We start from the raw sequence: 284,746 nt of genomic DNA, 5'->3' as shown, positions 1-284,746 counted from the left end.
TTGGAGGAACTTTCTAGCTGTTTTCTGAAGTGGCTGCACCATCTTAGATGCCCCCAGTGATGTCCAATTTCTGACTCCTTTCCCGACACTTGTCTTTTTGACGATGGCCATCCTAGTGCATGTGAAGTGGGGTCTTGCTATGGCTTTCACCTTTCCTTCCTGATTAATGGTGTTGAGCATCTTTTCATGTGCTTAGTGGGCCGTTTGTGTATGTTCTTTGGAGAAGTGACTTTCGTGCTTTCTGCCTCCTTCTCCCTCTCTGGCCAAGGGAGACTCAGAGGCTCTGCACCCCTGGGAGCTGCTGGAGGAGAAGGGACAGACGGCAGGTGCAGCAGCCCAGCTGCGGTGCCCTGAGGGCTGTCGAGGCATTCTGCTCAAGCCAAACGGGGGTGGGGGTGGGGTGCTGGCAATGTTTGCCAACAGGGGAGGGAGCTTCGAGTTCCGCCTACATTCCCCCTTAGAGGGTCAATCTCTTGGCTCTGAAAGCCCTGTGGTTTACCTGATGGGATTGACCTGACAGTGGACTGTAGCTGCAGGTCCTGTAACCCTTTCTGCATTCCCCCTATTATTGAGTTGGAACTTCTTGGGTTTCCTTGGAGGATGTCAGAGCCGCATGATTCCCGGGCTCGGGATTGGACAGACCCAGACTGGGTCCTGGCCCTGCCTCCTACTAGCTGTGGACTCTGGGTGAGGCCTTCTCAGGGCATGGGTGTCTCCTCAGTAAGAGTGGGGACAATCCTTGCCTAACAGGAGGAGTGGACACTTTGTGAAACGTAAGATCCTGCACCCATGAAAAGGAGAAGATTTTGTCCTTGATGCTCTGGTAGCCTGGAGGGAAGATGAAAGTGCTCTGTGCATGAAGGGCTGGGGTGCACAGGGGGACAGAAAGGGAGCATGGGGCCAGGCTGGAGGCTGTACTCAAGATTGAGCTGTTCCAGGGGTGCCTGGGTGACTCAGTTGGTTAAGCATCTTCCTTTGACTCAGGTCATGATCCCAGGGCCCTGGGATTGAATCCCGCATCTGGCTCCTCGCTCTGCAGGGAATCTGCTTCTCCCTTGGTCCCTCTGCCCTGCTCATGCTCTCTCTCTTGCAAAGAAAAATAAATAAAATCTTTTTTAAAAGATTGAGCTGTTCTGGGGTGGGCAGGAGCCAGCTGTATGACTGGGAATACACCAACCCTCTTGGGCACCTGTCTGCTCTTTGGCAAGATCACAGTCGCAATCCTATCCCCGAGAGCTGGGTGGGCCAGCGTTCAGTACACTCCCTTGCACTCTGCCTGCCATCTGGGGACAGCCCTCGGGACTTCACTGCCTCTAGGCTTTGAGGCATGTGGTCTCCTGGCATTGAAGCTCTATAATGATTCCGTAGGCTGGATCCAGAAACTTCCTCCCAGGCACTGATACAGGCAATCCCACCCCCGCACCTAGGCAGCTGGGTCAGAGGCCCCTGTCCCATCAAGGTCTCACCAGGGGCCTGTAACCACATCCTAGCTCTAGCCCCCGAGAACCCTTGAAGTTTCTCATCGGTTTGGGGATTTAATTTAATTAATTAATTAATTAATTTATTTTTAAAGATTTTATTTGTTTGACAGAGAGAGATCACAAGTAGACAGAGAGGCAGACAGAGAAAGGAGGAAGCAGGCTCCCCGCTGAACAGAGAGCCTGACGTGGGACTTGATCCCAGACCCTGAGATCACGACCTGAGCCGAAGGCAGAGGCTTAACCCACTGAGCCACCCAGGCGCCCAGTTTGGGGATTTTAGAGCCAGAAGCTGCTTAAAGGCTCCTCGGTTTCTGGCCCCCACTTTGCAGATGAAGAAACTGAGGCTCATAGAGGATGTGATTTTCTCAAGTCTCATAGGAGGTTTGCAGCCCAGGAACATAATTGTTTCCACTGCCCTGCAAAGCAGCCTTCCAAGGGGTCTCTATGCACTATGATTTGCACACCCCCGACGGACTCTTTCAACTTCTTAAGGTACTATTTGGGGTGAATATCCCCCAGGCCCCAAATCCCAGGGGCCAGCCTAGTCCTTCCGCTCCTGGCTGATCTGGACGCCTAGCCCACCACTGCCCCTTGGCCCAGCTCCATCCTCCGTACCACGCAGCCTGGCCTGGGCTGCATCTGGCCGGGCCCGCCTTGGCTCCCTGCCCATCCTCTGCTCTTAGAGCATGGGCTGGGCAGGCAGGGACCCGGCCAAGTCTCCAGCATGTCCGCCAGCACCTCCTCTGCCTGGGATTCCTGCGAGGCCTCCCTGACTGCTGCCAACCCTCTTCATAAATGGGCAGGTGCAGCCAGCTCCCTGCCTGTGCCCAAAGGGAGAGTGCAGGGCATGCTGGTGGGGGGGAGTGGGAGAGCCCCAGCTATTAGCTCTGGGGGGGCCTCCGTGAGCTCCAGAGTGACTCCCCCTTCCCCACCCCAAGCTCAATTCTTGGACTCTGCTGGCTTCCGGTCCTCTCTCCACCTCCTCCAGCTGCTTCTCCAGGACCTACTCTATGGGGGTAGGCATCCCCCTAAAACCGGTCTTTGGCCCCCAGGCTCCTTATTTGGCACCCTCGCCTGGGGCCAGCTTATCCTTTCTAAGGCATCACTGGCCCTGGCCTTGCATTGACTCAGTCTGGGCGGTCGTGGAGCCGGAGCCACATCTCCAGGGGCCCCTCATGTTCAAGTCTCATCTGAGCTTCTTGTCAGCTCATCTTCCCATTTCCGGAGCCTGTAGCCAGGCGGCACCCCAGCCCCTCACGCTGTCCCGTGCACTGTGTGGCCAACAGCCTCTGCAACCCTCTCCCCTCCCCCCCAGCCTGTCTTGCTATTTCACGAAAGCACACAAATCCTAAGTGTACGATCCCTGGAGGGTCAGAGTGACACCCCCATGCAGCCAGCACCCGATGAAGAAACAGTAACCAGAGCCCAAAACCCCCTCCAAGCACCGCCACAATCCTGACTTCTAACACCATGGATTATTCTGCCTGTCTCTGAGCATCCCATAGTGGAATCTTATAGGACTGGGATGGATGTTGTGAGGAGATGCCCTGGTTCCCCTCCTGGAATGAAGAATTCATTCCGCAGCTGCTAGGAGAGCAGCTGAAACTTGGTCCTCAGTTCTTGGCCTTTTTGGGCTAAAAAAAAAAAAAAAAAGTAGCCTTGTCCAAGGTCGTGTCTTCTGCGGCCAACCTGCCTCCAATGACTAATCAGCATGGGCTGTGAAGACCCGGCCTCTCGCCCCAACTCAGGACAACCCTGCAGGGCCATCCCAGCCCCGTGGGTACCAAGGCTGGAAAGGAATGGCATCGTAGGACAACTCGTCCTTTGCAGCTAAGTTGTCCTAGGACTAAGTTCTTGAAAATACTATGGGGTATAAATATCACCTGCCATTCTGGGGGACTCCCTCTAATGGGCAGTGTGTGTCCGGTTTCCATCTTCCTTATTCCTTCCAGCTGGAATACATGTGTGATGCTGGTGCTTGAGCAGCCATCTTGGGCTGTAAGGCAGAACCCATGTGCTGTGGGTAGAGGAACCTCAAGCTGACGGGAACCTGCCTGGCTCATGGACTCTGCGGCGTGGCCACACCAGCCCTGCACTGCCCACCTTGGGTTTCTTTGCAAGCGAGAAAGTAACCTCTAACCCATTTAAGCCACATTTACTTTGTTGTCACTGTTTACTGTGGAAATGAACCCCAACAGATTAATTTCCTTTATGATTAATGAATCTTCCAATGGTCTCAACCAGCCATGGAATGAGTGAGACACCAAGAGTAAAACTGTGCATGGCACCTAATAAAACAGATACAAAAAAAACGATTTTGCAAAGAGCCTTAGGATACTGTGAAGTGTGCATTCATTCAGTTACAATGTAGAATTAAACCCGGAGTCTCCCCCGGTTTACATCACCACAAAATATTTCGGGAGGTCTAATTTTGCTGGTCATGGAACTAAGAAGGCCCTGTCACCGGACTTCTGCTGGGCTATGGGGCATTGGGAGGGGCCTGGATCTAGAGTTCGACACGTTCAAGTCTCCTCTGAGCTTCTCTGGTTGGCTCATCCTCCCGCGGGGGCTGGAACTGCAGCTCCGCCTGGCTGTGTGCCCTGAGGCAGGTCCTGTAACCTCTCCGAGTCTCCATTCCCTCATATACAAATTGCAGCTGGTGTCCTCCTCCCAGGGGTGAGGTGAACGAAACTGGGTGCAGGAAGGTGTCTGCCGTGGGGCTTGGCGCAGAGCGGGTGGGCAGGAAGTACCAGTTCCCACAGAGACACTTTCCCGACAGCCATACCTCCCCCTCTTCTTTTGCAAAGGGAACGCTGATTTTGTTCGGCCCTCAGGTGGCCTTGTGTCAGAAGGGAAGTAGGGCACCCTTCCCAGGCCTTGGGGGTAAATGTCAGTGGGTCTAAGCCAGTCCTTGGTCCCATCCATTTCTGCAAAAAAGGTGACAAAGCACAGCCCCGGCCAGGGCACAGAGGCCAGGAGGCAGGGAAGAGGGATCTTTATGCTCCCCGGCTCTGTCCTGAGCCTTTGGACTCCGTTTGCTAGTAACTGGGCTAGGAATGGGCATACACTGCTTATGTGGTCAATGAGAATTAGGGGAAATCAGCTGGAGGAGAGGGGTTCTGATAAAGTTTTCACAGACACAAGAGAGGAACATTCTCTTCTCTGCCTTTTTGCATTAGCGCTTAAGGGTGTGAGGCTTGGAGCAGTGGCAACAATCTTGAAGCCATGAGGGGACAAGCTCGAGACCAAAAATCAACTCACGAGATCCTCAAAGATACTAAGCTATTGATGGGCTGACTTAGCTAGCCCTCGAAGCACTGTGCCACCAGCCTGCTGGTTGTGTGTGACAAACACTGCAGAGTTTCTCTTTGTCCCTCCCCCTCTCAATCTGTTTAGGAGTAGGACACGCTGAGTTTTAGCGGGGTGTGTGCTCCCGGGCTTCAGACTAGCCTTGGCAGCTGGGTGTGGCCAAGTGATTAAGTCCCGGCCAATGGGATGCGAGCAGGAGTGATGTATGCAAATTTTGGGATTAGAGCCGTTGGCCTTGGGCGTTGTCTTCCCTCCTTCCAGCTGGCGGGAAAATGGCAGCAGCTGGACCCTTTTATGCCCCAGATTGGGGTGGGGGGTGGGGTGGAGTGGGGGTGGGGGTGGGGCTGGGTGGCCCCAGGGCCTCGGAGTACTCACCTGGGGACTGTGACCTGAGGCAGGAACCATCTTCTGCCTTCTGTAGGCTACTGTCTTTTGGAATCTTTTCATTGTAACAGCTTCCTGGGTTTCTTAACCAATACATCACATGGGGTGATAAATGCCTTGTGGTTTCAATCGCCGAGTTGTTTCTAGCAGCCGGTGGCCCCCTTTCTGGTCTTGTTTCTCTCCTTGGAACTTGGTAGGGCGCGGGGGGAGGGGGGGGCTGGGTTCTGATCTGTGTTGGTGGTGGCACAAGGCTATGACCCCACCCCCCAATACAAGTGATGACTTTGGTTTCTTCCTACTATGGCCCCGGCCGAGGAAAGTGTGTGCTCCCAGACCACAGCCTGGATCACCCTTGAGTCCACGGCAGGTTGTCAGTTCCCGAAACCTGTGTCCAGTCTCAAGCCTGCACCGTACAGCAGAATTCCCAGCATGCCTTGCACTGGGCTGGCCCCTGTTGGGACTGTAAGGGCCTATTTAGCCAGAGGGATCCCATCTTGGGTTCAACAGTGATTTTGTTGTTTATGCAGTAAAACTGACACTGACCTTGCCCCCCCTCAGGGACTTACTTAAAAGCAAGCCCGGGAAACCAGTTCCAGGTAACAAAGCCCAAATACAAGGGTGGGTCAGGCCAGGTGGAGGTATCCAACCAGTGGGAGCACATACTGTCTCCCCAGCCACCAAGGAGTGTGGGTCCCGCGTTTTGGGCGCCAATTCTGACCAAGGTGATAGGCTGGTTCAAGTATCTACTAGGGTAAATTGTAATTCAATTGGCCACCTGTGTATGACCTAGCATGACTGTGCAGCTTTCTCTGTTACAATTTCATTGGCTACCTATACATGGCCAGGCCCAACCTTTGCCCTTAAAAACTAGTCTGTAAGGCAGGGAGGGGTCACGCTCTCTGTAAGAGGCACGGCCGGAACGGTCTGTTTGATTCTTGGTGCTTGGCGTAAAATAAAGCTTTGCTTGACCTTCGCTTTGTATCAGTCTCGCTCCTTTAATCACGGACCCATTATTGGGGAACCTTTTAGGACTAGAAGAGATTTCAGAGTAAGTGAACCATGAAGCCAGACTTTCAGGAACACTTTTTACTCACTCATCCTCCGTCTCTGTTAGGCCCTCAGATGGAGGGCATTCCAATTTAGTATTTAAACAAGAAGCTGAAAATTGCTACAGAGGCAAGGGAAGCATTCCCTCACCCAGCGCGGCTGGGCAGGCTACCGGCCTCCTTGCCTGTGCTTGGTCAGCTGGGAAGATTCATTCAATTACTGACAACACATCTGCCTCAGGCCCTGGGGGACCCCTTGCTGATCCCCCATGAAGGAATGGGTCCTCATCTTCTTCCCCAACTCCCAGGCAAGAGCATCTGCAAACGCACCCACCACCGGCCAGAAACAAACCGCAGGGTTCCTAGGATCTGATTACTGTCCCTAGGGCAGGCTTCCATGGGAGCCGGCCCCTCCTTTCTCTTTTCCGAGAACTGGAGAACTCAGTTGCCCAGCAAATGTTCCTGTTCCTACCACGAAGGGGGACAGCCCGAGGCTGCCAGAGAGCATCTAACAAAGCAAGCTTGGGATGGGGCAGCACCAAGTCCAGGGTCTCCAGGGAATTGGGGAGAGGCAGAGGAGCCAGGAAGGGGTGTGTGCATGGGTGTGTGTGTGGGAGGGGTACCTGGTCTGTGGATATTGCACAGGGCGTACAGGAAAAGCCCTATTAAAAAAAAAAAAAAAAAAAAAAGGCAGCCTCTCTAGCTCCTGAAGCCTGCCTCCTTCCTGCCTATAGCCTGGGGCTCAGGACGGCTCAGGGGCTGGCCCATGCAATCGCCACAATCCCGCAAGGAGGCTGGTCCCATCCATTTCTGCAGAAGAGGGAACAAGGCACACAGCCCTGGCCACGGCCCAGGGGCCAGGAGGCAGGAAAGGGGATCCTCACGCTCCCTGCTCTGCCCCGTGCATTAAGACGATGCCTCTCAGCCCCAAACCCTCCACCAGGATGGGCATAGGCTGGGGTCCGCCGGGCTGGGTGGTGAGGGTGGCACCTTGTGGCCTCACAGCAGGGTGATGAACCAGCCTTTCCCCCTTCCCTCTGCCTGCCCACGCCCATCCCCTCGGTCTCTTGTCTCCGGGACGGGGCTGTTATTTCTGGCCGGCGAGATCCTGACTGGTTTCTGTCTGCGGCAGTAAGGGCTGGGGGTGGGGCAGGCTCAGCGAGGTCCAGTCCCCCCACCCAGCCGTCAGGCTGATGGAAGGACGGTCCTTCGTGGAACGCGGGAGAGGCAAAGATCACGTCTGGGCCCTCGGCCTTCCCCCGCCTGCCCGCTTCCTTGGAGAAAGGATGCCAGAACATCTGAGAGTTCTCCCATTCTGGGCCCTGCCTGGCATGACGGGAGGCGAGTCTGGGGCCAAGGCTCCCTCCTGGGCCCCATTTCCAGAACGAGGTCCTCCTCTAGGTCTGTAAACATTTGGCCAAGCTGTGTTCCTTCAGAACTGGCTTCAGCTCCTCCCGACTGGCCAGGGCCCCTGGGTTAGGGGATGTCAGGGATGGCCAAGGGCCCGGTGATCTTACTGAGGCTCCCGGAGAAAGGGGATCCGGAGCTGGTCCCTCAGCTCTGCACGGACCGCTCCGAACTCCTTGAGCACCCCCGCCGGGAGCCTCAGACCAAACCCAGGAACAGCCCTGAGAGGGCTCTGGCATGGCTCTGCCCTTCAAGATCTTTGGGGGGAACAGGCCAGAACCCCACTGTCAAGGAGGTGCTTGGGGGCTGTGGGGCTGGAACGAGGGCAGTCCGAGAGGGCTCCCTGGAGGAGACATCAGCCGTATGGGAAGGAACAAGAGGAGTTTGTTGGTGAAGATGGTTGGGAACCGCATAGGCACAGAGGATCAACATGGCCACTGGGGGACGGAGAAGAGTCAAGAATGTGCAGTTTAGGGCACCCGGGTGGCTCAGTCCATCCAGCGTCTGTCTGCCTTCCGCTCGGACCATGATCTCGGGGTCCTGGGATCAAGTCTTGTTTTGGGCTGTCTGCTCTGCGCAAGTCTGCTTCTACTCTGCCCCTACCCCAACTGTTTGTCTCAAATAAGTAAAAATATTAAAAAAAAAAAAAAAGACTATGCAGTTTAGCGTGCATGGAGGACAGTAGGTAAGGCTGGAGAGGGGGGCAGGACCCGAGCGGGCCTGGAACGTGGCCCGAGCTAGGCTCTGTTCTGTGGGCAACAGACACCCGCAGAGGCACCAAGGGTGAGCAGGTGACGCTGTTGGCCTCATCTCTGTGTGCGGGCGCCCAGTAGGCACTCACGTGCCATGGCCGAGTGACTGAATACACAAGGCTCACGCCTAAGAGGGTGTCTGTCTGTCTGTCTTGCTTATGTATATATAGTTAGGGTGCCTGCGGGGCTCTGTCGTTAACTGTCCGCCTTCTGCTCAGGTCATGATCTATGATCCATGATCTTGATCCAGGGTCCTAGGATCAAGCCCTGTGTTGGGCTCCCTGCTCAGCATGGAGCATGGGGTCTCCCTCTGCCTCTGCCCCTCCCCCTGCTTGTGTGTGCATGCTCTCTAATTAGTAAAATCTTTTAAAAAAAAAATAGGGGAATGATGCTCTGATTGGAGATATAACGGACATATAATCCATTGTTGTCATTAAAATATCACCTGTTCTTGAATACCGCTAGAGCCAGGGAGTTCACTTCCTAACCAGGCTGCCCAAGACAGTCTATAGGCAGCATCCAGAGGTCTCTGAACATCTCCCTCTTGGCTGCCAAAGAGCAACCTGCCAAGCCCCAGGGTTCCTGGCAGCACCCCTGGTCCCGCACGGAAGTGCTTCTCCAGCCTGGCTGGAGCACCCAGCTCTCAGATGGGGCTTCCCCGGTGCAGACCAGCCGGGGCCAGGGCTGCACCTGGCAGAGAGCATTCTCCTCTGGCCCAGGCCTGGCGCTGCCAGCAGGGAGCCTCTGCTCTCTCCCAGGATCTGAGCCAGGCATCTAAATGAGGCAGGGGGGGACCCCACAGTCCCTAACACCTTCCCCCTCTAGGCCTGGGACAGCATGCACATACTGGGGTAATGGGCTCCTGGGGTGTCTTGTTTGCCCCCTCCCCCATCCAGGGTCCCAGAACTCTGCTCTCCAGGCAGGGCTGAGTGACCTCAGGCACATCATGACCACCTCTGGCCCAAGCTGCTTCCCATCTGCAGAATGGGGCTACTGTGGGTCTGTGCAGTGGATTCCTTTTATCAACCACCACGCACTCGGTGTCCGGGAGCCGCTTATATTATGTTTATTATCCTGTGTTTATTGGAGGCAGGATGGGGGTTGGTTTTCTTAAAACCCGCCCCCATGCCCTGGAGTAGCCAGCAGGTGCACATCACCCTTGCAAGATCTCTGGAAAGAGAATGGGGTGAACAGGCAGGGCTCCCCAGGCCAGCTCAGCCGCTCAGCCACTCAGCGCCTCTGACAAAGAAACCGAAGGCAGGATAGAGCAATGCCCCTGCCAGCCCCAACCCCCAACCGGAGCTCATGAAGCCGGGTATGCACTCCTGCTGCCTCCCCCATCCCCTCTCCTTCCTACCCCTGTTCTGGGGTTTTTCCATTCATGCTCTCATTGTGGGCACCTTGGCCCCCACTGGGCTGGCTGCCCTGAGATGCCCAGAAGCTGCTTTAGTGCACACAGCTCTGGTGTGCTGTCCAGAAGATGCAGACGTGCACGACAGCTGATTCGGGGCTGGGGCCCTCCCCACCCCCGACTCGTTGCCTGCACCCTGAGAAAGCACACAGGCTGGGTGGGGTGTCCCACCGGCCTTGCCCGGGAGGGAGCGTACCTGGGGGTCTGAAGTGGGTCCAACAAGCAAGCACACCTCTGGGGCGGACAGCTGCCCACCCTCCCCTGGGCCCGCCCCGAATCCTAGGCTGTGGCCACTCAGGCCTCCCTGTCCCGGGCCCTCCCATCTCGCCCCGCTGCCCAGAAAGGTGGCCGGGAGTCCTCTTCCATCAGGACCCCCCGTGGTGTGGGGAGGGTGCCCCCAGCAGGCCCGTCACGAGTACATCTTCATGGCCTCATGCGTCGTGGGGCAGTAGCGGGCTTGCAGCTGGGCCAGCAGCGCCCGGGACGTGGCCTCCAAGCGCGTGCCCTGGCTCTTCTTGTTCCACACGTGGACGGCGTACGTGACCTTGAGCAGCCGCTGCAGCTCCTCGGGGCTGACCTCCTGGAAGTACCTCCTCCAGTCCTGCCAGGGGATGGGGTAAAAGGCCTCGCTGGGCAGGGCGGTGACGCCGCGGCAGGCGTGGCTGTCGTCCAGGCTACGGATGGAGCACCACCTCTTGAACACCCGCGTGAGCAGCTGCGGGCCCTGGTGGCCCCAGATCCAGCCGTTGTAGTGGGCCACGAAGTCGCGCATGCACAGCGCCATGAACTCGTGGTGGCGATCGAAGGCCAGGAAGGCACCGTTGAGGACGTAGCGGGACTGAGTGCCCAGCGTGTTGGTCAGATTCTGCAGGTTCCTGAGGACGATGAAGTCCGTGTCCAGGTAGATGCCGCCGAACTTCCACATGAGCGCGATGCGGGAGGCGTCGGAGAGCACGGGCAGCGCGTACGGCTCCCAGCGGTGCCGCCGGGCCACGTACCAGGCCGCCAGGGGCGTGTCCCGGAACAGCTCCTCCAGGTCCAGCGGCAGCAGGTGCACGTTGGGGAAGCAGCCCAGGAGCGAGAGGCCCAGGTGCCGGGGCAGGGAGGCGTTCCCGCCGGGCAGCCCCTTCATCAGGACCACCACCCGGGACTCGGGGTGGGCCCTGGCGGCCGACTCCACCGAGCACATGAACAGGAAGTTGGGGTTGGTCCGGTCTGAGGTCTCCAGGAAGAAGATGTTGCCCGGGGGCGGGGTGCTGGACAGCAGCGTAGGGGGCACCAGTTGGGGGCAGGGGACCTCGGCAGGCAAGTGAGAGAACTCTCTCTGGCCTCTGGGCTCTCCCACGATGTGCCAGTAGATCATGACGGAGACGAAAAACGTGAACTTGAAGCTGATGATGAACAGGGTGCAGAGCCGCTGTCTCGGGGCGCCCCGAAGCAGCCGCAGCCGGCACTTAGGGGGCCCGGGCATGTTCTCCCCGGATGACGCCGAGCGCCCGCGGCAGGAACCGGCCGGTCTGTAAGAGACGAGCGTCACATTCGGGCAGACCGCTGGCATCCCCGGCCCCAAGAACACTTCCCACGAGCACCAGTGATGGCCAGTGTTAGCTTCCAAAAGCCCACGGACCTGCTGGCTCCGAGGGCCACCTCCTTCCTCCTTCACCTGCAAAGCGGAATGGCAGGCCAGGGGCCGCAGGCTGGGAAGAGTCCCTTTTGCTCTCTGTGACACACCTGGGAGCTTCCCGGGAACTGAGCCAGTGCTACCTGCTACACACGGCCATCACGCCCCAGGCCAGGGTCTGGCACAGACGAGGGTTGTCAGAAGCGATGCCTCTGCCACAAGGCACTCGGGCCTCTCTGTTTGGTGAGGCCTGGGCCCCTTGGGCCACTGGCAGCCCGTGATTTGATGCCCAGCACATGGACCCCTCCGCCCCATTCAATTCCACAAGCCAGGCCTGGAGCTGCTCCAGGAGGGCACACTGCCAAGTAGCCTTCGGGCTTTTCAGCAGGAAAGCCTGGGGCCTGGGCAGGCCTGGGCACTGGCACCCAAAGCCTGGAGGGCTGGTGGGCTCCAGGCACCCAGGGATGCATGCTGGGTCCTAAAGTCCTTGTCTCGGACACAATGGAGTCTCTTAAGTGTCTGGCTTTCCCAGCCTCTACCCTGGGCCGTGCTTCCTAGAGACACAGGTCTGGAGGGAGAGAGGCAGGGAGATTGTGCTGCAAGCCGGTAACCCCGCCTAGGACTGCTGCCCTTTGACCCTCACCCTTCTCCTGGTGATGTCCACCTGGCCAGCAGACAAGAACAACCTGGGGGCCTTACAAGCGGCTGGGGGCAATGAAACAGGCCTGGGTTCTGTCCCCAAGGGCAGGGCTATGGGAACACCGGGGAGGCACAGGACCTTACATCTGCCCGAACCAGCTAAGACGTGGGGCAATTCACTGAGCTCACGCTTCCCACCTGCAGGCAAGAACACCGGAACCCACTAAAGGGCTGACCGTCACCACACGTGCCAGGTGGCCTGCTCAGGAAGTCACACACATGAAACGTTCTAAACCTTCCCAGCTGCTCTATGCAGTGGGGATCACTGTCCCCACCACCACGAGGCACGGAGAAGTCTGGTGATTCACAAGCGGTCCCGGGGCAGGCAAGTGATAGGGCGGGGGCTTGAAGCCAGGCCACGGTCCAGCCTGGGAGAGAAGTGGCACAGGGGGCGTGGGAACGCACCTGGCACTTCAGCGACTGAGTACACATTTACCCAGGCTGTTACCGCTATTCACGGAACCCCGGCCACCGTTTACCCAGCGCCTTCTAAATTCCTGGGGCCCGTGTGCACCTCCTCTGGCTCTCCGTAGCCCCAAGGGTGGTTGGACTGTTTCTCCTTTAGAGGCCAGGAAGCGTGGACACACAGAGGGATGGAGGGACTGGGCAGGCAGCCTGGGGGTTAACGGGGGCTGGAGTCAGCCCCTCCCCAGGACAGAAGGGTCTCCTAGCCCGAGGGCAGTGCCAGGAGGCTGGGACTTGAGCCTCTGGCCTGCCCCCCTGGTGGAAGGCTGGGACCCGTGGTGACGTCTCTGGCTGGTAACTGACCAGCCTGGGTGGCCCATGGCAGCGAGGTAGGGATCCGGGCAGCTAGGCAGCTCTCCGGGGGACACGCCCTGGCTCAGCAGCCACACTCCTCTGCCCACAGGAACACGGCCCCTCCACAAATGCTCCGCACCCACAAATCCATCTGCAAAAGATGGCGAGACACAGAGTGAGGAGGGCGGCGGGCTCACGGAGGCCTCACGCCCCAGCCACACGGGCTCACTGGCTCACTGATCTCTCTCGGCCCCACAGGATGCTTGGGAGAAATTAAGAGAGAGGTGCAGCTCTGCCCCCGGGGAGCTCTCAGCGGGCAGGGAGGCCATCTGGACACAGACACGGACAAGGCTGGTGACCGCTGACAGCGGAGCCAGGGAAAGGTGGCTTCCTGGAAAGGGACACTGCTGGAAGAGCCTTAGCCTGGTGGGCCTCCAGAAGCGCCACAGGGCCCTGTGCGCCTTCCCCCCCTCCAGAGCCCGGCTCGGAGCCTGACACACAGTAGGCACACACAGACGACTCGCCCTCTCGCTGATCGGCTCACTCATGGATTCACTCCCCCGGTGGCCAGAGGGACACTCCGAGGACACTAGCCAGGCCATGTCACTTGTCTGCGGAGACCCTCAGTGATGTGGGAAGCCCGGGTCCACCAGGTCCCGCATGGCCCCCATCCCGGCCTCACACCTGCGTCTCTCGGGGTCGTCGGCTCCCCCCCAGCCACACTGGGCTGCTCACTCTTTCTCAGACCCATGCCCCTCACACTGCCATCTCAGGGCCTGTGTGTACGCTGTCCCCTCTGTTTGGAACCCTCTTCCCACAGCTGTTCACCTGGCTCGGTCCCTTCCCTCCCTCTTGTTCTCACTCAGAAATCATCTTCCTGGGGCGCCTGGGTGGCTTGGCCGGTGAAGCGTCTGCCTTCGGCTCAGGTCATGATCCCGGGGTCCTGGGATCGAGCCCCGCATGGGACTCTCCGCTAGCAGAGTCCGCTTCTCTCTCTTACTCCTGCTCCCTCCTCCCCCTCGTGCTCTCTCTCTCACTCTCACTCTCACTCTCAATAAATAAAATCTTAAAAAAAAAAAAAAATCATCTTTTTCCTGTGGGGCCTCTCAGGCCCCCAAACTCCACCTCCCTTGTCCCTTCACGGCCTCCTCTGGAGTTTACAGTCGCCGGTACTTCCTCTGCCATACGGGACGTTTCGTTCTCATTTGTGTGGGTTACTGATGCGGAACGTCACCCCACGGGGACGGGTCTTTTTTGGTTTTCCTCAGCATCTCGAGTAGAGGGCCCCAGGGATGCAGTCCGCAGCCACCGAGCAAAGACTCAGTGTGGGGGTGAGTCAGTCAAGGAAGGAGCCCAGCAACGAGGGCAGGAATCCATGAACAATCAGTGAATGAATGAATGAGCGAATTAATGAATGGGCTGGTCAGCGAGTCAGCAAATCGGCAAGTGACAAAAGCAGTCAAGAGCGTGTGAGCAAGGAAAGGGGGCTGGAGAGCCGGGGAGCGGCCTGGGATCCCCGGCTGGGTCATGGGCAGCAGCGCCACTAGAAATCAAGAACCTCACGTTCCCCTGCAAGGAGAGGCTATTTTGGTCCTGAGTATTTTTAACCCCATGTGACCCACACTGAGGAGTGGGCAGAGAGCTGTACAGATCGAGGCCCCGGCCTCCCAGGGGCCCCACAGCACTGGGGTGATCTGGCTCTTCTGGGGTGGGGTGGGGTGGGGTCTGGGCCTGTTGGGGAGGCCCGATGTGCCCCCTGAGCCCGCGCCCGCCCCCATGGAGAGTGCCAGTCCCAAGCAGTGTCGTTATTTGGTCCCGGAGCCCAAGACCCAGGAATAGAAACTGTGCACAGGGCCAAGTTGGCCACAGCCCAATCCCCGTGTGACCTCAGGTCCAAAGCATGCTCCTGGCCCCCCGGGATGGGCCTCACAGCTGCAGCCCAAGTCCTGGCCCTTGTCAGCAGAGCCTGGCACGTGGCCACTGCCTCCTCCTGCCTCCCTGCCCCAGGGAGCCGTTTCCAGTTAGCTTGCTGAGCCACCACCCTGCTCTGAGCTCCTCTGCGGCTTCCCATCATCAGGACCCCCGTGATCCAGCTCAGGCAGGAAGTGAGGGTGAGAAGCACCCAGCCGGCGGGTCAAAGGCCCAAAGGCCCGACCGCTCCCTGCTCACTGGGCTCTCAGCACCAGCTTCGTGGGCCCCCCCAGTCAGGGGCACCGGCATTAGGGACCAGGTCCAAGTGCCTAGAAATGGCTTCTCTGTCTGGTCATTGTCCCTCCTTCATGGCCCACAGTAGGGGCCACCCCACCTCTGACCTTTCCTTGGCTCCCGTGTCCATCCAGCTCAGCCTGGTGCTGGTGGACCCTGACCGGAGCAGAGTCACGGTGACGGTCAGACATGGTCCACGCCGAACCGCGCGGGCTGTTGGGATGGGTGCTGACTGGCTCCCAGAGGTCCAGAGAGGGACAGGAATTCTGCCAGGGTCACACAGCCATGGAGGGTGGAGCTGGTGCCCTCAGGGAGCCCTTCCTGCCCCCCACCCCAGCAAGGACTGCCTCACCCCAGGTCTCCCTGGAGATGCTTCAGGAGGCAGACAGCCCAGCAGAAGTCACAAACCACAAAACCAAGGAAACAGAAGAGGGACCCAACTCTGATCCGCTCGCTGTACTGGTTTCCTGTAGCTGCTGAGACCAATGACCACAACAGGTGCCAACTTTTTTCACAGCTCCAGAGAGCAGAAGTCTGAAACCAAGGTGTTGACCAGACCCGACTCCCTCTCGAGCTCTAGGGGAGAACTGTTCCTTGCTCCTTCCAGTTTCTGGTGCCCCCTTCCAGCACCCCCGCCCAGGCTTGGGGCTGCTTCCTCCAGCCTCTGCCCCTGCGCTCACACGGCCTTTTCCCATGTATGTTCTTCTCCTCCTCTGTTGCAAGGACACTCGTCATTGGACTACGGCCCGTACTTGGCTAAGCCAGGATCGTTTCCTCATCTCAAGATCCTTAACACCTGCAAAGACCCTTTTTTCCAAAGGAGGTCACAGTCACATGCACAGGGGGTAGGACGTGACATATCTCCTCTCAGGCCACTATTTATCCCAAAACAGCACTTTATATGTCCCCTCTGTCCTGGAGTCTCAGAACCACCCTCTGGTCACACACTGCCTGGGACATCACTGGAATGGCAGCTCCTCTGGACCCCAGGTGGGCCTTGCTGCATGGCCAGAGAAAAGGGGCAGATGTTACCTGCATTGGTGATTCCCAGTGCAGACGGCGTGGCTGTCTGCTGGCTTTGCCTGCCCAGCATCCATTCTGACAACAGTATCCTGATTTCTTTTGAGGAACTGCCTCCACCTCACAGACCTCACTCTCTAGCTCTTGGGGTGGGCACACGATTCAAGTCTGCCTAATGACTGTGCCATGTTCTCCAGGCCACAGTGAGCAGCTCGGGGAGGGCACGTTAACCCAATCCAGGCCAAGCAGAGTCACGTGCCTTCTAATGGAGGTGCTAAGATGGAGCCATGAGCCAGGAGGGCGAGCCTGCCTGCCTGACAGAGAATGACGCTGGCCCCAAGGCCAGCAGAGACAAGAACTGGAGAGAAAGAGATGCGTGATGATGTCATCATTACACCTGGATGCTGCTATGCCTGAAGTTGGTACATCCTGGACTTCCTGTTACGCCAACCAACCAACACACACACACACAGGGGAAAAAGAAAGAAAGAGATGAAGGAAAAGTCTACCAAGCTGAAAGTAGGGATACTTTTGGAGACAGGACAGGATCAGGAACTCAGACCCTCCTTGGTGGGAAGATCAAAACTTAGATCTAGAAAATCCTGCTTGAAGAGTTCACAGTCCTGGCCCTGTACCCCTCTCCCATCTTTCGAGTCATAAGTAAATATTTCTACTTAAGAAGTAGGAGTTAGGGGCGCCTGGGTGGCTCAGTGGGTTAAGCCTCTGCCTTCAGCTCAGGTCATGATCCCAGGGTTCTGGGATCGAGCCCCACATAGGGAGTCTCTGCTCAGCAGGGGGTCTGCTTCCTCCTCTCTCTCTCTGTCTACCTCTCCACTTGTGATCTCTGTCTGTCAAATAAATAAATAAAATCTTAAAAAAAAAAAAAAAGAAGTCGGAGTTACAGTTACTAGAAGGTGATTTTTATAAAACAGCAGTTTTTCAGAGCAGAACTTATACAATGTTTCTTCTCTGAAGCCCTTAAGATGTTCTAAAGCCAGAATCGGGTCCACAGTGGCTTGCTCTTTGGGCAAGGTTACCAACAAAATGAGGGAGGTAGAGACTTGTTTTTCCAAACAGGGCAGATTCTTGGTTCTGAATTTTTCTTCCTCTGCTGATGTCATACAGAGCACAGGAAACAGAAAATAAACCACATGCTTCAGCTTTAGGGACACTAAGGGCACGAAAAACCCATAAACCCCAACTCACATGTAAATGAGGCCCCAAGCTCCTGAGTCCACCAGATATAGCAGTGAGCCGGGGAGGAACAGGGTGCAGAGGGGACCCGAAGTGGAAGCCTACAGAAATTAGCACTTCTTAGAGGAAGATGAGTAAGTCAGAAGAGTGAGCTGTATTCCGAGTGAACCAGGAGAGTTCAAGTTTGGAGGCAGGTGGCCCACTCAAGCCAATTGTGTTCTGTGAGGCCAAAGCACAGTGGATCCAGAAAAGGGTCATATGTTATTTTATTTTTTATTATTTTTAAAAGATTTATTTATTTGAGAGAGAGAACACAGCAGGAGGGGCAGGGAGAGAGAGAGAGAATCCCAAGCCGACTCCATGCTAAGTCCAGAGCCTAATAGAAGGCTCGATCTCGGGACCCCTGAGATTATGACCTCAATTGAAACCAGAGTCAGACACTTAACCAAATGCATCATCCAGGCACCCCAAGGAAGGTCATATATATATTTTTTTAAAGATTTTATTTATTTATTTGACAGAGAGAAATCACAAGTAGATGGAGAGGCAGGCAGAGAGAGAGAGGGAAGCAGGCTCCCTGCTGAGCAGAGAGCCCGATGCGGGACTTGATCCCAGGACCCCTAAGATCATGACCTGAGCCGAAGGCAGCGGCTTAACCCACTGAGCCACCCAGGCGCCCCAGAAGGTCATATTTTATTTTTTTTATTTTTATTTTTATTTTTTTTTTGGTCATATTTTAAAGGAATAATCAATTTCCGTAAAAATGGGAGAAACTTCGAGAACTAGCCTGGTTTCTCTCCTAATTTCCACCAAAACCTACTAAATGCTGATCCAGGAAGATTCAACCAATTTGATTATTTTTTTAAAAAATGGTTAAAGGAATAAAAAAAAAAAAGAAAAAAACAGTGTCCATACAAAGTTACTCCAAGAATGAAAAGGGAAAGGAATACTAATGTTCTCTTACGTACAAAGAAAAATCACCATAAAAATATTCCCACAAAATGAAAAAAACTCTAATACAAAATTATGGCATGAATTAAAAAAGAACAAACAGGGGTACCTGGGTGACTCAGTTGTTAAGCATCTGCCTTAGGCTCAGGTCATGATCCCAGGGTCCTGGGATCGAGCCCTACATGGGACTCCCTGCTCAGAGGCAAGCCTGCTTCTCCCTCTCCCACTCCTTCTGCTTGTGTTCCCTCTCTCACTGTGTCTCTCTGTCAAGTAAGTAAAACCTTAAAAAGAAAGAAACGAAACACACACACACACATACACACACACAACTTTAAAAAGTAATTCCAGGGATGCCTGGGTGGCTCAGTCAGTTAAGTATCTGCCTTCAGCTTAGGTCATGATCCCAGGGTCCTGGGATTGAGCCCCACATCAGGCTCCCTGCTCAGCGGGTAGCCTGCTTCTCCCTCTGGCCCTCTCCCATCTCATTCTTTCACTCTCTCTCAAATAGATAGATAAAAATTATTAAAAAGGGGTGCCTGTGGCTCAGTGGGTTAAGCTTCTGCCTTCGGCTCAGGTCATGATCTCAGGGTCCTGGGATCGAACCCCGTCGGGCTCTCTGCTCAGCAGGGAGCCTGTTTCCCTTCCTCTCTCTCTCTCTGCCTGATTCTCTGCCTACTTGTGATCTCTGTCAAATAAATAAAAACAAAAATCTTAAAAAAAAAGATTTTATTTTATTTATTTGACAGAGAGAGATCACAAGTAGGCAGAGAATCAGGCAAAGAGAGAGAGGAAGGGAAGTAGGCTCCCTGTTGAGCAAAGAGCCCGATACGGGGTTCAATCCCAGGACCCTGGGATCATGACCTGAGCCGAAGGCAGAGGCTTTAACCCACTGAGCCACCCAGGCATCCCTAAAAAAAAATATATATATATATAAATAGGGCGCCTGGGTGGCTCAGTGGGTTGAGCCTCTGCCTTCGGCTCAGGTCATGATCTCAGGGTCCTGGGATCAAGTCCCGCCTCGGGCTCTCAGCTCTGCAGGGAGCCTGCTTCCTCCTCTCTCTCTCTGCCTGCCTCTCTGCCTACTTGTGATCTCTGTCTGTCAAATAAATAAATAAAATTATACACACACACACACACACACACACACATATACATACATACATATATATATGTATGTATGTATATATACCTGTAGTCCCAGCTATGCAGACCAAAAAGCAGAAATACAAGAGCTGGAGAAGAAATGGTCAAAGTGACAGCAAGAAATGAGATAGTATGTGATGTGAGAACTAACAGACCTCAGAAACAAATTAGAAGGAAAATACAAGACTATTTCAGAAACGAAGACTCGATGGTAAGAAATAACCAGGAGAACAGATTCCAGACAAAGTACAGGAAGAGCTATAAAGATTAAAATGAAAAAGTCACAAAATTCAGCAGAAATAATCAAAGAACCAAAACAAGATGAAACAGACTGCAGAGGAGATCCAACACACATACAACTGACCTCCTGAAGAAGAAATAAACAGACAGATAGAATAAATTGCTGCAATTATAATTCAGGAAAACCTTCCAGAAATAGGGGAAGGCCTAATTTCACAGACCCAACTGAAAGGGCACACCATGTGCTAGAGAACAGTGACCCAGAACAATAAGTCCCAAGACACAGGAGAGTAAAATCACTGGGCTTTAAAGGTACAAAGGTAAATCTCTGGGGAGCTACATACAGAGCTCAAGGCACGGACAAAGGACAGAGAATCTGGCTGGCATCTGATTTCTCTGTAGCAGCATTTAAAAATAGAAGACCGTGGAACAACACCTACAGGGTCATCAGAGAAAGGAATCTTGAGCCAAGATTAACCTAGAGCCACAGTGTTCTTTAAATAGAAAGATTACAGGACGCCCGGGTGGCTCAATCAGCTAAGTGTCTGCCTTCAGCTCAGGTCTCGATCCCAGGGTTCTGGGATCGAGCCCTACATCGGGTTTGGGAAGTCTGCTTCTCCCTCTTAATCTGTCCCTCTGTCCCTCTCATTCTCTCTCTCTCTCTCTCTCTCTCTCTCAAATGAATACATACAATCTTTTCTAAAAAATAACTCCATGTAAAGATTACGCCAAGAATTTCGAAGTACAAGGACTTAGGCAAGATTGCTCCTCTGAGGGAGACCAAAGAATCAACTCCAGCCAACCAAGCTGGTGCTTTAGAGAACGGCAGTAAGAGGACTGCATGTATTTAACTGCGGCATCCTCTCTCCCCCGAGAAAGGGGAAGAATAAAGAGGTCAGATGGAAAGAAAATGGTACCTGCCCAGACAATACGGAAATGATCTAACTACCCCAAACTTGGCAGGCAAGCGGGAAAGGGGGTTGAAAGTGCAATGCGCTCTGCAGTTACCTCATCTTTAATCTCGAGCAGTAAGAGCTAAAAAATCCAACAGCAAAAGTTTAAGCACATTTCAAGTACAAAGGCGGCAACAAGAGGATAACATTGCCGATTTTACCGCATCTAGTAAGACGCACTGTTATGTGCCCACTTAAAAAAACTAAAATGCTGCCCATTAAACAGTGTCAGTCTGCTTTCTTATCCTGCAGAATTTTTATCTTGAAAAAATGGTTTCGTCAGATTTTACAATCACCAAGGGGCGCCTGGCTGGCTCAGTTGGAAGAGCACGTGGCTCTCGATCTTGGGGTTTTCCCACACAGGATCACCTCCTGTACCCATCACGTGTGGGTCATGTGGCATTTCTCGAAAGTGCTTCACTGTTGTCTCCAGAACGTCCTCCCTAGCTGCTGACACTTCTTCAGGTTTTCGTGGCAATGACAACATGAGTGTTCATGAGTGTCACCTGACCAAGAACGATCGGAAAGAAGATACGCCTTCATCACTCAGTACAGTGTCAGCCGAAATGGGACCGTGACAAGCGCAAGGGAAACAAAAAAGAGGAAACAAGTTTATTGTTCCTAGAAGAGAAACAATACTGTCTACAGAAAGAAGAAACTAAGTAGTATATAAAGGTGTGAATATAAAGGTAGCCACTATAACAAAAACACAAGATTTCCCAGATAACAGGGGGACTTTCTTTTTTTTAAACACAGTGAAAGAGTAAAGAATAGAGCCCTTCTACATGGATGAAGACATATCTGCATATGTATACACAATATGACATTGAAATGAGAAACCTGCGGTGTCAATATATGTAAGCAGGCTTAACTCACTTGTCTTTATGAAAAGAAAGATTTTTGATGGAGATCCCAAGCAAAAAATCCAACTCTATCCTGTATCTGAGAGATTGAAATATACATCAAAGGGATTCTGAACAGTTGAAAGTAAAAGAGCAAAGGTAGAAAGACAAATAAGAACAAAAACAAAGCTAAGGCCATGATCTCAAAACAAGACTGAGAATTCAAGCCAACCATCACTAAATGAGCCCAAGAAGGGCCATATAGAATGTAAAGGTATAATTTACAATGTACCAAGTAACACTGCAGTGATTTCCAGGAATTAGAAAGTACAAAATATTAGGTTAAATAGATTGAAACACACTAATAAGAGATTTTAATTCCCTTCTCTTAGCCCAAGAAATAAGTAGATCAAATATAAGTAAGAATTCAGAAGATGTAGATAAAATAATGAGTAAGTTTCTATACTGCATCAAATTCTATCCTAGACTTTTTTAAGAGCAATAAAGCATTCATAAAAATCAAAAACAAAATTGATAAACCTTTAGCTAGATTCGTCAAGAAAGAAAGAGAAAGGACTCAAATAAATAAAATCAGAAATGGAGGAGAAATAATTGATTGACACTCCCAAAATACGAAGGATTATATGAGAATGCTATGAAAAATTATACACCAACAAATCGGACAACCTAGAAAAAGTGGACACATTCCTAGAAACATATAACCTTCCAAAACTGAATCAGGAAAAACAGAAAAATTGCAAAGACTGATTACTAGTAATGAAACTGAATTAGTAAGCAAAAAGCCCCCCAAAACAAAAGTTCAGGACCAGATAGCTTCACAGGCAAACTCTACCAAATATTTAAAGAAGAGTAAATACCTATATTTCTTTTTTTTTTAAGATTTAAAAAAATTTATTTACTTGAAAGAGAGAGTGTGAGCACAGAGGGAGAGAGAGAAGCAGACCCCTGCTGAGCAGGGAGCCCCATGCAGGGCTCCATCCCAGGACTCCAGGATCATGACCAGAGAGGAAGGTAGATGCCTAACTGACTGAGCCACCTAGCCAACCCAATACCTATTCTTCTAAAACTAAAGAAGGAAAGCTTCCAAATTCATTTTATGAGGCCAGCATTACCCTGATACCAAAACCAGATAAAGACACCATAACATGTGTGTGATGAACACAGATGCAGTAATTCTCAGCAAAATACTAGCAAACTAAATCCATCAACATATTTTTAAAAATCAATATGGGGGGTGGGGTGAGGAAAAAAATAATTCACCACCATCAAGTGGGATTTATTCCCCAGATGCAAGGATGGCTCAATATTCACAAATCAATCAACATCATATATTAACAAGAGAAAGGATAAAAACCGTATGATCATCTCAATAGATAGAGAAAAAGCATTTGAGGGGCGCCTGGGTGGCTCAGTGGGTTAAGCCTCTGCCTTCGGCTCGGGTCATGATCTCAGGGTCCTGGGATCGGGCCCCACATCAGGCTCTCTGCTCAGCAGGAGGTCTGCTTCCTCCTCTCTCTCTGCCTGCCTCTCTGCCTACTTGTGATCTCTGTCTGTCAAATAAATAAAATCTTTAAAAATAAATAAATAAATAAATAAATAAAAAGCATTTGACAAAGTACAACGTCTATTCGTGATAAAAACTGTCAACAAAATAGATTTAGAGGGAATATACCTCAACATAATAAAATCCATTATGAAAAACCCATAGCTGTCATCACACTCAGTAGGGAAGAACTGACAGCTTTTCTTCTACAATCAGGAACAAGATAAGGACGTCCACTCTCAATTTTCATTCAACACAGCATGGGAAGTCCTAGCCACAGCAATCAGACAAGGAAAAGGCATCAGCATAGGTAAGAAATGAAGCAAAACTCTATTTGCAGATGAAATGATACTATATATAGAAAACCCTAAAGACTCCACCAAAAAACGACTCTACCTGATAAATCAATTCAGTAAAGTCACAGAATATACAGAAATTAATATACAGAAATCTGTTGTGTTTCTACACACTAATAATGTAGTAGCAGAAAGAGAAATTAAAATGATCTCGTTAACAGCTACACCAAAAGGAATAAAACACCTAGCAGTAAACTTAACCCAGGAGGTGAAAGACTGGTACTCTGAAGACTGTAAAATATTGATTAAAAAAATGAAAGATGATACACACAAATGCAAGGATAGTCCATGTTCATGGATTGGAAAAACCAATGCTGTTAAAATGTCCATACTACTCAAAGCAACTTACAGATTTAATGCAATTCTTATCAAAATACCAATAACGTTTTTCACAGAAGTTAAACAAGATATTACTAAAATGTGTATGGAACCACCACGACCCTGAACACTCAAAGCAATCTTGAGAGAGAACAACAAAGATGGCGGGATCACAATCCCAGATTTCAAGAAATACAACAAAGCTGTTGCCATCAAAATAGTATGGAAACCGGTGCAAAAACAGGCACATAAATCAGTGGAACAGAACAGTCCAGAAACAAACCCATGCTTTCATGGTCAATTAATCTCCAACAAAGGAGGCAAGAATATGCAATGGGGAGGGCGCCTGGGTGGCTCAGTGGGTTAAGCTGCTGCCTTCGGCTCAGGTCATGATCTCAGGGTCCTAGGATCGAGTCCCGCATCAGGCTCTCTGCTCAGCAGGGAGTCTGCTTCCTCCTCTCTCTCTCTCTGCCTGCCTCTCTGCCTACTTGTGATCTCTCTCTGTCAAATAAATAAATAAAATCTTTAAAAAAAAAAAAAAAAGAATATGCAATGGGGAAAAGTCTGTCTCTTCACGAAATCATGTTGGGAAACCTGACAGCTACAAGCAAAAGAATGAAACTGGACCACTTTCTTACGCCATCCACAAAAATAAACTCCAAGGGATTAAAGACCGAGCTGTGAGACATGGAACCATAAAATTTCTAGAAAAGAGCACAGACAGTCCTTTCTTTGACCTCAGCTGTAGAAACGTATTTCTCGATAGGTCTTCTCTCACAAAGGAAACAAAAGCAAAAATACCTATGTGATTCTGGAATTTGACAGGTTGATTCTGAAGTTCATGTGCCAAAATAAACAAGCAAAGACGTCTAGGAAAACTCTGACAAGGAGGGGAAAAATGAGGAAGGATTGCAGGTTCTTTAGATATTAAAACATGCTGTGAAGTTTCCATACTTGAAACAAGGCAGTCTTTAGAAAACACAAAAACCAGGGGCGCCTGGGTGGCTCAGTGGGTTAAAGCCTCTGCCTTCCGCTCAGGTCATGATCCCGGGGTCCTGGGATCGAGCCCCGCATCGGGCTCTCTGCTCCGCGGGGAGCCTGCTTCCTCCCCCCTCTCTCTCTCTGCCTGCCTCTCTGCCTACTTGTGATCTATCAAATAAACAAAATCTTAAAAAAAAAAAACACACACACAAAAACCAGAAAACAAAAACAATGCACTCTTAGCATTTGAACAAACAGGGCAAAGAAACAAAAGCTATCACAGCCATGGTCAGGTCCCCGGATATCCAACCACTGCAGGATTTCCAGTTAGTAAAGTAGGTTTTAGTAAAGTAAACTAGGTCTTCTAAGGTGTTGGGAAACGGGAGTAGAGGCTGTATTCACATCTCAGAACTCGCCCCAGGATCAAGTCCAAATGTAAAATAACAGACCCTATAAACATTTAGAACCCAAACAACATGGGCAAATTCCTTTATAACCTCAGAGTTGGGAAAGTTTTGTTAATTACGTACGAAATCCATCCAGAAGCCGTAAAAGAAAAGATGAATACATCTGACTCCTTGAAAAACCCCAATTGCTTCATGGTGGGATTTTGCCTCCGAAATCCCATCAGTGGAGTCAAAATGGAAGTGACAACTTGGGGTAAGTTTTGTGCCCCTCGGATCCCAAAAGTCCGATCCTTCCGAACCTCTAAAGAGCTCCCAGGAATCAAGGAGAAGACAACCAGGGACACCAAAGAAAAGGGGCCAAAGTCCGTACATACACACGTAAAACATGCCCCTGAATATGTAAGCAAGAGTGAGGCTCTTTCTTAAGTAAGAGAAAGGCAAATCAAAACACTTCGTACAGCATCTCTCACCTGTCAGATGGGCAAAATCCAAAACTTGGACAACACATTCTTCTGGCCAGGCTGTGAGGGGACAGGCGCCTCGCCCAAGGCTTGTAGGCTTGCCAGATGGTATGAACTCCAGTGGCCGAGGACAAGTAAACAACACCTCTCAAAATTACACAAATGCTTAACCTCTCTCCTTGTCTTGTAACAGTGTAAATTTATCTGTAGATAAGCGCATTCAGAGGTCAGGGATTTTCAATCGCCAATGGCTGAAAACAACCCAAGGTCTTTTTTGAAGGGACTGATTAAAGACACAAAGATACACTGATTGGATGTAAATGTGGGCTTCCAGAGCGCAGGGAGGAAGGCTGTTTTTACTCATTGTTGCATTCCCTGTGGCCAGTACAAGCCCTCAGACAGAGCAGGGGCCCAAAGTATAATTTCTGAACAAATAGTCAATGATCCCTAAACTGCCCACAAAGCCAAGATCAGCCCAGGTAACTAACCTCAGTGAATGCCATCTGCAGACGATGCGGATGCCTGTTAGAAAGTGTAACTGACATGTCCTGCCTCACCATCTGAGGGTACAAAATAAGGTCACATACTTTTTTTTTTTTTTTTTTTTTAAGATTTTATTTATTTGGCAGACAGAGATGACAAGTAGGCAGAGAGGCAGGCAGAGAGAGAAGGAAGTAGGTTCCTGCTGAGCAGACAGAACCAGATTCAGGCTTGATCCCAGGACCCTGGGATCATGACCTGAGCCAAAGGCAGAGGCTTTGACCCACTGAGCCACCCAGGCGCCCCAAGGTCACATACTTTTGATTGTCATATTTAAATACCTGAGTCTTTCCTGGTCCCAAGAGAGGAAAGGTGACTTTTCCAAAGGGGCAGAGCTAGTAACCCAGGAGATAGGATTTGAACCCAGGATTATCAGGCATAGACCTCTCCTCTTTCCCGGAGGCCATCCCTCCCTCCAGGGTCACTCCAGCTCTGCCTGGGGTTGGCTTCTCAGGAGCAGGGTGAAGTCATTCCCCACCCCCACCCCACACGCTGCCCCCACCCCCAGCTCTGTGCTCAGTCCAGGCAACATAACCCACCATGAATCCTGACTCCTGCACATTTGCAGTCTTGGCACGTGCACACACACACGCTTACTGGGACGTCTGCAGGGCCAGGATGGTGGGAATGGATGAGCTTTCTGTGCTGGTCATCTTCTATGCCCAGCGGTCACAGAGGCACAAGAAGCAGGGGAAAACTCTTCATCAGATAAGATCCCGCCTGGCAAATGAAATGCCCACGGAAAAGGCATTTGTAAATTCCAGCCTGAGTTAAGAGTCCTGAGCTCACTGTATTTGGAAGAAAGCTCCCGGGTTGCTTCACTTTTTCCTTTTTTTTTTTTTTTTTAACTGTATGAAAGATTACAAATAATTGGCAGCAAAAGAGAGCGTCAACCCTGCCCCGCACAGTCTGCGCACACAGACCGCACCGACCGTACTGGGTCTGCTTCGTCTTAACCACCTTCGCTAATGGTGTATTGCCTGAGCAAGGGACTGCTTTCTATCTTGGACACACTTGCTCTGTGATCGTGGAGTCTGACCTCTCTCTTCCCAATTCGGAGCCTCAACTTCTTCATCTGTAAAATAAAGAGCTGGGAAAGATAATCTCCAAGGACCCTTCTAGAAAGACCTTCCAAAGCTGGTGTCTCTGCTACCAGTTCTGTTCATTCCAGCAGAACTGGCCCTCACTGACCTCTCCAGGCAGTGTATTTCAGGGTCACCTGCCCCTTGGTGCCAGGCCAAGAGCACAGGCAGATAATGGGACCAAAAGGATGACAATTCACAGATAAGAGAGTTCGGGCTCAACCTGATTACAAAAGTCTTTTTTTTTTAAAGATTTTATTTATTTATCAGAGAGAGAGAGAGCTAGCACAGGCAGAGAGAATGGCAGGCAGAGGCAGAGGTTCTCGAGAAGCAGGCTCCCTGCCGAGCAAGGAGCCCGATGTGGGACTCGATCCCAAGACTCTGGGATCATGACCTGAGCTGAAGGCAGCTGCTTAACCAACTGAGCCACCCAGGCGTCCCTGATTACAAAAGTCTTCTTGGAAAGAAACCCATCAAGCCCCTGGCATCACACACAGTCCCCTGATCCTTCATTCGACAAATGCCTCAACACCTATTATGGGCCATGCCCCACTCCACCATCTGGAAACAGACAGCAGGGAACAAAGCCAATTGTCTTTTGCTTCCTGGAGCTGAAATTCCAGTGGGAGAAAATTAACAAGTAAAGAAATACATCAGGTGGATGACATGTGCTGTGTGGAAAAATGCAGCAGGGAGCGTGGACTGGGAGGCACAGACGGGTGAAGACGGCCTCTCCGAAAAGCTGAAAAGCTGACATTGTGCCAAGAGCTGAAGGAGGTGAGGGGTTGAGCCTTAGGGCTATCTGGGGGAAGTGTGTCTCAGGAGGGAAATTGGTGAGTGCAAAGGCCCTGGGGCATGTGTGCCTAAGGTGTTGGAATAGCAGAGTAAGTAAAATGGGAGGGAGAAGGCACCAGGAGAGCAAGTCAGAGAGATAATGAGACCAGGTCATAGGGGGCCTTGAGGGCCACTGGAAGAACCTGTCTCTCCGATTGGGAGGGCTGCCGTTGGGAGCTTCTGAGGAGGAAAGGGCTATCGTGTGCCATTGTCTTACAGTTCTTCGGGATCTGGCTGCTTTTTGAGACTAAACCACAGGGGATGTGTGTCAACAAGAAAGCAGTTACGAGGTTCTTGCAACAGTCCAGAGGAAGAGGAGTGGAGGAGAAATTCTTCCCCTGGGAAGCAGGGGGAGAGACCCTCTCGGAACACTCTCCTGACACGTCTCTCCTTCCCACGTCGGCCCCATGACCACAGCCCAGCTCAGGACTCTGTCCTCTGCTTCGAGACCCACCACCCCAGCCTCTTCCCTGGCTTCCTGCCTCTGCTCCAAGCAGGTCTCCAGGCCTCGTGGGCACGTCCCCTGCAGCCCCTGCACCGCCCCCCCCCCCCGCCCCCGCACCCCAGGCCCACCACCCCCGGACCAGCCAGGCTGACCTCTGCCAGATTGCTCAAGCCATCAGCCTCTGGGAATTCCAGATTTCTGCAATATGTTCTTTCCTTTCCCTCAAGACGTCCCTCCATCCTCCCCGCCCCGCAGCCTCTCAACCATCAGACGTGGGAAGAGCTGCCGCTTGCCAAAGGCACCACATGTCAGGCATCCTGCCAAGCACTGATCACTCTCCTACATCATCATGCCGACCAGTATGGTCCCCGTTCACGTGCTGGAAGATGAAGGTACAGAGAGGAGAAGCAACCCTCCCACCGCGGAAGGGCCAGTAAGCCCGGGAGGCAGGATCTGCACCTACGGATGTCTGCTCTGAGTCCTCTAATGCTGCTTCCTCCCTGAATCTCTCCTGACCTAGGTGAGTGGAGCACACCACCTCTGGGAAGCTGCCTGGATTTCAGCACACCTCCCACTGTGGGCCGTGGCCTGGGTCCCCACTGCACGTACTGGCACTCGTGGCTACCTTCCGAACAAATGGGCATGTGAGCAGCCCTGAACCCCTAATCCCAGGCCTAGTCCACAGCCCAGACCAGGGGTGGACCCTCAGGGCCCTGGGTGAGTCCCACTGGGAATGGCCAGGGTGCATTTGGCCGTGGAGGATACTGGGAGCTGAGAAACGTGGGCACTGAGCCGCACATCGTCCACTCTCCTGAGGCTGTAAACGACAGTAACGGAGGGACGGCACCATCAATGTGCGAGGACCGAGGTGTGAAGGAAAACCATGCCGATACTCCAGGTGCCCTTGAACATGACGCTAAAAACGTGAAAGGGAAACCAACTCCATGGGTTTCCACCAGGCTCTGGGAATCCCACGTTTCTGTAGCACATGCTTCCCACGTCCCAAGACATCCCCCCATCCGGTCTCAGCAGCCTCCTAACCAGAACAGGAGCGAGGAGCTGCCATTGGTTACCGGGTCCACCGAAACCCCGTTCCCAGCTGCATGGGGGGCAGGGGATGGCAGTCGTGGCTTCATGCCCTCACGTCCTGTCCCCAACTGGACTGTACGTCCAGTCAGTACCCCGCAGTGACCCCTGCTTTACCCCACCCTGAAGACGGTGTAAGGCCACTTAAGACCCAAGGCAAAAGCACGAGACGAAGATTCTTCTCCATCTCTCCATGCTTCCATGTGCCGGGGGACCTGGCCCTTGGCACGCTCGCAGACACGGAGCGGAGTTGACCCACAGCCATGTGCACACGGAGGGAGCACGTATCCGACGTACTACTGTTCTACACCTTGCTTTATTTTTCATTTAAAAACATGCAGGGCCCCTCTGTTGTGAAACTAGATAGAGGCACAACTGTACACATTTCCTAAAACTCATCAGGCTGTGTGCTTGCGGCGAAGCACAGATGAAGCCTGCTTGGAAGTGTATGCTTCGCCCCCATGTCGTGTCCACAAACACAGCTCTGTACCCCAATCTTGCAGGGGTACAGAGTATCTCCCATGGCAGATCCGCCCTTCACTTTGCCTATTTCCTGTCCTGACTCCCGGAAACGTGGTTTCCATCTCTCTGCTTTTATGGGCAACACGGGGGTGAATCTCTGCACTCAGTCTTTGAGCACATCCTTAATTACTTCTCTAGGACTCGTTCCTAGAAATGAGCCTCCTGGGTCACAGGAAACATCATTTAAAGCTGTGTATACAGATCACTATCTTGTCTCCAGAAAGGTTTTGAAAACTCTACGATCTCTGGGCGCCTGGGTGGCTCAGTGGGTTAAGCATGTGACTTTGGCTCAGGTCAAGGTCTCAGGGTCCTGGGATCGAGCCCCGACTTGTCCCTTTCCCTCTGCTCCTCCCCCTACCTCATGAGCGCGCGCGCGTGCACACACACACACACACACACACACACTTTCTCTAATAAGTAAGCTTAAGAAAAAAAATTAAAAGTCCATATTCTCTCCAGTGTCAGGACTCACTCACCTTCCCGTGGGGAGTGGGGAGCTGCTTGAGCTGACATTTCTGAAAGGCTCCGCATCAGGCTTGGAGCTCCGTGGTTAATAGTAACAGTATACATTTCCTGAGGGCTTACTGTGCACAAACACTGGTCAAAGCGGTTTTCCTGGAGTAACTCAATTTAATGCTCCCGACAGCCCTGTGAGGCAGGTGCTCATGTTACCAACTAGGGTTAAGAGTTGGGGCAACCAAGGCACAGCTGGGATTCCAACGCCCCTTGCCAGTGGAAGGAGTCTGCCTGTGGCCCAGCCAAGTTCACCTGGGACTGCTCTGGTGCTGGAAGCTCAAACTCACCACCATAAAGGAAAAGTGCTTAACCCCGAGCCTCAGTTTCCTCCTCTGTAAAATGGGTCAAACAGCACAAGCTGGCAGAGCGTTGTTTTTTGTTGTTGTTGTTGTTGAGATTTTATTCATTTATTTTGAGAGAGGGCACAAGGGGGAAAGGCAGGCAGAGGGAGAGGGAGAAGCAGACTAGACGGAGGGATCACGACCTGAGATGAGGGAAGGCAGACACTCAACGGAAGTGCGCCACCCCAGCGCCCCTGCAGAGGGGATTAAATAACAAAGTGTCTGGCACCTGGTAAGGGCTCAATCCCGGGCTGGCTGACCCCCCCCACCCCCAGGAGGCTGCTTTGGAGACCCTGTAGGAAGGTACAAATGAAGACCTCAGACCACCGGATAGTGGGCGGGGGCAGGGACCTTTCTCTGTGTCTTCATCCGGGATGAGGGATTCTGCTCTTTCAAATCAAGTCTGTTGGGGGATGTGAAGACCACTTCTCCTGCTTCACTCTCAGGTTCCCCGTTGGCCAAGTCAGACTTTGCACAGGTCTGACTTCCAGAATGTGCAGTGTGTTCCCGCCCGAGAGTGTGGGCACAGGGCACGGTGGGTGGGCACCAGGCAGAAGGGAAGGGCTCTTCCCGTCCTGTGGCCAACTTGGCTTCCACTGGAAGCTTCTGGAGCCACTGAGGTCTGTCCAGAGGGAAAACAAACAGAGGCAGACGGGAGAGGAAGGGACTTTCACTCACTAAGATGGGCGCAGTTTCCTGAGATCTACTAGAAACGGACGCACCAAGAGGGGAGCGATTCTCAGGGGCACGCGGTTAATGCCTGGAGAGCCAACTCTGGATGCATCCCGGCTACTCTGCAGCTGACTCAACCCGAACAAGGCACTTTCCCTCCCTGGTGAGTCTGTCCATTGGGGGTGGGGGGTGGGGAGGTGGTAACACCTGCTACCTCCCAGGGAAGCAGGGAGGACCCCAGGGGATGAGGCTGGCAAACAGCACTGGGAGCTGGGGCCTGAGGACCAGAGCCTTTTCTCTCCACTGAACTCTTCCACCTCCCTACATGACGATCAAAGCCGGTTCATAAGGTGTCAGCCTGGCCATTTTCCCTTTTGCTCAGAAGTTCCCTCGACCAATGCCGGACACCCCCAGCTCCTGCATCTTCTGGGACCTCAATCCAGGAGACGGGCCTCGCCGCCGGGACTCAGCCACGCCGACGTCTGGCTTCTTCCCATCAGCTCATAAATGCAGCCAAGTCTCCTTGATCGAAAAGCACCCACACAGATGAAGGAAAGTAGAAATAAAAAAGGTGCTCTTCCAGAACACACACCAGCAGCAGCAGCAGCAAAAAAAAAAAAAAAAAAAGCCGAATGATAATCTGGGAAGTCTTTGCCACCAAGAGACCAGACAAAGGGCAATTACCTCGCTGATGAGCTCAAACAAATGAATCAGAAACTCAGATATTGTCATTTCACAAGGTACGTATATGTCAGATCACCCTGTCCACCTTCAGCATACCTGGTGCTGCTTGTCAGTTACAGCTCCATGAATAGGGGTGGGGGTGGCAGAGGGGTGGCAGGGACCACGCAAAGATCCTAGACGCTCATACTCTTTGACTCGGTAATTTCATTTCTAGTAAATAACAAGAAATGCACGCTCACAGCCTGAGGAAGCGTGAAATGGTATAGGCCCTCTGGAGAGCCAGCTGACTCCAGGTAGGGCCCTTCTAGAGGTTCAAATGCAGTGACGACTAGGGGATGCTCTTTCCAGGAAAAATCGGGCAATGGACACGTACGCAAGTTCAATGTAGCATTATCCCAAAGCGCCTAAATTTCAAACGCGATCCATTAACTAACACAATGTGACCCAAGTAAACAGTGAAAAAAGGTTTGAGAGAGGCGAGGAATTTGAAAAAATTTCTACAGACAAGATATATTCAAATATGTTTAAAAAGTATTTTTATAAAAGTTCAGCAAATGTGGTGAATTTTCACAACAGGATTCTCCAGGGGTGCAAATAGGGTATCTTCCCCTTACTTCCTACAGGTAATTCATTCAAGTTCCATTGCGGGAGCACTAACTATGCACTGGGGTTTCAGGTACTACGGTTCCTTTCATCCAGAAGTTTCCAGCTTGGAGAGGAGTGGAACAATGGAAACACAGGGCATTTAGCAGGACTTGTGAGCTCACCTAGGAGGTCCAACGGGTGGAAGTGCATTCCGGAGAGAAAGCGGCGCGAGTGCAGAGCTCGGTGACTCTATGGCTGGTGGAGCCCTACACCCAGCTGCCTGGAGGGGCGGCAGTGGGTGGGGAGGGTGGTGGCGGGGGAGGAAAGAGCTGTTCCACATTTCAAGTTCCTTTCCTCCTGTGCCAGTCCTGTCCCAAATGTCCCTGGCAGCCCCCTCCTTACTCGGCCTCCTATCCCAGTTGGGACCTTTAACCTAGACAGCTAGAAGGGCTTCCATCGGTATAAGGAAAGGAGACATATTTCAGAATTTCTATTTGGGAGTCTGTCCTCTAATACCGTGCTGTCCTAGCAGACAGCTGCCCCAGGCACTAGGAACAAGTTTGGGAGGAAGAGGAACAGGATTCCATCTTGCCTCTCCCTTTCTTTTGTATTTGGGCCGCCTGGGGAGTCCCGCCTAGGGGATCTCTGAGCAGGAACACCCAGCGAAGACCGAGGTATGGAGGGTACAGTCCTGGCCAGCCTGGGTCCTGCTTCTGCCAACCCCCGCCAGCGAGGAGCAGGCAATCACTCAGCATCTCCGGGGCACGGGAGGCGGAAAGGGTGTCCTCCTGAGGGAAGGGTGGATGCAGGGGTGGGGGTGGTGGTGGTTTTTAACCCTCTCAGAGCCAGAGGCTCAGCTGAGTCTGCCCAGGAGGTGGGAACTTCTATTGCAGGGTGTCAGATGAGGAAACTGAGGCAAGCTCCCCCGCCCCCCAGCAGCGAAGGGCAGTGGACGCGGAGACTCCTGCGGGAGCCTCTCCCAAGCCGTCCCCACTCCCACTCCGCGGTTCCCATCTGGACCCGAGGGAGGGAGCGAAGCGAGCTGGACGGAGGGGTGGTCGGGATCCCAGAGAGGGGGTGCTCCGACCCGGGCCCTTCCCTCCACCTGCAGGGCCCTGCCCCCGCCCCGGCACTTCCGAAGCCTCGGCAACCCCTCCTGGCCCGGGGCCGACGCCTCCCGCCCCCCTCCAGCCGGCCGCACCCCCTCCGGGGCCAGGCCTCCCGAGACGATTCCGCGCCCCGGAGCGAGCCGCGCGCCTCCCCACCCGGCTTGGCCCCGGGCCTCCCGCCCCCGCGGCCCCTCTCCGCCGGCGCGGGGCGCGGGACCCGGGCCCGGGCGGGGCTGCTCCTCCCCTCGCGGGCCGGACTCCGGGTCCCGCCGCCGCGCTCAACTTCGGGGCGCAGTTGGCCGGGGACCGCCGCGCCCAGTCGGCGCGCACGCAGATGTCCCTCCGGAACAGGTGGCCCGGGCGGCGGCCGAGCCCTCCCCGCCGCCTCCGCAGCCCACCCTCGCCCCGCCTTCTCGCGGCGCCCCTTCCCACCCGCGCCCCGGGCGTCCCCAGGGCCGCACCCTGGAGCCCCCGCCCGCCGCCCCCTCCGCGCGGTCCCCGGTACCTCCGGCTCCCGCGGCGGCGGCGGCGGCGGACGAGTTGGCCCCGCGGGCCGGCGGGCAGCGCGGCGGCGGGAGGCAGTGCCCGGAGTCCCGCGGCGAGAGCGCCGCCCCTCCGGCCCGGGCGTGGTCAGCGCCGCCCCGCCCGCCCGCCCCGCTGGGTCCCCGCGGCTCTCCGCGCGGCGCCAGGACCACCGTCCACAGGTACGGAGCTCTGCCCGGGCCTCCCTGTCGCCGACTGTGCGGGCTTAGAGTCGGGTTTCCCCATTTAACAGATGAGAAGACTGAGGCTCGGCCGCTTAAGTCACTTGAAGGTCATGCGGCTGAGGAGGGGCAGTTGTCAGTGTTGGGACCCGGGCCTGATGTCACCGCCTAGAATATATTCATGAACGTCCCCATCCCACGCCCCAACTGTGTCTGGTGCTAAACGCTTGGCCCGCATGGCTGTGTTTTACTGAATTTCACTGATGTGCTTGAACCGCCACGACTTCCGAGGGTACTTGCGGCTGCTGCTGCTGCGTCCTGGCCCCGCCCACTCTCCTCCGGGTCCCCTGGGGGCTGGCTGTGCGGTCCTCCCTCCTCCGGGCTCCCCCACCCCCTCAGCCAATCCCCTGGCGCCCAGGCCACCTTGGAGGACATGGAAACTCTCCATCCCAGCCCTGGACCAGTCTGGCACTTAGTAGGCACCTGTGCATGAAGGCTTCCAGAAGATCCGCGTGGGCTCCCAGCACCCATCCGCAGCTTCCTGGCCTGGTACTTCGGCGCAGCCTTCCCTCCCAGGACCCCCGGGACCCCAGCACCCCGCCCCTCGTCCACAAGCTGCCACCCTTCATGCGCACACTGACTCAGCACCTCTGCCCTCTCACTCCTGCCCCTCATTCTGTCACCCCTCACACTGGTGCTCCCGCATCTTCAAACCAAAAGAAGAAACCCAGAACCCCTTAGGGCCCTCCAACCTGCTCCCTTCTCTACTGCCTCACGTTTGTCCTTTGTAGCAAAAGTTCTCCAAGAGTTGCCTCTCTTGGCTGTCTCCTGCTTCTCCCCTTTGTCCCTGAAACCCCTCCCCCAGTAGCCCATGAAATCTGTCATTTTGGGTCCCCAGCCCTGCCCACGTTCCTGGGTGCACGTGGAGCCTGGTCCTTGTCTCGCGGCAGCACTTGGCCCTGCTGCCCCCTTCCTGTCCTCTGAAGCACCTTCCTCTTTTGGCTTCTCAGACGTCACCTGTGACCGCTTCTCCTCTGTGGCTGCCCCCATCCTCCTTTGCTGACCCTCTTCGCTGACCCCCTTCTCTCCCCAGCCTCTAGAAGTTTCCACGGGCTCTGCTCAGCTCTTGATCTTCTGCTCCTTTCCCCACTCTTTATCTTGATGCTGCCACCCAGACCCGCGGCTTTGGAGGCATCTCTCTGCCGATGACGCCCTAATGTGGCCTGCAGCCCAGACCTCTCCGTGAAGGCACGTTTCCAATCCGTGCTCCCTTCCAGGGCTCCGGCCCACAGGCTGATCTCTCCCCACGCTGTCCTGGATCTCCCTCTCCTGCCGCTTGGGCCCCAAACCGTGCCTCCTCTCTGCCCACCACCCACCTTCCCCACACCCACTCCAGCGACAATCCTATCAGATCCACCTTGAAAATCTGTCCAGAATCTGACACTTCTCACCCCTCCCCCTGTCCAACCACTAGCCTCTCCCCAGGGACCTCATCTGGCCTGTGCTCCTGCCTCCTGGACTCCCCTGTCCAAACAGTGGCCAGAGGGAGGTGGGAAGAGGTCAGACCCCATCCCTCCACATCCCTCCCCTGCCCAAGCCCTTCCAGGGGCTCCTCACTGTTCTCGGAAGAAAAACCCCTGCCTCGCTCTGGCCTCTTCCCTTTCTCGGATGCGGACGCCGCCCAGCCTCTCTGGCCTCCTTGCTGGTGCTCACCCCCTCCTTGCTCTCCCTGGAACAGACTGTCTACCTGGAACAGTCTTGCCCAGATACCCTCGCGGCTGTCTCCCTCGCCTCCTTCAGGTCCGAGCTTCCTTGTCAGCTTCTGAGTGAGGATGCACTGACCTCCCTGTCTCAGATCGGACATGCATATCCTGTGCTCCCCCGAACACCTATCACCACGCGACATGCTCTGTTTCACTTACACGTTTATTTTAATGCCAGTCCTCTGGGGTTGTGAGTTCTCCAGAACAGGGGTTCCTGCTGACTTGTTCACTGCTATGTCTCCCTCCTGGAACAGTGTTTGGAACAGAGTGACTGGATGCTCAGTGCACATGTGTAGAATGAATGAATCTGTAGGATTTCACTACTGCTAATATTCACAATGCTTTTTCTTTGTATTGGCCTTTTCATTTCAATAAATGTATTTTAAAAAGGAAACTTTGTATTACTGCCCTAGATAGGACACCACTATTATTAGCCTAGAATAGAAGACAACAGGAAAAATGACAGTGTTCTTCGGGGGCACCTGGGTGGCTCAGTTGGTTAAGGGTCTGCCTTCAGCTCAGGTCCTGATCTCAGGATCCTGGGATTGAGCCCCACGTCGGGCTCCCTGCTCAGCATGGAGTCTGCTTCTCCCTCTCCCCTTACGCTTCCATCTCATGTTCTCTCTCTCATAAGTAAATAAAATTTTAAAACAATGTTCTACTGCTCTGGGGACCCCTTTGCCCTCCTACTCTCTCCTCATTAACGTGTGAGATTCACAAGGTGTAGCAAGGTATCAAAGACAGGCCAGCACCTAGAACAGATTGGCCCCTGGACCTAAGCAGAAGAATTGAAAGAGAATTGAATGGAAATAGCTTTCTTGGGGGAGCCCTCTCCTGGGCTGTGGCCCAGCCCCACAACCTCTATCCCTTCTAGACATCCCTCCTAGTGGCTGGTTTAACTCACAAACCTCTGAGGTCGTGCTGTCACCATCCCCATTTTACAGAGGAGAAAACTGAGGCTGAGTTGAAACTCGCCCAGTTCACAGAGCGTGTCAGGGTGGATAGAGATTGGAATTGGAGTTGGCCTGACCCCAAGCCTTTGGCAGATTCTGAGGTCAAACCCCCCTTATCTGCTTGGGCCTGGGTGTTAGGGGAAACGGACGGGGAGGGCACGGAGAAAGTGGGTGGGGATGGAGAGCCCACGTGTCAGCCCTGCTCTGGCCTCAGTTGACCCATGTGTAAAGTGCTGCCAGGGATGCATCACCCGGCCGTCTTGAGTCTTTTGTAGAAGTCGGGAGAAAGTTGTGTTCTTTTTCTTCCACACAGGCTCTGGGTGTGTTTTTCTTCTGGATGTGGAGTAGGGAGTGTGTAGACTGGGGCTCCCACACGAGGGGAAGGCCCATCTCAGAACAGAGCCCACCTCCTGGGGAGGCTGAGCCGTGAGACACAGGCAGGGCAACGGGGCATCACTAGAGCCTGTGCGTCCCCATGACCTGGCCTGCGTGGCCCACGGTCGTCCCCGTTTTACACTTTGGTTTAACCAGATCCGCTAGATTCTTTCTCCCTTATACACAAAGGAATCAAATTGATTCAGCCTTTCACTGATACTTTCTGCCCCGCCCATAAGCAAGCTGGACCGTCGCCCATCTTAATAAAAAGGACAAGAAATCAAAAAACAAAACAACACCCTCCTTTACCTTGTGACCTCTGACTCTCTCCTACCTTCAGTCCTGTTTCTCAAGACTCATCCCAGCTCTGCTGTGACCCTTCCCCTCCAGGTCCCCTGTGCCCGTTCTCATCTGCTTCCTGTCCCCCTCTGGGGTTGGGGGCTCCTGCCAGCGTGACAGTGACCTGCCTGTCAATCCTGTTGATATTGGATTAACAACAACAATACTGTTACCCTTGGTTAACACAACCACAGACGACAGGAATTTACTGAAATCGTAGGACCTTACAAACACAGAAGAATGTCCTAAGCCGCGGGAGTTTCTGACCACTGTCCCCATGTCTCGGGGACACCCCAGTGCCCAGACTTTGGTCTCTAAGACCTTCTCCCCTAAAGGAAACCAGGATTCTTTGGAACATAAAGAGAAAATGAGAATGGACCAGAACACCCTGTTGTGGCCAGGAAGTGAAGCCACCCTCAGAAGTTTGGGGAGCAGAGGAGAGACAACAGAACGATCAGTCTCCCCCAACACGAACCAAGCTGTAATAATACGAGCATCAAAAACGATCCGTTGAAATACTCACGTTTAACTTGAATAAGTCCACTCTGTGAATGGTCATGGCTATAATGATACTCAGAGGGAAAAGGTCACTATAAAGCATTCCCAGAGAGTTGTGATGTAAGCGAGATGACTGTCCTATGACTTGTTTGAATTTTTGTTGAGCTTAAACTGGGATGCATTGGTCTGTGTATCTTGATTTTTTTTTTTTATTTTACTGTTGTTAACAAATTACAGAGATGTGTTTGCTTTATCTGTGTAATCAGAAAAGAATAAACTTAGAGCTCTGGGCTGGAGGCCTAGAATACACCAAAGAAAGGAGCGCAGACTTGGGGGCCCTGGAGACCCCACGGAAACTCTGGGGTGGGCGAGACTACCTCAGGGGCAGAGTGTGGGGTGGGAGTCACTGTCCGTTGTCCGGGAGAACAGAGCTTCACGGAGGATGTCCACAACGGCTCGTTAGCCAAGTCTCAACCCAGGAGAGGAGACTAAGCCCTGTGTCCCAGCCCCTGAAAACCCAAGTCAAACATGCAGACCCAGTGACCTCAGCTTGCCCCGGGAGATCATTGCGAACATGAAACGGTATCCAAATTTCATCACCAAAGCTCCAGGGAGAAAGCAAACCAGTACAGCAGAATCCCCAACAAGAAACAAAAGCACAACGGAAAGGATGCCCGTGGCCTTGACCTTTCAGAAGGGGTTTTGAGTATGAATGCTATGGCAGAGCTGCTCTTGGACCTCGCCATGAGAAATCGGTAATTGCGGTTTAAATTGTTGACAGAGATTTACTTAATCAAGTTTGTAATCAAGGTTGGGATACTCCAGATGAACTGGATTCCTAAGTTTCGTCTATGACATAGAAGGACTCTAGGGAAGGATGTCCACAGAGCTGCAGCTGTCCCCTCTGGGGACCCAGGTCTCCTGACGGTAAGAGCTCCCTCCGCAAATTCACTGTTGGGGGGTTACGGGCTGGGCTGCATCTGGCCGTTGACCACAAGCTCTCTGTGCTCCGAGCCTCCTGCCCTCTGACTGGCCGGCCTCCGGGGGACTCCTCGTTCTCTACCCATCCCTTCCACTCTGGAGTCCCTGGCCCTTTTCCAGGCCCCCTTCAGGCGTCTCCCGCACATGGGGGCTGGCCTCCTTCCTACCCTGGCCTCCGTCCGAAGCTGAGCACCCCATCGCCCCTGCGTGAGGCAACCAACCGCTGAGTCCGGGCGATCTCCAACAGGCCTGCTCCGTTCACCCCCTAAGGCGGCCCTCGACCCATCACCAGCCCCACACGCAGGCTTTTCTAAGCGTCCCCAACGTTTGAGGTCCTGGAAATGCAAGATGGACGCAGGCCTGGGACCGAAGCCAGCACTCTGTAAGCGTCACCGCGCATGCGACCCCCGGGGACCGACCGGTTACAGGGCAGACGCTAAGAGGCTCCCAGGAGCTGCTGCCACCAGTGGTCCCAGACCCACTCGTCGAGTAGCAAGATTCCAGATCACACAGGGCTTTTGAGCGTTGCCACACAGGGTTAGCAGAGAGCTGTGGAGGGCCCCAAAGAAGGGTCCTTGGATGAAGTTCAAATTAAGTCTTTCTTCCAGGCAAATGCAATGGACTTTGGTTTCTTTCATCAAAGCCGCCTCCCCAGCATGGGGCTTTTCCCCCCATCCTTGACTATATCAGGAAATTTCCCAGGATGCTTGAGGAGCCTCTTGTCTCCTGAGCTTGATAACTAAGATACCCAAGGCTGTCAACCGATCTCTGGGGGTGAAAACAAACAGCCCTGCCTCCAGCCCCCTCCTCTGTCGCTACAGCCAGCCCCAGACTCCTAAAGTATTTTTTCCAGCCAGGTCCGTGCCCACTGCCAGCCGCCCCTGACTGCTCCAAATCCTTGACTGGGATTTGGTCCAGTTTTTCTTTTTGAACTTGCCAAAGCTCCCAGGGCTGAGGATGCGGTCCAGCCCCTTCAGACTGTCCTCCAAAGCCCACCTTTCTGGATCTGTCCTCTGCCTTCCTAACCTGAATCCACAGGTTCCTCTTTGTTGGAGGAACACATCTTTCCAGCTTCTCTCTTTGCTCCTGCTGGTCCTCAGCCGTACGACAGGCTTCTGCTCTCCTCGACTGACCTCCTAGCTTAACAGGATCTTACAGTTTTGGCATCTTTGGCAGTTCTTCTTCTTTTTTTTTTTTTTTTTTAAGATTATTTATTGTGCATGTGGGGGAAGGGCAGAGGGGAGGGAGAGGGAGTGAGAATCTCAAGCTGACTCGGAGCTGAATGTGGAGCCCACCACAAGGCTCAGCTCCAGTGCCCCGAGATCAGATCCAGCGCCCCAAGATCACCACAGATCAGAAACCAAGAGTCTGACGCTTAACTGATTGAGCCGCCCAGAAGTCCCCTTCATCTGTTTGATTTCTATGCAAGTGTAGGGAGAACATAGGGCTTTGACCATATCACAGGTGATAAACCAGAGGCTTCATGAGGCTGGGTCACTTAGCTCAGGCCACACAGCCAGGAAGATGTCAGGTGGGGGTACAGCTACTCGGTCCTTCTGTTGGGCGGCCAGAGCTTTGTTTTCTAGCATTTCCTTGTGATCAGGACTTCGATGGAGGTGAACACAGGTATGATGTGGGCCCGGAGAGACTCACCCACCGGTTACGTGCTAGGACCAGCTCCCGTCAGCTGGAGAGAGCCAGTGGGGGGCATCTCTTCCCAGCTCACGTTCACAGGTAGCACCCTGGTAGTGTGCAACTAGCCACGGCAGGACTATTCACACCACGAACACTATAAATCAGGGCTTCCTTCCTGGCGGGCAAGTGGTTCCTTTGCTGATGCTCTCTCAAGTCTGGGAGACAGGGAAAGCCTTCGGGAGGAGATGACGTCTGAGCTGAGCCTGCCGGGATCGGGGGGAGGCGCACAGAGGGGCAGGTGCTGCCCTTCACCTGGAAGATTCTACCTGCCTGTTGAAGTCTAACTACACGGGCAGGCAGAAGCACATGGTGTGTTCTGGATAGGAAGCAGGCGGGTTCGGAAGAGGAGGAAGGGGAGGATGGCTAGGGACAGGGAGGGGCTTCTAGTCGGCGAACAGAGCAGGTACCAGGGTCCTCTACCCAGTGCTGTGACCCAGGAGAAATGGTTTAGAGTTTATCCTGCACACCCCTGGTGGCCTGTTTGCATGCTGGGGTGGGACAGGAGTGCATGTTTTAGGGGAAGAGGTCCCATGTAGCAGTGGGAAGGCATAGAGGGTGCTGGCAAGAGCCAACGAGGAAACCACTTAGAGAACCCAGAGAAAGGATGCTGGGAGCACTCTACAGCAGGTGCCTGGCGTGGCCGTGGGCAAACGAGCCAAGGGCTGTGGGGCAAGGAGAGGCGGGTATCCGGAAGGAAGGTTTCTGGCTTGGGTCCCCGGATGCTTGTCGTTTGAGCTAGGGAACCTGGGTGTGGCTGGTTTGGGGGAGAATCATGGTGAATTCCAGTCGGGCGTGGGGCACCTGTGCCATCCGGGTGGGAGGTCAAAGGCAGATGAGCATTGGAGCTCCAGCTCCACGGACAGATCTGTGGCTGGAGTGCAGTGATGGGTATCGGGATGGAGCCCTGAGCAGCTCCAGGGTTCAAAGGCACGTCAAGAGGGTCACCCAGTACTTACCATCAGAGTGATAGGGTTTGTCTCTTTTCCCCCTCTTAAAAACCATGAGAATATTCAATTTCCAGGGCAGCATGTGAAGCGCTCAGAGGTCATGGCTGCCATCCTCACAGCAACAACAGCAAAAAGCTGAACGAAGCGAAAATCAACAACTCTTCTCAGATCCATTAGAGAACTGGGGTCACAGGGCAAACCACTGGCCCAGAGACTGGAGAGAGAGGCAGATACCGACCGAGAGTCCCTGCTGCTAAGGAGTGAAAGCCTGTGAGCCGTACTTGATCGTTGCTGGGGCTCCGGCTACACGAACTCGAGAGACGAAAGCTCAAGGAAACCCCCAAACTTTCATGCCGAGCTTTGGTCAGGGAAAGGGGAAAACCAACTATTTTTAAATATATTACACATGGGGCGTCTGGGTGGCTCAGTGGGTTAAGCCTCTGCCTTCAGCTCAGGTCATGGTCTCAGGGTCCTGGGATTGAGCCCCACATCGGGCTCTCTGCTCAGTGGGGAGCCTGCTTCCCTCTCTCTCTGCCTGCCTCTCTGCCTACTTGTGATCTCTCTCTGTCAGATAAATAAATAAAATCTTTAAAAACAAAAACAAAAACAAAAAACAAATACATCACACACGTTCTGTTCTTCTTTCTTTTCTCCATAATGCAGGGATAGCACACATTCTCCTCTACCTGCTTAGGGCTTCCAGCTGGGAATGACACAAGACAGACGGGGGACATGGGTGGCTCCTCAGGGGGTCCAGCGTCCAACTCCATCTCAGCTCAGGTCTTGATCTCAGGGTGGTGAGCTCAAGCCCCACTCTGGGCTCCACGCTGGGCATGGAGCCTACTTGAAATAAAAAACAGAGGCGCCTGGGTGGTATCATCAGTTAAGGGCTGGACTCTTGGGTTTGGCTCCGGTTGTGATCTCAGGGCCCCGAGTCATGCTCTGTGCTCAGCTCAAAATCTGCTTAAGACTCTCTCTCCCTCACCCTCCGCCCCTCCCCCCTCTAAAAGAAACCCATAAATCTTTTAAAAAATCAGGAACAAAAACAAAAAGAGAAAACGGCAGAAGAGCATACAATTTTTTTTTTAAGATTTCATCCACTTATTTATTGGACAGACATAGATGACAAGTAGGCAGAGAGGCAGGCAGAGAGAGAGAGGAGGAAACAGGCTCCCCACTGAACAGAGAGCCCAATGCAGGGCTCGATCCCAGGACCCTGAGATCATGACCTGAGCCGAAGGCAGAGGCTTAACCCACTGAGCCACCCAGGTGCCCTGAGCATACAGATTTTATTTATGAGTACTTGGGTGTTCTCACAAAACAAATGCGAGACCCAAGATCCAAGGTTGAAGACAAAGTAGCAATTGTGGAAAAGTCACTAAAATATGTGGGGAGACTGAAGGAAGGTAAGAGTTATTCTAACGAGGTCTGGTGGGACCCATTTCTCTTGGTCTTAACTTTCTGTTTCTTCCTCCTGGTACAGAGAAGTCACCTTGGACATGCGCCTTTTATTTCCTACTTTCAGAAGGAAAGAGGGAAGGTCAGAGTGTACCCTGTTGGCATCTGCTTTTTGAGTACTTTTAACTCAGCGTATTCAGTATGCCAACGCAGCATATTTGGGAGGAGGGAAAGGGGGTGATTTGAAGTCCTTTAGTAGCAAAGCCAACTTTTCAAGATGGGACTGTACTAGAACTTTATCCCACCAGAGAAAGGGAAATGAGCTAACTCCACATCTTCTGGCCTTCCTGTCCTACATAAGGGAAGGGGGAAAAAATGGCTGAGAAACTCCTCTGAAGGTCACAACGCAGGGATGGTGGCCTTCCAAAAACAACAACAAAACCCAGGAAGATTTGATTATAATATTGTGGAATATTTCTCCTCCATAACCTTCCCAAACAGAAAGCACCAGGCCCGAATGGTTTCACTGGTGAATTCTACCCAACATTTGAAAAAGAAATGACATCAATGATCTATAAACCCTTCTAGAGAACAGAAGCAAAGGAAATGCTTCCTAACATTCTATGATCCCAGCATTACCCTAATACCAAAACCTGACAAAGGCCTTACAAGAAAGGGAAACAATGGACCAATATCTCTCATGAATGTAGATGCAAAAATCCTCAACAGAATATTGGCGAATTGAATACAACTTTTTTTTTTTAAGATTTTATTTATTTATTTGACAGAGCGAGAGATCACAAGTAGGCAGAGAGGTGGGGTGGGGGGGAGCAGTTTCCCTGCTGAGCAGAGAGTCTGATGCAGGGCTCCATTCCAGGACCCTGGGACCATGATCTGAGCAGAAGGCAGAGGCTTAACCCACTGAGCCACCCAGGTACCCCTTGAATGCAACTTTATGCATGAAAAGAATTATATACCAGGACCAAGTGGAATTTATTCCAGGTATGCAAGGCTGGTTCAACATTCAAGACTCAGTTAATCCAATTGATTCATCAAAGGCTAAAGGAGAAAAATCATATAACCATATTACTAGTTGCAGAGACAGCAAGTTAGAAAAAACCCTACATCCACTCAGCAAAGTGGCATTGTGGGAACTTCCTCAACTTGATTAGGAACATCTACTGTCTGAGCTCAATTTGCTGTAAATGGAAACCACCCTACAACAGAAAATCTGTTAATTTGAAAAGTCCCACAAAATACAAGGGTCACCTGGCTGGTTCAGTCAGTAGAGCGTGTGATTCTTGATCTCAGGGTTGTGGGTTCAGGCCCCGTGTTGGGTATAGATATCACTAGAAAAAGTGCTTTTAATCTTAAAAAAAAAAAAAAAAAAGCCCTATAAAAAACAAAACCAGGGGTGCCTGGGTGGCTCAGTCAGTTGAACGTCTGACTTGATTTTGGCTCAGGTCAGGATCTCCTGGGTCATGGGATCGAGCGCCACACCGGGCTCCAATGCCGGGCAGAGAATTTCGGTTGAGGATTCTCTCCCTATGCCCTTCCTTCCACATGTGATTTCTCCCTCTCTCCCCAGTCAATCAATCAATCAATCAATCAATCTTTAAAAAAAAAAAAAAAAAGACCGAAAATTTATCAGGGTAGGAAATACTTGCATATGGTCCAAACTTCCAAGCGCGTGGCGGGAAGGGAGGCTTCTCATGGCCTCCTACCTCTCATTCCCTCACTCACCTCACCTCCCTCTGCCCCGAGGGAGCTGCTGTGAGCAGATTTCTCTCTGCTTTTCTCGAAACATTCTTTGCATTTACAAGCATATCTGTCCTTCAAACCCACGCACGTACACCGTAGTGGTTTGGCTGCGTGGTTTCGAGTCTTGCTTGTTCTCTTAGCAACATACCTCGGAGGGTTTTCACGGTAAAACAACCGGCGAAGTCTCTCTCCGCCAGGTTCCCCGAGAGATCTACGGAAAATGATTTGGAGGCCCCTTTTCTGGATTGTCCCAGTGATGAGCCACAGCTGATACTTTCCTAGATGCCTGGGAGAAAAGCTAATTCATGATTTTAGCTCTGCCCTGGAGCTGGGCAACGGGGCTGCCTTGTATGTTGCCGTGTAGTGTCTCCTGGCTTCACTATTATACGGTTATTTAAGTGGTCCCCTGTTGCTGCCCACTCTTTTAATCCTTTTTTTTTTTTTAAAGATTTATTTATTTATCTATTTATTTGACACAGAGAGATCACAACTAGGCAGAGAGGCAGGCAGAGAGAGAGGGGGGCAGGCTCTCCAATGAACAGAGCCCGATGTGGGGCTCGATCCCAGGACCCAGAGATCATGACCCAAGCAGAAGGCAGAGGCTTGACCCACTGAGCCACCCAGGCGCCCCCAACCCCTTTTTTCCCCCCATAGGAAAGGAGTGGCTATTGCAATCAGTAGTGAAATTTAAATATCCACATTCTTAGGCGTGTTCCATTAACTCTCTGGGCGGTGATTAACTTTCCATTCTTTCTCTCTTGTTTGTTAAATAGGTCCCTGTCCTTTTAAAATAGAGAGAGTACCGTTTTACCCCTATCCCAAAGGTTCTGACATGGGCTTTTATTAGTCTTTTCTAAATGTTCCACAGTTTGGGGCCCCTGGGAGGCTCAGTGGTTAAGCATCTGCCTTCAGCTCAGGTCATGATCTCAGGGTCTTGGGATCGAGCCCTGCATCAGGCTCTCTGCTCCGTGGGGAGCCTACTTCCCCCCTCTCTCTCTCTGCCTGCCTCTCTGCCTACTTGTGCTCTCTCTCTCTCTCTCTCTCTCTGTCAAATAAATATATAAAATCTTTAAATTCCACAGTTTGGGTTTTTTAATTGAAATTCAGTTAATAACATATAGTGCATTATTAGTTTCAGAGGTAGAGTTCAGTGATTCCTTAGTTTTCGATACTACTGGGTGATGGACAGGGACGAGGCACCCACCCCCCGCCCCTTCAGTAACCCTCAGTTTCCTATGATTCAGAGTCTCTTGGGGTTTGTCTCCCTCTCTTTGTCTTTTTACTTTTCCCCTGCCTTCCCCATGATCTTCTCTTTCGTTTCTTAAATTCCACACATGAATGAGATCACATGGTAATTGTCTTTCTCTGATGGACTAAAGTTTGGATTTTGATTTCTTTTCTCCCAAGTATTGTTTAAGAGGCTTCAGAGTTTTCTGGATGTAGGACCTTTGCCAGGAGGTTGGGCTGTTTTTTTTTACAGTACAGGCTGAATTGTGTCCCCTGCTCCTCAAGGTCATGTGCTGAGGTCTCAGCCCCCAGTAGCTCGGAATGTGACGGTGTTTGGAGACAGGGCCTTTATCGAGGTAAGATAAGACGACGTCATCTGGGTGGGCCCTAATCCAACGGGACTGGCGTACTTACAGAAAGAGATTAAGACAGACAGGGAGGGATGATCAGATGGTGACTGGGGGAGAGAGGCCAGGAGAGAGGCCTCGGAAGAAACCAGCCTAGCCAACACCTTGACCTTGGACTTTTGACCTCCAGGATTAGGAGAAAACAAATTTTGTTGTTTAAGCACCCCTAGTCTGTGGTGCTTTGTAGACTAACACACCGTATGATTGTGTCTTTCCGCAGGATGCTCAGAGAACTATTATCTGTGGCCACATCTTCTTGAGGACATTTGTCAAGTCTTCCCTCATCAGCGGCAGTACTTAACAGTAGGTTTTTGTGAATGACCCACTGGTGCCTGCAAGAAAGTTGTGTTCGGTTTTCAGAGTACAGAATTCAATCATCTCAATTTTTTAAGTTTACTCGTTTATTTAAGTAATCTCTACGCCCAGTGTGGGGCTTGAACTCAACACCTCGAGACCCAGAGTCGCGTAGTCCTGCGACGGATCCAGCCAGGGGCCCGTCAATAATCTCTATTAAAAGAGCCTCCTTGATTAATGTCATTTCTGCCTTCCACTTTGTCTTCATTATTTTTGTTTATTATTTTCCTACTCCATGTCTGGGGGAGGAATTAGTCTGAAGGCCAAGAGACAAGCATCTGACCTCAAAACTTCCGGGGCATGGGGTTACGCGGTGAACAAGATCACTGCCACAGAAAAACCCTCATTCAGAGAGGAAGGAAATGAGAACGGCCCAGGCTCCCTGACCAGCTCCTGCTGGGCAGGTGCAACCAGTGTCCTTGCTCTGGCAAAGGGCCGAGCTCCTCTGTTCCCCACTGTGGTGGCCGGTGTGGAGGCGCGGCTTCCCCTCCCCCACCCAGCCCACCTCTGCTCTGTCCGTCAGAGGCTTCTGCGTGCCTTCTCCACCTACTGTCCTGGATGGCTCCAGAAATCCACGACTCTCGGGGGGAAACAGGGAGGGCATGGGGCTCTGTTCTCTGCCCTTCCCTTCTCTCTGGGGTCCTGGCTCTCGAGGCTCTCAATTTTTTTTTTTTTAAAGATTTATTTATTTATTTGACAGACAGAGATCACAAGGAGGCAGAGAGGCAGGCAGAGAGAGAGGAGGAAGCAGGCTCCCTGCTGAGCAGAGAGCCCGATGCGGGGCTCGATCCCAGGACCCTGGGATCATGACCCCAGCCGAAGGCAGAGGCTTAACCCACTGAGCCCCCCAGGTGCCCCATGAGGCTCTCAATTTTGCTGTTGAGGTTCACAAGATGGTCGAAAGCTCTTCTGCGTTCTCTGCGGCCCTCTGCCCAAGCCGTTTACCCAGCTTCCCGCCCCCTCCCGAGTGAGAAGCAGACCAGAGGGAGCATCTGATCTAGAAGGTGGCTCCCCTTCTCCAAGATCGGGTCCTCTCCACTGCGGTTCCTTTTGTAGCTTCGAACGCCCGCAGACCGCTTTCACGTCGGGCTTTGGGCCGGCTGCGCATCATACCTGGTGTCCCAGATCCCAGAGTTGGGCGGCATCGTCCGTCTGTGGCCAACTTGTCCTTCAGAGCTAGAAGCAGAGATGTCCATTTCCCCCCTTTTCAAGCACCCCCATTTTCTGAGCCGAGTTCTGCGGGATTCTGCAGCCCCTGGGCGTGGCCCGCATCAGCTTGGCGTTCCCCTTTTTGGGGGTCTGTTAGAGGAATTAGTCTCATTCTCTGCCCTCTGGCTTCCCAAGTGTTCCCACCCTCGCTCTCCTGGGGGCTCTGTCCCTGAGGAGTCCTGCCTTTAAAGACACCCTCTTTGCGTCACTTTGGTTGAACTTTGGAAGAAAGTGGAAGTGGTTTTTTTCTTTTTAAGATTTTTATTTATTTATTTTTGAGAAAGAGAGAGACAGAAGTGAGCAGGGGGCGGGGTGTGGAGGGGCAGAGGGAGGAGCAGACTCTGGCCCTGAGCAGGGAGCCCGAGGCAGGACTCCATCCCAGAGAACCGAAGGCAGGTGCTCCATGGACTGAGCCATCAAGGCGCCCTGGACGTGGTTCTTTCCTCTATGATCTATCTCCCCGCCAGCTTCTGTGGGAGCCATTACCACCCTGGCTTACAGATGAAGACACTGAACCCCAGGGAGGTCACCTGACCCGCCCAAGTTCAGCACACCCGACGTGGGATGTGGCTGCACGTCTGTCTGCCCTGCCCCCTCTGTCGCCGTCTGCGCTGTGAGTCCCCGGTTCAGCAGCCCAGCAGCACACAGAGCCGCCTTCCTGGCCGCAGGGCTTCGAGAAGACGGAACAGAAGCCGCAGGCCCGGGAAGGCCGTTTGCAGCTGGGCAGGGCCTGTCTGCGCGCTGGTTCCTGCACAGAGCTAGGTCTGATGGTTAAGGCTTGAGCTAAGGCCAGGCTTCTTGGTCACAGTCACCTGAGTTGAGGGCGGATTCTGCCCCGGGCTAGCCATGGGACCCCGTCGAGCGTCGGAGGCCGATGCCGGTGACGGTGCGCACGTTGTCGGAGCTACTGCCCGAGCTCACGGGTTCAGAACCCCCGCGCATACGTTGGGCCCATCTGCTCCTCCCCCTCGGACGGTCCTCTGGCCTCGAGGATTGTGGCTTTCGAATGAGGGGCGCACACCAGAGCCCTCCCGCCGGCTTGTTAACGCACAGATGGTGGCGCCCCACCCCCTGGAGTTTCAGACTCCGGAGAGGCCTGGGGCGGGGCCTGGGGACTTGCATTCCCGCCGATGGGGGGGGGGGCTGCCGCCGCGGCGAGTCCGGGAGCCCCACCCTGGGAAACGAAATCCCACAGGGTCCCGCAGGTGTCTGGGCTGGGAGATGACTGCTCTAGACCGGCCCGCCCAGCATCGGCAGGTCTTAGAGGAAACGGGGTTTACCTTCCAGCTCTGCCTCCCAACACGGGACGGCAGCAGGTCAGCCTTCAAGTCCTTCTTGGGGCCCAGCAGCTCAGCTTTCTGCCCCGCTTCACCGCTCCCTGCCCCACCCCCGCCCTGGTGACTCAACAGAGGCTCGGTCTCTTTCTCCCTTCTCAGCCCTAAGCAAGGGCTCCTAGAGGGAGGGTCTGGGTTCGATTGGAGCCCAGCAGTGTTGAATGAATGACTGAATGAATGAAGTGAGGTTTCCCCCCAAAAGTCAACTTGGTTTTTTTTTTAAAGATTTTATTTATTTATTTGACAGAGAGAGATCACAAGTAGAGAGAGGCAGGCAGAGAGAGAGAGGAGGATGCAGGCTCCCCACTGAGCAGAGAGCCCGATTGGGGGCTCGATCCCAGGACCCTGGGATCATGACCTGAGCCAAAGGCAGAGGCTTTAACCCACTGAGCCACCCAGGTGCCCCCAAAAGTCAACTTAAAGTGCCTTTCTTGAAGTAAGCGGTTTGGTTTCAAGCCCCTTCCTCGGGTCTAAGAAAAAGAACCATAAACACACTCCCCACTTGAAAGGTCGGCTCAGGGAAGCAGATGAGTTGGAGGTTGTGGTCCCCGTCCTACAGATGAAGACACTGGCAGCCTGGATCGAGCTGTCGCCAGAGATGACCCGTGTCCGTGATGCTGGGCTCCATCAGCTCCAGGGGGCACCCACCATCTCTGCTCTAGAGCTGAGTCCTGAAGCATGAAAAGCTTTTGTCCTTAGCCAGTCAGTGTGGCGAGGGAGTGCCTGGCAGCGGGGACAGCCCAGACAAGGGCACAGGGGCAGGAGGAGCTGCTCCCGGAAGGACAGTGAGTTCAGTTTTGGGGTGTCGCCTCTGAGCTGTGACTCCTCTGAGGGACGTCCACGGGGCACCTGTGAAGATGGGGGGTCCGCAGAGCCGGCTGGGCTGGTGACGGAGACTCGATGGCTGTGATTGTGCCGGGAGCGGTGATAGTGACCAGAAGAAATGAAAGGCCCAGAAAGAGCCCCAGAGCCCAGCAACAGTCCAGGAGGGGCCCAGAGCAGGGGGGAGAATGCCCTCAAGTGACGGGAGTGGGGCTGGGGCAAAGGTCTTGGGGGAGGGAGGAGGTCCCAGCATCAGACCCTGCCGGTCTGAGACAGCAAGTGTCTCCCCCTCTGGTGCAAGTTCAAATGCAAAAGGGAGGAAGGGAGGGGTCAGGAGCCAGAGCGCAAGGAGGAAGGCTTTTGTTTTCATTTTTCTTTATTTAGCGATTCAAGATCTTATACCTTATACTGTGCTCGTCATGAGAAACATGTGCTTTATCCCCATTATCTGCTTCTGCCAACGCCCCCCCCCCCCCCCACCCTCTGGTGACCAGCAGTGTGTCCTTTAGAGCTTAGAGTCTGTTTCTGGGTTCGCCTCTCTCTTTTTTCTCTCTCTCTCTCTTTTTCCTTTGCTCATTTATTTTATTTCTTAAATTCCACAAACGAATGAAATCATATGGTATTTGTCTTTCTCTGACTGGCTTATTTCATTCAAAGTAATACTTTCTAGGTCCATCCATGTTGGTATGAACGGCAAGCTCTCATTCCTTTTTATGGCTGAGTAATATTCCGTTTCAGATCTGCACCACATCTTTGTTATCTATTTGTCTATTGATGGATACTTGAGCTGCCTCTATATCTCGGCTATTGGAAATAATGTTGCAGTAAACCTAGGGTGTGTGTCTGCCTTGGAATGAGTAGTTTTGTATTCTCTGAGTAAATACCCAGTAATGCAATTGCTGGGCCATAGGGCAGTTCCATTTATAATTTTTTGAGGCACCTCCGTACTGTTTTCCACAGTGGCCACCCCAGTGTACCTTCCCACCCGCAGTGCGCAAGGGTTCCTTTTACTTCACATTCTTGCCGACACCTCTTATTTCCTTGTTTTTGATTTTAGTGATTATGACAGGTGTGAGGTCATATCTCATTGTAGTTTTGATTTGCATGTCCCCGATGATGAGTGATGTGGGGCATCTTTTCATGTGTCTGTTGGATATCTGGATGTCTCTGGAGATATGTCTGTTCACGTCTCCTGCCCATTTTTTAATTGGATTGCTTGTTTTCGGATGTTGAGTTGTATCTGTTCTTTATATACTATGCATACTAACCCTCTACCAGCTAGGTCATCTGCAAATATCTTCTCCCCTTCAGTAGGTTGCCTTTTAGTTTTGTTGATTGGTTCCTTCATTGTGCAGGAGTTTTTATTCTGATGTAGTCCCAGCAAGGCTTTTCCCCGCCCCCCATTGTTTTGTTTGAGGATTGGGAGGCCTTGAGTCAGCAACCCATCTCATTCCCTTAGACACAAAGGGGATTCATGGGCTGGGTGGCATCTGCAGAGGATTCCAAGCGGTAGGGGAGAGAGAACTTGCTGCTCCCCTCAGGTTCCGTGGCTGGCCTGAGATTTACCGGACATGAGACAGATTAGCAGGAGAGAAGCACACAGGTTTCTACAATGTTTCTAGGCATACACAGGAGTCTTCAGAAGAAAAAAAGGATCTAAGAAGTCCTTAGGCGCCAAGGCTTATATACTTTCCGAGACAAAGAATGACACCTTGTAGGGATGTGACAAGACCGAGGGGCTTGGCTGGGCCATAGGCTGTGGGACACCGACCAGGAAGTGTCCACAAGAAGCTCAAGGCTTGTCTTAGCAGGTTTGTTTGTACACCTCCGATTTGGCATCCACCCCCTGGGCTCTGGTGATACGAATTTTCTCTTCTTGGTGGAGGGAGGCACCTTTCTCCAGGGAAATGTGATGACAGGCTTTTAGGTAGAAAGGGGGAGGGCGGAGAGCTGCTTCTTAAGTGCCTTTGAAAGAGCGAGCCCATCAGCTGCTGCCATTTTGATCTAGAACTTTCTCATTGATGAAGTTCTTCTTTCCAGAGTCTCTCCTAACTCAGGCAGAAGTCCGACGGGCAAAGCAGCCAGTGACAGAACAGCAACTACCACCTCAAGCCACCATCCCTTGAGCCGGCAAGTCCCCCGGTGACTGACCCCATGACAATGACTGGCCTGACCTGTACTGCCCATCTGCACGTTCCCACGGATCTTTGTCCCACCTTTTCCCTCCGTAAACCCAGACGTCTTTCCAGCTCTCTGGGGACAGTGTTTGAGATGTCAGGGCGCTGTCTTCCCGGCATCAGCCTCGCTGACATAAACTCCTTTCCTGTGTCACCACCGTTCTTCTCCGGGCCTCAGGATCTTGTCGGCAGTGAGTGGCCACGCCTGGTCTATCTGGGTCCCCAGACTCAGGCGCTCTTGCTCCCCGGCCTGCCCGGCTATACCTTTAGCTCAAAAGAATCGATATGGCAAAGGGACATACTGGGGGGCGGTGTGTTCTGAACTCATTCAAAACCAGATCTTGGGGAAGGCAGGAGCACCCCACGCGTGCAGCCTCCCAGGCAGGAAAAAGGAGACCTCCTGTGGCTTGTCTCCCATGGGGTGCCATCCTGTTTCCTGAGATCCCACTTCTGTGTCATCAGAAAGACACCTCCCAGGACTTCTGGGTTCCGCCTCTGACCTCTTACACCCCTGGCAAACACTAACGCCGTGTCTGCAGCGACACCGGGTCTGACTGGCCTTCAGCTGCAGTGCGGGCAGAGGTTCCCGCAGGCCCAGGGTGATTCGGGGGGCCCTGAGGCTGGTTCCCCGTTTGCACCTCGGGGCCAGCACACCCATGATTTGGAGCCCCTCCCGCCTGGGGGCTGCTTGGAGCCCCCTCTCCCCCTGGGAGGGCCCTGCAGGCCCGGAGATTGAACAACTGTGAGGGTCTGGGCCAGGGGGACCCTCAGACTGGGTGGGCGCCAGATGCTCTCTGTCTGGGCCTGCCTCCTGATTACTCAGAGGACACTTTATTCTTCTGGGGGTTTCACCCCTGCCCTGCTGGCCCTACTCTGCTCACCTCCCCTGCCAGTGTCCCCGGGGGAACAGAGAGGGCCTCCGGGGCCCCCCTGGGATACTCCCTGGAGCCAGGTTCAGGCTCAGCCCTGGGGACGCCCTGGCAGGGGACCTGCTTGGCCTCTCCCTTTTGGGACCTCTGATCTTTCCGTTGTTTGGCCTTTGTTTGCCCGCAGTTTCCCAGGAAATTTTCTTTGGGGGATTCCAGCTGGTCTCAGCTGAGCCTAGAGGACAGCACTTGTGTCCGTGGGCCTCCCTCTGGCCTGGCAGGCTGGGGCCCAGGAGCATCCCCGGAGGCTGGGTGGGGCCCTGGCCCAGTCTGGAGAGTGTAGGGAAGCCAGGAGGGTACAGGGACTGGAGAGGGTGACAAGAGAGTGAGTGAGAGAGAGAGATGGGGGTGGGAAGAAATGCCGGTAAAGAGACACAGAGGCCCAGAGATGGGGCGGAGAGCGAGAGATGCAAGCGGAAAGGGTCCGATGGTAGGCACTGAGGGAGGGAGCCCCAGAGACTGACTCAGGCCCCCAGGTATGACTGAGGCTTTTTGCTGTTTGGGCCAGACACTGAAGACCCGGGTGCCGCCTCTGGTCCCCAGAGCCCAGAGGGAAAGGGGGTGACAGCCAAGCTTGGGCCTCAGGCCTCCTGGGATGGACACAGGTGGGAGCCAGGCTCCCGGGGCACCGCCACCTGATGGGAGCAGGAGCCCCTCCTACTGGATGGAGCCAGGCCTCCCGCCACGTGGCCTGTGACCCCACCCCCACCCCACAACTCCCAGGCATCGACCACAGGCTCCGGGGCTCCCTGGTGTGACCGGACGCCCAGCACTGCTGAGGGGGGCGCTGGGGCCAGACCAGCTGTCATTCTGTCCGTAGCCTCCCAGGGTGCGGACGGGGCGAGCCCGGCTCACTCACTCATCCAGCAAACCCACGCTGAGCGCCTCTGAGCAGGCTCTGTGCGGCCTGGGGCTCACGGTTTAGGGAGGGCACCGGCGAGCCAGCGGACGGGGCAGGGTGGTGTGTCCAGGGGCCACAGAAGACCAGAGGAGGTGTCTGTCCCAGCAAGGCATGCGGGGGAAAGCTTCTGGTGAGAAAGCAGAGGAAAAGTGGCTGGAAAACGTGTTCTAGCGGGTGCCTGGGTGGCTCCTTCGGTGAAGCATCCGACGACTCTTGATTTCGGCTCCGGTCATGATCTCAAGGGTCGTGGGATTGAGTCCCGCATCGGGCTCCACACGGAGCCTGGAGTCCGCTTGTCCCTCTCCTCAGCTCCTCCCTTGCAAGTTTGCGGGCTCGCTCTCTCTCCCTCAAATAAACAAATAAAGTCTTCCAAAAAAAAAAAAAAAAGGTGTTCCAGGCAGGAAGAACAGGCTGAGCAAAAGCCCAGAGGTGGGAAGGGGTAGATGGCTGATGATGAGCGGGGGGCGGCAAGGCCAGGTTTCCTGAGTCAGAGGACAAAGCTCCTGGAGAGGGAGGGGGCCTGAGAGGGCTGCCCCCAGACTTTCTAAGTTTAGGGGTTTTTACGAGCTCTCTTGCGGAACTATCCTAAGGACCCAGGCTGTGCTGAGTCGTGCCAATAGGGCTCTGGTCACGTATCTGTGTGCGTGTTCGGTTAACATCTGTGCGCTGATGGGCTTTTGTGGCTGGTTTCAGGGGGCTTGGGTCCTAACTGCCCCTTGCCAGCGATATTGACAAGTGCTTTGTGGTTAATTGTCTTATTCTAGGGTATTTTGCAGAAGTTCCTTCTGCAAGGGCTGCAAAGCAGAAGGTCAGTGCATGTCCCCTCTAAGCTACAGCACAGGATGTCAGTGCTGCTTGATCCTGGCTGTCCCTACCCCATCTGCTGTTGCTGGGGACCCCGGCTCTGACTACCTCACTGTCCAGCTAACTCCTGACAGTCTCAGGTTAGCAATGACCCAGGAGCCCAGCTCCTGGCAGAAGCAAGTGCAAAGCCTCTTAGAGGGAAGGCATCCCTGGTTTGGGCTGTCTGCATTTCCAGATTAAGCTCTACAACATATGAGTTTACAAAACACACACACACACGCATGCACATGGAAATAAGCCATTAGGAATGAGTCAGCTGAAGTAAAACATGCTGGAAATACAGACGTAACTCCCTGTCCCCACCGAGGACTACAAACAGTGGACATCAGATACAGAGCATGGAACAACCAAGTACCAAATATTTAGAAACATAACATGAAATTAACTAGTGATCAGGGGACAAGACACCATCAGCCATGGTCAGGGTGCTTGAAAATTAAACCAAATGGAACCCGCAGGTATTAAAAATACAATTAAGAAAAATTAAATTCTCAGCGGACAAGGGCTTTGTTGACCCCTGGGACAGGATGAATGACAGGCCACGAGACAGGGATGAAAACACACTTCTTGTCGGGCAGCTCAGAGAGGCAAGATCGAACCTGTGAAGGAGACTAAGGGACATCGCATAGAATAAGAAGGTACCGTGGGGCCTGAGTTCCAGAAGGCAGGCTTGGAGGACAGGTGACAAATGAGATTATGGCTGAAAATTTTCCAGAAATGGTGCAAGTCATGTATCAACAAATAGAAGATTCACAACATATACCGAGCAGGGTAACTAAAAATATCCTCAACTTAGATGTGTTTTCACAAAGCTGTGACGATGGAACCCCTGCTCTGGGCTCCTGCGGCCTGTGCACCCCCACGCGGCTCCCCCGGGCACAGCCAGCGCCCCTGGCTTCCGAGCCTGGCAGCGTGCAAGCACAGGGACTTGCGGGGGTTGTTCTGGGGCCACCCCAGCCCCGTCCTCTCCTGAGAGCTGCCTACGCACCCTTCCCAGCCTCATGTGCCCAGTGGCTCTTACCATGCCCCGCACGGGGTCAGGGGGGCCCTGCATCCCTGCCCAGTCCCTGGCCTGGCTGGGCCCACTCTGTCCTCAACCTCAGGAGGCTTCTTGGGTCCGAGTCCTGCCACTGACGCTGTGTGGTCCTTGCCAAGCCCATTGCCCTCTCTGGACCTGAGCTTTGCTCTCCTGAAGATGAAATTTGGCTCCTTGGCCTGCTTGCTGGAAAGGCTGTGGGGAGAACAACTGGGGTGCAGCGGGGGTGCCGCCCCCCCCAGAGCGAGGATCAGATTCTTTGGTGGGGGAAGGAGGGAGGAGTGGGGAGCGCTGACCCTGACCTTGACCCTTCCCAGGGAGCTGAAAGTGACTCCTTCCAGCCCCAAGGTCTCAGGTCTGCTGGGGCCGGGCGCAGTGAAAGGAACGTTCGCCGGAAGGAGTCACTAGCCAGGCCCCCGGGGTAACCAGTGCTGCATCCTGAGTCCAGGAGGGAAGGAAGAGCCTTCTTCCCGGTTTTCCGACGAGGAGGCAGAGGCTCTGCGCGGCCCGTGCGGGACGCTCCCAGCTTGGGCTAGGAATTGGGAACCGGGCAAAGCACGCATTGTTCCTCAGCTTCCTCAGTGGGTCCCTCCTAGGGCTGCTCTCACGATCGAATGGGAGCTTCTGGCTAAGCTCAGGCCCCGTGTCATAGATGGCGCGTGTCCACAGAGTCGTGGACTCGGGGTCCCCCAGGTGGAGGCGGGTGTGAGGCCGAGAGCAGTGCGTGTCCGGGGTAACCCCGTTCCTGCCCGTGCACCATCCAGCCCATGCTCGCTTTGGAATGACAGTGTCCCCAGCATGTCCCCTCACACTGGGTGGTCTCTCTAGGTGCCTGGGTGCCTCTGCCAAGGGCTGGGCCCAGACCCAGCCAGGCCTCTTGTGGGCGGGCGGGGGAAAGCCCGCAGCGGCCCAGAGACCAATGACCTCAGCCTGGCACCCAGAGAGCCCATCCATCATCACTATGAACTGTAACCTCATGAGTTCCGCTCTCCCATCGGCCAGAGCGCTGGCTCCTGCCGACTGTTCATGGCCCTTGGCCACGGAGCGTCCATGGGGGGCTGGCTGGGCTCCAAGGCCTTCTGAGTGTCTGTTCATCAAACAGACAAGTCTCCAGGAGGACAAACCGGGAGCACACAGGGAGGGAGCCTGACACCCAGCTCTCTTTGCTTCTTCTACAGCCTTGACAGTGGGACTGGACAACGGTCTGTGATGCAGATGGTGGACAGAGACCCAGGCGCAGCCGGCGAGGGGCCAGATGCCAGGGCCCCAGGGCTCGGTGAGAAAGCTGAGCGCCGGGCTCTTCTTAACCCTAGGTTTGTGCAGCTGGGCCCAGACCCAGCGGGAAGGAGCGAGACCAAGCCCACGATGGCCAACATTTTGTTTTAGGAAATTCCTCCCATGAAGTAGAGGCCCCCCACCCCAAAACAGAGGGCAAGGCCAGGGTGAGTGGAGAGTGGGGTGCCGGCCGGCCACACGCACCAGCTGCCCAGTGCTGCTCTCTGGGGACCCCACCAGTCTCCAGGGGAAGCCTCAGCAGGGCGGGTGTCTCCTACCCAAGTGCAGAATGAAGCCATCCCTGGGGTGTATCTGGCTTTCTCGCCGACTGCCGCAGTCCAAGTGGCTTTGACTTTCTATTTGAAACAAAACAGAACAATCAGGAGATAGGAATGTCCCCTAATCAACTTAAAAAATTGTTCCTCAGAAAAGCAGGCCAGAGGACAGCACAGCCAAGGGTGCATCGATCATTCCGGAACCAAGAGAGGACTTTAAGCTGTCCCCTGAGTCACAGACATATGTGGGAGGGTGTGGCAGGCGTCCCCCAGAACTCCCTCAGGCCGCGTGGAGAGGCCGCCTCCCTGGTCTCCTTGGGTGGGGGGGGGGGGGGAGAGAAGAGGGGTAGAAATGCCAGGGCCCTGCGGTCCCTCTAAGCCGGAGGAAGAAGACAGGGCAGGGGACTGGAGGCCGCTGCCGACTCCCCACCACCCACCCCGCGGTCTTCCCCGCCGTGGGCGCACCCCAGCGTGGGCCCCCTCAGCTCTTCCTCCTCCAGGAGACTATGGGTGCTCAGAGCCTCCCCCTCCTCATCGGAAAACCAGGAAGAAGGCTCATCCCTCCCCCTCCCCCTGGGCCCAGGATGTGCACTGGTTGGGGGGGGGCGTGTGTAGGGGGGCCCCATGGAGCCGGACAGGGCCACCACCAGCCACAGGGGCCTGTGTTTCTGCAGCCCACAGCCTCCCTCCATCAGCCCTCCCAGGACCTGTCCGGCTGTCCGGGCCGCGGCAGTCCTAACCAGATTATCTCGGCATCCGCTCCAGGGCCAGTTCCCTCGAGGCTCCGCCCCCTCCAAATGGATTAAGTAGCAATTATGTCTCTATGACCTATGGCGGGGTTTTCCTGGCTCGAGGCGGGGTTTTTCCCAGTAAGAGGAAGAAATCAAAGAGGCAGGCCCTGTCATTTCCAAGTGCCTTTGCTGTGCTGGGGAATCGTGTCCAGGAAGACTCGTCCCACAAGTCGTGTCCACGCCTCCTCCAGGAAACCCCAGGAATGTCTCCGCTTCAACCCCCGGGAGCATGTGTGCCCTGCTCCTCTGGCTCTGCCTCCCACCGTGGGCTCTGAGCTCCCACTCTCTTATCCAGGGCCTGCCAGGACCAGTTCCCTGGGGTCACCAGCCCCCTTCTGGAGGCACAGTGCTCTGAGAACTGGAACCTCACCCCAGAGGCCAGGCTCGTCACCACCATTCTCCTTCACGACCGCCTTGGAGCTGCTGGGCACGAGCCATGTGCCCTGGGCACGTCCCCCGGCTTCTGAGCCTCAGTCTTCTCCCCTGCAGAATGGGGCAGCCGTGGGCAGCAGGCAGGGTGAGCTGTTACCAGGAAGGCAAGTGTATGGCCCCGGCCGGTGCCAGCCCCACGGCGCAGGCTCAGAGCGAAGGGGACAGGTCTCCGTGGTGCCAGCCGCCCAGCCCCTGCTTGTCACTGTGCTCCTTCAGTTTTAAGTAAATTTTTAGGAAGACTCGCAGTTGTTGCGATAAGAGTAAGAAAAGGTAAGAGTTCAAAAACTAACAATAGTGACAGAAACACCTGCCTTTAATAAATGGTGTTGACTCAGCGAGGGTGGGGGAGGTGTCGGGCGGTAGCCCTAGGGACAGAAGTGAATTTGGATACCATGCCCCACACCGTATGTAAAAACGACTTCCAAGTGGCCTGAGGATCAAACAATGAGAACGGTAAAACAATCAACCTTCTGGAAGAAAACGCAAGTGAGTATCTTCATTACTTGGGTTGTACAGCGACATCTTTTTTTTTTTTTTTTTTTTTTTTAAAGATTTTATTTATTTATTTGACAGAGAGAGATCACAAGCAGGCAGAGAGGCAGGCAGAGAGAGAGGAGGAAGCAGGCTCCCTGCTGAGCAGAGAGCCCGATGCGGGACTCGATCCCAGGACCCTGAGATCATGACCTGAGCCGAAGGCAGAGGCATTAACCTACTGAGCCACCCAGGCGCCCCTTGTACAGCGACATCTTAAAAGGACACAGAAATCCTCCACGTAAAGGAAATGATCGATTAATTGGGCTAGGTTAAATTTAAGAATTTCTGTTCCAGAAGAGAGAGAAGAAGGTCTCCCACAGAGGGAGAAAAGGTGTGTGCCGCAGAATCGCATGGCGAAGGTCTCTGCCTCTCGAATCTGTGGGGGCGTCCTACAAAGCAAGGGGAAACAGGAGAAGAAGGGAACCGATGACCGCATAGAAGGGGCTCCGGACGTGGCCGGCAAGCAAACGGCGCAGAGAAGAGCAAATGAGTTAGTCAGCAAGGAGGTGAGAAGTAAAGGCACAAGGGCAGGTCATAGCGCTGCCTACCCCCCAGCAGGGTTCTAGGGAAGAGACAGCTAAGTGTGCACTGACTGCTTTGGAAGACCTTTTAGCAACATCCACCAAAGACACCCGCCGGATGACCTAGAGCATCTCACTCCCGGGTCCGTACACTAGGAATCTCACCGATGTCCCCCCACCCCTGCCCTGGGATTTTGGATCTGACCGTTCATCGCAGCTCCATGCATAATAACCCCAGATCAGAAACACCCGTAAGGCTATCAGCAAGAGAATGGGCCCACACTGTGGTGTCTTCACACCTTGGAACCGAGGACAACACTGAGAAGGAGTGACCCAGCACCAGCAAGGACGGAGCTCAGGGACGACATAGTGAGTGAGGAAAGCCAGATGCACAGAAGGTGCCAAGCAGATGATGTTGATGGGGATTCGAGAAGACCCCATGGGGAGCGTGACTTGGCAGGGAGCTCAGGGGGGCTTTCTGGTGCTGCTCATAGAGGGCATCGTTTGTGAAAATTCATCCCATGGGTATGTCTGTATTTGTGGAATTCTGCAGTTCAAAAACTTCCTTGAAAAAAGTCACTGCTGTCGGGGCGCCTGGGTGGCTCAGTGGGTTAAGCCACTGCCTTCGGCTCGGGTCATGATCTCAGGGTCCTGGGATCGAGTCCCACGTCGGGCTCTCTGCTCGGCGGGGAGCCTGCTTCCTCCTCTCTCTCTGCCTGCCTGCCTCTCTGCCTACTTGTGATCTCTCTCTGTCAAATAAATAAATAAAATCTTTAAAAAAAAAAAAAGAAAAAAAAAAAAAAAGAAAAAAGTCACTGCAATAATTTGGAAAACAGCTTCAGTTCCTGTCCCTGGGGCACGGCTGATGAGGACAAAAGTCTTTTCCTGAGTGCATTTGTACCCACTTTAGGCTGCCTGATAAGCCTTACTCAGATCATGGTTCCTGATTCTTCATTTCTACTAAATTGGAAAATCCCATAGGCTCTTGGGGTTGACTCTTAGCCTGTGATGATCAGTTTCCTATCAGTTTCATGGCAGTCCTTGGCAGGACCATAGTCCCCGTCATTCAACGAAACGGGGATCCCCGTGCCAGGGAGAAGGTATTTTGTAGATGTGATTAACATCAGCCATCCCCTGACTTGATGAGGTGGGGGTTCTTGATCCCATCAACTGTAAGGGCTTCAGAGCTGAGGGAAGCTTCCGGGAGGACGAAGAAACCAGCTGCGGACAGCAGTGTCAGCTCCTGATCACGAAGGAGGTTCCTGCTCGCCCCTCCTGGGGGCTTGCCCTATGCGTTCCAGACCACGACTCACACACGGCCCTCTGGGAGTTCAGGTCACATCTGGGCTCCGAGGCTGGGGATGGCTCCCCAGGAGATAGCCTGCAGTGTGTCTCCAAGGCCACAGTGTGTGGCCACTATACCTGCCGCAAATCCCCCTACTGACCTGGGGGTGTGTCAGGCCAGCAGAGTCCTGAGCCTTTCCAATGGCATTTGAGTTTGGAGAGGGTTTCTTTAAGCTCTGCAGCAGCATTTATTTTTACTTTTATTTTAAATTTTATTTATTTATTAGAGAGAGAGAGAGAGAGTGAGCGCAAGCAGGGGTGGGAGGGTCAGAGGGAGAGGGAGAAGCCGACCCCCGCTGAGCAGGGAGCCTGATGTGGGGCTCGATCCCAGGACCCTGGGATCAGACCTGAGCTGAAAGCAGAGGGAGGCTTAACCAACTGAGCCCCCGGACATCCCTCTGCCACAACATTCAGATACAGCTAATAATTTGTGTCATTGAGTAATCCTCGGCCCCTTAGACAAAAGGAAGAGTATCAGTTTCCCAGTGGAGCCAGATGGCCAGGGTGCTTCCATGGTCTAGGCTTCACGGCTGAGGGACTGTGGGCAAGTCAGCCCACTTCATCCGGGAATCCAGACAAAAGTGCCTGCCTCCAACACTCATTCACGTTCACACGAGTGTGGAAGTAAGAGGTGCCTCAAACCGTGCGTTGCACGCGGGAATGGCGTCTTTGCTAAATGCTAGCTGAAATTACTATTATTTTGGTTTTGCTGGAGCAGATTGGGAAAGAACCAAACTGTCTGCGACTGAGCTATTTCCAGTCTCTCTTCTCTCTTCTAGAAGTTCCCACAGCTTGTCTTTACATGAAAATTGTGATATCTACACAGTCAGGCAAAACAAGACTACTTCTAAAAAATGTCATGCTTGCAAGTCATTTAAAATTGGGGAAATGGCTTTCACTGGAATTAACAGTGTCAGGAAGGGAAAAAAAAAAGGATCACATCCGGTGTTTCCAGAGTTCCCGCGCAAGGCTTACACCTGATTGTGGAAATCCAGTCCTGAAATAGGGGGGCATTTCAGCATGCTAGAAAGACACATCGTCACTCGATTCAATTTTTTTAAAAGATTTTATTTATTTATTTGACAGACAGAGATCACAAGTAGGCAGAGAGGCAGACAGAAAGAGAGAGGGGGGAAGCAGGCTCACTGCTGAGCAGAGAGCCTGATGCGGGGCTCAATCCCAGAACCCTGGGATCATGACCTGAGCTGAAGGCAGAGGCTTTAACCCACTGAGCTACCCAGGTGCCCCTGGATTCAATGTGTTTTGATTCTTATCTTTCCCCATCTCCCTCCCCACCAAAGCAAGGCGAGGAGGGCTCTGTTGCGTCATGGAAAAATGGGAAGACCTTTGTGCATGACCTCTCATTCCAATTGTATTTGGTGCTCCCTCAAGACCGAGGTCAGTATGACTTTTCCTCTGTTGAAACAAAGGGGGTGGTTCATACACGCAGCACACACGCACACACACCATCGTTTCTCCCGAGCCTGGGTTCTCGGTGACACTCAGAAGCCATCAAGCACTTTTCGCTCATCTGCAAACTGTCAGAGGCCAAGAACTGAGACTCCAGTGGTTTCGTCCAAAAGACAAGAGTGTAAGTCCCCTCACGTGGTCTTCCTTTCCATTCCACCCAGTACGCAGTTGACATTCTGGGACCTCCAACCACGTCTTTGCATTAAGGAATTCTGCAAGCCGCATGTCATACTTCCTGAACATGACACCTGACAGTCCGTCTTGGGGTGTATGCATGTCCTCAGGCCCCCGTGGCAAAACAGCATGCGCAGGGCACGTAAGCAACAGAAATTTATGTCCCCCAGTTCTGAAGGTCAGAAGTCCAAGACTAAGGTTGGCTTCTTCTGAGGCCTCCTCTCTCATTGGCTTGTAGACGGCCGCCTTCTCCTTGACCTTTGGGTGCATCTGAAGACCCTATGTGCAAACACCATCACGCTCAGAGGTACCAGGGGTTAGGATTTCAACTTCCGAATTTGGGTGGGGTCACAATTGAGCTCCAGAGTTTTCCTACCTTCTCAGATCAGTTTTTCTTTTTCTGCTAGAAGGGAGGGAGTGTTGCCTGGTGTCTCTCTAGAGTTTGGACATCTCCTCTGCCTTTGGCATCAAAATTAATCAATTTTGTATTAGAAACAAGGATTTTTTTTTTGCTTGTTCCAGAAATCACACTAGGCTATGGGTTTACGGGAAGAAGCCATGATGCCGTCTTCAAAAACAAGCCACCGGCCCTCCTATCCTAACTGGCAGAGTTGCATCCCTACCGCAGTGGCGGGCAGGATCTGATTAAATCAGTCTATTTCCCATTGTTATCCTTCCAGCTCCTTCCTCTTCCGGCCGCTCTGGGGAAGCATTGCACCTGCGGGTTTGCTGCCTGGGGCACGCAGTTCACTCTCTGGTTTTCCAGCCTTCTCCGGCTTCTGTGTTCATGCTCACCCTGTTGTTTGGAGTTCTAGAATCCCTATGTCTCATTGCAGCCCCACATTTATGACTGAGGGAGTCACATGGAGCCGTGGATTCCGGCTCTGAGTTGGAGGGCTATAATGCAATATTATAGTGATAAAGAAAACTCAAATTTCACACATGCAAACTCTAACAGGCAAATGACATGCAAATGCATCTGGCTGAGGTGAACCGGCCAGGACAGTCCTTGGGGCTCCCGTGCTATGATTATTATTATTATTTTTTAAAGATTTTATTTATTTATTTGACAGAGAGAGATCACAAGTAGACGGAGAGGCAGGCAGAGAGAGAGAGAGAGGGAAGCAGGCTCCCCGCTGAGCAGAGAGCCCGATGCGGGACTTGATCCCAGGACCCTGAGATCATGACCTGAGCCGAAGGCAGTGGCTTAACCCACTGAGCCACCCAGGTGCCCCCCGTGCTATGATTATTGAGGGCAATGATTATTAAGAACACAGGGAGATGTCTGCGAAGTATTGTTATCAACTTCGCATCACACATTGGTGAATTTATGTCACAAAATGTTTGTTGCTTTTTTCTCTACGAGGGTGAACTCCCTAGAGGACCCCTGGATAGGCGACTAGGGGTCTGCCCAGATTGTTGAATCGCCTTGCTCTAGGGGCTGGAGACCAGATCCGCTGTGGTCTCTCCACCTTGGGAGTCTCACGATTTTGCAAGGAGGCATGTGGCTCTGGAAAAAAGTTTGTAAAGATGAGGCAGGGGTGCTTTGGGGCCAGGCAGGCCTTGGCAGCCAGAGACGGGAGCTCTGAGCTGGGCTCCTCCATTTACTAACTGTCCCACCCCATATGGTCTAACAGCCTTGGTTCCTTCCTTCACCTGCGTCTTGAGGGTGAGAATATCTCATGGGGTTTCAAAGTCCCTGCACAGAGTAGATGCTCAGGCAATGTGCCCCCTCCCTCTGGAGGGCACCCACCACTCTGCTGCCCTGAACCCTTCATCCCAGAGCACCCCTACCCAACAGCGTGGTGCCCATGGGAGCCCCAGTTCTTCTCCTCCTCCTCCTCCTTCTTCTTAAGATTTTATTTATTTATATGACGGAGAGAAAGAAGCAGAGCATGAATAGGAGGAAGGGGCAGAGGGAGAAGGAGACACAGACTCCCTGCTGAGTGCAGAGCTCTAGGCAGGCTCCATCCCAGGACCCCAACATCACACACAACCGAGCCTAAGTCCGACGCCTAACCTACTGAGCTACCCAGGCGCTCTGGGAGCTGGGACACCACCCTCAGGTCACTTTTGATTGGTCGGGGGGCGGGTCCCAACTGGATGAAAGCCAATCAGAGTCCTTTCCTGGAAGTCCTTGCCAGCGCGGAACCAGGAGGGCTGGCAGCAAGTCCAGGAGCTGCAGGCCAGGGGCTCCTGCGGTTCAAGGAAGCAGTCCGGGGGGAGGGACTGGGGCAGGGGCAGAAACTCGGGGAGAAGGTGCCGCCCACGCGGGAGCGCCTGCGTCTGGCTATTTCTGAGGCCCATATAGCCATCTGTCCTCTCCCAGCTTCAGATTCGCTCCCCAGCCCCTCCACGGGGTCTGGGGGGACCCCCACGGCAGACTCCGCTCTCATTCACCCCCCTGGGAGGCCACCCTGGGCCTCTGCCCCATTTCCCCCCCCCCGGTTTGGGTGGATAAAGTCGGTTTTCTGGGAGATTCAGCGGGTGACAGGCCACCGTGCAAGGACTCCCATGTCCTTCCCTGTCGCCCCCTGGCGCCACCCTCAGCCCCACCAGCACACACCGCTGTCCCAGGCCCTCTCCCCCACTGCCCCCAAACCCTCCTCTTTGCACAAAGCACCAAAGCCAGCCTGAGTCGCCCACGGGGACCACCCAAGGTTCTTGCAAACAGGAACCTGGCTTCTTTATTCACCTGACGCCCAACCCTGGAGGAATTGGGGTTCTCCACCCAGAGGGGCTGTGCAGTGTTCCCCCCGGGAACCAGAATCTTCTCTCATTCCTGGCCCAGCCTCCTCCCCTCCCCCATAGCTGGGGCCTGCGCTTTCTGCTGAGCCTGGCAGGACAGGTGGCTGTGGCAGGGGGGAGCTGGGCCTCGCAGTCCATTTCATGGGAGTCTTGGCTCCTGTGCCCTGGTGGCTTGGGCCCTCCCTTGGCTCCTGAAAGGCAAGTCGCAGGGTGAGGCCTCCCGGGTAATGCCCAGCGTTGCACAAGGAGTGGAACCAGGTGGCGTGCCCTCCTCACACCCCTGGGAAGCCCTCTTTGTCCCTGACTTTGTCTTCTGCCTGCCAGGGCCTTGGAGGACTCAGCAGGTGGTGCCCAGGTGGCCCAGGTGGCCAAGCTGGCTCGGTGGGAATAGACTCAGGTTGAGATGTCTGATGGGACCAGGCTGCAGCGCCCACCTTAGGGCCTCCAGGGACCGCTAATGCTGCAGCCCTGACACGCGGCTTTGTTCTTGAACAGCTCTCTTTCTTAAATGAGTCTCATTGACAGAGGAAGCTAGGAGTGGGGTGGCCTCTGGGTCTTTGGTGAAGTCCCCAGGTTCCTACGGGACACGTCTCTCTAAACTGCTGTCCCCTGGCCACCTCTGGCCAAGCAGGCTTCTCCATCACCCTTTGGGGCTAGCCACAGGTTTCTCTGGTCTGAGAGAAATTCAGGGATCTCAGGCACTGTCCCAATACTAGCCATGTTCCTGCCGAGAGCTGTTGGGCATTGGGCCCCTGGGACACAACTTCGTGACTTCGTGACTCTGAGTCCCCAGGCCTTCCTGGTGGTCTGTCATTAGTGTACCTCTGAGCCCTGTCGTCTGGGGCCTTTTTGGTGACTTGGTTCTTAAGGTGACCACAGCCTCCCTTCCTGGCCCTCTACTCCCCTGAGCATGTTCTGCCTCTGAGACCTGCCCGAGGGCCGATCAGAGGCTCCGAGCCTCAGCCAGTGGGGCTGACTGGGCCGGCAGCTTGGCAAGGGCCTGAATTGCGGACCGGAGCATGTCCGCTGCCCATCTACCTACAGTCTGCTCGTGTCTGACTTCAGATGTGGTGTTGTTCTGGCTTCCACTCAGCACACGACTTTACAGGAAAGTTTCTTGAACTGCCTTGACCAAATGACTTCACACAGCCCTGAGCCAGAGGGGCATTTATGCAAAACCCACAAAACTCAAACCTTGCGACACACCGTGGGGAGCGCCCTGAGAAGGCACGCACGCGGGCATATTCTCTGCAAAATTCGAGGAAGTGAGATATTCCTATCGCAATCGGTCAATCCCACCGTCTTTTCCCACACTTGACCCCACCTGCCTCTGCAGCTCTCCCTGGGTGTGGGCATCAGGCGAGCTTTGGGGTGGGCAAAAGTATGTTGATACCCAGCTACAGAGAAGCGGAGTCTGGGTGTCTACGGTTTGGGTTGGGTGGGATGCATTTGTGTGGTTTGTACTCACCGCTCTGGCCCCCCAGGTGCAGCCACACAAATGGTGTCCCATGGTGACGGCATCCCCCAGGCCAGGCCCAGAAGACATACGGGGAACGGGGGAGACATGTGGCACTCCCAGCGGTGTGTAACGTACAGTGTTCAACCGAGCTTGAGACATACAGAGCCACAGGCCAGCTGGAGGAATATTCTCCCAAACACCAGGCAGGTCAAAGCGTATGCAGGGAACTAAAGGGTCACCAAGGCGTGGTCAAAACTGTCAATAATAAAATAATAATAATAGTAATAATAATACCTTCGATCGACCATGCTGGAATCAGGCTGAATTAGCATTCTGTTCTGTCTATTAAAAATGATATTTCAAGATGGTCATTTTACAAAGAGGCGATCAGAGAGTATATAGGTCAAAAAAAAGTAAAAAAAAAAAAAAAGTATCATAGAGATGCATTGGGCACCTCTGGTGAAACCGTGTTAAGTTTTTGGATCTTATCATTATTTCTTTACTCTTAATATTCACTTCAGTACCTCATCTGGCATTCACGGTTTTGCATCCTTTTCTCTCAGAGAGAGGCATCCAGACGGTCCGCGTAGTGTCGGGCTGTGCCCTTCCTGTAGTTGCCAAGGGTTCCTTAGGGATGCCGGCGGGGGCGGGGGGCCCTCCTGGGTCAGGTGGGGTCTCGCTCCATCTTGTCAAATGTCACAGGGAGGGTCTGCTCCGGCTCACTGCCCAGTGGCTGGATTATATCCAAGATCCAGGTCAGTCCTGCCCCGGAGTTAAGAAGCCCCAAGTGGTCCCAAATGTCACCAGACTTAACCCTCTTCTTGTTCTCCGACTGTTTCTCTTGCTGGAATCCCGTGCTTGTTTAAGAGTTGCAGTACTGTTTCCTGTCTCGCTGAGGATTCTTTTTTTTTTTTCCCAAGATTTTATTTATTTATTTGACAGTGAAAGACACAGTGAGAGAGGGAACACAGGCAGGGGGAGCTGAAGAGGGGAAAGCAGGCTTCCTGCTGAGCAAGGAGCCCGATGCGGCGCTCGATCCCAGGACCCTGAGATCAGGACCTGAGCTGAAGGCAGATGCTTCATGACTGAGCCACCCAGGCACCCCTCTCTGAGGATTCTAATTATATCAAAAAAATTTTTTTTTAAAGATTTTATTTATTTATTTGACAGACAGAGATCACAAGTAGGCAGAGAGGCAGGCAGAGAGAGAGGAGGAAGCAGGCTCCCTGCCGAGCAGAGAGCCCGATGCGGGGCTCGATCCCAGGACCCTGGGATCATGACCCGAGCCGAAAGCAGAGGCTTTAACCCACTGAGCCACCCAGGCGCCCCTATATTAAAATTTTTTTAATCTCCTGCAGCATCACCTCCTTCCACATCTTCCTGTTGATGACTGTGCTCATTCTTCACTTTATGTACATCCCCAAAGCGTCTGGTGACCCTCAGTGTCCGCCCATACTTAAGGAGGGGGCACCGGCACGTCCTGTTTGCACTCTGGGCCCCTGCCCGGGGTGCATGCGCGTGGGAGTTACTGTAAGGTAGACCAGATGGACCGTTCTATTGGGAGACCTGCTGATGCCAGTATTTTGGGGTCTTTTCTCTTGGGGGGCTCAGATTACCAGAGAAGGATGTTACAATGTCTTGCCTAGAGAGCAGCAATCCGGGGGCCAAGGGGAAGACCAGGGGTTTTATGGAAGGTAAAATGGCCCTTACAGATGCCCTTGCCTTAATCCCTGGAATTTATGAATATATTTTTTAAAGATTTTATTTATTTATTTGAGAGAGAGAGAGCGAGAGCAAGCATGAGTGGGGGAGGGGGAAGCTGAAGGAGAAGCAGACTCCCTGCTGAATAGGGAGCCCAAGGCAGGGCTCAATCCCAGGACCCCAGGATCATGACCTGAGCGGAAGGTAGACCCTTAACCTTAACCCTTAAGGCACCCGCAGAATTTGTGACTATGTCATAAAAACAAAAGGAGCTTTGCAGGTATAATGAAGGATTGCGGCCTGCTGCTGGCTCTGCCATGGGGAGGTTCCAGCTGTGGAGGGCGACAGGAAAGCCGGCAGGAAAGCGAGACTTTGGTCCCAAAGCTGCAGTGAGCTTCCAGGAATGAGACTCCCCGCTGAGCCCGCAGCCAGGAAGGCAGGCCCTCCCCGCCCCAGGCAGGTGTCAGGCCGCCTCCCACCTCCCTCTGACTTTTGCAGGGGACCAAAAGATGTCACTTGGGCAGAAGAATTACTTTGAGCTGGAGGCAAATGAGAATCGAGAGTCGACAGAGGCAGAAAGATGCCGCCCCGGAGCTTCCTTTATCTGCATAAAAGCAGAAACTTTGGGGGCGCCTGGGTGGCTCAGTGGGTTAAAGCCTCTGCCTTCGGCTCAGGTCATGATCTCAGGGTCCTCGGATCAGGCCCCGCATGTGTGTGTGTGGGGGGTCTCTGCTCAGCAGGGAGCCTGCTTCCCCCCCACCTCTCTCTGCCTGCCTCTCTGCCTACTTGTGATCTCTGTCAAATAAATAAAATTTTAAAAAATTAAAAAAAAAAAAAAGGCAGAAACTTTGGAAACCTGGGATGGCCATGAGTCCCCTCTCAGGGGACATTTTGTACCAGGAAGGGACAGAAAGTCAGCTCCCAGATGCACCTGCACCAACGGACCTTCGTCCTGGAGGTCCCCGGGGACCTTTACCGGTTCACAATCTGTGGCCCTTGGAAGCCCAAATCCCTGTTTGGTTGTCCTGCCCCTTCTCCAGGGATGCACTCACGTCTGGTGGGGGCCCTGTGGGAGCCCAAGGCCCACCCGCTCTGCGGAGTTGCTCGCTGTGGGGCCTGCCACGTGCACGCGCATCGCGCACGCGCCCGTACACCTCTGGTTGGTTTCCTCCCGGCGGTCCGACGTTCGTCTTCTATTCCGGCCTCCCAGCCAGAGAGCCTGGGAGCGTGGAAGGAAAAAGAACTTCCTTCACTACACTTAGCACACTGACGCCAGAGAGGAGGCCTCAGGGCCATGTTAGGGCCTCCCAGACCCTCCCCTCCAAAGCCCGAGGGACCTGAGGGGTGAGCAGGACAGAGGTCCGCAGGTGCCTGCATTCGGGGGGCAGGACCGGGCTGGGGGAGCCCGCTGGGGCGCTGCGTGATGGTGACCCGGTGTACCCGAGGGCACGCAGCAGGCACTGTGGGGAGTGAGCGGGGCTGCTGGAGCCCTTGCAAAGGGAGGCCCCTTGGCCCCACTCATGACCTGGGCACGCGTGGACCCGCTCCGTGCCTCAGCCGCTTCCTCTGTGGGGCGGTGTGTGGTGCCTACCCGCCTGCAGGGGCCTCGCCCATCTCCCCCCCCCCCCCAAGCTGTGGGCCTTGCAGGGGACCCCCTAGGGGAGCGCATGCATTTCTTGGTTTCTGCCTGGTTTGAAGGATAAAGTGATTAGATCATTATCACCTGTCACAGACTCCTTGCCTCTGAGGGCTCCTTCAGGTGGCTGGCTCCTGGGGAAAGGCCCGGAGGAGGGTCAGACTCAGAGCAGAAAGGAGCCAGGAGGGTCTCAGCTGGGAAGACAGCAGCCATGTGAGGTTCCAGGGCCACTCCGCAGGGCCTGGGAGGCTGCGGAGGGCTGGAGGAGGGGGTGGGTGGCTGCAGTGACCTCCAGGTCAGCTGTGGACCTGGGGCTGGGGACGCTCCGGAAGGAGGCTCTGCAGACCCACGGGCTGCCTGTGCGTAGAAGGTGGGAGCCATGGCGGGAGGCCCGAGCAGCTGGCCGGAGCTGCCTGCATTCCTAGGGTTCCAGGGAGGGGTGTCCTGGGGGTTCCACAAGAACATCCAGAGCCTAACTTGAATGCCTGGCAGTATTGGCCTGAGGAGGAGCCCCATGTGCCCGGCAAACCCACGCCTTCCCTAAGCACAGCCGGGGCTGTGTGCAGCTGCCGGGGGCACGCCCCGAGGGACGCCAGGCCCCCCAGCTGTGGTGTGTGGTGCAGATGTAGGTGCGGCTGACCAGGCCGTGGGAGAGTCAGAGGGGGCCAGGGAGGAACTGGGGCTTATGTCTGAGGTCATGTCTTTTGCAGGTGCCGGGACAGAGAATCAGGGCTTCGGGGCACAGCTGGGATACTCACCTGGGCCACCCCTAAAAACCCAGCTCGGGGGCTGCGGCCAGGTCCAAGAGCGGCACCAGCAGAGGGAGGGGAGGGAGATCAGGCGCTGGAAGCCTGTTTGCAAAACCAGCCTGTGTGGCCAGAGTCCGCTGGAGTCCGCTCCCGTGCCAGCCCTGCCTCCGCCCGTCTGTCCATCCATCCATCTGCGCCAGGCTGCTCTTGCTTTAGGTGAGATGAATGAGCCGGGCAAGCAGAACGACAGGAACCACAAACAGAAGACAAAGGACCGAGAGTGGAAGGAAGGGAGAAGGCGAGTGAGCCTTTGTACACGGATCACACGGCAGAGCAAACACGCGCAGCTGAGCCGGCGACTGCAGAGCGCGGCAGGGCGGCTGGGGGAGGGCAGCTCGGCCCCGCGTCCCAAGTGCTGGAGCAGCTGCCCTGACACTGGGAGGCCATAGTCACCCCAGGTCCCACACCCGAAGCCAGTGTGCCTGTGTCCTCATCTTGCCCCAGTGGCACGGTCCACCATGTGCCCTGTGCCTTGGGAGCCGGGTGTGAGCAGGAAGAGGGCTGGAACACACCAGAATGAGGGTGGGGGTGGCAGCAATGGCCTGAAGCTCCCATATGGGGAGTCTGTCTCCTGTCATCCCCGCACATCACCCTCGGGGGCGGGGGGGAGGCGTGGTGGGCCGGACAAAATTCCTCCATTCAAGATAACGTGCTAGGCACCGTTCTGGCCTGGCGGGAATCAGGGACCGGGCTGGAGCCGCAGCCTGCCCTCGGGAAGCCTGTGTTCTAAGGGAGCTGGAAGGACAATGCCAGTGCTCTGGAAACACACAGAAGGGAGAGGGAGGTCTGGGAAAGGACGGGGGCTCAGGGTCATGGAGGGGACTTTAGAGAAGACTGCTCCTGGGGAAGGAGACTGGAAGATAAGCTCCTGGGGCAGGAGAAAGGGACACAGTGGGTTAGCAGGGGGAGTGCAGGGGGGAGGGTGAGGACCCCAGCCTGTGCTCTGGGGCGGGCGGGGCCAGGGAGCAGACCCCGGACTGCAGGCTCTGGGTGTGCGAGACTCTGGGTGCGCCTTGGGGTGGTGCTGCTGGATTCCTGCGAGGGGCGGGGGTCACATCGGACCGCCAGGTTTCCAGGCTGAGCACCTAGAAGGGTAGGAAGGGCACAGTGGGCAGGGCAGGGGTACAGGGCTTACTCCTGAGAGCTAGCAGAGGCGGGGTGGGGGGGGGCTGAGCCCAGAGGCCAGACAGCTCAGACTGCCTCCTCTTCCTCCTGGGGGCCTGGTGGTGAGAGGTAAAAGCCCCGGGGAAGCCCTCTCCCCACTACACCGGCTACACTTCCCAACCGCTCTTCAAGGTGATCAAAAAATTCTGCATTTCCAAGGAGAATTTGTTCTGCTCAAGGCTGTGAAAATAAGCCCCGCCCCCTGACTTTCTCAATTTTTCAGAAACATCATCTGGTCCTTACTGGCTTTGTTCCCAAGAACTGCAGCACAATAAACACCTTTTTTGAAAGTACCTCGCTTCACTCTTCAGCCCAGCCAGGGCCGGTTTCCACCAGACCCACCAAGTGGGGTAGCACCATTTCCTTCAATCCATAGGTCCAAAACATGTTTTTTTAGAACAATTATTAACTAATATCCTTACTATATACGAAGCATTCACACGGGTACTGAAACCGAACACACACCACGGCCCCAGATAAACAGGTCAGGACCACAAACACAAGTCACGTGCGTGTGCACACGCACCCACAGACACTGGGGGGAGGGGTGAGCCCCACAGCCAAAGGCACTGAGAGGTCTCCTCTGAACACCTGTGACAGTTGGGCCATCAAACCAGGTATAGGAAAGCCCAGAAAGGATGCCCAGGTCAGGCTGGGGATGGGGCCCCTCCAGGCCTTTCCTTGGAAGCAAGTTCAGGGATGGGGAAACCGCCAGGCCATGTGGGTGGCAACCCCCTCCCCCGGAGATGGAATGAGCCAGGCCCCAGCCTGGAGTAGGGCTAACCCAGGGTGGGGATTTTTTAAGAGACACTGTTGTGGACTGCACTGTGTCCCCCCAAATTTGTATGTCCAAGCCGTAATTCCCAGAGTGAGTGTATTTGGAGGTGGGTCTTTAAGGAGGTCCTTAAGGTTAAGAGAGGTGAGGCCCAGATTGTAGAGGGCTGGTGCCCCTGGGAGAGGAGAGGCTGCTGGAGGACAAAGCGGCGGCAGCCTTCCAGGAGCCAGGGGGAGAGACCTCTCCAGAAACCACCCCCCCGATGGCACCTTGATCTTGGGACTTCCGGTGGGACCTCCAGCGGGGTGAGAAACTCCAGACGCTCTGTTGAGTGCCCCAGGACTGTGTCACCTTGTCACAGCAGCTCCTCGGGCGTGGAGGAGGCCACAGTGCGCGTCCTCACCTTCAACAAGGACAACCCACCTGCCACCGCCTGGGCGACAACATGACAACCAACATCCACTAGGAACAGGTGCGTCCGTAGTTACGTCACGATTCAAATGTGCACCCACGTTATTCCAGGAGCCCTGAGTTACCAGATTCGTTACAAAAGTTTTTGTAAAAAAGAAAAAAACAGGCGACACAATCTGCTGCAAGGGTTTATTATATTGAGTCTACAAATTTGATCTTTTAAGAAAAATTCACAAAATATTCAGTGGAAACCACATTTCTGGTTCATCAAATTTCAAATATATTTTACTGTGCTGAACAATATATTCTAATGCTGTCTAAAACACAGCCAAATTATTTGTCTTTATTCATTTATACACATTCTGTAATTTTTTGAAAACCAAGATTAAGATAAAAATATTAACAAAACTACCCAGTTACAACTACTCTTCTCCCATATACTGAAATCTTTTCCGTGGGTCTCTCTTCTTCGTTTTGAATTCTGTGAGCTCTCTGTTTGTAAACACTCAGGGAATTCTCACCTCCAAGGTCCCATCGGTTCAAACAACACCATGTGGAAAGACTGATTCCCTTGGCAATGCAGAAGCTTAGGTTTGTTAAAAGTACTCACTGAAAATTATTTTTTAATTTATAAATCATACAAAATAAACATTTACAAAGGGACAGACGACTTTCAACATTATTTTGGAATCCCCTTAATATGCGTAAATATAAATGAAGCAATCTGTCAAATTAGACATTTGTGGTCTTTTGTTTTTATTCTTTGCTTCCTTCTGAAGGAAATGCGTGCTGTGAATTTCGTTTCTCCAGGTCCCTGGAGCATCGGCGGCTCGTGGGGCCCTCAGCCCATAGGTCACTCAGCACCGAGACCCTCGACACCCCCTGACCCCCACAAGGAAGGCTCTGTCCTCGGAGTGGGGAGAAGCCCTGGTCTCCAGGCCCTCCGGCTGCTGGAACTAGATTCCACAAAAATCAAGCAAGGATCTGCACGCCTCTGCCCAACTGCGGGGCGTGTGCAGGAGGAAATGCACAACAGAAATTACGATAAAGCTTCTACTACATCAAAAATGAGAATTTCTCCAAAGAAATGCTAAAAATCAGTAATGCATATATACCATGTGACAAAGTAGCAAAACAATCTGCTGGTCCCAGCTGCGGTCTGCGATGTGGTCACTGGGTCACAGAGGGAGGAGTTTCCTGGGGAACAGGTATCAGCCGAGGGGGTATTAGGAGCCATAGCGATCCTGCCGGGAGAGAGCCAAGAGGAGGGCGGATTCGCACTGGGCGTCCCCGCGGGGAGCACACTACACGGCCTGGCTGGTTCCCGTTCCCCCACCTGCCGCGGTAACTGGAAGCTTCGTGGCCGTGGCTTCCTGAGCCACAAGAGCACCCTTCCCCCAGCCTCTGACTCGCATCTGTGGCTCCGCGCTGTGGGGGTGTGGGGGGAGAATCTGGGGGGTGAGCCCCTGGGAGGCAGGTGTCAGGGGAGGGCGGGGGCCCCCACTGGAGCCTGAACCCTGAAATGCTGGCTCAGCCAAGCCATCTCCCACGGAAGCCACTCGGCCTTGCACGTCTGCTTTTGCAGCCAGGAAATGAAGCTATGGGGGGGGACCTAGACCATGGGGATGACCTTCCACAAGCTATAGATGTCACCTGCTTGGAAGGACTGGCGTGGGCTCAGCGGACCTCAGGGACATGAAAGATCCTGGGGATTCTGACCCACGGTTATAAGGGCAGTGAGAAGAGCAGGCGGCTCGGGGCTGAGGGGACGTTCCCTGTGGGGCCGTCCCCACCCTCCACCCTGGGAAGCCCCTCCAGAAGCACCAGGGCCACATCCATTAGGTGCTGCTGCCCCTGGTCAGGTTTTTATGTTAATAATAGCATCGGTGTGGGGGGGACTCCTGGGGGGCTCAGTGGGTTAAGCGTCTGCCTTTGGCTCGGATCATGATCTCAGGGTGCTGGAATTGAGTCCCACATCGGGCTCTCTGCTCAGCGGGGTGTCTGCTTCTCCCTCTGCCCCTCCCCCCTGCTTGGGCACACACGTGCACTCTCTCTGTGTCAAATAAATAAAATCTTAAAAAAAAAAAAAACCTAGGAAATGCTTGTAACAAAACATCATAGAAAGTGTCAAATCATATATACAATATAATCCTGTTGGAATTTTAAAAGGATATGGATGGGAATCTGAAACTAACATGAAATATACTAAAGCATTAACAGAAGTTTTCCTCATGAGGGGGATCATAGGTCATTTTTATTTCCCTCTTACTATTTCTCTGTCCCAACATAGGAAAGAAGTCAGTCAGGATCACGACAACCCCTGTAACTGTTCCCCGAGGGTCACCAACTAGAAAATGTAAACAAGAATAAAATGACAATTTCTGGTGTTCACGACCGCCTGCGTCACTCTGTCGCACACCTATCAGTCAAGACTATGCGATCGAATCTGCTGGCAGTTGAAGAGTGGTCCAAATCTCCCTTTCGACGCTTTGAGCCACCACCCCACTCCACTCCCGTCACCCCAGCGTCACCAACCTGAATGGAAGTCATGACTCCGTTAGCAAAGACCGAGAGCTTCCCAGCAACGGACCTCACTCCCTGCTTGAACTGGGCCATGTCGGGCGCCGTGGGTAGCACGTTTGCGAGGCTGTAGTTTCCTGCACACAAAGCAGATCCCACTGTCACTCCACAGCTGCGACAGACAGCACGGCCACTGCCCGGGGCCCTCGATGACCTCAGGAACGTGGGGTCCCCTCCCCTCCCACCGCCCACGAGCAGCGGCTGTGGTTATGGGCGAGGAAGCCTGTGCCGGGGTCAGGACTTGGTGCCAGCCTCACCACGAACCAGCTACGACGCCACATGAGAGGAGGCGCAGTGCTGGGCCTTGCGGCCAACAGGGGTTCAAAGCTGGCCCTGCACGTTGAAGCTGTGTGTCTGTGGAGAGCTTCCTCAGCGTCTCTGGGTTCCTGGTCTCCCCCCAAAGGTGTTCAACACCAGATCCGACAGGTAAGTACTCGGTAAAGGGCAGACGGGCAGACATCTCTACTTCGCACGTGCTCAGCACCCCTTCCCTTCCTCCAGGGAGCCGCCGGGACTCCGGTCATGGGACCCAGGCCTGGCCGATCAGAGCCTTCCTGGGCCTTGTGTATCTCCAAGGGAGAGGAACTGTCCGCTTGCTCCGGGGTCAAGGGCCAGGCTCCGGCGTGGGGGCCAAGGCTCTGCTGCAGCCACCAGATCCCTGTCTTGCCAAGTGTGGGGGTGGGGAGAGGAAGCATGCCACGGGGCAGGAGGAAGGGAGGGTCCCCAGGGAGGTAAGCCAGAGCCTAAGTGTCTCCCTGAGGCTGTTCTGAGACTCTGGGCTGGAGCCCCGCTCACTGGGTAGAGCCAGACGCCCTGCCTTCCTTCCCGAGGCCGCCGCGGCTGGGTTTCTCAGCATCCACGTTGGGTGCCCGACACAAGCAGAGGCACGTTTCCACCGACGCAGGTGGAGAGCGTCAGTGTTATCACGACAAGGGGTGCGAACCCAAGCTGACAAGCAGGCTCTCGTGGCGGACGTTTGTCACGGAGGTGTAGCGAGGAGCGGGAGGGGCTCGGGGGCCCCAACCCTGCAGGGCCTCTGGGGAGCCATGCCCAGCGGCGCAGCACCGCCACGCGCACCCACCTGCCCCTTCAGCAACAAAAGCCAGTCCCCTTCCCAAGAACACACAGAAGGGACGAGTGTATCCTTCTGCATGGACGCTGCCCGGAAGGGACGCTGTGTTAACCCACAGCACGGCTCCCGTGTCCACCCTGCAGGGAGGGGCCTTTGCTGTAACAGAGTGGAGGCCCAGCCCAGCCACTGGATCTCAGGTTCAAATCCCAGCTCAGCCACTAAAGCTGGGTCTTTAGAGCCAATAAGGAGCCAGCGTGAGATCCTGAGTACACAGGGCCAGGGTTCCAGCCGCGCCACCACCCAGCGAGGCCCCGGGGGGCTGGGTGGGTCTGGAGCAGGGGTTGGCAGTGGGGACAGCAGGAGCATGTCCACCTACAGTTTCCAACTGGAGAAATGTGTGAGGAGGCGAGCGCAGCTAAGGCAGACGCTCCGGGCTATGACCCCTCCCCGACCACGTGCAGCCCGCAAGGGGCCCTGACAGGACACCAGCTTCCCAGCGTCACTACCCCCCTTCCCCAGTTCTAACCCCACAACAAGGTGTGTCCAGGTGACAGAGTTCTGGTCACTGGTGTGACCAGAACTGAAGGGCCTTACAGGGCTGGGGCCTGGTGTTTCCTCGCCCTCTTCCTCCTTCTTGCTGCCTGGGATGCAGGTGTGATGCCTGGGGCTCGAGCAGCCATCACTGGCGTGAGGTGAAGTACAACGTGGAGGTCGTGAGCAGTAAGGAGGTAAAGCGCCTGGCTCCGTGGCATCTGGGAACGTCGTGCACGTCCCGAACTGTCCCCCAGACTCACACGTGAGAGAGAAACAAACTCGGATCTGATTCAGCCTCTGTTAACATGCACCTTCGTTCCTTCCTTCAACCTCACTAAGCCCCGGGGAACGTAAGCAGCCGGCTAACTCCCAGAGCAGCTGCCAGGTCCCCGGCAAGGAGGCGCCTTCCCACCCTCCGCCCGCGGCCCTGGGCTCGACTGGAGGTCTGCTGTGGGTGTGAAGCCTCCTTCCTCCGCAGCGTCTGGGTGCCGTGTCCCCGCTGAGGGCTGCAGCACCCGCTAAGAGCTCGGCTGCACACGGGGCTCCAGGAAATGACAGCCCGAGCTGCTTCCTCAGGAAGAGGCTCCCCGACCCGGGGTCTAGGTCACGTGCCCTATCGCTGCTACCCGTTCCCATAATGGCCCCAGGGGGCTTCGTGCTAAGGACATCAACAAAGACCCTCTTTTCCAGAGCTCACTGCCTCCAGAGGAAGGCGGACAATCAACTGACAACAGGAAGAGAGCGTGGCCACAGTCAAAGCCTGTCTTGGCATTTCTGCTGCGGAGCCCAAGTCCGTGGCAGGGAGGGATGCGTCTGAGTGTCCCCAGGAGGCTTCTGGATCTACTGGCTGTTGGGGGGGTGGGCAGTTGCTGGCAAAGAGAGAAATGATGGATGATTGACTCCCAGGATTCTGGCTCAAGCCATGGGGAAGATGGCAAGAGGGAAAGAGGCCCTGGAGGGTCCAGGCCCAGGCAGAGGCTATCAGTGTGGAGGCCCCAACGTCGGGTCCGCAAGGCCGGGGACACCAGCGAACACTTGCCCGTGCCCACCGTGGGTCGGCAGGGGTCTGCCTGGCACAGCTGCTCGAGATGCAGGCCTGGGGGTGACCCTTGACACAAGCTTCCAGAAGCCTCACAGCAGAGCAGGTGCAGGCGTGCACTGGCTCTCACAGCTCGGGCGGGGAGGGCAGCCCGTCACTGCTGCCCCGCGCAGGCCCCGCGACCTCACAGCTGCCGCAAAGTCTGTTCCGAGCTGTGCTGGAAGGGGCGCTAACACCATGGCGGGGGCCTGGGGCTGTGCCCCACGGCCCCAGAGCACTCATGTGCTCCGTAGACCCCAGGGGCTTTCTCTGCGCCCGGCATGCAGAGACGAGGTCAGACAGGTCCTATCCCAGGTGGGCTCCGGCTGCAGAGGGGGAGAGGGTCCTCGGAAGGCCTGGCTCCGGGGAGCGCACAGGGCGGTGCGTGCCACTCCGGGAAGGGCGGACGGGAGCCAGGCACCAGCTGGCGCTGGGTGGCGGAGCTGCACGCCAGCCAGGGGCAGGGCTGGACCCCCCTGTGACCAGGGTGCTCTGAAAACCCAGCGGGAGGCGGGGACAAGCGGGAGGGCAGCTGTGTAGGGCAGGAGCAGGAGGAGCGCAGGGCGGTTCCCGGCTCCTCCAACAGTAAGGCCGCCGTGGAACATCACGTACCCATTTCCCTGGAACAGAGGCGAACGGAGAGAAAGGAGGTCCGCGGTGACAGGACTGCCGAGTTTGGGAAGGAACAGAGGGCCGCGGGGGCACCGTTTGCGACCAGCCCAGCAGCCCCATAGACGTCACCAACACCCCAGTCTGCCACCGAATCTGGGCTGGCAAGGCCACCACACATCTGTGACGCAGGGCAAACACGGTCACCCACGGACCAGACAGAACCACCAATGCTCAAAGAGCTGCAGGCCCTGAAGAGGCCGCGTGCCCGGGCTCAGGGCCTGAGTGAAGAGGAAAGGGCGGGTAGCTGAGGCGCCCCGAGGGGACAGGAGCAAACACGCGGGAACCTGAGGGGCGCACCGAGCCAGTGTGGAAGAACCACCCCGAGGGGAGAGGCTTCTGCCCGGAGCCACTTCTGCTCCAGGGCTGCTCCCAAATGGGCCTCTGCTGTCCTTCTACGCACTCAGGGGCCGCCATGCAAGTCCGCACGGTTGATGGCAGTCCCACATCCCCCAGCTGACCCTGCTCTGGGGTGTGACCACGGGGACCCACACTGGGCCAGGCGGACTGTGGGTGCGCGCGGCTGTTTCTCATCTGGCCCTTTCAAGACCCTGAAAGGGAAACACCCTCAGTCAACATCAGGACTCTTGGGTTAACCACATCCCCAGGAAGCATTTTACTCCACCAGGAGGCCTTTCAGATCCGGACCTGTCCCCCCCACCACAAAGAAATTATAAAGGTTTATCAGGATCTACTCGACGACACTGATATGTCATAGACGGGAAAGCTTCCAACGTAAGCAACACAGAACAGTCTCAGAACAGTCTCTTAAGCCAGCTTTTGCTGTTTGCTGAAACCCACTCCAAACAAGAAGTAAATATTTAATAAGAGCTGTTCGATGCCCTTGCATTTGGGCCAGTTCCTGAAGGCAACTTTTCAGATGGGCTTGATGGAAGAGCCATAGTGAGGGTGGCCATGGTCGGAGCCGTGCGCTTGGACGGAGGGGAGAGGGCGGGGGGCCGGGGAGGGGAGGAGGCACCCTCTGTGGGCATGCCAGGGGGCACCTTCACCTTGACCGTGAGTTCCCAGGGACGGAGTCTGGGACCCACACAAGGCCCAAACAATTAAAGGACCTTTGTTCTCTGAAAGGGGACAGGAAAGTAAACACAGGCCGACCACGATTTTCCTTCAACAATTGGAAAGGCTGTTTTCATCTGATCTCCAAATATTTTTTTTGCTTTTTTTTTTTTCTCCTAACAAACAATGTTTCAGGACAAAACTTCCAACAACTTGAATTACAAAAACACACACAGCTGGGTGGGGGGCGATTTTCAACAGGTCGGGTTCTCCGGGCTGATCTGACTCCTACTAGGGCTGTGAGGTGACCCAGAACAGGCCCACGGTGGGGGGCCGTGCGTGGGGCTGCGGAGAACATCCCCTCCCGGGGGGCGCAGGGCCAGCACCCCTCTGCTGGGGCAGGCCGAGAAGGAAGTTGCCTGGACAAGAGGCCAGGACGCTGAGAGCCTTGAGGCGAGAACACAGGTCCGGGAGCCACCCCTGCCCCCAACCGGACTCAGTGTAGAAAACAGCTCAGAAAGGGGCCTGCGGAGAGCCCCCACCCCACTGTGTGAGGCCGAGGTGCAGCATCGAGCACCCCCACCCGTCCCTGGGGTCAGTGGACTCTCCAGGCTGGGGCGCTCCTTCCCACAGCAGCCGGCAGCCCGGCGCACTCACTGTGCTCCGAGGGCCGCGGGATCCTCTGACATCCCCGCACCCCATCTCTGAAGGTCCCAGGCACTCGGGTCTGCCCTATGACCTTCTCTCTTGAGACCGTTTCTCACTGGACTCAGAAAACAGCCGTTGTTGGTGGCTGCCCACGCCGGTCAGCTGTGCCCGTGGGCAGCCCCTCCAGGGCCAGGCGCGAGGGAGAGCAGGTGGTCCTGGACCTGGGAGACCCCCTCCCCTTGGGCTCCCCCGCTGAGCGAGTTCCTGAAATGACCCCAGAGGACACTGCTCCTTGACCCTTAGCTGTGACACAGGAGGGATCATAGCCGTCCCCTAGCCCTGCGGCCTGGCTGAGGCTGGGGGCGGGATCCAACACGGCTCAAGAACCCAGAGGCAGAAGTGGAGAGTGGCAGGGCTCTGGGTGTCCATGGTGGGCCCGGGCTCTGAGGGGCCCTCTCTGCGGCTCCCAGACTCTCCTCAAGGGGGTCTGGATCCTAAGAGGGTTGGGGAGACAGTAAGTTCCTCTCCAGCTGTCTGTTCCCAAGGCCACATTCTGCCTTCCCTGGAAGATGGAGCCTCGTGCAGTCCCCTTTCTATCTGCTTATGCCTCCCTCGGGCCCCGCGCCAGACCCCCACGTGACTGAAGCCTCAGTGTCACCTTGTGAGGAACATACTACCCAGCTACTTCACAGAGGAGAATTGGAGGCTATAAGTGCTATGAAAGGCTCAAGGTCTTAGGCAGGGAGTGACCAGTGATGCTAGGAGCCCAGAGCTGTCCCCCTGCAAGGCCGCGATACCACACATCAGACACCACGTTCCCAATGGACTAGGAGACACTGTTTTAGGAAGATTTGCCAGGCAACCTAGGGGATGCTGGTGAAATGTTGTGACCCGGTTTCCTGATACACAAAGCCTGGAATAACAGTAATTTCTGCTCTAACTCACAGAGGAGGAAAAGCATCATATAACAGTTGCTGATAATCTTGGAAAAGTACAAAGTCTGGGGCACCTGGGTGGCTCAGTCATTAAGCATCTGCCTTCGGCTCAGGTCACGACCCCAGGGTCCTGGGATCGAGCCCTGCATTGGGCTCCCTGCTTGGTGGGAAACCTGCTTCTCCCTCTCCCACTGCCCCCCGCTTGTGTCCCTCTCTGGCTGTGTCTCTCCTCTCAGTCAAACAAATAAATAAAATCCTCAAAAAAAAAGAAAGAGTGAAAGAAAAGTATGAAGTTCTGTGCAAAGAAACTGCATTGGTGCCGTGGACACAGCAGCCACCAAGCTTGTGAGCCGCTCCCCCCCGCCCCCCACAAACTGTCCCACACCCCGTACCTGCCGGCTGCTTCCGCTGCTCGTCGAACAGATCGGCTGAGCTTATGGAGGAACTCGCCGAAAGCCTCTCCAGCCGAGCCCTGGTCTCATACTGGAGAAGACAAGGAATAGGAAACGTCAGGTTCCAAATACTGTGAGCAATTATGCAAAAACCATCAGCTCGGAGCCGACATATGAGCACTGCTGAGTACGAGGGGAAAGCGGAGAGCCAGGAGGACACGTCAGTCGGTGACGTGCCCCGCCCAGAGCTCGAAGCAGGTGCGCCTACGTTAGAACAAAGCCTCAGGCCCCCCTTGTTGCCATAAGATCCCTCTGCTTGGCGAGACTCCTTAAGATGCAACAACCTGAAGGTAAGTATATCTACCCTCCAAAAACATGTCTACTTCCTTTAACTTCATTAATAATAATTTAAAAATTAAGTAAATTACATCTGCATTGAAAATTGCTGGAAATTTATTCCAAAGATAGGAAATGGATGTCTGTTCAAAATACTGAGAAAGGAATTAGAGAAACATGAGACCTGGTCCCTACCTGCCAGCTGTGCATCCAGCTGGGGCTGCCCGGGGGAGTGGTCAGAAAGACCTGGGTTCCAGTCCTAATGCCAGCTCCCAGGGGCAGCGGCCTCTCGCAGCCCGAGTCCACCTCGTTCTGCACCTATCACCTCTTGCCCCGACCCTCATGTCTCTGCTCGCTTCCTGCTCTGCGGGGCCCACACGCAAACTCTCCGGACACTTACATCAGCTTGGGCTTGTCTTCCGAAGTACATATCTGATGATATGGCTTTGACATTCCCGAACTTCTTCTGAGCCTCATCTGTATTTCCAACTGGCTCGTAGTCTGGCTTACGGCGAGCAGTAGATCTACAATGAACAATGGCCCAAACAGGAGTGACGTCAGCAAGACAATGGAAGAGAAATTTTTTACCATCACCCCCCCAGAGAACACCAATTTTGGCCATCGTCCACAGGCAAGAATGCCTTCATGGGTGTGCAGGAGAGCAGCAGACAGGTCCCAGCACACCGCTGGAGCAAATAATCCAAGATCAGACCCACTGAAGAGGGTAAGAGGAACAGTTTCGCTTTGCCTGGGTCACCACCTGCCCCCCGCCCCCCACTGAAACTGCTCAGCACCACTGGAGATCCCCTTGGCCCACAGTATCTCCCACAGTGGGAGGTGGGAGGGTAGTAAGTGGGTCCCTGATTTCCCAGCGGTGGGGGCCACTGCACAGGAGGCCGCTTCTTTCCCACCCTACCCGGAACACTGAGGTGATCTGCATGGCTTAGGGGCTGGGAGATGCCAGAAGCACAGCAGTACTCATCAGAGGCTGCGTGATGGACAGTAGAGGGTATGTGCTACGGTGGGTGCTGTGAAGTGTGTAGGACTGATGAATCATGAACCTGTATCCCTGAAACCAATAATATATTATATGCTAATTTAATTTAAAAAAAAAAAAAAAAGGAAAGGTCTGTGAAAGCTTCAGAATCCCTAGCATGTCTGCTGCTGAAGGCATCTGTCACCCCAAGCCAGTCAGTAGAGACAGAAGGGGGTGACGCTTCTTCAAATGCAAAGACAGCAATGCAAGACCCCAAGGAGCATGAAAAATCGAGGAAATGAGATGCCACAGAAGGGACGCAATAATTCTCCAATAACTGACCCCAAGGAATTGCCCAACAGATTTCAAAGTAATTTTTTTTTAAGATTTTATTTATTTATTTGACAGAGAGAGAGATCACAAGTAGGCAGAGAGTCAAGCAGAGAGAGAAGGGGAAGCAGGCTCCCCGCTCACCGAGATCAAGACCTGAGCCGAAGGCAGTGGCTTAATCCACTGAGCCACCCAGGCACCCCTCAAAGTAATTATTTTAAGAAAGTTCAGCAACCTACAAGAACACATCCAACTTGACAAAATCAGGAAAACAGTACACCAGCAAAACTAGCAGTTCAACATGGAGACAGAATCATAAAACTGAATCAGACAGAAACTCTGGAGCTGAGAAATCCAACAGCGGACGTCAGTGGCAGACTTAACCCAGCAGAAGAAAGAATTTGTGAACTCGAAGACAGGTCATTTAAAATTACCCTGGTAGGAGAAAAAAGAAAAAAGAATGAAAAGGGGAAGAAAACCTATGTGAATTATGGGACACCATATGAAAAAAATGTATGTATTATGGGAAAAGCGATAATACAATACGGGAGAATCAACTCCATCAAGAGAAGAGAGGAGAAAAGGGCAAAAAGCTTATTTAAAGAAATAATGACTATATACTTCTCAAATCTGAAGATGTGGAAATTCAGGTACATAACGCTCAAAGTCCCCAAAGAGATTCAACCCAAAGAGATCTTCACTAAGATACATTTTAATAAAACTGTCAAAAATCAAAGACAAAAAGAGAGAAAGATAAATCCCACATGACTCCAATGGAATCTAAAAGCAAAAAGAATAAACAAACAAGAGGCAGATTCAGAACTAAAACTAAAACAAACCAAAAAACCCCACAAAAAACAAACAGAAAAAAAGAATTAAAACCACAGAGAACAAATGACGATAACCCGACAGAAGGCATAAGAGGGGGTGAGCGAAGCGGGTGAAAGGGAGATGCAGGTCTCCAGTTTCAAAATGCGTAAGTCACGGGAATAAAAAGCAGAGCATAAGGAAAAGAAAATTTTTGAAAGCTGCGAGAACAAAAACTCTTCACGTACAATGGAATCCCTGTAGGGCCCCCAGCAGACTTTTCGGCAGAAAGCCAGCAGGCCAGGGGACAGTGGGATGACATACCCCAAGTGCGGGAACACCAACAAGAAAGGGCGCCCTGCCAGCCACCAGACTGGCATCACAGAAATGCCGAAAGGAGCGGTGTGAGCTGAACTGATGAATGGAAACTAATAACATACAAACGTGAACGGAGGGGCACCTGGGCGGCACAGGGGGTTGAGTGTCTGACTCATGGTTTCGGCTCAGGTCATGATCTTGGGGTCGTGGGGTCAAGCCCCATGTCAGGCTCCACACCCAGCGGGGTGTCTGATGGAGACTGTCTCCCTCTCCCTCTGCTCCTCCCTGCCTCAAAATAAATAATTAAATAAAATAAAAATAAAATACAAAAACTGTAACAGGAGACAAAGGTCATTATGTAATAAGAAAGAGGTCAATTCGTCAGGAGGATGTAACAACTGTAAGCACAGAGGGGCTCCCCTAAATTGATGACACAAATACTAACAGATCTGAGGGGACAAAGAGCCCTGCGATCACGGTAGAAGACGTCAGATCCCCACTTTCAGTAGTGGACACATCACTCAGACAGAAGATCAAGAAAAACTGGACTTGAACAATACCATAGACCAAATGGACACACGGACATGTCCCAGACGTTCCATCTAATAGCAGCAGAACGCAGATTTTCAAGCGCACACACAGAACATTCTCCAGGAAAAATCATAAATCAGGTCACAAAACACGTTTACATCATATGCTAGATCTTCCCAAGTCAAGACTGAAGTTCTATTAAGTGTCTTGCAACCATAATGGTTGGCAGTAGAGATCAACAACCAGAGGAAACCTGGAAAATTCACAAGTTAACAACACACTCCTGGACAACCAGCGGGGCAAAGAAGAAATCAAAAGGGCAATGAAAATCTCTTGAAACAAATGACAATGGAAACACAACGCACCAGAAAGTATGAAACATAGCAAAAGCAGTTCCAAGAAGTTAGTGTACGACCAACGAGTATCTGAAAAGATGCTCCACGTCACTCATCGTCAGGGAAATGCAAATCAGAACCACAAGTGAGACGACCGCTCACACGTGCTCGGCTGGCAGTTACCAGAAGAGCTGCGGACGGATGGGAAGTGGAGAAAAGGAAGCCCTGTGCGCTGCTGGTGGGAATGAATGTAAATTAGCACAGCCACAGAGACGCGCGCACCGCGGTCCCTCTGAACACTGGAAACAGGACTACCGCTTAACCCAGCAATCCCGCCTCTGGGCGTTGAGCGAAGCAAACAACGTCCGGACCTCGAGATCTCTGCCCTCCCAAGTTCACTGCAGCGCCGTTCACCGTGGCCGAGACCCGGAAACAGTCTAAGTGTCTGTTGACGGATGAATGGGCACGAAAATACGTATTCAATGGAACACTACTCGGCCATTAGAAAAAGGGAATCCTGCCATTTGGGACAACACGGATGAACCTGGAGGACATTGTGCTAAGTGCAATAAATATAATAAGAGAAAGAAAAACACTGCACAATTTCATTTCTATGTGGAACCTAAAATTAAAAAAAAAGTCGGGGCACCTGGATGGCTCCACTGGTTTAGTGTCTGCCTTTGGCTCGGGTCATGACCTTGGGGTCCTGGGACTGAGTCCCACCTAGGGCTTCCTGCTCAGTGGGGAATCTGCTTCTCTCTCTGCCCTCCCTCCCCCACCCCTGCCTGCTTGTGCTCTCTCTCTTTCTCTCACATAAATAAAATATTTTTTAAAAAAGTCAAACTCGGGGCGCCTGGGTGGCTCAGTGGGTTAAAGCCTCTGCCTTTAGCTTGGGTCATGATCTCAGGGTCCTGGGATCGAGCCCCACATCAGGCTCTCTGCTCAGAGGGGAGCCTGCTTCCCCCTCTCTCTCTGCCTGCCTCTCTGCCTACTTGTGATCTCTGTCTGTCAAATAAATAAATGTCAAACTCACAGAAACAGAGTAGAACAGTGTTTCCCATGGGCTTGGAGGTAGGGGAAATGGGCAGATATTCAAAGAGTTCAAACTTGCATTTACAAGAGAATACGTTCTGGGGATGTGGAGCACAGGGCGGGGGCTGCAGTAAATAATCCTGTTGTGTGTACTCGGGATTCGCTGAAAGTATGGATCCTAATGTGTTCTCAGCACACAAAATGAAAACAAACAAAAAAATCCAGACCAAATAGGTTAAACTAATTTGAGGTGAGGCAAATGCATTTCTCATTTATAATGCATATCAATGCCACTTTACTTTTTAAAAAGCTGACAGTGGTCATTTTGTAAAAGGATTTCAGACCACTTTAAAAAGTCTGAAAATTCTAATAAAAACATGAATAAATATCCAAAGCACCCAACATCTGAAGGAATTTTCCTATGTAAACAGCCCGGTCATCTCACTCGTCGGCACCATCGAGCCATCAGTAAACACTGAGCACGTGGTAATGAACGTTAGCTGTGACCCCACATCACGCAGGACACCAAAGGAGAATCCTCCTGTCGCCCAGCACACGCCCAGGCTGCACCTCTTGTCCAACCCTCATCATGTCTCCCTGCACTCTCAACAGCTCCCTGGTTTGGACAGGAGGGTAAAAAGTGTTTCATTCAGGGTGCCTGGGTGGCTCAGTGGGTTAAGCCGCTGCCTTCGGCTCAGGTCATGATCTCAGGGTCCTGGGATCGAGTCCCACATCGGGCTCTCTGCTCAGCAGGGAGCCTGTTTCCTCCTCTCTCTCTCTCTGCCTGCCTCTCTGCCTACTTGTGATCTCTCTCTGTCAAATAAATAAATAAAATCTTAAAAAAAAAAAAGTGTTTCATTCATAATCACGAACAACTAGAGATGGTCCTTCGGCAGGTGAACGGAGAAATGACTCAACAGAGAAGAGGAAGACACACAACTTCATGACCAGAGTCTCAAATGCACTAGGAAAAGAAAAAAAAGCCTGTCTACAAGGCCAGTTACTGTATGATTCCATTTATAGGACATTCTGGAAAGGCAAGACCGCAGTGGTAGAAAAGAGACCAGGATGCAAAGAATATTCTTGCGATTGTTGAATAAAATCATTGACTAATTTTTAGAGAATTTCCCTAGAGATGTGTGGCCTCACGAGTTCCACTCCCTCTGCTGTGTGTTCGTACCTGTCTGAATAGCCTGTGGTCTTCAGGATGGCGTCAGCATCTTTGATGGTCTCTTTTTTCCAGTAGGAGTCTGAACCGTCTTCCCAGCTAGAAAAGGAGCTGCTTCGGAACGCCACTGGCTCGTCCAAGTACCTGTATGTAACAGAGCGGCGGTGACTTGGGAGACCTTCCTGGTGTCGTCCACACTGTACTTCCTGGTCCGTGAATGTGGGAGCGGCCACGTGACTAGAGCTGACCACTGAGGCAGGAGCAGGTATGAGGGAAGCCAATTCCCAGGCCTCTGAAGTGCCCAGTGCCCCCTTCCCACGCCCCATGGAAGACAAGGTGGGGTTTTCCAGGTGCTATAGCCTCAGGCAGGAGAAGACTCCGTCCATCAGGAAAACCAAGGTGCCACACAAAGGCCAGGTAATCTGGACAACCACCTGTACACTCAGCTGAACGAGAAGTAAACCACCATCGTGTCAGCCTTTAAGATGGGGGATGGTTGTCACTGCAGCAAAACCTAGCCCATCCACTAGCACACGATAGCTCTGAGTGTCTTTACCCACAGGAGGTGACTTATTTTGCTCTCTTTGCTTCTAGTTCTGCCTAATTAGGTAGTCACAATAAAAATCCCACCAAAGCACTAGGACCTTGTTGGCACTCCCTGCTGTGGCAGCCCCCGTGGAGGCCATCAGTCCCAACAACTCCCCATCATTTCAGGTAAGGGATGCTCCCCGGCCCCCTCCTCGGGTCAGACGCACGGCTCTGGACGCCCGATCCCTGGACCACTCTGCAGCCTGGAGCTTGGAGCAAACTTGGTCTGTAAGAAGCCGGCCTTCTAGATTAAGATGCCGGCCTTCTAGATCAGTTTACCCTCTCATCAGCCGAGCCTCACCTAGCAGGGCCTTGCTCCGAGAGCACAACTTAATGGCAGCTTTGGTCCTGTGTGGTGACCGTGCACTCTCTGACCACGAGCAGCAGGGTCTGTCTGGAACGCGGCAGAAACTGATGGGGGAGGGGGACGTGCCTGGGCTCCTCAGGATTCACAACAGCCTGGGGTGGAAAACGGCTCTGCCAGAAACGCGCTCCTTTTAAAGGTGGGGTTCGAGACGTTTGGAAGGGGCGGATTCCAAGGCTCAGGTCCTGGGAAAGGAAGGATGGTGCAAGAGGCTGTCCAGACTTTCAAAAATGTCACCCAGGCTTTCTGCTCAGTAAGGAAAGCAGCTCACGGGATACGCGGCGAGCACCCAGCTCTGATGTCCTAAGAAGTCCTACAGAGACGGAAAGCCCGGGCGGCCAGAGGGGCCTGTAATCAAAGGGGGCAGCAGGAACCTTCGAGAACAGACAAGCCAAGGGCCCAGATGAGCTAAGGTTTTGGGGGTGGGAATGTTGAGAACAAACATCCTCTTCTTGGTTTAAAAAAAAAGGCAAGAAGGGATAAACTTGCTGTTTGAAGCAGATGGTGTGTGACTTTACATGGCTAATAGAAAGCAAGCAGAATTTCCAAAAGTGGCTTCTGCTTTCTCTAGCGAGGGGGTCATTAAGAGCAAAGAGCAAAAGCTCATTACACAGGCCTTGTCTCCCCAGGAAGGCCGATGGAGGTTCAGAGCAGATCTGCCTGTCAGCGGGGAACAGGCCCGGCTCTCTCCGTGAGCCCGGAGCCCTGTGCTCTCCCCTCTTGAGAGGAGACTTGGACAGAGTCTTCAAGTGGTTCAGAGAAACAGGGCTTCCAAAATGTGGGAGGCACCCGAGCCTGGAAAGTCATCTTCAATTATCTGAGAGACTTATTTATAAGGGCCCAAGTGAAAGGATTAAGATCAAGTCAATGAGAAATTTAAAAAGTACTTAGTAAGCATCCATGAGGGGCTGGTACTTTGCTGGATGAGGATGCAGGGTGAGGACACATGTCCAGTCCTTGCCCTCTGGGCTGGCTGATTCAAGCTCACAAACGCAGGGAGGTGTTTAGTAGAGGCATTGTTCCTCAGGGAGCTGCCCCTGGACCGGACGGCTACCTTGAGGATGAGAGGGAGTGGGGGGTGATGGGGCCGTAGGGTCCCCGGAGGATGCTGGGGGCGGGGCGGGGCAGGAAGCACTGGACAGGGTGTGGTTGGGGCTTCCAGACTCCTCACCACTCGGAGCGGCTGGGATTTAGGATTCTGTAGATCTAGTTGTCACTCCAAGGAAATAGTCTTCGTTTCCATAAGCCAAAGTGCTTATCTTGGAATTTAAGGGCATCCGTTTTTCAATGACTGGACTGCTGAAGATTCAGGAGGGCGCGAGCCATTCTGCTGGGCTCCTACTGATCAGCAGGGACACTGTGCAGCGTTCCGGGTGCTGGGACGGCTAGGCGTGGGGGTGAGCTCTCCGTGCGTGGATAGATGCGAGAGGCGTGCGGCACCCCTTGGGGCACAGTCGGCTGGCCCACCAGGCCACAGGTCCACTGGAAGGGCTGACTGACGACCGGGGCTGTGGGACACTTGCCTGGCCTCAGAAACACAAGAGCCGTCTCCGATTTCCAAATCTTTACTGATTTTCTAATTCTCATTCCTAGATCCTAGTTCTCAATTCTTGTCACTCGTGTTTTTGCTCTCGCGCTCGGTCCGCATCCAACCCTGAGGACGCTGTTACGACCCCTTGATAAAGCACCCCAACAGCAGCACGTATGCGATGTGTCGCTGGGACGACTGACTGTCTACCCCGGCCGCACGGGGCTGAGCAAATTGTTCTGGTGTCATTACTTTGTACTCAGTGTATAATTATGCTGTTTAGATCCTGAATGTAATGGAACTCAATTTAAAAAAGCCCAAAGATACGGTGGATCTTATTTTTAATAGAAACAGCACTCTTTCATAATTCATAACGTCCAAGTTCTAATGGGCTAATGAATAATTTGGAGGCAGTGCGAGCTCTTGGCGGAGCTCAGACGCTGGCTCTCCCAGGGGCCATGTCTGCTTTCCCTCAGCTGCCGGAGAACTAACAGTGTCCTTGTCCCACTAGCAGTGTTACGACAGAGCAGGGCTGGAAAAGGAACCCCTGCTCCTGGGACACAACCTGCAGGGGAGGACCCCGCGCTCCAGTGTCTCTGGTGGGAGCCCACCAAGTGTGGTGCGTGTGGAAACACCTACTCCCACGTTTCAAATCATAATTACTGCATAAAGCAAACGCCTTAGGACCAACTCTCTAAGCTTCTGGAGAAAGAGAAACCTACATGACTCCTGAGACTCCTGACAAAGGCAGAAAAAAGTCCCCCGGGAGCCGATCAGTGACCTAGAGCCAGTGACATTCTCCAGAAGTTTCTCAGGGCCCATCCCATGGATAACTTCACTTGCAGCCATTTGTTTGCAACTTGGCTGCCAAGCAGCAGGGCTGATTTCACTTGAAATTTCTTTACTCTTCTATGCTTCTATGCTCGCTCGTTTAAGGAGAGAATCTGAAATAAGCTGGCGTGCGAGCAGCTCCCAAATCAGGTTAGAAATCGAGTTTGATTCTGTAGAAAATGTATTTAAAAACGTTTAAAAGGCATGCTTTGGGAGCGACCTGTAAGGAAACCAAAACCTGGTGTGTTATCCAGGTGACCCTCGGCAGGAAAGAGAAACCCGCCCGTCTCTGACAACACTGACCGGGAACACCACTGAACTACTCGGGTTTTCGGGTAAAACATCCGGACTTGAAATAATGGGAAGCTACGTGAGAAGGCTAGGACTAGTCTTGGGACTTTGAAAACTACCTCTCACCACTGGCCTGTAGTTCACAGTGAACAGGCGTGTGTACGCGCGACACATGTCAGGTGTACTGTCCACTTTATACGCAGGAAAACACCTGAAGCCTACGCAACCGCCAGACAGCAATGCCCTCCCAGGCACGAGGGACGGAGCCCATTACTGACAGACACGTCCTCGGTTTTCCTGGACTCCAAACCTGAAGGACGCCCTCGACATGCGTAAGCATCTAACAACAGGGATTAACCATTCGGACTGGGCTGCAGGTCTCTCGAGCTGAGTTTCTGTATCATAACAGCAACTAAACATAACACAAGCAACAGTGGAGCACTGTTCCAAACGCTCCGTTTGCATGAACTCACGTACCCACCCCCGCACCCTGCGCGGCAGATGCCAGTATCCCTAACTTACCGATGAGGAAGCTGCAGCCCAGAGAGGCTGAGTAACTTGAACAAGGTCACACAGTCACTAAATGGCCCAGTCAGGATCTGAACCCAGGCCGTCAGCACCGGGGCCTACGCTCTTCTCGCTGTGTCCTCCCGGCTGGCGGCCACCTCCAGTTAACAGCCCAGGGGCCTGTGGTTCTTTTTAAAGCAGGACTCCCCTGTGCTGATCAGGTTCTCGAAAGAACCTCAGAGTCGGTTCGAGTTTAAACTTGTCCTCCCTGCCCCCTCAGGCCCCTGAACGTGAACCACGGCCCTCAGCCATGGTCGGCTTCACACTGGAGTCAGGCAACTTGTCCCATCTGACGGCGAACACTGACCCACCGGAAGCCAGCTCAGCCCGGGAGCCGCCAGCACACCAGTGTCTTCCATGAATTGAGGCGCACACGCTAGTGTTGACTTAATGTTCCATCCCGCCCGCTGGAGGCTCCAGAAGCAGGTATCCCAAGACGAAAGGATCTGGACGTCTGGGATCCTCCTTTATTTCTCCCGTTTCATACTTAGAGAAACATAAATTCCTACCTCTAAATTTAACTCTTGTTGGATGATTTTTATTATCAAACACCTTAGTATTAGCAAGCATGGGGTGAAAGCCTCCCCAGTTTTTTCCAAAGGACACCCTGGACTCCAGCTAGAGCTCTTAAAAGCCATGAAACAAAGGATTTGTATTTGCTCCTAACGCCAATAAGCGAGTAAGTCCTCCCTAACCACTGCTTTTCAAAACAACACTGCAGGTAGATTTTTAGCGGGTTACCTTGAGCTGGAAGTAAAGTATGAATCATCATTGTCATCGCTGTACTTCTTTCTGGGTTTTGCTATGATTGGTGTTTCCTGTTCAATGGTTTGCATGTCTGACGTCACGGAATGTGAAATGCCACTTGAGGAAACAGAGAATAAAATGGGAAAAAGTTACATTCGCTCATGAAGACATTTTCACTGAAGAATGAACGTTTTACTTTTTTTTTTTTTTTTTAATTTTAAAGATTTTATTCATTTGACAGACAGAGATCACAAATAGGCGGAGAGGCAGGCAGAGAGAGAGGAGGAAGCAGGCTCCCCACCGAGCAGAGAGCCTGATGCAGGGCTTGATCCCAGGACCCTGAGATCATGACCTGAGCCGAAGGCAGAGGCTTTAACCCACTGAGCCACCCAGGCACCCCAAGAATGAACATTTTAATCTATACTCTCAACAAAAAAATGTATTAGTGGGATTAAAAACATGAGCCATAAAAATAGTATGTATATTTTTTGGCATCAGCATCAAAAAGCCTTAGTGATGACCAGAACCTGATTATAGTCACACATATCAATTCTGTCTGTGGCATCTGTTTAGCGACCAGTCAGGCCTATTTCCTTTTTTTTGAGAATCAAATTTGGAATTTTTCGTGCTATGTTGAGTATTAAGGGAAAACGCTGAAAAAAGGAAGGAATCAAGAAAAAATACTTTTCAAGCTGACGTTAATAAGGAAAAACCATTCACGGTCAGCAACTGGGTTTAATTCCTGGAAGCCACGTACCTTCTGCAATTTCCAAATCCCATGCCGAGTCTCTCGGACTCGGTCTTTTTTTTGCCGCTCATGTTCACCTTCTCGTCCTTTTTCATTTGAATTTCAAGATCCTTGTAGGCTAATCGTAGTGAGGAAACGCTGCCAGAAAAACCAAATCTCCTTAATTTGGTTTTAATTCTGTGTTCTCGAGTTCAAACACTAAGCAAAATTAAACATGTCGCTTATAATTTGAGCTTTGTGCTTCTTTCCATAATTAATAATTAGGAAGGCAAATTGGCTCCGCCCCCAGGTCTTTTTTGAGGAGATGCTCAAGAACATTTGAACGAGTTTACAGCCACTTTTTGGTTGCTGCTGATCCCACCTTCCTGTTCTAGTTCATATCAGCTATCACCATATAACGGTTTGTACCACCTGCTACATAATAATACAACATATACGGAAATTATGTTATATAGGATAGTAAAAGGCAGAATTCCTTATCTGGATTAATATTTCATTTATATTTCCACATTACAGAGCAAAAGGATGAGTCTCACTGGTTTGCTTGGTTTAAACACACACACACACACACACACACACATTTGACTTTACAAATAGATAAATTAAGGAGTTACTTAATTGCAAAAGGATTCTTCAGAGGATCTCTATATAATCAGGCTTCTGAGAGCATTTAAAACTGTGCTGCGAGTCAGACACTAATGATCTGTTATCAAATGTCTGTTATGAATGTTGCACCAAAGGGGAATGCACCTGTCCCAGACTCCCAGAGTTCTAAAAATGTTATGAATACTTAATTTTTCATAAGGAAAACTATGCCTCTATCAGCAATAGCAGAACTATTTTATATTAGTAAGACAGCGACAGAATGTCGGGGTCCTGAAAAGTGATATACGTATTTTATCAGGAACTCTAAGCTATCATCCATTTTATAAAATTGTGTAAAATGTCATGGGTTCCTCGTAAGTCACGGTGTAAATGCCATAATAACATAAATATATTTCTCTGTATTAACAGTCAACGACAATGGTATGTCTTACTAGAAAAACAGTCGATAGAAAATAGGGAAAAAAATGAAACAAAAGAGAAGATGCGTCTGCTGTTTTCTTCCCCAGGAAGCCAGGCGGAATTCGTTTTGTTTTGACCGAGCAGTTTGCTCTCTTTACTATTATTCCTACTGAACACACGGATTCTGGCAATGCACTAGGTTTTATCACTCAGAAAATAAAAAATAGCTTTGAGTATACTTTATGGAGAAAGACAACAGATTTGCTGAAAATCGTGAACAGATAAACCTGTTGCAACAGATTCTTCTGGAGAAGAGGAACGGACGTGGGAGAGGTTCTCCTGGGGACAGTGGAGATGGGAGCGCTTTCCTTCTCCAGGTCTGACATGGGACAGGCTCTCCTGCCCGGGAAAAGCACACACTTGACTGCCCAGGCTTCCCGTAACACGGGGCAGCAGCACTGCTAGAATTAAGAAGTCAGGATTCCCTGCTTCCCAGTCCTGGCTCAAAGGAGGGCTTGCAGCCGCTCAGATCACACAACGGAAGAAGCTCTGCCTCTTCCCATCACACGCCCCCAACCAACAACTGTGCACACTCCTGAGGGTAAGCCCAGGAGCTGCGTGCCAGGAGGTGAGGCCAGGCTCGTGCCCGGCCAGTCGGAATTTCCGAGGCCCGATAAGAGGAAACTGCGGTTCCTGGCTGCTGAACTGAACTAACTACTCACGGCCATGAAAACATTAACTTGCAGAAGTTAACCTGCCTATCACATCTTTTTTTTTTTTTTTTTTTTTTTATTTATTTATTTGACAGACAGAGATCACAAGTAGGCAGAGAGGCAGGCAGAGAGAGAGAGAAGGAAGCAGGCTCCCTGCCGAGCAGAGAGCCCGACGTGGGACTCGATCCCAGGACCCTGAGATCATGACCTGAGCCGAAGGCAGCGGCTTACCCCACTGAGCCACCCAGGGGCCCCTGCTTATCACATCTTAAGAATAAAGTGTGTGTTTTCTCGGGCTGGCACAGCTCTGCTTTGGTAGAACTGGGCTGCCCCGGGGCTGAGCGGGAGGGCACAGTGGTAGGGCTGTCCTGAATGGGGCCAAGGAAGCCGTCAAAGCAGGTTCCCAGGTCAGATCCATTAACACCCGGGCCCACATCTCTGCGTTCCTGCTGTACCTGACCGACCTAACGAAAGCTACCAGGTAGGGCTGCTGGCCTTCTGAGGTCACTGTGCTCATCGCCAGCCCCTGCACCGCAGGGAGCAAGGGGATCAGGCTCCGGATTTTACAGGCTCCAGGAAAACCAGGCACCAGCAATCCGCACACAGCTCGACCCCAAACACCAAGAGAAGCAGTCTAGAGCCTCAGATTTGGCCTCCCCAGGGTCAAGATCGTAGCTTAGAGAAATTAAAGTGAGGTCTGTGACCACTGGAAGAACATTTTGCAGAAAGCATTTCAAATCATATGTACCCAACGATGCTTTAGTGCTGCCCCCTATGTTCTTTGAGTTAAATGACAAGGAGAAATATTATACTTCTTTTCTTTTTTTTTTTTTTTTTCAAGATTTTATTTATTTATTTGACAGAGAGAGGGAGATCACAAGCAGGCAGAGAGGCAGGACTCCCTGCCGAGCAGAGAGCCGGACGTGGGGCTCGATCCAAGGACGCTGAGATCATGACCTGAGCCCACTGAGCCACCCAGGCGCCCCTATACTTCAAATTCTCTGGGCTTAGCAACCAGAAAGTTCCTTCACAAACTGTTCGTATGAACAGTAAGAAAGCACACCGACTGGTTACGGACTCCGCCCCAGGCACTGTCTGATGCGCTCTGATGAGCATTAACTAAGTTAATCCTCACAGCATTAAACCTCGTAAATCAGTGTTTTCTTCATTATGCAGTCTACAGTAACTCAAGCCAAAACCGACAGAACACACATGAAAGGAAGAGGAAACAACACATAAGTAAAACAAACACACACACATAAGAACCAGGAACCCAGTGCTTTTCCTTTCTGCATTGTGCTCCCCCTGCCTCTCTCCCCGTGGTCTTTTATACCCAGCACATGCACTCTCCAGAGGGCCGCTCCCTTCTGTTTCCAACACAAACAAAGCCTCTAAGAGCCTTCAGTGAGATAAAATGTGAGCTGACTGGCCGGACTTCAAGGGACTCCACATTATCATTCCAATTTCTCCAGTCCAGGAAGCCCCCCTCCCCACAAAATTCAATGGCATCTGGAAAGCAAATCTCGGAGTTGTATTATTAATAGTTTTAGTCACTAAAAACACACTAGGAGAAGCAAGTCAGACTTACATTGATTCTTCCTTAGGCGCCGCCCTGGCCAGAAGGTCTTCCTGTTCCTTCATTTTATCTACAGCCTGGGCTTGTTTTTCAATTTCATTAAAGCATGTATTTGCCACTTTCTGGGCTCCCAAACTTCCTTTTTTGGCTCCAAGCTAGAAGATATATAAAATTAGGTTCTACCCAAACTTTTGGAAAGCTTCGCAGCAACAGCTAACGTGGACTGAGGTCTATGACGCGCCAGGCACTGTGACCTGCGCTTTACAAGCGTTCTCTCACTCAGTCCTCACGACCCTGTCAAGCTGGCATCACCGTCGGCCCCAGATGAGCAGCTCAAGCTGAGGCAAGTTAAGTGGCTTGACCAAGATCACACAGCCACTAAGTGACAAAGTGGCTGCCTTGGCGCCTGCCTCCAGAACAGGGACCCTAAGGGGAATCGTGGTCTCTGAAAGTTCGGCGGATGACAACCCTCTAAGTCTTGAGTGATAGCATCGCTTACAGAATCGCAAACACAACAGACACTCCCATGGAGCCTCTGCTGATTTTTTTTTTTAATTTTGTCATTGAAGGAGAAATTTCTTTGAGAACTCACTCTAGAAAAACTCGAGTACGTCTAACATTCATCTCATAGCACAAAGCACAGGTTCTTCATCAAAGCCACGTGTATGACACCACACAGTGTGGGAAGTGACAAAGGTGGCCATCTCAGAGACGAGCTATTAGGTATTTACACGTGATACTCACTCCTCTTTTGACTTGATTTGGTTTCTTTTTTATGATAGAGGACACCTCTGCCAAAAAATAAAAAATAGAAAGTCAGGCCAATAGAAATACATAATTTTTCTATTTTTAATGTATCTGAAAAAAAATCTTAAGATACATATCATTATTTAAGAGACTGTAACATTTCCCAGAAGACCCGAGCATGAGTGTATTTTAGAGTTAGAGCTTGGTTAAATGGAATTTCTCAGTATTTCCAAGTAGTATCCAAACTCAGAGAAAACATTTTCTGCATACCACCCTGAAGAGAAATTAAGAGCCTGGCCTGGCCCCACACACTGCTTTCTTCAGGAGCATTTCTTTTGTATATTAGAACAAACCCTTCTATTAAGATCTGCTCTTCAAAAACTTTTAGAATTACTTTATTTTTTTTTTTTAAAGATTTTATTTATTTATTTGACAGAGAGAGATCACAAGTAGGCAGAGAGGCAGGCAGAGAGAGAGAGGAGGAAGCAGGCTCCCCGCTGAGCAGAGAGCCCGATGTGGGGCTCGATCCCAGGACCCTGGGATCATGACCTGAGCCGAAGGCAGAGGCTTTAACCCACTGAGCCACCCAGGCGCCCCTAGAATTACTTTAAAACATTAAGTTAGCCAGGCATTACGTATACAACTAAAGCAGCAACGAGCTTTTTTGCCTTGACTTATATACAGATTTTATCTATTAACCAATAAGAATTATAAGCCATTCTATTATTTCATACCAGTACTTTCTAAATTGCACAAAAATATATACTTTAGAGTTCCTTAAAAACTGTTTTATGGGTCAACTTTAATCACAGACTATATATTCTATGTTTAAGAGACTCAGTAGGAATAAAATTTTAACTTTTTTTCTGACAAAAACGAGAATGTATTTTAAGAGGAAAAGACAGCATAAAGCCACAAACAACGAAAGATTCAAATTTAGCCCTAATATGAGAATTTAACCCCATTACATTTCAAATACGAAAGAGGGATCTAGGGAAGTTTTTCTCTCCCTCGCCTCCTTTTGGAGCCGTGTGGCAGTCGTCACAAAATCTGCTCCCAACCTCCCACAAGGACATTAACACCGGATGAAAAGATCCAGAACATTTCTAATAGTTTAGCTATTTTTCACCAAAGTACTGCTTTCCAATTAATGCCATGTAATACGCACTAATATCAGAATAAAATTCCCTAAAAATGCAACATTAAAGATCACTAAAATGAAATTAGGAGAAGAAAATACTAGAAAAGTTCTTGAGTCAACGGGAATGATGGGGCTGCTCTGCCCTCCAGGATTTTTTGCTCAATAAAATCTTACTAATAGATTAATGGTCATGATGCCGTATTAGACTACAAAGTCCTGGCAGAATGTAAAGACGGGATTCATTTTTTGTCTTAATGAATCTCACTCTCGAAATCAGAATATAAGATTTTTTTTTTTTAGGATTTTATTTATTTACTTGACTGACAGAGATCACAAGTAGGCAGAGAGGCAGGCAGAGAGAGAGAAGGAAGCAGGCTCTCCGCTGAGCAGAGAGCCCCACGTGGGGCTCGATCCCAAGACCCTGGGATCATGACCTGAACTGAAAGCAGAGGCTTAACCCACTGAGCCACCCAGGCACCCTTCAGAATGAGAATATAGAGTCGTAGGCCTGTTACCTAAACCAGCCTTCGTTGGTGCATTAAGACCTTCCACACTCGGTCCTTGCTCGGGTCCACCTGAAAGTTAAATATCTTGGTATTAATACAGAAAATATACTCGTCAAACACGCTTTTAAATATGTAACAAATTTTACTTTTTCGGTCACATATATCTTACCCAATTTTGCCAATGATTGTTTTTCTGTCTCCACAGAAAATTGTTTTTGTCTCCAAAGAAGATTGTTTCTCTTTCTCCACATTCTACTTTATTATTATAAGAATTTTGATTAAAAAAAAGAATTTTGATTTAAAAGTCTGTCGAAATGGAAGTATGCTTTTTATCCAGTTGCTTTATAGGATAAAACTATTAGTGGTCTAATTAATATTTGACATTCTACCTTATGATCTGGTGTTTTAAAATATACTGTTCTGAGACACCTAGTATGTACGTGGATTAAACACCCAATATGTGTTAAAATTTGCAAACTCTTTTTTTTTTAAGATTTATTTATTTGAGATAGAGCGAGAGTGAGACAGAGAGAGCACAAGCAGGGAAGCAGCAGGCAGAGGGGGAAGCCGACTCCCGGCTGAGCAGGGGGCCTGATGCGGGGCTCGATGCCAGGACTCCAGGATCATGACCTGAGCTAAAGGCAGACGCTTCACCGAGGGAGCCACCCAGGCGCCCCTACACTTGCCAATTCTAACACCAATCATATCAGTAATAGAAATCTAAATCTCCAGGTACCAGGAAATCTGCTGTTTCCTAGTTGCCTAAAAAATGATTCTGGGGGTGCCTGGGTAGTTCAGTGGGTTAAACCTCTGCTGTCAGCTCCGGGTGTGATCTCAGGGTCCTGGGACTGAGCCCCGAATCGAATCGGGCTCTCTGCTGAGCAGGGAGCCTGCTTCCCCCTCTCTCTCTGCCTGCCTCTCTGCCTACTTGTGATCTCTGTGTCATATAAATAAAATCTTAAAAAAAATGATTCTGGTTAGGAAACTCTATTATGACTTCATTAAAAAAATATTTTGTTATCTTAATTTTATCCCTTTAAAAAGGAATAAACAAGGGGCACCTGGGTGGCGTCTGCCTTCGGCTCAGGTGTGATCCCAGGGTCCTGGGATCGATTTCCTGCATGGGGGGGGTGGGGGGGGTCCTTGCTCAGCAGGAAGCCTGCTTCTCCCTCACCCTCTGCCTGTCGCTTCCCCTACTTGTGCTCACTCTCTCTCTCTCTCTCTGTCAAGTAAATAAATAAAATCTATAACAAAAAATGAATAAACAAAACATAGTCTCTCCAGGCAATGGGTGATTGCTTGGTCAGAAAACAGAATGAGATGACAACACTGGCTATGACATGGACAGACCTTGAAAACAGGACACTAAGCTCAAGAAACCGGTCAAAGGAGACCCTGAGCCAAAATCAAGGGTTGGCCACTTAACCAAGTGAGCCACCCAGGAGCCCCTATAAATATTTAAAAGGTGAGCTTTAGTTAAGGCATTTAAGTAGGCAAAGCAGGACGAGTGAGAACAATAGCATTTTGTGGGAAAAGAACTGACTCCACATTTCTTGATTCCCTACCGTGGGCCGGGAGCTGCCGGGCACTGGAAAAAGGCCAGGGAATAAGGACACTTAAGCAGAGGATGTCAGGACCCACATTCCAATGGCCAAAATGCTTTTGATCTCCCTTTTTATTATGCAGCCCTTAAGTTGACTCCAGACTGCACCCTGTCACCCCGCACGGACACAGGAAACTCTGGGCTCAGCCTGGGGAGCTGAGAGCTGCTGGTGAGAGACTCTGGTTGGGGGAGAGAGGAGGAAGTGCCGTTGCAGGGGTGAGGGGGCATGGAATTCTAAAGAATAAAACCTTCAGGAGGAACTCTTCAGCTAAGAATGTTGATTTTTTAAAAAAAGATTTTATTTATTTATTTGACAGAGACAGACACAGTGACAGAGGGAACACAAGCAAGGGGAGGTCGGAGAGGAAGAAGCAGGCTTCCTGCTGAGCAGAGACCCCGATGCAGGAATGGTCCCAGGACCCTGGGATCATGACCTGAGCCGAAGGCACTTAACGACTCAGCCACCCAGATGCCCCATGAATGTATTTGCAAGAACACAGGAGCCTGGGTACTCGGCTGGCTGAGCGTCCAATCCCTGGTTCGGCTCAGATCGTGATCTCAGGGCTGTGAGATGGAGCCCCGAGTAGCATCGGGCTCTGCACTTGGCGAGGAGTCTGCTTGAGGGTTCCCTGTCTCCCTCGGCCCTTCCCCGCACTCGCGTGCAAGCACACACGCGCTCAAATAAATCAATCTTAAAAAGATAAAATATGTACAAAAACAAAATCTTGGGGCACCTGGAGGACTCAGACGGTTAAGCCTCTGCTTTCAGCTCAGGTCATGATCTCCAGGTCCTGGGATCGAGTCCCACGTCAGGCTCCCTGCTCAGCAGGGAGTCTGCTTCTCCCTTTCCCTCTGCTGCTCCCCCTGCTCGTGCTCTCTCTGTCTCTCTCTCTAATAAATAAATAAACCTTGGGGAAAAAAAAAGAACAAAATCTTGTTCTGCATTTGGTTACCATAGTTTCCCATTAGGAAAACAGATGAGACACCTGGACTCCGTGGCATGTGGGCTTCAACCTCAGACGCCTTTTATGCTAATTAGCTGCAAGAAGGATATTCGGATTGTCACCTGTACTGTCTGGCAGGCACAAAGCCCGCCTTTTCTCTGTGGTAGTCGGGAGAGTGTCAGGATTACTTTTTGTCCTCTGTCCTTACGGAAAATGACAAACCGATGTGCGGCTCGGGCAGATTCCTCATCGGCAGAAGCCGCCTCTCCTGGGGCAGCTCACGGCGCAGCGCACGGCCACTCTGAGTCAGGGTGTGCTGCGCTATGACCCGAGTGCCCGTGGGGTGGACAGGGCCTCGTTGAGGGGGGCCCTCGAGCAGCGACTCCAGGAAGGAGGCAGCGTCATGGCAACCAGGGGAGACATTCCCACCGCAAGGACAACATAAAGCAAACACAGTAAAGGACCAAAGGGCAGTGCGGCCGCAGCAGGGTGCAGGTCTAAGAATCTGAAAAGCGAAACGCCACTCGGAGATGAGTTCTTAGCAAGCATTTAGGGTCATATGCACAAAAAATGAAACGTGCAAAAAAGCCACAAATTGCAAATCCTACAAATCCAGCCGTGTCAGAGTGTTTTGCATATTAAGGAAACAAGCTTCTGTGTACGGATTGCAAATATTTATCACTTGTCTTTCAAGCATTTCTTCAGAACAGAAATGTTGTATTTGTAACAGATTTGCTAATCTCTTCTCGAGAGGCTTGCATATGTGTAGAAGGACTTCCCCATTCCAGGGTGACAAGAAAAGCTTCCCCCATGTTTCTTTTAGGACCTCGTATTTTCATGTTCATGTTTAAATCTTTGATCCGACTGAATTTAGGATGATGTAAAGAGTAAAGAAGGAATTCTGCTATATTGTTTTTTCCAAAATGCTAAACACTTGTCCCAGCTCCATTCACTGTTCCCCAGGAGGCAAAATGTTCCCCTCCTGGTTTGCTGATAGGTTGACTCCTAAGACCAGTAACATTAAAAACAGTCATCCTAAAATCTGCCATTTGATGGCATCTCAGACGTTCCTACCCTTATACCTAGAATTCAATACCAATGAAGTGACTTTTCCTTCCAGCATGCTCCCAATCCCACTGTCCCAGAGACCTGAATGACCACTTTTCTAGAACTCTCTTCTTGATAAATACTAGGTACTCGCCAACCCTCCAACCCTCCAAATAGACCCTTGCCAGAAAGTTTCTCAAATAAGAATCTTGGTCCTAGAGTATTTGGTCCTTCCTGTTACACGAGGTCCCCAAAAGTAGTTCCAGACTCAGTATACCAGCCCACACTCCTGGCGCCAGAACCCAGGGGTTTCCTGCACAGTTGTGAAACGGAGCTGTTAATTCACATGAACTTTCTGGCTGACGAAAGTGTCTGACAGAAAAAATTGATGTCTTGATCTTTGTTATTTGTTACTCTTATCACCTAAGTGACTTTCTAAAATGCAAGCAACTGATATAAGTATATCATTTATATATATAATCCCGGAGCACCCGGCGGGGGGGGGCTCAGTCAGTTGAGCGTTTAATGCTTGCTTCGGCTCAGGTCATGATCTTGGGGTCCTGGGATCGAGCCCTTTATATGGCTCTGCTTGAGATTCTCTCTCTCCCTCTCCCTCTCCCCCTCCTGCTCATGCTCTCTTGGTCTCTCTCTCACACATAAATAAATGAAATCTTTCAATAAATAAACAAATAAATGTTTATTATAAAAATCCCATAATAAAACCACAAAATGCAAGTCATTAGATACCAACTATTTACAGGATCGTTTTTAAAATTGAAATCTTGTTTTCTGAGCATGGAAGTAACATACACTTGTCACAAAAGCTCACTCACTTCACAGCTGTATCAAGTTGAAGGTAAAAGTGATTCATTCAGTAATTTCATTCTCCAGTTTACAATTTGGTATGTACCTTCCAGAATGTTTTCTGTGTGTGTATGTTTTTTTCAGTGTTTTTATAGAAGTGAGATCAGATTCCCTGTTCAGTAATTTTGTTTCCCCACTAGATAATCTACGGGGAAAGTTTCCTCATGAAATACAAGGATCTTATTTCCTTTCTTTCTTAGATTGATTTATTTATTTTAGAGAGAGAAAGGACACGAGTGGGAAGTTCGGCAGAGGAAGAGGGAGAGAGAATCTCAAGCTCATTCTGCACTGACTGTGGAGCCCGATACGGGGGTCGATCTCACGTCCCTGAGATCATGACGTGAGCCGAAACCAAGAGGCGGACGCTCAAGTGACTGCACCACCCAGGCACCCCGAGGGTCTTATTTTCTAATAGTTCCATAGCAGCCATCAAACCAAAGGAGAGCATTACAGGACAGTCCTGAAGACTACCTTCGTTATGAGCTGGAGTGGTTTCCACATCCCGAGGTGGCAAAGATGCTTCTGGCTGTGCTGAGGCCCACCCTGTGCCGCTCGCCGCCTGCAGCGAGGTGAGAAAAGTCAACAGTAAGCAAAGTAAGACAAGTCCACGAAACAGTCAAAGTGGGGGGAAAAGCTAATAATTTAATAGTCACCTTCTAAGTACCCAAATTAGTAAGAAGGAAAGATAATATTTAAAAAATTAAAAATTTAAAAATTAAAAAAATTAAAATGTATTCTTTTAAAAAAGATTTATGTATTTATTATCTATATATAGAGAGAGCGTGCACACACAGAGGGAGGGGCAGAGGGAAAGAGAGAGACAGAACCTCAAGCAGTCTCCCCACCAAGCAATAAGCCTGATGCAGGGCTCGATCCCATGACCCATGAGATCATGACCCAGCTGAAACCAAGAGTCAGGCACTTAACCGACTGAGCCACCCAGGTGCCCCGAGAGCACACTCATCTTGATGAGCACTGGGTAATTAATGTACAGAGCTGCTGAATCTTTACATCGTATATGTGAAACTAATGTAACACTGTGTGTTAATGATACTTCAATTATGGTCACCAAATCATGGATAAACAGGTGGTGCCTGCCGGGCTTTTCTCTGGTGAAGTTACCACTGTCCCCTTCCCAACCCCTAGAATTGGGAAGTGAGTCACCATGGGCGGCCTACACTCAAGGCAAGGGGGCCTCCTGAAAGGCAGAGTGTCTATGCACACATGATTGATTCTTCTCTAGAGAAGATCGTCCCTTCTCTTCATTTATTTATTCAATCATCTATTTATATTAGTGTAGACGCGTGGATATTTATTTTATTCTTTGGATTATAATCCAAATGGTCCTTATCTATTTTGTTGTTGAAACTGTTCAGCTTTGACCACCGGGAACGCTTTCTGGTTGGTTCCTGAGTCCTTCAGACGTGCCCTCCTCTGTCTGTCAGCCCCTCTCCACCCAGCATTTCCTTACTCTTGGGCACACCAAGATGCTCCAGGCTCAGCTGCCCCAGCAGCCCCCGTCCTAGAATCTGCCTTTGCTCCACCAGTAGCCCCGGTTCCTCGTGGCTTTAGAAATCGAGAGGGGGTGTGGGTGTGTCCCGTCTCTGGGCCTCCCGGTGGACAAGAGCCCAGTACTACATCCGTGTGCGCTCACCCAGGGACACACACATTTGTCATCAGTGCTCCACTGCGGGTCTGCATGTGTGCGTGTGCGCAGAGAGACACACTAGAACAAACGTTGAGTTCACGCTAGTACGAATTCCAATGCTCGTCCACATCAGACTGTTCCCCTCTGTCCTCCTTTTAGCCTGTCATTTGCATGACAACACTTCCCAGCTACTACCAGGGAACACTCTCTCCCTGTCCCGTCTTAAACAGGCACTGCAGAATGTGACAGATTACCTCACCGTTTCTTTGGTTTCCTGTTGATAACTACTTCTAGTAACTACCGACTCTGTCAATGAACCTGCACGTGCACATTATAAGAACAAAACACAAAAAAAAAACAAAATCAAGCGACAGCAATTTCACGTCTGTACTTGAAAACTGGTTCAAGAATGGGCTGCACAGCAGTTAAGTAATTTTGCCCCCTCCCCGGTGGGAATGGGAGGAGGCAGGGCAGTGAACAGACATCTGGGGCTCTAAGCCAGGGGTCCGCACGCATTTCCCAAGAGGGCCACTCAGGAAATATTTTAGGCTGTGGAGGCCTTCTGTTCCTGTCTTTGTGATCTGGGGGTGATTATCGTTGCTCCCAACAGGCCACAACACCGAAGACAATGGTTCTGGCCGCATTTACTGGAGGCTTACTCGGGCCAGCTCCCAATTTCTCACACCAGTCCTGACTTCATTCTTTTGTTTAAATAGGGAGCCCGATGCGGGGCTTGAACTCACAACCCTGAGACCAAGACCTGAGATGAGATCCAGACTTGGATACTTAACTGACAGAGCCTCTCAGGCGCCCCTGACTTCATTCGTACAACAGCTTTAAGATACACTCTGTACACAGCTAAACTGGGACAGTGAGATTCAAGCCCCTATTAAAATGTGGATTTAGGGGTGACTGGGTGGCTCAGTTAGTTCAGCATCCAATTCTTTTTTTTTAAAGATTTTATTTATTTATTTGACAGACAGAGATCACAAGTAGGCAGAGAGGCAGGCAGAGAGAGAGGAGGAAGCAGGCTCCCTGCCGAGCAGAGAGCCCGATGCGGGGCTCGATCCCAGGTCCCTGGGATCATGACCTGAGCCGAAAGCAGAGGCTTTAACCCACTGAGCCATCCAGGGGCCCCTCAGCATCCGTTTCTTGATTTTGGCTCAGGTCATGGTCTTAGGGCTATGAAACTGAGCCCCCATCATGCTCAACGCTCAGCACGGAGTCTGCTTGAGATTCTCTCTCCTCTGCCCCTCCCCTACCCACTCACATGCTCTTAATTAAATCTTAAAAAAAAAGTCTTGGGTACCTGGGGGGTGTGGCTCAGTTGATAGGATATCTGCCTTCAGCTTGGGTCACAATCTTGGGGTCCTGGGATTGAGCCCCATGTTGGGCTCCTAGCTCAGCAGGGGCTCTGCTTCTCCTCTCTCTCTCTGCCCCTCCCCCACCCCTCATGCTCTCTTTCTGTCTCAAATAAATAAATAAAAAATCTTGAAAAAAAAAGTCTTCATTCTTTGTCCATAGTTCTCAGCTGAACTGTGGAGACTCCTGGAAATGATTTCTCAGCCTCCCTGCCCGCTAGGTATCGATGTACAACTAAGTTCTGGCTACGAGGATGTGAGCGGAAGAGACGTGTGCCACGTCCACATTCTTTTAGTAGAAGGATGGGGCACTAGCTTTCTTAGATGCTTGCCCCACTCCCACTGCTGCGAAAGGTCCTGAGCTGCAACAGACGCTTTGGACCCTGCGATGGAAGCCAACAGTGGAGAAGAGCCGAACAGATCCCGCCCTCGCTCAGCCCTGCACAGCTGACTTCAGAACCACAGATGGAAATTAATTTCTATCTTGTTTAAGATAGAAATATTTCAGGGTTGTTATACAGCAGCTTGGCCTGTGTCCTAAGTGAGACATTTAAATATACACCCTTTCTAAATGTGAGAGTAAGCATACTTTAAAATTCTATAAAAGATACTACATACCTCAGGAGAAGCATGAGAGGCAAAAAAATCTTCCTCTTTCGGTGGAGGGGTCGAAGGCGGAACCACGCAGCTATCCAGCCACAGCTAGAACATAGAGCACCGCTTAGCCCTTTCCCTGGCTTTAAAAGGTTTTATCTAATAATCTCACTCCCTTTCTAGAGATCTGTTTGCTATAGATCGGTACTTTCCACTCCTACACAGTCAGTAATAGTCCTTCCAGGGCCCCTGAGCACATTTTAGTGATGTAGCAATCTAGTAATTCCTACATCCAGTCCTTGAGGATGTCAAGTACCAGATTCACAAGCTGTTTCTGAGTAGGACAGATCGAGCGCTTAATTTCCAAGTGTGGGTTCCAAAGTGTGGTCAATCCTCATCAACAGTGGCTTCCATATTTGCAAATTCACCTTCTTGCCACAATTTCCTTGTAACCCCCAAATCGATGCTTGAGGCACCTCTGTGGTCCTTTCACAGACGTGTGCAGACCAGCAAAGAATCTGAGCCACCCAAGGTACCCGTTCCCGGCTGAGATGGAACCAGGTGATGCTCTGTCTTCCTACTTTAGCTCTCCAACTGTAAAGAAGTGTCCTTTCTGAGGTCTATTTAATGCCACATTTTGCACATTTTTGTTGGTGATTTCACTGTCTAGAATGGCTCCTAAGCCTAGTGCTAAATCCCACGTAGGCCTCCTAGCCACAGGGAGCCCATGATGTGCCTTACAGAGAAAATACAGTGTTAGGCAAGCTTCATTTAGGCCCGAGTCCTATATAGTCTGTGGGTAGCAAGTTCAATGTCAATGAGCCAATAATTATATATTAGTAATATATTAAATTGTATCTCTTGTCTAAATATTATTATATCAATATACTATTAAGTATTATGTACTTAGCTAAATAATATACCCAATAAGGTGTCCTTAACCAGAAGCACACATAAAATAAGGCCACGTATTCATCCGCTGATGGAAACGACCTGACCAGAAGCCCTTGGGACCTCGCTCTCTAGCTCCCCTAGGAGTGATGCTCCAGCATTTCCTAATTCAGGACTCACAGCAACCTCGCAGTGCACAACTTCCACAAACAATGAGAATCAGCTACAGGTCATGTCCTTGCAAGCGAATCCTATTAGAAGGTCTTACTGTCTGGGATGGTTAAAATCACTTTTTCTACTGAAATAAATGTCATCTGATCTGAAGAAGATGACCCAACCCGCCCGTGACTTACGTCAGTGCCGTGCTTCCGTGTCGCCTGGGACGCTAGTGACTTGATTCTCTCCCGATAGAGCTGGGCAGCGCGACTGTTGTACTTGGCATTGGTGTCACTGGTGGCACAGCCGTGCTGATGGAAAAAGGAAGACTATGGAGGAAAAGACACGAATTAACAGCAAGACTGAATTAAATCTAACACATGACTGAAAACAGTACTTCCTGTCGTGAGGGATTTTTTGGCAAAATACTAGTAAAAACAAAAGTAACTGAGTTACATAATTTACAAAAATAATGTAAACCGCACAATTTAATATAAACTTTTTCTTGAAAAAGGAATGCCTTCCACACGTGCAATGTTAGTATCTCAGTAAAACTGGACATGAGACTTCCTGGCCCTCTGTGCCTCTGTTAAAGGACTGCAATCGTTCGGGTTATTTTGTGATGCTGGGGGACTCTCTCCACTCTGGGCTGCTTTTAGGTCATGAGAAATTCATTTCCATTGGAATTCCACTAAGTAGAATCAGTTATGAGCTACGCTGACCTTCACCTTGTGCAGAACTCTCTCTTCACCAACAGAGACCGCAGCATGAACAAGGCAGTAAAACAAAAGTTGAAACAACTAGAGGAAACTATTCAACAAGCTCATAAGGGTCCAAACATGGACATGAATTACAGAATTCGTATCGTAATTCAGGCAGGCGTTCTAAAAACCTGTATGAGCAACACAACTTGATTCATCAGATAAACTGAATTTGTAAATTAAGTTTTACAGATTTGAGGATCCTTATTTAGGTTTGTAGGAGGGTTAAGGAAATCTGCTTTTGTAAAATTGTAAGTTAATCGGACACTTAAAATTTTTTTTTTAATTTCACCCAGAAATTACTAAATTAAAAATGAGGATCGCGTTTGTCTTGCTTGTCACTATATCCCCGCGCCTAGTCCGGGGCTTTGTGTGGACTGGGTGTTTCACAGAAGTGGGGAAAAACAAGTCACCAGGGCCACTCACTGCCAAGTCCCCCTAGCCTTTGCTAGCCAGTAGGGTCCCCAAGCTCGTACATGCAAACACCAAGCTTCCTTTCTAGCCTAACACGTATTTTTTTTTTTTTTTAAGATTTTATTTATTTGACAGACAGAGATCACAAGTAGGCAGAGAGGCAGGCAGAGAGAGAGAGAGAGAAAGAGGGAAGCAGGCTTCCCACGGAGCAGGGAGCCCGATGCGGGGCTCGATCCCAGGACCCTGATATCATGACCCAAGCGGAAGGCAGCAGCCCAAACCACTGAGCCACCCAGGCGCCCCTAGCCTAACACGTATTTATACACGAAGGGAAGCGGCGCGTCTGCCGTGAACTTACCGCGTTAGCATTTCCTCCAACCTGCATGCATCGCAGCTGAAACCAAGACCAGTTGGAGTCCAGCTCCGTAGATCTACATGGAAAGAATATTCGCAAATGTGAACACATTTCCCCCCTAGCATCCAGCCACTAAACCTTGGAAAGAAAGAGTTCCGTGATTTTGAGGATCCTGAAGACTTCTAAGTTTGTGGGAACAGTGACACGGGACGCTGGGCCCACGTGGCACACGACAGCTGTGCCCGCAGCTCCCGGCCCCTCTCGCCCTTCCTAGCAGTCAGGTCTCTGGTGCGCCGGCCGCCGACTCCCCTCCACGCCTGACCACAGACAGGCCCGGTCCCACCAGCAGCACCCTGTGCAGCGCGGACTCCAGCTTTAATCCTAGGGCGCAGGGACACGACAAGTTTCCCGGGGCCGGCGGAACCACTGACTCAGCCTCGCATCCTCAGTGGCTTCTGATCTAAAAATCAGTAATGTGTCTCTACTCAAAATAGATGTTCCGGATTTTTCCGATCAGCTCTCCACTTGTCCAGTGTGACCTGTAACGGAGTGTCTGGGGATGCTCACAGCCTTCTCACCGGGTGAAAGCGACCTACCCAGGGTGAAAGGGACCTACCCATCGTCACCACCATCAGGGAGGGGAGAAAACTCAGGATTCAGTGTTCTTAAAGGGAAAACTCCGAGTGTCTTCTCCCTGACCACACGTTATGCCCTACCGATCTGCAACCTGAGACCAGATCAGGGCAAGGGAAAGGCCATAGCTGTATTTCTCAATAATAAATTTCACCAACTCATCACTGTAAACAAGATACAATAGGACAACAATGTCAGAAGGTCTTTGTACAGAATCCATAGACAGGTATGAACAAAAAGCAAGGCTGTTCCGTATTCAACAAAAGCCTGTCCCACACTAACTGCAAAGGAATGTGGACATTTTTTAACAACTGTAGGTAAAGTTCCCCGTACAACATGGGAAGGTAGGAAGGAAAGAGGCTTCAGATTCACCGAAGTTCTTTCACGCTGTCCTTCTGTGGCCTCATTTCGACGCCTCTTTGTGTTGCTTACCCTTTTAAATGGCAGAACTTTTTTGTTGTTGTTAATTTTTAAAAAGATTTTATGTATTTATTTGACAGACAGAGATCACAAGCAGGCACGGGGGGAGGGGGAAGCAGGCTCCCTACTGAGCTGGGAGCCTGATGCGGGGCTCGATCCCAGGACCCTGAGACCATGACCTGAGCCAAAGGCAGAGGCTTAACCCACTGAGCCACCGAGGCGCCCCTAGAATGTTATTTTTAAGGCAATAGCCACCCCATGCTCACTTGCTCTCTCTCTTTCACAAATAAAATAAAATAAAACAAAACAAAATAAAATACAAAACCCTGCATGAATTAGCTTCACTAATGGCTGCCAAACGCAGGAATTTTTCGTTAAGTAGAACACTGAAATAGATTTTGGAAATCAGAAGGCATCTCACCAAATAAACATGACAAAGTTATCACATAATGAAAAAATTTAAATGGCCTTTTATCCATTAACCACAATTAATCTAGACATTTCCTTGTGGACAAGCCCCGGAGCGGCTGAGCGGCTGTTTGTAACCTGCCTGACTGCTCGACAGAAGGCCATGGGAGATGTCACTTTCCTACGCTCCCATCATAAAACAGTCTAAGATGTGGTGCTGTTTTCCTGTCTTGGGTGCACCTGACGGTCTATCCTCTTGTTCATGTTCTATTTAAGCCCGTCCCTGCTCCCCGCTTTACCCCCAGCCTACTGCAGGGAGGACTGGATTCCATTCACCTTCTACAAGCCCAAGAAGGACTTAACAGTGAACTTGAGAAGAGACAGAGCCGGAGGGAGAGGAGCCACGCGGTGAGGCACAGCTGCCCTGGGGGCCCAGGCACAGAGCTGGAGGTGGTGGGCTGCGGCCAGTCCCATTACCTCGCCCTGCTCCAAGTGGCAGCTGGTCATTTCCGTGGATGTCTAACCCACTTTCCCTTGCTGGTTGGCAAAAGCAACAGTTCATAAATTTTTCCCTTTGTAAAATTACTGACTTGAAATTATACTAAAAAAAAAAAAAATCTCCATTTAAATAAACATTCCACCCAAGCCAAACTGTTAATCTGTTAACACCTGGAGGGCAGGCCAGGGAGCACAGGGGTGCGTGGGGGTGTCTGTGTGTGTGTCTGGCAGGTGGGGAGAAGAGAAAGGAATTCAGAGGAAGGACTTTTCACTTCTCACTTTATAAACTTTGGGGCTGCTTGGATTTTTTTTTTCCCACAGAGCTAGCGTTTGTAACTGTCTTAACCAATAAAAAACGTCCGAAGAGCGAACTCTACCTTCTCAAAACAAAAACACGAGCCTTATCATCCTTGACTTGCTCTTGCCCAGCTCCTAGACTGCTGCCCTCCAGCTCTACAGGACTTTTTAACAACCGTTTCTGAATCATTTATAAACACTGTGATTCATAGTTATATTTATCTGACTTTTTAAAGGTTGGTCATTAAGCCTGCGGGAGTCCAAGCCTGCTATCCCGGCCCATTAGGCTTCCGGCTGGTCCTTCACTCACCGGGTCAGTCGTTCCCTCACCCGGGAACACGTCAGATTTCCTGGAATGGTTTGAACTGGGGGTGTGCTTTGGTGGTGAGGCAAAAGGAGGGCCACATTGCGATGGGCGGGACTCGGCAGAGGGGAGAAGGAAGAACAAAGGAAGCCCCGCCCACTATGTATGATTATGTATTGTCTTGCGCTCAACCAACCCGGGGCTGGACAGGGGTTGTCTTGCGTTCAACCAACCCGGGGCTGGACAGGGGTTGTCTTGCGTTCAACCAACCCGGGGCTGGACAGGGGTTGTCTTGCGTTCAACCAACCCGGGGCTGGACAGGGGTAGGGGTTAGGATATTAAAAAGAAACCTGCGGGTGTCTGGGTGGCTCAGTGGGTTAAGGCCTCTGCCTTTGGCTTGGGTTGTGGTCCTCGGGCACCGCATCAGGCTCTGCTCGGGAGGGAGCCTGCTTCCTCCTCTCTCTCTGCCTGCTTCTCTGCCTACTTCTGACCTCTGTCTGACAAATAAATAAATAAAATCTTAAAAAAAAAAGAAAAGAAAAAAAAAAAGAAACTTGCCTTGGCAAGTAAATACCTCAACATTAAAAAAAAGAGAGAGACAAGAATAGGGTAGTGTATTTAAAATATTCTGGGACCATGGGCGCCTGGGTGGCTCAGTGGGTTAAGCCGCTGCCTTCGGCTCAGGTCATGATCTCAGGGTCCTGGGATTGAGTCCCACATCGGGCTCTCTGCTCAGCAGGGAGCCTGCTTCCCTCTCTCTCTCTCTCTGCCTGCCTCTCTGACTACTTGTGATTTCTCTCTGTCAAATAAATAAATAAAATCTTTAAAAAAAAAAAAAATAAATAAAATAAAATAAAATAAAATATTCTGGGACCAGCATCTCTAAGAAAAAAGAAAAGACAAGACATTGATAGATACTCTGAAACCAGGAAAAACACACAAAAGACCTCTCTCTTCTAATTAATTACTTATGGAGTTATATAGCCATAAAGCTATAAATATTTAGTCCATCATGCCTCTGTGGACTGATTTCTGAAAAAAGAACTCAGGAAAGTACAACAGGAAAGGGTTTTTTTTAAAAGTTAATATATTAAAAAAGAAAATTAAGCTATTATTTTTACTACACAGCTTTTATGCCATCATATAAAATATCTCATCACAAATTATAATTGGTTTTATCTTATAGGAACTCAAGCTCTTTTTAAAAAAGATTTTATTTATTTCTTTAAAGATTTTATTTATTTGACAGAGGGAGAGAGAGACAGCAAGACTCAAGCACGGAGAGTGGGAGAGTGGGAGGCAGGTCTCCTGATGAGCAGGGAGCCCAATGCCGGGCTCGATCCCAGGACCTGGGATCATGACCTGAGCCGAAGCCAGACACTTTACTGACGGAGCCACCAAGCGAGCCACCGGGGTGGCTCTGGCGCTAGTGCTCTTCATAGTAATCACATTTGTGACTATTCCTTAAGTCATGACACAACTCCAAAGAGCCTGCCTGCCTCACTGGTTCACTCCCTGGAAAAAGAAGTGGCAGAGGAACAGGCGAACTGGTTGCAGGGGGTCAGCTGGGCCAGGGCTGCTCGGGGGTGCCCTGCGGCATGTGGCCTGGCCAAGGCCCATGGGCGCTAAAGCGCAGGCCTTGCTGGGTTTCCAAATCCTGAGGCTCCCTAGGGATCCTTTTATTATTTCGATTTATTTTACTTCACACAAGGGCACCTCGGCCCCCTGTGGGGCTGTGTCCAAGGGGACACGCACCAAAGCCCCATGGAGGCTGCTACCAGACCGGGTAGAAGATACGGTCTCACCAGAAGCAGTCACTGCAGCCCAGCTCCACAGACAGAAAAAGAAGGACTTTCTCTTTATAAGCCTCTGAAATGGCCACTAAGATTCATACAAAAATCACTCACTGAGGCCTTGTGAGGCCAGGGGCCCCGGGAGCCAGGCTGTAGGACTGCACTGGACATACGCCCAGGCTGTAAGGAGGGCATCTCACCCCTAACATCAGCTCCGCTCCTGATGGGGCGTGGGGGGACCCGCGGCCCCCGGTCCCCTTCTATCACAAGCTTGTCAGTGAGACTCTCTGAGCTGCTCGCTATCAGAAGGTGATAAAGGGAGAAGATGACCATCTCGAATCCTCCATCGTGATTCTGTCGTCAGCACCGCGGCCTGAGGTCCCTGACAGCTCCACAGAATAGTCACTGAACGGAAAATAATTCATTTTCCCTGTTCGTCTGATTATGAAGATTTAACTCTCTATAACTCATAGCAGCCTCTCGTTCTACTTGATGTCAAAGCAAACATGAAGGAAAAAGGGGGAAGAGAACCTGTGAAACCACAGGGTCCCTCCCACCCCCGAGAGAAGACACACTTACCGAATAAAACTCAGGTGAACGCCGAGGGACCGGTGCGACCCCGAGCAGTCGATGCAGAGAAACACCCCGTAGGTCACGCTTGCCCAGCTGGGGTTCTTGGCACCACAGTCAAAACACACCTGAAAGAAAATTTCAAAATTCAGTTATTAATTCCTACTAGCCAAAAGGGGGATCTCACAGGATACAATAGAGGGTTTAGCTTGAAAGTGACTTGACCTTTACACTTTTAAAACAGTTATTACAAAATCATCTCCCCTAGGGGCGACTGGGTGGCTCAGTCGGTTGAGTGTCTGTCTTCTGCTCAGGTCATGACCCCAGCGTCCTGGGATGGAGCCCTACATCCGGGTCCCTGCTCGCTCGGGGGTGGGTGGGGTGGGGTGGGGTGGGGGGCTGCTTCTCCTTCTCCCACTCACCTGCTTCCCTGCTCATGCTCTCTTTCTCTCAAATAAATAAAATCTTTTCAAAAAGTCTCAACTACAGGGGCACCTGGGTGGCTCAATGGGTTAAGCCTCTGCCTTTGGCTCAGGTCATGATCTCGGGGTCCTGGGATCGAGCCCCGCATCGGGCTCTCTGCTCGGCAGGGAGCCTGCTTCCTTCTCTCTCTCTGCCTGCCTCTCTGCCTACTTGTGATTTCTCTGTGAAATAAATAAATAAAATCTTGAAAAAAAAAAATCTCAACTACATTTTTCTCAACCTTAACTTTCACTTCTTTTATTATCATATTGTATATCATTGTATTATATTAATTAAGCACCAACAGGGCTCCTAGCAGGCTCTCGCACACTAGCCAGGATGTCCCCCTGCTGGGAAGGCTCAAGGCCTTGTGGCCCTCCAGATGGTGGCAGCGGTCATGCGTGCGCCTTCGGCCCCAGCCAGACGAGCCGGCAGGTCACTTGTGCAGGTGGTCTGTGACCAATAATAAGACAGATGTGCCAATAGGTCATTTCTTTTTTTCTTAACATACACCAATAGGTCATTTCTGAGGTTACGAAAGATGCTCTGGCGTCCTCTCTGCCTCTTTCTCCCTCTCTCCCGGGGACCTCTGACTCTGGGGGAAGCTGGCCCCGTGTCTGCGGGACTCGCGAGCTGCCCAGTGGACAGCCTCCAGTGGTAAGGACCCGAGGCCACGAGTCCAACAGCCAGTGAGGCGCGGAGGCCAGCTGAGCGCCGCAGGAGCGAGCCTGGGAGCGGGAGCTGCAGGCCTCAGAGAGGGCAGCCCTGGCCGCCAGCTTGACGGCAACGTCATGGGACCCAGCGGCTTCCTTCCTCAACACTGACTGAAGTCAAACATTCTTCTTCGGAGAGCATCTGGCAACAGGAGCATAAAATGACTTTAAAATATACAGTTTGTCCTGGAAATCAACATTTAGATTTAATTGAAGTCAGAAAATTCCACTAATAAGAGAATATTTCCTTTTTTTCCAGAAAAAGAGCCCCGTATTTTATTTTATTTGTTTTATTTTATTTATTTGACACAGAGAGAGACACAGCAAGAGAGGGAACACAGCAGGGGGAGTGGGAGAGGGAGAAGCAGGCTCCCCACAGAACAGGAAGCCCAATGCAGGGCTCGATCCCAGGACCCTGGGATCATGACCCGAGCCAAAGGCAGATGTTTAACAACGGAGCCACCCAGGTGCCCCAAGAGCCCCATATTTTAGATACACTTTACAGACAGAGCCACCTATGAAAAACTTGTTCCAACTCTAGTCATCAAGAAAGATCTGGCTTCTGGCCCCTTGAGGGCGACGCCAAAGTGCAAACATGTGCCGATTGTCCAAAGCCCCTCACCGTGACGGGCTCGCATTAAGCATGTGAGGCTGCAGAGACAACAGCCATGGAAGGTGCCAATCCCTTTCCTTCGGTATTTATCGATCACCTGCTGTATGCCAGACGCCAGGGCAGGCACTGAGCTACTCAGGACTATCTGGCCTCACCGAGTCCACAAATACTTGCTGAGTCTCTACCCCTGCCAGGCCGTGTGCTGGCCTTTCTGGAGCTCACTGCGCCGTGGGAGGGGAGGACACAGAAATGAGGACACCCTACGCACGTAGAGCAAGGAATCCCCTTCCGTGGAACACCAGACAGTGTCATCAACTCTGCGCATGTGCTGTCCCTCGGCAAGAGGCCACCCGCAGCCCCCCCACTCACTCAACTAACAGTTGTGTGCTTACTACCAAGTAAGTAAAGAAAAAGAAATGCCTCTGCTTAACAATTTGCTCTGCCTAATGACGTGTTTGAGTACAGAGAGAGAGAGAGAGACAGCAGCTAATGCTGAGTGTGTCCCCGTCAGGCATTGCTACTGACCCACTGAACCATCATAACGTCCCTCTAAGGAGGTATGATGCCTGTCCCCATCGAGGCCAGCTTCTGGGAATGCATGTGACCTGTGCGGCTGCCCGGGGCCCCAAACTTAGAAAAAAGCCCCTACTTGCTTAATGCTCCGCGGTCTCATCTGGACATTCTCAATGCTTTTTTATTTTATTTCATTTTATTATTTTTATTATTATTTTTTAAAGATTTTATTTATTTAACAGACAGAGATCACAAGTAGGCAGAGAGGCAGGCAGAGAGAGGAAGAAGCAGGCTCCCCGGCAAGCAGAGAGCCTGATGCGGGGCTCGATCCCAGGACCCTGGGATCATGACCTGAGCAGAAGGCAGAGGCTTTAACCCACTGAGCCACCCAGGCGCCCCTCTCAACGCTTTTTAAACAAGGGCCCTGCATTTTCAGCTCACACACTTTGTATTCTCTGCAAATTCTGTAGTGCAGTTCTCCACCCCATTTTAGAGAAAATGAAGGACTTGGGAAGTTAAGCATCACTGCTGAGGAGTGGTATGTTGGGGACAAGACCCCAGTCGGGGAGCCCCAGAGCTCAATCTTCCTCCCTCACCACATGGTCTCTCACAAGGCTTGGCTGGCCCCGTCTCCCACACCCTACACTTGCAACTCCCCAAGGGCAGGAGCAGAGCCAGTCTCCCTCTGCACCGTGCCTAGCAGACTACAGCTGCCCAACGGATGCTTGCTGACAGAGTAACTCAAGCTATCAAGCAATAAAATGAAGGAACACATAGAGACCAGGAAGGATTTCTCAAACTAGAACATTTACCCTTCTGGGTTAAAACCTTGGTCCAGAGTAAACACTCATCACTCATGAGATGAAGAACCCAGATAACAGAGTCTAAAAGTAAACCCAGTTGTTTCTCTTGAAGTTCCTTCCCTCCCTATCTTATGGCAGTCTTTTGTAGCCCCTTCTGGAAAAGGCTTCCTGTTCCCCAAGAGTTCCCCAAACTCTTCCATATTTTAAAGCTAGTTTTCATCTCTGCTTAGGTAATGGTTTCTTACTTACAGTCAGATGAAAATTCTTAATCAAGAAATGTAGCACAAAACTGTGGAGCATTACTGGAAAATATCTTTGCCCCATGCTTTTGTTAATCCTATTACGGAATATAAAATTTTCCAGAAAGGTGCTGTTTGTCATAAAGATCGTAACAAAAAAATGGCTGACGTTGAAGATGAACACGTGTGGGTACTGTTCTAAGTGCTTCTCTTGGATTTTCTAATTTAATCCTCCTAATAACACTCTTGAGTTAGATCCTGCTCAAGCCTCCCAGGGGAGGAAAGAAGGTACAAAGTAGACAAGTAACCTGCCCAAGGTAACATACTCACCCCTCACGAGCCTCTTAGAAAAGTGTCATAAGGACAACGACTTCTTATTTAAAAGAGGACACCATCCCTTTGATGAATTCAAAGAGAATACTCACTGGTTCTGAGATAAAACAGACAAAAAATAGAACCTCTACACTCCTAACAGCAGATCCTAATCTTGTCTAGCTATACAGCAACCACTCCCTATAAACCCGTTAATCTAAACTTGCACATCAAGAAAACAGCAAAGAAATTAGCACTAGAGAGTTCCTGAAGACTGTCTCCTCCTGACTTTCTCACACTCATCAGACATCACCTCCAATAAACTCTTTCCTTGCTCACTCCTCTTAGTCTGTGAAAATATGGGCTCCTTTCTACCAAGACTGAAAGACATCTAGATTTCATAGAACTCAGGATCTTTCTATGCCGTGATGTCATGACTCATGACCATGATCATTAACAGCGGTTCACTTTGGAGGTGACAGTGGGGACCAGAGGAGCTCCTGTCATGGGAGGGGAAGGAGAGTCCACACTGACACACTGACAGCCCTTTGCCCTCTCCAGGTTCCAGCCTGACCTGTGATCCTTGGTGGAGGGTGTCACTTTAGCCTGATGTGTCATCACAACATCTCCAGCTGTTTGCGGAGAAAAGTTGTGTAAGTCACAGAGGAGAAAACCACCTCTGGAGACAAAGGAAAAAAAAAAAAGGGGGCGCCTGGGTGGCTCAGTGGGTTAAGCTGCTGCCTTCGGCTCAGGTCATGATCTCAGGATCCTGGAATCGAGTCCCGCATCGGGCTCTCTGCTCGGCAGGGAGCCTGCTTTCCTCTCTCTCTCTCTCTGCCTCTCTGCCTACTTGTGATCTCTGTCTGTCAAATAAATAAATAAAATCTTTAAAAAAAAAAAAAAAAAGGAAGACCCCATCTTCACAAGAGACCCAAAGGGAAGATAGGGAAAGGGTCTGCAGGGGGCCTTCTTAGCAAGAGAAAAGAGCTGGAAGCCATTGCAGAGACTTAGTTGCTCCATCAGACAGGGAAACTGAGGCTGCCATCAAAGAGCGTAGGGGACCAACCAGGCTCCAGCAGGCACCCCAGAGGAACTTCGGAGGTCAGCTCCGGCATGCGGAGTCGAGCTTTCCCAAACGCCCAGAGCTGCCAGCTGGAGTTTCAGGGCCGGTGCGTGCTTCCCAGCTGGTCACAGGTGGCCTGCGCTGTCGCTCCGCTCACAGGAGCCCCTGGGTATGCACTCCAGTCCTCGGCGGGGGGGAGGGTCCCCGAGCCCGCCTCCAGCTCTCTCAGGAACTCACGGGGTCCACCCTGCCACCCCCCAAAAGCCGCCCCCGTGTGTGCTTGCCCGCCCGGTGTCAGGAACCAAAAATGTGTGCCCCGGCCCCCGGGGCCCCCAGATGCTGTCGCCTCCCGCTCCCAGCACCCCCAGGTGCCCGCCCCGCCCGGGACCCCCGTGTATGCCCCGTTCCCCACTCCTCGCTGAGGCTGGGGGCGGCGCGCGGCCCAGACCCAGGCGAGGCCCAGGCGCGGCGGCCGCAAGTGCGACGTGTCACAGGCCGGCCGGCTCCTCCTCCCGCGGCCGCGGCCACTGCCGCAGCGGGGGCCGCCCGCGGGGTTCGGCACGGATGTCCAGCAAGCCTGAACACGCCCGGGGGCCGTTACCTTGTTGGTGGGCACCGAGCGGAGGCGCTTGAAGATGGTCAGTATGTCCTGCTTGCTGGGGTCCCCCATGGTCACCAGAGAAACGAGGCGCAGCCGGCCCGGCCAACCGGGAAGGGCCGAACAGGAGCGGTTGCCGCCTCCCGCAGATAGACGGCGGCCGAGGGGGCGGGGCTGCGCGTGACGGGAAGACCCCGCCCCTCAAGGCCCCGCCCCCGCCCCGCCCACAACTGGAGCTCACGCGCCGCACTCTTCTCGCGGCCCTCGCTCTGGGGCGCCGCTGGCTCCGCCCGCTGGAGGCCCCGCCCCGGCGCTGCCCGCGCGTGCGCAGAACCGTCGCGCTCCTTCTCCCGAGGGCGGCGTGCGATTTGGGGGGAGATCTGTGCGGGGCTGAAGCCGGGGCTTGGCTCCCGGGCCGGACTCGCCAGCCCTTGGGCTGGTCGATGTCCACTTTTACCGACGGACTCCATGCTTGGCCAAGGTCATCTCACCTCGTCCTAGTGCCTCGTGAGGGTGCAGAAGAGGAAAGGTGAGGGGAAGGACCCAGCCGCTCCGGACGCCCGATTTTCACTGGTCGCCTTTTGTTTCGTTCTGTTTTGTTTGCATCGAGCGGAAGCCGAGCCCTGGGTGGGACGGATTCACCGCCCGAAGTCGCTGTGTGGGTATCAGATCGGCGAGAGAGGGCGGGTCTCTGGAGCTCGGTCCGAGCTGGTGGATGCGGACCGGAAAGCAGCGGCACTTTCCCAGCTCCCGGGCTGCGGGACCTGTGGCTGGCGTTGCAGACGGGGTCAGACTCGCGGAGAAAGGTGCCTGTCGTGTGGCCGTGGGCGCAGAGCCGCTGGCCTCCCGGGGTTGGGTGGTGCCGTGCGAGGAGGGCAGGTTTACCTCGGCTCCAAGCCCGATTCAGCCGGCTGCGTCCTGGTCAAGTCATTGCTCCTCTCCCAAACCTGGCTTGCTCGTCTGTGCAATGGACTAGAGATAAAGGATCCTTGCCAAGCAGCCTGTGGGAGCAGCTTCCCCGCGGGAGCCCCAGAAAAGCCTTTGTGCCTTTCTGCTTTTAGAAGCTGGGAATGCCCCTTCAGCGTGTCCGGTTAGATGCCCTCCGGAGAAGTCGGAGGTTTGCAGGGATATGGGCTCCGATAAACCCAGGGCTGGAACTTTTCCAAGGAAGGGAAGTGTAGTACCTAACAGAACAGTGAGTTACTTTTGCATTCTGCTGTGACGGAAAGTTCTTCCTTTCATCAAGTCAAAGTACATAGTCTTGTACTCTGTGTCCCATCATACTGATGCAGACTGGCCTGTCCGAGGACCCGGAGGGAGTCCCTCAGGACCAGCCAGGAGGGTCTTTGGTTTTGTGCAGGAGAGAAATCAAATTCGAGCTGAGAGGAAGTGAGAGCATAGTTTATTAAATAGTGTATCTGATAGAGCGTGGCGAACCGAGCGTCTGGGAGACTCAGGAAGGAAAGGATAGAGTCCTTTGCTCGGGGTTGTGGTTTTTATTGAAGATCGCGGTCTGGTGTACATGTCTCAGGCATCCCAGAACGGGTCAAAACAAGGACAAGTGCACAGATGTCCTGCGTAAGTCACTTAACGCCCTGGAGCCAGGGATGTTGGCATCTAGGTAGCTGGATTTTGGGTTTTGGAAAGCCTGCGTGATGAGCCCTCCCCGTGTCTCTCTGGATGATGTTTGTTACCTGTTATGCTGGACGACTCCAAAGAGATGGTTAACTCCTTGACCGTGACGAAGAGGACCTACATTAAGGCAGGGAAAAGGCAAGGGTACAGGTCGTAGCAAGAACAGAAGCAGGAAGAGGAGCAAGAAAGCAGTTTTGGGGTTTTTTTCCCTGGGGCCCCTTTAGTTTCCCTGTCTCAATGCAGGTTGGCCCTATGCAGGACACCAGGCGTGTTTATGAACAATTAGAGCCTTCCTGATGGGAACGATGATTACTGTTTGGAGCTGAAATCTTACCAAGTTCCGTATCAGATTCTTGAGTGTTAAATACTCTGCGCTACAACACAAAGGTCCCACGTGATGAGGGAACAGAAGGCAAGCTGAGGACGCGCGGCCCAAGCTGATACCACAACCCCTATCCCTCAGGTGTATCATGAGATTTGTGTGGCATCCCTCAGGCCCTCCTAGCTGCCCCAAAACGAAGGGAATGGGGGGAAAAAATGTTACCTGATCGAGCTCACAGTCCTACAGGACAGGAGTTTCCATCAGTTTAGCAGCGTCTTAGTGATACGCAGGAAGAAGCATTCTTATCCATAGCCTAACTCCCAGAAACCCGTAGTTCAGTTTCCTGGAGCCCTAACATTACCCTTCCATGAGCGACGTGGGAAACAGGCATAAGGAAATGAAAATAAAGTGAAGTTTCTTTAGGGCCAGCAGCCTACCGACAAGGACTTGGGATAGGACGAGTAGAACATTCCTTCAGGAAGCTCCCACCTGTCCTAATGTCAGTGCCATACCGGAAGGAAAAGCCCCCTTAACTCAGCAATCGCCAGGCCTCCGTTATCATATAAATCTTTAGTCTATCAGAGTCCTTTCGGGATACCTCCCTTTTCCTGACTCCCCCGCTCCGCCCCCACTCCTGATGAAGTATTAGAGTATAGGTGAGGTTGGTGGGGAGAGGTCCCGAGCCGATGACCAAGAAAGAAGTCTTGAGACATCTTTGGTGCAAAATAGCGGTTTGTTAAAGCACGGAGACAGGACCCGTGGGCAGGGAGAGCTGCTGCCCCGGGCTTGTGAGGGGCGGCAGGATGGGGTTGGGGGAGGTAACGAAAGAAAAAGGGAGGTTTCGGCAGAACCTTCATATGCTAAAGAGGACCAATACCGGAGACCTTGCCATTGCCAAGATCATTTTTCCCTTCTTAGCAAGGTATTAACTTTAAGATAGTTGAGAGATTCCTAAAGGGTGTCATCATATGTCCCACCCAGGCATGGGGGTGGGGGAAGGTTGCAGGATGTCAGTTTCTGCTTTGTCCTCAGCCAGCCTTCTGCTCCGTCCCTACTCTCCCGTGTCTAATCAGCCATTGCGCACAGACCTGGGGCAGCAGCCCTTCGTCCCCAGGGTCTTGTCCCAGTGTTTTAATAAAATCATCTTTTTATACCAGAGCCTTCTCGAATTCTTTCTTGGACCTCGGCTCCAGACCTCACCAACATTCCCAAACAACATCACGAAGAGGGGGAAAAGTGCAGTGAAGTCCAGACGGTGTCTCTGGGGGGAGAAGTACAGTTCGTATGCACAGCCGAGGCTCATCTCTCGTCTGCTTAAGTGCTCTTCGGAGGCCTCACTACCACCCAGTACTACCATATGTGATACTGTCTATTTCCTCCCTTCAGTTGAATGTGAATGTACCGAGATCAGATCTGTTTTGTCTGCTCCTGTCCCCAGCACCTGGAACATGCCTGGTACGTAGTGTGCCTTCAAGAAGGATGTGTGGCTTAGGCTTTGAATGTGGGAAGCTACAAAGAGCATCACCGTCCCCAAATGATGACGAGAACAGACGGGATAAGCTGCAAAACCGTAACGTTTCTTTTTTCCTTTTTTTTTTTTTTTTTAAAGATTTTATTTATTTATTTGACAGATCACGAGTAGGTAGAGAGGCAGGCAGAGAGAGAGGAAGGGAAGCAGGCTCCCCACTGAGCAGAGTCGGATGTGGGGCTCCATCCCAGGACCCTGAGATCATGACCCAAGCCCAAGGCAGAGGCGTAGCCCACTGAGCCACTCAGCCGCCCTATCCTAGGGTTTCTTAAGCCTGTCAGATGGGTAAAGTTGCAAATCAACCAAGTAAACTGAACTCTGAAGGGAAACGAGCTTCCCCAAAGTTGGATGGAACAAAGGAACTCCTTCCCCTTGGGTAAAGCTTAGGAGAAAGGTGGCAAGAGGAAATAAGTTAAAAATTTTAATGAATTCTTAAAGGCCAAGTGTGGGCTGGCATGTCCTTTTGAAATAGCTTGAGGCCTCAGATACAAAGAGAGGTTTTCCATAAGCTTCCACCAGAAAAATTTATAAGAAAGATGGAGGCAAAGAGACTTGAGAGAAACCCCTTGGGGAGTTGGGCATCCAACGGTTGTGGGAAGAGGCACAAAACCTCACCCACATCCCTTCTGGAAAACAAGCAGCAAATGCGCTGTCCCCCAGGGTTCAGGAAGAGATGCATTCCTGCCTGGGGAGGAGTAGAAACAAAACCCAGTAATACCAAACCTGAAAGAGAATGAGAACTTCTCCTGCAAAAGGGGACAGGAAAAAAATTCAGAATAATAGCACAGAAGCAGCCGTGAGGCAGGTCCAGACTGCTGTATACTGTCCTCTCTTTTAGGAAGACATCCTGATGTGCCTCTGGCCCCGTGAAACAGCGTTTAGTCCGTTTAGTTCATTCAGTAAAATAGGAACTTGCTGAAACGCAGACGCCACGCTCAGGAAAAACTAGACTTTTCTGGACAGTCATATGATGAATCACAAAGTGCAAATAGGCACAGATCTTGTCCCTTGTCCCTGGGGGATGCCAGTGAACTTCAGTTAGTGCAGAAGAGAAGACACGGGGACGCTATCCCTTACGCCGTTTCTTACAGGTCAGGTACATTTGACCATGAGCAGATGGGAGCGCCTGGGTGGCTCAGTCGGTCAAGCGTCTGCCTTCAGCTCAGGTCATGATCAGTACTGGGAGTCTGTTTCTCCCTGCTTGTGCTCTCTCTCCCTTGCTCGCTCGCTCTCAAATAAATAAATAATCTTAAAAAAGAAAAAGGAAAAGGAAAATGCGTGGAATTATGAGCACCACTATCTGATTTCCACAAACCCCTTTACTGCTGAGGCAGTATACACCTAGAGATTCACAAATGCCCCATTTTAGACGGTAAAATATTTAAATAAAGACGCTTGTGATTGAGTTGATGTTATTGATTGATTTTTAAAAAATGTACATTGATGCCATTACTTCCATTAATGGGATCAAGGATTTGGGGTAGTAATTGCTCATTGCTGTAATATTTGCAATATTAAAATATTAGCAAAAATAATTGCAAAAGGAAATGAAAACTTATATTTATACAAAAACATGTACCTGGATGTTCATAATAAAAGTGTTTGTAATCATTAAAACCCAGAAACAACCCAAATATCCTTCAAATGGATCAGCAAACATGGTGAATTCAATACCCAGAGACCACCTACGACGACTGCTGCATGAAACCACATGGATGAATTTCAAATTAATTATGTGACCCAAAAGAAGGGAAGACAAAGGCTGCATACTGTATGATTCCATTCACAGGACATTCTGGAAAAGGCAAAACCATAGAAACATAGAACAGATTAGCAGTTTCCCAGGGTCAGGGATATAAGGAAAGGTTGAATTACGGAGAAGCCAGGACATACTGGGGCAGCGATGGAACGGTTCTATTTCTTGATTGTGGGGGTGGTTGCACGGCCACGTGTTTGTCAAAACTTGACTGTAGGGGCGCCTGGGTGGCTTAGTGGGTTGAGCCCTGCCTTCCGCTCAGGTCATGATCTCCGGGTCCTGGGATCGAGTCCCGCATCGAGCTCTCCGCTTGGTGGTGTAAGGGACCTATTTAGAAACTGTCCCTGCTCCCCTTCCCCCAGGGGATTTACAGGTAACAAAGCCCAGATACAAAGGTGGGTCAGGCCAGGTGGAGACATCCGATCAGTGGGGGCCATGCATACTGTCTCCCTGGTTACCAAGGAGTATGGGCCCCGCCCTTTGGGCGCCAATCCCAGTCAAGGTGTTAAAGGCTGGTTCAGATGTCTACTAGGGTAAATTGTAACTCAGTTGGTCACCTAGCATCACTGTGGCATTCCCTGTGTGTGTTACAATCTCATTGGCCACCTGTGCGTGGCCAGGCCCGACCGCATGGCCTTTGCCCTTAAAAGCTAGCCTGTGAAACAAAGGAGGGTCGCCCTCTCTTCTAAGAGTTGCGGCCTTGATCGTTTGGTTAGATTCTTGATGCTTGGCGCGAAATAAAGCTTTGCTTGACCTTCGCTTTGTATCAGTCTCGCTCCTTTAATCACGAACCCATTATTGGGGTATAACAGGTGGGGAGCCTGCTTCCCCCCACCCCCGAACCCTTGCCTGCCTCTCTGCCTACTTGTGATGTATGTCTGTCAAATAAATAAATAAAATCTTTTAAAAAAATGACTGTACACTAAATAGGGTGCATTTTACTGTATGTAAATTATATCTAAAAAATGAAAAAAGAAACGGGAAACAAACGCTCAGGGATATGGGACTTAGGACCCATGGAATATCCTGCCCCGTTAAACATTTCTATTTTTAAGTTAAGCATATTTAGGGACGTGAGAAAATGCCCGTGAAATGGTAAAGAAGCAGGGTTCCACACCACATTTACAGTAGGAGCCCAGTTCTGCAAAACACACACATCAATGACAACCGCAAGAGAATACATGCCCTACACCTGCGAACGGATGGAAAAAAAGACTAGAAAAAATAACCCAGAGTATCAGCAGTGTTGCCCCTGGACATCCGGACCATGCGGGCTTTGTTTTTCAGAATACTTCTGCTTAGTTTCCGAATTTCCATCTCCACCTTTGTTCCCTTTACAATTAAGTGAAAACTATTAACATTGTTATTGGAAAATGCCCGGGAAGGGCAGGAGAGGCCTGGCTGTCTTGATCTTGACCGGTTGACCTGGAGGTGTCCCGGTGAGCCGTGCAGGGTGGCTTACAGTCAGCTTTGTTTGCCTTGCTGACGGATTGTCTTGTCACCTCCCCGAGGACCACACGGGGCCACGCGGCGTCTGCCCATCAGTTATCCTTTGCTCCAAGAGAGCCCCATGAGTTACGCGGTTCATCTGTTCCTCCGTCCCTTACCTTGTTCATTTCCTAGTCCTTCCCACAAAGGATTTGAACATGTCTGGAACTGTATAATCTGAATTTCATCGGATGGGCCGAAATGGATTTCATTTTATCTTTTCCATCTAGCTCCAGGAGCACCAAAGAGAGGAGGTCTGGGACTAGAGGTGACGGGTGGGTCCCCAAACCGAGGAGTTTGCTGTTCAGTGGGAGGGACAGGCGTGCGGCCAGTGACGGCACGGTCGGGCCGTTGCTGCCGAGGAGGGCCCTTCAGGGCTGGTGGCTCCCTAGTGGGGACCTCCAGTCCTGGTAGGTGTCACTGACCGAGCATAGACCACGGCGGACATCCTCGCCCTCGCAGTCCAACGGCACAGCCTAGTGGGCAGGGCCTGTACTGCACCCGCTGCGTCTGAATGCGCGCTCGGCCGCCTGGCGGCTGTCACTTCTTGGGCAAGTTACCTAACCTCTCTGTGCGTCAAGGGCCTTGCCTGTAAAACTGGGAGTGATAACGTTTACCTGTTCATGGGGCTGCTGTGAGAATCCAGAAAGTTAATAAACGTTGAAGGGTTTAGGACAGGGTCTGGCACATCTGAAATAACAAATGTTAACTGCCCTTAGTCCCATTTTATCAGTGAGCAAACCGAGGCTTGGAGAGATTAAGTATTTCCGTCAGGCCCACGCTGCTCATGAAGGTCACACAGTTGGAGTCCAGTCTGAGCGCAGGCGAGAGAACCTCACAGTCTATGCTTTCAACCATCGACTTCATTTTTACACCCTTGTAAGACTCTTGTTGAGTTTCAGAGAAGAAAAACCTCTTCTGTCAGAGTCTGCTGTGGAAACCCCAGCTTCCCTGCATAGTTGCATACATGAGTCTGTGGCTTGGAGGCGTTTGTGCCGGGGGACTGGTTGGGGGAGGATTTGGAGTCTCCCAGGTCAGCCCTTGGGGTTAGACTACCTCCATACCACCGTTTCCCAGATTTGTGTTTTATCAAGCTCTCTCACACTCCAGGCCGCACAGGATCATGAAAGAGAAAAGGTAGGACCCATGTCCCCCTCCTCCAGATGAGGAAATGGAGGGTCAGGGAGAGGGAGGGGCTTACCTGAGGACAGGCAGCTCATCGGTGACACGGGGGCCCATCCGACCCTGGTGGGACACCGCTCCCTCTGCCACCTGCTGCCACAGCACCTTCCCTGCCCCTTGCCCGGGAATCATAGGAACGGCCAGGGATGGGATGTCACATTGGCCTGTGTCCCTTGCTTCCTGGGCTCTCCTTGGACATACTTTCCCCACCTCCTTGGGCCAGACCGTGGGCAATCAGTCTCTAGGTGCCCAGGACCCAGTTCCCGTGTCCCAGAGCTGGGTGGGGAGCATCTGCTTCTATGAACACGTCGAGAGCACAGGGAATTGCTGGTACTTTGGGTACCAGCTCGTTCTTGTTCTTTGGACCAGTGTCTCTCAAAGTGTGGTCCTGGGTCAGCATCACCCAGGACTTGCTAGACACGCAAACTCTCAACTTCATCCCCCGTGTCATGAGTCAGAAACTCTAGAACGTGGTCCAGCAAGCTGGGTTGTAACAAGCCCTGCAGGGGTACAGGAGCTTTTGGAGTTAGGCGCAGGAGTTGAAACCCTAGCCCTGCCCCTAACTTGCTGTACGCCCTCATGCAAGTCGCTCAACTTCTCGGATTTGTTTTCTCATCTGCAAAATGGCGTTCACACATAGTGAGGAGGGTTATATGACCTGTTGCAGAGAAAGGTGCTTAGCCCTGCACCTGGCATGTGGCTGATAAATGTTAAGCCCAAGGCTGCATGGAAAGGGTCGGGGGAGAAACTGCCTGTCCTCTGTCAGCCTGGTTCCTCTAAGTCTGTGCTTGGCAGCGGCCCCGCCTGGTGGAGGATGACCTTGAACCTCAATAAGAGGGCTGCCAGATTGGGCTTGGCCCAGGCCTGTCGTCCCGGGGGGAGTGGAGCGCCTCCATCCCAGCGGTAGATCTCTCTACCGGTGCCCCACATGTGTCCACCAGGTGCTATGGCCTGGGCCCTGCCGAGCCGTCTTCCTGCCACCAGAGACCACAGAGCTCCAGCCCAGAAGTCACTGCCTGCCCTTCTAAGGGAAAACAGAAAGTGGAGGGGGGCGTGAACCTCCTGCGGCTGTCTGGGGGAAGGGAGGCTGAGGCCAGGGCACCTGCCCAGCAAGGTGTCCCGCTTCTGGACACACCCCAGGTCGTCCCCACTTTATGGAGTGAGGCTCAGGCACTCACTTAGACATCTGGTCACACAAGAGTGGGGGTACCCCCCCCCCCCGTTTGTGGTCCACTCTGACCTCTTGCCAGGCAGGGATGCTTCCCACTGCAAGTGGGGGGAACAGCTTAAGGACCCTGTAGTACTGTGCCCCCAAGGGCCTTGGAGCTGGGTTGGGGACCCTGTTTGTCCTAATTCCCTGAGACTTGTAGGGTGGCCTCCAGAATCCACCAGGCACACTCTCAGGGGACCATCCTGCCCCATCCTTCCTGATGTCAAAGTGACTTGGACTCTCTCTGAGCTTCCTGGAGTTTCCCAAAGGCAAACTTGGGTCCCTTCTTCATTTTTCCTCCTGTCACCACCTAGACTTGCACACAGTAGGTGCTCAACAATTGCATGGTGAATGACTATGATCCAGGGAGAGAGCCAGCTGATTCCCTGCCAGGAAGGGCTACTCAGCTCGCCCAGCCACTCACTCTGTGACCATGGGCATGTCACTCCTGCCCCTCACTTGGCCCGTTTTCCCATGAACAAGGCAGGGGTTGGTTAAGTGCCCCATGGGGGCCCTTCTCAACCTCCACCCACCCCCATTCTGATGGATTAAGTGGTCCCCTCCATGTCTGCCCCTAGTACTGAGGCCTTCGCAGACCACCGGTCACCCAGCAAGGCCCTGTCCAGGCACAGGGAGAGGCCTTGCACGAGCTTAGGCGGTGGAGGGCCTGCAGGGAAGCCCAGGCCTCGGTCCTCTTCTCAAGGGACTCAGAAAGCCTAGTGTTTTCATTCAAGCTGCTGCAGAGCCAGATTTCTGCCCGGGTCACCCACTGGAGCTTGCTTGTCCTCTGGCCATGCCCAGGGGGCTCAGACGGGAAGATGAAATACCCTCTCCCACCCTCCACTGAGAAGGGACTGGGCAGGCTGCGGAGGCTCCTGGGATCCCGGAAGGCAGCGCGCACAGAGCAGTGATTCCGGGGAAGAAGGGCAGCTTGGCCCCGGGTAGTGGCTGTGGGGAAGGGAAGGACAGAGGGACAAAGAGGGTTTTGGTGGCCCAGCATGAAGGGTGTGGGAGGGGCAGCCGAGAACGCTGGAAGCATCTGGTTGGGGACCAGGAGGACAGGTGATCCTGGATCACCACGGTCCCAGTTACCACCTCCTGGGTGCCCGGGGCCTTGCACACCTCCCTCCAAGCCTCCAGCCAGGAAGGCCCGCGCCACTGTCGCCTTGGGAAGCGGCGCGCTGAGTTAGGATTCCCGAGCTGGCCCCCGAGGGCCAGGATGGGCGAGGGCAGGTAGGCAGGGAGGGCCCTGCAGGATTTCTTGCAGGAACTCGGAGAGGACAGGCTGAGAAGGGGCCCGGCAGAGCGCAGGTGGTTTCATCCGGACTTCGGAGGGCTCCCCCCACTGCGTCTGCGGTCGGGGAGCCAGGACAGTCTTGCCCTCCAGAATCCCGGAGTTCTGTCATGGGAGCTTGGGCGAGTTGTGGAACTTGAGTTTCCAGACCTCCCGTGTCTTCGGCAAAGCGGGGTGACGCCAGCCTCCCCCACAGCGGTCATGGCAGTACGTGAAGCACCAAGTGCCCGGGACTGGCCGGCCCAGGTCCCGCTGTGGGGGCTGGGAGCCCGCTCTGACGCCTCCCTTCCGCCCTGTCCTACCTGGTGTCTGTGGCAGCCCGGGCCCGGCGGAGGCAGCTCCGATGGGCTCCAAGTCCTCCTAAGCGGAGAGTAGGGGCCCCATCACCCATCAGATCCTTCTCTGCCATTCCCGAGCCAGGCAAGCAGCGGGGCGCCGGCAGCGGCCTGCCTTGCTCCTCTGAGGGCCCGCTGACCGGAGGGGCACCTTTCCGGACGAGTCTTACTGGGTGCGGCGTGTCGGGCTGCGACAGGCCTCACAACTCTCTCGGGCCTTGCCCTGGCCTTCTTTCAACTCCTGTCACCCCAGCGAGGGCGCAGATCCCACAGGGTACACTTTAGTGCCACAGACCAGCAGGGACACGTTGGAGGAAGTGCGGCCCTTGGAGCGTCTGTGTCCTCGGTCAAATGGAACACGGAGCTCAGCCCACACACAGGATGTCCGGAGATGGGCAGGCTTTATTTATTTATTTTTTAAAAGATTTTATTCAAGTGAGAGGGAGAGGGAAGGGGGGAGGGACGGAGAGCACAAGCTGGGGGAGGGGCAGAGGGAGAGGGACAAGTGGACTCCCTGCTGAGCGGGGAGCCTGGCACGGCTCCATGACCCAGGACCCCGGGATCCTGACCCCAGCCGAAGGCAGACAATCGGCTGAGCCCCCGGGCACGCTACTGCAGACACCGCTACTGCAGACACCGTGTGAGCAGAGCACAGGGCCCAGGGCCCAGCAGGCGCTCAGGGAATGTGTTCAAAGAAGCCCAGGTGATGGGTCCTGCTGTTCGGCCTCAGGGAGGGAGAGGCACCGGGCTGGCTGCCGTCCACACTGGGGAAGCCCAGGCCACAGAGGAGCAGGTTTTGGGGAGAGGGGAGTCTCGAAGGGCTTAAGGTGCCTCAAGTCCCCAAGCTCTGGACGGGCAGGGCACAGAGCCCTTCGGGGGGCAGTCACGTGCCCGGGATCTCACCAGCTCGAGAGCTGGAAGATGCCAACAAAGACAGGGCCACCAGCTGACGGGAGCATGAGGGACGCACGGCTCTGGGACAGTCACACTCACCAGATCAACTGTTTATTGATTTTTTTTTTCTAAAATACTATACATTTGAAGAAACTCCTAACTGAAAAGACTTGACAATTTTTGGTAAATCTGTAGCAAAGGAATGAGGATTTCTGCTGGTAAGTTTTCATGACAAACACAGATGCGCATCCACTTTCCAAGCAAGACATCAAGCTCACTGGAAACACTGAGAAAATGCACAGCTTGTGATGGCGGCGGCCACGTCACCGATGTCTGAGTTACACAGAACAGAGGTTTTCCTGCCTCCGCCCCCCCACCCCCACCCCCCACCGCCCCGGGATTGCAGCACAGCGCCCCCTGCCGGCGCGCTCCCGATGACTAAGGCCATTCAAAGGGACCCCGCTGCTTGGGGTGAGACCCAGCTTCCGTGTGCTGGCGAGGAATGGGGAGGGCTGGAGTCTGCAGCGGCTGGAAAGACATGGGACGTTCTACAGTGTTCTGCTACGGAAAGGACTAAGGCTGGTTAGAAGGTGGCCCCACAGCTGGCCGGCGAGGACAGGCTGCCCCACAGCTGTCTCCACTCCAGAGAGGCCCAGGCCGGGAGCCCAGAGGAGGCCCAGCCGACCAGCCAGGCCTGTGCCTGAATGTCACAGTCTTCAAGCAGTTTACAAATGAAACCCACTGTCGAAAGCCGTTAGATCTCATTGAAACAGTAGACGAACTCTTTAGAGTCTCTGAATATCAAATAATATATACAGATACACACCAAGGCACGGCAGTCTCACAGAAAGCATCTAATCCACAGACACCCGTGCTCGAGAAGTTAGTCTTTTACCGTGTAACCTTCCAAATCACCGATAAAACTGTTAATTTGCAAGAATAAAGTTTTAAACACAAATAGAATGAAAATACTTTTTAAATATGGGGACACTTGGGAGTACTACGTAAGGTTATTTCCAGAAGTCATGGCAGACGCCCCAAATGCGTAGGGCATTCACAACAGAAACCCGCCAAAGGTGCTCCCACCTCCCACCGCGATCTCGGGCCCCACGCACGGCGGGGCTCAGGGAGCTGCAGCTCCGGCCGCCGGCCCCAGCGTGGCGCGGGGAGAGCTGTCCTCAACCCTGGCGGCTATCAATCTGTGCCATAATTTAAGTGTGAGTGAATGGAAGAGCAGGTACATAAAAAAGTGTAACTGTACACAGCCTTTAAATTAAAAACCTCGACGTCTTCACTCAGAAAATGGCATGGAAGCTTGTTCATTGAAGGTGCAGGAGACGGGACGCGTCCGAGGAAGGAATCAGAGGAACAAGAATCAGTGGGACCCACCATGGACTCAGAGCAGAGGAGAGACAAGTCAAGAACAGACAGGTCCATGATAAGCCAACGCGCACAGTGAGCGGGAGAGGGGGACAGGGCGAGTCTGTTGTACTGTCTTCCGGCGCTCAGACCTCTCCGTCTGCGCCGCGTGCGGAAAGGTGCCGGGTCCCCCCGGTGAGGCGACCAGCCCGTCTGTCTCTGAGAGACACCATGAAGCCGACAGCGACGGAGCCATCGTGTTTTGCAGGAAGAGGAGCGGACGCTCACAGAGCCAGCTGCTGCCTGAGCGCCGCTGCGCCTGCGACCTCTGCCTCCACTCTCCGCCAGCCGGCCGGCGGGCCTGTCACTGGATTGCCTCGACGTAATTGGCTGGGTACAGGCCGACTTGCCCGTTGTCCAAGCGTCCCTTGCACCAGCCCTGTTCATCCTCGTCCTCTATCTTGGTCAGCTCGTCCCCTTCAAGACAAGAACGAAGCAGTCCTGGTGAACAGGCGGGTGACCCACGGACCCCCCGCCACCCAGTCAGAGCGCCCTAGGGCTTAGCCCCCTCCCCCGGCCCTCAGAGGATCTAAGTTGGGCAGGAGGGGAAGGCATTCTCTTTTGGGTCAGACCTGGTTATTTCCCTATTAAGCTGCATTTTAAGTCACTCCTTCAGCAGCCATACGAGCCCCTGAGAAGTCCCGAGACCGCCACCGCACACAGGGACCCTAAAGCAAGCAGCTCCCGCAGAGACTGCAGAACTCCATGCCACAGGCCCTGTGCTTCCCGACTGTTCCCGGCCAGCTCAGAGAAATGCCTTCAGAGCGCCCACGCCGCCCCCGTCACCGGCCGCTCCTGCTGTTCTGCCCAGGCTCAGCCGGCTTGATCTGAGATCTCGCTCCGGCACTTGCTGCCCTGACCCGGTGGGTTCCGTTAACCCCTGTCCAGAGGAGGCTGTGGGAGAAGCAGGGACCTGTCACTTCAGCTTCAGCCCCTGGCTCAGGGCATTTATCCTTGGAAAGAAATCAAGCTCTCTCAATGCTGTGAGACAGAAGCCGTGGGCATAGTTCTGGAATCTCCCCATGGCTCTGTGTGTTACTGTGTTTGATTCATCTCATCTGTTCACACATGAAGGACCCCCTACTTCAGGCTGGGCCCGGGTCATGGAGGAGGAACCCGGATGTGTGGGGACAGATGGAGCGCTGGTCCTTCAAGGACACAGATGGGGGCGTGGAGACCAAAGGTGTGGTCAGGGCCATGGTGGTGGCAGGTGTGGGTCCGGCATCTCGCATTCGGAGCCAGGGTCAGGCGAGGCGCCACCCGGGGATCTGCCCCGGACCGCCTGCAGGTGTGGGAACCCCACAGCTCAGACCTTCTTGGGAGCAGGGAGTGGGCAGGAGACTCAGCCCCGGGACAGCTGGAGCCTTTCGTTCAGCTTCAAGCTTTGTATTTCTCAGGGGCAGTTTGGTTCCCTTTGCAGGCTAAGTTGCAATTTCTTCCCCAGGCAATTATGCCCTGTTTAGCTACTTCCCTGTCTCTATTTTGTGTGGCAGAGTGATGAAGATGCTTGTGGCATGATATCCAGGGCTGCTGTTCATGAGCGAAATGCCCTGCCCCTGGGGCCTGCTTTCCTCCCCTGCAGACCAGGAGGACTCAGTGTTAGAGCAGGGACGGAGCCAGGCAGTGTCCAGCAGGTGTCGGGCAGCTGCCGGCAGGCCCCTGTGAGGGATGGCTTTGCCTGCAGCCGCTGGGCCACTCTGGCAGCACCAGGTCCCAAGCAAATCTAACTCAGCAACAACAGCAGTGAACACAGGGGGCCAAAGTGAGCGCCAAGAGGGGTAAGGCTCAGGGGCGCCTGGGTGGCTCAGTTGGTTAAGCATCTGCCTTCAGCTTAGGTCACCATCCCAGGGCCCTGGGATCTCCCTCTGCTACTTTCCCTGTTTACGCTCTCTCTTTCAAATAAACAAAATCTTAAAAAAAAAAAAAAAAAGAGAGAGAAAGAGAGAAGTAAAGCTTCATATTCTCCTGTCCTTCCTGGCCCCTGTGGGCCCCTGGACCACTGGTGTTTCTCTATCCCACCCCTGCACACAGCCAGACTCGCAGCTACACAGCGGGACCAGCTCTGTGATGCTCACACGGGCTGGGAAGGGCCCCAGGGAAAGGCTCCGCAGGTGCCTAAGACCTAGAGGAGCGGAGGGCACCGGAGCGCACTACAGACAGGAAAGCAGAGCTGGCCAGGGTAACGCACAAAACAGGCACAGTGAGGAGGGAAGCTTTCTGGCCGTAAAAGCGTGAACCGGTGATTTGAAATACCGCTTTTAGTTCAGCCTGCTTTTAACAATTCGCTCAGAGCAGAAGGAAAAATTTATGTCCACTAATCCAACAGGTGAGACAGAGAAAGACTTAGAAGTTACAATGAATAAATCAACAAAGTAGGGGGGCAAATGACCCGCAGAGATCAGAAAACTGGACAAAGTGTGTGCGGCTACATAAGACATGCATAAAAACCTTCTATAACCTGCCAGGGGTACCCGGTGACCAGGGGCTTGAGTGTCAGGCCAGCTGCCCAGCCTGCTGAGCACAGACCAAAGGGGCCCACGAGCACGGACAGAGCTCTCCGCCCCAGAGACGTGGGGTCGTCTGTCCCAGAGGTGCAGCCCGAGTGGAGAAGCACACTTCAGCCTGTGCTGGTTGAGTTCTGGCCCAGCCTCCCGCTTTGAAGGCTGGATGGTGGGTCTGGGGTGGCTTCGGGAAGGGGCAAGGCAGAAGGGAAGAACTTGGCTCTCTCGAGCCTCCTCTAACAGCCTCTAACTGCTTTCGAACTGAGGCTTGAAACCCATTTTGGCAAGTTGCAACCCGCATTTAAGATTTTTATTTATTTATTTGACAGAGATCATAAGCAAGCAGAGAGGCAGGCAGAGAGAGAAGGAAGCAGGCTCCCTGAGAGCCTGATGTTGGGCTCGATCCCAGGACCCTGGGATCGTGACCTGAGCCGAGGCAGAGGCTTTAACACACTGAGCCACCCAGGCCCCCTACAACCAGCACTTAAAAAAAAAAAAAAAAAGAGAGACAAAGCCTAGGAGATCCGTGTGCACAGAGCTCCCATAATCTGGACCCAGACTGTTCTGTAAAACAGAAGTTTCGGGTACTGGCAACAAAGGGGTGCTACTGGTAGAATGTGGACAACGTGGCCGCAGGGAGGAAGTTCAAAAGGCACGGCCCTGAGATGAGGCTCCGAGTGGCCCAGGGGAACATCGAGTGCTATTCAGGGGTCCAGGCAAGATGGCTCGCCAAGGGCTCCCCTGCCAACCGGGGGTCTCTGGAGAAAGCCTTCCCTTCGGGACCCACACAGCTGGCTGCTTCCGGAGAGCGCCTGGGAAACCCTGTTGGTGCCCCGATCAGTGGCTCCTGCCCCAGTGCCCTGTTGTGTGCAGTCCTCGGTCCTGCTAGGGGTGGCGCCTTGGGCAAAAGCACCAGGGCACCTCAAGCCTTCTAAGGTTTGGCAGTGAGCATCTGCTGCTTTTGAAATGTGGGAGGAAAACCCACAAATGGAACTAGCAGGAATTTTCCAGACTTAAAAAAGAAAAAAAAAGCCAGTCCCCCTCCCTGCCCCAGCAGGTTGGAAAACTGTGTCAGGTGCCAGCCAGTGAGCCCACCTACCCGCCTTGAAGCTCAGCTCGTCATGCTCCTGCCCCTCATAGTCATAGAGGGCCCGGACCCGCACTTCTGTCCCCGAGGTGGCATCCTCGTCAAACGGGTTTGAGTCCCCGTTGGCATCCGTGGACGAGAACGGGTTGTTAGATTCATCATCTGACCAGTCTGTGGGGTAGCTCTGGGTCTTCTCATAGCTGCTAACGCTGCAAGAAAGGGTTGCCCCGGGGGGACCCTGAGCATGGGGCTGGCGGAGGCACGAGGCCCTGCCTGGAGCCGGCAGCCCTGGGGCTGGGCGGGGGCCTCCTTCCGCAGGAGCACTGCCCCTCAGCATCACAGCGCAGTCAGGCTCCCCGCAGGGCCACCCAGCACACCCGTCTTCCTGCGGTGGTGTGCCAAGGCCTTGGCGAGGGTTAACGGAGGACAGAGAAAAAGCAACCACAGATTGTTAATGGGTGCCACCCCGCCCTGAGAAATCGAGAAGCCAGAGACTGTCCAACCAGCTGGCAGCCGGGCCACCTCCTGCAGGCCTCATGCATTGCTCTGAGTGCCAAGGGGGCTAGAGCCTGGACAGAGAGAGAGGAGAGACAGAGAGCGGGCGAGGTGGAAACCGGAGGGAAACGTTTGTTCACCAACTTTTTGGCCTTAATGTCCTCCTTCTCACTGACGATGCTCCCCGTGTCGTCCTCATCCTCGAAAGGGTTGTAGCTGGACAGTGACTGCGCGGATCGTGCGGGATTGCTCGGGACACTAAGATCACTAAGGGGAGAGAGACAGCTTTCAGGGGACCCCAGCTCGGCACCCCAACCCGGTCCTGGGCGCTCCCAGCGGCAGGATCACAGGGCCAGCATCTGAAGGGACAGATCAGCTCCTTGCAGGAAAGGAGGCTACGTTGTTTGAGCAGAAAGACTGTTTCAACGAAAACACTGATATCTTGGTGGTTAAACACACTTAAAACGTCTGAGAGAACATGTCCATTTCCCCTCTTGCCTCTGGATACAGTCCAACCTGACCAGGAGCCCTGGGGTGCAGACAGGGAGCCGCTGGAGCACTAGTGATGTCTGTCTTGGCTTGTGGCTTCCCCTCACTGTCCTCCCCACCTGGCCCCCACTCCTGACGCTATGAGCTGGTAGCCGGCCTGTGGGGCTCCGAGACGAGGCGCCAGGCTGCGAGCAGGAGGGAGGCCCCTGGAGGACTCCCGGAGCCCACAGCACAGCATCCCCTCCTTCTGACCCCAGAGGCTCCAATGGCCGCCTCCCTGCTGCCTCTGGGGCCAGAGCTTCCCAAATCAGCACCAAAGCCTGCTGAACAGCCTTTATAAGACAGAAGAACCCCTTCATGCTCCATCTGTGCAACCGTCTCAGCTGCCTACTGTGTGCCAGGCCCAGAGGGCACGGACCGGAGAGAAATCTGACCCAGGCCCAGGCTGAGGGCTGACAGCCAGGATGCAGTGACCGTAGGTGCTAGGTGTGGAACTAGACAGTAAGGAAATAAGACGGGCCCCTACGAGACCTGGCACCGCACTATGGATTCAGCTGCAAGGCAGGGCCTCCGCGTCAGGCCTGCAAGCAGCTGGCACTCAAGACTGCTGCATGGACGGCTCACACAGAGCTGGGGGGAAGGGGAGAGGAAAGGAGGGGAAACGCCTCAAATGCCAACTGACCTCAAGTGGCCAGCAAATGCCTCGTGGCTTTAGGCCTGGCGAGGGGCACCAGACCCAAGCCTGCCTACCGCCTATGCCTGAGCCGCATGTTTAAGACCGATAGGCCCTCCTCCCCCTGGCACCTGTGTCCTTCGGTCGGGGCTGGGGGAGGGAGGAGCCTGGTGCTAGGAAGCCGAGTTTGTTCAGCAGCCCTGGCCTCCCTAGACTCTTAGACCCTCTACCCCGAGCCCTGGGGTGGTGTCTCCCCAGCCCTGATCCAGTCACACAGGTGCTAGCCTCACCCCTGGGACAGTGATTACTGCTCTGGTCACTTCACCAAGCCCACCTGCCCAGATGGAGACACAGCAGCTGAATGACAACTGGCCATGTCTGGTCAGGGAGCCCAGGAAGGGGTTTCAGTGCTCAGGACTCCAGAAAGGCCTCCAGAACCTGTGCTGACACTCCTAGGAAAAGGCAACCATGACTATATTATTACTTGTAGCATGGGGCCCAAGTGGCTTCCAGGGAGAGGCAGCCGGCAGCCTCAGCTCTGCAGAGGATAGTAACACCTATCTGCTGGGACTTGGCGGCCTGGGGGCAGGCCTCATCTAGCACACACTTTCAGGAGGTTCTAATGACCTCAGTGCCACTTTGCTACCCAAACTTGGTTTCAGCAAACAAGTCAGAAATAAAATAACCCACACTCTCATCAAGAGGTGACTTGAAATGGGGGGGGACACTTGACAATGATCTCTTGCACTGCTCCCCCCCCCCACCCCTAAATCAGGCACCTGTGTACAGGACTAGAAAGTACAACCCGGCCAGGATACCTGAACTCGCCCAAAGGACGGCATCGACCGTGACCTCTGCCTGTTGGTGTGCACCACTGGGGACACACAATGGTCAGTATCTGACATCACCTTTTGCCCTCACTTGGGGCCCGAAGCACATTTGTGACAAAGGTTTGCTTCTCTGGATCTTTCCACAGCTCTAGCATCAGATGAGCTGATGATTTTCGGGTCACTGCCCAGTGAAGTCTGGATGCCCAAGGAGCATCTGGAAAGATACCTGTGGGGTTCCTGCAAGGCCTCACAGGGGAGTTTCCCAGGTGCCCAGGCTGGGAGCTTCTGGCCCACACAGAGGACCCCGGGGAACCTATCCCGGGGAAAGGAGGCTGCCCCAGCGCCTACCTGCTAGGCTTGTTCTGCAAAGCCTGGTCGCCCGTCTGGTTGATGCCCGTCAGGGTGACGCCATCAGCAGCCTTCTTCTTTTCTCTCCGGCTGAGAGTTCGATTCAGATCTGCGGACCACTCCTGGGCAGCAGGCACCGAGGGAAAGTAATGCAGAAGTTCATTTGTTTGAGGCCACATTAGTGTGAAACGCACCAGCCCAATGCCCAGAGGCCTGCCCTGCACAGTTCATAGAATGGAGCCCCATGACCTCGGTTGTTCCCCAGCCGACCTCAGGCTCCCGGTACCCTCCAGCTACTCCCTGCTCACTGCCACAAGGGTGAACTCCAGCCTACAGAGGCCCTGTCTCCAGAAGGAGAGTCTGACCAGCCAGCACTCAGACGTCCAGGAACTTCCCCATCCTGCCTGGCGTCCAGGGCGCTAAGCCTCCAGCCACCTCTGGCCAGCAGGGGTCACCAGAGGCCTCGCCAGCTTTCCTTGAGCCTTTCAAAGTAGACAGGAGCTAGTTCCATCTTGCCCAACACTGGCTCTGGCTCCCAGCAGTGCAGGAGGGCTGGCTGCAGGGCCTGAGCAAGCCTGCGCCATGGGGACCGCACCATGGGGGGCACACACGATAGGGTCTGGGTGTCACATGTTCGGGGGGGCACAGAAGCCAGCCCACCACACAGGTCTCCAGGGATCAGCGTCCTCACTGGCAGCACAGGCTGCAGGACTAACAGAGCACAGCAAAGCGCTGACCTCCCCAAAGGCTCGCCAGTTTCCCAGCAGGTAAACAGCTTTCACGGACTGTGCTGAGAAACACTAGAAGCGAGTTAAAGAAGGAAGAGGCTATGACATCATCTCCCAGGAAGGTGTGTGTGGGCACCAGGTTAACAATGCTCTCCCGACCCCACCCATCACCAAACAACCTTAACTGAATTAACCCTTGGTGTGACTGAGTCCACAGCTTGGCCCAGGTTAAAGCCACCTTAGAAACATCAAGTCTAACCTGCCAACTTTTGAGACAAGAAAACTGAGGCCGAGAAAGAAAAGGTGACTTGCCCACACAGAGTTGGTGGCAGACCTGGGCGCCTGACTCCAGACCCTGGTCCCTATCTATTATCTTCTCATCTGTCAAAAGTTGACTCAGTGACCATGTGAATATAATCTGTCCTGCCTAGGTGGTTCCCCAGAGCCCATGTGACATGCCCCTGGCTGGCTGGGGAAGGAGGGGCCAGCTGTTAGCATGGACAAGGGACAGCAGGGCAGCACGGAGGCCACAGTTCTGTCGCTGGTCTGCGTTGTCAAAACCCAGCTATGGACCGCCCGCCCCCCACCACCCGCAGACCTATGCAGGCCAGACACACACTGCAGGAGGTTTGGGATTATACATTAGCCAAAAAATAGGAACTTACTTCATCCTGCGGCATGGAAAATAAAAACAAATAATCGTATTAGAGAAAGTCAAGCATAATCCTCTAAGATTCATAACCACAGACCGCATGTGGGTGCTCCTTCCCAGCCTGCAGGATCCACGAGAGAAAGGCCACCACGATGGGCTGCCCAGGATGCCCATCCCAGTGAAATAGGCTGTTCAGTCCATAGACAGACTACTCCAGACTCTGGGTATTGGTGGACAACACTAAGGGCTTGGGGGGGTGGGGCGGGGATGGTTTCTCAGGTGGCTTCCTGAGGCCCTCCAGAGCAGTACTCACCCCTGCAGGGTAAAATCCTGCTCTGCGCAGACACACCCCCTCCCTTCTTCCAGGGCACCATTGCCAGGGGTGGGGTAGGCTCTGTGCTTTCCCCTCTAGAGCCACTTCCACTTGGGAGGGCCCTGGCCTCTATTTTGTCCCGGTGCCTCCGTGGAAGGGGCACAGTCCACTCTTGGCCTCCTGTTGGGAGCAGATGTCCTAACGACAGAGCAGGGGGTGTGCTCAGCCACAGGGACCTACACTGCCATTGGAGCAGTTTTCTACAGAGAGGCTCCAGAAGACAGGGGCACATGTGTGAAGACAGACACAACTGCAGAGTAAGATGGGGCCGATGGGCAGCACAGACCCCCAGCGGCCAGAGGAGACGGTGCTGCAGTCATCCCCATTTTACACACAGAAACGGATGACTTGGGGCGCCTGAGTGGCTCAGTGGGTTAAGCCGCTGCCTTCGGCTTAGGTCATGATCTCAGGGTCCTGGGATCGAGTCCCGCATCGGACTCTCTGCTCAGCAGGGAGCCTGCTTCCTCCTCTCTCTCTCTGTCTGCCTCTCTGCCTACTTGTGATCTCTGTCAAATAAATAAATAAAATCTTTAAAGAAAAAAAAAAAAAACGGATGACTTGCTCAGTGTCCCACAGCTGCCAAGAGGTGAGACCAGCCGTGAGTCAGCCTGTGCTCTGGCGGCCACCAAGGCTAGGCAAGCCCCTTGGCCCCCACGCAAGGCATCATCCTTGGAAGGCAGCGGCCGAGCCTTTCCTGACCCCTGCTTTACCACACGGTGGGGAGAACCCCTGCCCTCACAGAGTGGGGTGGCAGCACTTGGTGGGGGTGAGATGGGGAGCAGGGACCTGGTGAGCCAGGCCTACGGCTAGAAGAGACCCGAGGTCCCAGGCCCTCCCATTTTGCCTGGTAAGATACTGGAAGGCTTGGATCCATGAAATCAGGAAAAGTTAATCCTGAGTTAATCCTGAGCCAAAATTAGCTGAATGTGCTGCCTGAAACCAGGAAAGCCCCTCAGTGTGAGGGTAAGAAGAGCTGCACATAACCCTCTCCCCACCTCCCCGCTCCCCATCCCAGACCTGAGGCCCACCAGGCCTGGAGCGCACGTCGGCAGCTCCCTTCGCAGCCACCCCGCAGGGTGTGGCAGGGAACCCGGGGGCTCCTGGAGCTCACGGCCGAGGGGAAAATGCCAGACGGCCAGCAAGCGACCACCGAAGTTCTTAGCGAGAAAGCACATAACTGGGTCTTCGCTGAGACTTCAAAGGCTCTCCGGGGGTGCCCTCGGGACTCCCAACACGGACCTGGATTCGGGAGCAGCTGTGCTGAAAGGGTGCCTCATTAACAGGGCAGAGGCCAACACCGAGTTGGAAGGATAAAGACAAAATATGTCTCAATCCTGCGGGCCCAGGGGTCACGGGCAAGCCTCCTCTTACCTCAAACTGCGGCCAGTTCATGGACATGCCCGGCCCGTGGTTGGCTCTGAACCACCGCAGGTCCTCCACCGCGTCGGCGGCTTTGATGCTCTGCTCCAGGTCGCGGTAAATGCTCTTGTAGCTGAATCAGACAGAGGATGCGTGACTCTCTTAGAAGGTGGGGATGGCACTGCTCGTTCCAGCCCCGAGCCTGGCCACAGCAGGAGCGTGGACTCCAGCGTATGAGTCAGCTTCACAGCATGGGCCAGGACGCTCCGCCCGGCTCAGCTGGAGGGTTCCGTGGCCTCAGTGCATGAGGGAGACACAGCTTTGGCTTCCCACAGACTGGCTTTACGTCCAACCAGGTGGCAGAGCAGTGCCCTGTGTCAGATAACGCAGAGCGTGCTGGCATCTCGGCCACAGGGCACCAATCCCTGTGGCTCCATTTCAGCAGGTCCAGGATCGAATGTCAGGAAAGTGCCCCCTCATCCGCTCAAAGAAAGCTGGAAGGTTTACACTCAGATGTGCAAACGCTCTACGTGAAGGCTGCCCATGCTCTGGCCACCCGGAGTGGCAGCGCCCACCAGCTCCCACCGGCTCACTGGCTCAGCAAGTGCGCCGCCGAGGACAGGAGCAGGCAGGCCTGCGGGCCCGTGTGTGTTTCCCTTCTCATCTGGGTGGCAGACAAGCCGCCTCCCTCCCCGGTCTCTGTTTCCTCCTCATTAAGTGAGCACAGCGCCATCTGGTATAAGTTGAAGTGTGTCCTCACATAAGATGTTAAAGTCCTGACCCCCAGTACCTCAGAATGTGATTTTATTTGGAAACAGGGTCTTTACAGAAGTAATTAGGTTAAAATGAGGCCCTAATCTATGGGCACCTTTTTAGAAGAAAGGAGAAATGGAGACACACAGACACACACAGAGGGAAGGGCAGGTGAAGACACACAGGAAGATGGCTACGTGGTGGGGGTGACATGTCCACAAGCCAAGAACTGACAGCAGACGGAATGACAGCTGCAGTGATCCCCGCCAAGAGCCTCAGAGAGAGCTCGGCGCTGCCAAAACCTTCATTTCACACTTCCCACCCTCCAAACTGAGGGAGAATGAACTGTTGCCGCCACAAGCCGCAGGTTTCTGGTACTTTGTTAGGACAGCCTAGGACACTTCTGCCATCTACTCCCCGGGCTGGCTTCGAGGACTCGGTGAGGCCACAGAGGCCAGACAAGGACGCACATATACATCATGGGCACAGCCTGCCCCACCCCAGCCAGCCATGCAGCCCTAAGGCAAGTCAACGCACCACAACCGGCCTCAGTTTCCCTATCGGTAAGACGGGGAATAATGTTACCCACTTTATAGACTGTCATAAGCATTAATTAACTCTTGGCAGAGTGGCTGGACAGTAATCGTTCCTTTCCACATATTGTGCAGGAGACAAAGGAATGTAATTTCCTACAAACGACAAGCCTTAGCTTGTGAGTCATTCCTACAGGGCTCTACAATATGAATGACTCAAGTCCACATCCACGGTTAGCCCAGACCTCTGCCCCGAAGAAGGCATCGTGGAATCCAAGGCACGGCAAATGTAGAAGAAATATCCCGGCCTCCATGTCATGATCCGAGCGGAGTCCCCGAGGGCCTGAGCTGTTCTGGGCAGCCAGCGGCTCTAGAATGAGGGGTCTTGGGAAGGCCTTCAGAGTAAGACAGTCCTGAGGGCAGGGCAGAGCAGCCCAGGAAACCAGAAATGCTCCTGGCGTGATTTCCAATACGCCGGCTGTGGCTGTCCAGGCTGCAGGCCTCCCTTCCTACTCGGCCCTCGAGTGCTGTGCCCGCGGCCGGCAGTGCACGGCCCACCTACTGTGTAGCCCGAGGCCGCCCAGCTCAGGCCAGGAGTCAGCTGTCCCCAGCGTTGGGTTGCCTGGCACAGGCTGACCAGGCAGCTGCAGACAGGCTCAACACCAGGTCCGTCCCTGGGCAGGAGGACTTAACTAGGGAGAAAAGCTCTTTGCTCTCTTTTAAAAAAAATTAATTTAACTTTAATTAATTAATTTATTTGAAGTAGGAGGTCAGAAGGAGAGAGAGAGAATCCCAAGCGGACTTCCCACTGAGCTCAGAGCCCAGCATGGGGCTTGATCTCATGACCCTGAGATCATGACCTGAGCTGAAATCAAGAGTCAGACGCTTAACCGACTGAGCCACCCAGGCGCCCCCAGAGAGAAGATCAGTGCCATCCCGAGTCTGGAGAGCAGTGACTGACCTTGACTCAAAAGCAACTTTCCACTGACCTCATGGTAATGGAAACTTACCTGGCCACGTTTGACAGGTCTAGGTGCTTCTGGACCTCCAGCAGAACTTCCCGGAAAAAGCGCAGACGCTTCTCCTCGAACTGCTGGCACTGCTCAAACACCTGCTCCATGTTCTCCATGTACTGCGGTGTGCCCTGGTCGAGCTCCTTCAGGGACTTCTCATACTTCTCTCTGGTCTGCAAGAGAATCCGCGCCAACAGGACAAGGTTCACTGCCATGCACCCTGCTTCCCTCTGACGGAGACAAAGTGAGCCCGGCTCTGTACCCTCATCCTCACCTGTCGCTGGTCCTTTCTGCCGCTTCTGAATTCATCAGCATCTAGGCTCACTGATCAGGTGACAATACTAAAGCAGACACTCTGAGTAACTTCAGAAGCAGGCGGAGGAGCTGTGACCAGCATCCAAGGATCTACTTCCTCAGGTCCCAGCCCAGAAGATTCACACTCTACCTCTACTCCCACAGGGTACCCCCACCCAATCTGGGCTGGGAAAATACTCAGAAAGACACCCCCCCACCCCACATGGCCAGGCTCATCTCGGATGCCACCTCCACCACTGAGCTCACCCTTGGGGAAAGCTTCTCAGGCCTCCACAGATTCCAAAGCACAAAAAGCACAAGCTCTGGAGTCTGACAGACTCCACTTTCAAATTCAAGTTCAAGTCCCAGCCCCTCCACTTCTGAATGGCAAACCACACTCCTGGCATCTGCCAGGCCTCTCAGCTTAGTATCAGGCCTGAACAGGCAGATGCTGGGGAAGGGGCGGTCACTCTGAAGCCCAGGGCGCATGCTCTCGGGCACCACTGCCCCGCTGATTCGTGCCCACGGCATCCATCCGTGTCTTCTCTCCCTGGGCAAGGGCTCTACTAAGTCTGCCTCGTGCCTCGGACCTTGCCCACAGCAGTGGTGACGCAGCAGATTCCTCTGGGCAAGGTTGCAGGCTCTGAGTGCCGGACAGACCTGGAGGGGCACTCTGCACTCCGGACCCTGTGTTTCTCAGAGCCTCACTTCCCTCCACTGAAGATGAGGTGGAGGCGAACCTCGTTTTGTGGCTCTCCATAGTATTGTGTGTTTTGCGGACTGAAGGTCTGTGGCGACCCCACCTGGAGCACGTCTTCCGGTGCCATTTCTCCAACAGCTCTTGCTCGCTCATGTCTCTGGCCACATTTTGGCAATTCCTTCAGTATCTCATGTGTTCATCCCTATTAATGCATTTGTCATGGTGATCTGTGATCAGTGATTAGGACTCACTGAGATCTCAAATGATGGTTAGCAGTTTTTAGCAATAAGCATTTTTTAAAGATTTTATTTATTTGACAGAGATCACAAGTAGGCAGAGAGGCAGGCAGGGAGAGAAGGGGAAGTAGGCTCCCTGCCGAGCAGAGAGTCTGATGCAGGGCCCGATCCCAGGACCCTGGGATTGTGACCTGAGCTGAAGGCAGAGGCTTAACCTACTGAGCCACCCAGGCACGACAGCAATAAAGTATTTTTTAATGAAAGTGTATCCATTGTTTTTAGATGTAACATAACTGCACACTTCATAAATTACACTATAGCGTGAACACAGCTTTTACATGCACTGGGCAACCAAAAGCATTCATTTGACTCACTTTCTTGCGGTGGCCTGGAGCCGACCCCACCATGCCGTACTCCACAGCGTTCTGATATTTAAGTGACCCACAAAGGGCACCAAGCTGCGTGAAGGAGGCATTGAAAAAGTCCTTGTCTCCCTGTCCTCTGGCTCGCTGCAGCCCCTACACAACCATTCAGTCTGAGACTGCCCTCAAGCAGTTTGTTACCAGAAAGGAAACAGGGTAGGACCCCAGGGGCCTTCTGGGGCAACGTGAGGGGCGGCAGGGCCGGGGCCATGTTTACTGTAAGCCCTTCCCCTGTGGAGACCCTGAGAAATGGGGGGACCACCCAGAAACCTCACTTTTCTGGCCCTGACGACTGTGTGGACTACTGAGGTTGGGTTGAGCCTCCTGCCTTCATGACCAAGGCCATGTCTCAGGACCCCAGCCCCGCCATGTCTGGAGCAGCTCTGCCCTCTCAAGACCCCAAATCTACTGTCTACGCTGCTCCCCTCCCGGACACCCTCTGTGACTGCTGCCCTGGAAAGCTCCCCACCCCCCACCGATGTTCTCGAGAACCCTCTTCTCAGAGACTTCCCTAACAGGCTCCACCCACTCCCTGGAGCCCCCTCCCCGGCGCTCCCTTATATGCCGTTCCTTGTTCTGCTTCTGAGCCTCCTGGCTGGGCCTGGTTCCTCTGTGACCCCAGGAAAAGGTTATCATTTCCAGAATTTGGACATTCCCAGAGGGCCACTCACTGCTCTGATGACTCAACATCACCATCAGCCGCCCCGGGTCTATCTGTGTGAGGCCCGGTGTGAGGTCCTGAGCTCAGGGGCCTCAGGACATGCAGCTGTGGCCGAAACACCCAGCTCCTGGCGGACCATCAGAGCGGCAGAGAGCATCCCCTTCTCTGGGATACCTCAACGGCACACAGCAGTCTCCCCGGAGCCCCTGCAGTGCCCAGCGGCAACCAGATGCTCCCCAGTGTCACAAACAGCTCTGCCCTAGCAAAGCCAGATGCAGAACAGGGTCGTCACTACTGGGGAATTCCAAGCACAGAGAACAGAGCAAGTTCCTAGTAAACATCCATGGAATGAAATGAAAGGCAGCCTTCGCCCTCCTGTGGACTGGGGCAGTTAGCATTGAACCTGAGAAGTTCCTTTCTGAGGGATACTGCAAGGTGCAGTCACCACCGGACCAGTCAGAGACACAGAAGGGTGTACCAGTCACTCGGTGCTGGTTTTTAGAAACTGCGTCAGGAAGGGGGGTGAGGGATGGGGTTGCCCTCCTGTCCGGGCCAGCTCTCTGGCTACAAGGACCATCATGCCCCGAGGTCACTGGCCGGACCACAGAGTCAGAAGGGAAACCTCTACAAAGTGGCCTGACATCCAGCCTTACGTCTGACCTTGGACCCCAGATCAAGCTGGTGGACTCTGTTTTGAGTGACCGTGAAACACGAAAGGTCTGTGTCTACCTCCCTCCCCCCACACCCAGGAAGCAAAGATGCCACGTCTCTCCTCCAGGCACCGCCCTGGACACCTGGCAAAGGTAATCCTCAGCAGCCCCAGCCTTCTGCGCCTTGAGCCCGGGTGCCCTCCCCTTTCAGCATGTAGCCCAGACTCCTCACCTGGCCCCTCGGTGGAGGCAGCCGGCGGCTCCGAACCCCACCCTCCTGGCCCAGAGCCGGTGCGGGGAGTGGGGGCTGTGCCTCAACGGACTCTGCTGCTTGCTCTGAGCGATGAACTCTTCGGCAGATGACTTTCCCCACAACCGCCCTTCGTCACTGTGCCAGTGACGGAGCGGCGACAGAGGGTACAGGTCCTCCCCCACTCACACTACCAGGCGGCACAAGATTGAGCCTCTCTGGACTTAGTTGTCCCCGTCACACAACAGAGATGCCACCTCCTAACTCTCTGGGCTCGGGGGGGGTGTGAACAGAGCAGCTCGGCGTTCCTGTTTCCCTTCTCGGCCTCACACCCTGTTCCCGGGATGCAGGCCTTCTCAGCTTGGCTGCCTCTTTCTCTCCAAATGCCGGTGGCATCTCCTCCCTCAGCATGGCTGCAGGAGGGAGGCTGAGAGCAGCGGCCCCCAGCCCCACACCCCTCCCCACACAGCAGAGGCGGCGGCCTGGGCCTGCCTCCTGTCAGCTCTCACTCCCTGGGAACTGGAAATTCTACGACTCTGTCTAGTGTCTGCACTCCGTGCCTCGGGCCTTCCAGGCAGGATCACTACCTGCATCCATGGAGCCCAACGGCTTCCACCATCTTCCCACGGGCTCGCTCTAATCCATGGCAGCACGGAACCTCCCCACCGCCCAGAAGGGGGAGAGGGGCATCCGGGTACTGCACTGGGCCTGCCGCCCATGGCGACCATTCAGGTCTCTCGGCTGAGCGCCCACAGCCTCCACCCACACCTCTCTGAGGCCTCCACTGCCGGGGCTGCTGGGGAAACCTGCCTGTTACCCACGCCCCACCAAGCTCCCCTGGCCACAGAGTGCTGGGCCTCCTGGGCACTCTACCACCCCTTCAGGGGACTCCCTCTATTCACCACCAGGGCAATCCATCTAAGCTATGCTCCTCCTCCAAACCTCTGCCCTGTCTGGGCTCTGGAACCTTCTTTCAGTGGCTTCTTGTTAGCAGTGTCCTAAGCTCCTTACTTCACTTGCCTCACAAGACTGCTGGCGATTCGGTCATCACGACCCACTGTGCCAGCCCACATGTCAGCTCCCCGCTGCTGAGCCCACACCTCCTTGTCCTGCACAGGCCACTTCCTGCCACTTCTCCCGCAGCTGCCTGGCCACCCCGCCACCCTTCCCTGAGCAGAGGCTTCGTCCGCTCCCCAGCTTGCCCGGCCCTCAGTTCTGCCCCTGTCCTGAGGAGGGTGCAGGGGGCTGTGGTAAGGTGAGGTGCCCATCGCAGAAGGGCGAGGGGATGAGCAGGTCTCACTGGCATGCCACCTCCCCACCCATCAAGCGGCGACGAAGGCTCACCGTGGCCAGAGAGGCGGCCAGGCGAGGCATGTGCATTCGACATGGGGAAAGACGTGCCCGTTTACCTTCAGAACGTCTTGCTTGCACTTTTCTACTTTGTCTTGCAACTTCTTAAGCTGCTCGGGATTGAGGGACGGGTCTGCTTTGCTGTTGGTTTCTCGTGATGTGGCCAACTTCTCCTCTTTGCACGCCGCGTGGTAGGCCTTCTTTGCTGCTTCTACCTACAGTGAGAAAGAGTTCCTGAGTGTCACGTGTCTGCAAGTTCAAAATCCCGACCAGGGGTTTCAGACTCTGCTGGCCCCCCCAGAGGAGGTGGGGAGCAGGCACAAAGCTGTACGTGCCGTGTGGTTACAATGGAGTTACAGGGAGGAGCTCGTCCAACAGACACGCCGGAGCGCCTGCTTCGGCCCGGGCGCTGTTCCAGGCACTAGGGGCGCGGCACCGAAGACGCTGGCTTTCGGGGAGCTCTCTGTCTGGCCAGGGAGGCAGCTACAAAGCTAGCTGAAGAGCAGAGTGAACAAGAGGGTGAGGAGCGCCAAGGAGAAGAGGAAACAGGGAAGAGAGGTGGGGCGCCGTGCTAGGGCGGGGCGGGTCAAGTGCATCCGGAGCAGCTGGAGAGCGCCAGCCAAGATGACACAGAGCAAGAAAGTGTAGGAGGTGCGGCTATCTGCGGGAAGGGCAGGCCAGGCAGCTGGAACAGCACATGTGAAGAACGTTCCAAAATTCCAGAGCTATCAGGAGGGATAGAGCTGGGAGGCAGAATTATAGGCCACCGGCTCCACGGCTATCTCACACGGGGAGAACACGACACACACGCGTGTGCGCACACAGCAGCCGTATCTGTATTTCACACATGCTTCCTTCCTTGAGCCAAAGTCACGGGGCTCATTCTAGAGAGAAAAGATGAGTTTTGTACCCATAGTCTCATGAGGGGGTGAGGGCAGTTGTTAGAAATGAGGCCACGGACAAGAAGCAAGAGAAAAGAGACGTGGCAAAAGCCAAGACACGGAAAAAAGAAGGAAAGCCTGTCATTACAACTCAAAGACGGAGGTCTGTTCTGGGTGATTCTGAGGAGGAGGTATCTGAGGGGGAGGAAGGTGGGGCAGCTCCTGAGAAAAGCCAGAGAGTGGGGGCATGAGGAAGCAGCAAGTCGGCCCCCGAGGAATGGGGCTGGGCAGGGTGGTGGGGTGGCGGGGAGGGGTGCACTTGTGGGCCGGGGCGCGTGTAGGAGAGCCTCCAGCTAGCCAAGGCTGGAGGAGACTCCGTGGCTTTGGTTGCTACTTTTAGAAAAACCTGTAACGGTATTATTTGCAAATTTCAAAGAAAAACATATATAAAAGAAAGACAAATTTTAAATTAACCCTTTCTACTACCCCAAAGGCACTTTCATGTGTTGAGCTCGGGTTAATACTAGCTACGATGGGCTACTTGGCCCGCGGGGTGGCCTCATCTCTACCACTGTTAGCATCCTGGGCCAAAAGCACTCAGAGGGTCTAGCCACGAAGCACAGAGTCAGGCTGGGCAGGGAGCAGCCCGCAGGAGGGAGGCACCTCTTTCAGCTTCTTGGCCCAGGGCTTTTGCGCCTTCCGAAAGCCATCCTCGGCTTCTTTGGTCTCCTTGAAGCCTCCCATCATCTGCTTGTGAAAGGCCTCCTTCTGCCAGTTCTTGATCTTCTCGAAGTCCTCGTTCATCAAAGAGGCCTTCACCTCCAAGTGCAGCTCGCTCACCTTCTCCGCCTCGGACATGACCGCTGTCCAGGCTTTCTCCAGCGTCCCATACTGGGGCCCTGGCACAAGAGAGAAGCTGGTGGTTACTGGGCACCGGGGCTCCCAGACAGGCCCTGATGGGGATCCTGTCCGTTAACCTCTCTAGGCGGGGAGGACTGGATTCTGGGCCAGCAGCCTGGCTGCGGGGACCGGGAGGTTTCCTTTTGGTTTTCTCAGGTAGTTTGCGCTCAGTGGCTGTTCCTTTTTCAGTCTGGGATGAAGAAAGAATAAGGAACTGAAGCTGGACCCACTCCGCCATTCTTCTGTTACGACAATTCGGGAATTACACACATTTCCTTTTTTAAAAGTCACTAAGCTTTTTAAAAACTTGTTTCTGCATCTTGGAAGTTTGATTTTGCTCAAGGCTGGCTGGAGAAGGAGGGGCCTCTGAAGTGGGCTGAGCTCTCCCCGCTCAGGTGCTCTGGCAGCCCACCTCCCCCTGCCCCGCGGAGGACTCCTCGGCTCCTCTCCCATTCACCCCCCCAGGGAAACAGAGCCTGGCTCAGAGCAGAGCGCAAGAGCTGCCTGTCAGACGGGACTGTCTCCTCTGCAGAATGGAAACTCTGTCTTGGGGAGAGGAAGGAGAGTTGGAGGCAGGAACCTGCTCTGGCCAGATGGAAATCTCTAGACAGTGGTCACCGCAAACACTATGCTCAGGAAGGAAGCTCCAGATCTGGCCTGTCATTTTGTTGAGGCGTGGGGTGGAAGGGCAGAGAGAGACGGAGGAAGAGGCCATGAGAGCATCTGAGGATGAAAACGGGAAGACCCAGGTCCTGCCCTCCAGGCTCCCCCAGGGGACAGTCACTGTTCGAGCTGGGGAATGACACAGAGAGGCATTGGGGGAGACAACGGTGGAAGGTGAGCCCTTCTGAACTTCGAGTTCCCTGTGTCTATAAAATGAGCAGCTCCCTCTCCTGCCTTGGTCTGCAACACAGTGGCGGGATCCACAAGGTAAGGGGGCACAGGTGTTCTGTGAACCTCAAGTTCTGAATAAATGCAAGGGACCGAGCTGGCAGCTGGGTCCTAACAGGTAGAAATCAAACAGCAACAGTTATGGCTTACTGAAGGAGCTGGCCCTCCCCTGGCTACTTCTCACCTGTGCGTGGCCACCTCACTCCCTGACACCTACCCTGAACCAAGGCACCGTGGCAGGCCCCACGGATGACTTGTTTCAGCAACAGGAGAAAGATGAGCAGCCGGTCCAGACCCAGCTACAGCTGCCTGGGGCCCTGCCCCTCTACGACCGTTCAGCCAGACGGTTCCCCATCTTCCCAGGTGAGCCATCATGGTGGAAGGGCCTGGTCCACGGCACACCCTGAGAAAGTCCCACTATCCGGCTTCTGTCTCAGAAAACCCCATAATCCATCAAGCTCCTGGCCTACTGCTCGGAAGTGCGTTCTGAGCACAATCTAGACCCACAGCAGCACTCTGTTACTAAGCTCCAGAATCTTCTGAGTGTTTTGCTAAGGAGGGAGTGGGGACGAAACCTGTACCACACAACACCTCTAGTTATCCCTGTCATGATTTAGAATGAGAAAGCCTGCTGGGTGTCACCATCTATCCTTACCTGATGGGCTACACAGCCCGGCTTACAGATAAACCACTCTCCGTGTTGGAACCCACGGTGTGGAACAGCAAGGCCTCTGATGTGACAACCACTTTACTCAAAACTGGGTCCTGAAGGAGCTGTTCTGAGTTAGACCGGGAAGGGTAGTAGCATGCCCCACGGGTGACAAGGGCTGCCACGAGAGACCCTGGAGCTGTCTGCAGAGGGGCCCCATGCCACAGAGGAGGAGAAAGAAAGCCCGCAGCCTGTGCTGCTGGATGACGGCACCCTGCCACTCCCCTATGTGACTCACAGCCCCCAGAGCTATAGACGCAGCCCTGCCCTGATCCTGTGAGGTCTGCGCAGAGCTCCTGGGCAGAGATATTCCGGGTGGCAGCCTCCCTACCTTTCTCCACGAGCTGCCGCCAGCGCCGCGCCCACTCTGTGAGCTGCTGTGCGTAGGCCTTCTCTATGCGCGCCCGCTCGTGCAGGCAGTTCATGAGGTCGCTGCACAGGCGGTGGCCATCGTCAATCCGCTTCACGGTCCGCTTGTAGTTCCCGACCTAGGAGACAGAACCACACCGTGAGGCTGGGGGCCCCTCCTGGGAGTGAGGCAGCCTGACCCTCACGGCTGTACAGAGCCTCCATGCTAGCTGGGCTCCTGCGTGTTCATCCCCTCTCCCACTCAAAAGGCGTCCTGTTAGATGACAAGCTCTCCATTTTTATCACAAGCAGCAACACTAAGATTTGGAGCTTCTTAATAACCATATGGCCAGTGTCCACGCTCTGACCCGTGGGTCAGGGAAGGAGACAGACAAGCCCAGGAAGGGCTGTGATAGAGGGAAGTGAGGGGCCGAGGGTGCCCAGAGGGCATCGCGTGCAAACTGAGGCGCAGGGACAGCGCCCCAGAATAAGTGAGGTCTCACTAGAGAGATTTAAGAAAAAAAAAAAGAATTCAGTAACTCAGATTAAAATGATTATTTGCCAGAGAGCGAGCGAGCACATGCACATACAAGCAGGGGGAACAGCAGGCAGAAGGAGACGCAGGCTCCCTGCAAAGCAGCCCAAAGCGGGACCCAGGACCCTGGGATCATGACCTGAGCAAAAGGCAGCCACTTAACCAACTGAGCCACCCAGTCGTTCCTAAAATGATCTTACAATTAATATTACAGAATTGGCGAAAGGTCTTTTGGTCACCATCGGTGTAAACAGGTTTCAGGTGCCTTCCGCTTTAAAGAATTTTATTTATTTATTTCATAGACAGATCACAAGTAGGCAGAGAGGCAGGCAGAGAGAGAGAGGGGGAAGCAGGCTCCCCGCTGAGCAGAGAGCCCGATTTGGGGCTCGATCCCAGGACCCTGGGATCATGACCTGAGCTAAAGGCAGAGGCTTTAACCCACTGAACCACCCAGGCACCCCTGCCTTCCGCATTAATGGCATCCTGCACTAGATTATTATTACTTCCCGATTAGAGCAATAAATGCTATTTCCCACTAAGGAGTACCCAGTGCGTGCCAGGCACCACAGCCGGTGTCTTACACCTCCAAATATTGCCCTGCCTTAATGAGTAGGACTAACTGTCCCCATCTTAAGAGAACAGCAGCAAGGCCTGGAGAACGACATGGTTCCCCGGACCTCGAGCAGCAGGGGCTGGGCTGCCGCTGAGGGCAGGTTCGCATGGTTCCAGGGAGGACAGTGTGTTTACCTGCTCTGCCAAGGGTCATGGTGAGTTCTGACTGCTTTCTCTCAAGTGTGAAAAGAGAAACTAGCTCATCTATCAAATACATAAAGAATAATTAACAAAACATTAGTGGCTACTTTGGGGTGGGAATCAAAAGGGTTCAATATGTTTCATTCTTTCCGCAGTCAGTGCGGCAGGAGAGCCCGACTGCGCTGGAGCACTGGAGGAAAAGTGGCAGGAAAATGATCGGTTCTATTTCAACCTTTTCTTCCCCTGTCTTCAAAAATCTTCAACAACACTGATCAGTTTTACTATTTGTAAAGCTCTCTGCCCGGGTGATCACTCTCCTATTTCATCTCTGGACTCAGTCGGAAAACTCCTGGAGAACAGGTTCGAGAAGGGCCGGTCTACTCTCCCCAGGGCAGGCTGCGGAAACCAACGGCACAGCCTGCTAACTCCAACTTTTGAACACTGCAAACTACCTGTTTATCCCATCCCGAGCTGAGTTAACCACATGAAGGGGGTGGTGGGGAAGACTTTGCAGAGGGACAGAACACAGGGGCCCCGCAAGGAGACAGGCAGTGGGGGAGAAGGGGCTCTGGTCCCTTCAGGAAGGGCTGTCCCTGAGGCCAGAGAGAGCCCTGCTCCCCTGGGAACAGCGAGGACCCCCAGAAGCGAAGTGGCCCCGGGCGGTGGTCTCCAGCAGGCAGGCCGAATAGCCCTGCGAGTCCATGTCAGTCGTCGTCCTGGCGAGGGCGTGGCCAGGCTGTGCTCCTCACCGACACAGACCCTCCACTCTATCCTTCGGCAGCCCCTTTCTTGGCAAGGCAAAAGCAAGCGTTTCCCCCCGCCCATTTTTATTTATTTATTTTTCAGAGAGGCAGCACGAGTCGGGGAGGGGGACAGAGGGAGAGGGAGAGAGGCTCTCAAGCAGACACCCCACTGAGCATGGACACTGACAACATGGGACTCAATCTCACCACACTGAGATCATGACCTGGGCTGAAATCAAAGTCGGTGGCTTAACCAACTGAGCGCCCCAGAGGCCCCCAAAAGCAAACATTTCACAACCAGCTGGAAGTGACACCCCGAGCTCACTTTCCTTAAAATAGGGCCTTGCTGTTACTTTGAAATTTACAGCAGGATGAAAACAAGTAACCAACAAAACAAAACCCTGCTGCTGCGCTGGCGGCAAGAAGGGCTAAGCTCATCACAGCTTGACTGAGACGTAACAGTCGACAGGAAACCATGAGGCAGAGCTGACTTTCAGCTCACGGTCACCAACAATCTCCACACTGGTAATCATGATCACAATAGGCTGGCTCTCCAGAAACCGGCCCACTTCTCTGCTTTTCAAAACCCTTGCAAAAAGATCTAGGGAAAAGAAAAAGGTTAACTCCTAAAAAGACACCTGTCCGCATGACCTTCGGCACGTACCTTCATTGCTGTTCATGTTTAAAGGACAATCCCTTAAAATCTGAGAAGCAACAAGGAATACAGGCAGGATGTTTCCAGAAGCATGAGTTTAGGTTTAAATGCTGCCACTGTGACCACTGAGGCCAAGGGGAGAAGGGAGTGCTCAAGACATTCCAGCATCGTCCGCCCTGCTGGGCTTTGCTGGGTGAAAAGGCTCCGTGCGTGTGCAGGCCGACCATCCCTTTAGTGCACACACAGGGACACACACCACTGTCTCACCTCCACAGTCTGCCCAGTGACAGAGCAGTGTGGCCTTCCCGCTGCCCTGGACAAGGCACCGGCAGTCGTCTTAACAGCAGAATGACTGACAGCTGTTTCTCTAAGCTGAAATATAATCTACATAGGTCACATTCACCCTTCACAGGGCTTTGCTAGGTGAGTGCGGATGAACGTGTGCTGTGGGTAACCATCACCGTATCCGGGGGCAGACACTTCCATCTGCCACCACGTTCCCCGCAACCCCCCCTGCCATCAGTCTCTGCCCCACGCAGCCCCACAAACGCTGATGATCTGTGTCCCTCATAGGGGCCAGCGGCAGGCCACCCCCAAACAGGCCGCTTTGGCATGAAGATTATTTTGAGTTAAAAAACAATCATACCCAGCAGATTCTGATTCTTTACCTCCCCTGCAGCTGCCTACAAAGAATCTAGATAGAGGACTTGCTCCAGGAAGAGAGCTGCCACCATAGAGAACTCCATTATACTCTGAACTAGGCTTGGGGGACAGGGCGGAATCCAGCAAGGCCTATCTGATCAACGTCCTCCGTGTCCCATTGTTTCTGAGCCGCAAACATTCACGTTTCCTAAACATTTACTCTTTTTCATCTTCCTGTGAATCACACTCCTTCCCTTTGAAGTCCCAGACCCCTACCCACTTCTCCCAAGTTCAGGATGGCGTATGTACCTCATTTTGCCTGTCTTTGGAATACGCCGTCTCTGTGCAGATTCCACACATATACAAATTAAATTATATTTTCTCCCGTTAATCTGTCTCATGTCAATCTGATTCTTAGTCCAGTTGGAAAGAGCTCTTCCGGCCCAGCACTGTTGACCAAGCTGTCCAGGGTACATGGATCGCACAGTATGTGGTCTGGCTTTTGAGACCAATCCGGTTATGGTCTATGTTACTGTCTATGTCCACAGTTTACTCCTTTTCATTGCTAAGAGGTACTCTATTGAATGCATATACCATCATTCGTTTGCCTTTTCACCTGCTGAAGAACACTGGGGTTGTTCCCAGCTTGGGGCAATTATGGGGGAAAAAAAAAAAAGCTGTAAACATTCACAGACAGGTCTTTGTACAGACGTAGGTCTTCATTTCTTTTGGGTAAATATTCAGGAGTGGAAGTGTTGTACAGTAAGTCTATGTCTAACTTTATAAGAAATCGACAAACTCATACCCCAAGCGGCTGGACATTCTGCACTCCTCACTGCACTGTACAAGGGTCCCAACGGGTTCGTGGTCTCACTAGCACTCGGTACCGCCAGGCTGGTTTGTTCAGTATTTTGCCACATTAGTATGCAGCAATTATATCCCTATGATTTTTTTTTTTAAGATTTTATTTATTTATTTGACAGAACAGAGATCACAAGTAAGCAGAGAGGCAGGCAGAGAGAGAGAGAGAGAGGAGGAAGCAGGCTCCCTGCAGAGCAAGAGCCCGATGTGGGGCTCCATCCCAGGACCCTGGGACCATGACCTGAATCAAAGGCAGAGGCTTCAACCCACTGAGCCACCCAGGTGCCCCTATCCCTGTGATTTTAATTTGCACTTTCCTAATGTCAAGCGATGCTGTGCGTCTTTTCTTGTTCCTGTCTGTCACCCATCTGTCTTCTGCGGTGGAGTGTGTTCTCTCTCTTTTTTTAAAAATACATTTTATAAACTGAGGTATGATGATGACTGGTTTGTTAAAACGCAAGGAGAGTTCATTTTCAAATATGGGACAAACGGATCGCGTGTTAAAGTGAGGACCTATATGGTTAGCTATTTCTGTTTTATCAGTTTTGTCATTTAAGTTTCTCTCTCTCTCTCTCTTTTTTTTTTTTTTTAAACACTAGTTTGTTCCGAGGTGGCCAAATGGCAAAGAACTTTATGTAGAATTTTAAAAATACATGAGATTTCTTCCAAACCTTATTATCAATTGATTTGTTCACAAAATGTCCATTTTAAAAGCCAGGTGTGAAGCTAGCTATGTTCCTAACTTCCTTGAAATTCAGGCTCACCTCCTCTGATACCAAGATACTAAAGACCTCAACACACAGACATCTGGGTGCAGGGCTGGGACACCCTCTTCTCCCTCGGGGACTGCTCAGCCAGAGGGAGGAGGAGGAGCTGGGGAAGGTGTACTGGAGGCAACAACCAAACTTAATTTTCAAGGAGAAGTAGCAAGCTGGCCAGGTTAAAGGTGAGGAGAGATAAAGGTCTCCAGCAAGAGAACAGTGTTGGTGAAAAGATGTACCAGCAACGGGACTCAGGTGTGCAATCAGGAGGCATGGAGCAGGGATCATGGGATGCGAGGGAATGACGAGTGACTTAAGACGGGGGCGGGGGGTGGTGTGTGGGGGTGTCAGATGCCGCTGGGGGTGGGAGCGCGTCAGATGGTGAGACATCTCAAGGGTCAGATGGTCATCCTGAAGGGTGCCATGTTCAGGGGCTGGTCGGGATCAGGAGGGTGAAGCTTCTGGAGGAAGGTGCGAGAATGGCCTCCTCAGCCTGGGGCCAAGGCAGTGGGGGGAGAGAGTGGGAAAGCTGGAAAAGGGACCGTTCTGTCCTCCAGGTGGCAGGTAGGAGCCAGACAGGGGGAGCAGGATCCCAGTCAGTGCCCAGGCACCTCAGGGGCTGTAGTCTTCGCAGACTGGGCTTGGGAAAGAGCAGAACCACCAAGATTCCAGAGCTCTCCAGAAGCCACTCTCCTGCCCCCACTTCCCCAGGGGGTGGGGTGGGATGGGGGATGGGGGGCACACTCCTCCCAACCCCCAAGCTCTGCTGTCCTCCCAAGAATCCGAATCACTCTATCTTCTCTCCAAAGACCCAATTCCCCAGCCAGGGGCTGAGGGCCCCCTAGCAGCCTGCCCTCCTCCAGGCTCCTACCTCTGCGTTTCTTTAAGTCTGGCCCCAGTCATTCCTCTGGATTTCCTCCACCCCAGGCACTGAGAATCCAGTGTGGGACACGCCTTGGATTTCCAGTCAGCGAGGAGGAGTCTGGGGCTAGAGTTGCAGCAATCCTTGTGCAGAAACATCTGCATAATCAGGAACCAAAAGAGAGACCGTGGCTTCTGTCTAAAACCCAGCAGGAGTATAATTACAGCTGCCCCTGCCCCAGGGACTGCTCAAACAGGTCGCACCAGTTCCTCCTTTATCCTCTACGTGTAAACACTCTGGAACCCCTTTCACAAGGACACGGGAGAATGCCTGCCTCTCTGACTTTGGGGACTACTTAGCTTGGCCGACTCCCTTCTGTGGAACACAGTGGCCAGAGGCAACAGGAAGGCTGGAGGCTCTGGAAGCTACTGAGTGAGACCTTTGGGGATCCCAGGTAGGTGACTCGGAAAGTGAACCTGCAGCTCCTGAGTCTCCCACCCATCAGCCCCCCAGTTTGTTCTTCCTTTTTAAAAGATTTTATTTATTTTGAAAGAGAGAGAAAGAGAGAGAGCATACACAAGCGAGGGGGAGGGGCAGAGAGAGACGGAGAAGCAGGCCCCCCCTAAAGCTGGAAGCACGAAGCAGAGCTCGATCCCAGGACCCCGGGATCATGACCTGAGCTGAAGGCAGGCTCAACCACTGAGCCACGCAGGCGCCCTGAGTCGGTCCTTTGTACTCTCCCCTCTGGTTGCTGACCGTCAGACTCATCACACAGACAGATCACCCGATTACAGCCGAAGTCCCCGAGTGAAACCAGTGGCCCACGTGAGAATGGAACCAGGCAGAGCTGCCCCAGAGCTCACAGTCCCCTCCCTGTGGCTTCTTCCTGCCTGCCCATGGCTCATTTCAACACCACCCACCATCCCAACGGACGCTGCCCCCTACCCCCCGGGACCCAAGTGAAGTTCTGGCTGTCTCCCTGCCGACTGGCAGCACAACAGAGTATAGGAGCAGCGGTCTGTGCCCGGAGCAGCCTGTCCTCCCTAGCCAGCCCCTGCATCCACGCCCCCAGACAGCCTCCCTTCGTGCTGTGTGGACCAGAGCCTGCGGGGAACAGGACATCAAGCCCAAATACCATCCAACTCTTTGCCCTAAGAAGGTGTGGACCTTCGGGGCGCCTGGTGGCTTAGTCGGTTAAGTGTCTTCCTTTCAGCTCAGGTCATGATCCCAGGATCCTGGGATCGAGCCCCACGTTGGGCTCTCCGCTCAGTGGGGAGTCTGCTTCTCCCTCTCCCTCTGCTCTTCTACCTGCTTGTGCTCGCTCTCATTCTCTCTCTCTCTCTCTCTCTCAAATAAATAATATGTTAAAAAAAGAAAAAAAGAAGGTGCGGACCTTCGCCTTCCTCAGCCACCACTCTTGCTCCACTGCCTTCCACTGGCTCCGCCACATGGCTGGCGCTCAACAGAAATTTAAGGGAGGACAAGAAAGTGACCAGAAGAAAACGTAGGTGACTGTCTGTGTCACTTAGGGCCAGGCAGGATCCTTAAAATTTCCAAAGTCAAAGCTCTACAAATACTTACATACACATGTGCTGTGTGTATAAATGAATTTTATTACATCAAATATTAAGGGTTTCTGTTCAGAAATCAACACCACGGACAAAACGAACAGACTACAAACACTACTTCCCAACCTGTTCTGTGTAAATGGACAAGAGGCTAAACTGGGATGCCCCAGGAGGTCCCATAGAGCCACATGAGAAAGTTGGGCCCTGAGGGAAGCTGGGCAAAGGCTATGATTAGGGCAACTTCAGAGAGAAGCAAAGTCTGAGGGGCTCACAGCAGTAGGGGGCTTCCCCTTGTGCGACTTGGGGGGATGCCATGATCACAAGGCTCTTCACTTCACTCCTGCAGTCTGGCAAACCCACGGTGGGACACGCCAAGTGTGGGGCAGAGGGGGCACACAGGACGCTCACTAGACACGCTGGTGGAAAACAGCCTGGAGCGGGCCCGCGAACAAGCAGGCAGTAATTAAGTCACGCTTACACACACGTGCCCTCTGAGGACCTGGCAATCTTATCCCTGAGTCAGAGCGCTACAGAAATGTTCTCTTGGGCCGCGGGCATGCAGGAGTCTCCTCCCTGGGGAATGTGTGGGTGAACGTGGTGGGGGGGCAGGGGCATACCAAGGTGGAGGCAAGCAGCAAGAACCGCAGGACTAGGTGTAGACACCGCAACCCGCACGGATCTCACCAGGAGCCGAGAAACAAACAGAGTGACAGGGAGCGTGACTGCCTCGGGAATTAAGAACAGTTGCACACAAAGCAAGGCTACAGAGTTTACAAGATCCGCTGCTAATACAAGTCCTATCTATCACTAGGCACGGGACTAGTGTCAAAGGCAGGGAGAGGGACAGGGAAGGGCACAGGTGGCTGAGGGACGGGGGAGGGCACGGGTGGCTGAGGTCCATCCTACCTGCCCCAGCTCCAGTTCTCTGTTACGGCTCGTCTTGTCATCCCCATGGAGGCTTCCCCGATGCCCGCTGTCCCCGCTGGACCACCGACAGGGAGCGTCTGCATCACCCACACTGGCAGACAGTCGGGACCAATTCCCCACCAATGGCTCCTGCTTGCCGGTCCACCGGGGGGCCACGAGGGCCCTTCCACACACTGTTCCCATGGCCCACAGCCACAGCGTGTCCCACATGGGTCACAGTCGTGCATGGTAGCTCCCGCCCCAGCTGGACTGCAAACCTCCAGCCACAGGCACCATGCACTGGTCTTCATCAGCAGGAGCATCATAATGGAGCATGCTTACACTCTGCAAGGCAGCATGCTAACAGCTCTTCGTGGGCCACTTCATTTAATCTTGTGACAATCCCCAGCAGTGGCTACTATTAGTGTTGCCATTTTACAGAAAAGGTTTAAAAGATGCAGAGTCACCCATGATCACGCAGCCAGAAAAAGGCAGAGCCCACCTTTCAGAACCTTCCTCAGGCCAAGAACAGACAAGATAAAGCCAAGACTTCATGGGTCATCAGGTGATGTGTGTGCTTCCAACCAGCCCCTTGGGCCCCCGGGAAGGCCCCAGGCAAAGTTCAAGACTGGAAAGTAATGTACAGGCCAGGCTCCGGATTCCAATGTGTGCCACTGAGGTGCATGTCAGGAACCCCAAACCTGTAAACTCCTAAGACCACTTGCCAAAGATGACCTTGATTTCACTCTCAGAAGGCTCATACCCTTTAACCTGTGACCCTGAAGGCTGAAGCAGCACAACAGCACCTTCTATGTTCTGGAGAGGCAGGTTCAAGGGTGAGGCAGCTGTGCTGTGCTGACCGGACAGAAGGAAAAGCCCTTGGTGTTGTCCCTCCCTCCTGGCAAGTCCACAGAGTCAGAGTCCAATGTTTTATCCAAAACTGATAAAGTACACTGAGAGGCTCCAGGATATTCTCAACCAGCCCTTCTGAAAGACAAGGATGAAAGATGACACTTCTGGATACCTTAATGGCAGTCCTGCAGAAGGCGACGAGATTGGCTGAATGAGTTCCTGTTATCTGTTTTGAGTCCCTCAGCGCCCCCACCCTGGGAAGGTCACCTCTTAGGAGGGAGAGGCAAAGATCTGGCCCTGCCCCCACATAAATGACCTTGTACTCTTGTCTCTCCCGCCACCATTCCGTTCCTTCGGCCGTAAGCTGGAGGCAGAAGTGATTTCACAAGGACTAAACACACTGGGCTGGGGTGGGTTTCCTCCCAGCCGGGCGTGCCCTTAGCCCAGCTCAGGCACCACTTAACCAGACCCGGCCATCTCTCCATCGTGTCCACTGGGAGACAAATGAAGAGAGGGGACAGGATTAGATGATCTCCTAGGGCCCTTTGTAATTCCAGGATTTCTACCTGAAGAGTCTGTCAATGCTACCAGCAGGCTGGCTGCCCCCGAAGCCCTCATAACTCAATTTTTGAGAGCCTCGCCCCACCCCCTTGCCCCGCGCCAATGTGTAAGAACACCTAACCATGTGCCAAGGACTGTGTGAGGGACGAGGGATAATGGTGAACAAACCGTTGTGGTCCCCACCTTCCTGGGACTTAGGGTCAGATAAACAACCCAATTACAGACGGCAACAAGTTCCGGAAGGAACCCTCGGGCTGGTCAGGACTGCTGGAAGCAAATGATATTTGTGGTCGGAGTGGAAGGGGACTCTGAGGGGCAAGGCTGCTTTCTGGAGGCAGCAGGACACCAACGTGGCCCGGGGAGCAGGCGCTAGACGAGACCCCACCCCCTTGGGAAGCTTCCCCTCAGCTCAACCCTCCCGTTACCCTTGCACGAACGTCTGCGGCTGCACGCCTACCCGTGCTAACAGGGGTGAGGCCAGGGCTGTGCCTTCCCTCTCCTCTATCCCCCACGCCCGGCACAGAGGGCGCCCCGTGTGTCGTCTCAGCGTGAGAACAGTGCTGGGAGCCCGATTCCCGATCCGGGTACACGGCGGGGGGTGGACCAGGAGACTGCTCCGTGCTCAGCAGGAGGCATGCGCGACAAAGTGACTCATGAGCCTTTATTTACCGAGTTCGTAATCCCGCGGATCAATCCAGCTCTCCTCACAAAAGCCAGAAAGCATCAACTCCGGGAGCACATCAGAGAGCAGCGCCACACATGACAAACGAGCAGCTGGCTATCGCTTCCGCCAAGCTGCAAAGTGCTGTGTGGGCACAAACAGCCGCTGCTTCATTTATGCTGACAAGGCTTGCTGTCAAATCCGGGATCCGAGTTAGTTTATCCCCAAGTCTACCCATGTCCCAGGCAGGCTGAGAGGGCTCTTGGCGCGGGCCTGGCCGTGTCACCACTTCCCCACCCATGTTCCTCGAGAGGCACGGGACGGATGCCACATCCCGCACACACCGGCAGGGCATCCCCCAGGGGCCAGCAGGGCCTCCTATCTCAGCCTATCCCTGCCCCTACTCTGAGCTTTTCTTCCCAAATGGGGTCACCAGGGATTTTAGGGTTGTGAAATGTGCTGTGTGCTTGAAAGCACGGGCTATTAGGAGGATCTTTGGAAAACCAAGTCCAGGCCTTGCTTTCAGACTGTGCTCTGGCAGTCCTTGTTTCTAGAGGATTACGCTTCACTTACTTCTCCCCTCTGCCTTCCAGCTCACCCGCCCTCTGGGCTCCCAACTTGCCCTGCCCTGGAACAGAGGGTCTAGGCGCTCTGCACCTTGGCGCTCCCCCAAACCACTACATGGACCAGCCCCGAGCTCACTGGGCTCGCCAACCTCAAAGGGCAGTAATACTGTCTTCCTGGCCGGGCTCTCAGAGGGTCACAGACCCAGTTCCTGGCTGGCCTGCTGGTGTTCACTGGTCTGTGCCCCCGCTGACTCCGCCCAGCCCCAGCCCTGCCGCTGTCCTGGAGGCCTCACTCCAGTCCCAGCTCCAGCGCTCAGCTCTCACTCCCCATGCTGACGGGCGCGCCGTCCGGTCCTGGAACTGTCCTCGCCAAGTAGGAGGGTGAAGAAAAGGAGGCTCCTCACTCCGCAAAGGCACCTGGTGCTACGTGACAGTTTTAAAGCACAAATCCTAGACTTCAACAACTTGCAACATTAATGGCATCATCGATCTTTAAATGTTCGAATGAAAAAGGAAGACACAGAAACCCAGAAATCCCCATTTGCAGATCTGGCTCCAAAGGCAGAACACAGAGTGGAGAGGACAGAGGTGCTGAAACACAGTTATCTTAGAAGTGGACTCCTCTTTGAGAGTGCTTGGCGGGGTTCGCTGAGCTCTGCGCCCTCCGTACATACTGCTCAGATGGCAGCAGAGGCCCAGTGACACCCCTGGACTTGTCCGTGAGCACAGCACACACCCTCCCCTACGACTCCACCCTGGAGCTCACGGTCTCCGGGGCACACACGCTTGTCCTTCAGCCAAGTACCCAGGAAAAAGCCAGAGGACACGGCTGCCGAGTGACCGGGTCACACCCTCTTCGAATCTTCGAATCCCCACCCTCCAGGCGGGCGCTGCATGTGTGGCACCCTATGGCCGTAAGAACTGCCACTGACAGGCTGGGGAGATGGTCTCCCTGGGTTTGCTCAAGACCGGCAGCTCTCGGCAGAAACGCCAACAGGGAAAGGAGGCAGGGACAGGCCTCTGCCATCGGCAAACCCCTGGGACACAAAGCCAAACTACCTGGTGGGGAAACTGCCAGACTGGAAAAGTGGGACAAGCACTTCCACTAGGTAGTGGCCCCTTCCTTCCAGGACCATCCATCCCCTCCCCAAACTGCTTTCACAGTGCCACGTCTCCCTGAGTCCCCCGCATCTGAACCCCTGGGTCTCCCTTCAGTGATTCCTGTTAGCAGCCCCCTCCCACACGCACACACACACACCACACACATGGGACCAGGAGCTCCCTCACCCCATCTCCATACCTGGGTCCCTCAGCGCCAACCCCAAACATCTGTATACAAATGTCTCCATGGAGCTAAGCTGACGCAGTCTAATGAAGCCCTCAAGAGCCCACCAGCTCCAAAACTGTGTAATTCTACTTGTTAACTAAGTAGGAAGGAAAATGTTTTATCTTACATGGCTTAAACAAGTTACTTTGACATCACTGAAATCAAATGAGAAAATAATTTATCTTCAGAGGAAAAGCTTGACAGCAAACAATTCTCTCAAGGAACGGCTCTTTTTCTGGCATTTAGACGGGGAGGAACAAGCCGGCCCCAAGATGAGAGGCTGCCAGACTCCTCCCAGCTCTGTCTGTTCCCAGGCAGGCAACGTGAGCATGCGGGGCCAAGAAGAAGACTCAGTGAGGAGGCCACATGCCCCTCAGGCTCAGGAATCGGGGGACCCTGGCCGCGTGCGGGTGGTCGATTCTGGCAACCATCCCGGGGAGGGGAAATCTGCAAGGCCATGTCATCACCTAGGAAACTGGGCAGGCTATCTCACTTCTCTGAGCCAACGGTGTCCCTGGGTCTGACCCCAGAGACAGGGCGTGACTTCACACCGAAGCGGAAGCATTAATGTGTGGCAGTCAGAGCAACATTTCTCTCCTCTGAGGAGCTCCTCGGAGGAGAGCTCAGGAGAGCTCCTGAGAGCTGAAGCAAGAGGGCCCGAATTCCAGTTCCACCACCTACTGCTGATGCGAAGCTGGGCACCAGCAAACCACCCAAGCCTCAGTTTCCCTCCCTGTGAAATGGAGATCACCATCTCAGAAGGCAGTTGTGAGGCTCGAGAGCACCATATAAGCCAGAGTGGGCTTCTGGCAGTGGGCTTCTGGCATGGAGCGATACATGCTGGCCACTACCACCATGTCAGAAGCACACAGACCATGAGCATATAGCTTATGTGCACACAGTCTGATGACTTATCAGAGCACACCCATGCATGGGACAGAGGGGTCATGAGGGGGGGCAGAAACCATGTCCTTGCCCTCAGGTTGTTCAGAGCCCAGAGGGAGAAGCAAACACACTGGATGGGCAGGCGGGAAGTCCGCCTAAGCCTGCCGGAAGAGGTCAGGAAGGCTGCCTGGAGGAGGAGCTGGGAAAGGAATGGAGATCAGATTGAGGAAAGACACCCAGGAAGGAGGCAGCTCTCTGCTGACAGGCATCTAGAAGAGCCGTCCCGGGCAGCGCTCCTCAGGAAGGACCAGGTGGCCCAGCAGCCGCCAACACATGCTTATGCTTTCGTTATGCTACAGAGTGTGGTTTTACTCTGCAGCTGATGGAAAAAACTGGAGCTTCCCAGCCAGGGCAGGGAGTCACACAGGCCTGCTTCTCTGGATGTGCTGCCCGGGCCCCAGGCAGAGAACAGACTGAACACGGCACAGAGGAGGCCAGTGGCCCAATCCCCGGTCGTGACACAGCAGATGCTACTTTGCCTGAAAGAATGAATTAGTGGTTCCTTGAGAAACGTCAGGGAAATCGAGGCATGCCACCAGCCTGCTGGGAGCTCTGCCCAAGCACAGCGGGGATTACAACCAAGCTGATACACCCACGAACAGGCCGTCACATAGGGGTAGGGGCGGGGGGACTCTGTCTGGGTCTGTCTAAGCGAGGGGTGGCCGGAGAACAAATGGAGGCAAGGCAATTTCTTGCCTCGCGCCTGATGCATCCCCTCGTCCTTCTGTCCATGAACTGCCCGACGCGGCACATGTTGGCTCTGGGGCCTCAAGACGACATCCTCGTCTGGGGACCCCAGGACTCAGCTGTGGGTCTGGACCATGGCAGGTGCCAAATCAGGCCCCATGGAACCCACCTACACAGGGCAGTGGCATCTTCTAAATATGTCACCTACGCAATTGTCCCAGAGGGATGGGAGCAGTGCACGCCAGTCCATGTGGGGATGTGTCCGTGTGACACTGTCTCCACAGTCGGAGAGGAAGCTGCAGGGAGAGCCTTCTCTGAAGGAGATGGTAAATACCGGAGTCACAGGCCAGCTCTTGCAGGCTAACATTCTTTTTTTTTTTTTAAAAGATTTTATTTATTATTTATTTGACAGAGAAAGATCACAAGTAGGCAGAGAGGCAGGCAGAGAGAGAGAGAAGGAAGCAGGCTCCCCGCTGAGCAGAGAGCCCGATGCGGGACTCGATCCCAGGACCCTGAGATCATGACCCGAGCCGAAGGCAGCGGCTCAACCCACTGAGCCACCCAGGCGCCCCGCAGGCTAACATTCTTAGAACATTTCCAGCAAGATATTTATGTTCTCTTCATCCCCAAATACTCTTCTCCTCAAAGGTTCTTTGTGCCCACAGAGGACGCAATACAGGTCAGCCCGGCCTGGCTTCTCCGGGGAGATCTGAGCTCTAACCGCACAGATGGCTGACAGCTGAGCAGAACCCCTGCCTCCCAGACGAGGCAGACTCAGGACCCAGTTCCTGAAATTAGCAGTTTGTCCTCCCAGCCTGGCGGCCAGTGAGCCCTTGGAGACTCAGGCAGCGGCAGGCCTGCTGGCAACAAACCCGCCACTGTATGTCTAGAGCCCACTGAAGGTGGAGGAGGCCAGGCTCTCCTAGGAAGGCCTGGTGACACTTGACAAGGCCCACAACCTGCAGCCTAGGCTCTCTTTCCCCACCCCAGGGCCTATGAGAAGACCCAGACACAGAGCCTAGAAACTGAAGACACAGTAGGAGGGCCCTTAGGCTCCTGGGGTGAGCCAGAAGATTCTCCAGAAGTAACTGAGCTGCCCTACCCCACACCGGGAAGCCTGTAAGGAGGACATGCCAGGCTCTAGCTTGCTGAAGAAGCCACCCACGTGGGGAACAGCCTCCCCTTAGCCCCATCCTGCCCAATCCCATATGACTTCTGGCCTTCAAAACAGCCCTCTGCAACGGCGGGCTCATTCTGGCTTCCAGACTTGCTCCAACTCGGAATGCCGTCCCATCTCCAAGTCCAGCCCTAACTACCCCACACGCCTTCTCTGGTGATGCTGGGCAGCACGTCCTTCTCCTGTGAACGTCATGAGGCTCAGAGGCAGACTGTGGCTCGGCCCCACTGACTACCCCACCCCCGCCCACCACGGAGGCCATCGTCCTCTCTCCTCCAGGAGGCTTCACTGCGAGACTCAGAGCCCGCTCCCCCCCACTTTTTAAAAATAAAGATTTTATTTGTTTATTTGACAGACAGAGATCACAAGTAGGCAGAGAGGCAGGCAGAGAGAGAGGGGAGGAAGCAGGCTCCCTGCTGAGCAGAGAGCCCGATGCGGGGCTCGATCCCAGGACCCTGAGATCATGACCCGAGCCGAAGGCAGAGGCTTTAACCCACTGAGCCACCCAGGCGCCCCCGCTCCCCTTTTCTAAATGGCTCACTGTAAGAGTTGGGTAATACAGAAATGCCCTCCGGATGTCTACAGATACTTCCATTAGGCATTAGTCCCTGTGGGTGCTCTCTCCTCCCCGGACTTGCTCACTCGTTCCTCTAGCGAACACATGAGTGCTCAGTGAGTACCAACCCCGCTCATCTTCCAGCGCATTCTCCTGCCCTGCCCCCAGTGGGAGCCCACTTCCTGCTGTGCCCCCCAGCAAATCTAACAGCACTCCATACAACGATCCGCCCAGTGTCAGTCTCCTCCCATGAAGGCTTCCCTCGAGATGTCACAGCCAAAAGCTGCTGGTGCACAGAGTCATGTCCGGCCTGTGCAGGCATATAGCCAGCACGCAGAAGACGATTCTGGAATGACCCACTCCAGTGAGTACCTTTCAGTGGAAACGAGTAAAACTAAGCCCAACAACTTTTCCACCTTGAGACCACAGGCTTTCTGTAGATCTGTACTGGTCTGAGGGTCACCTCAGTGAGAAGACACCTCCTGGGGGAAAGAGGGACCCTGCCGGCAGCCTGGAGAGATACGGGGCTGACAGCACGCAGCCGCATGGCCACAGCTGAATGGGATGGGCTCACCCCGAGGAACGGCTCCTCGGTTCAGCGGACAGCCGCACCGCTGATCTCTCCAAGCTGAAAGGTCATTTCCAGATAGCGTCCCAAGATGAGCGGGGCCGGACTAGAAAATAAACCAGTGCCTTAGCATTCCTCAGCCAAAGGAGATGTTCTTGTCCACTGACATTATCGCCGCTAAGAATTTAACAGGGAGCCTGAGCTTAAATCAGCGACAGGGCTTGTTAAAGCTGCTTGATTTAATATATGCTGGCAACTTCTACTTTTTTTTTTTAAAGCAGCAGCTAAAGACTTCTGTAACAGCATTGTAGTTAGCTGCCAAACTTCTCCAGAGTGGTTGCTGCCCTCAACTGGGTAATTCAAACGATGCTCCCAACTGTAGGCGCAGATGACCCCCAGCTCCTGAATCGGAGGGACAGAGCTCCCAGCCCGCACCTGCCCCGACGCCCTACACCACTTTACACATGTGCCTTCCTTGTGAAACCCTTACGACACCAGGATATAGGTACCATTTTTTACCCCCACTTTTCAGATTAGGAATTGAGGCAAAGAAAAATAAGTAACTTGCCCAAAGTGCCCCCTTCACCCCCAAGGCAGGGACTCAAGCCCAGGCCACCCGGCTCCAAAGGACGCATCTGAACCTGTCTGGCTGCCTCCCTGGCCTACAGCTCACAAGCTCCGCTGTGTGTGCCAGTTTCTGCACCACCATCTAGCTCAAGGCGGGTACTGATTAGATACAAAGTTCCCCCACAGCTCTAAAGGATACCATCTAGTTTTGGCTCAGTGTTGAAACTAGCAAGGACCTGCTTTTCCAAAGAGCAGCCTCCCAGGAACCGCCAGGAAAGCTCTGTGCAGCCCTTGCCGGCTTCCCAGGTGCTTCTGCAATGCCAGCAAGGCCACAGGCTCCCTGGGGGCAAGCAAGCAAGATGGGTCCTGCCCGTGAACCTGGACCTGCACACAGAGGTGAGAGGCAGTCCCGAGTTTCAGCACTGTCCCAGAGGCACCTCCAAACTGTATCTTGTAACAGCTGCTGGCATCTCACCACCACCACCCCCGCCCCGGTGCCACAAGAACGCGCCTAACAATGCCAGGGAGCTGCTGCTGCAGGTGGCTGGGACTCAACTATGATTCTATTGTCACTTTTGTTGCCTTCTGTGAAATGTTTCCTGGGGCAGATGCACCTCTCTGGCTACTGAAATTTGAGCTCTGGCCTGGATACCCACCAGGAAGGCTGCTACCAGCCGAGCTGTCCCATTTCCCACTGGTGCCTTAAAGGACCTAGCATATAGTAGCTGCTCATGAAACACATACTTTTAATAAAATGAACTATTCAGCTAACAGTTGATAATGACCTCCTGCCCAATTTTAAGAGAAGTATTAACAGAATTTTTAAAAGATTTATGAGAGAGAGAGAGAGAGAGAGAATATCTCTCCTGCGCTGAGCACAGAGACCGACACAGGGCTCCATCTCACGACACCAAGATCATGACCTGAGCCAAAATCAAGAGTCGGACGCCTAACCGACTGAGCCACACAGGCACCCCATAAAGTGTTAATAGGATTTTGAGTTCCTTGCCCATCTTTTTAAAAACTGGGCACCTGTGATCACGGTCTCTCTTAGACAATAATATCACATGGTATTTGGTCTCAGATAAAATTATACACTTAATCAATTCAAAAAGTCTATAAAGCTAGCTCGTGCTAGTCCTCAGAAACCCCTGGCATTCTCCCCATCTCATGCACCTCTTGAGACTCTAGGTTCAGGAAAGCTCCCATGTGGGTGCTGATACGTATACTCTTGTTTTATCCTGCAGTTTCCCTCAAAGGCCAGTATCATCTCCCTTTAGAGATGAAAACCTGAGGCTCAGATCAGTCAAGCAGCTTGCCTAAAGTCACACAGCTAGCAATGGAACAGCTGCGATCAGAACCCAGATCTTTCCAACTACAAAGCCAGTGCTCCTTCCACTAAGCCCCCAGCTGCATGGCAAGTGCCAGAGGTTTTGCCACAAGAAAATGGACTTCCCTTTAAGCAGCAAGGAGGAAAAAGTGGGCTCAGGGAGAGTGACTTCTAGGACAAAACACCGCCCCCCCAATATCAAATCAGGAAAGGAGTTCCTCAAGGGTGTAGACTCATAGGAAGATGCTCTGACAGGCTCAAGGGCAGTGGGTCAGCCCTCTGGCCACCTGCCCGCACTGTCCAGCATGAGGTCACATCACCACCATCCACTTTTCCACACGCAAGTCGGCAGTAACACCGCCTCTCTGGCCAAGCCCAGTGATGAGTGTATGCAGCACCAAGTCACGTCATGGCTAAGCATGAGAAGGAAGATCCCAGAACAGACAGACTGATAAGACCCTGACGAGAACCTCTAGCCTCTCTCTCTCTTTTTTTTTTAAGATTTTATTTATTTATTTGACAGAGGGCTTGAGCCAGAGAGCACAAGAGGATGGAATGGCAGAGGGAGAGGGGAAAACAGACTCCCCACTGAGAAGGGAGTCCAATACAGGGCTTGATCCCAGGACCCTGGGATCATGACCTCAGCTGAAGGCAGACGCTTAACCATCTGAGCCACCCAGGCACCCCAACCTCTAGTCTCTTTATCACTCTTTCCTTGCCAGGGAAGTTCACCACCCGTGCTGATCGTTTAGCCATACTTGCCGCCATCTGGATCTGACCACAGAGTCTGGCCTGTTTGGAGTCTGCTCATCTCCGTCCCCCTTCCCCGCCCCGCAATTCTGGCCGAGAGAAGCCAGGTCTGTCAGGCACCATCAGCCTGGTCTTTGTGTTCATGAGGAAGCAGGCACGGGCATTACCTCCCAGAAGCTATCGCTGGATACTTCTACTCCAACGGAATCATCGTAAGCGACAGACATCTCTCCAGGCAGTGAGGGAGCAGCAGCAAATGCTTAAAGCAGAGGTCAACTTCAGATGCTCAAAATCCGTAGACAAACCTATAAAAGAAAAGCACACTGTTGTGGTTTTGTAATAAACGAGCCATCTCCATCCTAAAACTTCATTCCCATCACTGCTTTGGTACAGCGCAGTGGCCAAAGTTCCCTTGAGGTGAGAGAAAAATCAATAATAACGTCTATATACACATATGTTACATGCGTGTGTATGTGTGCTTCATATTAACAACTTCAACTTCTCAACACGTTACTGAAGAGCTCAAAGAGCTTTCTAGAGAACAGTTCATGCTCTTAGACCAACAGACTGATAACCTTACTCCTCCTCATCCCTCGGAAAGAAAGAGCACAGGTAGGAGAACACATGAATGCAGGCAGAATCCCTGCATCTCTTGGCTCGCCTGGCGCCAGCCTGCCCTACCTACCCCGCAGGACCAATGATCCACCCTGGAGCCCTGACTCCACCCCCAGCTTCCCCCATGGTTCACTTGTGTTGGGCACTGTCTCCCCCCTCCCCACCCATGACTGATTCACCTCAGCCACTGAAGCCCCAAGGCCAGACCAGCTCATTCAGACATCGTCTGAGTGAGGGTCAGCTGGAGAGAGTAAGGACGAATACGTGAAAGGGATCAATGCTGGGTCACGAGGTGATGTTCTAAATCCAGGTGCGAGTAAAGGGGTAATTAACCTCTTCATAGAAGGAAGAGGCTGAAGGACCCCCCACCACGACATTCAGGATCATAGATCATGGTCCAGAGCCACATAAGGCTCCCTGACTTCTTGGTGGAAAGCGAACTCCACCTTCGTTCCCATCACCCTGCCTTCCGCTCACGCTGCCAGAGATCCGGAGCTTGCCTAACTACCACGGTCAGGAGCCCAAAGCCTCAGCTTTGCCACGGGAGGGCCTCGGCAGGGTGGGGAGGGCAGACGGATCCACACTGCTACACCGGCAAGGTGCAAGACTTTGTTCTAGGTGCTTCTCCATATGTGATCACACTTAATTCTCACAATTCCCTGCGAAGACAGTCCAGAAGCATAGTAAGGAACAGGAACACAGGCTCCAATCCCAGACCTGTTACTCACTAGCTAGGCAACAGTGGACAAGTTACCTAACCTCTCTGTGCCTCCATGGCCTTATCTATAAAAGAGAGATGAATATGAAATACACATCAGAGAATTATAGTGACGGTCAAATGAGGCCAGACATGCAGGGGTGGGTGGACATAGTAAGTTACAATGTAATTGTCACTGGACAGCAATTATTATCACTATCATTCCTTTACCTCTCTAGCTGAGAAAACTGATGCTCGGGAGGTTAAGTAACTTGCCTACAGTCACTCACGTAATGAATGGCGGAGACAATATTTGACAAGTTTGATAAGGTCATGTTCTCTCCATCATACCAAGAGGCTTTCCAAAATCTATCTTAAGTTTAAATAAATCCGGTGTCCTATAACCTAAGATCTAGTTGCTATTAAAAGGGTTTAATCTGATGGATATGACAGCTTCTAAAGTTGAACAGAGCGTTGTATGGCCAATAAATTCAAACAGCGATGACGGTACTTCAAAGCTGAGTGCCCCACTCACGCACGCTATAACCAGGCAATTGCCCGGGCGCCAGGTGCCCACTCTTCCTGCCAGCAGGCTGTCTGGACCTCTGCTCCATCATCACAGGGCAGCATGTTATTGTAACTCCAGGATATCACAAAGGCCAATGGGCCGCTCTGGCTGGGCCCTGGTGCCACGTTTCACAGCACCCCGCTCTCTAAGCAATCCTATGCTCTTGGCCAGGGTCCTCCTGGGAGCACGCCAGCACCCATCTGCAGTGGCAAAAAGTCTCCTACCCAGACCAGCTGTCTCTCTGCAGCCTCCTCAGGAATTATCTGGGCTTTGGGCTTAGGCGAGTCTCAAAGTGGCCCAATCAAGCCATTGGCAGGGCTGCATAGGCAGCTCTGGGAACAGCCGCGGGGAATGGCTGCTCCGGACGGAGAAGCAGCTCTCCTGAACCCAGAGTTCAGGCAGAAGGATTCATTTTCTGCCGGGGTACAGTCATGGTTTTGACACAAACAGATGGTCAATTTCTACTATAACTCTACTAAGTGCTTTTATCTCAATCTTATGTTTCCATAAGATTGGCTTAATTTTTCCTTAAATGTTTGGCACAATTTGTCAGTTAAGTAACCTGGGCCTAGAGTTTTCTTGAAGTACTTTCAACCACAGATTCTAGTTAAAAGGGAAAAGACTATTCATCTATTTTCTATTTCTTTGTGTGTAGGTTTTGTAGAGTTGTGGTTTTCCAGGGAACCTAGGTGATCTTTTTTTTTTTTCCAAATTTATTGGCATGAAATTGTTCACACTACCCTCCTATGATCATTATAAAGACTGAGGGACCCGTAGTTGTGCCTCCTTTTCATTCTTGACATTAGGTTTTGATTGGTCTCAGAGATTTATCAATTTGCATTTTTATTTTTCAAAGAACCCACTTTTAGCCCACTTTCAGCTGCCTACGGACACCCGTCTTCATTTTCCTCGGCTCCTTCCCTTTGTTAGCTTCCTTCCCTCTACCACTTTTGGCTTCAAGTTGTTCCTTCTCTAACTCTGGACATGGAAGCATCGCTCATGACTTTTCTGCCTGTCTTCTTTTCTTCTTTCTGTGCATTTAAAGCTACAAATTACTCTTCAGGTGCAATTTTAGCTTTTGTCCACCATCTCATTCATTTTTCTTAATAGTCCCACGAGGTAGGTATTCTTATTTCCTTTTCACAGATGAGAAACTGAAGGTCAGGTGACTTGTTTAAGGTTATAAACAGTGATAAATGGTGAGGTCATGACTCAAGACCAGGTTCTGTGGTGCTAAAATGCAAGTTCTTCCTATTATAGTACATGACACATAATGAGCAGTTTATGGGTATTATGAGTAAACTGCTAGGAAAATATCAAGAAAGCAAGAATTAGAGTGCTTTCCCCCATAGGGTATGGGATAAGCTGGAAAGGGACTGACAGGCAGATGGGCTCTGCATGGGTGTCCAGGAGAAGGGCTTCCTATCTGTAAGCAGGGAGGGTGGTCAAGATGGGTCAAGGGAGACCAAGGAAATCCAAGACTGGTGATTTTACAAAAGTAAAAGAATCAGCTCCCAGCCTTCAAGGTTCATACAAGAAATGTTCTCCCTACAAACAGTGAGATTTGTTCTTTCATGATCAGAATTTGACTGGCTCCACAACTCAATGTGGCCCAATGATCAGCCACTTTTCCTGGGCCCAAATGACCTGGGGCCACTTTTCCTGGCCCCAAAGCAGTCACATCAGCCATACCCAGGCTCATAGTTGGAGGGGACTGGAAAGTGTCACTATCGCAGTGACAATGGTCTTGTCTGAACTTAAAACTGGAAAGAGGGGATGCCAGGCCACTGTCAGCTGCTTGTGGTGAAACAGATTCATTCGTTCAACAAAGACCTAAGTTTCAAGAACTGAGCTAGTGCTGGGAATACAAATAGCCCAAGAACTAGGCCTCAGTTTCATTGAAATGAAACTGAAAAGAGCTAAACTAGACTAGACTAGTGGGAAAATCCTCAGGAAAGACTCCAGTGTTAAATCTGTCAAATGCAAACAGAGGAAATATTCTTTGCCTTCTTAGTGCCTTAAATAAAGTGAAATCGGTGGGGGTGGGGGGGTGGGGGCACTGGGCAGCTCAGTCGGTTAAGAATCTACCTTCGGTTCAGGTCACGATCCCAGGGTCCTGGGATCAAGCCGTGTCGGGCTTCCTGCTTGCCGGAGAGCCTGCTTCTCCCTGTCCTCCTGCTCAAGCGCTCCCTTGCTATCTCTGTCTCTCTCTTCCAAATAAATATATAAAATCTTAAAAAAACAAAAAACAAAAAACACAAGGGTGCCTGGGTGGCTCAGTCAGTTAAGCATCTGCCTTCAGTTCTGACAGGCAGTCCCTGCCTTCAGGGTCCTGGGGTCGACCCCCATGTCGGGGTGGGGGGCAGTGGGTGGAGTGTCCCTGCTCAGAGAGGGGCCTGCTTCTCCCTCTGCCTGTGCTCTCTGACAAATTAATAATATCTTAAATAAACTGAAATTGCTAATAAAGGCTTGATGACAGCCAACATACAATCTCACAATGTCTACTGTACGTATTCACACGAGGTAAGAAAAAGTGAACCAATCAGCTTGGGTATCCTTTTTTTTTTTTTTTAATGTATTTGCAACTTAGAAAAACAAAAATAACCCATGCTTCCATTGAGAACTCAAGAAGAGAGTTTGGCAGAAGAAGGAAGAACAGGAAGAAGGAGCATCCATAGTTCCATCACTCGTCGGTAGCACAAGGCATGGTCCTCCCCACAGCTTGTTTCCTGGATCACTTCACTCCCTCCTTAAAGTGAGTGGGGGACACATGTGACTACAGCGCCTAGAATTGCAGACAAAGAGCTCTAAGGTAAGAGGAGAGGGCACAGGGCATGGCCTGTTCTCTAAGAGCAAATGAGCCTCGTGAATAAAGCCCCCCAATGTCCAGGCAAACAATGGTACTCTGTTCTAGTACGTGCACACTCACTTGAGTGTGCCCCCTCCTGAGTGGGAATCCGTTGCAGACCAGGCCAGACTCCAGGACCCAGAGAAAACAAGGCCACCAACGAAGGAACTAGAAGAGCTGCCTAATGGTACCACACAGCTGTTCAGTAACTAAGAACCAAATGATACCCCCCTGGCTGAAGGTGGCCATGCCTGGGTCCAACAAAGCAAGTCTGCTTCAATCAAGCTGTGATTCTGCTTCCTACCTGGTAGCCCAAGTAGGCATAAATCAGTAACACAGCTGCTCCCATGCACCAAGCACCTCTTAGCACTACCCAGCGGTCTATGTGACCTGTAGATGGATTTTTCTCTCTCAAAAACTCTGCTAAAGATGAACAGGAAGGAAACTGAGGTCCCAACAATTCAAATCACTGGTTAAGGGCCCACAGCCTGTAAACGCTAGGCCAGGATTCAAGCCAGACTATCTGATACCACACTACCCAACCACAGCAGAACACTGCTTATCGGCCCCAGTCATTCCCAGCTCTGGAAGACCCACTTGAATGGGAGGCCAATCCCTCACAAAGGGGGCTTGAGTCTCAGGGCTGTCTTATTAATAGAGATGTCCAAAACATCCCCAAAGGTCCTCAGACTGTCAGGGAATATTACTCAGAATTTCCTCCCCCCCCCAATATCTCTAACCATAAAAATGAATCTGGTTGGGGCGCCTGAGTGGCTCAGTGGGTTACGCCTCTGCCTTCGGCTCAGGTCATGATCCCAGGGTCCTGGGATTGAGCCCCACATTGGGCTCTCTGCTCAGCAGGGAGCTTGCTTCCCCCTCTCTCTCTGCCTGCCTCTCTGCCTACTTGTGATCTCTCTCTCTGTCAAATAAATAAAATCTTAAAAAAAAAAAAATCTGGTTTTAGTGCCCTCTGGATTAAAGAAACGTGTTAAGTCTGGGAAGTTGAGGCTTCAGAGGGCAATAAGAGAACTGACAAACCTGTTCCTTCAAAGGAGATCGGGTCAGGCAAATTTCCTGGTTCTGCAGCCTTCATTCATTCCAGGCCCTGAGCCAGCCAGAACCACTGCTAAGCCTGGAGACAAGCTGAGAAATAAGCAGGTTCCTTTTTTTTTTTTTTTCTTTTTTAAAATAAGCAGGTTTCTAATGCCAAATGGTACTAAATTCTCATGAAATAGATCTACCAATGCCAAAAACATATGATGTATGTTTATTCATCAGCTGGGTGCTTCTCGGGGGGATGGTGAAGTTCCTGGGAAGGCAGCGTGGCAGTGGGTGGAAAACGCACGCTGGCTGCCCCAGAGCCCCACCCTCCTCTGTAAGGCAGGGACACCACCCGCACCCTTCCCTCCCCGAGGTACGAAGAGGCTCAGGGGAGATCACGGATGTGGGAGAACTCTGGGGAAGTACAAAGCGACCGACAAGTGAGCTAGTACTGCTCTTTTCGAGGACAGGGACAGAAGCTGGCCCTGCTTTATTCTATGTCTCACTGTCTGGCACCCCGTAGTTGACGGATCATTTCTTCCTGAAGACACTGAACTACAATACTCGAATGTAATGCTGAACAGGTTCCATCACCTCTGCACAAAGGCTGCACTTGCTTCCAGTCTCCCGCTGCCTCATGGAGTACGCTGTGTGCTGAACACACCAGAAGAGGCTTTTACAGTCTAACTTGGTGACAGGAAAATGCCATCTGAATTCCGAACAGATTCTGAAATGAACCTTTAGGACAAAGTAGTGTGTGCTGAGTTATTCTTGATTCCCTCCCATCATGATGGGAAAAACAAAGCCAAGAAAATACACTCACCATGGATTGCCCCTAGCTTTGTTTCTTTTCCCCCAAATCACACATGTGCCAGTTCACGAGACACACATCTCTCCTCTCCTCCCCGCAAGGGTCCAGTGGACCAACAAGAAGGAACCTGTAACAATTCCGGGGCAGAGCAGCAGACTGGTGGAGATGCCAGAAGCAAGCAGACAGGCCTGGGCCAGAAGACCACCAAGAAAACCATCCCAAACGCCAGAGTAGGAGTGAGTCTCCCTGGGGTAGGAGTGCCAAGCCTTGGGCTGAGATAATGCTGGAGTGGGGGGGGGGGGGGGAGAAGGCGGGGAGGGGCTGAGGGGCAATCACAGCAATTTTTAAAACTGCATTTGTGACCAGCAAGCCTAGACTCCTTTCAGGAAGCCCACCTGGGGCCATGGCCAGCCTCTCACAGAAACACAGTCCAGGAACCTGGAAGCGCTTCCTACACATCAGTCCTGTTCTTCTTTGATAAACATGAACCAATAACCAAGGGTCTTCACAATCATGAAATAAATAATGATGAAATAAAAACCCAAACCATTAAAGGACCAAGATCAACAGGGCAACTTTTATTTGGGGCTGATGTCTAGGGAAAATAAAGATACTTCAGGGAACAAGACAGAGATTCTAATAAACTCGTTTAAGATTAAGACTTCTCCAAGAAAGTCGAGAGTTATTGTACCATAAAACACAAATAAGCTGCTACGAAAAAGGAGAAATCAGGAAATTAGTAAAGACTTTTTTCTTGATTTTTAGGATGACTTATTACCAAAAGAAACATTTTGATGGAGAGTCTGTATAACTGAATGACAAGATTAAGGATGAAGCTCAGGACCCGCTGGTAAGACTACAGGCGTTTCCTATCACAGAAAACAGGAGGGGAGAGAGATGTGAGCAAGAGGCTGGTTAAGGGATAGGAAGTCCTGCGGGCTGGGAGAGGTGGGGGTGGGGTGTCCTAGAGCACCGCTGGCTTCCCACTCAGGTCTAGCACACCCAGTGCTGCGTAGAGAAGGTGCTCGAACAAGACCTGAGGAGATGCAAATGGAACAGGCCTTGCAGCCTTTCCCTCTTCTCTCTCCAAGGGCTCTGGGAGGAAGGCGGCTACGGCCACTCAGTGAACTGCTGGTCGTCAGTGCGACAGTGTGTCGTGCGTCAGGCTGGCTCCCCTGGGAGACCCTGACATTCCAGCTGCAGGGATGGTGCGCTTCTGCATGGGCCCTTGTCTGTCCATTGAAGGTGTATGAGCAGCAAGCTTGAGGCTTGAGAGCAAGGAGATCCTAAGCAGACGGATCATCACCCCCTCCCCTCCCCACCCTCCTGAAATGCACATTCGAGATCTTCCTTGTGCGTGTCCTGGCACACTGCAGGCCCTCAACAGATGTATGCCAAGTACCTATTCTAGGAGGCACTTGACAGGAAGCTGGGAATCCGGGAATCCGGGAATGAGGCGGGGTAAAGACTTCCAGATCCCTGCATTCCAGCAACTTCTGCCACTGAGGTATGTAAACACTGGTGAGTCACAGCTGCTCCTAAAAGGGCATGCAGAGTCTCAGAGGTTAACAGAGGTTGCCAAGGTGCCCTTGGCCCTGGCTGGAACTGGCATAACCTTCTTCCTCTGGGCCTGATAACAACTATCAGGTAAACAAAAAGTACACATTACATAAGTACATCTAGCTCCCTCTTAATGCCCTTAATTTGTTCCAAAAACAAAAAACAGAATGGGTCATTAGGCCAAAAGGCTATATTACTATAAAGCAAGAACATTCAGAGCAAAGGCACCATGTTGCTGTCTCCCCGAGAGTCAGCCAGCCTTTGGGTGAAAGCCCCCCGTAGTCCTCCGTAACTAACTGCTGAAGGAAGGAGTCCCCCCTGCTGCCCCTTCCCCATCATCGCTGACCTGGCTCCCTGCTGCTCCACGGGCCCAGCCATGAGCACATGCTGGACCTAAGGCTGGTTTCTTCATTATCCACAATGGGGTATGACAAGAATTTCTTCTAAGCCATTGTGTGGCCCAGGATGAGGGGAGGATCATTCCTTAAGAAGGGCTGGATTTCCCCATTCATTCTACAGACTGATGTTTGAGTACCTACCGTGTGTCCGGCACGGTGGCTAGGTCCCCAGGAGGCAGCGGTAAAGGACAGACGCAGGCCCGGCCCGCCTGCCGCTGACGTCTTACCAGGGCAGGCTGACACAGAGTGAAGTACAAACAGCCCCAGTGTGAGGGCAAGCGGGCGTATGAAAGACAAGGGAGAGGCTTTTCCAGAAGAGGGAGGGCATCGGCAAAGATCCCAGGAGTGCTGGGCCCGTCCCAGCACCCAGCAGGGTGGGAGCCCGGGTGCTTGCCTGAGGAATCGGGCGGGACAACCTGGCACCGCTGAGAAGCTGCAGGGTAACTCAGCCCCCTGTCGGAGCTACTGTCTCAAAACGCTGAGCCGCAAGTGGCTGTAAGATGTGCTCGTGGAGACCAGCAGCGTACATGCAGGGTCACTCTAGGTTTGTCCTTCTATGTTCTTACACGCCTCTCAGTGCACGGAGTATTCAACAAAAGAGAAACACCTAGGCTTTGACCCAACTGTTTCCTCGGAAGCTTTATCCTACAGATGAGTTCATCCAAGAGTCAGATGTAGGTATTCACGGTGGTATCATTGGTAAGAGCAACAAAAAGAAAAAACACTGAAAACTACTCACTGCCCTTCAAGAATCGAAGATGCCGGCACACTTCTCCAGGGCACAGGGGCAGCTAGAGGAGAGAGAAGGAAGGGAACTGTGTGTACAGCCACAAAAGACGTTCCCACCTCTCAAAGAGGAACAGTGGGTGTCGCATGGTACAGGAGTGTGACACACTGGCATTAAAAAACAATCAGGTGGGGCGCCGGGGTGGCTCAGTGGTTTAAGCCTCTGCCTTCGGCTCGGGTTGTGATCTCAGGGTCCTGGGATCGAGTCCCGCATCGGGCTTTCTGCTCGGCAGGGAGTCTGTTTCCCCTCACCCTCTCTGCCTGCCTCTCTGCCTGCTTGTGATCTCTGTCAAATAAATAAATAAATAAAAATCTTAAAAAAAAAAAACAACAACAATCAGGAGTCCATCAAAGTGCACCCCTGCACACAGAGTCCCACCGAGGCCTCTGATTTGCTCTAGGGGGTATCTTGGGGGTGAGGAGGGGACTTTACAGCTCACCTCATAACCTTCTAAACCATGAGGATTGTGACTATCGGCATGCGACACTTTTACAATACAAAAACTAGTTAATAAAAATGCCCCTTTTTGTTTCACTAGTGGCCTGGGCTTGAACAGAGGGAGGGCGCCCTGTGCTGTGCTGCCCCACAGCTTCAAGACAGGATGCCAGGGGAACCCCCAAGGGCTGACCCCTCTGGTACCCACCCCATCACCAGGAGCTCTCACGCTCCCAGACCTTCTCTACTTTATTTTTCCTCCCTCAAGCACTTATTTCCTTCCAGCGAGTTCTGTCATTTACTGGATCCTTTTGTTCTTTGTCTATTCTCTGTTTTCCTGTCTGGAACGTAGGCTCTGGGAGGGCAGGGGATTTTTCTCTGTTGTGTCCCCTGCTGAAGTCCTAGCACCCAAGGTCTGACCACAGAGCAGTCACTCAGGTAAAAACTTGCTGGATGGATTCAGGATGAGAAAAGTTGAATTGAAAAGTCTCGGCGGGGGGGCGCCTGGGTGGCTCAGTGGGTTAAGCCTCTGCCTTCCGCTCAGGTCATGATCCCAGAGTTCTGGGATCGAGCCCCGCATCGGGCTCTCTGCTCAGCGGGGAGCCTGCTTCCTTTTCTCTCTCTCTCTCTCTCTCTGCCTGCCTCTCCACCTACTTGTGATTTTTGTCAAATAAATAAATAAAATCTTAAAAAAAAGAAAGAAAGAAAGAAAAGAAAAGTCTCGGCGGGTTTGATTCATGCAGAATGAAGACCCATCCACAGGTGGAAAGTAACTGGAGCATTATTGTGATGTTTTAACTCCAGTGGTTAGAATTCTTTTATAAACTAACCCTGCATATATAAACTAAACCACAAATGGGTTTACAACCATAGTGGGGGCCGAGGGGGGTGTGTGCGGCTCGGTTCCCGATTGACTACCGCCAGCCACGCAGGAAGCCGTTCTGGGGCTCACCTGCCTGGGCTGGACCACCCGTGGGGCCCACGGGCCCCTAGGTCCTCTCCGCCTCCAGCTTTGGCTCAGACTATTGCTGTATGCCCAATCAGTTCCTTGCGAGAAAGGACAGGGTCTCTTGCTTCTCTCTAGCTCTCTAACGGCCTCCCCTGTAGTGGGCGCTCAGGGAGCAAGGCCTGAGGTAATACACTGCTTTGCACCATGAACAAAGCTGGGACTTTTTTTTTTTTTTTTTTAAAGTAGCTTAAATATCTGGCACAGCCTATTTTGTTTCCAGTGATTTCATCTGGAAAAGTGAACCATGCTCAAAGGAAGAGATAGAGATCAGCACATAAAGGGACTCGCATCTCCGGAACACTGTCGTGCGCGGACTGCAACAACGGAAAGCTGCCTGTGCACTGCAGGATGCTTGGTTTTAACAGCTGTCCCCTCTGGGGAAGGACATGGAGGCCAACGGCTTGGCAGGTCCCAAGCCGGGACAGGGAGGGGAGGATTCTCCAGAAGCACCACAAGGGTGAGCAGTGTGGGCTGAACACACTGAAAGGTGCGTCCGGAGATGAAAACACAGTATCCGGGAGCAGACGGCTTGGGGTGGCCATGAAGACCATCCCTGAAACAAGCAGAGAGGGGTCCAAGCACTTCAGGGCACCGAGCGACATGCTGTAAACTAAAGCAAGTACTGGTGAGAAGAAGGGGCATCACAGGAACTCCACGGGACACAGAAGGGGACACTAACCAGGGACACACAGCCGCTTGGCTCAAAGCAAACAGGGCCCGGCATCAGGAGTATCACAGCTGGGAAGAGAGACAGAGTGGGGGAAGGCGCCTCTTATTTTGTTTTAGTCCATGCCATGGAGCAGCTCTCTTCAGAGGAAGCCATGCTGGGGAGGGCTCGAGGAAAACAGGGACGCTCTCCCACAGTCCGAGAGACACCCGCTGCTACTGGGGCTCAGCACAGCCCCCGCTGCGAGGGTCCTTCTCTAGCTGCGCTCTCACAGCCAGCGCTCACTGCCGAGCCTGCCCCAGGGTCCGGCCCGGTGTCCCCTCCCTTGGCTGGCACAGGGCTGTCCCCATCACCCGGGCCCCACCGCCCACCCTCGCTCTCATCACTCGCGCTCCTCTCCCCTGCCCCCTGCGGTCTGCCTGCGCGGCCGTCACGGCCCACGAGCCATCCTGCGGTCTGCTTTTCTCAGCAGCACAGCAAGCATTTCCCCTGCTGTCCAGGTCTTCTTCCTGTCACTCCTGACAGCCGTGTAAAGTCACTCTGTGGTCCCACACGACTGCCCAAGCCCTCATGGCCCGATCTCCGGGGTTTGCGTCTTTCCTAGTCAGAACCAAGAAGGGGGCCCATCCCATTTCTGTCCCGCTGCTTCATGGGCTCATGTGCTCTCACGACAGCCGTGAAGCTCCGGCTACGGTTTGAAAAGCAAGATTTCAACCTGGCCTCTTCCATCCACGTTTCAGGCGCAGACCACACGCCCATGAGAAAGGATGACCCCCAGGACACACCCTGGCAGAAAAATGCTGCTGCCTGTGGGGACCTATCCGTTTCACACGGTGAATCAGAGTATTTCAGGAGACAGTCACATGAATGTTACACAGTACTGCTCATGAGTAAGAAACGGACGGAGAAGGGACAGTCAAAGAGCGAGCTCACGTGGAAAGGAGGCTTCAGCTGTGGGGGGAGAGAGGGGACAGCGAGCTTCTCCTGTCTTACTGCATAAATATAGAAATCAGACTGCTTGGGGGTTTTGTTTCTTTTTAAGAAACCTCAAGTAAATAAACCTTTATAAAATTCTAAATAAGAAATGCCTTTAATGTATTAAGTATTGGGAGGGTTCAGGATTCACTCTAGCCGAACTGACGCAAACAACCGGTTATCCACACGTGGAGGACCAGTGTCCTTCAAACCAGTGGGACGGTGTGAATGTCTGAACACGATCCCTTCAAGAGGCAAGAAAGGAGGCAGTGTTGGTGGTGGTGGTTAATCTGTGTGGTTCAGGGAATCACTGGGTACACCCTGCCAGGAATGCCAATTTCACACACACACACACACACACACACACACACATGTATTCACATGCCCCAAATAAACCCAATGAAACTATACTGAACAAAACTTAATTTCTGGGGGCGCCTGGGTGGCTCAGTGGTTTGGGCTGCTGCCTTCGGCTCGGGTCATGATCTCAGGGTCCTGGGATCGAGCCCCGCATCGGGCTCCCTGCTCTACAGGAAGCCTGCTTCCCTCTCTCTCTCTGCCTGCCTCTCTGCCTACTTGTGATCTCTGTCTGTCAAATAAATAAATAAAATCTTTAAAAAAAATAAAAAAAAAAATAAAAAAAATAAAAAAAAACTTAATTTCTGATGATTTAGAAGCCATTTTCACTCTTACTGAAGGCTCTCAGGGCCAATGTTTGGAAGACTCAGCCCAAATCTGCCATTAAACAGCTGGGACCTCGGGCAACTTCTCAGCATCCCACTACTGATACTAGAGAGTGTGGAATTCAACTCTTAAATTTTTATGAGCTTAAAATGTTTCAGAAGAGCCTCCTACTGGCAAGAGATTGTGGGAGAACTCAAGTGGATTAAAGCCAAGTTGTTTTAAGAGCACCTGCTTGCAGTGACCTTCATGGCTACAGAGTGCTTTCCTCCTTTACCAGATCTGAGCCTCACAGCCCCCCTCAGGGAGGACAGTCTCACCTGGACCCCAAAGTCCAGCTTGAACTCATTCCCAGGGGCTCACTGCAAAACATACCTCAGTCAACACAGAGCCCTTGCTTTCTGAGCATTTCCACATCACAGAAGTTACTGAACAGTGTTGGGACCCAGGATGTCACCTGTGCTGTAGATCTCATACAGGAATGCTACTGTTTAAAGGGGAAGTTGACAGCAATTAACATGTGCATTTTACAAAATGAGTAAAAAAGAGGCATGACTGTCACATATGCTGTGACAGGCACTCTGACCCTAGGTCCCAGGCTCCTCGATGAAGACCCCCCTGCCACAGGTGCTGGGAGGTCAGGCACAATGACAACTTGGGGTTGGGAGGGGAGTCAGGAGATTGGGGAGCATTAGGTGAGAGCAGTGAGCCTGCTTTGGAACTGCAGGCAGAAGAGAGAGCATCTCTGAATCCCACAGCGATTCCTCAAGGTTTTCTCACAAAATTAGCCAGTCCACCTTCTAGAATGGAACACACACTGGCCATGTGACTGGGGACATCTTGCCAATCCTGCAACGAGCTCTCCAGAGGATGACCTACTCCCAACGGGGACAATGCAGGAGGGTTACCCACCTTCTAGGCCTCAGAGTCCCTCCCATCACCCCCAGGGCCCAGGACAGCACAGTCCTTTTGGGCCCTCACACCTCCCCCCACATCATTCCTTCTCCTTAGAACCACCTCATGGATGACTGGTAAGATACTAATTATTCTTCAAGGTCATAATCAAATGTCACACCTCTTCCACGAAGCCTTCCTTTATTCCCAGTCAAAAGTAAGCTTTGCAGCCCGCACTGCTCTGAGCAGCACGTTCCTCTCCTGCAGTACCCACTCCATCCAACCTTAGGTGGACACAGTCATGCAAGGATCTGTCTCAATCAGGAGACAAAGGGTGCCTGAGGGCAAGGACCATGTGGTATCTATTTCTGTAGCCCAATCATAGCACAAAGTCATTTGTACTGAATACAAAAGTCCTTGGGCCTTGAGCCCTGTTCAATACAATGAGACAGGAAGTGGGAGTCTAACTGGTCTGACTGCCAGCCCCTGGGATGCCGCCCCGGGCATTAGGTAGCAGAAATAACCATCTCTCCTCTGCTCCCAGCTTCACAAGGAGAACACACAGCAGCACCAAGGCTCACCACCAGACCCCTCTTCTGGACCCAGCACCCAGGGTGCTGGGGGGCTTTGTGTCTTCCTGTCTCGGAGCCCAACACAGGTGAGACGCCCACTCAATCCAGACCCAAAAGCAGATGGAGGCCCGCCTTCCTACTCACTAAACAACGGCACACGTTATTAAAGAAACAAATTTTGAAAGTGACTGTCTTACTTTTAAACTTATTGAAATGTTTCAAAAATGTTTTTGGAAATCTCCAAGTGGTCGCCTTAAAAGAATAAACAGCATGCTGATAAAAACAAAAACACTTTGGTGGTTTGGACTATTCATTCTTTCATTTTAATTTGAATCAATGGGAGAATTTAAACATTATAAAATGCAAGATTCTGACAGCTCAAATTCAAAAGTAAACGTCTCCCTGAAATAAGTATACTTTACTTCTTACTGATATTCCTTAGAGACAGATGCCACGTGCATAATACAGTGGCTTCTAATGAGAAGTCAGACGGGCTTCAAGACTTTAATGTGAACTAATACTCAAGTTCCTGGTATATTATAGTCTTTGTAAGTTAAATGTATTTGCATGGACTTCCTTGCTTAAAAGCATGAAATTAATAAATTTAGAAACATCACTACTGAGGCTACAGCAGATGCAGCAAAGAACTTAACAGATGCATTTGGGTAAAAGGGGGTGATGGTGGATGCAGTGAGTGGAAGGAACAGTGGAGGAGGACGAGTCAAAGGAAGTTGTCAAACTGGGGACAGGTAGGAGAAAAGGCCAGGACAACATGGCCAAAAGCTGACCACAGTCCCGGTAGTCCTATATCTCACCAGGGTCTCATGGGGTCCTGGCCCCACAGCCCCAAGATGCACCACGTGGGTGGAACTCTTCCCTGGACATTCCCTCATCTGACACGTGCCAGGCCCTGACCCAGTGCCAGACACCATGCTGTGGGTGGTCAGGGGTTGACAGTGCCCTTGGAGTTGAGTGGGGCTCAGTTCCTATCCCCACCACACAGAAGAATTCACAGTAACAGTCAGTATTTATTAAGTGCTTCCTAGGTGCGAGCACCCGTCACTCTCAGAACGGCCCCAAGAGGTAGCTGCTACGGTCATCCCCACTTTACAGACGAAGAAATGAGGTACACAAGTGTTTCAATAACTTGACCAAAGCCACACAGGTAGCAGGTGGCGAAGCAGGGACTCAGACCTGGGTCAGGTGCCCCTGAGCCTGCCCCTTCACTGTCAGGCCACCCTGTCTCCCTCGGTGAGACATGGCAATGGAAAACTCCGAGAAGAGGCAGAGGTGGACGATGTAAGCGAGACAGGGACGGCACCCCAGCTGGGACTCCCACGAGGGGATGATGTCAACAGGCATGCACGTGTGCACGCATTCACTTCTTCGGCATTCGCTGAGCACCTGGGCAGGAGTCCTGTTCTGGAAGCACGCCTGCTCGAACAGCTTAGGGTGCTGGGGGCGACACACCCGCAGGCCCTGCCTGCCTTACTGACAGGTGTACCCCAGAGCTGGCAGGGAGCCCAGTGTAAACAGGGCAGAGATATGTGACGGGGGATGACCTAGGCACAACCCCAGCCCCGCCGCACACCAGCTAGATAACCATGGGCACGTGACTTCAACTCTGGAGCCTCAGCTTCCTCACCCAGAAAGGGAAACTGATACTGACATTACTCCTTGGCCTTGCTGGTGGACGGCATGCCTCAGTCATGAGCGGAAGCAGCTGCTCTCCACCGGGGCGCTGAGGAAGCCCGGAATCACACGGTGGCTTCCCAGGGGCCACAAGCGGAGTCCTGAGGAGCCCGCGGGAATGAGGCAGGCGCACAAGGGTAAGGGCAAGATGTCCGAGACAGAAGAATCCTGAGGAAGGGTGGGGGCGGGATGAGGCATGAAGGGAGCACAGGCCAGTCAGTGTCAGTGAGAGCACCCAGTCTTCGGAGGGCTAGACAGCATGGCCGGGTGCCCACCTTGAAACAGGAACAGTGAGCAAGGAAGGAGGAACTGGGGTCACATTTCTATACAAAAGTCCCCGTGTGGTTTAACCTTGATGAGTTTCTCATGACTTGTAACCCTCCAGCTGTTGGCTAAGTTGAGAACAATGTTATGCGCTACTAACAGGGACATTTTTAAATTGACCAGACTACACAGAGACCAGAGTGTTGCTTACTGACACAGCCCCTCTCCAAAAAGAGCCCAGAAGGGGCGCCTGGGTGGCTCAGTTGGTTAAGCATCTGTCTTCGGCTCAGGTCATGATCCTGGAGTCCTGGGAATGAGCCCCACATCGAGCCCCACATTGGGCTCCCTGCTTGGCGGGGAGTCTGCTTCTCCCTCTGCCTGCTGCTCCCCCTGCCCGCTCTCCCTCTCTCTCGTTCTAGCTCAAATAAAAATCTTAAAAAAAAAAAAAAAAAGAGCCCAGAAAACTTCACAGAATCCCAGACACAAGGAATGCAGGTGGTATTAGTGACTCTAAAACTCCAAAGTTAAAATGCAAACAAAAGTTTAATGTTTTCTTAGGGAAGCCCAATGTTAAGTAGATCAGAAAACCCACTCTTTCAATTTCTAGTCTCCTCAGGGCAACCTTTTTAAATACTTAAATCGTGTCACTTCCCTGCTCAACACCCACCACACTCGGAGTTAAACCCTAACTCCTTGCCTTTGCTGCAAGTCCCATCTCGACCTGCCCCTGCCTGACCTCTTCCACGCTCCTTCACTGACTGGCCCTGTTCTGCTCTGGCCACAGTGATCTTCCCTTTGTTTCTCAAATACTGAGCCCATCCCTGCCTCAGGACTTTGGCACATGCTGTTTGCTCTCCCCAGAATGCTCAACTGCATCGCCAGCTCCCTGGCACTATATGGGCCTCTGACCAGAGGTCCTCAGAGTCTCCCTGACCATCCTCTCATCCAGCCCCGCCTTCCAATGCCACCACCCTACAAGATCTGTAAGATCTTAACAGTAACACTCTGTTGTTGACAAATTTCACTCATGAAGCCACATACTGACATCTCTTGGGTTACACGGAAAAGAAAAAAAGACGACTCAGATGACTAACCACAAAACGTTTCTTGAGCTAACAGCAAAACTTAATTTTTCAGTGATTCTTAAAAAGTCAATTCTTCTACAATGCCAGTTGTCTAGTCACTCAGAAGACCTTCCCACCTGGAGCCTCCTGGGCAGCCTCCGGGGTACCTGGAACCACAGTTCTGTATGTTTTTGCTGTTTATAAAAGGGTCCTGTCTGAGTCACAGAAAGCAACTGTGGTAGGAGCCAATGGCCCAGTCAGTTACAACATACTTTAAATTCTCAAGTATTAGGACTTGCTCTGTCATTGAGTCAACATTTAAATTTATAGAATTTTAAAAACATTTGGCCAGACTGTCCCCTATAACGAACCTCACACACACCCAGAACCTAGTTGGGTTTTGTTTATTTTATTTAGTTTTATTTATTTGAGAGAGAGGGAGAGTACAAGTAGGGGAAGAAGGCAGAGGGAGAAGCAGACACTCCAGTGAGCAGGGAGCCCAATGTGGGGCTCAATCCCAGGACCCTGGGATCACTATCTGAGCCAAAGGCAGAGGCTTGATGGACTGAGCCACCCAAGTACCCCACCCAAAACCTAGTTTGATACCACATTTATGTGTCAGAGGAAAGATGGTTAGCCCTGAAAAGTGAAAGGCAGCAAAGACTTTAAGAGACTGGAAACAAACTATCTCTAGGATTCTGTATTACTCTGGCACTTTCTTTTAAATCCTAAACAATCCTTTAAGAAATACACATTCCTCAAAGCAAGGAAATGCAGGAAAGTATCTCCCTGAATAATCCTAAATGCGAGGAAGAGAGGGCATTTGACTGCCAGGACCAGCACTGTTTCTCCTGACTGCAGATTCTTAAAAACAAGAGCCCTTCCCAGGGTGGAAGCCTCCATCAAGTCTAAAAATAAATGAATAAATACAGTGAGAGCACACATAGTCACACTGAAGGAGAACCAAGAACCAGGAGTGTGCTGGATGTCTGGGCCAAAACATCCAATGCCAGCATGTCCCAAGCAAACATGGCAACTTGCCCACCCTGTATCTCCAACTATGGACTCTAAAGGGGAAGTGCTTCCACACAGTTGACACTGGTCCTCTGCTTAGACCACCAGTGGGAGCCTCCTAAGAACCCCGACCATCCCCCAGCCCCCACTGACTGCACTATCCTTCACAGAACCACACCCTCTCTTCTCCCAACGTCTCTGATGGGGAAAAACAACTAACTTTTCCACTTTGGAGCAAAATGCTATTGCAGCTGGAGAAACATTCTTGGATATCATAAATAAGATATTCAGATTCTAAGGAATTATAAATTTGATGCTGGAGTGTGTGAAAGGATGAACAAGCAGATCTGAGGAAATATTATGGAGCCATGGTAACAGAAACCACGGAAGAAACTCCAGTTGCACAAAACTGTTTAAAAATAAACCGGATACTAAAATACCAGCAAAAAGCTACAATGACTCACACTGTTCTCCTCGAATCCTATGAGAACAGCCAGTTCTTTGACAGTCTCCCAGTCTTTTTCCCTACTGGAGAAACGCGGGACAAAGAAAGTAAAAAGACGCTTTGAAATTTTTCTCTAATTTTACCAGCAAGCTGGTATGAATAAGACCTTATACGTTTTAGAGTTTGGTGAGAGCATAGAAATGTATATTCATGATGAGAGAATCTTCTTGAGCTTTTTAATAAGGCTTTATTTATTTCATAAGATAAATCCAAAGAGCGTAACTGAGGCCCCAGGGTGTGCTATACTGAGAGCTCAAATACCAGTAAATGCCGAAGAACGAGAGCACAGGGGTGCGTGGGGGGCGCAGTGGGTTGAGCATCTGCCTTTGTCTCAGGTCATGGTCTCGGGGTCTTGGGATTGAGGCCCACATAAAGCTCTCTGCTGGGGAGGTGGGGGGAGCATGCTCCCCCCCTCTCTCTGCCTACCTGTGATCGCTGTCAAATAAATAAATAAATAATCTTAAAAACAAAACAAAGAACTACAGCACAATTTCTGTCACTAACGTACAACCTTTTAAGGCATTCTGTATATGTGACCATCTTTCCCTTTCTGCTTGTGTGCACGCCCCCACCTCCTTCTTTCGGGACCCAGCTCCACTGCTTCCCCTCTAACTACACTTACACACCTTTTAATGTGGTCGCGGCACACACAAGGGCCGGCACATGGAATCAGCCCACAGATCTCAGCCCTGGGGGGGCCTGCACTGGCCCGCCCTACCCGTCTGGCTAGCTCAGCCTTCTGCCAGGCTCCAAACAACCACAGGTGTGGCGCACTGCTGCCCCAGACTGCCCATCCTTGTCAACTTCTACCCATCCTGCAAGGCCCAGTTTGAGTGTTACCTCCTCCGAGGAGGGCCTCCAGCCCCAGCGATGACCCTCTGCCCACCACTGTCCCAGTACAGTTCCTCTGTTGTCCCATTATTTGGTTATATCCCTATTTCCCCAACCAGTCTGTTAGCTCCTGGGGGGTACCCTGGTCCCTGCCACAGTACCTTTAGCTGCTCAGAGATAGTCACTGAAGGAAGAATGGAACCAGGGAGGGAATTTCAAGGAAACCTCAGTCCCGTGGTATCTATGTTATTCCTCATTTGCCCAGGACCTGCCCCCTAGCCTGTTCCCCTCCTTCCCCTGCCCTACTCACTACAGTCCTTCTCTCTTTTTCATGTGAAAATAATTATTCTCCCGTGCAAACTGCCACTCTTCCCCGTGCCAAAAGACCTGTTTTGGACAAACTACACACTCATCTACAATTCTGACTGGAATCAGAGCACCAGAAAAACTTGTTTGCTCAAAGTTTTGCTGCCGGGGCACCTGGGTGGCTCAGTCGTTAAGTGTCTGCCTTCGGCTCACATCATGATCCTAGGGTACTGGGATTGAGCCCCGCATCGGGCTCCCTGCTTGGAGGGAAGTCTGCTTCTCCTTGTCCCACTCCTCCTGCTTGTGGTCCCTCTCTCACTGTGTCGCTTTCTGTCAAATAAATAAATAAAATCTTAAAAAAAAAAAAAAAAAGCAAGCTTTGCTGCCACTTGGTGACAGTTTCAATGAAGTAACTGCACTTAGGTAATCTCTTAGAATTTGCTTTGTTTGTTGAGGACTACTTTTAAAATCTTTTGCAACATAAATTATTCATCAAGCCCCATAATCACTGAGATTTCAACTGAATTTGTTACCAAAACCCGAAGAGAACCACTCAAACACACACACTAGCTTTGAGTAGGAGAAAGTGTTGCCCACAGAGACAAAAGTCAACCTGAGAACATGCTCCCGGCAGGACAGCTGGAACACACTGAGCCAGTGGAAACACAGGTGACCGACCAACAGCAGCATCAAACACATCTGGAAAGCACGCTCTACACGCTCGCCGCCAGCGCCAAGGAGGAGATTCCCTGTGCCACCCAGGCGGGGCTCCAGGGATGTCCCCACGAGCACTGGCTGGGAAAGGGACTAACCCAGCCATCTGAGTCTTATTAGCCATGTGCCTCATTAAATCACATTACTGCTCTGTGCCTCCGACACACTCATAAAATGGGGATGAGGAGGAGCACCGTGCGGGCTTCTGAATGACGATTAGCTGAGCGGATGCAAGGACGTGCCTGTCTCCTCTGTACCGGAAAATAAATGCTGGTTCCCTTTCCTGGCTCTGGGGCACATCTGAAGCTGGAGCAGAATGACCTTGCACTTAGTATAAGACTCCTTGGACTCGGTTTCCTTGTTCCTAAAGTAGGTGATCTTCAAGTTCTATTTAAACTTGGACATGCTAAGGGGAGCCTGGGAGTGCGGGCTCAGGATGGATTCGGGCCCGTCTGGGGCACTGGTTCAAAGTCTGCAGTGAAAATGTGTATTATGCATTTTGTGTCTAAACGAGAAATGAAGAGGACTTTTTTTTATTAAATAAAAGCAGCAATCAAAAGGGGGTTTTACTTTTCATTAAATTAGCATATATCCCTTATACCACCCACCTACTGTCTGCTCTCCATTCTTTCAATACGTGCAGTCGCACTACGTTCTGGTGCTGGGGAGTCCGACAGGGGATGCAGCGGAAGAAGAGCCCCAGCCTCCAGGTGTCACATTCTAGTGCAAGTGACTGACAAAGAATAAGCCAGCGTGGCTGCTGCGTGGAGAAACACAGCGAGGAAAAGGGAAGAGGGTGAAGGCAGAAAGGAGCCTGAACTTTCAAGCGGAGTGGCCAGAGAAGGTCTCATTGAACAGGGGACATCTGAGACAAAGCTGAAGACCCTGAGGGCCTCCAGGGGAAAGGCACGTGGCAAAAGGAAGCTGGAGTCGGAGGGCAGGAAGGCGTGCCTGGTCATACAGCCATGGCAGCGCTGCCCGGTGAGAGGGGACAGTGGCCGCCACCAGGCAGACAGCAACAGAAGCGATGACGCAGGAGTTCTGGAAGAATCTTGAGCATAAAACAAAACGACCTCGGTCTTTCAGCTTCGATGCCACCACTATCCGTCCCTGACCTCCTGCCCAGGTTCTCGGGCTCAGTGATTCTACGACCATGTGCCAGCAGCAACTGCGCCCTGCAATTCCCGAGCTCGGCTCTCCCCACCGACCCAGACTTGACTGAGGCCCACTGTGGGTAAGGAGCAGGGACGCGGACCCCAAGCCCTTCCCACTGACTCCACGCAGCCCCAAGAGGCAGGAGAGCCCAGCACTGACGAGGGTCCCAGAGTGTCTGTGGCCGGCTGTACAGACACGAAGCCGGAGCAGCTTCTCCTCCCCGCTTAAGTGGTCCTGGACCCCCACTTCCAGAAGGTTCCCCTCTTCTCACCCAGCAGACTTTCCCCAGATCACGTCCTCACCAGCCCCTGCCCACACTTGTGCAAAGTAAAGCGAAATTATCTTGCTAAATGCTAGATTCAAACCGACAGCACTAAGAACTGACACCCTCTGACGCAAGCTGGACGTGCGCCGCGCCGCAGCACTCAAGCAGTCACTTCAGGTAAGCACAGGCAGGGTCTCCTGAAATCCCTCACTCTCCATCTGCACTAGGGGTTTAGTTTCTAAACTGTTTCCTGGGCTCACCAAGGAACAGATGATACGAATCGCAAATACTCAGCAGTGCATTCCTAAGGCCTAAGAGTGAAAACCGAGATGGTTCTGATGGATCCAGAGAAAGGTGTTTTTGTTTATTTTATTCTTAAAACTGGCATGAAGAAGAAAGGAAAGCCCAGATGCCAAAAAATGCTTAATAAAGCTTCCACCTTTGGAATATGCAAGGAGGTGTTAAAAGGCTTGACCTTTCCTTTCCGATTATCTTACAGGAAGTGAACTCAAATCTTACAATCGGCTGTTCTGTCAGAGCAGGCTTCAGAAGTGGATAAGGAAGTTCTTCCTCTAGGAAGGGCTCCCCGAGTATATACTGTGTGTCAAGGAGAGCAGAGGGTGTACAGACACATGCGGCCCCAAGAGGCCACGTGGCAATTCCCCAGAGTCCTTTAGGCGCCACCATCTCCAAGTTAAAAGTCACCACTCCTGTCACGTGCCTTCTGTGAGGCTCACAGATGTCCTTCTACTCCGTGAGGAATTCCATGGGGGCAGGGTTCTGCCCCTTTATCTGTGTATAGCCCAAAACAAGTGCTCAAGGAATGAGACAGTGTGGGGCGCCTGGGTGGCACAATCGGTTAATCAGACGGCTCTTGGTTTCAGTTCAGGTCAAGATCTCAGGGTTCTGGGTTCAAGTCCCACGCTGGGCTCCACACTCAGCAGAGTCTCCTTCAGATGCTCTCTCCCTCCCTCTGCTCCTCCTGCTCTAAAATAAACGGGTCTTTAAAAAAAAAAGAAAGAAAGAAATGAGAAAGGATACCAGTGCAGCCTGTACCTCCTCCCTCCTAGTCTTTCCTTCTTCACCTGTGATCCTTTCTCATTTCTTTTTTTTTTTCTTTTTTTTTAAGATCTATTTATTTCAGAGAGAGCAGTTAGAGGAGAAAAACTTTTCAATGTGAGACATTAGTATTTCAAAATACTGTATCTGGAGTCCTCTAGCAACTCTTAAAATGACTATGTTTTACCTCTGATGTCTTCTACATCCTAATCCCTCAAAGAAAACAAACAGATGGCCGCCCCTTCCTGGTCCTTTTCAGCCCCTCTGGCTCTTCCTGTTCTGAGTAAAAACAATCCCAGGTTATGGAGAACTGGCAGCAAAGGAAGGCAAGACCCGAAGTCACCGGGTCTCAGGCCCGCCTGTCAGCTGTGAGTTCGCCCACACGAGTTCAGGAGGAGCTGGAGCAAAGAGCATGTAGCCGTGTCCCCTAAGCTCATTTTTCTTACGCAGTGGAAACGTGTCAGCGGACAGGTCGGCGCCTGGGGCTGATTTCTTGCAGTCCTACTTGTGAGGCCTCCCTCCGCAGGCGGGCACCCTGGGAACGCGGAGGCTCGCGCTCAACATTTCCCAAAGCTAAATATTGACTCGATGCTCCACAGGTTTAAAAATAAAAAAGTTACTTTAAAAAGGACAAAAATGACACATTTGCAAGTCTGATATTAACGTGAGAATACAAACAGCAGTGCAAGAAAACATACAGGAACAGGCCGAAGACTGGAAAGAGAAATTACTTCAAGCAGGCCTCGCCAGACTCCAGCTCCTCCGCTCCCCACCGTCCCGTCAGGGCCAACCCGCCGCGGGGCCCGGATACACTCCCAGGGCGCGGCACTCTGATGAGAAACAGGGCCACTTCCGCTGTCCAGGTTGGAGTGGGACAAGAACGGGACGGGATGATGGTGCGAGAGCCCCAATTCCGGTGCTCGCTGTGGCTTTTACCTGCACAGCCTCAGCTTCCCCACCTACTAAAAGAGAGACCCGGGGCACCTGGGTGGCTCAGTGGGTTAAAGCCTCTACCTTCGGCTCAGGTCAAGATCTCAGGGTCCTGGTATCGAGACCCGCATCAGGCTCCCTGCTCAGAGGGGAGCCTGCTCCCTCCCTCTCTCTCTGCCTGTCTCTCTGCCTGCTTGTGATTTCTGTCAAGTAAACAAATAAAATCTTAAAAATAAATAAATAAAAAGAGAGAGACCCATTCCCAGACCTGCCTGGCTCTTCGGAGCCAGAAGGACTGTCATCAACCACGGCACAAACGGTGTCACTGCATCCGGCTGCCGGCCCCTCTACTCACCCCCTCGCTCACCAAGAAACAGGTCTTGAGACTGACTGAGACCACAGCAAGCAAAATAAGCCCCTGACTTCCTAGAGCTTGCATATTTTCTCGGCCTCTGCAGATGCCTGGCGTTTGATAAGCGGGCAGACCAGGGAATGCTCCACCATACACGATCCCTAGACTTCTCCAGCAGGACTCTTGCCCCCGGCGCGTGCCCGAGCGCAGGCTGCAGCAGGGGAGCTCCTCCGGGGCCACTAGGCTCCAGGAGGCCGACGTCTGTGATCAGCCCAACACATGTTACCTATTACACAGTCATCTATGACACAGTCAAACCAGCACCAAATGGAAAGAAGGAGTGCTGGCAGAAAAACTCAAATTCCTTCTTAACTGCTTGGTAATTCAGATAGCAGCTTACTCCAAAAACAGATTTTTATCTTCTATGCAAGAAGGAAGGAAGGAAACGCACTGTGGCGTCAATCATCATTAGACTGCAAGCGGCTCAAGGGCAAGCCGTATCTTCTTCACCTTGAAGTCCAGAAGCCTGCCCAGCAGAGGGTCGTATGTGCCTGCGCTTGCTGACCAGATGACACTGGCTCCTGGCGGTGAGAACAAAGGTGCCGCGCAGGGGGGCCTACAGCTCGGCAGGCCCTCTTCCACTCTTCGACTGCCACTTCTCCTTGAACAGATGTGGGAAGGGGGGAGGACAGGCGAGGAGTCACCAAGGTCAGTGGCAGGACGTGGTGGCACCAGAATGTCAGCCCCACGCTGAGCACAGGGAGATGAGCAGGGCCTGGAGACCGGCACCTGCCAGCCCCTGTCTTCTCTCCGCCCAGTCCCTTCCCTTCTGCCGACAACGCCTGCCTCTGCCTCCGCCTCCGCCTCCCACACTGTTTAATCTGGAAGCCACAACTTAGGAAGGTCAGAAAAATACTTTGTTTATACAAATGAGAACGACCCAAACGCATCTCAAGAACATACAAAGGGATGACATTATTTGGCCAGAAGAGGTTGTGGGAGCAGCAATGGTTTTAAGTAGTTGAAATTCTGCTGTTTTCCTATTTTTTTAAATTGAGATACAATTCACACAATTCACCCATTTAAAGAGTACACAGTGATTTTCTTTAGTATGTTCGGAGCTGTGCAACCATCACTACAGTCCATTTTAGAACATCTCCTCACCCCAAAAAGAAACTCTGTACCCTGTGGCAGTCACCCCGTCCCCACACGTCTACCCCCCGGCCACCACTCACCTACTTTCTATCTCTGTGGATTTGCCTATTCTGGACATTTCCCATCAGCGGAATCCTGCAGCGTGTGATCTCTCGTGACCGGCCTCTTTCACTCAGCACAATGCTTCCGAGGCCACCCATGCCATAGCACCTATCAGACGGAGTTCCTTTTTATCACGAAATACTGTGCCGTCATATGTTTGGAGCACACCGTGTTTATCCAGGACCAAGCTGATGGGCATTGGGGTCATTTCCACTTTGGGGCTATTATAAATGCTGCTGTGAGCGTTTACGCACAACCCGTTGCGTGGACATGTCTTCATTTCTTTCAGGGAGATACCTAGGAGTGGAATTGCAACTCCCAGCTTTCTGAAAAACCATTTCCAAAGTTATTTCCCCCAGTCAGCCAGACTGTTCGGCAAGGCAGCTGCACTGCCTTACACCCCCCAGCAGTGGGTGGGGTTCCGATGTTTCCACATCCTCACCGGCGCTAGTCAGTGGCTGCCCTTTCTGATCACAGCCATCCCAGCAGGGGTGAGGTAATACCCCAGTGTGGTTTTGACTGGCATTTCCCTAATAACTAATATGCTTTTTGACCATTTGTATATCATCTTTAGAGAAGTGTCTGTTCAGATCTTTTGCCCAGTTTTTAATTGGGTTATTTGTCCTTTCATTGCTGGGGCGGGGGTGTTGTTTGTTTTCTTGTTTTTTTAAGATTTTATTTATTTATTTTCACAAGTGAGAGGGTGTGTGTACACCGGTGGTGCGGGGTGGGGGGGTGGCTCAGAGGGAGAAGCAGGCTCCCCCGCTGAGCAGGGAGCCTGATGAGGGACTGGAATCCAGAACCCTTGGGATCGTGACCTGAGCCCAAAGCAGACACTTAACTGACTGAGCTACTTAGGTGCCCTTGTTGCTGAGTTTTAATCAAGTTCTTTTATGTTTGCTCTAGGTGCAAGTCCTTTACCAGATACAGGATTTTTCAACATTTTCTTCTATTCTGTGAGCTATCTTTTTATTCTCTTAATAGCATCCTTGGAAGCATAAAAGTTTTTAATTTTGATAAAGTCCAATTTATCTATCTTTCTCCCTTGTGTTTTGGTGTCATATTTCAGAAACTGTTGCCTAATCCAAAGTGAGGAAGGTCTGTGCCTGCTTTCCTCCAAGAGTTTTACGGATTTAGCTCTTCCACTGACGTCTCTGGCTCACTTAGAGCTAAATTTTATATTTGGTATAAAGCAGGGGTCCAAATTCATTCTTTTATATGTAGATACCAAGTTGTCCCAGAACTATTTGTTGAAAGACTGTTCTTTCCCCCATTGAACTGGCTTTGTGCCCTCATCCAAAATCAAGTGACCATATACAAGTTGTACTCTGTTCTCTCAATTCTATCCCACTGATCTATATGTCTACTCCATAAGCCAATACCACGCTGTCTTAAATACTATATATTTGCAGAAAATTTTGAACTTAGGAAGCGTGAGTCCTCCAATTTTGTTCTGCTTTTTTCAAAGTTACTTTGACTATTCTGGGTACCTTACATTTCCATTAGAATTTTAGCATGAGCATGTCAATTTCTACCAAACAAAATAAAGGGGGGAGATAGTTGAGGTTTTTGGTAGGATTCACGCTGAATCTGCAGATCAGTTTGCGGAGTGAGTGGTGCCATCTTAACCACATCAAGTCTTTCAGTCCATGGGAGGGGGATAGCTGTCCATTTACTTAGGTCACTTTTAATTTCTCTCAACAATGTTTTTTACAGTTTTCAGTAAGTGAGTCTCGTTCTCCTTTGGATTACTCATTGCTAGTGTATAGCAATACCATTGTTTTTGTATGTTGATCTTAATATCCTGTTGAACACAGATATTAGTTCTAACAGATTAGTGAATTCCTTAGGGTTTTCTATATACAAGGACATGCTATCTGCAAACAGAGATAGTTATATTTTTTCTTTCCAATTTATATGCCTTTCATTTCCTTTTCCTGCTTCACTGCTCTGGGTAGAGCCTCCAGGGCAGTGTGAACAGAGAGCGGACATCCTTGTCCTTTTGGTCTTTCCTTTTCCAACCCAGTGGGTTCTCATTCATGCCCTTTATCATGCCAATGAAGCTCCCTTCTAGTGCTACTCTGTTGCGTGTTTTTATCAGGAAGAGGTGTTGCACTGTTGTGGTCTCATTTCTTCCATGTTGCAGAACAAACAGGTATCACCAGAGACCAAAGTTAACTTAGATTAAAACCACCTGACGTTATATAGTGGTAGGAGGTAAAGTCTCGTTCGGAGGCAAATAAAAATCTATTTTAAGCAACTCAAAGAAATAGTTTATTCTCTGGCTTTAAGAAAATGATAAGCTTGTAGGGGCACCTAGCTGGCTCAGTTAGTAAAACATGCGACCCTTACTGTCAGAATCACGAGTTCAAGCCCCGCAATGGGCCTACAGCCTACTTAAAAAAGAAGAAAAGAAAGAAAAGAAAATTATAAACTTGTGATATTAAAGAAACAAAAGACAGAAAAAGATGGATGTGCCCAAGACTTATGTAATGACAAACCTCTGCACAATAAAATGTAATGTGAAAAGCAAAGAAAGAAAAATGGGTTCAACACAACTGATAAAGATCTTATTACTCAGAATATATTAAGGACTCATATGAAGACCAAGGATCCTAACCCACTGCACAAAGAAGTTGCCAGAGATGCACACACAGGAGAAAAGATGGCTGGGGCATCTCAGGAATGCTCACAGAAGTTCCATCTGCTAAGCCAGGCCACTCTCCTAGTGAAAAGCCTTGTTCAAAGCACCTGGCCCTTTCTTTTCCGCCTGTCATCCTTTGGGAAGGATCACCTCACAGCTACAGGAAAGGGAAGCCTTTTGAATCGGCCTGGCCCCGATGGGACTGTGTAGAACTGCACCCCCAACACCCCACATGCGGAGAGGGACATGCAGAGAGAGTGTAAGACATGTGTATTATGTTACGCCTCAGATTTGGGGGTCGCTTGTTACTGCTGCATAACTTAGCCAATCCGACACAACAAATTAACGGGTGGCGGGGAAAAGCACGGCTTCCTTTAAAAATGGAAATAACTTGTAAAAATATGAAAAATTAGAAGGGTAATGCCAGTTTGGGTGGGGCTATAGCAAAATACAATGTACTCTAACATTGCTGATAGGCTTCATGGAAAAATCTGGAAATACAGAACAAGAGAGTTATCAACCTCTGGCCCGGCAGTCCCACCCTGGGGAATATGCCCCAAGCAAATAAACTCAAAGGAAAAAATAGCTTGAACAAAATGTTCATCCCAGTGATATTTATAACAGCAAGGACTAGAGACAAGTCAATGCTCAACAACTGAGAAAACAATGGCGAATGGACACAGCAGACACCACATAGTCATTTTAAAGGACAAATAGGTAAATCATTTTATGTTCAAATGTGGGCCAAGTGAAAAAGCTGAGTAAAACAGCACAGAGACATTTATGACACATAAACTTTAAAGGCAAGAATTACGGGTTTTCATCTTTGTATCCCCAGTACTTAGCATGAAGTAGATGCTCAAATATTTGCCAAGTGACTGAATGTCTCAACCAACAAATCATCAAGTCGGGTGACAGGTTGGAGGAGACCTCGTGGTGATGGAGCTGAGTGCTCCTTCTTTCTGTGAAACAACTTCGGCATGTGCGTTTTAAGGGGCATGTATTTGTACTGGGGACTGAGACATCATATTCCTCCTTCACCCAACAAACATGGGTTCATGTTTCAAGGGAATGGGTCATGACTTTACACAAAGAAAAACTCACTAAAATTCAAGCTTTGCGATACCGGGAAGGAATCCTCAGTAAGTGTTGTCCCTGAAGTTCAAGGTGAGGCTGGCAGACCACCTGCCAGTGATGTGTAGAGGGAGAGACAAGGCTGGGCCCCCGGAAGGTTGTTCAAAAGCCTCACTAGGTATCAAGGCACCCAACAGAGCAGTGGACACACAACAAAGCTTCCCTCACTCAGACACCCGGACACCTCCTCACTGTTTGCTCCCCAGCATTTACTTTCAATCGATTCCCATTTGTAACCACAGAACCTCCTTCGGTAACTATAAAAATCATGCTTCTTCCTTGGGGCTAGTATTCCTATGAATGGCAAAGGTCAACAGAAATTGAAGGGGCAGTAATACTGAGTTGTCTTTCATGAGACAAACCCTCCTCATTGCCACACCTCCTCTCTCCTCCGTCCCGGGCTGCCCGGCGCCCCGTCTTCACCCCTCTTACCCTCATGGCACCATGGGGACCAGCAGCATCACACCTGCCTGGTGAAAACACCACCCTCTGCCCCACACACTGCCTCCGCCACAGTTACGAACGCTCTGCTGGATGCTGCGGAGAAGGCCACCTCTTAGGGGTGGCGGGGGGTCCCCCTCACTGGCTCTCCCCAGCTCTCCCCCAAAGGCTCCTGCACACCTGCTCTCCGACCATCCCCCTTCCCTCTCACAGAACACGGGCGGGCATTCAGAACCCCGTCTGCTTCTTGCCGCCACTCAAGAGGCCTCCGCGCCCACAAGCTGGCCTCGCCACACACACCCCTGTCGGAGGCTGGCCCCTCATCCCGCTTCCTCCCCCGTCACAGGGACTCGCCCCACCCATCCACCCCTCACAGCCAAGCTTCCTACCAGAGCTGACCACTCGGCTCACCGCCTGCAGCTTCCTCTCCGTCTCTGACGAAGCCGACCACGTTACAAAGCAAGACCACCTGGTGCCACGCTGCAGATACTTCCCAGGCTCCGAGTGCAAACCCACAGCAGTTCCAGGTCTTCTCAGTGCCCCTGCCCCCTCCTCCCTACCCACCACCACCCCCATGCCCTCCTCTGACAATCACACTGTCCCTCCTGCTTTTTCTCCCGCTCTTCTGCCCAGGTCTTAGATGTTGGCAATCCTCAGGATTCCGACCCAGGCCCCACTTTCCAGTAGCACGCTGTCCCGAGGTCCCACTCCCGTAGCGCGCTGTCCCGGGGCCCACTCTCCAGTAGTGCGCTGTCCCCAGGCCCCACTCTCATAGCACGCTGTCCCCGGGCCCACTCTCCCGTAGCGCGCTGTCCCCGGGCCCACTCTCCCGTAGCGCTCTGTCCCTGGGCCCACTCTCCCGTAGCGCGCTGTCCCCGGGCCCCACTCTCCCGTAGCGCGCTGTCCCGGAGCCCACTCTCCCGTAGCGCGCTGTCCCCGGGCCCACTCTCCCGTAGCGCGCTGTCCCGGAGCCCACTCTCCCGTAGCGCGCTGTCCCCGGGCCCACTCCCGTAGCGCGCTGTCCCCGGGCCCCACTCCCGTAGCGCGCTGTCCCCGGGCCCACTCTCGTAGCGCGCTGTCCCTGGACCCCACTCCCGTAGCGCGCTGTCCCCGGACCTGGACCCCACTCCCGTAGCGTGCTGTCCCCGGGCCCACTCTCCCGTAGCGCGCTGTCCCTGGACCCACTCCCGTAGCGCGCTGTCCCTGGACCCACTCCCGTAGCGCGCTGTCCCTGGACCCACTCCCGTAGCGCGCTGTCCCTGGACCCACTCCCGTAGCGCGCTGTCCCTGGACCCACTCTCCCGTAGCGCGCTGTCCCTGGACCCACTCCCGTAGCGCGCTGTCCCTGGGCCCCACTCCCGTAGCGCGCTGTCCCCGGACCCACTCCCGTAGCGCGCTGTCCCCGGACCCACTCTCCCGTAGCGCGCTGTCCCTGGACCCACTCCCGTAGCGCGCTGTCCCTGGGCCCCACTCCCGTAGCACGCTGTCCCCGGACCCACTCCCGTAGCGCGCTGTCCCTGGACCCACTCTCCCGTAGCGCGCTGTCCCCGGGCCCACTCCCGTAGCGCGCTGTCCCCGGACCCACTCTCCCGTAGCGCGCTGTCCCTGGACCCACTCCCGTAGCGCGCTGTCCCTGGGCCCCACTCCCGTAGCACGCTGTCCCCGGACCCACTCCCGTAGCGCGCTGTCCCTGGACCCACTCTCCCGTAGCGCGCTGTCCCCGGGCAAGCAGCACATCCTCCTTTCACCTCATGTCCCCCGATCTGCATCTCTGGCCAAAAAGTCCAGACCCACGCATCCGACTGCCTTCTGGACACCTCCGCTAGGCTGTCACACAGTCCCTGCAAATCACTTCCTACCTTCCCTAAGCCCACCCCAGCCCTTGGGTTTCCCACATCAGGGGAAATGGCCCCCACCATTCACCCAGCAGCACAGACTAGAAACTCCTTTTCTTCCCACACCCAACACCCTACTGACCCCACCACGCGTAAGCAGTTTCCACGACCTGACAGCAGAGTCCATCCCAAATCCTCCTGCCTCACCCAGCCCCATAACAACGGCTCCCTTCAGTAAGGCCACCACCCTCTCCTGCCTAGGCCACCAACAGCACACAGGTCCGGTCCCTCTTCCTTTCATCCTCCACGATGTTGCCATGGTGGCTGACATGTCTTTTGGAAGATTAGGTTACACTTCAACTTGGAATCTCCCCAAGACTTCTTAGCCTCGCCAGCAGGGCCTTCCAGCTCCAACGACTGCCCCCTCGCGCCTCCCCATTCCCACCATGTTCCAGTCACACCGTGCTCATTCCGCCACAGCTGACAACCTGCAGCGTGAGAGTAAACATCTGCACTGAGTGTGCGTACGTAGCAGAGGACTTTAAGTCATATACCTATTACAGTCCAGGGCGGGGCATCCAGAAGTACAAGCGCACCAAGTCCATGGCAGTCCAAGGGTGAAGAATGGAGAAAGATTAAAGCCTGAAGACTTGTCAGGGCAGGGGACACCCTGCGCCAGACCTTGGCACACGTCACAGGTCCCTCCTTGGCTCTTGACCTGGGGATGGGAGTGACATGCTGTGTGCCTACCACACTCTGGGCCATTCCACACGTGGCCCCTCACACATCAGGTCTGCAGGAGGCTCATTTCAAGTGTGGTCAAAGAAAGGGTGAGCCACCAAGTCACCTGCCCCAGGGAGCACCCCAGTACTGGGGAGGGGGTATAGTCATTTGTGGCTCTATCCCACTCCTACCCTCCTCACACTCACTTCTCCCTTCTCCACAGTGTGGGGTCAGGCATAGGGTCTTTAAGATAAGGGTCCATAAGATAAGGGTATTTGCAGTTTCAAAGTTCTACCCCTCCAAATGTGGAAAAGAGTTATGACTTATGGTCACCACAATCTCAAGAAAGTACCTATTACGCAGGATTGAACACATTCAACAGACATGGCTTCCTCCTCACGGAGGTAAGCATTCTGGACCAACTGCCCAGGCAGTCACGTTCCAGAGAGACTCACTTTAGGGAACTAGAGAACAAACTCACGATTTGCCCCCATGTCAACCCAGCAAAGAGCCCAGCTGTGCCATAGGTAAAACCCGCCTGCCCACAACAGAAGTGGTGTTACTACCACAGAATCTTAGAACGCCCTGACACTAGCGGGAGTGCCCTGACACACGCACAAGTATTTGCACACAGGTGCACACGCACGTGCAGACACACACCCTCCTGGAAGCCTGCGGCTCCTCTCACACTGCGCTGGTGTCGTCTGGGGAGCTCAGGAGGACACAGCGGCTCCTCACCGCCACCACCTCCCCGCTCACTTCAGGGGGTCCCTGCCGCCTGGCGGCAGCACCTGACAAAAAACAGAGGGCCACAGACACAAGAGATGCGTGCGATGAAGCTCCAGAGAGCTGGGCTGTTGGCTGAGGCACCTTCACTGCTGCTCTTTACCCCCGAGATTCTCTGAGAGCGCAGCCCCACTCTCCCCGGGCCAGTCCTTGATGACCTACATCAAACACTCCTGAAAATTCCATTCCATCGCTGGATCAGAAGCACTTGCCCAGTGGGAAACTTCTTCCTTGAGCTGCAAGTTTTGAAACTCAAGAGAGGTACTTAAACCCTAAAAAAGAAAAGTCACGTAGGCCCAGGTCAGCCAGAAAGTGTCTTCTGGCAAAAGCAGAAGGAAAAAATACAGAATGGGTCAGGAGGCTGTCTTTTTGTCCAGGCAAGAAAACGGGGGCATTCACCAAGGACAGGCACGACAGGGAAAGAGAGGGAGAGGGACTCCGATGGCCGGGAGCGGGCGGTTGCGAGGCTGCCGCGGACGTCTGCTGGAGCAGGTTCCCAAGATCCAACAAAGGGCATTATTAACAACACGCATGAGTCAGAGTGGCCTCAGGTCAAGCACTTCAACTTCTTTTAACCCCTCCACTTTGAGCAGCCCCTTCTGCAAGGACTTCCTGTCACACAAAGGGCCTCTGTGGGCAGTTCCCCGCGGCCTCTTTTCCTGTGCAGAGTGGTAGCACTCGGTCCCCCCTCCCTCCGGGTCAGACTGAGCACACCGCCCGCCCTCCGGAGGGGCCGCAGCCCACCCGCACACCGAGGACAGCAGGAGGGAAGCACGCGGCATACCCGGACGCATCCATCTAGAAGGCCTCGGAAGTCCGCGTCTAGGATTCTACACGAGACGCACTGGCAGGACCCCAGAATGGCCCAGTCACCGCTGGCAAAATGCTGAAGAGGTCTGTGATTGATACTGTTTCTCTGTGACATGGAATCCAATCTGCCTTCGAGGTTGTGAGTTTCAAATGGCCTTTGTCTGAGACCTGGCACAGAGCCAGCACAGGGGCCTTCGATGACAGCAAGCTGCTGGCGTGAAGGGGCTAGGGGTCAGCCGCAAAGCCTTCAGACACGACCACGGAGTCATCTGCCTTCTCACAGGCGTGACGGACACTTAGTCCCCATCCCAGGGCCAAGCCCCAGGACAGAATTCTGCACAAAGCGCAGTGGGACCACACAGGAGGGTGTGGACAGGGTGCACAGGGCTGATGTTTAGTGGGGACTCAGCCCCGGAGAGGTAGGGAAGGGCATTCCAGGTGGAGGACACTGAGTGGCAAAGAGAAGGGCCATAAACTGCAGCCCAAGGGCAGCCAGGCTCTGAGGCCAAGCCCCAAAGCGGCTGTGGCTTTCAAGGAGGGAGAGATAACTGCCAAAGACTGGTGGGGTGCCGAAGGGCACGCCCTCCAGGTCGCCTGCCTGTGTCACTCATTACACAGCAGGAAGGGTGACATCTGCTCCGCGCCGCTGCTCTCCTCGCAACAGAAAGCAGCTCGTACGGATGTGAGCACGGGCGGGAAAGCACCGGTGAGACAGCACGCTCCTCAGAGCCGTCAGGAAGCAAACTACTCAAATACTTCTCAAGCAGTGTTGTTGTGGCCAGTGCCTTTGAAGTTTAAAAAAAAAAAAAAAAAAAAAAAAGTCATGCAAACCACAAAAGAATTTGATTTTTAAGTACTATGCACTCAACTATGGTGCCACTTTCTCAAGACAGTCTTCCGTTTCATTCAAATGTACAAGCACAAGCCAAAGCCTTCAGCTCGGGAGAAAGTTACAGGGCCAGTGTAGACCTGGTGTGACAACAGACAATGGAGTTTTAACTTGACAGTGATTTTATTTCTTAAGAAGTTCACATAACATGAAGGTCATCCCAGTAATTTGGAAAAATGAATAGGGAACCCACTTATCAAGGAACAATCTAGAACTACTGAGCTACAACCAAACACAGAATTAGTAACTAAAGTTCCCTCTAAACAGGGAGAAAGAGCAGGTTTGTACTAGCTATGACAGGTGCAAATTTTACCTCCTAAACCTCAGTCTTTTTATGTGTAAAATGGCGACAAACATGGCCAACCTATTTCCTGGGACATTATGAGACACTTAAATGACATACTGGGGGCATTTAAGCCTGCGTGGCTCAGTTGGTTAAGCGTCCGACTCTTGATCTCAGCTCAGGCCTTGACCTCGGGGTCATGAGCTCAAGCCCTGTGCTGGGCTCCACACTGGGTGGCAGCCTACTTAAAAATAAAATAAAATAAAATAAAATAAAATAAAATGAAAATAAACGACACAGGGGCGCCTGGGTGGCTCAGCGGGTTAAAGCCTCTGACTTCAGCTCAGGTCGTGATCCCAGAGTCCTGGGATCGAGCCCCGCATCGGGCTCTCTGCTCAGCGGGGAGCCTGCTTCCTCCTCTCTCTCTGCCTGTCTCTCTGCCTACTTGTGATCTCTCTCTGTCAAATAAATAAATAAAATCTTAAAAAAAAAAAAAAAAAGAAAGAAAATAAACGACACATTAGATGTGAGCACCTGCATTCACTAGGCACGCAGGAAGCGTTCAACTCTACCTGGCTGTCTCTAGTCCAACTCCTTCCGTCTCTCGGGCCCACAGGGCAGATGTCACTGGAGTAAGCAGAACTTACACACAGAAAACGCCAAGAACACAAAACAGAAACCAAGCCTCTTACATATCTTTTTTCCTGATGCTACCTGATAAACATTTCCAGTTACAATATTACAAAGAATAATTTCCATTTATGATAAAATTCCTAATTACCATATATAATAAGCATTATCTGAAAAGCTCTAAAGAAAATGCCTTGGTTGCTATCTTAACTTCAATTTATACTACCAAGCACACATACATGCGTGCACGTGCACACACACACACGTGCACAGATACTCCACACACAAACACACACACCCTATATGCCCAAGCATGTGTCCATGCACACACACACTCCCTCTCTCTCACTCTCTCTCTCTCTCTCACAGACACAGAAAGAGCCTCTCCTTATTTATTTATTTTTTTAAATCCTAAAAGATGGTCTCATTAAACCGTGGGGTCAGGACCCATGGGCAGAAAGGGCTGCTGCCCCAGGATTATAAGGAACAACTGATTACACACTTTGGAGCTGGCACAGATAAAGACAAAGGGAGTTTCCAAAAGGACTTTCAAGGCTCTATCCTTAATAAAACATTTCTCAGTTTGGCTAGCTCAAGAAATAGACCGTGTTCCAAATGTTTAAGCATTTTTAATAAAATATATAATTTATTCTGATAAACTCAGTAAAATTGTATTAAGTCAAAATATTTTATAATGTTATGTATATTTATTGATTCCAATCTTCTAAAAACATTGACTTTCTTTTTTAAAATTTATTTTTTATTTCCCACTTTTTAATTCTTTTTTTCTTTTTAAAACATTCACTTTCTGAATGCCAGAAACCTAGCTAAGAGCTCGGGAAAGGGAGCAAATACATCCCTAAGAAGACTCAGCCCTACAACCCAGGAATTCACGGTACAGCCAGAAAGAGAAGACAAGATCACACCTGATCAGGGGACAGGAAGGAGAGAGGATGGAGGATAATGGAGGAGGGGCAAGCAGGACTGCAGTTTCCAAGAGGAAGGGGGAGATCTGAGGCCTGCGGCCAGGTGACAGTGAGGATGAGGTGTTCCGGCCACGGCCCAGGCTCAGGAGCTGCTCAGAGAGGCTGGACATAGAGCGAGGACAGCACCCAATGCTCCCAAGGGCACAGGCGGCTCTGCTGTAGCCCCTGAGGTCTAAATCACTGACTACTATAGGTTACTTAAAAATACAGGTTTAAGAGGGTCACTGGGGTGGCTCAGTCTTAAGGCGTCCATCTTAGGCTTGGGTCATGGTCCCAGGGTCCTGGGACTGACCCCACATCAGGCTCCCTGCTTAGCAGGAAGCCTGCTTTTCCCTCTCCCACTCCCTCTGCTTGTATTCTCTCTCTCTCTCTCTCTCTCTCTGTCAAATAAACAAATAAATAAAATCTTTAAAAATAATAATAATAATAAAGATTTAAAAGTGGGTGGTTACACAGAGAAATAGTCCAGAAGGCTATGAACCAAAATGTAAACTGCTTCATTCAGCAAAGCGTACCGAGCGAGGGCTTCTGATGCTCCAGGGACCAGAGGACTTGCAGACAGACCAGGAGAGAATGTCGCTGCAGGCGGTGTTGAGGGCTGGGCTGGGACACAAAGCCAGTGGGGGACAGAGTGTTGGGGTCTACTATAGACAGGATGGTGGTCAACAAAGGTCTTCCCGAGGAGGAGACATCTGAGGAAATACTTGAATAAATGTTAACATTTACTCACCCTCTCTGGATGGTGGATTATGTGAGTTTGGGAGTTTTCTTTTTGCATATCTGTATTTCTTAATTTTTCCACCCTAAGAATACCGGTTGGGTCTTTCGAAAATTCTGAAATTCAAACTTTTGAAAATTCAAAAGGAAATAAGGTAAGGGCCCTAGGCACCTTTGTAATGTCCATAAGCATGAAACCTAAGATTTCTGGTAAAGAAATCCACGACCCTTATCTTCAAGTGACTGCTAATTGGCCTGTGTATCACTTACATTCACTCAGTTCAAGTGCCCACACACCTTCCAGCCCTGTCCTGCGAAGCACCCGGCAGCACCTTCACTGCTGGAAAGGCCACAGGGTCCAGGCTTCTGGGCCCTTCCATCTTCTCTGCATGCCAGTTTCTAGGTGAATTCTCCTTCCTGTGACTTTCAACACCAGTCCCCCACTGTGACTTTCAACACCAGTCCCCCACTGATGCCTCCTGACTTGACTTCCCCAGCACAGAACTCCCTTCTGCACTGCAGAGTCCAGCACAGCCCCAAGCACTGGCTCAGCACCAACTCCTTGGCACCCGATGGGCCTCTCTGACGCACTGCCCAAAACTCAGCTCTGGCTCCTCCATCCCCGAGACAGTCTCCTACCCAGTCTTTCTCTTTCAGTAAAGGGCTCCATCATCTACGTGGCCACTTAGGGCACATGTCCCCATGCCACCCCTGACGCCTCTCCTTCCCTCACACCCTACATCCATCAGCTCCACCTTGAAACAGAGCTAGAGTGTGGCCACCTCACACCATCTCTGCTTCGGCTACCTGGGGCCAAGCCACCAAACTTAAAACTTGCCAACAGTTGTGTCTTTCAGCATGCTGGAAAACGCTTCTCACTAATCTACACTCCCCACCCTGACCCACAAGGTCCCATGTGATCTGCCTCCAGGTTCCAGCTCTAGGACCAGCTCATTCCAACCCCTATCCCTGGCTCCTCCAGCTGCGGTGACCTTCCCGTGGGCCTCCAAACACACCAAGCTCAGACCTATCTTCACGCCTGCTTCCCCTCTGCCAGGAACACCCCCCACCCAGGGTCTGCTGGCTTTGCTGCTTCACATCATCAAACAGCCGCTCACATATCACCTTCTTTAAAAAGCCCAACCCGTCCCCATTCCTCCGACACATCAGCCCCTAAACTCTACTTTTTTTTTTAAAGTAACACTCAGTCTCCCGTGCCAAATTACGTATTTATATACTGTCTCTCACCACCCACAAGAACACAAGCCCCTGAAGAACAAGAACTGTGTCAAGTTCACCCCCTATCCTCAGCACTGATGCACAATAGAAGCAAAATAAACATGTGTGGAACAAATGAGTCAAGGAACATGCTAGGCTCTGACACAAACATGCACTATGACAGAACACACTTCTGTTCTCAGCAGCAAGAGAAACCAGGTATCTTATGAGTCTACCACTGAAAAATGTTAAAAGCTGAATAAATATAATTGTATCATTTTATTATACTCCAAATGATCATAAGGGAATCTAAAGACATCAAAAAGGCAAATTTAAAGAAATATAAGTAGATAAGTCTTCTTTATCTCTGATGTAACAGAGAGAGACAAAGAAAGAAAATATAAAAGATTGACTAAAGACTTGGGAAAAACAGGGAAGCCTAACTTACATCTAAGAAACTTCCAGAAGGAGGTAACATTAAGGATGGGTAAGAAGCAATCTTTAAAGACCATTTCTCAGCATGCCTAAAGACACTAAACCACAGACTAAGGAAGCCCAATGAACTCAAGCAAGATTTTAGAGACAGTGAGCCACACCAAGATAAAATAAAACTGTAGAAACTCAAAGGCACAGAAAAGATCGTAGAGGCAACCAGAGAGAAAAGACCACAAAGAATGACAACTGGACTAAGAACAGCAGTGAAAGCCAGAACACACTGTAGTGATATATTCTACATGCTGAGCAACAATATTTGCCAACTCAGAATTCTATACCCAGCAAAACTAGTTTTTAATAAGAACTAGATATCTGCAAACCCGTAAAATAGATACCACCACCACCAGCCTCCCAAAAAAGACATCACAGAAAAGAAAATTCTAAAGCATCTACCTCAGGCAAAAAAAAAAAAAAAAAAAAAGAAAGAAAGAAAGAAAGAAAGAAAAAGAAAAAGATAAAGAAATGATCTCAGAGGGGCACCTGGGTGGCTCAGTGGGTTAAGCCACTGCCTTCGGCTCGGGTCATGATCCCAGGGTCCTGGGATCGAGTCCCGCATCGGGCTCTCTGCTCAGCGGGCAGCCTGTTTCCCTCCCTCTCTCTCTGCCTGCCTCTCTGTCTACTTGTGATCTGTCTGCCAAATAAACAAATAAAATCTTAAAAAAAAAAAAGGTAATATGTCTTTAAAAAAAAAAAAAGAAATGATCTCAGAGGGAAAGCTTGAAGCACAAGAAGAAAGGGTAAGCAAATATACACATAAATACACTAACATATATAAACAGCACTGACTATATGAAACATAGTATCTAATTTGTAGGATTCTAAAATTCAGAAAGGAAACGCTGAATAAGTTGGGAGGAGTGTGGAGTTAAAATGTTTTAAATCCTTCTGAGAGAAAAGACATTACTTTGGATTTGTTATGTGTTAAACCCTGCAGGGGATAACCACTAACGGGCTAGACAGAGGATTTAATTTCTAGACTAAAAGAGAGAGAGAGAACAAATGCAATGGAGGTGGGGGGCATGATGGAACTCAGCTGAAACAAAAGAAAACCAACGAAACAAAACAAAACACTTCCCAGAACTGCAGCAAACAGAAAGCACAGGAACAAGAAAAGGCTGCTGCTTATTGCCTTCTCTATTCAAGTTGTACTGGAGATAGTAGCCAACTCAGTAAGAAAAGTCAGTAAAGGTACAACAATCAGAAGAGAAAACCCCGTCACTGTTGGTAGATGATGTGGCCTCCGCAGGGCTGAAGGCTCCTGGACTGACACGCGGGGCGACGGCTGGCAGCTACCGTGCGTTTGGTTTCATCTCCCATGAGGAAAACGGCAGACTGACTTCACAGAAGAAGACACTGAAACTCAAGGAAGTTAAATATCTTGCCCAAAGCCACCTGGCAAGTAAAGGGTTGGTTTTGAAATTAAGTCTATCTGTGCCCGCAGCCTATCCACTGTGCCCGCCACAGAGCGAGACAAACCACGACACCACAGGGTAAGCAGCCCAGAGGCGAGTACCCCCGGGTGATCACGGGTGCCTGGAGCACCTGCGAAAGTGAGACCAAGCTGAAGAGAGCCCAGGAGAGAGCCAGAGAGCCGGCGGCACCAGGTCCGCGCAGAGAGCCCGGCAGAGAGCCGGCGGCACCAGGTCCGCGCAGGGAAGCTCAGGCAGGGAAGGAGACTCCAGAGGGGAAAGTGCAGCAGGCACTAGGGTAAAAACGTATGAAAGAATCAAGAACGTGCCGGTGGGGGGCCAGGAGAGAGGAAGAGCTGAATACCACGAGGCCGAGCAGGGGCCAGCAGGCTAAGCCCCTGGAGGGCCACACTGGGGATGTGGACTCCTCTGGGAGGAGGAGGGACCTGGTCGCGGTCCAAGAAGGAAAGTTCCTCCGACAGAGGATGGCGAACAGACCATCGAGCGTCTGGAACTGAGCCATCCTACAGACCAGCCACCAGCTACAGAACACTTGCACTACAGCTAGCACCCCTGAGGAACTGTCTTTTTAATCTCCTTGACTTTTCATTCAAGTTTATATAAATAGCCACATGTGCTTAGTGCGGCTATACTGGGCGGCACAGCTGTAGAGGTTAGAGAGGAAGCAGGAGAAGGGCTTAGGCGACGGGACAGAGCAGTGACGTTCTTGACAAACAGAGGACACCATGAAGGATTATGCTAGGTAGGAATGCGGGGCAGAGGAGGCCAGGGATTCAAAATTCCTCATTTGGGGGGCACCTGGGTGGCTCAGTAGGTTAAGCCTCTGCCTTCAGCTGGGGTTATGATCTCAGGGTCCTGGGATCGAGCCCCACATTGGGCTCTCTGCTCAGCGGGGAGCCTGCTTCCCCCCTCTCTCCTGCCTGCCTCTCTGCCTACTTGTGATCTCTCTGTCAAATAAATAAATAAAATATATATTTTTTTAATTCCTCATTTGGGAGTCAGGCTACGGGGTAATATCACAAAGAAAAACAGCTCGGAAGGAAGAACTGGGTTAGGGTGGAGAGGAATGGCTTGGGCCCGATAAATCAGAGGCAGCTTGGGTGCTGCAATCCAGCCACGGGGCGCCCCCGAGTTGGGCACACTCTCTCCCATCTCCCTGCGTCTGCACACACGGTTTCCGCCGCCTCTTCTGCCTGACCGGCCTCTCTCTGAAACCCACACCGGACTGTGACGTCTTTCCCCAACCTCCCCCATTCTTCACAGCAGGAGAAGGTCCTACAGCTCCAGAAGGAGACTCGTCGCGCTGGCGTTTAGAAGTCTCTACCCCACTGCCCTGGGAGCTCTTCCACGGCAAGGACTCAACCTCATCCTGACCCCGGGGCCAAGTCCAAGACCTGAGGTACACTCGGCAGACAAGAGACTCTGCCAGGTGGGCAAACTCACCGTACGGACGCGCGCGGACACAGACGAGCAAGCCACCGACCCGGCCACCCATCGTCCAGGTGCACCGTGCCTCCAGGTGGTGGCCTGTGCATGGCTGGAAATCAGCACAGACCTCACCAGGAGGCTGCACGGCCGTCAGTGAGAGCAGAGTCAGCGCTGGGGCGATCACAGCCCACATGCGCCCTGTTGTGAGTTTTCATCGTCATGACAACATCTACCTTCCCAAACTCACACTCCTCAATCTTAAGCAGTCGACGGGATGCACCTAAGAATAACCGTAAGGTCTTGGAGTACAACATTAAATATGCAAAGACTTCTTTGCACAGCGGCCCTGATGCTTGTCTGCATGGCCTCAGGGTCTTGCTGTGTAATACTCTTCCCACACGGTACGGGCCAGACCACAGGGCGCCTGCGCTGAACACACTCAACAGGCGGTGAATTAACAAAACATTTCTGCTTTCCGGGTCAACAGGTATTCAGCACTGTGCCCTGTGCTATTTTTTGCCTTGTGCGTCAGTTCATGGTGGAAAAGAACCATAAAGAGGTCACTTTGCCGTCCCCAAGCTGCTCTGGACTCCATTTATCCTGCTCCACTAGCCTACCGATACTGAAAACAAAGACCGAATTCCAACTCGGGAAGTTCGACATTTTAGCCTGCTATTCCAACTCGGGAAGTTCGACATTTTAGCCTGCTAGCTACGTCAACAACATCTTGTCAAGTAAGCAAAATCATTCTCCCCTGATCTCCCTTAAGGACTCCACTGCAGAGCAGTTCTGATGAGAAACAAGGCTGAGTATGAAACTCAGCACAGGCTTCATGCTAAAAAGAAAAAGAAGGAAAGAAAATCGCAATCCCTTACTACTGTGATGGCCAGTGGCACACATTTCAAATTCAGAATACTTCCTGTCAGATTCTTTCAGTTAACAAAAAATAGAACAATATGCTTCATTGGTCCACATAAAGATTAATTTCTTATGATTCACTAATGACAGAGTCTAATGAGAAAAATCTTTAGGCCAGATTCCCAGCACTGGAGATGTGAAGTAGGCACCGAGACTGTCTCCTGGCATCAAGGTCGAACTGAAAGATGCAAATATATTTAGACCAAGCTGGTGAGACAGGAGCAGAGTGCCTTCTGCGGCAACCGCCATGGAAAGGGGACCGCTGCAACTCATCCATTCACTCAAATTAATGGCCCATGTTTTCCACTATTACTTCCCCTCATATTCACATACACACACACACACACACACACACACACACTCTCTCTCTCTCTCTCTCTCTCTCTCTCACCTCTTTACCTCAATCTAGGCTCCAGGATCTAGCTGGCATACCGGGAGTAGTTGTCTCAAGGCCTTAGAGAAGGTTCTAAGGGCACCACCAGAAGCTGCCCTGGAGAGGAGCCCTGAACAGAGATGGAAATGAGGAAGGCCCACATGACACCAACAGCATAAACTCTCAAAGACTTCTGGGCCTGTTAATTGTGAGATAATATGTGAAGAAAGCTGAGAGAAGAAAGGCTGGTGACCCAGAAGCCAGTCTAAATTCACTCAGCTATCAACAAGCCACGTGACCTTGGACAAGCCAAGACAGTGTGTCACCTCTAGGTCTTAATTACTTTGTTTAAAAAAACAAAAAAACAAAAATAAAAAAAACAAAGAAGAAGGGCCTGACTATACCGCCAGCAAGAGCCATTACAACTATTGTGTTCCCATCTTTCCAACTATGCCACCAAATGAACAGCAGAATTACATAGCTGGGCAAAACAGAGGACTAACGACGTATAAAAAGAAAGGGGGGGGGCCTTACTTTTACTACTGGCATAAATCTCAGCCCTGCAAGACATGTTTCAGTCTTAAGTTACAATACCTCTCTGTTGTTTTCACAAACACAGCATTTAAAGTTTATCTAGAATTCCGTAAGATAACAGTGTGAAGAAAATTTGAGGAGCTCCTCAAAATTACAACAGCGAGGGCAAAACCTATGGACCTCATTAAGGTCTGAGAGAAAGATCACATGTTTGGGGAATTTCTAAAAAAATAGGAAAACATGACGCTAAAAGTGTCAGAAATCCACAAATCATATAAAGTAATGACCTAGCAAGAAAATACGCTTCTCTATGTGGCACAGACTGTACCAGCATGGCATTTCTGGAGAACAGAAGGAAGACCCTGACTCTGCCTTTCTAATGTTCACGGCAATAGGTAATCCAAAAAGTATATTCACTTCACAATGGATCGCTCAAGTACTGGGATTTAAAAAAAAAAAAAAAAAAAAAAAAAAGCAGCAGCCCTCTAATTAGAAGCACAGCACTGCATAAACACAAAGGAGGGAAGGGAGGCAAAATGTTCAATTCCAGAATATGACTAGCAGATAAGAAACAATTAAACACGCATGTGAGGCTGCTCGGTTGTTGGAACAATAGAACTTTTACATTTTGGTATCTACTAAAAATAAAAGCGCAGTGCCTAGTGACAGCAGTCAGATGGAGCAGAGGGCACCGGGGCCAGCTGCGGAGAGGAAGGAGAAAGAACTGCCGGAGGAGGAAGGCAGAGGGGGCCGCGGAGCAAGCCGCATGCTAATTCTGGGAGTCTGGAGCAGACGCCATGGAACAGCAGTCAGTGGCAACCAGAGAAGCTAATTTGTCCCGTTTCTCCCGAGTCCCATTTACATGTCTGCAGGTTAGATTTGGCTGTTAAGAAAGGAAATGGCAGCAGTAAAAGACATAATGCCTGAGAGCAGGAAAAGAAAGCAACCCTCTACTAATAGTTAACTCAAGTAACTCACTTAGCTCCCCAGTAAGAAACAAGTACGTCGCTGGGCCAGAGCTTCTGATTCATTTCCTCTATTTAGGAATGAAGCATGCACATAAGTTCTAAAACCAGAGTAAAAATTATAGAGCAAGATCTTTCATTTGTTTAGGCCAAAGTCGATTCACCGAGGAAATCAAACATTTACTCTGACATTTTCTCAAGGCATTTTGGAAAAACCCTCCACACTGTTCGGTTAATGTTGAACATTTCCATCAAGAAGCTCTAAAACTAAGTGTGTTTAAAAGGCGAGATTTCTGTTAAATCAAGCACGCAGGAAAAAAAAAAAAAATCAATGAAAACTGCTTTGAAAAAGGTCTCCCTTCAAGGAAATACAGGCTTTAAATAGCAACTCACGTTTTTCTGTCAAATGCCGGCTTCAACTGCCTCACTTTGCAGATCAGCTTCCGTACCTGCCTCCTTCCGACCCTGCTGGTATGTCTGACCTCCAGCTCCCAGCCGAATTCTCCCAGCACATTTCATCATTTCCTGTTGGCTGCCGACTCCTTGCGGAGAGATAAGGCCAGTCCCCGACGCTGCTACAGGCACCCTCCAGGCACCAGGTTCTCAGACCTCCGCTCCCGGCCTGCTAGGGCCATCACAGAAGAGCTTTCTTTTTGGAAAATGGCCTAACAGAATCTCAGTATATGAGAGAAAGTCGGAGAGAGGAGATCGGAGCACAAAAGTCATAATACCTCTCCAAAATCAACTTGTATATAAACTAACTTATACTGCCTACGACAGTCTTAGAATCTCTCCTTGTATTTGATCCTTCCACTCAGGAGGAAAAAAAGACCTGCTCCGGAGCTAAGATGCCAGGCATCACAGGGGTTAATGTGACAGAGACTTCCCTGCACGGGATGATCTTACATTGTCCCTATACAGAAAACTCAACTTCTCTTTGGGACTCCAACAGCAAGGCAAAGCAGCTCAACAGTGGGGGTCGCAGAGGAAGAGGGAGCGGGCTCAGTGCTGGAGAACCCAGGCTCTCTCTCCGCAGCACAGACAGCTCCGAAGACACTCATATGTGCACACGTGATTCCCCAGAAGTAAAAACCAAAAACCATAGTAAAAGTAAAAACCAAACCCCAAAACACCTTTCTTCCTAGAGTTTTACAAAGAATTAAAAATGACTAAGAAACAAAGAATAAATAAAACTTAGGGAAAGATGTCCTAACCCATTTTAAAATGCATGCGCCCAGGGGGCGCCTGGGTGGCTCAGTGGGTTAAGGCCTCTGCCTTCAGCTCAGGTCATGATCCCCAGGCCCTGGGACTGAGCTCGCTCTCTGCTCAGCAGGGAGTCTGCTTCCTCCTGTCTCTCCGCCTGCCTCTCTGCCTACTTGTGATCTCTGTCTGGCAAATAAATAAATAAAATCTTTAAAAAAAAAAAAAATGTATGCGCCCATGAGGACACATACAATGTAATTCCCTCTAGATAAGGTGAAGAGAAGGCACCATGACACTGTGGGGCTTGAAGTCAGGGCAGAATGGCAAAGGGACCGGGCATGAAAGGGACCTCCGGAGCACTTCTTAGCAGGGCTCTGTTTCCTGAGCTGTTCGTATGCTTCATTTGTGAAAATTCATTGCTGTACCCACTTACAGTATGTGCACTTGTATGTATGTACATTTATTCTGTCTCAATAAAAAGTATTTTACAAAACGTATGCAACAATATCAAAAAATACAAACACTACAAGAAAGAGCAGGTACTGAAACTAATCTGTAAAAACACAAGAAATGCAAAAAACATTTCAAGGGCTCAATTTCTCCCAAAGTACCCTCCCAGAAGATACACGTGCACCCTCCCCCAATCCCTATGGCAAGCTGGATGCTACATTTAAATGGTGGTAGCCCGAACAGAGCCAAACCAGTCCCCCTTTGCAACATGGGCCCCTAGTTTGACCTTGTAACACAAAACAAAACAGGTTGAAAATATCTTTCCAAAATCTGTATTTAGAAATTCCTTGATGGAAAAACAACAATAAAGCAAGGATCATATCAACACGAGGCTCGATTATTTGACATATGATAATAATTCATACTACTTGGAAATCATACTACCATCTCCCCCACCTAAAAAAAAAAACCAAAAACACAGCCGTTGGACCCACACCATGCAAACTTTGCTTTACCTCTCGAGCAGCTTCGCTAGATGACTTGCAGCGCTCAACAGAGAGGCAAGGCTGAAGCACGGGGCCAGCCCCACTCCCTGGTCTGCAGGGAGGCCGGCTACTTCCTCCTGGGGCTTACTGAGGGTTTAAGGGCCCTAAAGGTCATCTTATCCAGGGACACTAAAGCTGGAAAAGGCTGAATAATGTTTCTAGAGGCTACTTCAGTGTGCCTGACCACAACGCAGACAGCCTTTCTAAAACTAATGGCCTGGCAGTTATCTTCCAAAGCATTTTAACTAAATTTAAGCAGCACAGGAATATGGTCACAAAAGTCCTTTTCTGGGAGTATTTTCTTCCACTAAGAAAGATCAAACACCTGGGTTCTGGCAAACCAAGTTGACTTACCTCCTTTCCCTTTTCATCAGCTAGCATGACCAAAAACTCTCCTTTGCCCCAGAGCCCCACTTAGGCCTCTTGGTTATGAGACAGGTCAACCACATCAAGGTGGAGTGAGTTGTTTGTTTGTTTGTTTGTTTGTTTATTTATTGTAATCCAACAAACACCAGCTGCTTAGTAAACACTCACATAGTGCTCACTTTAGGGTTAATCATGAAAAGAATCCCATCAGGGGACTGTCACCTCCTCCACTTTCCAGCTCAGATAACTGAGGTACAGAGACTGTATTACCTGCCCTGTGTCCCAAAGCTGTCACGTCGGGGAGCCGAACGCAGGCAGTCCGCTTCCAGAACCCAGCTGTTAACCATTACACTACCTCTCCATGTTGGCTTCCCTCAATAAATCAGAAGTGGGTCCTGGGCAGAGCTGCCACATAATAAAAATCTGATTTGAACTGAATTAAGAATGCAGACAGTGGTGGGATGATGAAGTCATGAGCCTGGCCCATGTAGGGCTGGGCCATTCTCTCCCGGGCCCCACAACCTTGACTAGCAGGTTCCTAGCTGGAGAGCAGCTGTCCTAACCCTCTGGGGGAGAACAAGACTGGCTTGGGCAGCTGTCCTACCCCCTAAGGTGGTACCGGGACAGACACACTGCTCCAGGGAAACCCACCTGCTAACCTCTCCCGCCTCTCCCACGTGGTGCCTAAACTGGTATTTCCAGTTCCAATTGGGTTTCTGTCACCAGACTTGAAACCTTTGGGCACAAACATTAGTGCCAGGCACAGGGCTTAAGGCCTTGGGGCCCCATGGTTGAAAAAGCCATGGACTGCTCTGTCACCAGACTTGAAACCTTTGGGCACAAACATTAGTGCCAGGCACAGGGCTTAAGGCCTTGGGGCCCCATGGTTGAAAAGCCATGGACTGCTCAGTGTACGGGCAGGGCAGATGTATAAATAAAGAGAAATGGCACGAGCTGATAACGAACCAACACGCATGGAGGGCTGTGGGAACACTATGAAGGCAGCAGTGAGCTAGTGGGGGAAACAGGGTCAGGGAAGGCTTCATGGAGGAAGGGACAGGATTCGGTTCTCCAAGAGCTTACCATCAACCTACTCAAACCACATAGAGTAAGGCAGAAAAAATTTCTGCAACAAAATCCAGCAAATTAGCCAAAGACTACCAGTGACTTCATGTCCTCTGTCCTCAGCTGATGGCTGAGCCCATGCGTGGCAGTCATTAGCCCGGAGTCAGGCACAGACGTGAGGGCGACACTGGACTGGCTGCATCTTCTCTCGGATACTTCTGTTCTCTTATAGGATGAAAATGGCTGCCTTTACTGAGCTCTTTTAAAAGACTCCGTAAGATAGGTACGACTATCCTCGTTGTACGGAAGAAAACCACCACAGAGAAATTAAGCAACCTGCCCAATATCACCCAGCAAATAATGGCAGAATGGGATCTGAACTCGGGTCTCCCTGATACTTTCAAAGCACATCCTCTCCCCACCACACTCATGCCTGCCCCGGAACTAGGCCCGTGAGGAACATGAGGATAGCGGGCAACAGGTCATGTCATATGGGGGAAAAAACAAAATTTCCCCACATGATTTTTCCCCATTCCTCTATTGGTCTATCCTTGCTTTAATGCCACACTTTTTCTAAAACAGCTTTATTGAGATGTAATTCACATACTATAGAATTCAGTCATTTAAGTGTAGAATTCAGTGGTTCTTAGTGTATTTACAGAGCTGGGCAACCTTTACCCCAGTCAATTTTAAGACACTGTCATCACCTCAAAAAGGAACCCCATGAGCTTTAGCTGTCATCTCTGTCTCCCCAAATCCCCAACCTGAAACAACCAGTTACTCTTACAAGGTGATTCTTAAAAAGCTTATGGGCACACGGTCATGAGGTTGTTAATAAAACAGTGCAAACTGTAGTTGTGCTTCAGTCCTCTCTCCTGGGCTAAAGCTAACAGCTGAGCCCAGACAGGGCCAGGGAAAAGCCAGACAACTTAGAGGCAGGTACTGCGGTGAGAGGTGGGGGTATCTGGCCGCCCCATGCTAGATGGCCTCCACGGTTCTCATGCCCCTTAACTTAGGAAGCCCTAAATGCCGAGCCACATGGTCAAGCAGCCGCCAGGATGGTGGAGTCACGCAAGAGCTCTAGAAGACCCCCTCTGGTCACAACACCTTACACCATTAAGATGCCATCTCCCTGTCTCCAGAAAGACAAACCAGGATGATATCTGCTATCATAGATGGGGGTAACCAGAACAGAGTTGTTCTGAGAAGCCAAACTCTTCAAGGATTGATTATCAAGACTAGCAACGGCCTGGAGAAAAAGTGCCTCCTCTGCGCTTTCCCCCAGCCTTCCTCAAGTGCTAAGGAGAGTTGGAGGAAAGGGATCTACAAACAGACCACGCACATACTTCTGCAGAGCCGTGATTTCTCTAGTAACTTCTGCATACAGATCATGAAACTGCTCCATGCAGCATCACCACATACTAAAAACTCCTCAACAGTGAGGAGGTATGAGCTTCTGACAGATGCACACAGGTTCATCACAGAAAGTTCTTGGTGAGCAAAAGAGACCAGATGCAAAAGGGTGTGCACTTTGTTCTAGTTACATGAAATTCCAAACCGGGCCAAACAAATCCATAGTGACGGATCAATGTCTGCCTGGGGCCAGGGGCTGGGTGGGGGCTGATGGAGCAGGGAACAAGGAAAGTTCTGAGCTGATGGAAATATTCTCTGTCTCACTTGGGACAGTGGCTATACAGGCGTATCCATTCATCAAAGCCCCTAAATGGGTCCGCTCTGTTGTTAAATTAATACCTCAATAAAGAGAAAAGGGGGGGAGAGGTAGGAGGGGGGGAATGAGGGAAAGAAGACAGGAGAGAAGCCTGCTGCGGAGCCTGAACAACACCCTCTGTGGCAGCGCGGCCACAGCCATCACCAAGGACTGGCCTGCAAGGTGCTGCCAAGCCTGGGTCTTGCCAGCGCGCGTGCATTGCACTGGGTCTCAGTTCTTGAACAACTGATCCTCTAACACACACAACTGATTCTGATGAACCTGAACAGTCCACTTTCTGACAGGGTTAACTCAGCTCTCCAACGCCCCCACAGTAAAAAGTGTGATGATGTCAGCCAGCGACTCAGGAATGGCTGCTTTCGGTGACAGGCTCCAATGGCTGTTTGACAGTCAGTGAACAAGTAAAATCTAATGTGATAATTACAGGTATTAGCTTTTCTTCTCCTCAAATGATAAGTAAATCTTAAGTTCTAGAATTTAAATAGATTATATAGGTTATATAAAACATTCTTACCGTCAATCTTTTTTTTCTTTCTTTTTTTTTTTGGATGGGGGAAGAGGGTAGCGGCTAGGTTCAAATCCTACGTGTTAGCCTTTCATATTTTTCATGAAACAAGACATAAATAGAGCCATCTTGCCTTTAGTCTCTCTCTCTCTCTATGTGTGTGTGTATATATATATATACACACACACGAATAAACCAAGCCAAATTTCTAACATTCTCGATCAAAGAAGAAGGTGCCAGAACAAGCTGAACTAAGTACTAGTTCTATCTTTGGCAAAGTTAAAAAAAAAAAAAAAATTAAAACCCTTTATATAAGCTTCTTTGCTTCCCTGGCAGTCACCCAAAGCTAAAGAAAAAAAAAAAAAAAGCCAAACTAATTAAAGCAGAAAGCCCAATTGAGAAAAACTTCAAAGCACCAATGTGATATGAAAAATGTTAATTTCTTTTCTTACACATTTTATAAAATGCCACCATGAGAAGAAACACCTGGGCTTCTAACACAACATCTCAGTGGTTAAGACATCACCTGCAGTTCTGGGGCCAGCTCAAGCCTTCCTTGGACAACACACCGAAGATGGAAAATGATCTCTGAAGGAAGGTCTGAATTCAAAAAGGAGTGGTGAACAAGATTTGTGGTGAGTTTTGGGGTATTTTCAAGACTAAAGTTAGAGCTCTGCTCTTCTCATGTTTTACTGGAGGTTTACCCCCCTCATTTGTTTCTATGTGCCCTCTCTATGCTAGACTCTGGAAGTTACAAGCTAAATAATTCCCCACACTTGTCCTTAAGCAGCTTAGAGTAGCGTAAACAAACAAGCGCCCAGAGGCCCACACAGTGTGATAAGAGCTACACAGCAGAACTAGGAAGGGCAGCTTTACTGACCAGGGGATGCCCTAAGGGCAGGAGCACCCAGTTCAACTTTATTTCGTCCACTATTGTGCGCTTAAAAAAAAAAAAAAAAACCAATCACCTCCCATTATTTCATTTCAAAAGCATTTTAATAATAAAACAGGCATTTTAATACTAAAAAGCAGGTCATACAACTTCAGAATATATCTAAAGCTTCAAATTAAGTATCTCTAGCTTTGTAAAGAATAATGACAACATTGCTATTTTAGCCCCATGGCAGTAAAAATACCATCATGAACGGGTGTTTAGAAACCCTGCAAACAGGCGAAAATTAGGACTATTTTATGACGTTCTATATACATCTGCCAGGATCTTGACATACCGGGACTCTAAACTTCATGATAACCCCACAAGGTGGGAGTGCTGTCCCCATTTTTCAGAAGAGAAAACTAAAGCCCAGGGGGAAGTGGCTTGCCCATGGTCACACAGCAGTCACAGTGCACAGAGCTACCACACATGCTTCCCCTCTGACAGCAGAGCCTGTCCAGTCCCACCAACATGCTGGGATGGTGTGCGAGAGCTCTGGCGGACCTCTGAGGTCCTCATTAGAAATAAACATGTTTTACTGTTGTTGCTTTTAAGATCACAAAGGAAGCTCTGCTGCTTCTTCTTCTTTTTTTTTTTTTTTTTTTTTTTTTTGTCCCAAACAACCAACACAAACCCTTTGTGAAACCGAGAGGTGTAAATATGTAAATAAACAGAAATCATGCTCCCAAGCATTCCAGAATGCTCCCTTTACCTTCTCCTTCTCCATTTGGACCAGTGCTAGGGATAAAGAAGATGGGAAAGATGAGAAAAGATCAAGAATCCTGGAGTGCTGGGTTGCTCAGTCAGTAATTATCTGTCTTCAGCCCAAGTCATGATCCCCCCGGTCCTGGGATCAAGCCCCACATCAGTGGGGAGTCTGCTTTTCCCTCTTCCTGCTGATCACCCTGTTTGTGTTGTGCTCATGCTCTCTCTCCCTCTCTCTCTCTCTCTCTCTCTCTCTCTCTGTTAAATAAATAAATAAAACCTTAAAAAAAAATCCCAAAGTGCCAAGAAATGGGACATATGAACCCTTCCTCAAGAATACTGTTCTTGGGGCACCTGGGTGGCTCAGTGGGTTAAAAGCCTCTGCCTTCGGCTCAGGTCATGATCCCAGGGTCCTGGGATCGAGCCCCACATCAGACTCTCTACTCAGCAGTGAGCCTGCTTCCTCCTCTCTCTCTCTCTGCCTGCCTCTCCTACTTGTGATCTCTGTCTGCCAATAAATAAATAAAATCTTTAAAAAAAAAAAAAAAAAGATATGGTCTCTAACCCTTAAGAGCTTCCATTCTCGGGTCTGAAATTGATTATAAATAGAACACCAACTGAGGCCCAAGCAGCCGACTCTTGGTTTCAGCTCAGGTCGTTATCTCAGGGTCTTGAGATCAAGCCCTACATCGGGCTCCACCACTCAGCATGGAGTTTGCTTGAGATTCTCTCTCCCTCTGCCCCCATGGCTACTCACACACACACTCTCTCTCAAATAATTTTATAAATAGAATACCCACTACAAACTTAAAAGTGCATCTCACTTTACAAATTTTGTTTTTCTTCTACTTTTACCATTTAACATTGAAGTCTACTACACTTAAACAATCTTAAATAATAAATATATCTATATCTATATCTATATCTATATCTATATCTATATATACACACACACACACACACACACACACACACAATGACCCAATTGTACTTCAACGTGGGATGAGCTCCTGCCAAGCGAAGAGGTTACAGAGGCTGGTTCCCTACAGGACCTCCACGCCTGCGTGGGAAAGGCAGAGCTGAGTGGGGCCAAGCAATAGAGAGGGGCAGCAGTGAGCAGATGCAGGGCCTTGGCAAGCTTCTAGGTTCCTCCATCTGTAATCACAGCTAAAGTCACGGAAAGGTCAAAGGGCCCTCTCTAGGATAGGGTCGAAACACAGTAGGCACACACTTACGTGGCAGGGCATAAGGTCAACCCCCAGGAAAATCAGACAGCAGGCAACCAACAAGTGTCAGAAAACCAAGGAATCAACGACATAATCTGAGTGGAAGCAAACCCATAGTGACCACAGGAAATGAAGTATGGGCACGGACGGGGCTGGTTCAGCAGATCTTCTGACGGAAAAGAAAGAGAAGGGACTTTGCCAAGAGGCCAACCGGGCTGACTGGCAGAGTGCCGAGTCCAGAAAAGTCTCTCAGGCACAGTGTGAGCCACCTGGCAGGAGCCACAAGGAGAAAGCAAGCTGCTCAGCCTGGCAGTGGTTGCTTTACCTCTGTGACAGGTGACCCAGCCGAAGACAGAGCACAGACAAGGAGCACATTTCTCCATTCATGAGAGTGAGGTCAAGAAGGGCCAGTTACAAAACAGTTTAAATCCTACGATCTTATTTGTCTTTAAAAATCAGATTTGTGAGGAAACGTAACAATCTGGGAAAGTGTATGTCAAGGTACTGACAGTGACTGGGGCGCCTGGGTGGCTCAGAGGGTTAAGCCTCTACCTTCTGCTCAGGTCAAGATCTCAGGGTCTTGGGCTTGAGCCTGCTCAGCAGGGAGCCTGCTTCCTCCTTTCTCTCTCTGCCTGCCTCTCTGCCTACTTGTGATCTCTGTCAAATAAATAAATAAAATCTTTAAAAAAAAAAAAAAAGGTATTGACAGTGATTGTTGACAGATTGAATATTTGTACTTGTATTTTACAAAGTCCATGCACTGATCTTACAATGAAGGAATACACTGAGTTCATTGGGAGATTTTAAAGCCAGACGGGTGACTCCCCAGGCAGCTAGCAGAAGGGCTGTGCCGCACAGAGAGCGCTTGGGACCACAACACCCCCAACATCTGAGCACCAACAGACACAGAGGGCAGAGCCCTGCCTGCAAGGCTTCCATAAATCCCCTGTTCTGGATAAACCCTGGAGTAAGATGTTATCAACCAAAGCCTGCCGCCGTGTCCCCCAGAGGGAAGCGCATCGCCCCTGTAGCCAGCTTCGCCAATGGTGCACTACTTCACGTGGGAAAGCCAAGGTATGGGATTCCTGGGTGTACCCCACAATTCACTCCAGGAAGTCTGAGATTTTATGAACCATTTCTGCAAACAAACATAAGTCCCAGGAAGAGTCAAGGCTCTACACAAACAGATACTGGCTCCGGCCTCAGACCAATGACCTCATTCACAGTAGAAAGGTTCTTTAAGACCCCAACGTCATACAAGTTAATCCCATGCAGAGACAGGTCGAAGGGAGACTTTCTGCAGAATCAGCACATTGTAGTTTACTGGATGAACAGAACCAAATGAGAGGCCCCATCCCCGGTACCAGCCACACACGGGCAAGGGAAACCCCTCAAGATCTCACAACTTGACCCCTCCCAATGATAACCTGGAGAAAGAGGAGTCGGCAGCCAGACAGCCCCTCCCTACGAGGAACCAGGGAGCCCGGTGCTTCTGACAGCTCACATGACCCACACGGTGGGTGACCATCAAACCCAGACCATGAACATAGGCACACAAAGCTGTATAAAGACCTCTGATAGGGGCGCCTGGGTGGCTCAGTGGGTTTAGCCGCTGCCTTCGGCTCGGGTCATGATCTCAGGGTCCTGGGATCGAGTCCCGCATCGGGCTCTCTGCTCAGCAGGGAGCCTGCTTCCTCCTCTCTCTCTGCCTGCCTCTCTGCCTACTTGTGTTCTCTGTCAAATAAATAAATAAAATCTTTAAAAAAAAAAAAAAAAAAGACCTCTGATAGGTCAGAAGGTCCTGTGACAGGACCTGCGTACTTGGATTAGGGCTGGGGGAAATTTTATCAACAGTTCGGAGTACTGACTTCGAGGGCCAAGATGTGCCCTAAAAACATGGCACTGAGTGTGCTTACTATGCTCCGTGACAGAGATCATCTTCACAATTCCTCACTCTGTGACCGTGGGTTTGCAGATTAATAGGAGGGGAACACCATGAGTGAGCTCACCCAGACCCGGGGTCCCTTTGTGCTTGTCCCCCCAGTACACCCGCTCCAAACCCACTTACAATTCCCCACCTACTGAAAAGTGTCTTGAGGCTCAGGAGGGATAACTAGGATCTTTAAATGGCATCAGTATTTCTCTGCTACACTTTTTGAAACAACAGACTCACAGTCTGTAATGTCAAAGTAATGCACGTATAAGAAATGGGCTATGTCCAAATCTGTCAGATTCAGATGCTCTTTCCAACAAATTAATAGGACAATAAACAGTGAAGATTTTCTTTCTGTTCCACAAATGTATTCCAACTAATATGTAACTTCATTTTATGCAGAATTATTTTCTGATAGGACACCAATTATTTTTCATCCTCAAAGATGTTGAGAAATATTATATAATTTTCAGCAGTACCACTTAACAGTGATTTACATGCAAGTTTTTCTTCCTATGGAGGCCTTGGGGAAGAACCAAATACTTTTAAGATGAGTAACAGCCTGAACAACTCTGGCAACAGCCAATACCATAACACCTACACTATTGGAATAATCTGGGATCCATTATATCCGTAGACTGGAAATGTTTCCTCTTCATCTTTTATGGAAAATGCCAAATACATAAAAACTAGAGACTAGAATAATGTCGCCTACTTTCAACAATTATCAACAGAGGACTAATCTTGTTTCACTTCTGATTGTGAAAATCGTTAAATGCTCACAGAATCATGTGACCCAAACATGTTTTTACGAGACCTGGCAGGTCCAAAGCATGAGCCTCAGTCTGGAAGAGGAGACACAAAGCAAGCTGAGGTCCTCATCTGAAGGGAATGGCAACTTTATGGGGAACTAGAGCCCACGTAAAACATGTATAAAACCAAAGAATAAAAATGCCAAGCCCCCAGGGTGAGCCTCACTAAGGGGAGGTCATACAGATGTCACTCTACACCCTGAGAAGACAGGATAAGGAAGGCACTTCACCTCTTCCCCAAGTACCCAGTATTCTTCCCCAAAACTTGTCAGCCTGGTCCAATAATGTGAAAAAAGAAAAAAATAAGGCAAACCCAAATCAAGGGACATTCCACAAAACATCCGACTAGCGCTCTTCAAAACTGTCAAGGTCGTGAAAAGTTAACACAGAAACTGTCACAGATGGAGGAGACCAAGGAGACGGGACAATTGAACTCAATGTGCTATCCTGGACTGGATCCTGGAACAGACAGAATCTCTGTGGAAAAACCGGTGAAATCCAAGTCAAGTCTGTAGTTCAGTTAATAACACTGCACCAAAGTGAAATTCTTCATTTTGACAACTGTGCTGCAGTTACATAAGATGTTAACATTAGGGGAATTAGGTGAAAGGTATATGAGAATGCTCTATATAGTCTTTGCAACTTTTCTGTATACCTAAATTTTTTCCAAAATAAAAAATTATCAGAGAAATCATATAAAAAAATTTAACTGCCTAATAAATATTCATTATATCCTTCACAAGAAAGAGTCAATGGCAATGTGGACTTCATGTATTTTTTTTAAAGATATCTTTTTTTTTTAAGATTTTATTTATTTAACAAAAGGAGAGAGATCACAAGTAGGCAGAGCAGCCGGCAAGGGGAGGGGGTTAAGCAGGCTCTGCACTGAGCAGAGAACCTGATGCGGGGGCCCTGGGATCATGACCTGGGCTGAAGGCAGAGGCTTAACCCACTGAGCCACCCAGGCACCCTAAGATTTCTTTATTTTAGAGAGAGAGAGAACAAAAAGGAGCAAAACTGGGGGGTGGCGGGGCAGGGCAAAGGGAGAGGGAGAGAATCTAAGGCAGACTTCCCACTGAGCACAGAGCCCACCTTCCAGGGCCCAAATCAAAAGTCAGCCAATTAAGCCACCCAGGTGCCCTGAGATCTTTATTTTAAAATTCAGCCGGGGGAAGCGGTGCCTGGGTGGCTTGGTCAGTTAAGGGTCTGACTCTTGATCTCAGCTCACGTCTTGACGTCAGGGTCCTGAGCTCAAGCCCAGGGTGTTGAGTCTACTTTAAAAATAAATAAATGGGAGGCCTGGGTGGCTCAGCTGATTAAGCAACTGCCTTCGGCTCGGGTCATGATTCCAGAGTCCCAGGATCAAGCCCCGTATCGGGCTCTCTGCTCCACAAGGAGTCTGCTTCTACCTCTGACCTTCTTCCCTCTCTCTCTCTCTCTCAAATAAATAAAATCTTTTGATAAATAAATAAAATAAAACAAAGTTCAGTGAGGGAAAATGAAACATCAAGAAATAAAACAATCTGCTAAACAGTCTCAAAGAAAGGAAGGGGAAGCACCTTGAAACAAGGCAGGGCCCTTGGAAGCTGAAGGCCACGCAGGGCAGCAGATGGAGTGTACCCCGGTGCACAGAGCAACTGACTGCGATAATGAAGCGGGTTGACAGAGGGGACCTCCAAACCACTAGACTGCCCTGCCCGGCCTCCCCTGACCTCCCCCTCCCCGACCGCCCGGGCTCTCGCCTCCAGCACGTCTCTTCACTCATACAGCAAGTTCTGAGGGTCTGCGAGCTCACGGAGTGAAACCAATAAAAGGAGGAGGCATTACCTACCACCGTATGACAATTAGGTTTTTGGTTTTTTTTTTAAAGATTTTATTTATTTATTTGACAGAGAGAAATTACAAGTACACTGAGAGGCAGGCAGAGAGAGAGAGAAGGAAGCAGGCTCCCTGCTGAGCAGAGAGCCCCATGCGGGACTCGATCCCAGGACCCCGAGATCATGACCTGAGCCGAAGGCAGCGGCTTAACCCACTGAGCCACCCAGGCGCCCCGACAATTCAGTTTTAAAAAATGGTTTTTTTTTTCTGTATCTAGAGGAAAGATGAACCGTGACCAGAACTGCACTAGGAAATCGGATGCCGGAACTCTGCACAGGGGATGAGCTAGCTGGAAGCAGCAGGATCCTGCCTTGGTCCTTCTGACCAGGAGCCCGCGCTGGGAAGGACGGAGCCTACCGCCTCACAATGACTGAAAATTCACTCATGCTTTTCAACAGCTTTGCATTTAACATAAACAGTGTGCTTCTTTATAAAAGTACCTTCCTACATTTCAAACAGGACACAGTTCTAGAAATAAAAGCACACACCTATGGGGCGCCTGGGTGGCTCAGTGGTTTAGGCCTCTGCCTTCAGCTCGGGTCGTGATCTCAGGGTCCTGGGATCCAGCCCCGCGTCGTCGGGCTCTCTGCTCAGCGGGGAGCCTGCTTCCCCCTCTCTCTCTGCCTGCCTCTCTGCCTACTTGTGATCTCTGTCTATCAAATAAATAAATAAATAATCTTTAAAAGCACACACCTGGGTTTTCAAATCATGAACCACATGTGGGGATTTAATTCATTCTGAACCGGAAGTAAGAAAACTTCTGTGGCAGGAGTCATGCAGAATAAGCACCTTAGCTCCACGTCTGAGCAAATGTCTCACACCTAAAGGTCAGCTCGAGGAAGAATTTATGTGAAATATTCCTGCCCAAATGCCCTGCAACAGAATTACTGAATGACAAAGAGAGAAAAACAGCCGTGATTTTTTGAAACAACCCTTACCAAAAACAGAAGAGACACATTTAAAAAAAAAATTGTATTTGCTCTCCAAAACAGTTTGAAAACGACAAAATCTGCTGTTTCTCACTGATGAGCAGCTTCATTATTTCTGCTTATCCAGTAATTGAAGAATGTCTTGCAAAATTCAGGTCAAAACTTCCCCAGTGCTCTGAATTATGCAACCAGGAGTCTGTACGATAGTGCCACTGACCCCAGCCCTCCACTGAGGCTTCGTTCTTCAACTTCACATTGAGAAAAAGGCCACATGTGCTTTTTCCATTCATCTTTTAAATGTTTAATTTATGTTTTTTTTAAAGATATCATTTATTTATTTATTTGCCAGAGAGAGCACAAGCAGGCAGAGTGGGAGGCAGAGGCATAGAGAGAAGCAGGCTCCCCGCTAAGCAAGGAGCCCAATGCAGGACTCGATCCCAGGATCCTGGAATCAGGACACGAGCCGAAGGCAGCAGCCTAACCAACTGAGCCACCCAGGCAACACTTACATGTTTTATTTAATTAGAAACTCTCCACATACACCTTGGACTTGAAACATTTGGTAGTTCAGACTTCGGGAGCCAGTTCTCAGGCCGTGCGCCAGGGCTCACCAGGTTTGGAGAGCCCCACACCAGTCCCAGGCAGAGCAGCCTTCTCCAGATGCCCAGGGGGCTGGGTTGCCCAACTGTAGGAGGAGGACCAGCACCTCCCACCTCTCAGGCTGCTGAGAGGATTAAATGAGACAAAATATGTAACGGCCCATCCTGCCCCCAAATCTAAGCCTCCTTCACTCCAAATCCCTCTATGCACTCTGCTTCTGGCCGCCTCTGGGTGGCCCACCAAGACCCAGGTATGATAGAACAAAAAGCCAGTTCCCCCAGGAGCCAGCAGCTTACTGTCCCCCCGCAGCGCTTTCCCGTGAGCACCAGAGGACAGCACACTCCTCAATCAATGGAATAAGCATTTTATTTGTATTCCATCTACCTCTCCACTGATTTCCATGAGGAAGAATTTTCCTTTCTTTTCCTGAGAGAGAGAGAGAGAGAGAGAGAGAGAAAGCAAGTGAGCAAGCATGGTGGGGGCAGGGATCTTCAGCGGGCTTCATGCCCAGCGCAGAGCTGGGTGCAGGGCTTAATCTCACCACCCGGAGATCACTGAAATCATGACCTGAGCCAAAATCAAGAGTCAGATGCTTAACCGCCTGGGCCACCCAGGGGCGCCAGAAGGATGTTTCTCTCAAGGCTCCTCGTCTGTTAGGCAATGCCTAACTCCTCCCCCAGGAGAAAACAGTACAGCACTCCTCCTAGAGGGCAGGAGACAATGACCAAATACAGGCTTCTGGTGTCAGTGGAGATTTTTTTTTTTTTTAATTTTGTTTATTCACTTGAAAGAGAGAGAGAGCACAAGCATGGTGGGGGAAGGGGAGGGAGGAGAGAGCAGAGGGAGAGGGAGAAGCAGACTCCCTGCTGAGCAGGAAGCCTGAAGCAGGGCTCCATCCCAGGACCCTGGGATCACGACTTAAGCCAAAGGCAGATGCTTAATGGACTCAGCCAGCCAGGTGCCCCTGGGTGGAGATCATCATTAAAAGATCGTAAGCAAGGGGCGCCGGGGTGGCTCAGCCATTAAGCATCTACCTTGGCTCAGGTCATGATCCCCTTGCTTATGTTCCCTCTCTCGCTGTGTCTCTCTCTGTCAAATAAATAAATAAAATCTTAAAAAAAAAAAAAAAAAAAAGATCATAAGCCAGAATAACAAAGCTGGCGGCATCACAATCCCAGGTTTTAAGATACACGGCAAAGCTGTGGTAATCAAAACAGTATGGGCCTGGCACAAATACAAACACAGATCCATGGAACAGAATAAAGGGCCCAGAAATAAACCCATGCTTATATGGTCAATTAATCTTAGACAAAGGAGACAAGAATACCCAACAGGGAAAAGACAGTCTCTTCAATCAATGGTGCTGGGAAAACTGGACAGCTACACAGACCACTTTCTTACACAGAAATAAACTCAGAATGGATTAAAGACCTAAATATGAGACCTGAAACCACAGAACTCCTAAAAGAAAACACAGGCAGTAAACTCCTGGATATTAGCCTTAGCAACATATTTATGAATCTATCTCCTCGGGCAAAGGAAACAAAAGGAAAAATAAACTATTGGGACTACTCCAAAATAAAAAGCTTCTGCATGGCAAAGAAAACACAAAAACCATCAACAAAGCAGAAAGTCATCCTACTGAGTGGAAGAAGATATTTGCAAGTGACATATCTGGAAAGGGGTCAATATCCCAAACACAGAACTTAAACAATTCAACACCCATCAATCCATCAATCAATGGCAGAAGACTGAACAGAACACTTGTCCAAAGAAGACCCACGGATGCCAACAGACACACGCAAAGATGTTCAACATCACTAACCGTCAGGGACATGCAAATCAAAACCACGAGACAGCACCTCACACCTGTCCGAATGGCTAAATCGAAAGGACAAGAACAGGTGTTAGTGAAGATGCAGCAAAAAAAGGAACGCTGTGCATGGTTGGTAGGAATGTAAATTGGTGTAATCACTGTCGAAAATGGTATGAAGGTTCCTCAAAATATTAAAAATAGACATACTACATGACCCAGTAATTCCACTGCTGAGTATTTTCCCAAGAAAATAAAAACACTAATTCAAAAAGATATGTGCACCTCTATGCTTGTTGCAGCATTATTTTTTTTTTATTTTAAAAATTTTATTTATTTATTTGTCAGAGAGAGAGCGAGTGAGAGCAAGCATAGGCAGACAGAGTGGAAGGCAGAGTCAGAGGGAGAAGCAGGCTCCCTGCGGAGCAAGGAGCCCGATGTGGGACTCGATCCCAGGACACTGGGATCATGACCCGAGCCGAAGGCAGCTGCTTAACCAACTGAGCCACCCAGGTGTCCCTTGTTGCAGCATTATTTACAATGGCCAAGATATGGGAGCAGTCCCAGTGTCCGTCAATAGACGAACAGGTAACAAAGATGTGATATACGCATGCATCTGTATCTAGACACACACACACACACACACACACACACACACACACACACACACACGGCTATCACAGCCATAAAAAAGAATGAGATTTTGCCATTTGCAAGAACATGGACGGACCCAGAGAGCATTATGCTAAGTGAAATAAGACCGAGAAAGACAAATACTATATGATTTCACTTATACGTGGAATCTAAAAAACAAACAAAAATAGAAATAGACTCATAAATTCTGAGAACTGGGGGTTGCTAGAAGGGAGGTGCGTGCAGGGAGGGGCAAAATAGATGAAAGCGATTAAATGGTACAAACTTCTGGGGCAACCGACTGGCTCAGTTAAGCATCCTACTCTTAGTTTTGCCTCTGATCATGATCTCAGGGTCCTGGGACTGAACCCAGGATTGAACCCTGCAATGGGTTCAACAGGCTCCACATTCAGCGCAATCAGCTTGAGACCTTTTCTTTCTTTTTTTTTTTTTTTTTTTTAAGATTTTATTTATTTATTTGCCAGAGAGAGATCACAAGCAGGCAGAGAGGCAGGCAGAGAGAGAGAGAGGAGGAAGCAGGCTCCCCACTGAGCAGAGAGCCCGATGCGGGACTCGGTCCCAGGACCCTGAGATCATGACCTGAGCCGAAGGCAGCGGCCCAACCCACTGAGCCACCCAGGAGCCCGAGACCTTTTCTACCTCTCCTTCTCTGTCCCTCCCTACCATGCTCTCTAAAATAAATTTAAATAGATCCTTTTTTTTTAAGATTTTATTTATTTATTTGACAGAGAGACCACAAGTAGGCAGAGCAGCAGACAGAGAGGGCGGGGGAAGCAGGTTCCCTGCTGAGTAGAGAGCTCGATGTGTGGCTTGATCTCAGGACCCTGGGATCATGACCTGAGCCAGAGGCAGAGGCTTTAACCCACTGAGCCACCCAGGCGCCCCAATAAAAATAAATCTTAAAAGTGGTACAAACTTCCAGTTACAAAATAAATAAGTCACAGACTTGAAAAGTACAACATAGGGAATGTAGCCAATTTAATACCGTAATAACACTGCGGTGACAGACTGTGACAACACTTATCACAGTGAGCACGGCATAATGGGTAAAACGTTCAACCACTATGTGTGCACCTGAAACTAATGTAACACTGTACATCAAGAACATAAGAATACTTCAAGAACAAAGTAAAAAGAGAAAAAGATCGTAAACAATGAAAATTAGCCTCTCTTCCTTCACTCCCCACTGCAGACCAACGCAAAGCAGCCATCTGGAGCAAAGACACCCGCTCTGCAGACGCAGTTGACCTTCACAGAGGCTGTACCAGAAGGTGAGTCAGGCAGAGTCAGCAAATCCACTTGGCGGGCCCTGCGTAGAAGCTACACTCTGCCATTTCCTCCACGCCTGCTATGAAGCAGGTCTCTGGTCCTATTCTGACTCTCTCACAGGTCAGAACCTGAGTGAGTTTAACTTACTAACTCATTCAAACCCAATACCTATACTCAATTATTGACATTTACTAAGCTCTCATCACACACTCACCATAAAATGCTAATTTTAAGGGATACAGAGATCCACTTAGAGAGTCTCTGTCCGTCCTTGTGGTTCACTCATAACGAAGTTAAAACCAAAATACCTGGGACACCTGGATGGCTCAGTTGGTTAAGCAGCTGCCTTCAGCACAGGTCATGATCCCAGGGTCCTGGGATCGAGTCCCACATCGGGCTCCTTGCTCGGCAGGGAGCCTGCTTCTCCCTCTGCCTCTGCCTGCCTCTCTGTCTGCCTATGCTCACTCACTCTCTCCCCCTCTGTCTCTGACAAATAAATAAAAAAAATCTTAAAAAAAAAACAAAAAACAAAAAACAAAATACCTTTATTAAAAGGCAGAATGGGTACTCAGCATGCTGCTTCTCCCTTTCCCTCTGCCTGCTGCTCTGCCTGCTTATGCTCTGTCAAATAAACAAATAAAATGTTAAAAAAAAAAAAAAAAAGGCAGAATGGGGATGCTGGGAGGCTCAGTCAGTTAAGCACCCAACTCTTAGTTTCAGCTCAGGTCACAATCTTGGGGTCCTGGGATGAAGCCCCGCATTGGGCTCTCTGCTCAGGGGGGGAGCTTCCTCCTCTGTCTCTGCCTGTCTCTCTGCCAAGTTAAAAATCTCTTTAAAAAATCAATCTTAAAAAAAAAAAATCAGGGCACCTGGGTGGCTCAGTGGGTTAAAGCCTCTGCCTTCGGCTCTGGTCATGGTCCCAGGGTCCTGGGATCGAGCGCCACATCGGGCTCTCTGCTCAGCATGGAGCCTGCTTCCCCCCTCTCTCTGCCTGCCTCCCTGCCTACTTGTGATCTCTGTCAAATAAATAAATAAAATCTTTTAAAAATAAATAAATAAATAATAAAAATAAATCAACTTCAGATAGACTAAGGCTAATGTGAAAAGCAAAACTTTAAAGTTGTTAAAAGAAAATAAAGAATATCTTTATGACCTTAAGACAAGGAAGGATTCCCTTTTTTTTTACGTTTTTATTTATTAACCGACTGAGCCACCCAGACATCCCAGGATTTCCTTTAAAAAGTTATTAAAAGGGATGCCCTTGGTGGCTCAGTTAGTTGAGCATCTGCCTTTGGCTGGGGTCATGATCCCGGGGTCCTGGGATCGAGTTCCACATCACACTCCTTGCTTGGCAAAGAGCGTGCTTCTCTCTCTGCCTGCGGCTCCCCTGCTTGTGCGCTCTCTCTCTCTCTCTCTCTCTCACATATGCACACACACTCTCTCTCTCTGGCAAATAAATAGATAAAAATCTTTAAAAAAATAAAAGTCATTAAAAGTACCAATCATTAAAGAAAAGAATATAGTGAACTGCACTGAAATTTAAAATGTTAAACAAAAGATAGCACAATGACAGTAAAAACACATGGACAGCACTGGGTGTGGTGCATAAACAATGAATCTTGGAACACTGAAAAAATGAAATTAAATTTTAAAAAAATTTAAGTGGAAAAATAAAACCACATGGACAAGGTAGGAAGCGATATCTGTATCTCACAGAAGCAGCAAATGGGCTATTATGAAGAATGAAGAAGAACCAACACAAATCAGTAAGAAAAATACGAACAGATCACGCGTGTTCAGGATGGTATGGCTGTAGACGTAAAAATACAGACAACCCAAAAGTAGTACAGGAAAGGACATGTCACCAAAGAGAACCTATTGAATTGCTAATACCCATATGAAAAGATGCCCATCCTCTTTAGTAATCAGGGAGAGGTAAATTAAGGCCAGAATGAGAGGAACATTTGACAGTCACTAGATGGGTACAGTTAAGAAGTGTGACAGTAGGGTGACTCTTGATTTAGGCTCAAGTCATGACCTCTGGGTCCTGGAATAAAGCCCTGCCTGGCTGGGCAACTGGGTCACAAAATGCCCAGGTATTTGATCAAACACTATTCCAGTTGTTTCTGCAAGGGTGTTTTTGAGTAAGATAAACATTTAATCTTATTTTTTTATTTGGGGGGATGCATAGGGGGAAGAGTAGAGGGACAAGCAGACTCCCTGCTGGGCGCAAAGCCCAAGGTGGGGCTCAATCTCAGGACTCTAAGATCATCATGACCCTGAGATCACCACCTGAGCTGAAACCAAGAGTTGGACGCTTAACTGATTAAGCCACCCAGGCGCCCCAAGATTAGCATTTTAATCACTAGATTGCCTTTTACAATGTGGGAGGGCCACAATCTAATCAGCTGAATATATGAACAGAATAAAAATAAAAAAAGAAAACAACCCTCCCCCAAGTAAGAGGGAATCCTCTACCTGACAGCCTTCGGAGGGGCCTCCGACTGTCCCACAGTGTCTCCCACAGTGTCGGGTTTGGGCCTACTGGCCCAGACTAGATTTGGGCCTGTCAGCCTGCATAACCACGCGAGCCAATTCCTTAAATCTCTTTCTACAGATGCACACATTGGATTGGTTCTGTTTCTCTGGAGAACCCAAATACAATGCACACAATGGAATACTACTCAGCAGTAAAAATGAATTTGCAGGTTACTTATGACTCCCTTTTTACAAAGCTCATAAACAAGAGGTGAGTATGTTATTTATACATACATATTTGTTTTTTTAAGATTTTATTTATTTATTTATTTGACACAAAGAGAGAGAACGTGCACTAGCAGGAGGAGTGGCAGGCAGAGGCAGAGGGAGAAGCAGGCTCCCCATTGAGAAGGAAGCCTGATGTAGGGCTTGATCCCAGGACCCTGGGATCATGACCTGAGCTGAAGGCAGACGCTTAACCCACTGAGCCACCTGGGCACCCCTGTAAGTTTAGGGTTTTTTTTTTTTAAAGATTTGAGAGAGAGACAGAGAACACAAGCAGGGAGGGGGCAGAGGGAGAGAGCAGACTCCCAGCTGAGCGCTGAGCCCACCACAAGGCTCAATCCCAGCAACCAGAGATCATGACCTGAGCCAAAATCAAGAATCAAACTCTTAACTAATGAGCCACCCAGGTGCCCCATTATCTTTTTCTTTCTTTCTTTTTTTTTTTTTTTTTTTTTAAAAAAAAGCAAGGTAGGGACGCCTGCATGGCTCAGTAGGTTGTCTGCTTTCAGCTCAGGTCATGATCCCAGGGGCCTGGGATCGAGTCCCACATCCATCCAGCTCCTTACTCGGCGGGGAGGCTGCTTCTCCCTCTGTCTGCTCTGCCTGTAGCTCTCCATGCTTCTGCTCACTCTCTCTCTCTCTGACAAATAAATAAATAAATAAATTTTAAAAAATAATAATAATAAATATATAAAAAGCAAGGTAATGAGGGAACGATAAAATATCCTGGATTACCTTTATGCATTAGCAGGAAATGCCTCCTAGGAGCTGTGGTGCAAGATGGTTAAATTCCCAAGCTGGGAGGTTGGCTTCAGGGTCTTTATTGTTATGCTTCAAAACTTACTTATCCACCACCTGGTTTTATGTGAACTTTAAACTGTCTAACAAAACATTTCCAAACTATAGGCAGACCAGACAAGTGCCATAAGAAAGACACAAGGAGGGGCACCTGGGTGGCTCAGTGGATTAAGCCGCTGCCTTCGGCTCAGGTCATGATCTCGGGTCCTGGGATCGAGTCCCACATCGGGCTCTCTGCTCGGCAGGGAGCCTGCTTCCTCCTCTCTCTCTGCCTGCCTCTCTGCCTACTTGTGATCTCTCTCTGTCAAATGAATAAATAAAATCTTTAAAAAAAAAAAAAAAAAAGAAAGAAAGACACAAGGAGAGAAACCTGGGTGTCCAACAAACATCAGGCCAAAGGATAATGCTGAGACCCACACCCCCAACCCCCAAAGGCTTTCCCAGCCAGTCTAAGAGATGCACTCTGACCTGAAGACCCCCACAGTTCAGAACATTCCGGCCTTTCCCCACCCGCCTTCATTTCAAGAACACTGGTCCGCTTATTTCACATGCGGAAGCAGGAAGAGGTTGGAAGTGCCTGCTGGGCTAACTCCTCACAGAGCGAGGACGGAACCATGGGCCCCTGCCAGGTTACCTGTGCCTGCAGCTGGCCCTCAGCACTCTTTAGAGGCCACTCTTGGTACTTGACCTACTACTGCTCTCTGGCTCTCTGGGCCTTGGGGAGGTGGCTTGTTAGAGTAACAAACTTCTTCCTCACCCAACTGCAGTTCATTCCTGGTTCCTGCAGGGTGAGACCAGGAGCCACACCTGGTAGTGAAAGGCCCGTAGGAAGTCCTCAGGGACAGTTGGTCACAAGCTCCAGACCAGAAGAGAGGGACAGGGCCAGCTCAGACTGGGCAGACACTGCCACAGCCCCTTCCTCTGGCCCCTTCCCCATGAGCCTGTCACATCCACAGGATCATCTGGGGGTTCACAGATGTGGAGGAACAGTGCTATGTGCATGTTTCCCTGTCATGCTGAGGCTTAGCGGAATGAGGACTTGATGTGCTTGCTGCTGGGTTCTGGAAAATACTTCTGTATTTATAGAGACTCCTTCTATCACCATTTCACTTAGATTTTTATTAGGATTAGCTGCTGTTTTTTATTAAATGCCTTTTAAACAACTGTTAATATAGTCAATACAGGTTTTCTTTCTAATGTCATGTACTGAATTTTTTTTTTTAAGATTTTATTTATTCATTTGACAGAGAGAGATCACAAGTAGGCATAGAGGCAGGCAGAGAGAGAGAGAGGAGGAAGCAGGCTCCCTGCTGAGCAGAGAGCCCAATGCAGGACTCGATCCGAAGACCCCGAGATCATGACCCGAGCCGAAGGCAGCGGCTTAACCCACTGAGCCACCCAGGTGCCCTCATGTACTGAATTGTTAAGCATAACTTTAACTGAGCACTTACTATGCGCCAAGTCCTGCTCATCACTTTCCATTATTATCCCACCTTCAGCCCTTCCATCAACCCAATACAATCGCACTACTCTTGTCCTGCTACTTTTACAGATAACACTGAATTCAGGAGATTTAAATACTTCAGCCAAAGTCAGAGAGTTAAGTAAGAGACACCAGGACTGGGACACAGCCGGCTCTCACTCCCTGAGCCAGAGCCTTTTCCAGCTGACATACTTCTTATTAGGACTTCCCTGTACTTTCGGAATATACCTTACTTGGTTGTGGAGAGTACATCTTTTTTTTTTTTTAATTCAAGTATAATTAACACGCACTGTTATATCAGGTTTAGGTACACAATACAATGATTCAACAATTCTATACATTTTTCAGTGTTCACCACAATAGGTATACCACACATCCCCTTTATTTTACTATTTCCCTGCCCACCTCCCCTCTGTAATCTTTTAATATACCACAATATTCAAATTACTGTTCTATTTAGAAATAAACTTAGAAATATATTTAGAAATGTTGCAAGTAAATAGAAACATACATATGCGCACGCGCACACACACACACACACACACACACACATACAAAGGGGACAACTGGTCTGTTGTTTTCTCTAGACCATGGAAGGAACAGGAAATCTAACCACTATAAGATTTTTTATTTATTTGACAGACAGAGATCACAAGTAGACAGAGAGGCAGGCGGGGGGGTGGGGGAAGCAGGCTCCCTGCTGAGCAGAGAGGGCTCTCTGCCAGACTCAGGGCTTGATCCCAGGAGCCTGGGATCATGACCTGAGCTGAAGTCAGAGGCTTAATCCACTGAGCCACCCAGGTGCCCCAAATCTAACCATTATAAAGACATGACATATATGATTACATAAAAATATTTAAATGTTATGGGAAAAGACTATCTAAACAAAATAAAAACAAATTATAGAACAATACTCAGAGGGACATTTTTGTAAATACATACAACAAAGGATTTATAACCCAATATACAAGAGCTCCTAAAAACTGTAAAGAAAATCCAATAAAAGAAAAAAATGGACAAGAAATATGAATAAAGAACTCCTAGAAGAAATACAAATGGTTAATAAATATGTGTAATGTTGCTCAGCCTTACCAGTTCTCAGGAAAACGGAAGAACGGGATGCTATTTTCACCCATCAGATTAGCAAAACCCTAAGTCTGGTGCTGGTGGGAATGCCCAGAACAGGCACACAACTCACACACTGTTGGTGTAATTATGTCGTTAAAAAAAAACCTGAAGTGGGCGCCTGGGTGGCTCAGTGGGTTAAGCCGCTGCCTTCGGTTCAGGTCATGATCTCAGGGTCCTGGGATCGAGTCCCGCATCGGGCTCCCTGCTCAGCAGAGAGCCTGCTTCCCTCTCTCTCTCTCTGCCTGCCTCTCTGCCTACTTGTGATCTCTCTCTGTCAAATAAATAAATAAAATCTTTAAAAAAAAAAAAAAAAAAAACCTGAAGCAATTCAATCTGGTGAAACTATGAACACTGCGGACATGGGGAGACACCCGGAGCGCAGTCCTCACTCAGGCGACAATAAACACGTCCAAGACACAGTGCAGGCCGTTAGACCTTTGTTCTCAGAGTGAGCTACGGGAAACGAGAGCGGGTTGCTGAGCGGTACCTACTTACGCTCTCGCTTTTACTGAAACACGCACCAGTGTCTGTGAGAGCCTAGAGAATGTTGTGGAAGGCTCTGCTGCACCAGGTCGGTGCTGGCTTATCTCAAGCGCTGGGACTGGAGGTTTACTAACCCCTCCGTGCGTATGCCTTTTGCTGGACTCGGCAGGAACACAGAGTAACAAAGGCAACAACCTGTAACTCTGAGAAATCTAACGAAGAATATTATAAACCGCTTTCGTCGACACACAGCCAAAGAAGGGCACGAGGTCCACATCGGGTCGGTGGTGGAGCCGGGAGTGCACCTTCTGTCGGGCTGATGACTACGAAGCCGGGCTCTGCATCCAGATGACACCGCTTCTCCTCACTTGAACTCACTCACCCACAAACGGGGCAACCCAAGAAAGCCTCACCTCTCCTACTGACAGTGAGTTTGGGGAGACAGTCTGGAAACAGGTCCTGAACTCTACATATTAACAATGTTTCTTGAGCTCCCATGGATGATGTGCTATACTTTTTCACCTACAGAAGTTCACATGAACTCATCTGAGATGCACACACAAGTGTCTTTGCATCCTAGATGCATCCCGGCCCTGGGTTAATGTATTATCCCATTCCACACAGCACCCACAATGCATTTCCAAACAGGCTGCTCCCTGCCCAGCACCCATGTCTCCTCCTTCTGGCAACAGCCTTCCAGCTGGGATTTGGGGAATCCTTCTGCCCACGGAGACAACGGACCCTCCCCTGGCTCTTTTTTGGTCCATTAGGTCACCCTACCCACTGTCTTCCAAGCGATTTTATGCTTAGGTTAGCTTAGAACCACAGGACCGTAACTGGTATAGACTGAAAGGAACACAGTCCCTCTTGACCAATTCCCCAAAGCAGAGCACAGAGGTGTTACAAAGTTTTGTCACTTAGGAGAAACAGCATGTGCCTCTACAAAGGTCTGAGACACAGAAACTTCAAAACTACTTTATATTTTCTTACCACTTCCCAAGACCCAATGATAGTTACATCTGTTTAAATCTCTACTTAGAGAAAAATATTCAACTAAATACAGAAAGAAATGATTGGCCCAGGTCAAATACCTACTTCTCCATGAAATCTCTAATCCCTTCCTGTTCGGAATAGACACTCTCTCTGAAGGCATCTGCCACTGTCTAATTTGTGTTTTAGTTACTGAAATACAGACATGGCCCCCACAGGCTAGAAACTTCCTGCGAGTAGAATCCCTATCTAATTCACTAAAGGACCCCCTTGGCATATCAACTGCACGGGGCAAACAGACCCATACACTGCCCAATGTGCTAACAAGTGTTTGTCTCTGGGAAAATTATTAACAAGATAACTCACTAAAATGGAATCAGGAAGTCGGGGGGGGGGCGCCCAAGTCCTACCTCTGGTTAGTCAACTGTAGGCCCAACAGAAAGATATGGACTTGACCTTGCAGAGATTTGACCTTGCATACATACCACTCTACTACTCCGGTGGGAGGAAGAGATGCTTTCCTTATCCCTCCGTTAAGGGCTCAGCCAATGAAAAACCACCATACTTCCAACCTCCACACTCCACTCCAGGGGACTTTTAGTTTATAACAACCTTCCCGATTTACTCCTTTCTCCTTAAAAAAGTTTACCTCTCCTTCGTTCCCTGGACTTGCCTATTATTTTGCCAAAGATTGTTTGTTACAAATTGCAATTCTCTTATTCCCGAATAAACACATCTTTTGCTGGTAAAATAACTGGGAGTTTTTAATCTTTTTTTTTTTTTTAAAGATTTTATTTATTTATTTGACAGAGAGAGATCACAAGTAGGCAGAGAGGGAGAGAGAGGAGGAAGCAGGCTCCCTGCCGAGCAGAGAGCCCGATGCGGGACTCGATCCCAGGACCCTGAGATCATGACCTGAGCCGAAGACAGCGGCTCAACCCACTGAGCCACCCAGGCACCCTTGGGAGTTTTTAATTTTTAAAGTTAACGTCCTCAAACCTATTTATGCCAACTGCACCTATAAGTATATATGTATAAAAATAAGCATTTATATATGGATATACATATATACGGATTTATATGAGTATGCATAAACACACTTAACTATATAAACCCATGAAATAATTACACAGTTGTTTCTATGAAAAATTACAATTAGCTAATTTTTTTAACTTTTATAAACCTACATAAATTACAGGTGTATTCACCCAAAGGATTGGGTGAAAATTTGTAAAACTCTAGAATATAGCAACTCAAGCTGCTTCACCCATCATTATTAGTTCTCAATCCTCTTCAAGCAAAACCTGAAAATGGAAGGCAATAGATTATGGCTATGGTTTATGCAAGAAAATAAGGGATAATTCTGATCCACAGATTCAAAATAAAAGAAAAGGTCAATAAAAGACTGGCACATCAGATACACTGATTTTTTAAGTTAAAAATAAAATGCCTACATTATGTACTGTTCTGTATTATTCCTGCTTCATCCAGCCTGTTCAGTTAGCTGACCAGTGGCCTGTCCCAGTCTCAGAAGACAAATGCTGAGGGCCCACTGGTCAAATGTCACGTCAAGTACTAGCCCCCATGCAGCCTCACAGGAAATAAACTGGGAGACTCGGCCGGAGAAGGTGCACACAGCCTACGGAGCACAGCACCGAGCAGAGCATTAAACACATTCTTCCCACCATCAATGAAAACAGAACATCTATGTAATTTGTTTAAAGACCAGTAAAATTAATAAAAGTAGCTAATTCAAAATTCTCAATTTCCAATCTGGAAGAAAAGCCAAGGGCTTCCCTGAAGGCACTGTGATGCTGGTATTTGCCTAAGAACACGGCTCCAGCTTGCGCTCACCCATCTCCCCAGACTGAACCTGGGGATGCAGAGAACTCACCCGCCAGGGACAAAAGCACAGTGGCTGACCCAGGACAGCTGGGTAGCTCCACCTGACAAGAAGACGGCTCCAAGTGGAAAAACCACTCCCTTTATTTGGTGCTTCAGGGCATCCGGGAATCAAGAGCAAAGTCAAGCAGAAGGAAATGGAAATTAAATGTCTCTTACCTCACCTGTGCCAAGATGTTGCAAAGCTGTGGCCTAATTTGACTGTTACAACCTGGAGGAAAGGCTGAACACCTCCCCATTACAGAGGCACATTGGCGCATCAACAATGCCACCCATTTAATGACAACGAGGGTGTACAGCCAAGCGGTTATGACTGACGACTCCAAAAGAGGCAAATCCTTGCCCAAAAAAAGCAAGGGGGGGCGGGGGAATAGTTGGAAAACAGAAGTAGGGCCAACACTTCATTTTCCTTATACTAAATTAAATCCTAAAAATGGATATACGTTGGTTTGTTTGTTAAGGTAACAAAAGTCAGGGAAGCCGGCTGCTTCCTATAAAAAATGAAATCAGGAAGTGAGCGGGAACAACATGACCGGAGAGAAGCCCTCTCTCTCAAAAGCACACCCCTCAGAACGGGGCGCTCGTGCCCAGAGCTACTTCTATGGGCTCCGCACTCCACCCATCAGGGCCTGAAGATGCAGGTGCACTCGGAGGCCCCATGGTGCTAACTCTTGGTCCCCTCCCCAAACCCTGACCACATCCAGACCCAGTTCCGAGGCTCAGCAGGGTCACCCTTTACTAGCCAGCACCCCCAACCAGCCACACCAGCCATTAGCCCTCAGCCAACCCCTCAGAAGGACCCACCTGGTTTTTTAAACACTTGGGAACATAAACAAATGAGTACAATGAATCACACACACACACACCAGCCATCCAGCCTCAACTGACTGTAACCTGTGCCGGCTTCTGCACCACATCATATTCTGGAGGAAGAGTTAAGTTGGAAAAAAAAATCCTTGTAATCTGGCAACTGCCTCCACCCTACCCCTAGCCCCATTCACTAAGCAAACCAGGTTCCCGCCCCAGGCCCCACAGCCCAATCTCCACTCCAAGCAACTCCACCCCCACCCCAACCCCCACCACGCCCCGCCTCACCACAGGAATGTAGGACTAACTTAGCCACTAAGGGTACGTGGAGAGCCGCTGGCTGCCTGTCTCCACGACCACAACACCAGCGCAAAGGACACATCAAGGTCACCTTGACTGAGCCTTGGAATCCGGCCTACTGCCAATGTCCAGAGGCAGGAGGCTGGAGCTATCATTTCAAAATTGATGATTCTCTCGCTCTGTAATCCTGATCAAGCCACCCCACGTCCATTTCCCTTTTCCTAGAATTAATACAGAAAAATAAGTATTTGACAAAGGAGAGACATGAAAAGAAGACCAAGAGCTCCACTGGGAGATGGAAAAGAAGGAAATGATCGCTAGCAAAAGAGAACTTTCCCAGTGGAAAAGAAAAAGCAATCCAAACTAAGCAAAACAATGCTGCTGCTGTAAGCCACAAAGCTCAGCCACAGAAGTGGTCAGCAAGTCCGGCAGCCACCCCGGTTATTCAGGAAAGAGCAGTGGCCACCCAGCTGAAACGTCCACAAGCATAAATCAAGGGCAGCATCAGTGCAGCTCAACAAATTGAAAAGAGCCACCTTGGTGCCCAGTCCCCTTTCCAGCCGTGCTACCGTGAAGCCGCTAGCTCCTGGTCCCATGGCATCTCCGATGCTGCACCTTGACTGCCTGTGCACACCACACGTTCATGGAGGCCCCAGGCTGGGGAGCGTCTGCAGCTCTACCCCCGCCTCAGTCCCGGCAGACCAGGCCAGAGCCATGTACTTCATAGCATTTAGATGAGCTCAGGACACACCACTGACACCCCAAGGCGGAACGATGTGTGAGCAGAGGCCACAAGCCCACGTCCCCAGCTACCCTCACTGCTCTCTGCAGCCTGGCATGGACCCACTGGACACAGAGAGAGGAGTCTATGCCACGGGGCTCCAGAGTGTGGCACATCTACAAAGCCCACAGCATGGGTGAAAGACCAAGAGAGACTGGCTTTCAGTCCTGGATCCACACTTACCAGCGACAGGACCATGAACACATACCTTTCCCTCTCTGGAGCTGTTTCCTCTATATGTAAAAAGGAGGTAACAGTATTGGCCTCGAAGCACCAAGTGCGAGTTGACTGGAAAGCATGGAAGCACCTGCCACGTGGTGGGTGCTGGACCACAGACACACTGGGATGGAAGGGCTGGCTGGCTCACCATAGAGAAAGACTCTAACTCAAGCCCCTAGATGACATTCCTAAATGCAGCCGGCGTTTCCCCTCAGGGACCTCACTGGCCACCTACTGTGGTGGTTCAAGACCACTCTGAGTTCAGGAACAACACCTACCCACCCCCACTGGTGCCATGTTCAGAAGTTAGGCATGTGCCAAGAACAGGAGTGGACCACAGCCCAATAAAACTTGAACTCATTTTCATAAAGATATAACCTAACCTTCTATACCTCCCTCCACCGTCTCCCCCTCCAAATAAAAAAGCAGACAAGTGAGACCGAGGATTCCGGCCTCCTAGTAACTCAAGGGGAAAACACATTCTGCAATGAGCTGGAAATTTAATTCAAAGGTTCCTATCTCACAAACCCCTACGAATCTAGCCTCAGCACTCGCTGGCCAGAAGTCGAGCTGCTCCTAGAACCACAGCAGCTCAGGAGTAAACTCATGTAGTCACGGCGTGTGGACTAGAGTGAAATGCAGCAAAACATTTCTAAATAACTCTCGTACTAAAATAAACCCAGTTAATGTTTCTTTTTTTTTTTTTTAAGATTTTATTTATTTATTTGACAGAGAGAAATCACAAGTAGATGGAGAGGCAGGCAGAGAAAGAGAGAGGGAAGCAGGCTCCCTGCTGAGCAGAGAGCCCGATGCGGGACTCGATCCCAGGACCCTGAGATCATGACCTGAGCCGAAGGCAGCGGCCTAACCCACCGAGCCACCCAGGCATCCCCCAGTTAATGTTTCTTATCAGACTTCCTTCTCTTTCAAAGAGAGACACCAAACTACTCTTAATCCATGTTGGCTCTAAAGCTCCAAAGAAGCATTTTCAAAAATTCAAATTATTTACTGAGTCTGCATAAAAATTATGCCATTACACACATTTGGAAGGGAAATGCACATATTTAAATCCATGATCTAAAAAACAGTCAAAAAAACTGTTGTGCTTCTTAACACAATAGAAAACTCATTCTCCAAGAGGAAAGAAAAAAGATCTATGTAAGCCTGGCTCAGGATTTAAAGGAATCATTGAGTGATGGTTTTTAAATATACCTAATTTCTGCAGTGAGTCCATGTTACTTTCCCTACTAAGGTGGCCCTGACAACTGAGGGTCCACATATTACTCATGCCACACTCATTCATCCCACACACGTCTACGTGCCTATTACACACCAGCACAGACCTAAGAACCGTGGATTCCAATATAAAAGACAGTCCCTGCCTCCATGGCCCTGAGCTCCCAGCCCAGCAGAGCAGCCGGCAATCATACCATATGTGAGATACACTGGGACAGGTAAGAGCCTTGTACTCTGCAGGACCAGGGTTGGGGGATGGGGGTAAAAGTAGTGTTGAGTTTTGAAGGCTGAGGAGGAGTTCAGCAGGCAAAGACGGAAGATAGGGCATTTGCAGCAGAGGTAACAGATCTATGGAAAGGGAGAAACACACAAAACTCAAATGGGGCAAGAGATAAGGTTGAAGGGGTGAGCAGGGGCCAGATCACAAGCTTGGACTTTATTGTGATGGCAACAGGGAGCCACTAAAAGAATTTTAATCTGGCCAAACAGCAGCCCAACTGCTCCCACTGCTGATAAAGAAATGAACACTCAGAAGAGAGCAACATAAACCACCCTTCCTATTTGGTTCAAAAGAGTTAATGAAAAATGTTAAACCAAATCCCTCCTCCAACATTCAGTAACGAACTGATAAGCATGGCCCAAAGACCTCTTACATCTGGTCACCTGCTCCGCACCTCTTTCCCCATCTGTAAAATGGGCTGTAGCCCTCCCAGAGGGCCGTTGAAAGGATTGCATGGGAAACATGCACACAGGACTCAGAGCCCAAGGAAAGCTCCACTGCTGTTGGGTGCTGGGGATGGTATCAGCAGTGCTCATTCTAGGAGCTTCAGAAGTGCCAGCAGTACGCAAGACCAAGGGCGCACAGGTCAAAAAGCTGGTGAAGATGACTTTCGGGCTGCCTGAGAAGCTGCCGCATAGCGGTACAAAGGTGAAGGCTGCCCCGACCCCTTTGCGCTGAAGGGAAAAGAAGAGCGAGCACCCACCCCTCGCATACACAGTGACAGAGCTGGGCTGAGAGGGCTCTAGTCTGAGGCAGCTCACAGGATTGCCATGGCCCCATTCACCTTTCCACGTCTCTAGCCTGGGCCCCACCTCCTCCAGCCAGGCACAGGCAGCTTACTGTCCCCTCATCAGTTTACAGCCGGCAGCCTCCACAACCACCTCTACACACGAGACACTGCCCAGAACCTACCCACCAGGAAGTCCTTAAAGGCTCTGTGCCGGGGGTTCTGGAAAACCCAGAATAGTGGAAGAGACCACAGGAGACCCCAGCACACTTCTCCCAGCCCCTCTCACACCTGAGCAGGTGAGAGGGCCCCTGCTGCCAAAGGGCTTAAGTCTCAAGTGAAATGAAAAAAAAGCAAGGCTGTGTGAGGCTGCTGAGAATTATAAACAGTCCCAAAGGGAGGAGATCTGTGGGCCTAGAACCACAATTCCCAGACCTTTGAAGATTTCACTAACTAAAAATCTTCCCCCAAATTTGGGGGGGCTTTTCAAAAAATAGTGCTGAAACAACCAGATTATCTATCCACATGTGAAAATACAAAGAGAATTCCATACCTTACACCGTACACAAAAAATAACTCTAGATGGATCACAGACCAAAATTAAAACGTAAAACTACAGAAAATATAAGAAAATATGCGTGACCCTGGATTAGGCAAAGATTTTAGCTATGACACCAACCAAAAAAATACAAACTGTACAACAGACTTCATCAAACTATTTCAACCTCTGCTCTTCAAAAGATACTGTTAAGAGAAGGAAAAGACAAACTACACATGGGAAGAAAATATTTACAAATCACATATTTGATAAAGGAATAAAGAATAAAGAATATCTCAAAAAAGAATCCAGAATAAAGAAATCTTAAAAGTATTAAAATAAGCAAACCAACTTCTTAAACAGACAAATGATTTGAATAGCTAGTTCACCAAGGAAGGTATACTGACCCAAATAAGCACAGGAAAAGATGGCCATATCATTAGTTATTAGGGAAATGCAAATTAAAGCCACAATAAGACATCACTACAGACCTACCAGAATGGCAGCAACTAAGGACAGCCCACAGCAAGTGTTGGAGAGGACACGCAAGAATTGGACCTCTCACACACTACTGGTGGGAGTGTGACATGGTACAACACTTTAGAAACACAGAAGAGCCTGGCAGTGTCTTAAAATGTTAAACATTATAGGGGCACCTGGATGGCTCCGTGGATTAAAGCCTCCGCCTTTGGCTTGGGTCATTGTACCGGGGTCCCGGGATCGAGCCCTGCATGGGGCTCTCTGCTCAGCAGGGAGCCTGCTTCCTTCTCTCTCTCTGCCTGCCTCTCTGCCTACTTGTGATCTGTCTGTTAAATAAATAAGTAAAATCTTAAAAAAAAAAAAAAAAGTTAAACATTATACCATCCAGCTATTCCACTCTGGTATTTACCCAAGAGAAATGAAAGCTTTTGGACATACAAAGACTTGTACACAGAAGTTCACTGAAGCTCTACTTGTAATAGGCCCAACCTACGAACAGCCCTAATGTCCATCAACAGGTTAATGAGTGAATGAACTGTGGCAGAAACACACACTAGATAAAAGAGAACGAAATCCTGATAGATGCTACAACATGGGTGAATCTCAAAACAATTTTGCTAAAAGAAACCACACTTAAACAAGTACATACTGTATGATTCCATTTCTATAAAATTCTAGGAAATACAAACTAGCTTACAAGGATGGAAAGCAGACCAGCAGGTGCCTAGGAGTGGCGAGAAGCACGCAACACAGTCCTCCTTTTTTCCTCACTTGGTGACCACACCATTTCAGACCAGCTTTTGTGACCCACTGGGCTGGGGATACTAAAGGCTGCGCAATCCTCAGACAGTTCCTGGGCTCATCTCCATCTCTAACCTGGCAGTTGCTCTTGGAAGGGAATCACCCCCGCTCCAGCAGCACTGGGGAAGTCAAGTGTACCGTGGGTCACTGCAACTGCGGCAGTGACCCAAGACACTGTGTCCTTCCCTCCTGGAGGACAAGAAGACACAAGAAGTATGTGCCCCCAAAGGTTCCTAGAGTGCTGCTTGGCTGCAGAAGAAGTGAAATACCCTGATTCTGAAAGAGATTTTTACCCCAAAGCCAGAGTATCTGTGTTTTGCTGCAAGAAGTTTCTTATGTCAACACTAAGCCTGTTCACTGGGGAATCTTCCAGGCTAATGTCCACTGAGCTAAAGTGGAAATAAAGTAAGAGCTCTAAAAAGACTATGATATACCCTGCGATCTTCTTACACTGTGCCACAATGCTAACAAAATCTAAAGGATCTCAATTAGCCAAACCCTAGAAGACTTTAGATAAAATGCAGCACTACAAGTGATCCTCACCATGTGCGACTGGTTTCGTGGTATGAACAGCTGAGAAGGAGACAACACCTCCCCAAACCCCAGCTGTCAAAGAGGGAGGGACCCCCCCACGCTCTGCAGGGCGCCATGGGCAGCGGAGACCGCAGGGCCAGACACACGCAGTAAGCATGGACTACGCTGTTTCAAGAAACCAAACGTACAGTGAATCCAGAGCAGCGCCGTGCACCGCGACACCCCCACATGTGACCGTGGGAACACTCCGGCTCGCACACCCAAGCTCCTTCTACGCATACACTACCTGTGCACAACCACCCTATGGCCCCCTCTCAGCATGAAGTGTGTGTACACAGAAGCCCAGTCCACCCTCAGAAGGACCCAGCGAGGGATGAGGCTGACACAGCTCCTACAGGTGGGCCGGGGAGAACCGCAGAGCCTCTGTCTCCACGCGAGATCTGCAAGGCGGATGCATAGCTTCTGGGCAGGCACAACCACTGCCTTTCAGAGAGCTTGCCCTGGGGGGAGAGTCCCATCAGAAGAGGGCCCCGGGGGAGGAGTCCCATGTGCCTGATCTAGGACGATCCTCCGTGCTGTGCGCGGGCTGCAGAGATACTCAACCCTGGCATGTAGTCATGTTTCCAAACAACTCTAAAGGGGCAGTTCTGTGTTTGGCATGAAGCTGTGGCAAGCCGGAGAAGGAAGCAGAGCTATAAAGTTATTAAATGTAAATATTTAAAGAACTAGCAGCTGTTGATGCCAGGAGGATGGCAGCTTGCAAACTTCCAGTCAGAATAATGGTTCTGTTATGTCAGAGCCCGAGTGAAGATCACAGATGCTACTCCATCCCACCCTCTACAGAGGATACAAACTTGAAAAGCAACTTATTCTGTCCATTGGGCAGTGCCTTTAAAGTTAAAATAAGAAAATAACTGTCTGATGTGGAAAATACCAGTATGCATGTAAATCTCCTTTTTTTTTTTTTTAAAGATTTTATTTATTTATTTGACAGACAGAGATCACAAGTAGGCAGAGAGGCAGGCAGAGAGAGAGAGGAGGAAGCAGGCTCCCTGCTGAGCAGAGAGCCCGATGCGGGACTCGATCCCAGGACCCCGAGATCATGACCTGAGCCGAAGGCAGCGGCTTAACCCACTGAGCCACCCAGGCGCCCCGTAAATCTCCTTTTTTAAAAAAGATTTTTTTTATTCATTTGAGACAGATACAGAAAGAGAGAGAGCATGAACAGGGGGAGAGGCAGAGAGAGAGGAGAAGCAGACTCCCCGCTGAGCCAGAAGCCCAGATGCACAGCTCCATCCCAGGACCCAGAGATCATGACCTGCGTCAACGGCAGAGGCTTAACCGTGTCAGCCCCCCAGGCGCCCCGGATCTCCTCCTTTAGGCCGAGCACTAAATGATGTGTGTCTCAAATGCCATTCAGGAGGCGACTGTTTGTGACCAAGGATAAGATTATACAATTTTGCTAACAATAAAAACGTATATATTTGTTGAATTCAAGTGTCCACACTGTCTACCATGTAGGGGCCTGAAAGCAGTCTCCACTCATGTTTCCATCCCTGAGCAAGGCAATCTGATGGGACAGGCAAAGGTTACATTTCTGACCACTAAGGGAACCAATCAGAGAAGGGAGGTGTTCAGGACAAAATGAGCATGCTTAGTTTTCCAGTGACATTTCTGCTGATGCCCTCAGGCCTAGCTTGCTCAATTCCACAACCCCAAGCTGCTCACTGATCGAATGCACACACCTCCCCAGCCTAGCTCTGAGGCCTGCCACTTAACCTAAGCCCAGCTTCCCACCTGCAAGATAAAGCTATCATAAGGATAAGTGTAATCACGCACGGAAAAGTAGGGCACTGCCACAAAATAAGCCTCCATAAATATTAAAGTTTTAAACATCATTATGATAATGACAAAGTAAAAAACCAGTTCAGGTAAGGCAACAACCTGCACCCTGCTGAGCCCTGAATAAAGCTTGGGTCACAGGCTGCTAAGGAATCATGCCTCCTGGTCAGTTACCAAAGGGCCTGCCCTGAAATTAAGTAGCCCCCTGCCATGGCACGCACCCAGGCAGGGCAGCTGAGCAGACGTTTCTCGGGAAGGAAAACAGGAAGTGTGGAAAAGACAAAGCGAAGCTAAGCACCCGTGCCTCTGGGGCTTGGTAGTCACCATCCAGCTTGGCTAAGAAGCTGCCAGGATGCCTGAGCCTTCAGAGCCTGCCAGAGCCTTCACCACACACACAACCAAAGGTTCAGCCGGTTGCCTAGGCAACGGCCAACCTAGGCACACTTACACATCTGTGGAAAGCGGGGCAAAGTACAATTCCCATACTTCGTGATACAAACACAGAAGGCCAAGCTCAGAGCAAAGCAGGAGTCTAAAATCTGGGTTTACTGACAGAATAAACTTGAGTGGGGAAGGACAGCGCCAAGCCAAGCCCCGCCGTGCCGGCAGCAAAACCCACTTTGTGTCTGAGAGGCAACACTCCTGTCACGCTTCTGTGTTGTGATCATTTCCTCTTACTTCTACCTCAGTGTAGTAACGTCTTGCTTTGTTGTGGACGTCAGCCTTTCTTCCCTAGGATAAGAGGAACCGAGAATAGAGTTTTTGTCCCCCCAGGGGCCAGAGAACTAAAGGGAAGCAGGCCCTGCCCACCCCAGAGACAGAGGATGTGATGGAGGCCCAGCAGGAGTCCCAGGGACAAGGCACTGAGGCCCAGCACTGCTTCCACCTGAGCCCCTCCTCATCCCTCATAAAACATGTTTTCTTCTGCAGACCCTGGAAAAGGAGCCCCCAGGAAAACAGGACTCCTCTCAGTCTCAGGGTGGATCCGGAAGGGACAGAAGAAGACGAAGAAGCCAGCCAGGCCACAGTGAAGGGACACTGTGAAGGGCAGGGCAGGACACAGCAACTTCCCAACAGAAAAAACAAACACAAAAACAAGGAGGGTAAGTACCAACATTAAAAACCTCCTAGAATGTTCTCTGAGATGATGGTCTTCTAACAACTAACAGCACCAGGAGCATCTGTGAGAGCAGCCTCTAGAAGATACACAAGGTAAAATCTGCAGGGTCGCTCGACCCCTGGGCTGTCCCGCCATACCGATGACCCTGGCAGCAACAACGTGGCACAATGTCCTTCCCAATACGCACACTGTAAACGAGGAAAAGAGAACAAGTTCAAAGAGATGCTGTGCTTCCGAGTATCAGGACCACTAGGTTGACGAAGAAATGCAACCACAAACATTTACAGCCTTGGGAATGTCGAACATGAGCTTGGGTGATTATAAACACAGTAGAAAGGCTTTTTCAAAGACTGTTTCTCACTTATGAAAAGAAAGCATCTAAGTAAAATGATATCCAGAAACCCAGAAAGGAAATGTGACTCATTTGAGAAAACCTCACTAAAGTTTCTTATCTCACAGACACTTGGAAGTTCTAGAGGCCAAGGCATGTTAACAAGAAAGAGTCCCTCAATACTTTCACCCATAAATATCAGAAAAATAAACCCAGAGCAACAGAGGAGGCATTCAAACCCTCTAAGATGCTCATATCCTTTAATCCAGGATTTCTATTTCGGAGAATTTATTCCCAGGAACTAATCTAATCACACAAATGAAGAAAGGAAAATAAACCTGTAAACTACAAATTCATCTACAACAGTAAAAAAAGTTGGAAATTACCTAAAATGGCCAGCAATAGGGAAATGGTTTAATCTTATTACACCCACAGGATTATGCAATCACTAAAGGTCTTGTTAAAGGCAACAGTAAAAACCCAGAAAATATCTTATAAAATATTTAACTGGATCTCAACAATACAATCCTAACAGCGAAACAGTGAAAAAGAAGCAGGCACGTGTGGTCAACGCTGGCTTCAGAGCCACTGTTCTGACAACCTGAACGACCTTGGACTAGGCACACTATCTCACTACCTGCAGAGTCCCTGCACTCCAACTAGTAACCTCAGAGGTACACAGAGGAAATGCACCTCCTGCCTCTTCTGAAGCCTGGAACAAAGCAGGCAACTAATGGGTGGCAGCTACTCCTTCTAAGGTACATTAAAAACCTCTCTATGCATGTGGAAGGTAAAACAAAAAAGAGTTCTTTATTCATTTTTCTTAAAGATTTTATTTATTTAGGGCGCCTGGGTGGCTCAGTGGGTTAAGCTGCTGCCTTCGGCTCAGGTCATGATCTCGGGGTCCTGGGATCGAGTCCCGCATCGGGCTCTCTGCTCAGCAGGGAGCCTGCTTCCCTCTCTCACTCTCTGCCTGCCTCTCTGCCTACTTGTGATCTCTGTCTGTCAAATAAATAAATAAAATAAATAAATAAATAAAAATAAAAATAAAAATAAAATTTTATTTATTTAACAGAGAGAGAGTGCACAAGTAGGCAGAGAGACAGGCGCGGGGGTGGGGGGTGAGGGGGAAGGGGTGGAGAGCAGGGGAGGGGGCGCGGGAAGCAGGCTTCCTGGTGAACAGAGAGCCTGACAGGGCACTTGATCCCAGGACCCTGAGATCACGACCTGAGCCAAAGGCAGAGGCTTAACCCACTAAGCCACCCAGGCGCCCCAAGAGCCTTTATTCAGAAAATTCTATGCTGCACCTTCAATATTTAAAAGAACTTAAAAAAAAAAAAATTAAAGAACTAAAAGACGAGAATGGGAGGAAAAGCCTTTCGACAATTACCACAAGCATAAAACAACCATCTGCTCTAATTTACCTCAACAACTGATCTTCAATTGATACCACAATGTCAACAAAATGTGAAGATCTTTCACAATTTTACACAGTGCAAAATGAATGCTCTACAGAAACATAATTTCTTCTCTTTCAAATCGCTGCTTTTGAACAGCTTATGACACCTTTCAAAATACAGCTAGTGGAAGGTAAGGAAAGGGCACAACTAAGCAGGGAGCTCTGGCCTCCCCAGGCATGCTGTGCCCCCTGCTCCCAGTTGGGAGCGGGACAGGCGCCGCGGAGACGATAGACAGGTGGCAGGTGGACGACAGCCACCGCCCTGGTCACACACCTAACAGCTGGGCTGTGGAGAAGCCTCTCCCTTTTCTGCCCCTATCTCCCTGCTCTGTAAACTGCTGCAAACTTTCAGGTTATCTTAACCAAGTTAGTGGCAGGCAGAGATCCTATCTTAAAAGACCACATAACTCTCCTCTTCTCTGAGGGGTGGGGAGGGACGATTAACGTTTAAGGTTTATTTTCATATGAGGGTGAGTGACTCAGAATCCACTTATTCAAGGAAGCAAGATAAGTGGCAAGAGCGTGGCTTCAGGGGTGCCTGGCTGGCTCAGCTGGTAGAGCATGCACCGCTTGATCTCAGGGTCGTGAGTTCAAGCCCCAGGTTGGGCATAGAGTTTACTTTAAAAAAAAAAAAAAGAATGTGGCTTCAGAGTCCAGTGGAAGGCCGCCTCTCGACCTTCTCCGTGGAAGATCATCGCATGACGGTGCCCTAGGAAGGTCATTTATCTCTCAGAACTTTCACTTACTTACGTGTAAAATGGAGTTAATGCTATCTTGCTCCAAGAATGAAATGAGCAGGAATGTAAAGCTTCTTATATGATCCCTCAGAAACCCCAGAACCCAGGGGCTTGACCCAGATGGTGACCCCCCCAGCCCTGACTGACCCCCACTGTCACAGGCCTCCTCACTGGCACCCGCCCAGACTCAGCTGATGATGCATTAGCTGGTGCGGACGTCACAGGTGCCACCTTAATTAAAACACTGTCACCACCAAGCTAAACAGCATCCCCGCAGGCCAGCTCCAGCCTCCAGCAACCAGTCAGCTACAAAACCCACTAATAAGGGCCTCAGAGGTCCGTGCGGGGAGCACAGCCTGCTCTGTGGCTCCTCTGAAGACCACAACTCACAGACTTGGCACACTCAGTTGGCGACAACATAATTGAGTACAATGGAACACATAGTTTAAAATATGAACATGTTGGGCTCCGGTGGCTCAGTCATTAAGAGTCTGCCTTTGGGGCGCCTGGGTGGCTCAGTGCATTAAGCCGCTGCCTTCGGCTCAGGTCATGATCCCAGGGTCCTGGGATCGAGCCCCGCATCAGGCTGTCTACTCCGCGGAGAGCCTGCTTCCTCCTCTCTCTCTCTGCCTGCCTCTCTGCCTACTTGTGATCTCTCTCTGTCAAATAAATAAATAAAATCTTTAAAAAAAAAAAAAAAAAAAAGAGTCTGCCTTTGGCTTGGGCCTTGATCCCAGGGTCGTGGGATCAAGCCCCACACTGGGCTCCCTGCTCGGCGGGAGGCCTGCTTCTCCCTCTCCCACTCCCCCTGTTTGTTTCCCTCTGGGTGTCTCTCTGTCAAATAAATAAATAAACTTAAAATATATATATATGAAAATGTTCACAAACCATGGTCTGGGCATCACTTAAAAATTTCATTCAATTGAGGGACGCCTGGGTGGCTCAGTTGGTTGGACGACTGCCTTCGGCTCAGGTCAGATCCTGGAGTCCTGGGATCGAGTCCCGCATCGGGCTCCCAGCAACATGGGGAGTCTGCTTCTCCCTTTGATTTCTCCTCGCTCATGCTCTCTCTCACTACCTCTCTCTCAATAAATAAATAAAAAAAATTTTCATTCAATTGAATAGGAAACTTCAAAACAGTAGGCGCAGTTCATTCTCTCTGTTAAAGACTGCAGGCAGGCGCCAGCCGGGGCCCCATACCTGGGCTCCCTGGAAGCCCAAATTAGGGTGGAGGCCCTTGTGGGGTCCTGGCCGGCTGGTCTCAGGCAAAACCACCAACCCTCCAGTCCCTCCTCTTCTCCTCTGAGCAAGAAAGAAGGGAGCCAACCAAAAGGGCTGGAAACAAAATGCAAGCTATGGGAAAGTTCTGGTGAACTGCAAATGCCTATACAACCAAGCCATTTTTATATACATTTATTTCCATTCTCAAATCAGGTTATTACTTACATACTATTTCTAAAAGTAAAAGGGTAATGGTGCAGTCTGGGAAACGAGGAGAAACTTTCCACAGTTCTGCAGCCTTAACTACCATCGCTGTCTGCATTCAGCTATCTTGAGCATGTGACCAGTGCACACAACCTGACAACTCACCTTCTCAAGTCCTGACATTTCTCACCACCGTGGCGTGAGCCATCACCACCCTCACGCGCCTCCAGTCACACGATTTCTCCAACCTAGAACATTCAACTTGGCCACAGAATCGCCAACCCTGAAGGAGCAAGGCTTCAGCGAGGCTGGGGTGCCCTCACGACCCGGAGGCGATAGGACCAGCCTAGGCCCTCAACCCAACAGGAAGGGCAGATGCAGAAAGGTGGCAAGAAGGCCTGGCAAGTGCCAGGATGGGAGGGAGGGGACTCCATGCAGGGCCGGTGGCCTCGCCCACATCAACAACCCCGCCATCACACTTATGACCCAGAGTCACCAAAGCAAGGTCCAAATAGACTACCTACACTTAGGCTGGAGGAAAGAACACACAGTAGGAGGATTTTCAATAGAACTAGATAACAGAACATCAAATTAAGCACTTGAATGGTACACTTTGCTTAATTAGCAAGTTCACTTAAGTAGACATTGTACTCTGAGCAATACTCAAGTTACTGAGCCAGCGCCATGGACCCAGCACAGGTGCTGACCTCTCAGGGTCCAGTACCCCACACTGCCCTCCCTCAGCTGGAGGACGAGGAGGCTGTCAACATCCCAGTTCTGAAGATGCTGAAGCATGTGGCCAAGGAAGGGCCACCCTGTTACCTAGTGGTAGAGGCGAACTCCAGCCGGGGCTGTGGGACTCTGAAACCATGTTACCTCCTACACCTTACTGCAATATGACCTTCCTCCTGGCAGTGAAAGTTACCTCCTGACTGCATGGATCTGTGACCAAAGACCACACGGGAAGGGCAGCAGAACCCAGGAACCACCGTGTTACCAATGAAAAACACAAACGCAGGCAAAGACACTGAGGCAAAACTGCTGCCAGTCCCACTCTGGAAGCCCCTCTCATTGGAGAGCGCAGCCACTGCTTCCTGGAAACTTCAGTGGTACTCTCCGAGCCTCCAGGGACACTGGCGATTGTTAAAATGAGCCCCGGGATCACCCCTTGCCGTCTGCATCCCGCCCCTCTCAACGGAGGTTTCCTCTCTGTGCAGAGACACAGACACCTGCTGTGTCCGCCCTGAAACAGCCCCTCTTGGACTCCGAACCAGGCATGCGAGGCAGGTTCCAGCCTGAAGCCTGCACCCAGCCTCCCCTCCTTCCACCTCAAGTGGCTCATCTCACACCAAGCCACTCGCACCCCCACATTCTTCACAGCTCTGCACCTCTGCCTGCCATTCTCCTTCCAGGCGTCACCAGCTCCAGAGACACCTGCCTGAAGGTCAGCTCTCTGCAGTGTTCTACCGCAGGCAGACCCTCCCACTTCTGTCCCCTCCCTCCATTTTGTACACACGCCCCTCTGCTACTGTCGCAATGAAATGTGATGGCTTCCAGGTCCACCTCCTGACTGAGCTGCCAATACAGAGCCCAAGAGTCGCCTTCATCTTGGGATCCCAGATCCCAAGGCCCTGTGGGCAGGGCCAGGTGCACTGCGCACACAGCAGCCAGGACGCCGCCCCTCCTTGGGCCCACCTTGCCCATGTCCCCAAACACTCTCAGCCCCAGGAGGGAAAGTAAAATAAAAAAACAAGCACTTCGGGGCGCCTGAGTGGCTCAGTGGGTTGAGCCGCTGCCTTCTGCTCAGGTCATGATCTCAGGGTCCTGGGATCGAGTCCCACATCAGGCTCTCTGCTCGGCGGGGAGCCTGCTTTCTCCTCTCTCTCTCTCTGTCTGCCTCTCTCCCTACTTGTGATCTCTCTCTGTCAAATAAATAAATAAAATCTTTAAAAAAAAAAAACAAGCACTTCGACACGGCAGACAATGGAGTTTCCAAGTGACAGCCCTGCCACTCTATCAATATCTCAATCACAGACAGGTAGCCCCTGGAAGAGAAGGGCCAACCTATGGATGCAAGTCTCCTGGTCAGAGTGAGGGCTTATAAAGACCAGCAGAGCTAATGAAGGAGACATTACGGCAGATCACATGTTTAACCAGACACTGTCCCTGCAAGGTGGCTGCAGCCTGGCGCTTACCCTTCGTCATGGGCCTTGCCCTCCAACAGCATCATTTCCTGACCAGGCTTCTACTTTTGGTAACTTCCAAATGCTCAGAATTCACTTCTGCCTTCAGCCTCCACCAATTCCTCTCTCTGGGGAGCAACGCATTTAAGGAAGCTGACACGTGGCATCGGGCTTTCGGTTCAGTATCAGGGAGACCATGTGTGTCTGCCTCGTTCTTGTGGGTATCCTAAAGAAATGCATCATGAAACAAACAAATCACCTGTTTCCATGTCTGGACAATGAATAACATAACAGGAAGACAGGAGACAGGACCACACAGAGACTCATACCACATTTGAGTGATACCTACTGTATACCATCCTATACTTCCATATCAGAGTATTCAAATCATCTTTACTATGAAGATTCTTTTCATCAGTAATAAATCACCTAACATCTGTGAGTCTTTAAAATTCCATGTTCTTTTGGATACATAAGCTCTTTACATAACTAAGACCCTGTGCTGTTAATAAACTGAAAAAAAAATCAGTCCCTTCCATATTCAGAATCTGCCCAGAAGGCCACAAGAAGCCACTGCTGGATAGTCATCATCATTGCCACAATCCACACCCGACTCCAAGCCCACCCAGCAGCTCACAGGCTGGGAGTCTCATCTGCAAGTACATATTTGGATGGAACAAGTCAAACATTTGGAGTTTTCACTTAACATTTATTTCACAAGTGTTTCAACTGCTAAGCAACTGAGAAGCAATCATTTCAATGTGTACTTTAATCAATAAACGTTAAACAAGTCTGCTCAAAACACCAAAGTCCTACAAATGTGAACCCTATGAAAAATATGGCAAGAAAAAATAACAAAAACAAAATAAGTGTCCTTTTGACAGTCAGGCAGAAAGGTGTTTAGTGATCCAAATTCAGACCAAGAAATAGCCCTTTCAGCAGATGAGCAAAGAGTTTCCTCTGTAAGTGACACATTCTGGGATATTTACACAGCCAAACAAAACTCGTAATGACAACCACCAAGGAAGCAAAACCTAATGGAAAAACCCCAAGCTGGCAACCAGGTGTCCCAGTTCTGGTCCCACTACAAGCCTCTCACCGGGGGATCCTACCAGAGTGGTGGCCAGTCCTGTATCCCTTTCTTCATCACAAGAAGGAATATCCATCACCACCCACGCCACTCAGAAATGTTTTAAGGACAAAAAAGATGAGAGGTGAAAAAGCTTTGGAATGTGTCCTCTATAAACACAAGTTACATTATTATTAGCTCAAAGATGACCGAGAAAATAGGATTATAGAATATCATCGGTGAGAGGGAGCTTAGAGATGGGGTGATCCCAGAGTCCTAAATCTGGCCCTGGCCTCTGAAACTGCATGCTTTCTGGAAAGGAGGTCACAATTTTTATCAGATTCTCAAAAGGTTAAGAACCTCTCGGCCCCTCATCCTACAAATATAAAAACTGAGACCCGGGGCACCCGGGTGGCTCAGTGTGGCTGTCTGCTCAGCAGGGAGTCTGCTTCCCTCTCTCTCTCTGCCTGCCTCTCTGCCTGCTTGTCATCTTTCTCTCTGTCAAATAAATAACTAAAGTCTTTAAAACAAACAAACTGAGACCCTAAGATACGTGACTGTTCTAGGCCTCAAGGTTAGTGAGAGGAAGGCTGGCCCAGGGCCCCTCCTCTCCAACCATGCTCCGCCCACCCCACCATACCAAATTTCTAGGGAGGACAAAAGTCACACAAATCTCAAACAGCCACAGAGTGTGTTACACAAGTCGTGGACGTGTGGTTGCTGAAGTCATAGCAAAGTTTCTATCCTCAGTCTTCTCAAGGCTTCCTGCTGAGGTCTTTGCTGGTTGAGACAGCTTTTCCTTCATTTCTGTAACCCCTTCTCTATCTAGTTTGGTGCCTGCAGCCAAGAAACACTCCTATAATTTTGATATGGAAATCTTTTAAAAGAAATTAAATACACATTAATGTATGTCAAATATTTCTCAATTAAAAAATAAAGATGGGGGGCACCTGGGTGTCTCAGTTGGTTAAGTATCTGCCTTAGGCTCAGGTCATTTGGGGGTCCTGGGATCGAGCCCTGTGTGGGGCTCTCTGCTCAGTGGAGAGCCTGCTTTTCCCTCTCCTGTGCCCCCTGCTTGTGTTCTCTCCCTCTCTCTAGTAAATAAAATCTTTTAAAAAATAAAAAAATTAAGACTTTGGGGCACCTGGCTGGCTCAGTCAGTGGAGCATGTGACTCTTAATCTTGGGGTTGTGAGCTTGAGCCCCACACTGGGGGTGTAGAGATTACTTAAAAACAAATTCTTGGGAAGCCTGGGTGACTCAGTTGTTAAGTGTCTGCCTTTGTCTCAGGTCATAGTCCCAGGGTCCTGGGATCAAGCCTGGCATCCAACTCCCTGCTCAGTGGGACGCCTACTTCTCCTTCTCCCACTCCCCCTGCTTATGTTCCCTCTCTTGCTGTCTCTCTCTGTCAAACAAATAAAATCATTTTTAAAAAATAAATAAAATAAAATCTTTAAGGAGCACCCGGGTGGCCCAGTCAGTTAAGCATCCAATTCTTGACCTCAGCTTAGGTCTTGATCTCAGGGTTGTGAGTTTGAGTCCTGTGTGGGGCTCCACACTGGGTGTGGAGATTACTTTAAAAAGAAAGAACAAGGGGTGTCTGGGAGGCTCAGTGGGTTAAAGCCTCTGTGTTCAGCTCAGGTCATGATCTCAATCCTGGGATCGAGCCCCGCATTGGGCTCTCTGCGCAGCAGGGAGCCTGCTTCCCAGTCTCTCTCCGCCTGCCTCTCTGCCTACTTGTGATCTCTGTCAAATAAATAAAAACTTAAAAAAATAAAAATAAAAAGAACGAAAAAATGAAAAAATAAATAAATAAATTAAGGGTGCCTCAGTGGCTCAGTCAGTTGAGTGTATGACTCTTGGTTGTTTTTTTTTAAAGATTTTATTTATTTATTTTATAGAAACAAGTAGGCAGAGAGGCAGGCAGAGAGAGAGAGGAGGAAGTAGGCTCCCTGCTGAGCAAAGAGCCCGATGATGCGGGGCTCGATCTCAGGACCCTGGGATTGTGACCTGAGCCGAAGGCAGAGGCTTTAACCCACTGAGCCACCCAGGCGCCCCTGACTCTTGGTTTTGGCTCTGGTCATGATCTCGGGGTCCTGGGATAGAGCCCTGCATCAGGTTCAGTGCTCAGCACCAAGTCTGCTTGGGATTCTCTCCCTCTCCCTCTCTCTCTGCCCTGCCCTACCCTATGCGCCCTCAGCACCACTACCCACACACGCACACTCTGCCTCTAAAATAAGCAAATAAATTTTTTAAAATAATTTTTTAAAAAATGAAGATTTTATTCTAGGAAATAAAAAAATGGATTACATGGTGCTATTTTACCAAACAAACATAAATGTGCAATCATGGGAACAAAAAGAAATCAATACATAAAGAAAGGAGACTGTTGTTGTTTTATGTGCTTTTAATCAAACTACCAACCCGTGTGGTCTTAGATGGCCAGTGTGCTTCTAACAGTTATCTTTGGAACTGCACGTATGCCAAGAATGTTGCCTGGCACAGAATGCTTCTCAGTATACTTCGAGAATTCCTCTTTTAAGACTGTCTCCAGTCAGCAGACAGAACATAATCATCTGAATACTAAGTATTTGAAGGAATCCTACACAGCCATCCCAGAGACCAGCACTGGGACCCATCCGGAGTCGGGTTTCAGGCACTAAGATGCGTTCAGGTATGTGAAGGATCACTGCCAGGGCCATAAAGAAAGGTCTCTACCTGTGGAATGCACACTGACTTCATAACTGAGGCATGGCCGTGCTGTTCTCAGGTGTGGCACTGCAGTTCCCAACAACCTAATTGGGGAAAAAACCGAGCCAGCACTACGGCTCACATGAATGTGGTCATTACCCCATAATCTACAGGGTGGCCTCCGCAAAGCGGCCATGACAATCTGATGACAGATAAAGCAGGCGCGAGTCAGCTGCAAGGTTCAGGTGAGGGTGGCCAGAAAGCCCTTGGTAAATGCTACCCAATCTCTAAAGCCAAGGCACCATTACTATTATTAAGGAATCTATGAAATCTTTTTGATATTCCGTAACATCCTGGAACCAGGTGATGACCCTGTCACAAGCAGGAAGCCTGAGCATCATGGCCTTAACTCGGTCTACAAGTTTCAAGTGAATTCAAGTGAAAGTCTACAACTTTCAAGTGAATAGGGAAGAAAATGAAAAGGTGACTCAGCTCCCACCCCAGGAATGGTCTGGCTATCAGAGATCTCGATTAGGCATCCCGGACTAAGGAAAGACAACCTTATCTCTCAGCCTATGTCCGAAACCCAGACAAGGCTTTTTACATATGCATACTTTTAGGTTATTTAAATATTATGACCTCTCATATATTTAAGACTGAGAGAAATAAAGTTCCAGTGCCCAAACAGCATGAGCTGTTTCCATTCGAATGAGTTCTTATTCTTCTCCGACAAAGTGAAGCAAGAGTGCAGACCTAATCACGCTTCTATCCCTCTGGGTTATGTTACTTTCCCAAGTAATAAATACATCAGCCTATACCGGCCAGTTTCTTTAAAGCTTGAAGACAATTGTCAAAAGAAAATCACACACCACAGAAAAGTTTTTGATGTGGCCTCGTATCTCAACTAGCATAACCTCACCCAGGAGATTGATTGCCAAGCTCCAGAATTAAGTTAAAACGCACACAGATGAGTATCCCATGTGAATCAAGAGAAACCCAAGTTGCACTGGCTCCTGTTCAATGCCTCTATGTGGAGGCTGCAACCAGGCTTGTGAATCAAGTGGAGTAAGAACATTTGGGGCCAGAACAGGAGGACTGGCATTCAACAGCCCTCACCTGGTTGGTTTCCTGGCCCTGGGCGCCAAACTGGCAATCCCAGGAGGATTAAAACAGAATTTCAGCATCCAACTGCGGAGGGAGGAACTGCAGAGCAGGGAAGGAAGCTGTGAGCTCACTGACAGCAGCTCAGGTTTGAATTCCTTTAGCAGTTCTCTTGATTTTCATCAGGACAGCCAGGGAGTGTTTGGTAAACAGTGTGATGAGTAGCCGTGGAGACTCTGGGCAGCCTACCCTTTCACCACAAAAAAACACAGGACAGCTGCGGCAGAGAAGGCTCCGGAATGATGACACACACCCCACCTTGAAGGCCGCCTTCCCCTGGGCATCCAACTGGACAGCAGCATCGTCAGAGGCTAGAGCTGCGCGGGGGGGTGGGGGGAGGGGTGCAAGGAGGCGCACAACCTGCTCTCCCGACCAAGTCCGTCCGAAAGGGAAATCGCCCTTCTCTGGTGGAGCCAAAAGCCCAACGGACCAGTGAGATCAGAGGGCAGAAATCGCTACTTCTCCAGCCCGGAGCCCTCCGATGACCCGGCAGGCTCGGAAACCCCAGAACGGAGAAGGCGCTCACGGTTCCAAGAATCGGTGACTGTGGGAAACCCCGAGGGCGGAGCGGGCGAACAGCCCCGGCCTCTCCTGCCAGTGCCCCCTGCCCTAGGGGCTGCTCACAAGGCAGGCCTCGCCGCCCGCACCCCCGTGGAGCCAGCAGAGGCACGCGGAGGGTGGAAAGGAAGGGAAGGAAGGGCGGTCGTCAAAGTGCCCCCATAAGCTCATCCGCGTCCGCGTCCCGCCTGCCCCCGCCACCCGTCGGACCCGGCCCTGCCCTCCAACTGGCGCTCACCAGCCACCCCGGGGCTCCGGCGCCGCTCCCGCAGCCGCCCTCGCCTCCCGCGGGTCCCGCAGCGCACCTCGGCGCCCCTCGGCTCCGCGGGCTCCCCGCAGCGCGCTCGCGGCTCCTCCCCGAGCCGCCCCGCAGCCGCCCACCTGCCCCTCGGCGGCAGCTCCCAGCGCGCGGGCGCCGCCGCCGCACTCCGCTCGCCCGCGACCCCCGCCCGAGAACTCGCCCGCGGGCGCCCGGAGCCCCGCGCCGAGCCCGCCCCGGCGGCTCCCACCCGCCCTGCGGCGCCCGCCGCGGCCCCCGAGCACGCCCCCTCCCACGGCGACAGGAAGTCCGCGCGCCGGCCGCGCGGCCGCAGAGGCTTCCCCCGGCGCGGAGCGCGGCCCCGGCGCGGCGGCCTGACAGGGCGCGGGCCCCGCCGCCCCCCGGCGGCCCCGCGTCCGCCCGCGGCGCCCCAACCGTCGCGGCGCGCCCCTCACCTCCGCCGCCGCTCTCCTCCCGCCTCGCCGCTCACCCCGCTCCGGCCGCGACGGCGTCTCCGGGTCCGGCTGCCGCCCTCGCTCCGGCCGCGCTCCTCAGCCCTGCCCTGCCCCGCCGCGGCCGCAGCTGCCGCCAGCCACCAGCGCTCCGCCCCCGCCGCGCCCGCTGTGCTCGTCCCATTGGCTGCTGGGCGCCGGGCCCCGCCCCGCGGCCCCTCCGGCATCCCAGATTGGACCAGGGCCCCAGGAGGCGGCCCGCCCCCTGCTGCACCGAAGGACCGCCCCCGGGCGCCATTGGCGGCGACTCCCGTCCATCAAAGGGGGAGTGCCTACTTAAGCAAGAGCTAGGGTACGGGGTCACCGTCGCGGGGTCGCTCCCGACCTGTGCTTCGCTGGGTCGTTCACCGGGGCTAGAGCCCTGTGGCTCTGCTGAAACCCAGGCGCGGGGAGCGCGGGAAGGCAGCGCCTCACCTGACTGGGAGTTCCGGAAGTTTCCTCCCCTGGGGCGCTCAGGGATGCCAATGTCAACCCGGCTTCCTCAGATTCCCGCCACAAGTGCAGATCGCTCCTGAGCCGCTTAGTTTAAGCCGGGCAGAGAGAGAGAGTGCGTTCGTGTGTGTGTGGACGGAGCCGCGGGGAGTGCGTGCGTGTGTGTGTGTGTGTGTGTGTGTGTGGACGGAGCCGCAGAGAGTGCGTGTGAGAGTGTGTGTGGACCGTGCAGTCAGGGAGAGCGGCCCGGGCACTGCACAATGGAACACTTTATTTCTAGTTCTCACCAGACCTTGCCTGCTGGGGTGTCAGCCCCATTCCACAGACAGAGAGAATAAAGACTAAAACTGCTGACCTTCATGACGCACTTCCCCCAGCGCTTTCCAAGCACTGCTTCCCGGGGTCCTCCGGGAGAGTGCAAAAAGGCTACACCAAGAGAGGGTCTGCAGCCAGCGCCCCAGCAACTTGCTGGGGGCTGGGGGGGGAATGGCTGCAGTAAAGAGAGTAAGTGGCAGAGCCAGGATTAGAAACCAGGTCCCCCCCAACCCAGGCGGGCGCTGGTTCCAACTGGAGAATAATCAGGAGGACGGTGCAGCAACGTGGGAAAGTGCTTCAGCTAAAATGGTCAAAGGGAAAACAGGACACAAAATGGTGGGGACTGTATGATTCCAGCACCTATGGATAGGAACTGAGAGAGACCACAAAGAAATAGAGTGGTTTTTCACTTTCCAAATTGTTTGGAAAGTAGCATTGCGCCTACCATCACTGCTGGAGGTTTCTGAACGGGTGCTGGCCAGCGGCGTGGGCCTCCAGCCTCCTGCTCTTCCCCATCCGCCTGTCAGTCCTTGCCCTCATCCCCTTCCCCTGTACACGCACGCTCACACACGTCCCCCTTCACACCAAGCACTGGTGAGGCTGGAAGGGGTTTCCGCAGACCAGACACCACAGGGAGACGGCGAGCCTGGCACTGGCCAGCAACAAGACACCCCCTGAGCCTTTCTGAACCTCCTAGCCCCAGAGGTCACTTCCTACCACGTGACCCGGGCAGCGCTCCACCATCTACACAATGGCCCCTTTCCTGTCTCTTTCTTTCCTTCTTAATGTTACAGGATTTTTGTCCTCTTGGTGCCCGTGGTTCTTGGTCACGCCGCTTTGAGGAATGAAGAGGTAGATTCCAGAAGAAGAGAGGTGGGCATCAAACCAAAGTTTACTGAGTGATAGGACAAAGCTCCCGGAGAGGGAGGGCACCTGGGAGGGCTGCCCCTGGAGTTTCTAAGTTTGGGAGTTTTACAAGATCTTTTGCAGAACTGTCTTAAATAACCAGGCTGTGCTGGGTCGGGCCAATCAGGGCTTTGGTCATGTATCTGTCTACCTCATAGGTTTGTGGCCATGAGCTGACGGGCTTCTGTGGCTGACATTGGGGGGCTTGGGTTTTAACTGCCCCTTGCCCGTGACGGTGACAAATGCTTTGTGGTTAATTGTCTTATTTGAGGACATTTTGCAGAAGTCATTTCTGCAAGGCTGGAAAGCAGAATGTTAGGGCAAGGCCTGTCTAGGCTGCAGAACAGGATGTTACTGCGGTTTTATTTTGGCTGTCCTGACATCGTATTTTCTTGTTGAGGACCCTGAACTTGGCTGCATGACTACTTCTAACATTAGGGCAAAACCAAGAAAATTCCTCTCCTTTTCTTGCACCTAGCAAGCTGACCCTGCTGCTAAAACACTTTGAGTCCCCCTTCCATCCCAACTGCTGATCGGGGATTTTTCCAAAGAGAATTCCCCTCTGCCAGCTTAGATCCCCACAAACATTTCACAGGATTGTATTCAGCCTTCCCCTTCAGTCATATTCAAACTGGCCTGGAGCCCAAACCGGCCTCTACCCCTTCCCCACTGAGGAGCCTTGGGCAGGTCACTGTACAACCTGTGCCTCTCTGTCCCAATCTGTGACAGGGAGGTAATAACAGAGCCCATCTCACACAGCTGTGGTCAGGGGTAAGGCGGACAAAAAAAGTAGAAGTGTGGAGAGCGGCTCTGGGCGTACAGGTTGAGTGCTCAGTATCTGAGCGGCTAACATGGGGTCATGCTTTGTCAACTGCCCTTTTGTCTCCTCCTCCCCATAAAACGTGCTCAGTACCTGGGTCTGGGACCAAGGCTGACTCAATCCTTTATTAACCATTTCCAACTAAGCAGCCTGGATAAACACACAACCCAAGTCCACATGTAATTTTGTGGAGATCAAAACATTCTCAAAAACAAACAAAAAACCCAGATATAATTGCATTGCTGGTAAAATTGTCTTTCTTACACAGTGGTATATGTTCCTCGTTCAAGGACAAAAATCAAAATCTGTGGGACGCTTGGGTGGCTCAGTTGGTTAAGTGTCTGCCTTCAGCTTGGGTCATGATCCCAGGGTCCTGGGATGGGGGCCAGCATTTGGCTCCTTGCTCAGTGGGGCGCCTGCTTCTCCCTCTGTGTGCCACTCCCCCTGCTTATGCACTCTCTCTCTGACAAATAAAATCTTAAAAAAACAAAAACAGGGACGCCTGGGTGGCTCAGTGGGTTAAGCCGCTGCCTTCGGCTCAGGTCATAGTCTCAGGGTCCTGGGATCGAGTCCCGCATCGGGCTCTCTGCTCAGCAGGGAGCCTGCTTCCTTCTCTCTCTCTCTGCCTGCCTCTCAGTGTACTTGTAATTTCTCTCTGTCAAATAAATAAATAAAATCTTTAAAAAAAAAAAAATCTGCTACAGACATTTACTCTATAAATAAATCCCAGTGTTTAGAATGTGCGGGGCAGGGCAGGGGGCAGCGGGCAGTTCAGGGAGGGATGGGCGTGGGTCCTGCTGCTTCTGCTCCTGAGAAGACCCAACAAAGACACAGAGTCTAGAAGAGCCTCCCCATCAAGGGACAGCAGTGATCCTCACGAACCAGAAATCCTCCAGTTGGAGGGCAACAATATTGAAGGCAGTGGTATTTAACAGAGCCAAAGGGAATGGAAATTCAGTAGAGCAAAGGCCCAGAGGCAAGAAATCATGCTCTCCAGGAAGAGAGGAGAGTTCTGCTTGGCCAGAGCCTTGTAAGCACGAGTCAAAATAAGGTGGGGAAAGCAGCTGAGCTGCAAATAGCTGTGGGCGCCATTACTTTGCCATTCCAGGTCTCTGTTTTCCCAACTGTAAAATGGGGATAACCATAGAAATCAAGTGCTTAGGGAAACCTCAAGGATTCATGAGATCATACCTGCTCTGAGGACGGATCCTGGCACGACAGGCAGTTGCTGAATGTGTCCGAGGACCACTCCATGATCCGCATTTTGTAAGAGTGCCTCAGGATAGACTTAACTCTTAAACATTTTTAAGTGTGATCAAATAAGCCAGATGCAGGAACACGTACTCTGCATCACCCATTAATATTCTAGAGACTGCAAAGTGTTAACTGTTACGATTAGAGGAGCCCGTTTCTGGATTTACCTCAGAATGAAGCTCTTCCCTGCCAAGTTGTAGAAAGATCTGGATTCCTTACAAATGTGTCATTGATTAGGAGGCAATTATCCTAGCCTTTCTTGGTTCGCTTTGCTTCATTCCATTCTGGCCTGTGCACGTCTATTCACGTAACACTACGCCGTCAAGTACACAGCTGTACTTAAGAGGGTCACATTCAGCTCAGCGCTGCTGGGTAGGACACTCAGGCCTGGGACCAGCTCCCACCCAAAGTCAGCAGGATGTGGTCACATCAACGGGACAGCATTTCCCACTGTGGGCATCTCCAGGAGCACCCCATTTTCCCCAAGTTCCTTAATTGGTTCTTATGCCTCATATGGCTTGAAAGCACTATTCCTGAAGGAGTCTTCATACTTTTACTAAGTGCCAAGGCTCATGGTTGGGGGGGAGGGGTCAGTGTTACAGTGTTGCCATTTGTGCCAATGTGGAACAAGTGGCAACAAGGAAACCAATACATGAAAGTGAATGTTTTGAAACTTTGAAGGAAGGACTTAATGCCCAGACTTCATGTGATACATTGTATAAAGTATTTTCTACCCTCTGATGAACATACAGACTCACTCCCACACTCCCTCTTTGAGTTCCTGCCCTTTGGGAGGACGAGAAGGTCCTGGATGTCAACAGTGATTCCATTCTGAATGCAGAGTATCTTCTTCCCTTTGGTGGGCTCCTGGATCAGCTAAATCAAAGGGCATCCTGTGATTGGGAAACGAGATCTTGTTTTATTTTGTTTTACAATGTTACCATATGCAACCACTTCTGTGATTCCAGATTTCCTTGATAGAAAATAAAATTGCATACCAAGGCTAATTTTTTTTAAAACATTGCAGTGATCTCAAAATGTGCATTCATCCAAAAAAAAGAAAAAGTGACTTTCCCCTTACTGATTCAGTTTATAACAGATGAATGTTATAAACTTGAACTTATAAAAGAAGTTGTACACCATAATTAAATCATAAAATAAATGTATATCCGTCAAACACTGCTACTGATCCCATGTAAGATTTCATGCGGAGTGCCACCAATAAAGACACAAAGAACTTGAAGATAGTGGGGAGCCATCCAGGGCTGCTCCTGGCCCCCAGACCAGCTGTTGCAAAAGGACCTGCGTCTGTACCTGATGTGTTCAGTTGTCATCTGTTAAATACTTGGTGGGGGTGGGGGGAGTTTCTGCCTCAGGGGCAGACATGCCTCGCCTGGGGTGAGGGTGGGGGACTTCCTGGTGGAATGATCTCGGCCCAGGATTGTATCTGGTAATACACCCCCGTCGAGGCAGGAGTACAGGAAGCAGGCATTGGAAGTCAGGCTCCCATGGGCACCACGGGGCTAATATTTACCCAAATCCCATTCACTGCTTGGTGTCAGAAGAAAGAAGGAGAGGCCTAAGGGACCTGGGCTCTTGAATCTTTTGCTGGAAAGACTTTTTCCCCCAGCAATTAGGAAAGCCTAGGACTCAGTCACAGGCTCAGAGGTTCCTCATTCTTTCCATTTTGTTTTGCTTTGCTTTTGTTTGAAAAGACTTCATTGTTTTTTTTAGCATACAGCTTCGGGCAAGTCCCCTTACTTCTCAGCCTCAATATCCCCATCCAGACAGGGGAGCGATGGCTCACCCCTACCTCAAAGGATGGCCATTGAGGAATTAAATGCAGTAATGGATGAAAGATCCTTCCCATGGTGCCCAGCACAAGGTGGGTACCAGCTCGACCGATGCTGCTATTGCCATCATGCACCTGCTTGCCAGATCCACCTCCTGGTTTGCAAAAGGAAGGAGGAGCAGGTGAGGGGCCTGGCAGACCACAATGGACAGGTGAGCTCTTTCTCCCTTGCCCTCACTCCCTGGCCCAAGAGCCGCAGAGCCAAAGGGTGCTGCTCTGGAGAGTAGACATCATTTCAGAGGATGGGGCCTTGCTCTCAGGTTATCACCCACGGAGGAATGCGGGCACCCTCTCTCTCTCCCAGGCCGCCCCTCCCTCTGCCCGCATTCCCACTCCCACGGCCCTCTGCTCCTCCCAGGCTTCATTCCTGCCTCCGCCTCATCTCCCTATCCCCTGCTTCTCCCTCCGTGGGAGGGTCCAACCAAGTCTGAGAACAGAACCCACCCACCAATCCAAACGGCCCCACTGGGGGGTGGAAAGGTGCAGGAGGCCACGACCCTCCATATCAAGTTCAAGCAATTCCTCTGCCTGGTGGCCCGCCCAGGCCAGCCACTTTCTCTTCTCTCTGGGTTTGAGGGGCAGAGGAGAGATCCAAGCCAGAGGCTGCCAAGGTGAGTACGAATGGTTTTGAATCAACTGAACCAGAGCCGCCGATGCCATGTGGCAGAGCCTCAGAAGTGTGTATGACTAAGGAATATTCCTTTTCTTCTCCATATGTGTGAATGATGGACGATAGATCAGAATAAGCAGCTAGCAGTCTAATAGGCACGGGGAGCAATGGTTTCCCATTAGCAGCACAGGGCGGGCGGTGGGGCAGGGAAGAAATTGGCAGAAAGACACTGGGGAGAGCATTTGAGACCAGACAGTGTCAAAGCCAGGAGGCCCCAAAGGACGGCCAGTGAGTCCTACCCTCCTTCTAAGGTGAGGAAGCAGAGGCCCAGGGAAGACAGATGAGTTGCCCAGGTTTTCCAGTCATCAGTGCTAGAGGTCCTTCTCAAATTGGGGCTTCTGGTTCCTTCTCCAATGTTCTTTCCCCACGCCAACCCTATCTCTCCCTCTAACACAGCAGACACATCATACCAACTGAGGCATGAACGGAAAACACACATTCCCCACTTTGCAGCACCTCCTGCTGGATGGAGGACCAGGATCCAGAGGGGTCCAAGCAAATATTTGGGAGTCCCGGGCAGGTCCTGAGAAAAGCAAAGTTTGAGCAGATCCCTGAAGATGATAAGCAGGCCTTGGCAGGACCCCTTTCAGGGGCAGGTAACGGGGGCAGTGGGAATGAGAGGCTGCTGGCCTGAGTCGAGTGCAGGCAGATTCCTACAGGCTGTGGGCAAATAACCCTCCCCAGGATTCAAGACCAAGGTCAGGGTGGCTGGCCAGGGCTGAATCCAGCACCCTGCCAAGCACACACTCCCAGTAGCTCCCGTGTTCTAAGCATCTGGGGCCTGGCTGCTCCTGCGTGGCCTGGAGTGCAGGAAAGCAGGGCTGAGGCCCCCTCTCCACCGTACCTCTGGCAGGCTCCAAACACGCCCTTCCTGTTGTGACAGCTCTGTTCTCTGTGCAACTGGTTCCAGCCTGCGGCTGGGGTTTCAGATTGCGCTCACTGAGGCCGACCCGAGTATCACATGGGTCCACGGAGAGCCCGTCCGCCTACCTGCCCGCCAGGCCAGGCCTGGGTTAATTATAGGTCATGCCATTCCCACCATGTGTCCACAGTGGCTCCCAGAGCCAGGCCCTTCCTGGGACCAGGTCTTGGGGGAAAGCCCCCACTCCTTCATTCATGGGTCCATTGGCCTACAATGAGCACCTACTGGGGCAGATCTTGGGCTGGGCACCCAGGGAGTCTCCAAGGGCTCCGGTGGCCCTGGCTTCTCCCAGCCCCCAATAATAATCATGGCTATCACCCAAGCCCTTTCCATGGTGACAGGCCCCATGAGGTTGCTTTGTATGTAGCAGCTCCAAACCATCCCACTTTGTGCTTGGGGAAACGGAGGTTCAAGAGGTAGTGACTTGTCCAAGGTCACCCAGCTCTTGTGTGGCTCCCAAAGCACGCCTTTCACACTCCCCCAGACCATGCGGAGTCTCCCAGAAGAGAGAGCACAGGGAGAGCAGGGCTGTGTCCCTGGTCTGGGGGCCTCCCTGAGCATGGGCTTGGAGCCCTGCCAGATGTCGGAGGCTGCTTCTGGGCATTTGCTCTGTGGTGCTCCCTCCAGAACTTTCCTGCTGTGGCTCCTGAGCCTGGAAAGTCAAGGGCAGTCAGAGGAGGGGGCAGGCACTGCATCCGAAAATGGCCTCAAGCCTCCAGGACATGGTGTTTTCACTGGGCATCAGGAAGGGGCAGAATTTCAGCAGGTCGAGGTGGGAACGGAAGAGCACGCCAGCGCCAGGCTGTGGGCACAGCCTGAACTGCGGTCAGGACAGTGTGGGGGCCCCGGGGGGGGGGCACGAACGGCTGGAAAGGGGCTGCCTGGAGGTGCACCTGTATTTGTAGATGGGAAAGCCACTCCAGGCCAAGCGGTAAGCAGGGCCGCAAGCCGGTGGGGAGCTGAGGCTCCAGAGATCTCTCAAACTAAAGGGACTCCTGGGTGGCTGTTGGCTGAAATTTTCCATTTGTCCTCCTGTTTGTTCCCTTTCTTTCTCAAAGACTTTCTGTTTGGGCTCCCTTGCCCCGAGACATGAGACACAGCACCCTCCTGGCCGGAAGTGAGTGTTATGTCACCCGGACACACCCCTCAGTTTTTGTGGCTGTGACTCAGCCGTCACCGTGCCCAGCACTCAGCCAGCCCCGAGTTCACCCTCCCTTGGCACCTGTCCGCAGCCTGGCTCCACCCGGCCGGCCGCTCCTCCCCGAAGCAGGTGGGTGGGACCTGGAAACTGCCTGCCCAGGGGCCGGCCCGTGGGAACGGAGGCGGGACCCAGCCACAAAGACCGGGGTCATCGCCGTGGAGGAGAGCCGGAGAGCAACCCCCTGGAAGGTGGGGATGACTGTCACCCTCACGTCACCACACACACTGAGCAAACAAGGAAGCGGACGCTGAGAGGCAAAGGAGCTGAGAGCCCCCGGCAAGCGGCAAGCGAGGGGACCGGGATTCTCCCAAGGACTCGGACTCCACAGCCAGGTTTGGAAGTTGGGGCTGCTGAGCACCAGCTACATACTGGACACCCTTGGGGGCACCGGGGAGGCTGCGGTGCGAGAGGAGCCCCTGACCTCTCAGGGCAGACCTGTGATGAGGGGACCCCTCCCCAATTCAGCCAGGGAGCAGAGAATCCACTCTTGGGACCCTGGAGTGTGGCCCATCCTCTCCCTGCTGGCCAGGACCCAGGCACATGCTGGCACATGCACGCTGCTGGCCGCCCTCTCCCTGTCCTGAAATGGCTCTTTCCTCTTTTCCAGAAGCACCAGATCAAAATTCTAGATTTTGCTGAGGGGATTCCTAGAGGCTCAGAGGGAGAAAGGCCCTCCCTGCAAGCCGCCTGCTCCAGCCTTCTCCGTGCTGCCTCCTCTCCACCACACCCTGGGGAGTTGGACTCTCCCTGGGACAGGAGGCTCACTACCTCATAAGATGAGACTATTCCAGAATAGGCAATGCTAACAGAAAAGCCCTCCCTGAGTGAAACTACCTTCTACCTCCTCACTCCTTCTGCCCTCTGAGACAACCCCCACGACATATCCCATTACCTGTGACCCCTCTTCACCTCACAGCCCTTCGAATACTTGTGTTATCCTTCCATCTTCTCTTCTTAGGAGTACAGTTCCTCAGATTCTAAACCATTCCTCAGACACTGTCTGGTCTTGTTCTGGCCTGTCGGCCCCAACACCTGCCACTCTCACACCGTCCAAAACTGCTTCACTAAGTGACCACTGAAGACATGCAGATCAGAATGTCACCCTGATCTCACGTTCTGCCTCATGACAGCCTGGGGATGGATGGCAAAGGCCCGGGCAGGAGGAGCTGTATGGGTGGAGGGTGAGGACAGTCACAAGTGAGCAGACCCCTGAGTGTCCTCCGGCCAGTCATCCAATTGTCATTCATTCAGTTCCTGCTATTGCCAAGCCAATGCCAACTGGAGGCTGGGGTGGCAACCAGCACTTTGAGGCAGACGGAAGGCTCATCAGGAAAGGATCGTCAGGAAAGCTTCTCTAAGAGGAGAGGGTCAGGCTGCTCCAAATGGTAAGATGGAGCCAGCCCACAACAAGCAAGAAGAAGAGAATTCCAGGTAGAGGGGACAGCCAGTGCAAAGGCCCTGAGGCACTTAGAGGCCGCTGTGGCTCCAGCAAAATGAATAGGCACAGAACGGAGAGGGTGATGGGAGATGAGGCCAGAGAGGCGAGGAGTTGGAGTTTCTTCTAAGTGCCGGGGGCCATTCCTTTGGAGAGCATTAGGTCTCAGATGTGATCTGACTTATGCTTTACATTTTAGGAGAAAGGAGAGACCAGTGTAGAAAGAGCTATCAGTAAGGGCTTCACGGAAGAGTCAGTGAAACCTTTCACCATGGAATTAACGATAAGTCATCATCTCTTACCAGCAGCGACAAATGCATTCCTTTCGTGTGGTTTGTCTCAAGAAGACCCACGCGTGTCCTGTAAGCCCGGGAAAAGATGCTCCACATCACTGGTCATCAGGGAAATGCAAATCAGAGTCAGAGGGGGATGCCACTTCACATCCCCAAGGACACTGCCGGTGGGAATGCAAAACAGCACAAACAGGCTTTGCAAAATGGCTTATTCACCTGTGATCTAGGGATTCTGCTAGATACCCACCCGTGAGAAACAAAAACATTGGTGCATGCAAAGAGTGTGTGCAAATACCCAGAACAACGTTACTTGCACAGCTAAGGAGCCAGAACGATTCACAAGCCCTCAGCTGCGTGTTGGGTGAACACCACATGCTCTCTGCCCCCGCACGCTGGGATACCATTCAGTGGGGAAAAGGCACAAGAGGCTAGCATGTGCTCTGACCTCAAAAACATGATGCTAAGTGAAAGAAGCTAGACACGAAGACACACAGAGGGTAGAACTTACACAAAAAGTCCAAAAGAGACCCATTTGTAGAAACAGAAAGTAGGTGAGCAGTTGTCCGTGGTCGGGAGTAGGAATGGGGAGTTACTGCAAGCAGGCACAGGGGACTGGGGTGGGGCGGAGATGTTCTAAAATTGGCCTGTGGTGACGGTTGCACAACTCTGTACATTTGCCAAAAAATCACTGAATTGTACACTGAAAAGGAGTGTTGATGGTGTGTACATCACATCCTGACACAACAGTTCAAGGAAGTGTTTCTCCTCCAGCCCCCACCGGATTTTATGCTCTACAATGGCAGGGACGGGCCCATCTTTCTTAGCAAAAGGTACGCCAGCACCTGGAGCAGCTAGGTACACGGTGAGGACCCAGTAAATCTGGCAGAATGAATGAACGAAGCCATTAAAATGATCATCTTTAGTTGGGCGTATGGCCGCTTGGAAGCTCCCTGCCTTTCTTCTCCCCCTCATCTCCCTACAGGAAAGACTCAGCTACGCGGCTCATCCATGTCCTCTCTGCCGTGCTGCGACCGTGCACTCCCAGGTTGTGAAGGCCCAGGCAGCTCCGTGACCCCAGGCAGCGTTCACTCCTGGTCTGGCAGAGATGCCGCACCCTGCCTGCTCCTGTGGGCTAGCCTGGGACGGCTGACCTTTGCCTTCAGGCCACCTGCTGGGGGCAGCCATCCTGTCTCTATGCTGATGGCCCTCAGTTCTGTGTCACAGTCCAACCTCAGCCCCTCAGCTACCAATGGGACAGCCCACTGGCATGTCCCCAAGACTCAAGTTTGATGTCTCTAAAACAGAAGGTCCTCCTTGCCCTGAGCCCTGCTCCCCTACAGAGCCCCTGACATGAAGGAACCTTCCAGAAACACAGGCACCCTCCCTGACACCTCTCTCCCACTTCCTCACTCATTCCTCCCCTCCCCACACCAAGTCCGGCCGATGCTACTTCTAAGCATCTCTTTTCTCCCCAGGTACCGCCTTGCACCATCTAGATGACAGTTCTCTGAGCTGCTCTCCTTGCTGGGACCAGAACAACCTTCTTGGAGGTTAGGATGCTGTTGGTTGGAAGCCTCGGGAGCCACATCTCGATAGCTCAGGCTAACAGCACAGAGAGGAAGGAGACCGGGGTGCTTTGTGCAATGGAAGGAAAGCACTGGTCGGGACTAGGGAGAGAAAGTCACAGGGCCACCCCAGACCTCAGCCTTCAAAGCTCATGGTCCTTCTCTCAAGGGGCCTCCACCTCGGCCACTCAGCCTCGAAGTCCCTCTGCTCGGGTTTCCACTGGGCCAGCTTGGTTGAGGGGCCCACTTGGAGCATCAGAGCTTTCCAGACCCACCAGAGAAATCACGTGGACCTAGCGGCCAGCCCTCCCAAAGCCCGACGCAGCTCCCAGGCCTCCCCTGATCCCGAGCATCCGTCCTGACGCAACCCGCACGGCTGGCGTCCCCCACCCTCAGCTCCCCCAGGCCCTTCGTGGCGTCTCCCGGAGCAGCCTCGGTGTCCACCCTCCAAGTCACAGCATTTCTCACTGGCCTTGGCGTTGTTCCTTTCTCTGCTCTCTCCCCTGGAGGAGGAACCACGCAGAGCAAGGACCTGCCCATCTCGTTCACGGCTGCACCCCAGCGCCCATCACACAACAGCTGCCCCTCCAGCACGGGGTGGCTCGGTGGGAAAGCAGGGAGCTCTGCTTGCTAGGGAGAGGCTCCTGTCTGGGACACCCTTGTATGAACAAGAGTTTGCCTGCAATTCAGCTTTCCTATGGATTTATTTTCATTCTCATTCTGAAAGCTCAGATTTTGTTTTTAAAGATTTTACTTATTCATTTGACAGAGAGAGCACAAGCAGGGGGAGTGGCAGACAGAGGGAGAGGGAGAAGCAGGCTCCCCCGCTGAGCAGGATGCCTGATGCAGGACTCGATCCCAGGACCCTGGGATTGTGACCTGAGCCGAAGGTGGATGTTTAACTGGCGGAGCCACCCAGGTGCCCCCTGAAAGCTCTGATTTTGTTTTAACTAGTCCAGGACTCAGTAAGCCGTGCCCCTTTCACTTTTCCCTTACAGAGAACTGTGACACGGAAGCAGTGTTTTCTCACGGCCACAACACACACGGACCGTGACGGACAGCTGACCCTGAACAATGCGGGGGTTGGGGGAGCCGACACCCCCCTTCTGCCGGGCAGTGAAAATTCACCTACACCTTTTGACTCTCCAAAAACTTAACTACTAAGAGCCTACCATTGACGGGGAGTCTTACCACTAACAAAAACAAGCTGATGAATAAATCCTATACATTCTGTGTATTATACACTGCAGCCTTACAATATTGTAAACTAGAGAGAAGAAAATGCTATCAAGAAAATTGTAAGAGGAAAAAAAAAAAAAGAAAATTGTAAGAGAAAACACATTTACGGCACTGTACTGACTGGAGAAAACCCACCTGTAACTGGACCCGCACACTTTGAACCCATGTTGTTCAAGGGTCCAAGGTACTTGACTCAACTTGATTTTCCTGATGTTTACTTAACTCTGTACTTTCAAGGCTCAAACCCCTTTCTCACATACGCCCCCTGCGGGCAACTGAGAATTGCTCCAGGCTCTGAAGCTCTCCCTCCCAGGTGTGCAGAAGCCACTCCCCCACCCCCACCTCCCACCTCCCCACCCTGGGTTCACCTCCTCAGCTCTCCCCTGCTGTGCTTTCCTCCAGCCTCTTCCCACCTCGATCATCCTCTGAACCACCCCCCAGACCCACATCTCAAGAACAATAAGCTTGTCACTCCTCAAAAACATTCAATGGCTCCCTAGCGTCTATGGAACTGATCCAAATCCTTTAGCTGGGCATCCAATATCCTTCATGATATGGCCCTGAACCATCTTTCTGAAACTATGCCTCCCTATTCCCCTGCTTTCCATGCAGTTTCTACTCATTCTTTAAAGGGCAGCTCAAGCTGCTCCTCCTCCAGGAAGCCACCCCAGATCACCACAACTGGAACGTGTGCTGTCCAAGCCACTTTTCTAGCCCTGAGGCTATGCTGCCTTTTTCATGGCTGCATACGCCTTGTCTTTACAAGAACCAGCCTGTGAACTCCTTGAGGGCAGCCACCGAGTCTTAAAACAAAAGATGTAGCAAACACGTTAACCACTGGTGATCTGCCACTTTGGTGGCCATTCCCTTCCCTTCCTCCTGACGGCCACGTGAGGCAGGCGGGCACAGGTTATGACCCCCCCACCCCCAACCCCTGCAGATGGGCAAACAGCTCAGAGAAGCTACGTGACCGCTCACAGTCACACGGCGAGCAAGCAGGAGGGCCCAGAGAGAGCTGGTTCCTCCACTGTCCGGCTCTGTCCTTGTCCCAGTACCCCCAGCAGTCTCCCAAACCTTATCTATGGAGAGTGACGGCCAATATTTGTCGATTATAATCTTTCATTTCTGTCCCTGGTTACAGTCCTGCTGCCACAGTGACCCGATGTTTCTTTGTCGAAACAGCCCCCGCAGCAGATGGCCCCCTGGGCTGGAAAGAGCGGGAAGTCAGACACACTGGCCCGGTCCCAGGGGAGCCCTTGCTCTTCACGCGCTGTGTGACCTTGGGAAGCTCCCTCACCCCGTGAGGGACCGTGCAGCATCGTGGGGCTCTCTGATTAGGTGCTGGGATATTTTTTATTATTTTTATTATTTAGTAGGCCTTTAAGGCTTTGTGGGAAAACAGCCTGTAAGCTAAGTAACGACTCGGCTGCCTCCCCCCACAGGAAGGGGGGCGCGGAGTTCCTGTGCGGAGGAGCCCAAGGCCAGCGAGCCCCTCGCCCGTTCTTCCTTCCCCACTCACCACCAGCAGCACCGAGAGAAATGGGCTTACTTGTTCCCCAAGGTTAAACAGGGCCTCTGCCGACCTTGGGGAAGAGGTCAATCTTAACACTCAGCCACATCGAAACGAATGAAGTCCGCCGCGTGAAGGCCGTCCACGTTCTCTGGGGTCCCGTGTTGTCCCCACCAAGCCGGGAGCGGCGATCGCCCCTGGCCTGGAGGCTGGAGGGAGGGCCACTGTGGCCGTGTGGGGCGCTCAGGAAGAGGGTGAGGAAGGGCTTACGGGGATGTTGGGTGAGTGTTGGGGTACAGGGGCCCCAAGGAGGCAGAGCTCTGCTCCGGCCTGGGCGCTGTCAGGAAGGAAGCATCCCAGTAACTCTCATCCGGGGGCCCCTGGCTGGCTCCGTCGGTTCAGCGTGCGACTCTTGATGCCGGGGTCATGAGTTGGGGCCCCACACTGGGCACAGAGCTTACTTAAAACAAAACCAAAACCAAACCTTCGTCCACAGGGAGGGGCCTGAGGAAGCCGGGCCGGGAGGTTTGGTCCTTCTGTGGCCTGAATGATGTTCACACTGTCCTCCGCTGTCCGCGTTCAGCGATGACCGAGGGGTCCTGTCTTTCTCTTGATTATCAGGCCGAGGGGCCTTGTCTGGTGTTGGTGTCTTGTACTGTTGTTTGTGTTCCGCATGAGGACACCAAGCTGTGAGGACCAGGCCCACCCCCAGCTGCCAGGGCCACTTCCTGCTCTTCGGGGTCAATGTCAGAGGACAGAAGTCCTCCGGTCTGGCCAGCTGGAACAACTCCTGGTGCCTGCATTTTAAGATGTCTTCTCCTCACCACTGGCTCACAGAAGGAGAATGAGGCAGCCACAGGCCTCTGCTCCGTGTGTGTGTGTGTGTGTGTGTGTGTGTGTGTGTGTGTGTGTTGGGGGGCGGCACCTGGAACTCGGCAGTCCAGCTCGCTGTTCCAGCCACTATGGGAATCAGGCCTGGGTGTGAGCTGAGGCGGCTGGGCCTTGCCCAGAGTCCTCGGCCACAACGGGGGAGAGCCCCCCCAGGCAGGAGGGAGCCCCCACGGCTCCCTCTTCTCAGGAGGCATCCGGCTACCGGCAGCTGATGCCTCAGGTGTGCTCTTGGGAGCAGCAGCTCAGGGGGAGGGGTGGGGAGAGGACCTGGAGGCCAGTGGGGGACGGGGGAAGGAGCGGGGGCAGAGGGGACACTGGGGACCAAATGCAGGAGACAGAAATCACCAAGACTCAGTTGGAACTGGGAAGAGGGGGGCGGGGGGGGGCACTGAGAACGGCCTGAGTCTGACACCAGAAGCACCAAGCACCGCCGGGGCCTGGACGGTACAGTCACAGGCATCGTGGGGCCATTACTGCCCGGTAGGCAGGGAGTCCCCGCAACCCGCCCCAGCAATCACAGTCACGCATAGTGATCATTTTACCCAAAAACCCCCAGAAAACCCTGGTTTTCTCCGAAGCGTCTGACTTGGCAGGACGCTGACTGAGGTGAGAGCTAAGCAGAGAACGGGGCTGCTCCTGGCTGGGACTGGGGCCACCAAATGGGGCAGTGGATGCCTAGGGGAGAGGCAGGAGGTGTGACCCTTCCAAGGACACACTCCAGACGACACCGGCGCCATGAGCCTTCATTGTGAGGCTGGGTGGGCTGAGGCAGCAAACCTGACGGAGAACAAGGTGGGTCACTGGTCCCCAGGTGGGCTAGTCCTCTGGGCCTCGCTCTTCTCTTACCCCCTGTACTGGTTTTCCACGGCCCCTCTAACAAATTCCCACAAATTAGGTGGCCTAAA

At 51.5% G+C, this 284,746-nt stretch overlaps 3 protein-coding genes and 3 long non-coding RNA genes across 20 annotated transcripts; 2 read left to right on the top strand and 4 right to left on the bottom strand.

Moving 5' to 3' along the window:
• Window positions 1–9,439: 9,439 nt before the first annotated feature.
• Window positions 9,440–34,503, bottom strand: A4GALT (alpha 1,4-galactosyltransferase (P blood group)). Of its 3 annotated transcripts, none has more exons than XM_032346047.1 (3): window positions 34,426–34,503; window positions 12,879–13,020; window positions 9,440–11,453 (listed from the first exon to the last, which is right to left on the bottom strand). In XM_032346047.1, the coding sequence occupies exon 3, from the start codon at window positions 11,346–11,348 to the stop codon at window positions 10,200–10,202; it is 1,149 nt and encodes a 382-aa protein (XP_032201938.1). In that variant the 5' UTR covers window positions 11,349–11,453; window positions 12,879–13,020; window positions 34,426–34,503; the 3' UTR covers window positions 9,440–10,199. The 3 variants fall into 3 exon arrangements, with proteins under 3 accessions (XP_032201938.1, XP_032201939.1, XP_032201937.1); XM_032346048.1 differs by having other exon boundaries at window positions 9,440–11,307; XM_032346046.1 differs by having other exon boundaries at window positions 9,440–13,020.
• Window positions 34,504–74,285: 39,782 nt separating this feature from the next.
• ARFGAP3 (ADP ribosylation factor GTPase activating protein 3) lies at window positions 74,286–121,299 on the bottom strand. Its single transcript, XM_032346044.1, has 16 exons — window positions 121,101–121,299; window positions 115,791–115,909; window positions 110,862–110,934; window positions 109,526–109,657; window positions 108,306–108,389; window positions 105,150–105,237; window positions 100,230–100,289; window positions 98,571–98,617; window positions 97,839–97,981; window positions 94,542–94,670; window positions 93,779–93,901; window positions 88,881–89,012; window positions 83,772–83,895; window positions 83,036–83,126; window positions 76,646–76,767; window positions 74,286–75,354 (listed from the first exon to the last, which is right to left on the bottom strand). Exons 1-16 carry the CDS (start codon window positions 121,167–121,169, stop codon window positions 75,337–75,339), a joined length of 1,554 nt encoding a protein of 517 aa, XP_032201935.1. The 5' UTR covers window positions 121,170–121,299; the 3' UTR covers window positions 74,286–75,336.
• A 76-nt stretch (window positions 121,300–121,375) lies between these two features.
• On the top strand, window positions 121,376–126,614 carry LOC116592673. 2 transcript variants are annotated; one of them, XR_004286577.1, is made up of 3 exons: window positions 121,376–121,903; window positions 124,212–124,509; window positions 126,205–126,614. It is a non-coding gene; the product is annotated as an uncharacterized LOC116592673 (long non-coding RNA). The 2 variants fall into 2 exon arrangements; XR_004286576.1 differs by having other exon boundaries at window positions 124,212–124,624.
• Window positions 126,615–133,699: 7,085 nt separating this feature from the next.
• On the bottom strand, window positions 133,700–268,616 carry PACSIN2 (protein kinase C and casein kinase substrate in neurons 2). Of its 10 annotated transcripts, XM_032346039.1 has the most exons (13): window positions 189,347–189,479; window positions 182,397–182,448; window positions 173,287–173,424; window positions 154,270–154,426; window positions 152,102–152,337; window positions 150,617–150,772; window positions 145,992–146,167; window positions 143,708–143,828; window positions 141,977–141,982; window positions 140,584–140,705; window positions 138,388–138,510; window positions 137,761–137,957; window positions 133,700–134,577 (listed from the first exon to the last, which is right to left on the bottom strand). In XM_032346039.1, exons 3-13 carry the CDS (start codon window positions 173,344–173,346, stop codon window positions 134,465–134,467), a joined length of 1,467 nt encoding a protein of 488 aa, XP_032201930.1. In that variant the 5' UTR covers window positions 173,347–173,424; window positions 182,397–182,448; window positions 189,347–189,479; the 3' UTR covers window positions 133,700–134,464. The 10 variants fall into 10 exon arrangements, with proteins under 10 accessions (XP_032201930.1, XP_032201924.1, XP_032201929.1 ...); XM_032346033.1 differs by lacking the exons at window positions 182,397–182,448; window positions 189,347–189,479 and adding an exon at window positions 268,480–268,614; XM_032346038.1 differs by lacking the exons at window positions 182,397–182,448; window positions 189,347–189,479 and adding an exon at window positions 218,718–218,848.
• Window positions 268,617–271,711: 3,095 nt separating this feature from the next.
• On the bottom strand, window positions 271,712–279,231 carry LOC116592670. The gene is made up of 3 exons (XR_004286575.1): window positions 279,145–279,231; window positions 278,646–278,734; window positions 271,712–273,156 (listed from the first exon to the last, which is right to left on the bottom strand). It is a non-coding gene; the product is annotated as an uncharacterized LOC116592670 (long non-coding RNA).
• LOC116592669 lies at window positions 276,677–281,447 on the top strand. Of its 3 annotated transcripts, none has more exons than XR_004286574.1 (3): window positions 276,677–277,240; window positions 278,160–280,186; window positions 281,200–281,447. It is a non-coding gene; the product is annotated as an uncharacterized LOC116592669 (long non-coding RNA). The 3 variants fall into 3 exon arrangements; XR_004286572.1 differs by having other exon boundaries at window positions 276,679–277,240; window positions 277,516–280,186; XR_004286573.1 differs by having other exon boundaries at window positions 276,684–278,293; window positions 278,543–280,186.
• The last annotated feature ends 3,299 nt before the right edge of the window (window positions 281,448–284,746 follow it).

The sequence above is a fragment of the Mustela erminea genome, chromosome 6, assembly GCF_009829155.1.
Source record: "Mustela erminea isolate mMusErm1 chromosome 6, mMusErm1.Pri, whole genome shotgun sequence".
In the NCBI taxonomy this organism is placed as follows: Eukaryota; Metazoa; Chordata; class Mammalia; order Carnivora; family Mustelidae; genus Mustela; species Mustela erminea.
This window is presented reverse-complemented; position numbering and strand designations above follow the sequence as displayed.

Coding starts and splice junctions, on each gene's coding strand:
- PACSIN2 (XM_032346033.1), bottom strand. CDS start 173,346: ATGTCTGTCGCTTACGATGATTCCGTTGGAGTAGAAGTATCCAGCGAT. Junction 150,773..152,101: donor GGGCCAAGAAGCTGAAAGAG/GTGCCTCCCTCC, acceptor TTCTCACTGTAG/GTAGAAGCAGCAAAGAAGGC. Junction 137,958..138,387: donor GAGGACATTAAGGCCAAAAA/GTTGGTGAACAA, acceptor CCTTTCTTGCAG/CGTTAGCAGCTATGAGAAGA.
- A4GALT (XM_032346046.1), bottom strand. CDS start 11,348: ATGCCAGCGGTCTGCCCGAATGTGACGCTCGTCTCTTACAGACCGGCC.
- ARFGAP3 (XM_032346044.1), bottom strand. CDS start 121,169: ATGGGGGACCCCAGCAAGCAGGACATACTGACCATCTTCAAGCGCCTC. Junction 108,390..109,525: donor CACGGAAGCACGGCACTGAC/GTAAGTCACGGG, acceptor TCTATGTTCTAG/CTGTGGCTGGATAGCTGCGT. Junction 83,896..88,880: donor ACCACAGGCTATTCAGACAG/GTACGAACACAC, acceptor TGTTCATTGTAG/ATCTACTGCTCGCCGTAAGC.